The sequence below is a fragment of the Tamandua tetradactyla genome, chromosome 2 (assembly GCF_023851605.1).
Source record: "Tamandua tetradactyla isolate mTamTet1 chromosome 2, mTamTet1.pri, whole genome shotgun sequence".
NCBI classification, from domain to species: Eukaryota; Metazoa; Chordata; class Mammalia; order Pilosa; family Myrmecophagidae; genus Tamandua; species Tamandua tetradactyla.
In genome coordinates, this window is record NC_135328.1 from 36,120,458 (window position 1) to 36,407,367 (window position 286,910).

General features: G+C 36.8%; 2 protein-coding genes across 21 annotated transcripts; one reads left to right on the forward strand and one right to left on the reverse strand.

Moving 5' to 3' along the window:
* The first annotated feature begins 52,467 nt into the window (after positions 1-52,467).
* On the forward strand, positions 52,468-74,365 carry RAB14 (RAB14, member RAS oncogene family). Of its 2 annotated transcripts, none has more exons than XM_077143275.1 (8): positions 52,468-52,755; positions 59,929-59,987; positions 61,089-61,142; positions 62,436-62,613; positions 67,566-67,632; positions 70,682-70,769; positions 71,083-71,113; positions 72,087-74,365. In XM_077143275.1, the coding sequence occupies exons 2-8, from the start codon at positions 59,936-59,938 to the stop codon at positions 72,262-72,264; spliced, it is 648 nt and encodes a 215-aa protein (XP_076999390.1). In that variant the 5' UTR covers positions 52,468-52,755; positions 59,929-59,935; the 3' UTR covers positions 72,265-74,365. The 2 variants fall into 2 exon arrangements, with proteins under 2 accessions (XP_076999390.1, XP_076999392.1); XM_077143277.1 differs by lacking the exon at positions 52,468-52,755 and adding an exon at positions 53,190-53,284.
* A 1,704-nt stretch (positions 74,366-76,069) lies between these two features.
* CNTRL (centriolin) lies at positions 76,070-228,447 on the reverse strand. Of its 19 annotated transcripts, XM_077143251.1 has the most exons (47): positions 192,542-192,574; positions 191,724-191,811; positions 189,464-189,500; positions 185,092-185,336; positions 183,361-183,491; positions 176,123-176,253; positions 174,503-174,644; positions 171,743-171,929; positions 167,462-167,655; positions 162,110-162,166; positions 160,126-160,245; positions 159,113-159,344; positions 157,576-157,685; positions 154,631-154,825; positions 136,476-136,629; positions 134,961-135,181; positions 128,246-128,422; positions 126,558-126,692; positions 122,942-123,087; positions 121,727-121,934; positions 121,059-121,238; positions 118,648-118,827; positions 117,755-117,871; positions 117,330-117,474; positions 116,693-116,841; positions 113,727-113,916; positions 112,381-112,694; positions 110,712-110,920; positions 108,547-108,763; positions 106,106-106,236; positions 105,858-105,998; positions 105,631-105,757; positions 103,150-103,314; positions 102,208-102,367; positions 99,664-99,779; positions 99,365-99,582; positions 90,874-91,031; positions 89,216-89,289; positions 87,913-88,101; positions 87,282-87,507; positions 82,821-83,026; positions 81,762-81,902; positions 79,453-79,719; positions 79,190-79,252; positions 78,051-78,260; positions 76,782-76,855; positions 76,070-76,521 (listed from the first exon to the last, which is right to left on the reverse strand). In XM_077143251.1, the coding sequence occupies exons 4-47, from the start codon at positions 185,303-185,305 to the stop codon at positions 76,479-76,481; spliced, it is 7,164 nt and encodes a 2,387-aa protein (XP_076999366.1). In that variant the 5' UTR covers positions 185,306-185,336; positions 189,464-189,500; positions 191,724-191,811; positions 192,542-192,574; the 3' UTR covers positions 76,070-76,478. The 19 variants fall into 19 exon arrangements, with proteins under 19 accessions (XP_076999366.1, XP_076999370.1, XP_076999374.1 ...); XM_077143255.1 differs by lacking the exons at positions 191,724-191,811; positions 192,542-192,574 and adding an exon at positions 228,245-228,447; XM_077143259.1 differs by lacking the exons at positions 191,724-191,811; positions 192,542-192,574 and adding an exon at positions 193,083-193,167 and having other exon boundaries at positions 189,464-189,497.
* Between the last annotated feature and the right edge of the window lie 58,463 nt (positions 228,448-286,910).

A 286,910-nucleotide genomic window follows, 5' to 3' on the forward strand; every position in this document is an offset into this window, starting at 1 on the left:
TGGCTCTTCTCTCCTGGGTTGGAGAGAAGAAGGTTCTCTCATCTCCTGTGGGTACTTCTGGCTTCTCCTGGGGCGTATTCTTTCTGATCTCTCTCCCTCGGTGAGCTTTCTCAAAGGACTCCAGTAAAGGATTAAGACCCACTTTGAATGGGCGGGGTCACATTTTTACGGAAACAACCTAATCAAAAGGCCCCACCCAACAATAGGTCTCTCCCCACAAGATTGGATTAGAAAAAAATGGCTTTTCTGGGGTACATAATAATTTGAAACCAGTACAACCACCAAGAAGAAATGACAATCATAAATATTTATCCACTTACCATGATGCCCCAAAATGCATGAGGTAAACACTGGTAAAACTGAAGGGAGAAACAGACATCTCTATGATAGTAGTTGGGGACTTCAGTACAACACTCTCATCAATAAACATAACATTTAGACAGAGGATCAATAAAGAAACAAAGAACTTGAATAATGTGATAAATGAAGTAGACCTAACAGACATAAACAGAACAGTGCACCCCTCAAACAGCAGGATATACTTTCTTCTCAAGTGGGATTGCCCATTTCTGAACCAATCACCTGCAAGAGTAAAGAGGCTCCCCCGCCTCTGCACTCCACCTCTGCCCTAGGGCTGCACAACAGACCCCGGTCTCCTAAGGCACACACCTGCTTGATTCTTAACAACACCAGGGTTCTACCCTAAAGGCAGGACAGGGGGAATGGCCATTGAGTTGCCAACCAATAGTGCTTACCTTAGTATTTGTGGAAAAAAATTCCTCAGTTCAATATGTTTTTTGTTTTGTTGTTTTGTTTAGGAGCATGGTCCAGAAATCAAACCCAGGTCTCCCGCTTGGAAGGCAAGCATACTACCTCTGAACCATTTATGCATCCTCAATATGTTTTTATAAAAGTTCAAAACCCTTGGACTAGACTCTCGGAGGAGCCATCAGCTATAACCTCCCAGCACAGGGCTTTTCCTCAGTTCAGAACTCTCAGCCTCTGCCCTTCCCTCTCCTCTTTTTGGAAGAGTTAGGGTCCAGCTAAGCTCTGCGAGTCAAGGTTAAATAAGGCCCACGAGCACGCTGCTTCATTCTCCAGAAACAATGTCCCTTTTGAAAATACTGACAAGCCGTATTAAAGGAGCTTTTTCTGTTTTTTGCTTTCTTCTGACTTAATATCCTAGAATTTCAGAGTGCAGAGGTCCTTAGAGCTAATAATAATAGTAATAAGGACAATAGCTACCATTTATTGAACATTTACTGTGTCCCAGGCACTTTGCATTTATGTTTACATTTAATCTTCACTCCTCTCCATGAAGCAGATATTATTGTTCCCATCTCATAGATTTTGAAACCAAGAAAAAAAAAAAAGGTAAATACTGGCACCAAGGTTCAAACCAAAATCATTAGGACTCCAACCTTATGCTTTCAAACACGGTGAAGCCCAGCCCTTTTTATTCTCCAAATGAGTGGCCAAGTGAATGCCTGCTCCCCTGCAAGCAGCAAGCAGCTCACCTCAACTTTTCTCTCTCTTCCATAGGAACCTAGTATTTACAAATCATCCCGTAACTGTGTTTAGGAAGACAGAATGTGTTTGCATTTTTGTAGGAGCAGAGCAATGCACATTTTATCATTGTGTTTTCTCATTTATCTGTCCTCATTGGGGGGAAAAATAGCAACTATGACATGAAGAGTGCTTTCCAGTTTACAAAACAATTTCAAATGCTTTCTCTACTGTGATCCTTGCTACAGATCTGTGAGGCAGAAAAATACAATCATCTCATTTCACAGATGAGGAAACTAGGGCTCAGAGAAGTTACATTACCTGTCCAACTTCTTGCAACTTGCATGTGCTGCAATACTCACATGAAAAAAGTATGAAATGTGACCCCAGCCATACAGCATACAAAAAACCAACAAAACTAACCTAAGCAAATAAAGAGAATGTATTGGAAGGACGTTGGATAGGTCCTGGAATCGAAGGAGAACTTGGACAATCAGGCGTTGGGAGAGATGAAAATCAGGGCATCCCCAAGGATCTTAGAAGCAGAGTTGCAAGACTAGAATTAAAATTCTGTGCCTGAGAAGAAAACTCACTTAGCTATGAGGGTCTGATATTTTTTAAATGAATTTTAGATTCATATTTTCAGGTTATAAAACTTTATTATTTTGATTGGCTGACATTGCACTGAGTTAATCAATTCATTCAGGGAGAAATGGCATCTATATTATCTCAAGTCTTGAAAGCCTTCCAAGGAAAGTCTGATTTTTTTTCTTGAGACCCTCTGCATTTCTTGCTGAGTTTATTTGTTTATAAATTGCCAATGTAGCTAAGATGAATAACATCTTGGGTTTTGTTATGCTTTTTTCTAACTGATTTTGCATTATTTCTATTTTCAGTTAGTAATTGGATGTTTGGCTTCACTCTCCTGTTGTTTTCAGGAGTTTTTCAGCTTATTCTCTTCAGTTTTCAGAAGAGAATTATACCATCTGCAAATATAAAAAAAAATCCTGCTTTCCTTATTCCAACATGATCACTCTTTTTACCACATGACATTGTGTTTTTCCATAGCTCTGCAGTTTCCACATAACTAAATGGCTCCTTTAAGTGCCAAAATATTTAGAAATATAACTGCCTAAACTGGAACTCTTTCTCAAATGAATCGCAATATGAAGTGAAAGAGAAAGGGAGAGAGAGAGAGAGAGAGAGAGAGAGAGAGAGAAAGTAACCTGTGGCTTTGCACAACACATCCATCCCTCCCTCTCCTGGGAGCTGCCGCTCATTGTCTTTTAGGCAACTGCCCCTTCCCTGACTCCATAAACTCTTGGCAAGACTGTCCATCACTTGATCCCACTCACATGACCTAAATATCCCCTTGATCCACCACAAGCTGACCCAACTTGCTCTTCCAAGAATGTGTATCTTGAGAGAAGGGCCACATGGCCAGAAGGACATTGAGGTAGAGTCATTTACCAGGCAGGCCCTTAAGAAGTCATCCATGAGTTTTTGCTTCTAAGATCCTTGGGGATGCCCTGATTTTCATCTCTCCCAAAGCCTGATTGTCCAGTTCTCCTTCAATTCCAGGACCTACCCAATGTCCTTCCAATGTATTCTCTTTATTTGCTTAAGTTAGTTTTTTGGTTTTTTTGTATGCTGTATGGCTGGGGTCGCATTTCATTCTTTTTTCATGTTAGTGTAGCAGCATCATTTGTTGAATTTTTGTTTGTTTGTTTGCTTGCTTGCTTTTTGTTGTTGTTGTTTTGGGGAAGTGCATGGGCCAGGATTAGGTTAGCTATTTTTTTGTAAATTATATAGTTATTGGTACCAAAGAGTTAGGTGCAGGCAGTAGAACCTCTAGGAAATATGGGCTATTTGGAATGATTTGTGGCAGAGACTGCTAGATGTTCACCCAAACCCTTCTCCCTACTTTACATAAGGGTAAAATTGTAGCCAGGCACATGGCTGCCCCACTATCTTAGCCTCTCTTGTGGTAGAGGTGGTCATGCATCTATGGAAGTAATACATGCTCTGAATCAGCATCCCATACATGAGGCTAATTCCCTGTGTTTGGATTTTCACCAGTAGAATGTAAGAAGAAATAACATGTGCCACTTCTGAATCTGGGTGCCAAGATATTCAGTATGCTTCCTTTACTTGCTTCTCCTTTCCCACCAGCTAGAATCCAGAAGTAAGACCATCCAAACTTCACCTGTGCAAAAGAAATCACTGCCCCTGGGGTGGCAGAGTGAAGACGTGGCAGAAACCTGGGTCTATGAATGACTAAGGAGCAAAACTGCTCTGCTGCCCTAGACCATTCACCTTAGGATTGTTAAATAGGGGAAATAGGCCATTCTGTGTGTCTTTCTGATGTAAGAGTTTAGCTTTATCTCTAACTGATCCATGGTTTTTGCACTGAGGTGGGGAGCAAGCCACTGAGACTTTTGATCATATTCCAGAATGGGAACTAGCAACCCATGGAACATAGCAGTTAAGTAAATTACCACTTTTGGTCACTTGGGATTTTGAAACAGCTGAAGCTGAAACTCATGGCAACCTAAAAAGGAGATGATGTTGAATGTTGAAACCAATAGAATGGCTGTTTCTGAAGCCATTGCAATCTTAAATTGGGAAGACAAGCTCGACTCTTGAGATTTTTGCCACAAGGCATAGAATGAAACCCAGGGCATTTCTGAGTCCTATTGAAATATCTTTCTTTGTCTGAGAGCATGAGGTTAAGATTACTGGATGCCAAACTCAGATGCAGGGAGTGGCTGTGAAGCAGGATAGAACGGGACAACTGTAAGTCCCTGGTTTCCTACACAGCTCTGAAAGCATTAATAGACACCTGCAGCACCTTGTTTCTTATCTAGCTCCAAAGGAATTAGTAGAGAGATGCAAACTTCAACTGCAGACTACCTGGGAAAAAATTTCCCAAAGCCCAAAACCTCCCCAAACCATTGAAACATCCCCAAACCATAAAATCTTGTAAAATTCTGGGTCCAAATCAAACTCAGTTAATAATAGGAAGCATAGGCTCGTAAAGATTGTTAACCATTTGCCCGAAGGCAAATTTTAAGTTTGTGACAACATTACGCTAGCTATCTCCTCCTAGAACAAAGAAGACACCTAGTATTCAAAGGTTACTATGGAAACCTGCTACCAACCAAACTTTCCCATAAAACAAGCTAGCCCACTCCACTCAGTGTATGTCCCTCCCTTGGGCATGTCTTCGTTAACCTCTCTAACATGTACTCTCTCTTTTAATAAACTTCTCTTTTTAATAAACTCTACTACTTATTCCTACTGGCCCTCTTGTCTCTAAATTCTTTTAGTTTTGAGACTATTGAACCTGGATCAGGGCTCAGCTGGCACGCAGGGCATTGGTTACAGCTGAATTTCAATGTCAGATGATTATATGACCATAGCAGTCTCTTTTATGAAGTGATAGAGCTATCTGGAGGTTTCTGAGGATTTGGAGAGTCTCAACCCCCTAACTAGTTTGCAGTCTTTCCTATGTGCCCCCTGTTGCTCAGCTAGGAACCTAATTCCATCACAGAGAGGGTAAATTGTTCTAATAGCAATAATAAAATACATTTATTTTTTATTTGTATTGGCTTTCCTTGCCCTTTATGCTCTGCCAAGTACCACAACCTAGGGGTTTACTAATAGCTCTTTTCTTGGTCATGGTATGTCACACATTACCTCTTATTAGGGAATTAAGTGGCAATGGGGGACTCAGCATCTGGGCCCTGCCCCCCACCCCCTCCATTTTGAGAGCAAGTCACACAGCCACGGACAAGACCATTAAAGGTCAAAGAATGTAACACTGCCCCTCCCCTAATAACCTGGAGAACCTACTGAAACTTCATTGTAACCAAATCTTACCAGACTGTTAAACTTTATAAACCTTTCCCTGGCCACACTGTCTCTTTTTTTCTCTCTTGGCTTTGGGCAGAGTACAGACTTTCATCTCCCAACCAGCCACCACTGGGGAAGATCTTGCTCGTCTCCATAAGTCCCTAATTAAACTTATGGGTACTCCTCTGTCTGGCATGTTCTTTGGTCTCAGGGTTGTGCTGGGCTGGAGCATGCCCACAGGATTCGTGTTCCCATGATGAACCCCACCCATGATTCAGAAGAAGCTGGCCTTCTAAAGAAGTAGGATGGCCTGGTGGAGGCTAGCAGCACCTACTGGGAAATAACTGTTTGCTCTCCTATGGAAGTGGAATATGTTCTTAATCAGCATCCCATACATGATACTGTTTCCCTGTGTCTCCCTCTTCTCCAAGATGTACCACGAATCATTTCCCAGTAGCCTTTCTACTCTAAAGTACTAGAGTTTAGACCTGGGTGCAAGGCCACTCAGAATAAAGACATTTCTCAGCCTCCTTGGCAGTTAGGCATGACCATGTGATAAATACCGGATGATGAGATATAAGCAGACATGACACACGATGGTTTTAAATGGACTTTCATAGGAGAAAGCACAGTTTGGGTTCTTCCTCATCCCTTTTTCTGTCTTGCTGCCTAAAGCATTATCTTGAACCTTGAGGTAGAAGTTATGCATAGCACAGGAAAAAGATAAGGGACCAGGGTCCCTGAACTGCTGGAGCACTATCCCTGCTTATCCAGACTTATATGAGAAAGAAAAATAAAATTTCAATTCTTTTAATGCACTACTATTAGGTTTTTTTGGTCATTCATTGAAGTCAAACCAAATCCTGAGTAATACAAGAAGTTCAGGAACCAAGGGTTGAACTACTCATGGTGACACCAAATGATCTATCTCAAATGTCTGGCCTCATGTCTTGGGACACCATGCTTGCCAGTCTAAAAATTTTAGGGCTCCTCTGGGCTATCTACTGCTGGGTAACAAAGAACCCCAAAATTTGTGACTTAAGACAGCTCTCATCTCTCACAGTGCGGTGGGTTGACTAGGCTCAGCAGGGTGGTTCTTGTTTGGAGTTTCTCAGGAGGTTTGCAGGCAGATGATAGGTGGAACTGGAGATATCTGAAGCCTTGACTGGGATGGACATCCAAAATGACTTGTCCCTTCACACCTCCGGTGCCTCATTCATGCCTGCATAGGGCTATCTCTTTAGTAGAATAACCTGGGCTTCTTACATGGTGGCTCAGGACTCCAAGAGGTTGGAAGTGGAAGCTGCCAGTCCAATAAAGGCTTGACCCAGAACTGACAGAGCATCACTTCCACCACATATGATTGGCTAAGAAGTCTCAGGACCAACCCAGATTCATGGCGAGGGGAAATAAACTCCATAGCTCAACTGGGAGAGTGACAAGGAATTTGTAGCCATCTGTAAAATCCACAAAGAACCCAAGAGAGGAAATCTTCTATCAGGGGACACAACAGTGTTCCTCTAAAGTGAAAGTGGAGACAGACATCTGGCCACTTTGGCTTCTCAGGCCACAAAGCAAACATCAGGAATAAAGAAAGTTCTCTATAGGAAAGGGCCACAAGTCCCTGCTTCTTTATAGTCCTTTGAACTATTTTGGTTTCAGCTTCCCCGAAACCTAATTGTTGCCATTCGTACTTGAATCCTGAAGCTATGCAGGATGCTTCCAAACAATCCCACCTTTGTTTCCTTGGCTTAAGATACCAAGATTGGGGTCTGTTCCTTGACTAGCGTACTCGTTCCTGTTTTGTAAGCACACAGTATTTTCCTCATGTTGTACCATCAGGTAAAACAGAAACATGACTATGATAAATTTTGTAATCATAGTGAAAGTCCTGAGGTTTCAAGAAGATTTTCAGTGAAATGCTATACATTCACTCATTACACAAATATTTCCAGTGAAACCAGCCTCCAGCTGGGAATGATGCCAGCTGAGTCCTGCTCTAGGTTTGCCAGTCTCAACACTAAAAGAATTTGGAGACAAGAGGGCCAGTAGGAATAAGTAGTAAAGTTTGTTAAAAAGGAGAGAGCATGCACATTAAAGAGGTTAATGTGTTGTGCCCAAAGGAGGGACACACACTGAGTGGGTTGGGTTTAGCTCCCTTTATAGGAAATCTTGTAGGTAGCAGGTTTCCACAGTAACCTTTGAATACTAGGTGTCTTCTTTGTGCAGGTTCCAATGTAGTCTTTAGGCTACAGGCAGGTATCTTCTTTGTCTCAGGTGGTTTTAGGAGGAAATAACTAGTAGAGGAGATAATGTTTTATTTATTTTAGGAGGAGATAGCTAGCTCCTGGTTTGCTGTCAGATACCTAAAATTTGTCTTTGGGCAAACAGTTAACAATCTTTATGGCCCTATGCTTCCCATCATTAATTAAGAGTTTGCTTTGGGCCCAGAATTTTACAAGCTTTTACAGTTTAGGAAAGTGTTAATAGTTTGGGGAGGTTTGGGGACTTGAGGGAAATTTTTTGTCCCAGAAAGTTTGCAGCACTGTATTAGTTGCTTTGGAGCTGCATAAAAAACTAGGGACTTGCAGTTGTCTGTCAATCCTTTCAGAGCTGAATGGGAGACCAGGGATTATAGCTTTGATGCCCTATTCTATCCTGCCTCACCAGGATGCCAGATCCTGTACTAGGCACCAGAGAGACAAAGGTGAAGCAGGTATAGTCCTTGACCTCAAGGAACACCAACCCACTTTGTATCATGCTGTAAAAAATTATGCTTGGGATTATCAGATCTTCCACCCCAATCCACTGTTACCCCCATATTAATCCAGACTAGCTGCAAATGAATTTTTTTTAGGTTAAAATTTTTCCCATATTATTTTTTTGTCCTTCTCCTTCTTCCTTTTTTGCCTTTACACCATGTTTAAAACAATGGTAGTTGTATTAGTTAGGGTTCTCTAGAGAAACAGAATCAACGGGGAACACTCACAAATTTAAAATTTATAAAAGTGTCTCACATGACCACGGGAACACAGAGTCCAAAATCCGCAGGGCAGGCAGTGAAGCTGACAATTCCAATGGAGGGCTGGACGAACTCCACAGGACAGGCTTGCCAGGTGAAGTAGGAAGAGAGCCTGTCTCTTCTGAATCCTCCTTAAAAGGCTTCCAGTGATTAGATTAAGCAGCACTCATTGCAGAAGACACTCCCCTTTGGCTGATTACAAATGGAATCAGCTGTGGATGTAGGTGACATGATCATGATTTAATTCTATGAAATGTCCTCATCACAACAGACAGGACAGCACTTGCCCAACCAGACAAACGGGTACCACCACTTGGTCAAGTTGACACATGAACCTGACCATGATGGTCCACCCCTTGTCAACTTGGCAGCTATACATACTACCTTAAACCATACCTAATTTCTAAATAAAAAACAATAGAACACACATTTTTTTCTTTCACTTAACAATACTCAACTGTCCTGCATATAACTGGACACACATTAAATCTCTCCAGAATAGGGTGCAAATCCTTGGGTAACATTCATTCTTAAACTTGATATCTTACAACTTAAATAATATAACATGGACAAAACAGCATTACAGTCCTCGTTTCTGTAACTGATCACGTGGTTGAAGTTCATATTTATCTCTACTTTCTTCCACTACCCATTCCATGTTCCCTTTACACTCAGCAAGCACTTCAGCTGGCCGTGGTTCTTTGCCTGCTGGGGTGACCCAAACCTTCATTCCTGAAGTTTCAGAGCCATTGGTAGTCCTGCCTGGATTGGGTTGTTGCAGTTTTCCATTGATTTTAATCACAGGGCATGGTAGTACTAAAAGATGCCCTAGGGAATCTCCTATATTCCAATAAAACTCTTCTTTACCTCCATTATGTAGTTGCAGTCCTACTTCCCCCTGATAGTCAGGGTCAATCACCCAGACAATAATGTAATCCCCTTGGCTTGTTGATCCAGTGGCATAAGTAGCCCAAAGTGACCAGGTGGCAGTCTTAGATTCTCTCTCCTTCCAAGCAAAATGAACAACCAGGTGCACTGCTCAAAGTTCTGCCCACTGGGAGGATTTCCCTTCACAACTGTCTTTCAAGGACACCCCAGAAAGGGGTTGTAGTGCTGAAAGTGTAATGTCCACTTTTAGATGGTACCTGCATATCGTGCTGAAACATCTGTAAACCATGCCCAAGTTTTCTCTCCTCAGTCAATTCACTGTAAGGAACTCTCCAAGAGGTCATAGCTCTGGTCTGGGAAAGAGAAGGTAATGTAGCAGGAATGGAGACCATGGGCATTTGGGCCACTACTTTATGTAACTTACTTGTGCCTTCAGGACCTGCTCTGGCCCTATCTTGTATATACCATTTCCATTTTACAATAGAGTGCTGCTGTGCATGCCCAACTTTATGGCTTGGTGGGTCAGAAAACACCCAGCTCATGATAGGCAACTCAGGTCTCATGGGAACTTGGTGGCCCATGGTTAAGCATTCAGTCTCTACTAAGGTCCAGTAGCAGGCCAAAAGCTGTTTCTCAAAAGGAGAGTAGTTATCTGCAGCAGATGGTAAGGCTTTGCTACAAAATCCTAAGGGTCTGCCTTGTGATTCTCCTATAGGGGCCTGCCAAAGGCTCCACACAGCATCTTTATTTGCCACTGATACTTCCAGCACCATTGGATCTGCTGGATCATATGGCCCAAGTGGCAGAGCAGCTTGTCCAGCAGCCTGAACCCGTCACAGAGCTTCCTCTTGTTCAGGTCCTCACTCAAAATTAGCAGATTTTCTTTCTTTTTTTTTTTTTTGAAATAAAACGATAACAGAAAAAAAGGTTATACATACCATACCCCTTGCCCCTCACTTTCATTTATCACTAGCATTTCAAACTAAATTTAGTTAGCAGATTTTCTAGTCAATCGATAAATGGGCCAGAGTAGCAGACCCAAATGAGGAATTATGTTGTTGCCAAAATCTAAAAAGATGAACTAGGTGTTGTGCCTCTCTTTTGGTTGCAGGAGCGGCCAGATGCAGCAATTTATCCTTCACCTTAGAAGGGATATCTTGACATGCCCCACACCACTGGACACCTAGAAATTTCACTGAGGTAGAAGGTCCCTGTATTTTTGTTGGATTTATCTCTCATCCTCTGACATGCAAATGCCTTACCAGTAAGTCTAGAGTAGATGCTACTTCTTGCTCACTAGGTCCAATCAACATGATATCATCAATATAATGGCCCAGTGTGATGTCTTGTGGGAGAGAGAAATGATCAAGTTCTCTGAGGACAAGATTATGACATAGGGTTGGAGAGTTGATATACTCCTGAGGTGGACAGTGAAAGTATATTGCTGACCTTACCAGCTGAAAGCAAACTGTTTCTGATGGTCCTTACTAATAGCTATTGAGAAAAAAACATATGCTAGATCAATAGCTGCTTACCAGGTACCAGGGGATGTATAGATTTGCTCAAGCAATGATACCATATCTGGAACAGCAGCTGCAATTGGAGTTACCACCTGGTTGAGCTTACAATAATCCACTGTCATCCTCCAAGACCCATCTGTTTTCTGCACAGGCCAAATAGGAGAGTTGAATAGGGATGTGGTGGGAATCACCACCCCTGTATCCTTCAAGTCCTTAAGAGTGGCAGTAATCTCTGCAATCCCTCCAGGAATCCAGATTTACTATTTTGCTAGGTAGGGGCAGAGTTCTAGTGGCTTCCACTTGGCCTTTCCCACCATAATAGCCCTCACTGCACGAGTTAGAGAGCCAACATGGGGATTATGCCAGTTGCTCAGTATGTCTATACCAATTATACATTCTGGGACTGGGAAAATAACTACAAAATGTGTCCGGGGGCCCACTGCACTCACTGTGAGATGGACCTGAGCTAAAACTCCATTGATCACCTGGCCTCCATAAGCCCCCATTCTGACTGGTGGACCAGAGTGATGTTTTGTGTCCCATGGAATTAATGTCACCTCTGAACCAGTGTCTAATAATCCCTGAAATATCTGATCATTTCCTTTTCCCCAATGCACAGTTACCCTGGTAAAAAGCCGTTGGTCTCCTGGGGAAGGCTTGGAGGAAGATTAACAGTATAAATTTCTGGCAGTGTAACAGGGTTCTCCCCCAAAGGGACCTGGCTTCCCCTTCATTCAAGGGGCTCTGGGTCTATAAACAGTTTCAAGTCTAGAAATTGATTAAGGGGTCATGACTGTGTGTTTTCGTAATTCAGGTTAGACTTCTGTTCACTTGACCTAGAACTCTTTTGTTTATACAGATCGAAGAAGAATTTAGTAGACTGCCCTTCTATTGTATTTCTAGGTACCCCATGATTTACTACACAATGCCACAAATCTCTGCAAGTCATATAATTTTGACACCTGCTTTGAGTTTGCTGTCTGTTATAATAGCCGCATCTACCCTGCCTTTGGTGATGAAGTGCTGCCACCTGGCTTCTGCCAACTCGGGATCCTGTCATCCCCATTGTGTTTAAGGATTCCAGCTCAGTGACAGCAGTTCCTACAGTAATATCTGACCTACAGAGAAGTGCAACCACAGAGCTCTTGAGGGATGATGGTGCTAGTCTCACAAATTTATTTCTCACTGTTCTGGTAAAAGGTGCATCCTCTGGACATTCCTGGGGTGTAAGAGCAGGTTTTGCATGATAAATCCACTCTAACATTCCAATCTCTCTAAGCCTCTGGATCCCCTCATCTACATTATACCAGGGCAGTTCTGGCATTTCAACCTCAGGCAATGTTGGCCACCTTTTGATCCATGTTTCAACCGGCCATCCAAACAAAGTGTTAATACCTTTTCTAACCCTTTGAGCTATAACATTGAATGCAGAATCTCTGCTTAGTGGGCCCATATCAATAAATTCAGCCTTATTTAGCCTTATATTCCTCCCACCATTATCCCATACCCTTAAAATCCATTGCCACACATAGTCCCCTGATTTCTGTCTATATAAATTGGAAAACTGACACAGTTCTTTTGGAGTATAATGTACCTCTTCATGTGTGATACTTTGTACCTCACCTTTAGGGACCTGTTGGGACTTTAGTCTAGTTATAGGTCTGGAAGAAATGAGAAGTGGTGGGGGTGGGTCATGAAAAGAATTAGAAATATCTTCAAAGCCATTTGCTTCAGGGCCTTCATTTGTAGTTTCACCTGGTGAAACAGGATTAATCACTCTAGGGCTAATCCCTTCAGGAGAAGGTTGGGGATGGCCAACTCTTCAAGGCAGGCTGGAGATGGGGCGGCTATGTCCTCAGGGCAAACTATTACAGGGTCATCTAGAGAAGACTCAGCATGACCTAGGGTTTCAACCTCATCCCCAACATCATTATCAATCCATACGTCACCATCCCATTTTTCAGGGCCCCACTCCTTTCCAATCAGTGCCCTCACTTTAACGGCAGATACCACGCAACATTGAGATTTCAGTTTAAGTTGTAAAGTTGCTACTCTGACAATAAGATTCTGAGTCTGATTTTCAGAGATCTCAAGTCTATGACTACAGGAAATAAGATTTTCCTTCAGGATACTCATAGAAATATCTACATCTTTCAGACGGCGCTTAAGCTTATTGTTTGAAGCCTTAAGCCCATCCCTTTCACTCCTTAATGTATCCAGTGTATCTAACAACAACCAGCCAACATCTCTATACCTCTTATTTCCACAAAACTCTGTAAAGGTGTCAAAAATATTATCCCCCAGAGCCTGGCTTCATACAAGCGAAGCATTAGGAGAATCAAAAGAGATATTTTGACTATCTCTTTTGCCAACTCACTGCATGGATTGGGAGTGTCATTCTGATTATGGGAATCAGAGTCCTTAGTGCCTTTGAGTCCAGTCAGAGTAGAAAACCATTCATAAAAACCCATTTTTAAGATTCTGTTTCTTAAGAACCACTCCTGGTACCAAGCTGTATTAGTTAGGATTCTCTAGAGAAACAGAATCAAGAGGGAACACTTGCAAATATAAAATTGATAAAAGTGTCTCACATGACTGTGGGAACGCAGAGTCCAAAATCTGCAGGACAGACAGTGAAGCTGATGATTCCAATGGAGGGTCTGGATGAACTCCACAGGAGACGCTCTCCAGCCAAAGCAGGAAGAGAGCCCATCTCATCTAAATCTTCCTTAAAAGGCTTCCAGTGATTAGATTAAGCAGCACTCATTGCAGAAGACACTCCCTTCTGGCTGATTACAAATGGAATCAGCTGTGGATGCAGCTGACATGCTCATGATTTAATTCCATGAAATGTCCTCATTGCAACAGACAGGACAGCACTTGTCCAACCAGACAAACTGGTACCACCACTTGGCCGAGTTGACACATGACAATGACAGTGGTGTATGCCCTTATGTTACTGTAATCTACTGAGAAGATTAAGTTTAGGTTTCACACAAGATGGTGCAGGAAAGGGCTGCAGGACAGCTCAAACAGATCTTAAGGCAGGGAAGGAGAGTGCCTCTTACATAAACCTAGAATTGGTGTCAAATAGGTAGAAACAAAGTTTAAATAAGTAACAGTCAGGGTCATTGAAATGTAAAGCATAATCAAAAGCCAGAACCTTCCGCAGGAAATTTGACTTAATTAGATTATCCGGTTAGGCTGTAACCTCTGGAATATCCAATCAGTGGAGAAACTGGCAGGGGCCTATGTGCTCGGCTTAGGATGTAAATACCTGTGGCATTGTATTGTTTGATGCGACAGCCACCATTTTTTGTCTAGGTGCCTGTTCTTGTAAGATCGTGAATAAATTCTTTTCTTCTCCACAATTGGGTGGGCATTTATTCTCTTTCAGGTATGACGTTTTTTCTAACAGTTACCATGAAAGCTTTCAACGTGGGACCTTGTAATCACTGCCCAAAACATGGCAGACTTGCCCTCCCCACTTTCCAGCCAAGAAGTTCAGAATGAACCCATTCAACCTTATGAGGTAATACTACTAATATGCCCATTTACAGATGAAAAAAGTCTGGGATTCATCAAATCTACACTCAAGAACAAAGTCTGCTTTCATCTTAAAAGAAACACTGGTTCTTTCTGACTCCAAAATGCATGCCCTTAACCCCCCACACTACAGTTTCCTCAGTAAATAAAATAACCTTGGAATGTGTTACTAATTTTCTAAGTTCAAAGTTATTATCCAAATGTCTCCATCTTATCAGGCAAGCTCTATTTACAGCCAGCTAATGATTTATGAGCGTGAAATGCCATAACTGACTTTGGGATCACCTGCATGTCTTGATAAAGTCCTTTCTGCTCTATAGGAGTAGCTGGCCTATCAATGTAGTGACTCCTTGAGAATGGTCTTTTGCAATATGGAATCAAAAGTCTTGAGCTTGATTAGGATCTCCCAAATATTGTAAGGAGGCAAGCCATTTTCTCTGTAAAATAAGCGTATTAGGTAAGCCTGGAATATCTTGCTGTGTGAGAAAGCAAAGAACTTGTTGGCTCAGCGTTGTTGGAGACATAACAAAGGATACAGGAGCTGGCTTAGAGCAACTCCCACTGGTTAAATTTAGGGCAATTTGAACATAAAATGAATCATGATTATAATGAATTATTACGCATTAAATACAAAATAATCCATACTGATCTCTAACAAATAATAAAAGTAAAAGAATGGAGAAAGTTCTGTTTAACAGAAGATTGTCAGCTAATACATGTAGAAAAAATGTGAAAATTACCATTTTGCAACCACCATAGTAGTAATTGATTCAGGTAAAATCACCAGTGGATGCTAAAACCATTGGGTGAAAGGTTGTTAGGGAATAGATTATTCATATACTTTCAAAGTATCTCCCCAGAAATTACTTATTAATTACAAAGATAAAAATCTACCTCTACAATGGAGACATCTGGTAGACTACTTTAACCAAGGGATCCAACTCAGCATACCAAGAATGGGACAAGCTGACAATATATGCCTCCTGATATGATGCACTAGAAAACGCACAGTATCACCTGAGTTTTTGCCCAAAAAAAATGTATAACTTGAATCTAATAATGAGGAAACACTTGACAAATCCAAATTGTGGAACATTTTACGAAACCAGTGGTGTGGTCTCTTCAAAAATGTCAATGTCATGAAAGACACAAAGAAAATTGAAAAATACAAAAAGTGGGAGAAACTGTTCCAGATTAAAGGAGTTTAAAGAGACATGACAATTAAATGCTCTGTATACTGCTGGGTTTAAAAAAGAAGAAGAAGAAGAAAAAGAAACTATAGAGGACATTACCAGGTCAATTGGAGAAATTCCAACATGAATTGTTTTTAGATATTATTGTTTCAATCTTGTAGGTATTGAGTGTGATATTGGCATCATGATTATGTAGAAAAATGTACTTGTTCTTGGGAGATATATGTTAATGATTTAAGGGGTGAAGAGTCATGAGAGCAGCAGCTTTCAAATGGTTCAGAAATAAAAACTTGGTGTATATGTGTATATCTACACACAGAGATAGAACAATCGTGTCAAAAATAATGAACCTCTAGATGAAGGATGTACAGGTGTTTGTTGCATTGCACTTTCAACTTTTCTGTTTATCTGATTTTTTTCCAAATAAAAAGTTGAGGGGAGAGGACAAAATAATGCCAATCTCCAAAAAGTGATTCAATGAGGTAACATAGAAAATGTATCTGGCAATCAGTAGCTATTCATCAAAATGTAGCTAGTATTGGAGGATAATAGTTACCCAAGATCAAATGAATAAATCTTTGCAAAGTTTCATTTATTATTTATTCAACAAACGTATACTCAGCAGCACCTCATATGTGCAAGGTCTATACTAGGAGCTGGGGACAAAGGGAGGAGGAATTCACATTCCCTTCCCAAGGGGAACATACAAAATAGTGGAAGAAGACAGATAAGTGGGTAATCACAACACAAGATAAGTGCCCAGAGAGGGGAAGTGAGACTTGGCGAAGGAAAGTGACCACTGCTGTCAGAGATGAAGTATTAAGAAATTTGGGGCCAGTTGTCCATTTCCTGGTTTCCATGTGGTAGTGAGCAAGTTGCATCTGATTTTCTAGGTGCATCAACCAATCGCCAGCTGGACCTGATCATCTCAGAAGTAGTGAGGTCCTGGCTTTAGAATATCTAGACTGAAGCTGGGATGAGCCACTGTAGAAACGCTGGAGCCAGAATTCCTGAGCTGGGAAGACACTGATCTTCCTTTGGTTTCTGCAGCTAACCCTCGTCCATCTTGACTTAAGCCTTAACAAAACTTATCAGCCTGGACTGCTCTGACCCACACTCATTCCCTCACTTCTCGGGTCTCTTCCTCAGAGCCTTTGCTGAACCTATTTCCTAAGCCCCATGACTCAGTCAGGCTCCTGGATTTCTTTTCCACACAGCTCTCCTTTGATCGTAAATAATTAATTTTTATAAAAGTATGTATTCCGTGTCTGAGGTTTTCATTAGAATGCAAGCTCCATGAGGGCAGAGACTGCCTCCCTCATATTCAAGGTGGTCTCCCCAGCACTTAGCACATTGATGCTCAATAAACACTGCTGAATGAATGAATGGAAGAGCCCAGGAGTCTGGGTGAACACTCAGAGAAGGGAACACACAAGTTTTTTCTTTTTTTTTTTGATTGTCTAATAAGGGCCATGCTCTTGGCTTGCAGCCAAGTATCATCAACTTTTTGATATCTCAAAAAGCACTCTGGGAGAGATAGATGTCATTATCCTCATTTTACAAAGGAGGAGATAAGGATGCAAGAAGCTAAATATATTGTCAAAGAACTGACAGACACCTGGCAAAGTCTGGATTCTAGTACAGGTCTGGGTTTTAAAGCCTGGATGCTCTTTTCACTTGGAAGGAAAAGTGATTGACTGACTTTTGCACTCACGTCTTCACCACAGAAGCAAGAGTACTCTGGATTCCATGCAGATTTTTGCTGCTTAGAGGGAAATCATAAAGATCATAACAACAGCTATAACAACCGTTCCTATATTGATGAAAAATGCTTTCAAACAAATCACATTTTTAATCCTATAATTGGTCTAGCAGTTGGTGAATGCCTAAGTAACTCCTAATGTGTGCTTTTTAGTTTAAAAGAGTGGGTTCTTGGGCAAATTCACCTCTTGTCTTTCAAACTCATTTATAGAGGTCTTTGCTATATAGATGTTTAAAAACATTTAATAGTCCAATTTGTTCATCTTTTTCCTCTATGAATTAAAAAATTATAAAACTACTGAACTAATTTACTCATATTTTTCTTGTGCATTTATTTATTTTATTATTATTATTTTTTGACATTTAAGTGTTGATGCATTGGTAATGAGGCAGGAATTCAGTTTTTTTTTTTAAGTGGCCCAGCTAATTCTTCATCTTCAATGCTTAACTAATGCAAGCAAGAGCTTCATTTCTTCAAAGTTTTTACAATATTTTTTATTAGAGAAATTGTAGGTTTGCAGAAAATACGGAGTTCCCATATACTCCTCCTATTAACACCTTGCATTAGTATGATACATTTGCTATCATTGATGAAAATATTACTGTAATTGTACTATTAACTACAGTCCATGGTTTACTTTAGACTTCTCTGTATTGTACAGTCGTACGTCTGCTGTTTTTTTTTTGTTTTTTTTTTATACTGGTAACATATATTCAACTTTAAATTTCTCCTTTAACCACACTCAAATATTTTAATTCATGGCTGTTCATTATGTTCACAAGGTTGTACTTACCCCTTCTGCTGGCATTTAGACTAAAGCCAACACTGCCAGGGAAGCAGAAAACCCTGGTAAGAGTCCCAGCTCTGCCACTACCTCCCAGGGTGGCCTTGGACAGGTCCCTTCCCCATAGCTGCATCACACTCAAGTTTGCAGCGCTACCATGAGATGGACAAATGTATAATTATCCTTTCAAAGGAGTCCAGAAGAATTCTTGCAGTAGCAATAAGTATAAACTAAAATAATACCAAGATATCCTTTTCCCCCCACCTATCTGATTGGCAAATATTAAAAAGATTGACATTACTTATTGTTGGCAAAGATGTGGGGAATCACACTTTCAAAACCTGGCTGCTGGTGGAGTGTAAATTGATTCTGCCTTTTTGGAAGGCAATTTGAGAACCTCTAACAAAGGTCAAATGCATATATTCTTGGATCCACAATTCCAGTTTCTAGGAATTCTGAGAAGTGGGAAATGACAAAATTATTCACAGGAATATTGTTCATCATAGAGAAACAGTGAGAACAACCCAAATGCTCATCAATAACAAGTTGGATAAACAATGGCATAATGGACCAGTAAGAATTTGAATCCTGGCTCCATCACTTCCTTGCCACGTGACAGTGGGTAAATTACGTAATCTCTCTGTACCTGAGTATTTTCATGGGTAAAAATGGGATGATAATTAGATCTACCGCACAGGCTTGTTGTAAGTATTAAATGAGATAATGCATATGTAAAGTGCTTACAATAGTGCCTGGCACACAGCAAATAATTATAATAGCTAATTATTTTAACTATTTGGGGTGAAAATTCTGAAATATTATTGGATATCTTTTAAATGAAATCCTAAGGATTGTTTAGACTCCTTGGTGATTACCTGGTTATGTAATGAAGAAATTAAGATTTAACAAATGATTATGAGTCTCAGCATTGTTTACCCTTACTACTGTAAGGGTAACTATGCCATCTTCCCATGTTTAAATCCACAGAAGCCCTAAACTCCTTAGGATGCTCAGCCATCTGATCTCCTGCTCCACACTTAGCAATACATTTTTCCCTCTTCGAAACGTCAGTATCATAGATTGCCTGTTAACGTGTAATTGGGCAGAGAACCCCACTTTTGTTCAGTATCTCTTCTGTGGGGGCCTGTGAATTTCACTGAATTTGACTAAGCCTGTCAGCTGTAGAAAAGATGTAGTAATGCAAATTATTCTTGCCCATAAAATGCAAAATGCTTTTGTTCTGTAAATGTACAATTAGAGAGATGATTCTAGACATTATATTTTATTGCCCTGCAGATAATAACCCCTTTTGTATCTATTAAGAAATTTATTTCAGCTTTCCTGATTGTGTATATATAGGAGTATTAATTAAATTCTCTTTTGAACTGGTTTTAACATGTTACTGGTTCTTTCATTAATTAACAAGTTAAATAAAATCTTTACAGGTGTATATTTTATATTTATATGAGAGTCACATTTTTACCTTTAAAAAGTATCCTTTAGCAACAGTATGTCTAATATGACACTGTGTTCATTATAAAGATGTATGTCCTTATATATCTTAGAGAAAGCCTGGAAGGATGGACACAAAATGTTTATAAAAGTCTAGCTTGGTGGTGCTGGGATATCTTTCAATTGACTTTTACTCTCTTCTTTACTAATGTCTATATTGTACAAAAGTTTTTACACAGAGCATCTATTTTTAAACGTTTTAAATTGTGAAATATAACATATATACAAAGCAAAGAAAGAAAAAAACAATAATTTCAAAGCACACTTCAATGAGTAATTATGGAACAGATCCCAGGGTTTGTCATGTGCTACCATTCCACCACCTCAAATTTTTCCTTCTAGCTTTTCCAAACACTGGAAGCTAGAAGGATTATTAATACAGTGATTCAGCAGTCATACTCGTTTGTTAAATCCTATTTTCTCTGTTATACCCCTCCTTCTCCTTTGACCCTTCTCCCAATCTATAGGGATCTTTGGGCTGTCCATTCTGACTTTTTCATGTTGAAAAGGGGTGTCAACACTAAAGAATAGGAGGCTGTAATTAACTGATAATCTTGGAGAGGCTGGTTCCTCTGGGTTTCAGGATTTGTCTGACCCAGGAACCTGCAGGAATTATAAATTCTAGGATAGCAAACCTAGTGCTTAAAACCTTTATTGAAACTCAGTCCCAGCCCTAGGTGTTCTTAAGAGCCAACAGGAGTGACGTTGGTTAGGGTTTAGCAAACCATGGCAATTAGCTCTATCTAACTGAAGCTTGGATAAGAGTAGCCTCCAGAATAGCCTCTTGACTCCATGTGATATTTCTTGGCCACTGATACTTTATTACACATCTTTTCCTCTTTTTGGTCCAGAAGATGCTGATCCCACAGTGCCATTGCCAGGCTCATCCTGGGAGTTATGCCCCATGTTGTCTAGGAGATTTTCATGCCTGAATGCCATGTCCCATGTAGGGGAGAAGGTAATAAAATGCCTTCTAGAAATACATTTACAATTTCAGATGAATTGGGCTGCTGTACAGGTTTACAATCTAGGCTTCTATGTTCTTGTAAGTATTTTCTGAGAGAGACAGCATATTTGTTCCTTTGTTTCTGGCTTATTTTGCACAACACATTGTCCCCAAGGTTTAATCAGTTCATTGTGTGCCTCTTGCCACCCTTCCTTTTTGTAGTTGCACCATATTCCATTATACAAATGTATCACAGTTCACCATTCTGCTTCTGTCATTGTACCCTATGGCTCCCTCCATCTACTGGGCATCATGTATATGTCCCCAATAAACAAGCCATGTCTTACAGTATCCTGGGTTGATTGTACAATCAGCAGCATTCTCAATTTTAGACAATTTTCATTGGTCCATAACGACAAAGCGCTGGGAAACACAACATCACCAACTATCAAATCAAAACTCTCCCTCATCATTTGTTCCTCCTCTCCAATTAGTTTTTCTCATCACAATCTCCCACATGGTCAGGGAGACTTTCACCCCTGTTCGTCATGTCCCACACAGGGGGGAGGGCAATGATTTCACTTGCAGAGTTGGGCTTAGAGAGAGTGAGGCCACATCATTGCAACAAAAGAGGTCCTCCAGAAGTAATTCTTAGGCATGCCTATAGGTAGTCTAAGCTTCTCCACTGTCTACATAAGCTTCACAACCATGGCCGACTGATTTGAGCGTCCCTAAAGTTTGACACAATATCAGGGGAATCCCTGAAGGTAAGGTTTAATAGTTCCATATTTTTCTCTTATCCCTCAGGGGACTTTGCTGATACTTTTTGATTATCTGCTTAATATACTCCAGGATGTATCCAGGCATTACAATAATCTATACAGGATTAAAGGACCTCTTTCTTATTCTGTGCTCCCAGTTCTTCAAATGAGCTATACAGATAGGTTGAATTAGATGATGCACTACAGAAAATTTCAGTTTCAGGCCAAATAAATCTTTCTTCCATTGGTCTCAAAGAATACATGTGGTTCTAAAATATAGACACTGTCTTCCTTACCCCTATATTCTGGATTGTTTGACCCCAACCTGTTCAGCTTCAATCTTATCTCTAAATATCAGAATATATATATAAAACAGCCTCTCAAAATCTGGAAATAATAAACACCACTCCAGATTTAATGTGTCTGCTCTAAAAGCTTACAATCTAGGCCCCTGTTTTCTTATAAGCATTTTCTAAAGGTGACCATACAATTCTTGTTCTTTTGTTTCTGGCTTCTTTTGTCTCAACAAATGTCCCACATGTTCATTCATATCAATGCATGCCTCATGACTTTGTTCCTTTTTGTAGCAGCACAACCTTCATTCATAAGTATACACCATCATTTGCCAATCTACTTCTCCAGCAGTGCATCCTTCAACAACCTGCATTCATCAGCCATCATGCAGAGGGCCTAATGTCCACATCAACATTCTCTATCATAGATAATTTCATGTTTCCAAGAGAAAGAAAACCAATAAACACACCCTCACCAAATAGGAAATCTAAACCTCCTCTTAACTCTTGTCCCTCCCCCCATTATTTCCCTCCGCTATTGCTGTGATAGTGCTAATGTTTTCCTTTTGAACATAGCTCATAGCATGCAGTAGCAATTTCCACCCGTACCCTGGACTTAAACACTCTTTATACGAGAATCATATCTTTGAAGTAATTCTTGCAAGAACTAATTCATATTTCTAGTATTAATCAGTGGGACACGTAGGTCTATACAACCCCTTTCAATCTTGTTCATCTTCCATAGGGTAATATTACTTATTGTTCCACTAGAGAATCACTTTCACTCCTATCTATTCCCTTACATTGGAGTTCAACCTCATTAGCTAATGGTTCGCCCATCTCTAGCATCTATGTATTCCTAAATCCCCTATGTTCTGTATTATAAGACTCAGATTATACCTTTATATTGGTCATAAGAGTGGGATCATACAGTGTCTGTCCTTTTGTGTCTGGCTAACTTCATGCAGCCTTATATCTTCAAGGCTCAGCCATCTTGTCATGTGCTTCAGGACGTCATTTTGTGTTACTGCTGCATAATATTCCATCGTATGTATATACCATATTTTGCTGATCTGCTCATCTGTTGATGGGCATTTGTTTCCAATGTAATTGTGAATAATGCTGCTATGAACATCAGTGTGCAAATGTCTGTTTGTGCTGTTGATTTTAGCTCTTCTGGGTATATACCAAGTAGTGCAATTGCTGGGTCATAGGGCAACTCGATATTTAATTTCCTAAGGAACCACCAAACAGTCTTCCATAGTGGCTGCACCATTATATATTTCTTCCAGCAGTGCATAAATATCCCAGTTTCTCCACATCCTTTCCAACATGTATGGCTTCCTGTTTGTTTAATAGCAGCCATTCTTATAGGTATGAGGTAGTATCTCATTGTAGTCTTGATCTGCATTTCTCTTATAGCCAATGAAAATGAGTATCTCTTCATGTGCTTTTGAGCCATCTGTATTTGCTCTTCAGAAAAATATCTATTCAGATCTTTAGGCCATTTTATAATTTGGTTGTTTTCTCTTTTGTTGTTTAGTTGTGTGATTTTTTTGTATGTATAGGAAATCAAACCTTTGTCCAATATGTGATTTCCAAATATTTTCTCCAATTGAGTTGGCTGACTCTTCACCTTTTTGATAGAGTCTTTTGAGGTGCAGAAACCTTTAATTTTGAGGAGTTTCCATGTATCTGTTTTTTCTTTTGTTGCTTGTGTTTTGGGTATAAAGTTTAGGAAGCTACCTCCTATTACTAGGTCTTGAAAATGTTTCCCTACATTTTCTTCTAGAAGCTTATGTTTAGGTATTTGATATTTAGATGTTTGGTCCACTTTGAGTTAATTTTTGTGTAGGGTGTAAGATAAGGGTCCTCTTTCATTCTTTTGTCTATTGATATACAGTTCTTCCATGCCCTATTGTTGAAAGGACTGTTTTGGCCCAGTTCAGAGGATTTGGGGGCCGTGTCAAAAATCAGTTGCCTTAGCCTTCTTAAAATTAGGCCTAAGAGTCACCCCCAAGGAAACCTCTTTTGTTGCTCAGATGTGGCCTCTCTCTCCAGCCAACACAACAAGCAAACTCACCACCCCTCCCCCTGTTTACATGGGACATGAGTCCCAGGGGGTGGACCTTCCTGGCAACGTGGGACAGATCTCCTAGGATGAGCTGAGACTCAGCATCAAGAGATTGAGAAAACCCCTAGATTGAGCTGAGAGTCAGTATCAAGGGATTGAGGAAACCTTCTGACCAAAAGGGGGAAGAGTGAAATGAGACAAAGTGTCAATGACTGAGAGATTCCAAACAGAGTTGAGAGGTTATCCTGGAGGTTATTCTTACACATTAAGTAGATATCACCTTGTTATTCAAGATGTACTGGAGAGACTGGAGGGAACTGCCTGAAAATGTAGAGCTGTGTTCCAGTAGCTGTGTATGTATGAGAATGTATGAGAATATAGCTTTCACAATGTGACTGTGTGATTGTGAAAACCTTGTGTCTGATGCTCCTTTTATCTACCTTGTCAACAGATGAGTAGAACATATGGAATAAAAATAAATAATAGGGGGAACAAATGTTAAAATAAATTTAGTTTGAAATGTTAGTGGTCAATGAAAGGGAGGGGTATGGTATGTATAATTTTTTTTTCTGTTTTTGTCTTATTTCTTTTTCTGAATAGATGCAAATGTTCCAAGAAATGATAATGATGATGAATATGCAACTATGTGATGATATTGTGAAATACTGATTATATATGTAGAATGGAATGATCAAAATAGGAATGTTTGTGTTTATTTGGTATTTTTAAAAAAATAAGTTGCCCTTAGATTTGGTGATCTATTTCTGCACTCTTGATTCAATTCCATAGGTCAATGCTTCTATCTTTGTGCCAGTACCATGCTGTTTTGACCACTGTGGCTTTATAATAGGTTTCAAAGTCAGGGCATGTTAATCCTCCCACTTTGTTCTTCTTTTTTAGGATGCTTTTAGCTATTCATTGTCTCTTTCTCTTCCAGATGAATGTGGTAGTTAGCTTTTCCAAATCTTCAAAGTAAGTTTTGGAATTTTGATTGGTATTGTGCTGAATCTGTAAATCAATTTGGGAAGAATTGACATCTTAACTATATTTAGCCTTCCTATCCATGAGCAGGGAATGTCTTTTCACCTATTTAGATCACCTTTGATTTCCTTTAACAATGTTATGTAGTTTTCTGTACACAAATCCTTTACATCCCTAGTTAAGTTCATTCCTAAGTACTTGATTCCTTTAGTTGCTATTTTGAATGGAATTTTTTTTGCTTAACTAACTCCTCAGCTAGGTCATTGCTTGTGTATAGAAAGGTTACTGATTTTTGCATATTAATTTTATATCTTACCACCTTGCTGAATTTGCATATTAGCTCAAGTAACTTTGCTGTAGATTTCTCAGGATCTTCTAAGTATAGTATCGTATCATCTGCAAATAATGAGAGTTTTACTTCTTCCTTTCCAAGTTAGATGCCTTTTATTTCTTTGCCCTTCCTGATTGCTCTAGCTAGAACTTCTAGCACAGTGTTGAATAATTGTGGTGACAGCAAGCATCCATGTCTTGTACCTGATCTTAGGGGGAAAGCTTTCAATCTCTCTCCATTGAGTATGATACTGGCTATTGGTTTTTCATATATTCCCCTTATAAATATTGAAGTAGTTACCTTTGATTCCTATCTTTTGGAGTGTTTTTATCAGAAAAGGATGCTGAATTTTGTCAAATGCTTTTTCAGCATCAATCAAGATGATCATATGACTTTTCTCTTTTGATTTGTTAATGTACTGTATTACATTAATTGATTTTCTTGTGTTGAACCATCCTTGAATTCTTGGTATAAACCCTACTTTATCATGGTATATAATTCTTTAAATGTGTTGTTGGATTCGATTTGCTAATATTTTATTGAGAATTTTTGCATCTATGTTCATTAGGGAGATGGGCCTGTAGTTTTCCTTTCTTATAGCCTGTTTATCCTGTTTTGGTATTAAAATGGTATTAGCTTCATAAAATGAGTTAGGTAGAGTTCCTTTTTCCTCAATTTTATGGAAAAGTTTGAGCAGGATTGGTGCTAATTCTTTTTGGTATGTTTAATAAAATTCCCCTATGAAGCCACCTGGCCCTGGGCTTTTGTTTGTAGGAAAATTTTTGATGACTGATTGAATCTCTTTACTTGTGATTGGTTTGTTGAGATCTTCTATTTCTTCCTGAATCAGTATAGCTTGTTTGTGCATCTCCAGGAATTTGCCCATTTCATCTAAGTTGTCTAACTTGTTGGCAGATAGTTGTTCAAAGTATCCTCTTTTATTTCTTCAGGGTCTGTGGCAATGCACCCCTTCTCATTTCTGATTTTGTTTATTTGCATCCTCTCTTTTTCTTTGTCAATCTTGTTAGTGGCCCATCAATTTTATTGATTTTCTCAAAGAATCAATAAAACAACTTTTGGTTTTATTGATTCTTTCTATTGTTCTTTTGTTCTCCCACTCATTTGTCTCTGTTTTAATCTTTGTTATTTCTCTTCTCCTATTTGCTTTGGGGTTAGTTTGCTGTTCTTTCTCAAGTTACTCCAGGTGTGCTGTTAAGTCCTCAATTTTTGCTCTTTCTAGTTTTTTAATATAGGCATTTAGGGCAAAAAATTTCCCTCTCAGCACAGCTTTTGCTGCATCCCATATGTTCTGATAAGTTGTATTTTCATTTACATTTCTCTCCAGATAGCTACTGATTTCTCTAGCAATTTCTTCCTTGACTCACTGACTGTTTAAGAGTGTGTTATTTAATCTCCATATATTTGTGAATGTTCTCATTCTTTGGTGGTTATTGAGATCCAGCTTCATCCCATTGTGATCAGAGAAAGTGCTTTTAATAATTTCAGTGTTTTTAAATTTATAAAGACCTGTTTTTTGCCCCAGCATCTCTCTCTCCTTTTTTGTGCCCCAACATCTCTCTATCCTGGAGAATGTTCCATGAGCACTAGAGAAGAATGTATATCTTTGTGTTTTAGGGTGCAATGATCTATATACATCTATTAGGTCTAATTCATTTATCAAATTTAACTTCTTTGTTTTCTTGTTGATCTTCTGTCTGGTTGTTCCGTCTATAGAGGAGAGTGGTATATTGAAGTCTCCTGCTATTATTGTTGAAACATCTATCATTCCCTTCAGTTTTGCCAATGTCTGTCTCATGTACTTTGGAGCTCCTTGATTGGGAGCATAAACATTTATGATTGTTACATCTTCTTGGTGAATTGACCCTTTAATTAGTATATAGTGTCCTTTTTTGTCTCTTATGATGTCTTTACATTTAAAGTCTATTTTGTCTGATATTAGTATAGCTACTCTTGCTTTCTTTTGGTTACAACTTGCATGGAAGATCTTTTTCCATCCTTTCACTTTCAATCTATTTGTATCCTTGTGTCTAAGATGAGTCTTTTGTAAGCAGCATATAGCTGGATTACATTTATTAATCCATTCCGCCAATCTGTATCTTTTAATTGTTAAGTTTAGTCCATTAACATTCAAAGTTATCACTGAAAAGACATTTCTTAATTCCACCATCTTATCTTTTTTATTCTATTTGTCAGATCTATATATTCTTTTCCCTCTTACTCTTTGTATTCTTTAAATTACCCTTAGTGGTACTCTTCAGTTCTGTGCCCTCCTCCAGCCCTCCATCTCCCATCTTTTTTTTTTCATCTGGCAGAACTCCTTTTAGTATTTCTTGTAGGGCCAGTCTCTTGTTGACAAATTCTTTCATGATTTCTTTGTCTGTGAAAGCTTTCATCTCTCCCTCAATTTTAAAGAACAATTTGTCTGGGTACAAAATTCTTGGCTGGAAGTTTTTCTCTTTCAGGATCTTGAATATAACATACCACTGCCTTCTCAGCTCCAGGGAATTAGTTGAGTAGTCTGAACTCAGTCTTATTTGGTTTCCCTTGTCTGTAGTAGATTATTTTTCTCTTGCCACTTTCAGGATTGTGCTGGTTTGAAATAATGTATGTACCCTAGAAAGCCATGTTTGTTTGTTTTTTATATTTCAGGTGCAGCTTCATTCAGTGTTCCAACATAGTTACATTACACTTAGGTATTATTGTGCTGTCCATTTTTGAGTTTTTGTATCTAGTCCTGTTGCACAGTCAGTATCCCTTCAGCTCCAATTACCCATTGTCTTACCCTGTTTCTAACTCCTGCTGGTCTCTGTTATCAGTGATATATTCCAAGCTGATTCTCGAATGTCGGTTCACATCAGTGGGACCATATAGTATTTGTCCTTTAGTTTTTGGCTAGACTCACTCAGCATAATGTTCTCTAGATCCATCCATGTTATTACATGCTTCATAAATTTAGTCTGTCTTAAAGCTGCATAATATTCCATCATAGGTATATGCCACAGTTTGTTTAGCCACTCGTCTGTTGATGGACATTTTGGCTGTTTCCATCTCTTTGCAATTGTAGATAATGCTGCTATAAACACTGATGTGCAAATGTCCATCTGTGTCTTTGCCCTTAAGTCCTTTGAGTAGATACCTAGCAGTGGTATTGCTGGGTCATAATCCATTCTGCCATTCTATGTCTTTTGATTGGGAAATTCAGTCCATTAACTTTTAGTGTTATTACTGTTTGTATAATATTTTCCTCTACCATTTTGGCTTTTGTATTATATATATCATATCTGATTTTCCTTCTTTCTACACTTTACTCCATACCTCTCTCTTCTGTCTTTTCATATCTGACTCTAGTGCTCCCTTTAGTATTTCTTGCAGAGCTGGTCTCTTGGTCACAAATTCTCTCAGTGACTTTTTGTCTCTAAATGTTTTAATTTCTCCTTCATTTTTGAAGGACAATTTTGCTGGATATAGAAGTCTTGGTTGGCAGTTTTTCTCTTTTAGTAATTTAAATATATCATCCCACTGTCTTCTAGCTTTCATGATTTCTGCTGAGAAATCTACACATAGTCTTATTGGGTTTCCCTTGTATGTGACAGATTGTTTTTCTCTTGCTGCTTTCAAGATCCTCTCTTTCTCTTTGACCTCTGACATTCTAACTAGTAAGTGTCTTGGAGAACGCCTATTTGGGTCTATTCTCTTTGGGGTGCGCTGCACTTCTTGGATCTGTAAATTTAGGTCTTTCATAAGAGTTGGGAAATTTTCAGTGATAATTTCTTCCATTAGTTTTTCTCCTCCTTTTCCCTTCTCTTCTCCTTCTGGGACACCCACAACACGTATATTTGTGCGCTTCATATTGTCATTCAGTTCCCTGATCCCCTGCTCAAGTTTTTCCATTCTTTTTCCTATAGTTTCTGTTTCTTTTTGGATTTCAGATGTTCCATCCTCCAGTTCACTAATTGTAGCTTCTGTCTCTTTAGATCTACCATTGTAGGTATCCATTGTTTTTTACATTTTTTCTTCTTGGTCCTTCACTCCCATAAGTTCTGTGATTTGTTTTTTCAGATTTTGTATTTCTTCTTTTTGTTCAGCCCATGTCTTCTTCATGTCCTCCCTCAATTTATTGATTTGGTTTTTGAAGAGTTTTTCCATTTCTGTTCGTATATTCAGCATTAGTTGTCTCAGCTCCTGTACCTCATTTGAACTATTGGTTTGTTCCTTTGACTGGGCCATATCTTCAATTTTCCGAGCGTCATCCATTATTTTCTGCTGGTGTCTGGGCATTTGATCAGATTTCCCTGGGTGTGGGACCCGGCTGGTTGAAAGGTTTTTCTGTGAAATCTCTGGGCTCTGTTTTTCTTTTCCTGCCCAGTAGGTGGCGCTCGTGGCGCTCGTCTGTCTGCGGGTCCCACCAGTAAAAGATGCTGTGGCTCCTTTAACTTGCCAATCCGAATCTTGCAGTCGGCCCGGGAAACCGCATGGAGGGGGGGTCGCCGGCCGCCGCGGCTTGGGGGAGTGCCAGTCCAAATTGCCCAGCTGGCCTGAGACGTCAAGCGTGGTGGGAGGGCCCCGCTATCCAACGTTCCCAGTCAGACTGGGGAGCCACGTGCGTGGAGGGGACCCCAGTCGCCAGCCGCCCTGGCCGGGAAAACGCGCGCCCCTCAGGTATCTCACCGCAGCGGATTCTCCCTGCCCATTCAGCCGTTCCAGAATGGGGTACGCTGTCTTTTTGGTCTCTGTCGTGGCTCCGGGAGCTGTTTCGTATTGTTTCTGTTTCTTTAGTTGCTTTTCTGGAGGAGGAACTAAGACCCGCGTGTCTTACTAAGACGCCATCTTCTCCGGAAGTCAGAAAGCCATGTTTTAATCCTAATCCCATTTTGTAAAGGCAGCCATTTCTGCTAATCCTTATTAAGTACTGTATATTTGAAACTGTAATTAGATCATCTCCCTGAAGATGGGATTGAATCAAGAGTGTTTGTTAAAGAGACCATCAGGAGAGAGAAATAGGGTAAGATAGTGGGTAATTGGAGCTGAAGGGATACAGACTGTGCAACAGGACTGGATAAAAAAACTCAGAAATGGACAGCACAATGCTACCTAACTGTAATGTAATTATGTTAAAACACTGAATGAAGCTGCATGTGAGAATGATAGAGGGAGGAGGGATGGGGACATAAATGAAATCAGAAAGAAAGATAGAAGTTAAAGATCAAGATGGTATAATCTAGGAATGCCTAGAATGTATAACAATAGTGAAATGTACAATGTACAAATTTTAAAAATGTTTTTGCATGAGGAAGAACAAAGGATTGTCATTATTGCAGGGTGCTGAAAATAGATGATAACTAATACTTTAAAATGTCACCTTATGTGTGAGACTAAAGCAAAAAATGTTTATTTGTTACAAAATTTAGATTTTGACTAGAGCATTTCCTAATATAACTCATGTAGATAGTTTGATTGAATGTCATAAGTACTTGGAATCTCAGGTAGCACATGAGAATTTGTTGGTTTGTTCAGAGTGATCCCCCGATGAATCCCAGAGTGATTTGATCAGTGACTGGAAAAGTATTTGCAAGCCCCCTTCGGGGAATGGTGAGAGTGGGGAGAAATTCAACTTCCCCAAGTTGAATTCTTGATATTCTCACAAGCAGTGTGGACAACCAAAGCTATAGGCTGAGCCCCCAGTCTTGGGGTTTGTTCACATGAAACTTAACCCCACAAAGGATAGGTCAAGTCTACTTAAAATTTAGGCCTAAGAGTCACCCCCAAGAGAGCCTCTTTTGTTGCTCAGATGTGGCCTCTCTCTCCAGCCAACATGACGAGCAGTCTCACCACCCTCCCCCTCTCTGTGTGGGACATGACTCCTAGGGGTGTGGACCTTCTTAGCAACGTGGGACAAAGATCCTGGAATGAGATGAGACTCAGCATCAAAGGACTGAGAAAAACCCTAGAATGAGCTGAGAATTAACATCAAGAGACTGAGAGAACCTTCTCGACCAAAAGGGGGAAGAGTAAAATGAGACAAAGTGTCATTGGCTGAGAGATTCCAAACAGAGTCGAGAGGTTATCCTGGAGGTTATTCTTACACATTAAGTAGATATCACCTTGTTGTTCAAGATGTAGTGGAGAGGCTGGAGGGAATTACCTGAAAATGTAGTGCTGTGTTCCAGTAGCCATGTTTCTTGATGATGAGTGAACAATGATAGAGCTTTCACAATGAGACTCTGTGAATGTGAAAACCTTATGTCTGATGCTCCTTTTAGCTACTATATCAACAGAAGAGTAGAATATATGGAATAAAAATAAATAAAAGGGGGAACAAATGTTAAAATAAATTCAGTTTGAAATAGTGATAAATGAAAGCAAGGGGTAAAGGGTATGGTACGTATAGTTTTTTTTTCTCTATTATCATTTTATTTCTTTTTCTGTTGTCTTTTTATTTCTTTTTCTGAATCAATGCAAATGTACTAAGAAATGATGAATATGCAACTATGTGATGATATTAAGAATTACTGATTATATATGTAGAATGGAATGATTTCTAAATGTTTTGTTTGTTAATTTTTTTAATTAATAAAAAAAGTTAAAAAAAAAAAAGAGTGGTTGTTAAGCTGGATTAGGTGGAGGTGTGTCTCCACCCATTTAGGTGGGTCTTGATTAGTTTCTGAAGTCCTATAAAAGAGGAAACATTTTGGAGAATGAGAGAGATTCAGAGACAGCAGAGAAAAATGACATAGTCATGAGAAGCAGAGAGCCCACAAGCCAAAAACCTTTGGAGATGAAGAAGGAAAACGCCTCCCGGGGAGCTTTATGAGACAGGAAGCCAGGAGAGAAAGCTAGCATATAAGGCCATGCTCACCATATGCCCTTCCAGCTGAGATAGAAATCACGACTGTGTTAGCCTTGTGCTTTCTCACTTGAGAGAGAAACCTTGAACCTCATTGGCCTTTTTTAACCAAGTTATCTTTCTCTGGATGCCTTTGATTAGACATTTCTATAGACTTTCTTTAATTGGGACATTGACTTGGCCTTAGAACTGTAAACTAGCAACTTATTAAATTCCCCTTTTAAAAAGCCATTCTGTTCCTGGTATATTGCTTTTTGGAAGCTAGCAAACTAGAACAGGATTTTCTGCTTCTCTTCAATATTTGACAGATTGATTAATATGTGCCTTGGGGAAAGTATATTTGGATTCATTCTTGGGCTTCTTTGACTTGTATATTTATGTCCTTTATGAGGGTTGGGAAGTTTCTCCCCATTATATCCTCAACTAATCTTCCTAGCCCTTTACTCCTCTCTTCTCCTACCAGGACACCAATGATTCTTATATTTCTGTACTTTGTTTTGTCTATCACTTCCTGAGATTCAATTCAATTTTTTCCATCTTTTTTGCCATTTGCTATTTTGAGTCTTAGAAGTCAATTATCCTGTCCTCTATATCACTTATGATTTCTTCTGTCTCCTCAAATCTGGTGTTGTGTGCCTCTAGTATGTTTTTTATTTGGTTAACAGAGTTTTTAGTCTCTGTGATATCTGCTATTTTTCCATTTATTCTTTCAAATTCCTCTTTGTGCTCTTCTACTGTCTTCTTGATCTCCTTTATGTCATTTGCTATCCTACTTATTTTATTAAGTAGAGTTGTATGAATATCTTTGTTTAGTTATTTCAACACCTGTGCCTCCTTCAGTGTTTTAATTTGGTCATTAGGCAGGGCTATATCTCTCTGCATTGTGATATGCTTAGTGATCTTCTGCTGTTTTCATCATATATAAATACCTTGATAAATTTACTTTGGGAGTTAATTTATTTCAGTAGTCTAAGGCCTTGTGTTTGCTGGATGGTTGTGCAGCAGAGAACAGGGCATGGGATGGGGCCCTCAGTGCAGTGATTTGTTTCAGGGCAGGTATAGGTGCAGGTTGGAGATGTTACGCTGATACTTGTGAACATGGGTGTCCAGTAGCCAGGGAGGAGGTAGCGCGCACTGGTCTGGGGGGTGCAACCCTGGTGTGCACTGGTCTAAGGCACAGGGCCCTTGTACGCATGCATAGAGCTATGTCAGGAGGTTGGCATTATGCCTTCGTGGATTGGGGGCAGATGTGACCTGGCTGTGCAGGTCAACACTTTCTCAAAGCTGGGAAATGAGCCTGAGAGCCGTACATGTATGTGGCTCTAGGACTGCAATAAATGTGATTCCTAGAGCTGAATGATGTGACTGGGGGCCTGTGCTCATGTGTGGGCCTGGGAGTGCCATAAATGGATGCCTTGCATTTAGGTTCAGCCTCACTGGGTAGCCTTTCCCCACCATCCCTAGCTTTTATGTACCTCTCCTATATTCTACAGTGTAACTTCTGAGATTACCTTTACCAGCATCATAATAGTGAAACAATATAATATTTATTCTTTTGTGTCTGACTTATTTCACTCAGCATTATGTCCTCAAGTTTCGTCCACATTGTCTTATGCTCGGGACCTCATTTCATCTTGCTGTTGAATAATATTTCATTGTTTGTATATACCACATTTTGTTTATCCACTCAACTGTTGATGGGCACTTGGATTCTTTCCATCTTTTGGCAATTGTGAATAGTGCCGCTATGAATATCAGTGTGCAAATGTCTGTTCATGCCACTACTTTCAGCACTTCTGAGTATAAACCCAGTAGTGATGTTGCTGGGTTATAAGGGCAACTCAATATTTCATTTTCTGAGGAATTGCCAAACTATCTTCCACAGAGGCTATACTATATATATTCCCACTGGCAGTGCATAAGTGCTCCAATTTCTCCACATACTCTCCAATATTTGTAGTTTTCTGCTTGTTTAATAGCAGCCATTCTTATAGGTGTGAGGTGGTATCTCTCTGTAGTCTTGATCTGCATTGCCCTCATAGCTAATGAAAGTGAGCGTCCCTTCATGTGCTTTTGAGCCATCTGCATTTTTTTTGCTCTTCAGAAAAGTGTCTATTCATATGCTCTGCCAATTTTATAATTGGGTTGTTTTTCCTTTGTGGTTGAACTCCACGATTTCTTTATGTACACAGGACATCAAGCCTTTATCTGATATGTGCTTTCCAAATATTTTCTCATTGAGCCAGCTGTCTCTTTACCTTTTTGACAAAGTCCTTTGAGGCACAGAAGCTCTTTTTCTGTTTCTTTGTTTTTTGTTTGTTTTTTAATGCAATTTTATGTAGATATATTTACAAATCATATAATCACCCAAAGTGTACAATCAATGGTTCACAGTATCATCATACAGTTGGCATTCATTACCACAATAAATTTTTGAACATTTCCATTGCTTCCCCCCAATATAATTAAGAATAAAAATAAAAATTAAGGTGAAAACACGAAACATCCTGGTCTAGTTTGCTAGCTGCTGGAATGCAATATAACAGAAATGGAACAGCTTTTTGAGAGGGAAATTTGATAAGTTGCTAGTTTACAATTCTAAGGCCAAGAAAATATCCCAATTAAAGCAAGTCTATAAAAATGTCCAAATTAAGGCACCAAGAGGTTACCTTCACTCAAAAAAGGCCAGTGAGTTTCAGGATTTCTCTCTCGACAGGAAAGGCACATGGCTAACAATATCTGCTAGCTTTCTTTCCAGACTTCTTGTTTCATGAAGCCCCCCCAGGGATGTATTCCTTCTTCATCTCCCAAGGTCTCTGGCTTGGTGGGCTCTGTGATTCTCGTGGCTCTGTTGTCATTCTCTGCTCTCTCAGAATCTCAAGTGTTTTCCTAATTGCTTCCTCTTTTAAAGGATTCCAGTAACATAGTCAAGACCCACCCAGGAATGGGTGGAGCCACATCTCCCTCTATTCCAAAGTTCTTTCCCACAATTGGGTGAAGCCCATCTCCGCGGAGATAACCTAACCAAGTTTCCAACCTACATTACTGAATAGGGCTTAAGAGAAATGATTGCCTCCACATGATGGGATTGAGGATTAAAACATGGCTTTTCTAGGGTACACAATCCTTTCAAACCGGCACACATCCCATGCACCTTATTCCCCTGTGCTGCTTTGGAATGATTATGTATCCCAGAAAAGCCATGTTTTAATCCTGATCCAATCATGTGGGGGGCTGCCATGTTTCTTTTAATCCTGATTCAACATCGTGGGGTGAAAACTTTGGGTTGTTTCCATGGATATTTCCACGAAGATTCACACCCAATTGTGGGTGTGAATTTTTAATTAGATGGTGATGTGACTGTGCCCATTCAAGGTGGATCCTGATTAATTTACTGGAGTACTCTAAAAGGGGAAACATTTTAGAGAAAGTTCAGAGCTGACAGAGATGCAGACATATGGAGAAGCTTGGAGTACGGACAGAGAGAACAGATGCCTAGACAGGGATGTTTGGAGATGTAGAGCCCAGCAGACATTGATATTTGCCTTCCTATGAGATGCTAAGCAAGCCAGAACCCACGGATGTGTCCCAAAGGAGCTAACTGACGGCCCACAGATGTTTCGACAGTAAACCACTGGCATCAGAAGCTGGAAGTAATGGAATCAGGAACAAAAACCAGAAGATATCATCCATCAGTCTTTCTTTAGTCAAGGTGTCTTTCTCTGGATACCTTAGTTTGGACATTTTTATGGCCTTAGAACTGTAAACTGGTAACTTAATAAATTCCCTTTTATTAGAATAGCCATTCTATTTCTGGTAAATTGCATTCTGGAAGTGTTTTAAAAAACAAAAACACCCTCTTATTATTTATTTATTTTGTGTTCTTTTTTTCTACTCATCTGTCTATATACTGGATAAAGGGGGAATCAGTGACAAGGTTTTCACAGGCACATAGCTTTGAGCAAACTTTGAGAACTAAAGTCGAGAACACAGGTCAACAGGAGACACAAAGAAGACAGAGATCAGGGGCTCAATGCTGAAGGAGCACAGGATTGATCGTATAATCCAGAAATGGACAGCACACCACCACCCAAAGGCAGCACAATACTGTAAATACACTGAACAAAGATGAGTGTGAGTCTGGCTGAAAGAAGAAGGCCAGGGGCATGTACAATGCCAAAAGGGAAGATAGAAGACAAAGACTGGACTGCATAACCCAGCAAAACCTACAGTGGTCAATAATGGCGACCAAATGTACAATACAAGAATGCCCTCACATGAGGGAGAACAAATGAATGTCCATATTGCAAGGTGCCGAAAATGGGATGGTAAATGAAAAAAATACCATCAATGCAAGCTAGATCCACAGCCAACAGGAGCATTACAATACGATCCTGGTAAATGCAACAAAGACAATATACCAAAGTCAAGTGTGAATAAGAGGGGGATATAAGGGAGGGATATGGGATTCTCGGTGTGGTTGTTGGTGTTTCTACTTTTTATTTTATATTGTTTTATTTTTAATTTTATTTATTTATTTTTTATGTCTCATCATTTGGAAGTCTAAAATCAAGTATTCTGGGGCTGGCAATGACGGCATAATGGCAGAGTTCTCACCTGTCATGCCGGAAACCTGGGTTCGATTCCCAGTGCCTGCCCATGTGAAAAACAAAAGAAGTAAAATCAAGCATTCTGGTGAGGAAAGTCCTCTGTCATATGGTGATCTCTTTTTCTCTTTTCTGGCTTTTACATCTGGGTCTTCTCATGCTCATGTTCAATTTCTTTTGCTTCTAAACTGTAGTCCAGCTAGATTCACGACAAAACTCATTCAGTTCTATGAAAGGATCTTCAAAGATCCTATTGCCAAATGATTCCACACCTGACTCACCTAAACACATCCACTGATGCCATTTTCAAATGGGTTCACACCAACACGAATATTGAATAAGACAAGAACCTGTTCTCTATGGGTACAAGATTTTATCTGCAACACACCTCTTCATACTCCAGGTTGAGCTTCTCCTTCCAAAGGAATCTCCCACATCAAACTCTCTCCAGTGAATTTGTTCCCCACTATCCCCACTGGCCTACATCTGGCTTCATGAGGTGGAGGTGTGGCCTGGAGGCCAGGGCATGCAATGTCACGAAAGGAACATTTAGGCCTTTTCCCTTTATCTAGTCGCATGGAACTATCAGAGAAACCCACACTGAGGCAAAATCCTTCACAAATGTTCAGTTCCTCACACTGAGGTCGGGGGTCTCCTGGTAGCTCTGCAGGATCATCTGACCCTACATAGGAGCTCAGTCTCTCCCCAGGACACCCTTGACTTTCTGTGCCAGCCCTGACCCACAGCCAGTACAGACACTCCTCCAGGATCCAAGTCTGAGGCACAGAAACTCTGCATCTTAAAGCGTTCCCGTTAGTCTATTTTTTCTTTTACTGCTTGTGCTTTAGGTGTGTAAAGTTTAAGAAGCTGTCTCCTATTACCAGATCTCGAAGATGTCTTCCTGCTTTTTCTTCTAGAAGTTTTAAGGTACTGGCTAAATACTTATATTTGGGTTTTTAGCATCTGTTTTATTGTAAGTTTAAAAATATTTAAAAGCAAAACAAAAACCCTCCTTTCCATTTTAAAAGACAAAACAGGAGACTTTCCTTCTGGAAATGGCAGTCTGGGATGGGGAGAGTGCTATGAGGGGTCAAATGTGCTGGGTTTTCTGGCTCCATGAGGGCCCTGCAGTTAGTTATTATGTAAGGAGACCCTTTGGGAAGCAGGGAGGCCAGCTTAATTCCCTGCAGACCTGTTTTTCCTGACATAGCACACTCAGGCATGAAAAGATCTGAAGCGGCCAAGCAACAAAATCCTTGTAATGGCTGGGCTGGGGGGTTGGGGGCCAAGTCTGAGAGTTGGGCTGCAGTTTTGGCTTCTCTAGCCTCTTTGATCTTGAACTGGTCAATTAACTCAGACTTAGCCACAGCCCATAGAATGTCAGCCCTGGAAGAGACTCACCGATTGCTTAATCCAATGCCTTCTTTCTACAGTTGGGGAAATGGAGCCTTAGGGAGAGAGGGAGCCTACACCACAAATTAGGGGCTCCTAGCACTGAACCCTGATGTCCCGCGTCCTGATTCAATGCCCCATCTTAAGCTGACTGTGAAGGGCCTTGAAGGCCAAGCCAAAAAGATTGGCAAGAGAGTATATATGCTTGAATATAAGATGTGTGATTTAGGAAGCATTTTCACTCATATCCCTTCCTGCCTGAGGACTGAACAGGGAAGCGTGGGGACACCGTCCTTCCATCCTAACACCATACCAGGTCTTTAATAAATTGTGGTCACAAAGCTGCCTGTGGTTTAATCGCATCTGGTCGGGGAAACTGGCTGCTCATTTTCTGGTTTTGGGGAAAACACTTTTGTGAGACTTTTGTTATGCAAAGGGGGATGGAAATCTCCCTTGAAATGGAGAAGGTTACAGCAAGAGGCATCATAATGGAAAGTCTGAGCTCTTGGTAGGTTTGGACAATTATAATGTTAACTGGCTATTCTTGAGATTGGTGCTGGGCTGGCTAAGGGGCCTCTCCTTGAAGTCCCTGCCAGGAATTGAGGAGAAAGGCAGCCCCCTGGAGACTCTGAAAAGGCCAGGCAATGGATTATGGCATCCAGTTTAAGTTTCTCTTTATGAAGTGCAGTGTTTCCCAGCCTTGAGACCTCAAATCTCGCATTTTTTGCCATTACGTGAACTAGACACACTATTGTTGTTTTTTTTTTAAACAACAGAAATTTATTGTCTCAGTTCTGGAGCCTGGAAGTCTGAAATCAAGACATGCTTCCTCTGAAATCCGCAGAGGAATCCTTCCGTGCCTCTTCCGAGGTTCTAGTGGTTACTAGCAATTCTTGGGGTTCCTTGGTTTCTAGATGAATCACTCCAGTCTTTGCCTCTGTGTTCACAGGTCTTCTTTCTTGTCTCCATCTGCACTTGGTACTCATCTCTCTCTGTCTTTGTGTCCACATTTCCTCTTCTTAGAGCACCATTCATATTGGATTAGAGTCTATACTAATCCAGTTGACCTCAACTAATTACATCTTCAAAGATCCTATTTCTAAATGAGATCACATTCATGGGACCAGGGGTTAGGACAGGAATGTGACTTTTGGGGCTCACAATTCAACCCATAGCAGACAATGATAGATACGGCTGCTATCACAGTGAACAAAGGACGACAATATAGTTTTCATGTATTATTTCCTTATATGATGTTTCTGCCATGTAATGAATGGCATAAAGGTTTTACTTTTCAATGATAGCATAGGAGTAAGGGATTAAATGCCATCAAGTAAAAATAACAGTGAGTAAACTATCTCAAGGTTTCAGCTCAAATCATGTTAATATATGATTGCAACCATCTGCATCACGTTTCCTTTCTTCTCTGCACTTAAGGAGCTTACAATCTTGTTGAAAAGGGAAATTACACACAATCACAGTAGCAGATGCTTGGTGGTGCATTTTGTCTAATCCGCTCAGGTTTGCTGCCACAGGATTTTCTCTGAAGCCAAAGGTCACTCAGTTATTTCAGGTGTGACTCACATGCAGCTTCATTCAGTATTTTAACATAATTACATTACAATTAGGTAGTATTGTGCTGTCCATTTCTGAGTTTTTGTATCCAGTCCTGTTGCAGTCTGTATCCCTTTAGCTCCAATTACCCATTATCTTACCCTGTTTCTATCTCCTGATGGTCTCTGTTACCAATGACATATTCCAAGTTTATTCACTAATGTCGGTTCATATCAGTGAGACCATACAGTATTTGTCCTTTAGTTTTTGGCTAGTCTCACTCAGCATAATGTTCTCTAGGTCCATCCATGTTATTACATGCTTCATAAGTTTATTCTGTCTTAGAGCTGCATAATATTCCATCGTATGTATATACCACAGTTTGTTTAGCCACTCGTCTGTTGATGGACATTTTGGCTGTTTCCATCTCCTTGCAATTGTAAATAATGCTGCTATAAACATTGGTATGCAAATGTCCGTTTGTGTCTTTGCCCTTAAGTCCTCTGAGTAGATACCTAGCAATGGTATTGCTGGGTCATATGGCAATTCTATATTCATCATTTTGAGGAACCGCCAAACTGCCTTCCACAGTGGTTGCACCATTTGACATTCCCACCAACAGTGGATAAGTGTGCCTCTTTCTCCGCATCCTCTCCAGCACTTGTCATTTTCTGTTTTGTTGATAATGGCCATTCTGGTGGGTGTGAGATGATATCTCATTGTGGTTTTGATTTGCATTTCTCTAATGGCCAGGGACATTGAGCATCTCTTCATGTGCCTTTTGGTCATTTGTATTTCCTCTTCTGAGAAGTGTCTGTTCAAATCTTTTTCCCATTTTGTAATTGGATTGGCTGTCTTTTTGTTGTTGAGTTGAACTATCTCTTTATAAATTCTGGATACTAGACCTTTATCTGATATGTCGTTTCCAAATATTGTCTCCCATTGTGTAGGCTGTCTTTTTACTTTCTTGATGAACACACTATTGTTTACTTAATATTTTCTATAAATCTCATTTTTAATAACAAATATATTTTTAAAGAAAATTTATATCACCACATCAATGGAAAGTCAATAACATTTCCATAAAAATAAATACAAGCAAAACAAAACAATGTCATTAAATTCCAGCTAGGCAGGGTTGCCTACTCTCTTTGTTCAAAAGAGAGACTGGCATGGCATGAGAACTTTTAAAGGTGTATTGGAAACAATTCTAGGCTTTCCCTGGATTTAATCAGAAGGAACAGAAGATGATAGAAAATGGAATAACTATTTCACTAAGTGGCCCAGTTATTTAGTGCCTTTTGGTGCAATGACATAATACCTGTGAGACAGTTAACCCAGCTGTGTTCTGAATGGTGAGAATGAGTGGTTTTGGTATTGAGTGTGCTTTGGGATGCTGAGTGAGGATTCTGGGTCTTTGCTTGAGGAGAAGAGAGAAAGAGAGCACTAGTAGAAAGAAGCAAACAGCAAAGAGCTGTTGGTGAAGAGTAGCTACCACAATGGTGGATTTGTGAAAAATGGAAGCGTTCTGCACAACTATGCGATGATACAATGAGCCATTGTATATTGTGAATGGATTGTATGATGCGTGACTATAGCTCAACAAAAATTTTTTTTAATGGAAGCATTCATTGGGGTTCTCAGAAATATCAAGAAAATGAACTTGCATAAAGACATTGGATTTCTGGTGGTTGTGTGGGGTGGATGCTTGGACCATACTGGTTGAGTACTCAAAAGGAGGGAAACCCTGAAATGCCAGATAATTTGTGGATCCTAGGAAATGAGCATTAAAATTATCATCTTCCATTTTCATACAAGGAAAATGAGATTCTATAATGTTAGGTGATTGCCAGAAAATTCATAACAAACATTTACCCCATACCTTCATTCTCTTCAATATTTCAACAAATATCTGTTCTGAACATATCTAATCAGGGATAAACTCTGGGTTAGATGGGGAGGGGGGTTCAGGGTGGGATTGGACATGCAAATGAGCAAGAGGGGGATTTGTAACGCAATATGGACAACTGATCTTACTTATGTAAAAGGGGGAAAAAAACCCCACCAACCCATATCTTCTGTATGTACACCCATATGCAAAGATTTAGAAATAAATCCAGTAGCAGTGTTAACAGTTGGGTAGAATGGATGGAGAAAAGAGAACGTTAGCTTCACCTGTATTGTTGGAGGTTATTATAATAATGATAATTCATTTTTATATTATTTGAGTTATAAGATAATTTTTAAAGAAACGACCAAGGTAAATTTGTCTTGCAGGAACTCCTAGCCTTGTGGGAGAAGCAGTTAATGATCTATCTATCTATCTATAATTATAATATCATTATAATACTAGGAAAGCTGGGAGAAGGGCAGCAAAATGCAGAAGCAGGGTACTATGGAACCTGGGGTCTGGTAGTTCTCATAGAGGAAGTAGCTTTTAAGCTGGGCGTTGAAGGTTGAGCAGCAGAGAAAGCCAGGGGTTGTTGGAGGTTGGGGTAGGAGGGATGGGGGCCATTTCTGGAGGAAGTGCATAAGCAAAGGCTTGATGGAGAAAGTCTGTTCTGTGTCAGATTAAAGCAAGAGTGTGAAGCCCAAGTCCAGGCATCATGAGGGGATGTGGTGGAGATGTAGCTGCAATTGTTTGCTGGAGGTAGATAGTATTTAGTTTCATTTCCTAGGGCTTCTGTAACAAGTTAACGCAAACTAGGTGGTTTAAAACAACAGATATTTATTCTCTCTTTGAAAGTCAGGAGTCCAAAATCAAGGTGTCAACAGGGCCACACTCCCTCTGACAGGTCTAGGGTCTTGCCTCATCCAGGTTCTGATGGTTGCTGGCAATACTTGGCATTCTTTCGTTTGTAACCCCATTGCTCCAAACTCTGCCTCCATCTTCACATGACCTCCTGTGTGTCCTCTCCTCTTCTTATAAGGACACTATTCATATTAGTACAGGGCCTGCCCTAACCCAGTATGGCCACATCTTAACTAATTATATCTACAAGTACCATATTTCCAAATAAAGTCATATTCTCAAGCTCCCAGGGGACACAAATTTGGGAAAGACACTATTCAACCCAGTACAGTTTTGTAAGACGTTTTAAATTCATTTGTCAGCAACAGGGCATTCAGCAGGCAAGGGACATAATCATATTTGTTTTGTAGAATGATCATTGACGGTCCATGAGGCAGGGTTGAGGACTGACGGCCCAAGAACCATTTCAGGCCCACAGATATGTTTTGTTTGACTCACCTGGTTATTTTTTTTTAATTACTTAACTGTTAATATGTATAATACAAATGTTATAAATTTGTAACATTCAAATTTCTTGAGAAAAATTTTAACGACAATTGGCTGAGGTGAGTAATGACTTCCCCTGGTGGTATCCCTCCTAACTCCTCTGGTGCACATGCTTAGCAATGGCGGGGAGGTGGGGGGAGTGGCGAGGTCTTAATTAATTGCAGTAGCTAATGGGGGTGAAAGATAGAATCACTGGGAACCTAAAACTGCATTGGTTTCACCGTTTTTCAACATCATACTGAAAGTTCTAACAAAAGAAATTAGGCAAGAAAAAGAAATAAAAGTAATCAAAGTTGGATACTTTACTTAAATATACCTATGGTTAAGCTAATTTAAAAAATATCTATCTTTGGTGGTTTTAAGTGTATTATCTGTTTTCTCCAAAAGAATGTTGTGCTGCTACAAAAAGGAAGGAAAAAAGTAATCCAAGTTGGAAAGAAAGAAGCGATGACATGATGACATGATGACATGATATAGAAAGTTAAAAAAAAAAAAGTATAACAAAGCTACTAGAGCTAATAAATGAATTCGGCAAAGCGACAGGGTACAGGATCAACACGCAAAAACCAGTAGTGTTTCTATATGCTATAAATGAACAATCAGAAGAGGGAATTAAGAAAAAAATTCCATTTACAATAGCAACGAAAAGAATCAAGTTTCTAGGAATAAATTTAAATAAAATGTAAAGGACCTAGAGAAGGAAAATACAAAATATTGCTAAAAGAAGTCAAAGAAGACCTAAATAAATGGAAGGATATTGGCTGCTCATGGATTGGATGACTAAATACTGTCAAGAAATCAATTATACCCAAAGCAATTTCCAAACTCACTGCAATCTCAACTAAAATTTAAAAAAAACATCTTTGCAGAAATGGAAAAGCCAATCATCATATTTATTTGGAAGGGCAAGGGACCCAAATACCTAAAACTATCTTTAAAAAGAAGAAAAAAGTTTACACTTTCCAACTGTAAAACTTATTACAATGCTACAATGGTCAAAATAGTATGATACTGGCATAGGGCAGTTATGTAGACCAATGGAATCTAATTGAATTCAGAATCATATCTCTAGCCAATTTTGACAAGGGTGCCAAGCCCACTCAATGGGGAAAGAATAGTCTCCTCAACAAATGGTGCTGGGAAAACTGGATATCCATATGTAAAAGAATGAAAGTGGACCTCTATCTCACACCATGTACAAAAACAAAATGGATCAAAACATAAATATAAGATCCCACACTATAAAACTCCTGGAAGAAAATGTAGGGAAGCATCTTCAGAAACTTGTATTAGACAATGGGTCTTAGCCTTTACACCAAAAGCATGAGCAATGAAAGAAAAAATAGGTAAATGGAACCTCCTCAGAATGTTAAACTTTTGTGCATCAAAGGACTTCAATGTGAAAGTAAAAACACAACCTACAGATTGGGAGAAAATATTTGGAAAATCATACATCCAATAAGTTTAATATTCAGAATTTATAAAGAAATCCTTCAACTCAACAATAAAAAGACAAACAACCCAATTTAAAAGTGGGCAAGAGACTTAAACAGACACTTCTCCAAAGAAGATATACAAATGGCCAAAAGCACATGAAAAGATGTTCAACATCAGCAACCACTAGGGAAATGCAAATCAAAACCACAATGTGATACCACTTCACACTCACTAGAATAACTACTATTAAAAAAATGAAAAGTAAAAAGTGTTGGAGAGGATGTGAAAAAATAGGAACAGTCATTCATTGCTGGTGGGCATGTAAAATGATAAAGCCACTATGGAAAACAATTTGTGAGTTCCTCAAAAATTAGAGTATAGCATTATATCCTACTTGTAGGTATACACTCAAAAGACCTGAAAGCAGAGATTCAGACAGATATTTGCACACTGATATTCATGGTGGCATTATTCACAACTGCCAAAAGGTTGAAGCAATGCAACTATCCATTAAGAGAGGAATGAATAAGCAAATTGTAGTATATGCATATACAATGGAAGACTATGCAGCTGCGAAAAGGAACGAAGTTCTGATACATATGACAACATGGATGACCCTTAAAGACATTATGTTGTGTGAAGTAAGCCAGGCACAATAGGACAAATATTGTATGATCTCACTGATATGATATAATTAAATAGAAACAAACTCATAGAATCAGGATTTAAACATAGGTTCCTAGGGGCTGGAAAAGGAATAGGGAACGGTGAGACAAAGCTTAGTGGGTACAGAATTTCTTTTGGGGCTGATGGAAAAGTTTTCATGATGGATGGTGGTGATGGTAGCACAGAACTGTGAATGTGATGCACACAATTGAATGATATATATGAATGTGGTTAAAAGAGGAAATTTTAGGTTGTATATATGTAACTAAAATAAACGTTTAAAAAATATCTTCCAATTCCGGGGGTGAGGGGAAGGACATTATTGAGGCAACTGAAAAAAATCGTAATAAGGACTGTAAGCTTTATATCACAGTTACATTTCTTGAACTTGATAGCTACATTTAAGGTAGTTACAGAATAAGTGTCCTTATTCTCAGGGAATGTACTGGAAAGAATTAAATGTTAGAGGAGCAAGTGTGTACAACCTACTCTCAGATGTTTATGTAACAGATAGATAGAAAGAACGATATAATAGATATTGCAAAATGCTAAAAGTTGTTGGATCTGTGTATCTGGGTGAGGGGATATATTGGAGTTCTATGTATTATTTTTACAACTTTCTTGTCAATTTGACATTATTTCAAAATAAAAAGTTAAAAAACAAAACAAAACTGAGTTGGCTTGTGTGACCTTGGACAAGACCTCTTTGGAAATGTGAAACATAGAACAACTAAGGAAAAACTATGTGTCCTTAGCAATGACCACCTGACGGCTCTTTGGAGTCGGCAGAATAGAGGAGTATTCCTCTTCTTTCTCAGAAGCAGTCTGTTCTAGTTTGCAAGCTGCCGGAATGTGATATACCAGAACTGGAAGGGCTTTTGTAAAGGGGAATTTAATAAGTTACAAGTTTATAGTTCTAAGCCTATGGAAATGTTCAAATTAGGGCACTAATAAGAGATTACCTTCACTCAAGAAAGGTCAATGGATCAGGAATACCTTGGTCAGCTGGGAAGTCAAGTGCTGGCATCTGCTGGTCCCTTGCTCCTGGGCTCCGGTGCTTTCAGCCTCTGTTCCTGTGAGGATTCCTCACTTTCCTCACTTTACTTCTCCAGGGCTGGCTTCCATCTCTTGGCTTCCCTTGGTTCTTTCCAGGTTCTGGCTTGCTTAACATCTCATGGCAAGGTCTACTGGGCTCCAAGTATCTGCAAACATCTGTGTGTCTGTCCTCCAAAGTGTTGGCATCTGTGTGACCTCTGCTCTGAAGTTTCTGTCGGCTCTCTCTGTAGGTTCTGTCATTTTCTGAGTCTCCAAAATGTTTCCTCTTTTAAAGGACTCCAGTAAACTAATCAAGACCCACCTGGAGTGAGTGGAGTCACAGCTCCATCTAATTAAAGGTCACACCCACAACTAAGCATGCCACATCTCTGTGGAGATAAAATAATCAAAAGTTTCTGCCCTTCAATATTGAATCAGGATTAGAAGAAATGCTGCCCACACAAGATTGGATCAGGATTAAAACATGGCTTTTCTGGGATACACAAAACTTTCAAACCAGCACATAATCATTCTTTATTTCAGGAATGGGATAAATTAATATTTATTATTTTATATTATTACCATGAAGCAAGCCCTGTGCTGAGAGCTTTTATATGTCAAGCCAGTTATTGTTTCCAACAACGCTATGACAAACCCCTATTTTATGGATGAGAACCCTGACTGAGAAAGGTTAAATGACCCATGATTATAAGGACTAACATTTTTATTCTGTGCCCACGAGGTGCCTGGCCCCAAGCTGAGCACTTATTAATGAGCTCACTGAATCCTCACAATACCCTATGAGAGAGGTACTATTATTTATTATTATCCCCATGCTATCTGACAGTGAATTTAGATGAGGAAACTGAGGCACACAACATCAAGTAACTTGCCCAAGTTAGTAACCACTGAAACTGGACAATAAATGCAGCACTCTAATATTTCTGTTTTTGTCTGGATCCGTTCATTATTTACTTGCTCACCAATGAGCATGCCCTGTTTTATGCGTTTTTGAAGGAAGGCAGCTGGATTTAGCAGAGAGAGCAGAGGCCCAAGGTGCTGAGAGATTTGGGCTATGGTTTCACCCTGGCCTCAGAGTCCGCATTTGTGAAATATGGGGTTCTACTGGCTGATCTCCAAGGTCAGTTCTTGCTCCAAGAGTATAAATTTGTGACTCCCCACCTTTGGGAAGAAGTCATGATTATATTAATACAACAGCTCAAAATGTTAACTAATTTGCCGATATCCTAGCAAATGGCAGAATTAGGGTTTTAATCCAGCTATACCAGACTTCACAGCTTTTCTACTTCCTCCTTGGGAAAACAGAGGATCTAACGAAGAAACGGGAAATACTACTGCAAAACTTCGAGCAACGCAAAAGGGCCCAATAGCCAGAGGCCAAGAGTACCCGAGACAGAGGTGGCCGGGCCGCAGCCCTGTGGCACCCCCTTGTGGAGCATGTCTGAAATGCTCTGCTCTGCCCAATTTCAGTCAAACCTTTCAGCTCAGCTAAGCCCACAGAGGCCTGTTCCCATTCTTTTCCTCACCTCTTTGTCTCTCCAAGTATTTTTTATTACTCTAGGGAAACCCCTTTGATTGCTGTTGAATTCCACACTATTAGATAAAGAGGTTTTCTTGTTATCAATTTATATGGAGAAACTGCTTCAGGAGCTATCAGTTGGCTCTAAATAAAGAATACAGTTACACTGGACTGCGTGCTTATTCAGTGCCAGGTGCAATGCTAAGAGGTTTTTATGTTTTCTCTCATTTTACCTTCATAGCTACCCTAGGAATTAGAATCCAATATTTCCCCATTTTAGAGACAAGGACCTGAAGAATTAGAGACTTTATGGAACTTATTCAAAGCCACACAGTTACTAAGAGGCAAAGGTGGGACACAAGTCCACTTACAGCATTGGGTAATTTCTGAGTTGTCAGTTAGGGTCCTTCAAGTATTTTCAGGTTCTTATTAGAGTGGCTTCCTCCACTACTTCACAGCCCCATTCTGCCCACCATGGGTGGGAAAACAGAGTTCCCTTTCCCCAGTCCAGGTTTCTATGAGGAAGGATTTTTCCTGAGCAAACATCTGGGTTCTCTCCCCTCTTTATCCATTTGTGAGTATATAAGTAATTTATCTGTTTGGCAAATTTGAGAAGAACATCTGGTCATGCTCAACTTTTCTTGCTTCTTCTTGCTAGGAGGGAACTGTTCATACAGTACTTTGGAGCCCATTTGTGGGGTTCACTATTGGTGGCCCCCCTTTTTTATCACTCTAAAAGACTCTTCTTCAACCTGGCTTATAACAGTAATCAAGGTGATATTTTTGCCTCTAACTGTCTCTTTTCTTTCTAACCTTTTTTATTGTATGGCATAACATATATACAAAGAAAAGAAATAAAAAAGCAATAGTTCTCAAAGCACTCTTCAACACGTAGTTACAGGACAGATCCCAGAGTTTGTCATGGCTACCATAAGATCCTCTCCGATTTTTCCTTCTAGCTGCTCCAGAATGTAGGAGGCTAGAAGAAATATTTTTCTTATCATCACAATTGATTTTTTTCCTTCTTTTTTTTGTGAAAAATAACACATATACAAAAAAAAAGCAATAAATTTCAAAGCACAGCACCACAATTAGTTGTAGAACATATTTCGGAGTTTGACATGGGTTACAGTTTCACAATTTTAGGTTTTTACTTCTAGCTGCTCTAAGATACTGGAGACTAAAACAGATATCAATTTAATGATTCAGCTTCATATTCATTTGTTAAATCCTATTTTCACTGTATAACTCCACCATTACCTTTGATCTTTCCATCCCTCTCTTTAGGGGTGTTTGGGCTATGGCCATTCTAAATTTTTCATATTGGTTGTAGAATCTTATATATTGCCCTAAGCGTTCTTTAGGATTGGTTGGAATTGTCCTGGGTGGGGTTTGGCAGGTTATGATAGGTAGCAAGGTCTGACTGAAGCTTGCTTCAGAGCAACCTCCAGAGTAGCTTCTCAACTCTATTTGAACTCTCTTTGCCACTGATACTTTATTGGTTACACTTCTTTTCCTTCTTTTGTTCAGGATGGAATTGTTGATCCCAAGGTGCCAGGGCCAAATTCATCCCTGGGAGTCATCTCCCATGTTGCCAGGGTGACTTTCACCCTTGGACGTCATATCCCACGTAGTGGGGAGGGCAATGGTTTCACTTGGAGAGTTGGGCTTAGAGAGAGTGAGGCCACAACTGAGCAATAAAAGAGGTCCTCCAGAAGTAACTCTTAGGCATACCTATAGGTAAGCTAAGCTTCTCTGCTACCTACATAAGTTTCACAAGAGTAAGCCTGAAGATTAAGGGCACGGCCTATTTATTTGGATGTCCCTATAGTTTGACACAGTATCAGGGGATTTCCTGATGTAAAACTTAATAGTTTCATATTTTTTTTCTCCCATCCCTCAAGGGACTTTGCCAATACTTTTTGATTATCTTCTTAATATACTCTAGGATGTATCCAGGCATTACATTAAACTATACAGAATTAAATGACCTCTTTCTTATTCTGGGCTCCCTTTGTTTCAATTCCTGTTTTTTGTTTTATTCATTAACTCGTCCAGAACCCAGGCAAGGGAAGTGGATACTATTTATTCAGAACCCTTCACAGATTCCAAAATGGTTATTCTGGGGGAGTTACACAGGTGGGAAGGATTTTTGTGGTCTACTGCTGGTCCCAATCCTTGCTCTCCCTGGTGGTTTGGCTTCCCCAGGCTTTTGAGCTATTCTGATGCCTGTTTTTTTAAGGGAAAGAATGGCAGTATGGCAGAAGTGGCTAGTTATTTCTCAATATCCATTCTTTTCTTTCCCCTTTAGTAAGACTCCCTCCTAGGATGGAGACTAAATTTTCCAGCATCCCTTGCAGTTAGATATGCCCACATGACTCATCAATGGAACACGAGCAGAAGTGGTGTGTACAACTTCTGGATTATACACTTAAAGGGGAGGCACCTGCTATCCACTGTTTTCTTCCCTCTGCTTGCTAGAATAGGACATGTGGTGGCAGCTGGACAAGTATTTTGAACCACAGTACAGAAGTTATATTTTTGGCTGGCAGTGCAACAACTAAGGAGGAGCCTAAAAATTGCCACCATCAAGCTGCGATACCAACCCCAGACTGCTTGCCAGACTTCTGTGTGAGAGCAGAAGAAACTGCTTTCTTGTGAAAGTCACTTTCATTTTTTGATCTCAGTTACAGCAGCTGAACCTATGTAACCTAACTAACATACATAGGGATGCAAGAAGTCGCTTCCCAACCTGGACATGGGGAGGGATGGTGCGGCAGAGCCCTAACTGTGCACCTGATTTACATGTATAAGGGAATCAGTGAAAACAGGAAGGGTAGGAGTGGGTGTTTTTGAATGCTGAGAATATTCAGATACTTTCAGTTACACTTTCTCACTTTACCTAAGCAACAATTCTGTAGGGCTGATTTGTTAGCCTTTTTTACAGTTGAGGCTCAGGGAAATTAAGATATTTGACTGAGATCGCACAGATAATAAAAGCTGTGCTAGAAATGGAATTAAGGTCAGTATGACTTTCAAAATCATAGTCTTTCCTCCACAGCATACCATTCACTCATATACAGTACAATATAATACAATATAATGTAAACTTGCTCTTGTTGACCCTCCATGGGTCTCCTGGGTTCCTCCAATCTTGCAAGCAAATCTCTCTCTCTCTCTCTCTGGAGCAAAGGACAGAAAAACTTCCCATTATAAAAGATTTGGGCTCCTAAGGTCAGGCTAACTTTCTGGTAACACAATCAACTGTGTGTGCCATCATCCATCTGGACCCATCCATATCACCTTCATGGGAACTGAGGACCTGAGGAACTGATGCAAATATGCTGATGCTCTAGCTCCTTCATGTGTTGCAAATAGCAAAGTTCTTCGTCTCTGAACCAGGAGTTTCAAGTCTTCCTCCTGCATTCAGGAAACTGTGCCAGCTAACTTGCTACCTTGCACTTAGGGTGAAATCTCAGCTTTTGACAGCACCTGCTATATTTGTGCCATTAGGAGAGTCACCATTTGTTCAATACACTTGTATCACATCCCACATGCTTTTAACTTACATGATTTTAACCATATGCGCAAGGCCAAAGAAAGCAATAAAAATAATTTAAATACTGAATATTCCTTCCCTTTCACTAAATGAGTGCCTGACTTGGGGTAAGTATGAGAGGAGAGTTGAATCTGCAATTTTCTCAAGAGTTCTCAGTTTCCCTGTGGATTTCATGGTGTAAGCATTTGCCACACTAGTGGTTCTAACATTCAGAGACGCATATTTTTCACATGCATCGCCTGTGACTCTTAGCCAACCACTTCATCTAGCAGTCAACCAAAGAAAAAAGTAATGAGAATCAATGCCAGAGGAAAACTAAGAGACAATGAATCCATCTTCAGTGTGGTGCATTCCTGACAAATTTTCAAGTATATTTTTCATATGACAAGTAGTTCAGTTTTCACGTTTGGCACAGGCAAATTTCTTGATTTCAGAAATGTTAAAATGTGACAAAAGAACATATTTATTAAAGAATGTGGGGATGGAAGCATAGACTTTAAGGCTGGAAGGGATTTCAATCTCACTTTATAGTAGATTAGTATGTAGTCATCATTTTCATTTATTAAAGGTCAGGAATTTTGCATATATTATCTCTTTTCATTTTCACATGGACCCATGTGAGATCGATATCTAACCCTATTTTGCAGAAGAAATTGAGGGTCTGAGAAATCAACCAAGCACATATTATTAGAAAATGTTAGAGCAGGAATTCACATCCAGTACTTCTGAGAAAAGAGATTTGTCAATTGCCATACATTCCTTCAATAAACTCCCACTGGTCTTGATTGCCACAGCAAGTTTAAACAACATTTGGAGATGAGTGAAGCAGCGTTGAGCTATTCCATTAGGCATATTAAGCACAGTGCCTAGAGTTCACAATATTTGAAGGCCCCACAAAACATTTTTAGTTCTTTCAAAAGAAATTTTTTAAATGGAGGAAGGGATCCATGAAAGTAAAAGTGCTCAAGGTCTATGAAAGTTATAATGCCACCCTGCACGCAAGTGCGCTAAGCTTTCTGGGAAAATAATGGTAGATAAAAGTTTGAGGATGGGGAATGGCGGAAAAACTGAAAAAAGTGGTCACAATTTCCCTCTACCCAGAAAAGACACCTCCTGAGCAAGGTTAGAAGGGACAGAGATGAAACAGTGGAGAAAAGAGCACATTCTAGCGGTCTAATCTTGGACAAGCGACTTGATCTCGCCGAGCCTCAGTTTTGCCATCGATAAAACGGGTAGAATGGGGCGTTAATGACTTAGTCCGCTTTTTTTTTTACCGCTATGTACCAACCAAGAGCCAGAACAATCTCAGCAGGGGCCAGACTCCGCGCGATTCTGCGCAGTAACTTCGCTAGGAAGCGCGAGGACGCACGACTTGCGTATAAGTGCTTTCCTTCCGCCCCGTTAGGCGCCGGGGCTAATGGGGCGGGACTCAGCGGCGACACGACGAGTCCTGAGAGGAGGACGGTAGAAGGGGCGTGGCTAGCAGGCCGGGCCTTCGTAACCCTCTTCCGGGCTACGCCAGCTGCGCGCGCATCCTTCTCCCCCCTTCTTTTGTGGTCCGGCCCATTGCGAGGGTGACAGGAAACCCTGTGCAGGGAGCGCCGCCATCTTGGACCAGCCCGGGGAAGATCCAGAGGGAGCCGCAGGAACAGTCCTTGCTGCCACCGCTACTACCGCCACCGCGTCTGCCACCTCTTCGTACAGCCCGCCCACCTGCCGGGGCCTCGGCCGACTGCCCCCGCCTCCTCTCTCGTTTCCGTACTCCTCTTCCTTGTCCTGACGCCCCCCTCCCGCCCGGAAAGCTGCCCAGCCACCAGCAACCCCCCAGGTAACCCAGGCCTTCCGCACTGTCTGTTTCGCTGAAGCCTCCCCACCCGGCTCTTCTGAGGGGGGTGGAGGGGTAGGAATGACAGCGAGACCTGCTTGCAGGCGGGCGGTGCCATAGGAGCAGGCCCTGTCAGGCCGCTGCGAGCCCAGGAGCCGGCCGTGGGTGCCGCCGGGCCTGACCGGACTCCCTTGCGGGGTCGGATGGCGTCCCCTGCACTACCCCTGCCAAAGCCACCTTGTCTTCCCCACCCCAGCAGAGACCTTCGAGGCGTGCGGGATAGGGTGTGTTCCCACCTCGTTTTCCCCGCCTCCTCGGCGGGACTGGGCAGGTCCTTTTCTCTTGGCTGCCTTTCTCTAAGGCTGCAGACCACCCCCGCATTATTTATCCACGCGTGCCCCGCCGCCTTCCAGCCCGCGAGCCCCAGATGTGGCATCCCCCGTCCCGTAGGCCGAGTCTGACAGCGAGTACAAAAGGCAGCACCTCGCAGTCTCGCCTGGATTTTGGACTGGCTCTGGCTGCCCCTGTTGATGTAGGTAAACTGTCTCGGGACTTGGGCTGAGGAAGGGGATTCTGCGTCTGTGCTTGCAAGTTCTGTTTTTGGTGAGACCCTGTAAGCTTCATGATATCCTATAAGACCAAGAAGAAGAAAAAAAGTTTTGACATTTCAGCTGTTTCAGAAAAAAGGAAGGCGCAAACGTGTTTCTAGGGTTTGCACTCTGCTGTGTCTAGGTGTTTTCACGCGTTTATTTTGCCTCACCTCGGCCTTGGAGATATGTTAACCCAGTTTACACGTGAGGAAACTGAGGCTTAAAGTTGTGATATGGTTGGTTATTGATGGTGCCTACATGCAAAACTGGCCCCTTTCTTCTAGGGAGAGAGACATGACTATTTAAAATGCAACTACAATCTAATACCGTTTTTCCGATGTTTGGATTGGTTGACAGCTGATACCACCTTATGACTCAAAGTCCAGCATGTCAGCCACTGCACTGCCAAGTCCTCATTCTCACAACCCCAGGAGAGAGATAGCAGGATTTCTCTTTTATATGTGAGGAAGAAACTGGGGTTCCCAGAGCCCAAGTACTCTCCTGTGGTCCCACAGCAAGTGTCAGAATCTAGGTGTGAACTCTTGCAAAGTTTACTGCCTATTTCATTATTGCACCACAATTGGCTGTGCTTTTTATTGAGAGGATAAATTTGATTTTGCAATATTTCCAACAGCCCCTTCCCACCCCCATCCCCCACCCCCAAAAAACAACCTTTCCAAAAATTTTCTTCAAAGGTCTGCTTAGGCATTTTTATTTGGTCATGCCTTGAAGCAATGTGATATAGTGGTTAACAGTTTTCACAGTCATAATGCCTGCAGTTTCCACTCTTGTTACTGCCGCTTCCTAGTCAGGTGACCTTAAGCAAGTTACTTAACCTCTCAGACATGAGTTTAAGAATTTAAGACATGAGTTTGTAAAGTAGCTGGTATATATTAGGCACTTAATAAATGGCAGTTATCATAAGGATGTAAAAACTCAACACTAATAACCGTTAAAAATTCCTTGAAATTAAAGCTACATTTAAAAGTTCTAACTTTTAAAATTTTCTGTTAAACTTTATATTTGCTGCATATTTCAACTATACAATAGAATTTGAAGTGTTCTTACAACTGAGTTTATCAATATCAAATATCTTAGCATAATTTTAGTAAGAGGTACTATTAGAGGAAAAGGCAGATAGGATTTGTTAAAACTAGGGTTATTTTGAGATATTTCATTTTTTTTAAAAGTTGGAATATTTTTATGTGGTTAAAAATATGTGTAGTTGGAGATGATACTTTACAAATAGAGGTAGCAGAGATAACTTTACTTTTAAAACTTATAGAAAATTTTAAACATATACAAAGTGGAGTATAATGAGCCTTCATATACCATCAGACAGTGTCAATACAAAGTAGAGTGTAATGAGCGTTCATATACATCAGTATCAACAGTGATCATTCGTGTTTCATTTTTATATACCTGTCCTCTCTCTAAATTATTTTAAAGCAAACATGGTGAGTCATTTCATCTGCAAATTTTTCAGTTACTAATTCTGTTAATTCCAGTAGTGAGTGAAGGAATCTCCTCCCAACCCCACTCCTCCACTTTCCCACTGAACAGAGGTACACTATTTTAGTACTTTATTTCCTGTTCATAGCATACCATCAAAATTAACTACAAAATTTTGTCTTTCTCTTGATACATTGAGTCCTTTTTTTCTTATATTCACATTATTAATTTATGTAAAATGTGGCACTTTTGTGAGGTAGTGTTTTAAGTGGGTCTCAGAAGGGGTGGGTTATTTTTAGAGTTGATACTACTGTTGAGAAAAGGAAATTGAAAGCTCTTATATTAGATTATTAGATTAACTACAGAAGTTTTGTGTTCCTCTGATTGACAAATCAAGTAGCATTCCATTTTAATGGGCCTGTAAGTAGATCAAATGGGTTCTGTTATTGAGTTCCATGAAAGCAGTTCCATGACAGTGTTGTCATTTTGTTCATTACTATATTGTCAAGGCCTCACACAATGCTTTGTGCTTAGTAGGTGCTCAACAAATATTTTCACATTAGAATCACACAGGCAGTCCATTTGGCTTTGGTGTTTTTAACAACATGTCCTGCATGTAAAATAAAATCTTACCAGTGTAAATAATGAGGATAAGAATTTAAATTACCTGTAATAGTTACTGGGTTTCTTTATCCTGGTCAGTCTTGGGTCATGTATATAAAGAGTATAGAGTGGCACATCATCTGTTCTAAGGAATAGAATAAAATAGCTCTGTAACAGTTGTGAAAGTATTTGTCAGTCATGGTGCATAAGCATACACAGTAAACAGCTAGACTATTTTAAAGAAATACTCTCTACTAGTAAAAGAAGTATAAATTACTTTTCTTTTTTGAGGCTGGTCATGTGATTGGCTTCACATCATGTTCCCCATATTACTGATTAATGTGGAAATAATGTCGGAAATGTTACGAGTGGGAGGTTTTTATTTTTATTTGTTCTTTAACCTGTTTGTATATTTGAATTATATGTAAAAAGTGTTTTTAGAAATATTTACTGTCCTTTATCTTCTCTGCTTTGTATATTTTAAAAAAATATTATCAAATGAATATAGTACATGCTCATTATAATAAATCAATACCAAGATATATAAAGAAAGTTAATAATTTCCGCCTTCCATTCCCTTTCTACTGTCATCGCATGTATTCATTTTTAATAATTTGGTGTGTATCCATATTATATGTATAAAGGATTATGTGAGTAAGTACTTTAGAATGGGGTATGCTCTTGCATACAACTCTGCAGCATGCTTTTTTCCCCCTTAAAATCATGGACATATTTGCAATTAATACATCCGTATCTAAATGGCTTTTAAAATGGATACATATCTCACAGTAGGGGTGTACTTTATTCAGTCATTTCCCTGTTGATGTGTAGATTGTTTCCAGTTTTTTTGCTATAAAAGTGCTGCATTAAATGCATTTATATCTGTAGCTTTATGAACTGGAGCTTATGTTTCTATAAAGTACTTCTAAGTGTATATCTGAGCCAAAGGGTGATTTCAATTATTAAAACACTTTTTGAATATAATGATTACTTTCCAAAATGTGCATATAAAAGTTCCTGTCTTCACATCTGTACTTGCACATTCCAAAACTGGTCGTTTGTGTATCTGTAAATTCTTATTTGGGAAGATGTCCAGTTCAGTAAAGGGGACAGTGCAGTTTTATTTTTGGCACAGTTATGAGTGTTTAATATGCATCCACTAACCATTTGTATTTAAATGTATTAACCTGGAAATATGTCCATGATTTTTGTTAAGTGAGAAAAAACATGTTGCAGAGTTTTATCTGATAGCATATCCCATTTAAAAATACATCTCTCACTTTAACAGTGATATGGTTCATGTTCAAGATATGGGATTGAGAAATCTTTTATTAAAGCAGTATTAAACACAGTATTTAAAAGAAGCTCCTTAACGAAACAAAACAGAAAAAAATAAAAGAGGCCCCCTTGAACACATGGCACAGTTATTAGTTGTTTAATATGTATTTAGTAAACATTTCTCTTGACAGCCAGGTTTAGAGTTAAAACTTACATGCACTGAGTGGCACTATTATCCTGAATTTTTAGTATAATTATCCTTTCTCTGGTTTTGATTTCTTTGCTTTTATTTTTTCAGTCATTATACAGAGACATATATATATATATATATATGTATATATGTGTGTGTGTCCTTAAATAAGCTAGCTTAGAAAGGAAGAATTGTGGTCTTTGGAATCACACCAAGTTCAAGTTCCAGCATTGCCATTCACTAACTTTGTAACACTGACCGAATTAGTGAATTTCTCAAACCTCAGCTTCTTTAGTTTTTATGTGGTCATAATGATCATGAATCTGAAGAGCTGTGAGAATTAAGTAAGAATTATATAAGACAGTATAGGGAAAAATAGTAGAGTATCAACTCTCAACAAATGTTCCCTTAAGAAACTTTTTTATAAGTAGACATAGGATAAATTATTACTGGTATTACTATTTATCTATATCTACAGATTCTTATTACAATACATCCTCTGACTGTAATTATTTAACACTGGTTATTCAGAATACTGAATTGGAACCGAGTGAACCGAGAACAGTTTGTGTCCTGAAGCACCACGATCTCATCACTACATGGAGGAGGCAGGATTGTGTGGTGGGGCTTCTCTGCAGTCAAAACATTCCTAGATTCAGTATATACCCTGCCACCTAGTTGTGTGATTTCGGCATTTTACTTACCTGGTATTTCCTCACCTTTAAAATGAGGGCAGTAGTAACTATCTTAGATTAAATGAGATTGCATGTAAGGTACTTAGCATATTGCTTAGCATATGTTAAGTGCACAATAAATAGTAACTGTAACAATTTTTTGTTATTAGTTGACAAGTTGTTCATCCTCTATTTAGTAATGCCTGTTGTCTGAAATGCACTACTTTTTTTCTTAAAGAAAGCAAAGGCATTAAAGGATGTTTTATCTACATGTGAACTTTATTTTTCAAACACTTTTACTAAAACATGGAAGAAAGTGCATTTTAATCACACCAGTAATTGTACACAAGTTATATAGGATGTTGTTAGGGTTTATTAATTAGTGGAGATTGTAGTGTTGAGTGGACTCATGTTTTCAGTGTTTGAATTAGGACAATATGTTTTGCCTGTTTTGAACTCCCATCTATGTATTGTGCTATTTGAGTTCTCAAAGAAAGTAAAACAAAAGCTCTTTTAAGGAGTAGAGTGGAGGGAACTTTTTTCCCCTTCCAAAGCTAGGTGATTTATTCTTCTCCTTAATGTTTCATGTTCAAGAGATGAGGTTGAGAAATCCTTTGTTAAAACAGTATTAAGCATAGCTAATATTTAAATGGGGCCATTTTAATACAGATCTACTGATCTACTGCTAATACATAATTTGGGTTGAAAATAAATGTGGGAATATATTTAAACCTAGCCAGAATGTTAACTTAGAATAAGAAAGGGAAAACTTGTTGTATTGGTGGCTACTGGCAGATGTTTTCTGCCCTCCTTGTCTACTGAAGTTAGTAAGTTTGAATAGTTTTCCTTTAAGTTTCCTTTGAGTTTATTTTTTGATTTGTGATTTTTAAGAAAATTGAATCAGAAAATTATGTTGTGATCATTCTCTTATTTAGAAATAGCTTACTTTAGCTAATATTTGGTAAACTTTTAACATTTTCAAAATTAATCATCTCAGTAGATAATTAATGAATTGCTTTGTGTGGTAATTAGTATGTGAAGTGGTACAACTAGAATTAGGTTATAATATCATTAGCCTTTAGAGCATTTGATGTAGAAATTAGGATTTATGGAGGCCACAGTTTTAACTTAATGAAATGGAAGAAAACAGGGCATGTACTTTTGACTAGAAAAGGGAAAGGAAATAGGAAAATTAGAAGGGGGAAAGAGCATGTGAGAAACAGTAATATAAGGTGATAAGGAATGATGACTTTTTTCCAAATGTGAACAAGGAAAGGGAAATTTAAAAGAGGAATTAAAAATTAATTAGAACAAAAGAGGCTGGGGGAATGCAGCTTATGATGTTAATCTTTGGTATCATTTTAAACATGAGATTAATTTTTTTTCTTTGTGTTTGGGATCTGGGTCAGAAATCTGGTAATTAATACAGACCAATTTTAGCCTTCTAAGCTCATTCTTAAAAGTTTTATTCAGTACCTAGCATCTGGAAAAAGGAATTGATTTATAATTTTTTAGAATTGGAGTAAATCTAACTAGAAGAACTCCCGTTTCTGAAAAAACTGGTTTAGGGAGTTTTCTGTAACGCAGAAGACTGATTGTAAATGTGTTAGAGCAGTCAAGCTGGAATGGGTAGCAGGGCATCTACTTGTGCTGAATGTAATACATACAGCTAGGTGAAAAGGCTATATTGCGTGAAGTGATTGATAATTTACTTGTGAATGTCTGATAACTTACTGTAATTAACAACTTCCTTATTAACAACAATTCACTTATTTAAATGTGTTCTCTTTGAGTAAAAAAGAGTAAAAGAGTAAAAAAAGTAAAAAAATATGTTTACTCTTTCTTTGGATGCTATGCTAAGCATTGATTTTAAGTAGAGTAAAAGTTATTTGTGTTTATAAGTGGTTACGTTTTCTACCTTTATTTTGCAAAATCAGAGTTCTGAACAAGTAGATCATCAGTTATTCAATTGTCAAATGAGAGGACTGGAGCCTTTAAAGGGGGAGGGAAGCTATATATAATGATGTTTTAAAGAAGGGGGGGAGTTATTTACAATGATGTTTAACTAAAATTTATAACTAGGTCCTTCTTTGAAATTTTCCAGAGGAACATTTCTTGGATATTTCCTAAAGTGAAATATTGAAGTTGTTTTTGTATAGTTATTCCAGTTGCTGTGGATAATGCATGAGAATGTTAAAACAGTGTTCATACAAGGAAATTTCCATATGATTGGTTTGGGAAATGGCAGTTTTACTGTGAGTTATCATAACCAATATTTTGTTTGTATTCAGTTGCTTTTTTATGTTTTATTAAAGGATAACAGTAATCCCCTTGGATAACGTGTGCATCATTTTTCCTTCTGAAGTAACACAATTTTTTTTGTTTTTAGTGCCACCATGGCAACTGCACCATACAACTACTCTTACATCTTTAAATATATTATTATTGGTAAGTTTATTTAACCTGTACCCTTATTCCCCAAAGAAGGTTAAAATGCAAAATACTTATCTGTCAGTACAAATATACCACTTCAGAAGTTTTACTGTAAAATTAAAGCTCATTTGATAAGGTTTATTTTTGCAGTTAGCCTGTATACTGTATATGATGTTGGGTACTTTGTGAAGTGATGCTGGTTGTTCTTGAGAGCTTCCTGAAGGCTTGTTAATACTGGGACTGAGATTAATTTCCTAGGAGTGCTGAAATTCCCAAAACAATTAGGGAAGCCCTCAGCTCTCCTTGGAGTCCCAAAATTGGTAGAGAACTTTTGTTACAGAATAAGTTGTATAATATATATAAAATATAATTTTGATTTTTTTCTTAAGTTTCAAGAAGATTTTGCTCAAATTAAAGTCTTAATGCTGTTTAAGTTGTAAGAAGACAGTTGAAAGTATACTCATCTTTCAAATAAATCTTCACATTAAAATGGTTTGCTTTAATAAAGTTGAACTAAGTGACGTTGATGCTTCCTTCACTGAGGGTTACAGTTGCTGTAGTACTAGTCATGGATGACATCTGTTCTGTTAAAATCTTCATCTGATTCTACAAGAAATACAAGAAATTTGAAATAAGACAGGGAACTTAGTGTATCAAGCTTCCAAAATTCCATTTGTTATTTCTGCTTGTTATATGATTCCCCATTTGTAACTCTTAAGAGTCTTATGCTTTTGTGTATAAGTAAAGGGAAAAAAGCAAAGTAAATTTATTGTCCCACTGTTGAAACTGCTCAAAGTACAAAAACAAACTTTATAACAATTTTATCTGTTAAAAAGCATTTCTTAGCTGGTGGCTATTTCTTAAAGTTGTAATTAATTTACCAAATTCTATTGCTGCTAAAGGTGGGAATAGTCAGTCAATTTGTAATTTACAGTGAAAACTGATCTTCAGGATCTTTTGCATTTATTATAAAATAGGGAAATATAGCTTGGTTCTAAATGTCCCAGAAATTTGTGATGTTTTATGCCAAGGGATATAGCAGTCTTTGAATATGATTGTAAGGGTATAAAATTGAGAAATGTAATTGCCACATGAAACTTTTCTTTTTTTAAACAGGGGACATGGGAGTAGGAAAATCTTGCTTGCTTCATCAGTTTACAGAAAAAAAATGTAAGTTTAATTTGTGAGGCAAAATATTGGTAGATTTCTTTATAGTCAGTTTCTTACCTTTTAAAAAGTTTGATTTTCTGTGTTCTCTATGCATTTAAATATAACCTTTCCCTATATTTTCAATTTTGTCTTTGGGTACACTGATATTTTTCTTTTCTTTTTTAAATGGGTGCAGATAAAATTAAATATACCACTATATGTAGAGTGATGATTTTTATACAGAACATATAATATGACTCATGTATTTAGAATTGCTGATGGTAAAAGAAGGTAACTTTTTTTTTACTGCATTCTATAATGTCAAATTTAAATAGTTTCATTTCATTATTCCCTGAGTTTCTAAGTTTCTATTATAGAAATTGATTATTTTATTAGGGGAAAGATGCATCATATATCATTTATTTGTTAATGAACTAGGAGTAAATTTGAAATATTTAAAATAGGGTTCTTTCTATATTCATTCATGACCAACATGATTAAGAGTCAAAGTATAACTCTGTCTTGTGTGATAAAAGGACCAATTTGTTTTATGTAACTGATATGTTAAATATATTTGAGATTGTTCCTATGGCATATTTGTGCTTCTCACCACAGAAGTTTGATGTAACCTATTTTGAAATATCCGGCTGTCTGATGCAGACTTGTCCTATTGGCTTAGATATATATAATGTGTCAGTGTATGATTTTAAGTATATATTACACAAGATGAATTCCTTTTAGACACTGATAATATTTTCTGGGGTAAAAATTTGACTGATTTCTAAAATCTTTGGTTGATTTGTTACACGTAATTGTCAGAATGCTAAATCCTATAATGCTGATATTATGAAGTATTTATTTTATTAAAATCCTTGTGTTTAGTCCATTGAGTCCAGATATTAGCATATTGTGGCCTGTGGACCAAATCCATCCTGCCACTTTTTATAAATAAAGTTTTATTGAACATGGGCTTGCTTATTTTATGTATTGTGTATGGCCACTTTTGTACTTCATTGGCATAGTTGACTAGTTGTAAGAGAGACTTTATGACATACAAAACTTAAAAATTTAAAATATTTTTTATTGTCTTGCTCTTTACAGAAGTTGTATACTGACTCTTGTAGTCTAGACACATTTCTCTGACTTCTTACTTCTGGGTCTTTGCTAATTTTTTTTTAGAGCTAGCTTTAGTGTATCTATAATATGTCAACATTATTGTCATTTGATTATTCATTGAATTTTCCCCCCATTGTTCTTAATTTGAAGTCTTCTGGAAGCTGGGGATATTATAGTATATTTTTTCCTCCCTAACAGTTATGGCTGATTGTCCTCACACAATTGGTGTTGAATTTGGTACAAGAATAATTGAAGTTAGTGGCCAAAAAATCAAGCTGCAGATTTGGGATACAGCAGGACAGGAGCGATTTAGGGCTGTTACACGAAGTTACTACAGAGGAGCTGCGGGAGCGCTTATGGTGTATGATATCACTAGGTAAGAGTAATAGTTTTCAGCTTTTATACTGGGAGAAGGAAGTTTGCTTTAGCACATTTAGCTTTGGTATAATGTCTTTGTTACAATTAATGAAAGAATATTACAGTGTTACTTTTAACTATAGATCTTAATTTACATTAATTGTATTTTTCCCCATATACCATCCTATTATAAATACCTTGTAATAGTGATGTATGTTTGTTCTTGTTCATGTAAGAACTTTCTTATGTTTGTACAATTCACTACCAACATTGTCCACTCTAGGTTTCACTAAGTTATACAGTCCCAGTTTTTATTCTCTAGCTTTCCTTCTGGTGACATACATGACCCTAGCCTTCCTCTTTCAATCATTCTCATACTCAGCATTATTAATTATACTGTGCTACCATCACACAGTATTGTGCTGTCCATTTCTTAATATTTTCAATCAACTTTTTAAACATTATTTACTAGCATTGTTTGCCCAATCTCTGGCCTCTTTTTATTTCCTGATAATGTATGCTCTTGAATTTAACTCTCAGAATTTGCTCATTGTAGTTAGTTCATATTAGTGAGACCAAACAACATTTGTCCTTTTGTTTTTTACTTTTTTTCACTCAACATAATGTCTTCAAGGTTCATTCACATCGTTGCCTGCATCACGATATCACTTCTCTTGTAGCCTCCCAATATTCCTTCGAATATATACACAGTTTGCTTTTCCACTCATCAGTTGATAGACTCTTGGTAGGCATTCTTTGTAATTGTTTGACTGTAAATTAGCTCATTTGAGTTTATGGTTTCTTCCCTCAATTGCTGTGTAAAACTTGATTCTATAACGTATTGATTTCCTTTTCTGAAAGTGGGTATGACTGAAAAAAATTTTAGGAGATGAGGGGTGGAACAAATGAAAGAACATTTCTGAAAAACAGCATTAGTTGAATTATTTGAGGTGAAATGTTATACCGAACTTTATTTTCACAGAAGTAGAAAGCAATAGAGTTATTTCTCCTATTCAATCTCTAGTGTTAAAATTTACACCTTCTCAAAATAAGTCCATGCAAATAATTAAGTAGTTTTGCTAGTCTAACATGGTAGATTATAAAAAGTACTTATACATGCATCTGAAGGTATTTGTGTGTTTAATTGTTCATTTACTTACATTCTTTTTTTTGTCCTAAGATGGGTTGGAGTGGGTATCAATACTGCATACAGTAAGATGACAGTTATTTCAACATGGCTATTTCTGGAAATTCATAGTATTTGATACAAAGTAACAAACTGGACTTTAAGGTTTGGCTTTGGAGAACGTGGAAAACCATGCCACTTTGTTTTCATTGGACCTGTGCTGTTTGTCCGTTATAAGCTGGATCACATTTAATGTTGATTCGGAAAGACTCATGTCTCATTTTTGGGGGGAATAGGGATGAGGAAGTAGGACCAAGTGATAATTTGACTTCCAAGCATATATCTTTTGGGAAGTGCAAATACCATTTCCTCCTCCAGGAGTCACAATATATATTAGCAGATTGGGATCCTGAGAACTTCTGCAGTAAAGAAATTCTTTACCATTTAATCTTGCCTTTAAATTAAATTAATTTTGCATTTCCTATACTTACTTTAATGAGGAACATACTTTGGAAATGCTGCCTTAGAATAAAAATAGTGGCTGATGATACTTATAGTGTTCAGAGTTTTAGTGAATTGGGTGATCTCAACAAAATAGTGAAACAAGCTGTAATGTTCTTCACTATAGTTAAGCAATCAGTAATGTGCTCAGTAAATAGTATTGTGGGAATACTGTTAAAAAGGCATTTGCACAGGACTGCCTTTATTTTATGTGAGATGCATTCCTGAAAAATTCACATAATTGAAAATTCCATGCATTTTAAGTAAAATTTAAGGTAATTTGTTTTTGCTTTTAAACATACCTTTTAAGCATACTTTTGGTCAAGTGTCCATTTCAAGTCATCAGAAGTACCTTCAATTGGAAACAACAGATTTCCATCAATTGATGAATGGATAAACAAAATGTAGTATATACACAAAATGGAATATTATTTGGCCATAAAAGGGAATGATATCCTGGCACACGGTACGACATGGATGAAGACATTATTTTTGAAGACATTATTTTAAGTGAAGGAAGCATGACATAAAAATCTACATGTTATATGATTATATTTATATGAATTGTCCAGGTTAGGCAAATTCATAGAGATAAAGGTAGGTTAGTGGTTGCCAGGGAATGAGAAGTGACTACTACCATTAGTAGGCACACGGTTTGTTTTTGGAATGAAGAAAATATTCTGGAATTTGTGGTGATCAGTGTACAGCAATTATAATAGTTATATCAGAAATCAGTGATCACAGATCACCTTAATAGATATAATAATAATGAAGAAAAATAGATATAATAATGATGAAGAAGGTTGAAATACTGGGAGGATTTCCAAAATGTAACATAGAGACATGAAGTGATCACATCCTGTTGGAAAAATGGTTTCTAGACTTGCTCAGTACAAATTTGTAAAAATTTGTTAAAAAAGAAAAAATGCAATATAGTATCTACGAAGCACAATAAAACTAGGTATTTCTGTCTATGCATACAGTGGATACTATTCAGCTGTAAAAAAGAATGAAGTTCTGATACATGCTACAACCTGGATGAACCTTGAAGACGACATGTTGAGTGAAATAAACCTGACACAAAAGGACAAATGTTTTATGATCTCACTGATACAAAATAATTAGAATATCAAATTGATAGTGAGAAATTAGAATACAGGTTATTAGGGGTTGGGGAAAGGGGCATTAATCTTTAATTGGTACAGAGTTTCTTTCTGCGGTGATGGAAGAGTTTTAGTCATAGACGGGTGATTCTGGTAGCCCAACATTGTGAATGTAATTAACACCACTGAATTACATACTTGCAGGTGGCTAAAATTGTTAATATTAGGTTGTGTATATGTTACCAGAATAAAAAATAAATTACCCATGGAACACTGTAGCACAGAGTGAACCCTAATGTTCATTATTTAGTTAGTAGTATAATAATACTGTCTCATCAGTTGTAACAAACGTATCATACTAATGCAAAATGTTAATAATAGGGAAAACTGTATGGGGGATATAGATGGGAGCTGTGTACTTTATGTGCAACTTTTCTGTAAACCTACAAGTGTTCTAATTAAAAAAAAGTACTTTGGGACTTAGTGCTTGCCTCACTCATTATCACATTATAGTGACATTGGTATTATAGCCATGCCACCAATTTTTTCCCCTATTATTCTTGATTTTGCAAACTTTAAAGTCCTTGGTCTAACTACTATTAATTCTTGGTATTATTAACCTTGTTACAGGATGCTTTCCTAAACCTTGACAGCATAGCCTTGTCATAGCAGTCATTTGATATATCTGACATCCATATCATAATGAAGGATATTTTAGCTTTTTTTTTTTTTTGCATTAGCTCTGTTATTGAATATTTGGATGATACTGTATTTATAAATTTAAACTATAATAATTTTAATTTTAAATTTATACTATGACATTTATCAGAATCACTGGCCAGTACTTGTAAATAATATGGTTTACGTTATCTTGATAATATTTACGAAAGGAGGTGTAGGTATTTCTGTTTACCAGTTAACATAATGGCATTTGTCATGCATTGTCCTTGCTAGCGTTGAAATTTTCAAAGTAGACAAAAAGTATAAGTATTTTTGGATTTGTATTACCTAAAGTTTTATGCATGAAGTAAGTCATCTGTTGTGGAATAGGAAGGTATGACAGCACTACAAATATTGAGCAGTGATAAGGCTTGTGATTTTTAAAAAAATAAAAATATTTGGCCATTGTTCGAAAATTCTAAAACATTGGGGAAAAATGTTATTTTGATTTATATGACACTATATATTTTGAAATATTGGTGGTGATTTATGTATCACGATAAAGCACAATAAAAAGAATGACCGAGTAAGGAGTTCTCAGTACTCACTGGGAAAGTGTTAAACTGGAAAACTGAATTTTATATGAGAATTGTGTAGCTGGAGAACATGGACAATTTCATAAGGCCAAACTAGAAACACTTAGAAGACACATGGTAGGTGGAAAGGATTCTAGGCCTGGGTCTGGGACTCATTTGTGAGCTTCTGTTTCCACACTATATTATGAGTAAGGTAGATTAGTGTCTTAGGAATCTCTTTGGTAGATTGTTTCTGTATAGTAATGTAAATTTTTTTGGTTTTTGCTACCTTAGGACCTACTTGGCTAATGCAAATAAGCCTTTAAGTATTATAACTTGTTTGGGCAAGATAGAAAAATAGGACACTCCAAATTAAAAAATGATGTAGCTTCCTGGTAAACGAGTACAAAGTTAGGATAAGCTAGCTTTCTGATCTCTGAGAACTTGAACTAACAGTCAAATATATTCAACCTCCATTGTTTTATTGCCTTCTAAAGTACACATATATTACAGAAATATAGTCTTGCAGAAATTCAAACAGCAGGCACATTAGCAAATAAAGTAAATGGTAAAAGTCCCCTGTGTTTCGCTCCCTCATTCCTGGTTTTTAAAGAATTTTTCCCATGCATTTACATGTATATGTACATAAACACAGATATAAAGCTTTTAAATATGACTAGGATCATAGTATATGGTGCTGTTCTGCAACACATTTTCCCATGAAATATGTTTTGGAGATCTGTTTATTCAGTTTATTCCTGACGTATAGATAATTATCGGAATTAGATATTGGGTTACTTATTTAAAAATAAATTTGGCTTGATTTGAAAGATATCTGGTTGCATTTAACAGCTGTTGTTCCCTGAGTAACAATTTAGTCAAAACAAAAATACTATTTTAGGATTTGTTGATTAACATGTATATTTTAAATATTTTCTCATTATCTGTTTTAAATGGCAGTTGTTTGTTGTGGCAATTGTTAAACTGTACACTTTAATTTTTGCAGAAGAAGTACATATAACCACTTAAGCAGCTGGTTGACAGATGCAAGGAATCTCACCAATCCAAATACTGTAAGTTAAGTAACACCTATTACTCAGAAAATTTAAGGTCTAAGCTAAGCCAAAAAGAGAAGCTATTTATTGGTGGGGTTTTTGTAGTTGGATACTAAAAATGAGAGAATCTTTATTTTATTTCTAACTGAAGAAAACTTGATTTTTTTTTTAAGTTCTAATTATTCCAAGGTTTACATTTATCATTCTTGGTTTTGATTCATGTTTTTGGTTTGAAAAATGAAAATTATGAATGGGTTGATAATCTCATGACAAGTAGAGACTACAAAAATCTGAGATTATCATCTTAAAAGGGATCTACATTAGTTAAAATTTTATTTTAAAGGCCATCACTCTGCAGTATACTAAGATAAATGTGGGTGCTTGATCCCTGTGAGTTTTGTTGGAAGGTACACAATTATGCTGCAAAGCAGATTGAAATAAGAGTTAAAAATAATAGAGTGACTGGCACAGGTCTGAGGGAACACAGGAGTGCCATTTGGAGAAACCATCTGTTCAGAGGTGGTGACAATTGAGCTGGGTCTTGAGAGGTAGGTAAAGTTACGGTAGTTGTTGAGGGTATTCCAGGAATAATGTGAGGAAAGGCACTTGCTGAGTTTGACTGACAACTGAACTTCTCAAAACAAGGCCCGTGTTTTACTTAACTATGTACCCCCAGCATCTGGCAGAGTCCTGTTTGAGTAAACATATCAGGGGTAGTATTTTATCAGGGAGCAACAATTTAATCATATTGAGAGTCAGTTAACATTGTATGCCTATTATGCTAGGGACTATGCCTGGAACTTTCACATACATTATCACATTAAACCCATTATTGGTAGATATACAAACCTATATATGAATGTTCTTAACAACTTTGTTCGCAGTAGCCAAGAACTGGAAATAACCAACCCAGATGTCTGTTAGCTGGTGAATAGTTGTACTGTGAAATACCACTCAGTAAAAAAGAGCAAACTGTTGACACATGTAATAACTTACATCAATCTCAAGGGCATTGTGCTGGGTGAAAAAAACCAAGTCTCAGAAGCCTACATACAATCAGATTCCATTTATATGACATTGTAGTAGCAGAATTATAAAGATAGAGAACAATTGGTATTTAGCAGGGTTTAGGGGTTTGGATTGGAGGTGAGAGTATGTCATTATGAGGAAGATAGTACAAAACAGTTCCTCCATAATGATGGAACAGTGTTATATCTTGATTGTGGTGACACAGTTCTATATATTTGAGAAAATTGCCTAGAACTACAAACACACACAAAGAAGTGAGAGTAAAAACTGATGAAATCTGAATAAAGTCTGTAGATTTTATCAGTTTCCTGGTTTTGATATCACATTATAGTTGTGTAAGATGTTACCTTTGAGAAGCTTGATAAAGGGTGCACAGGACTCTACTGTTTTTGGAAGTTCCTGTGACACTAAGAGTAGACATTAAAAAAAAAAACCCAGTCCATGAAGGAGTATAAAAAAATGAGCCATGTTCTTCCTCATTTATGTGTTTTGAGACTTTACCTTATCTTCAGAAGAAGAAAAGGTCTTTTCTTTCTTTTAAGGTCCAGCTCAAATGTTACATTTTCTATCAAGTTGCCTTTGGTTTCTATGTAGAAGTTATGTACTCTTTCATTATGTTGCTTTTTGTTGTTGATGTGTTTTATACCTCTTTGTGTTAACGTGCCAGTTTCTGTCTCTCTTTCAGGGAGGTATGAATCCTGATTTGGAAATTCTTAAGGAATTGGGAGAGGGGCAGTATTTCTATTCAGCAAACATTTCGTGTTTTGAATACCTGTATCAAATGATACCACTGTATCAAACCACTGTGACTTTAAAACAGCCTTGATTAAAAAAAAAAAGTTTTCCTTTTTAACAGTGATTACTTTCTTTAAAAGACTAATGTACTGTATATGAAAATTGTTTTCCCTTCTCAGTGGGCACTTGTCCATAATGACTGAAGAATGCTTACTTCTTAACTTGCATAAGGTTTACATTTAGATCCAAATGGTTATTCAGTTCATAAGCTAGGTGCTGTAATTTCACATGAAAATTATTAATGTTAGAAATGTTTTAGTTAAAACTATCCATTTCTAAAGTAACTGTCTGAATTACGATAATTGGAAAGGGAAAAAGGGAATTTCTGCCAGTTGGTATTAAATAATAATCATATATATATATATATGAGTAGCTTTATACATAAATCTCTGCTCCCCCTACCCTATCTCCCCCCCAAAAAAGTCAAAGTGTGTAGTTTTTTCTTATTTTTCAGAGCTGCTTTTAACAAATGATTCCAAAGTGTATATACCTATTTGGTATTTTGTCTTGCATTTGCTCTTTATTATATACTGCCCCTCTTCCCTTTCCCCCTTGATCTGTAGATAGACATTTGTTATCAGTTGCTACAAACTTAGTCCTGCCTAGGGCTAGTGTAGGGTGAGAGAGTATTTGTTTGAATGCCACAGTTTCAGTGAGTGACCTTTGGCAAATCCCTTCGTATTTGGAGCTTTTATTTTCTCATCTGGACCTTGAACAAGTTGAAATAGTGTTTTTTAAACTTTTTGTGGATCCTAGAAATGTCCATTTGCACAACCTTTTGCACTTAATTTCAAACTATTCATGGATCTCCTGTAACTTGTCCATAGATCCTTAATCTTACTCGGGTGAATCATAATATTTGGCCTAGGCCAGGGCTTACCAGATTATACCCTGAACTGTTTGTCAGCTAAGAATGGCTTTTACATTTTTAAAGGGTTTAAAGAAAACCGCAAAGAACATGTGACAGAAACCATATGGAACTCACAACTTAAAATATATACTATCTGGTCCTTTATAGGAAGTGGACTAGCCCCTGGCCTGGACAATTGCCAGGATTGTTATTATTATTTAGGACTTTATAATTCTGCTGCAGTCCTACCTTATGGGGAATTACTGGGACTTGGTTTCGTTTTTAGGTCCAGATGTTTTTTCTGTCACCATTTTTGGATCTCAGAATTTGCATGGTTTGTGTAAATTACTGCTTTTGATTTAAAAGATGTCTTTCTTTTTGGTCACAAATTAGGTAATAATTCTCATAGGAAATAAAGCAGATTTGGAGGCACAGAGAGATGTTACATATGAAGAAGCCAAACAGTTTGCTGAAGAAAATGGTGGGTTTCTTTTAAGATTTTTAATGGCTTTTCTGACACACTTAGGAAAGGTGGGATTTTGATACTGCAAATTATTTGAGAGTTCTTTTTTTTTATGCAAACTACAAAAAATATCAAGATGAGAAAATGTGTTTCTGTTTGAGACTTAAGTTGGGAGTAGTACAGCATTTAATGACAAATATAAAGATTCCCTCCATCTCAAACTCATATACTTTCTCATTAAATACTGTGATAGGACTACTGAAAACTGATGGGAAACTTCCTTGTACATTAACTTTAAATGACCTAATGATAGTCTGAATTTTATTTGTAGGTTTATTGTTCCTTGAAGCAAGTGCAAAAACGTAAGTATGGCTAAGACTTACATCATGTTTCATTTATATTCAGGTTTCTGAAAGCAGTTAGAACCTTGAATATGAAAAATGTATTCATCATTCTCTAGAATGAGAAGTTTCTATTTTAAATGTATATTATAATCCCTCATGGCAGGAAGAACAGTAAGCAAACAGCCCTTTACGTTCTGTTCTGCATTTCAAAATAATACTGATTTTTGTTACTTTACTTAAAAGATTGTACCTTGATTATGCTTGTTGGTAACCCAAGTTGATAAATGAAACTGCCTTTCAGAAGTTTGACTTTCACAACCGAGGTTGTGTTTAGTGTCTTAGACCCCAGTTTGGTCAGCTTGTTCATATATGTTCTGATGATGGTAAAATGCTCAACTATTTACCATCATTATTGACCCCTAGGACTCCCGTCACATTTCATTTTTCAAGGCTAAAATTCCTCGCAGTGGTGAGGAGAGATTAGCCCCTTTTTCTTAAGCTACATCTGTGCTATAGTCCCAAGGGAACTGAACTATGAACACGGCTAAGCATGAATATGTCACTATCACATGATAAAAACAGTACTATTCATTCTTGGCTAACCAGATCATACAAATTCTGGAACCCTGTTCTGCATGTTTGGAGATACTTCATTTCTGTTTGGATTATTCTATTACAGAAATGGCCTGTATTAACTGTCATATAACAGTGTTATATGTTAATATATAGCATTTTAATGATTAAACACATAGAATTTTCCAAAAAGAGTTTGTAGAAACAGTTCTGAGTATCGTGTTTCATGCTTTCCACAGAAAATATTTTCCCATGTTGTTCTCTTAGCTCAGTCTTCTGGTAATCTCTTATTAGATGACAGTGGCTAAGTTGAAGACATCATGGCAGTTGACTAAAGGTTAGCAAAAAATCAGTGTATAATGTCTTATCTTTTGTAGAAAGCTTACGGTTCCGCAATAAATTGTTAATTGCCTCTTAGGGGAGAGAATGTAGAAGATGCCTTCCTTGAGGCTGCCAAGAAAATCTATCAGAACATTCAGGATGGAAGCCTGGATTTGAATGCTGCCGAGTCTGGTGTACAACACAAACCCTCAGCCCCGCAGGGAGGCCGGCTAACCAGTGAACCCCAACCCCAGAGAGAAGGCTGTGGCTGCTAGTGATCTCTCTGCTGTGGCCCCTCATTTGACCTTTCACCTCTGTCTGTTGGAAGCAGTACTTTTTACTGCCTCATTGTCTTCTGTACATCTTACTGGGTTTAATTAAAAAAAAAAAAAGAAAGAAAAAAACTCTGTTGTAAAAACAGTTAACACAATACTAAACTGCTAAACAATTAGTTGTAATCAGGTTATCAAAGGCAAGTAGAGTAATAAATCTCTCCTGCATGATAAATCTAGACTTTTTCCCCCTCGATTGTCCTCGTGATAGGTTATGTCACCGATACATGATTTAAACTGAGCACTGATGCTGAACTTACTGATTTTTACCCCTCACCACCTTTTTTGGCAAGGCTTTGTCTCACTGTATGGTTTAATTTGATATCTTATGCCTTTCTTCTCATCTCTAACCATTCAAGTATGTCTGTTGTAACCAATAAGCTTGTTGTGAAATGACTTCTGATGAGAACGGTTCTATGACTGCTTTTTGTTTTGTTTTTGTCGGATTAATTCCTTGTTGCGTGGGTGACGTTTTTGTTGAGGAGGTTTGCTTCTATCTTAGCCTTGCACAGGGAAAATATCCCTTTGTTTTCTCTTGAGCTTTATTGATAGGCTTTATCCTTTTTTTTATACTATTTTATCCTTTTTCTTTAACAGAAAGTAAATATGTATAAAATTTGAAGGAACTGAACTAACAATACATTCTGTGTATATTATTTTAATGAAGAAAATAAATTGATTACTGGCATTAGAACAGTATAAAATACCAGTTTGTACAGTATGACCTATATGTGATCCTGTTCCCTTCCATTCACACAAGGAAATTTAGACACAACTTCAGTTCACAAGTAATATGGCTCCACTCCTTGGTGCTGGCAGTGTTTGGGGACTCTGTGCTGGAAAGAGCTCTTAGCGTGAAAGGATTAACACTAGCAGATTCGGTTCCATCTTTGCACTGTGGCTTACCTGCTGATTTTCTTAACTGTTCTTGTGCAATCGACAATGTGCTAACCTGCTTTTCTCTTTTTGTAAATGTTTTGCATTGTAGGCTGTATTTCTTGCCTTACTGTATGGGAAAAGAAAAAAAGCTGGGTTTATTATTGCACATTTTAAGCTTTTATACCTTTATCTTTTGGAATGGTCAGATTCTAAACCAGACAGCTAGAACCACAAGTCTGCTCTTAAGGGATTTTAAATTGTGCATTTTTAACACTACAGTGAAATTATTTAAGATGTTCCTTGTGTTTATAGTATGAGGGGCTATTTTATGTCATGTTGGCATAAATTGTTTTGTAAAAGGGAAAGTGTAGTGGTGTCTCAGTGTTTTTGTTGATACAAAGTAAGTTATTACTTTGCACTAGGTGGTTTGGCCACTGAAAGAATACTGTATTGCAAGAGAAATAATCTGATTTGTTTAGACAACAAACTAAGTTTTTTTCTTGACCTCTGTTGACTGGTTTCTAATTGAGTATATGGTTCAGAGGCTGGGAATCAAGAAGTTATTTAAGTAAGATAGGTAAACCTCAGCAACATGCACTCAGCTCACCTGCTGTGTTAAAGTACACATTTTAAATCCCTCTTTACAGACACAGAGGTAAAAGTACATCCTTTTGGGTTGTAAACGTGTGGTAGTACCAGAGTATTATATAGTCAAAGTTAAATAAAAGCCAAAACTGGAATGTGCAGAAAATAGGATTTGGTCAATTTGTGGACTCATCTTTATTTTTGTCTTTGTTTAGCTTTTTAAAAAACAAGATACCTGAAGTAGATTGGTATATTCTGTTACAGACTTATAGTGATCCACTCTGCTTACACTGTTGCATCACAAGGGACTCGCCCAGGGACCATGACCTGCTGGTAGGTGTATATATTTACAAAAACAAAACAAACTGCCCATTGGGATATAAGGTAGCAATCACAAACTAAAGACCATGGCTTCTTGTTTAGGTGCAATATTCTGATTCCCAAAGTTAGTTACAGTGGGTCTTATTGTTTTTGTGACAGAAGGATTTATTCAGACTGCTGTACTCTTCATTTGATGTAACAAAATGCTATTAATCTAAATATTTGTAAATAAAGTACCTGAATCTAGATTAAATTAAAACCGGTTGCATTATTTTCTGAACTAAAACAGGATTTCTTATTTTCTTTGGGTGAACATTTATTTGACATAAGTTGTTAGTTTTATTGCAGAATTATCCTAATTTATTGTATAGAAAAGTCTACATATGTAGCATTTAAAACCATATCAGTTAAGTATATTGAGCTACAATTTTATCCTTGTTGTTTGGATCACACTCGCACTGTTTTCAGTCAGCCTTTTTCAGTGTGAGATCAGAACATCTGGTGGCTAATAGTGTTCTCCTTTGACTGTACTTAGGGCCAAATTCTGTTATTTGCATGTTTAACTCCCTATAATAAACTTGGGTGCTCAAAAATAGAGGAGCATATTGTCATATTGTAATATCCTTGTCCAGGCACTGAGCAGTATACTTTGGAGAGAAGGCAAAATTCCATTTTTATTCCATTTTTATCCCAAGACAGCTCACCTTCCTTGTGCAGGTCACCTTCCTCTCTGGGTTATTCACTGCTTTCATACCTATGAGGCAGCCCTACTGATTACTACCTATCAGTATTTGGTGCTCAGTTCTGTTTAAATGTTAGATAAAATTCCAGTTTCTTGTTCACGTATTTTTTCATGGACAATAAAGTGTTTGGTGTGGTGACCTTGATTTTTTTTTTTTTTTGGTTGTTGGTGTTGACATAATACTAGTTAGAGGTAGTAAAGTTTCTTTGTAGAGATGTATTTTGAAACCATTTATTTGTCTTTATCATATATATATATATATTACCTCACCTCTCTAATTCTGCAAGAACATAATTTTTGGTTCAATCTAGTCCCTCTTAAACAGAAGAGTCCAAATGATTGCTTTCTATCCCTATTCTTGTGACAGTATAGAGAGGATATTTTACCCCCATCTAGCACATGGACAGAACAGTCCCAGCAAATGTGGCCCTGAAGGATTTCCAGTAATTGTGAACAGGCTTTTTAAAGCATGTTGCTAAAATTTGAGAAAATGAAACAGGAGAATATAAATACAAAAGACATTAACAAATTAAGTTTTGTTTTGGAAATAGATGCCTTCTAGAACTTACTCATTGTATGCTAATGTTTTTTATTGTCATCATCATAATTACATTTATTGCATTCCTTGTAGGTCCAGTCCTAGCCAAACACCACTTTTTTAGGAATATAAACTCAGTAGGTGGTGAGAGATTACGGCACTGTGCTAATTCTGTATTATAGATACCAGGTATACCTTTTTAAGGCTCTGAAAGCTTAATGGCCCGCAAAAACAGTTCTTGGGAATACTTTAAGACCTAATCTATTACATGTAGTTTCTTACTTCACTCACCCCCCTTGGGAATAACTCTCTTGCTATACAACTGTGACAGTATCCTTGTTTTAAAAGAAATAACTTACAGATCATGGAATTGAGCCCTTATTTATAACAGTACAAAAATGTAAAAATCTGAATATAGCTGAATTTATCAGTAGGGCAGATTCTCCAAAGTACAAAGTTCTACTTATTTTCCTGGCTGAGGTAAAGCATCTGAAGTGTGAGTTTTCTAATACATATTTTCAAATGATGAAATATATTTAGTAATAGGTACAACATACGTCAACCTTTAGGAAGAAGATGGAAAAGCATTTGAAAGACTATCATTCTCTTGGAATTAAGGTAAAAATTTGGAAGGTTTACAGTAGATTGATAAGTGAAATGAAAAGTCAGATGGTAGACCCAAGTTTGTCATATCTTTTATTTTCATATGAAAATAGAATTTAAGCAAAATCCAAAAATAACTCTTGATACTATATAAATGAAGAGAGGCTTAAATATAGCTTTTTTTTCTTTGCACTATAGCCTTACCAGTTTATAGATTCAGATGAGCAGTTAAAATCAGCAATGGTTTTAAGATCACACTCCAAAGACTAAAAAGAAAACCTTCAGTTTTTTTTAGGACCCTGGTTTAAGTTGTATACAACCATTCCCTTATGTACACGTGGTTTACAAAGACCTTGGCGTTAATGGTACAAGCGAAATAAAGTACAGTAGAGTTTCAGCTTCTCAAGTCCCTGGACCTTGTTAAAAACCAAATGGTATTTCCACTGTGAAATTAGTGAGGTAGTAGAGAAGGTATTTCCTCAGTTGTATTTATGCAAAGTTGTGTGCCTTATCTGGCTGAGCCATTCTTTTCCTACAATAAGACAAAAAGGTAGAAAGGATGAATTATACTTGAAATGGTAAAAACTAGTTTTAAATAAACTAACAGAACTAAGTGATAGCATGGTGGCTTGGCTAATAGGTAAAGTATATATTTGAGCACCTCTCTGGAAAAATGCTCTAAGAGCTACTGCTGTATCAAATATCTAAGAGAAAAGGTTACTTTTCTTCAGGGATTGTTTCTGTATAAGCTAGAATTCAAGATCTTCCCAATGAAAGTGCTAGAACCTGTACCCTGTGAGTAGGAAGCTGGGAATGCCATCAATGCAGGTAACTGGTGATTCGGGCAGATCTTGTCGGAAGGAGTGCTGAAAAGAAGGGCAATAGAATTAAGTTCAGAAGTCAGCTCCCTACTCCAACCTAGTTCAGTCTTTTATCCCATATAAATCTATATTGCAATCCCAGACTCTACATAATTCCAACAATCTTACCCTTATCCACTTTGGCCCTATTAACTCCTCTGTTATTCTCCTGCCTTAGGAACACCTGAACTCTTCTGGTTGTCACCTTGAAATGATAATTGGATTTGGCAAACACTCTTCTCCCACTATGCTGGGCTGTCTCGCTTCCAAACCTTACCTATTTTTCAATACCCAGTGCCTCTCCCTTTCTTTATCCTAACCCCTGTCCTGAGACCCATGATGGTTTCAGCCTTTACCTAACTTGGGTCTATCCCATCACAGAAGGTACTAGGTAACCATATTCAAATCTTGGCTCTGCTGCTAATTAACTGTATGACCACAGAGGTCTCTTACCTTCCTGGGCCTATTAAAAAGCTGTCCTTAAATGTTCCTTATGACTCAACCACTGTAATATTCTGCTCTGTGGCAAAGAACATAGATTATCCCCTAAGTCTTGGTTTTGTTATTTGCTGTGACAAATTTTATACAATTTCCTCATCTATACAAAGGGATAATTCCTATCTCCCAAAGATACAATGATTAAATACATATGAGATATAGAAAATGTTTAGCACAGTACTTGTACATAGTAAGTGCTCAAAAATGGAAGCTATTGTTATGATTTACATGTTCTGAGTAAATTTCATTTTCCTTCTAAATTATTAACCTTATCTAAGTCTCACACAGAAAACCATAACATAAAATTCAGGTTTTTTTTTTTTTTAAAATAGGTTTGCAAGTTAAGAGGGCCAAGTCTGCATATCACATTTGTTGAGGAATAATAGTAGGCATAGTTAGTTGTCTCTCTAAGATACAGGGGGACAGATTAACTAAACTTGGACTTAGATTGACTCACAGGTCAGCTCTTTATATTGATCGTATCATCCAATCTCCACTTCTATTTCTCAAACCATCAGCTTTTACATCTACTGACAACTTGGTTCCAGACTTCCCAGGGATCAAGAAAAAATGTCTTTCCTACAAGTTTTCCAGAGATTGTGAAGATGGCATTTATATTCTAAGTCTCTAGATTACACAGCCCAAAGCTCTGAACTACTTTCCATGAAATCTACTAAAACCCTTGTTAAGAGCGTCCTCTTACTTGGTTTTGTCCAAGTTGAGAGTCCTCAGCAAGCGAAGATTCCAACTGGGACCCACTGGGTGACAAGGCTGTTGAATCTATAGAGGTGCTTGTAACCAGTTCCCCTAAAGCATCAACTTGTCTTTTCAAGCTGTGTAAAGTACCCTCTGTCTGCTGCTTTCCTTTAATTAATACTTCTGCTTGCTTGGACATACAGTGTCGAAGTTGAGCCTGAAAAATGTTAACATAAAATGTATGGTTTTATACCAAAGAAATATACCAGAACCGTTACTCAGCCTTCCTCATGTTTAACAATTGATAGGCAAATCTGAGACTGAGAAAAGGCTTAGTTAATGACAACAAAGTGGTAAAAGCTTATATATTGAGAATACATCTAGACTATCTAGCATCTCCCACAATGTTGCTTTTTTTTAGGACAGGAATGGCTTCTGAAAATGCTTTTGACATGTGACAACTGAGAAATAGAATTTTTAACTTTATGTAACTGTAATTACAATTAATTTAAGTAGCCACATATGGCTGGAGCTACCACTGGGTGGCACGGGACTCCCCCTCAGTACTACAGCACTGCTCCCTCAGCCATTCCCAAAGATGCATCCTGCCCTCTTCTACATTCACTCTCATATTTCAACTCCCATCTATATATACTCTTAACTCCCAAATCTTTAGGTCAACAATGACCCCTAAATTCTAGACTCTTATTTTCAGCTGCCTACAGATACCCTTCCCTGGATGACACACAGGGCCCCCTAACTTAAAATGTTCTGAGCCAAACAACTCTTTTTTATCTGATACCCAAGCCTACATTTCCAGTATTCCTAATCCTTCCCCCAACCACTGGCCTATGAATCTTATTATCATTGCCCATTTCTTGTCCCAAATACATAGGTTCTTTCGATTTTAGTTAAAAGGCAAAGCAGCATTATGTAGTTGAGGGCTTAACACCAGATTATGAATAGTGACCTGGCCATTTCCTAACTGTGTGATGCCAACTTCTCTGAGCGTAACCATATAATCTATAAAACTGCTTTGAGTGCTGTGATAGAGTGAATGTGAAAGCAATATGTGAATATATTTCCCTCATTTTCCCCAATGTACCCAGCATGTCATACTCTATTTTTGTTTTTTTAAATGGTAACCTTGAGTCGATCTTCACGGTGACGCAGTTTCTCTCGGAGTGCTTCTCCACGCCACTGTTCATCCTTTTTCATAGGGAAAAAGGAGACATCAATGAGTTACCAAATAAGTAAGCTTTTAGTAAACAACCCTTTCTTCCCCTTCCTCCTCCCCCACCATCTCTAAATCTGTTGTTTAGCTTATCTGGGGGAGGGTGGGAATCAATCTTTCAAAACCCCAAATTGTCTTTTTATGAAGTCCAGAGAAGAGCAGGATCAGCCCTTACCACTATGTGAACTTGGGAAAAGTTCAGTTTTTCTTCACAAGGTGGTCTGTCATTTATGGTGAATGGAAAATTCTCTTTCAAGCTGTCCAACTTTCCAAAATTTTCATTTCTTTCAAGAATAGCTTCCAGATCTGCTGGTAGCTCTGGAATAAACTGGTTGAGATTCTTAAGGCTGGTTCTGATTTCATCTTTCACCTCAGATTTAAGTGTCCTCATTGCTTCACTGATTTCCATTTGTCTTTTCTCCAAATCTTTTTGGTTTGTCATCTAACAAGCAAGAGAGTTAAAGAGTAAATGCTATTGTGTCAAATTTGGGACTTACTTGGAATTGAGCTCATCTATTGAAAGATGTACAAATGCCAACTACTGTGATTATTAGAACTGTAAAAACTTGGAAATTTTCAAATACTCAAGTATGTACAAGCTATCAGGTAAATGATTTTGTCAGTTTGATTTGAGCAACTTGAGAAAAGCATGTGCATGTTTCTTGAAGATGTATTCTATAGAAGTCAGTCTCTGGAGTTAGAGCTGGATTCCAGTCTCACTTCTAGTAAATATTAGCAGTTTGACTTAGGACAAGTTAGTCTAACTTTTAAACTTCCATTACCTCATCTATACATAGAAAATACCTCCCATTCAGAAATGTGAGAACCAAATGAGAATGTATATGAAACACCTAGTGGTACACAATAATTGACAACTAAGGTGATTAAACTCCAATGAGAAATGGAACATTTACTGAAACAAGTGATCTAGACTCTTTATAAACAAATGTTAATGCTGGAAGGGGCCTTAGAAACAGTCTGGTCAAATACTTTATTTAATAAGTGAAGAATCTGGTGGCTTGGGCTGTCTAGAGGTTTTCTGAAGTGTTATAGGTTGTATTTAATACCTGAGACTACTCTGTGCAGCCCTTTCCATAAAAAGTTTAGCAAAGATACTACAGTCAAACCTACTGCTAATGGCCCTACCAAGTCTGCAGAGGCATCTAGAATCATGAAGAAATTGAAGCCTTTAAATAAAAGTTGTTTTTTCTTCATCAAAGTGTATGTGCAGGACCAGGGAGGCATAGATGAAAACTGGAATGTCCACATGGTGGGTCGCAAAGGACAAAATGTAGCAGGGCAACAGCAGTCCAGTGAGTGTTCAGGAGTGGCCCAGATGCTGACAGTGGCTAAGGGGATACTAGGGCATCTAGGATTAGAGATTTTACCATTCCAAGTGTGAACTGGTTTCAGATACTCAGTCTGGTTATATTACATTTATCAAAGGTTTCCCCCAGAGCCATTTTCTCTTGCCTGGAGGTTTGGAATCTGTAGACTTGTATTTGGCATAAAATCTAACTTTTCAACTTAGTCCTTTGGGACATGATAAAATTCTATGCTGAAGCATTACTGGTTTTTTCCTTCAAAACCTAACCTAAAAAGCTTGTTGAACTTGAGAATGTTAAAAGTATATTTTGAAGACAGTTGGTGGTTCCTCAAAAAATTAAATATAGAATCACCACATCACCTGGCAATTCTACTTTTTGGTATATAACACAAAGAATTGAAAGCAGGGGCTCAAACAGATATTTGTATACCAATGTTCACAGCAGCACTGTACACAACTGCCAAAAGGATGAGAGCAAACCAAGCGTGCATCAATAGATAAATGGATAAAACAAAATGTGGTATACACATGCAATGTAATATTCAGCTGTAAAAAGGAATGAAGTTCTGATACATGTGACCACATGGGTGTACCTCAAAAACATCATGTTGAGTGAAATAAGCCAGATATAAAAGGACAGATAATGTTCACAAATTCATTTATATTAAATACGTAGAATATGTACATTCATAGATACAGAAGGCCGAGTACAAGTTCTGGACAGGACTGGGGAGTTAATGTTTAACAGGTACAGAGTTTCCATCTGGGGTGTTGGAAAAGTTTTGGTAATGGATGTTGGTGATGATAGCACAACACTGTGAATGTAATTAAAACCACTGAACTGTATACTTGACAGTGGTTAAATGGTAAATTTTATGTTGTATATATGTTAACACAATAAAAATTTTTAAGAAAAATTTATTTTGACAAATACGTTTTTCTCAAGGAAATTCATTTTAAAGTGTTAAAACTGGAAAAACAGATTTGACTTAAAGAACATTCTTAAAATCTGTACTTCACGGTTTCTACAAAGTAACACGTCTCAAAAGCATTATTAAAAACAATAAAATGCCTGAGCCCTGTGAGGAATGAGGGTGCTTAATGAGTCCCCTCTATCCCAGGCCAATCAGCTGGAATGCCTAGAAACACACACACACCTGCTTCTTAAGCTCCGTGTACTCCTGCTGTAACTGATGGAGTTCCTTCATCAGGCGCTTGGCCCGCTCATGGTTATCCTGGGCCACCTGCTCAATTGTTGCCATTTCCTTCTGCATGCAGCTGTTCTCCTGTTTTTGCTCCTAGTACAGTACAAGGAAGAAAATGACTCTGAGGTCCAACTGGCAAGGCATGGGTTGCTGGCTGACACTAGCTCTGTAACTTCATTTTGCACCTAAGACTCCGCCCCTCTAACTGTAAAATGGGATAATTATACCTGTCTACCTGGCATGGAAGCATAGCTGGGTCAGTGTTTGTTGTCCCAAAGTCTGTATCCCAGATTTGTAGTACTACCTTTAATAATAAGTTACTTGCCCTTTTCTGAGTCTATATTAATTGTCTTTAAATAATACCTACCATCTTGGTTATCGGGAGGATTAACATTTTTACATTAATATACTATCTTTAAAGTCACCTTGTTAGGTGTATCACCCTGTGGGAAACACACATGTAAAATACCTTTTACACTAATAGAGCTTCATTAATTCCTCTAGAGGGTATTGGCAAAATTCACCCCACTGTTTAGAACTCATCTGAACATCACCTCCAAATATTTATTTCAGGGATAAAACCATGGTAAATTGAGTTGAGGATAATGATTCAGAAGCTTTAATGCTGAACAAAAAGGGTAGGATGAGAAAAATGTGTGAGCACTGTGACTGCAGCTGTGAAAAAATGCCTGCAGAAACTTTCTCCAACATCCTCCTCCCCACCCCATAGGTGAATGTAAGCAGAGGGTAGCTAGCTGAGAGTGCTCTCAGCTTTGTGGTGACACTGTTCACATGACCGTCTCCCCCGCCAGACAGAAGCTTCTTCTGGGGCAGCAGCCTAGTCTCAGGAAAAAACTACCATTAGCTTAAAGAACAGATTAGCATAAAATATACCAATAATAATAGCTGGGTTCATGGGTAATTTCTTTACCTTTATGTCGAAGCAGTGTTTTAGCTTAAAAATTTTAATGCATTATTACCTCAGAAACTGCCATGGCAATAGGTACTCACAAGAAGATTTTTCTCTAACTGGCTTCGCTGGGTCTTGAGTGCTTCCTTCAGGCTGGCAACCTGCTTCTCGGCTTTCTTTCTTTCTGTCAAGAAGTGGTTTCGCAGGAGGCTGAAATCTGCCCTCAGAGAGTCTAACTCTTTCTGGAGAGCCAGAAGCTGATTTGACTTTTCCATTAATTGCTGATCCCGTTCTGAAAGCTGCCGTTCTGAAATGAAGTTTTAGTAGAATTAGCCAGAGGCCTTGAACTGGCTGTGGGCAGATTACATAACTATAACATGCCACCTACTGGAGCACTTTCCTCCATAGCTGAGTCTTACAATTCCACCCCGACCGCCACACCAGAGCTCTTGACAAAGGCGTAGATAAGGTTCTCTGGAGGGTCTGAGTCCAAAGTTACAGACAACTATCGTTTTCCCTTAAGTAAACAGCACCAATCTTAAGGTACAGGGGAACATGGAACAGACAGACTACTGAAATGTTTTTTATAAACCTTGACTTTAATAAAGGGAGGCATATGTGTACTTCTTCCTTCGTAGAAGGCAGTGCAGTGGAAAGTACACAGGATTTGGTGTCCAGTCGTACACTGACATGAGCCCCATTTTACAGATGAGGAATCTATCACCTGGTGTTCAATAAAATTATGCATGAAAGATGTGGTATGTAGTGAGCACCAATAGATGATGCTTATAATTATATTTAAAATGGATTTTTCTCATCACCCTGTTAAGAGTAATATCTTGCCCAGATTTTACTTTTCAACACCTCATGATCAGACTCTGCATATTTGTTAAGTTTCATTTTCCTAACAGAATGATTGGATTTAGGTTTTTCAAGAGTTCCTAGGCAAAGTCCACTGAGTTCACTTAGGAGGAACAACATTTTCTGAACATATTAAACCCTATAGCATAAGAAAGGGAAAAATTATTTATTGGTGTGAGAACAATGCTTATCCTGGATTCCTATGTCAACTTCATTCATATATGGTTCAAGAGAGTATATTGAGATTCAACGCAATACCAATCAAAATCCCAACAACTTATTTTTCAGAAATAGAAAAACCAATAAGCAAATTTATCTGGAAGGGCAGGGAGCCCCGAATTGCTAAAAGTATCTTGAGGGAAAAAAACGAAGCTGGAGGTCTCACGCTGCCGGACTTTAAGGCATATTATGAAGCCACAGTGGTCAAAACAGCATGGTACTGGCATAAAGATAGATATATTGACCAATGGAATCGAATCGAGTGCTCAGGTATAGACCCTCTCATCTATGGACATTTGATCTTTGATAAGGCAGTCAAGCCAACTCACCTGGGACAGAACAGTCTCTTCAATAAATGGTGCCTAGAGAACTGGATATCTATATGCAAAAGAATGAAAGAGGACCCGTATCTCACACCCTATACAAAAGTTAACTCAAAATGGATCAAAGATCTAAACATTAGGTCTAAGACCATAAAACAGTTAGAGGAAAATGTAGGGAGTTATCTTATGAATCTTACAATTGGAGGCGGTTTTTGGACCTTAAACCTAAAGCAAGAGTACTGAAGAAAGAAAGAAAGAAATGGGAGCTCCTCAAAATTAAACACTTTTGTGCATCAAAGAACTTCATCAAGAAAGTAGAAAGACAGCCTACACAATGGGAGACAATATTTGGAAACGACATATCAGATAAAGGTTTAGTATCCAGAATTTATAAAGAGATTGTTCAACTCAACAACAAAAAGACAGCCAATCCAATTACAAAATGGGAAAAAGCCTTGAACAGACACTTCTCAGAAGAGGAAATACAAATGGCCAAAAGGCACATGAAGAGATGCTCAATGTCCCTGGCCATTAGAGAAATGCAAATCAAAACCACAATGAGATATCATCTCACACCCACCAGAATGGCCATTATCAACAAAACAGAAAATGACAAGTGCTGGAGAGGATGCGGAGAAAGAGGCACACTTATCCACTGTTGGTGGGAATGTCAAATGGTGCAACCACTGTGGAAGGCAGTTTGGCGGTTCCTCAAAAAGCTGAATATAGAATTGCCATATGACCCAACAATACCATTACTAGGTATCTACTCAGAGGACTTAAGGGCAAAGACACAAATGGACATTTGCACACCAATGTTTATAGCAGCATTATTTACAATTGCAAGGAGATGGAAACAGCCAAAATGTCCATCAACAAATGAGTGGCTAAACAAACCGTGGTATATACATACGATGGAATGTTATGCAGCTCTAAGACAGAATAAACTTATGAAGTATGTAACAACATGGATGGACCTTGAGAACATTATGCTGAGTGAGACTAGCCAAAAACTAAAGGACAAATACTGTATGGTCTCACTGATATGAACCACCATTAGTGAATAAACTTGGAATATGTTGTTGGTAACAGAGACCATCAGGAGATAGAAATAGGGTAAGATAGTGGGTAATTGGAGCTGAAGGGATACAGACTGTGCAACAGGACTGGATAAAAAAACTCAGAAATGGACAGCACAATACTACCTAACTGTAGTGTAATTATGTTAAAACATGGAATAAAGCTGCATGTGAGAATGATAGAGGGAGAAGGGCTGGGGACATAAATGAAATCAGAAATAAAAGATAGATGTTAAAGATCGAGATGGTATAATCTAGGAATGCCTAGAGTGTATAATAATAGTGAAATGTACAATGTACAAATTTTAAAAATGTTTTGGCATGAGGAAGAACAAAGGAATGTCATTATTGCAGGGTGCTGAAAATAGATGATAATTAATACTTTAAAATGTCACCTTATGTGTGAGACTAAAGCAAAAAATGTTTGTTACAAAATTTAGATTTTGACTAGAGCATTTCCTAATATAACTCATGTAGATAGTTTGATTGAATGTCATAAGTACTTGGAATCTCAGGTAGCACATGAGATTTTGTTGGTTTGTCCAGAGTGGTGCCCCGATGAATCCCAGAATGATTTGATCAGTGACTGGAAAAGTATTTGCAAGCCCCCTTCGGGGAATGGTGAGAGTGGGGAGAAATTCAACTTCCCCAAGTTGAATTCTTGATATTCTCACAAGCAGTGTGGACAATCAAAGTTATAGGCTGAGCCCCCAGTCTTGGGGTTTGTTCACATGAAACTTAACCCCACAAAGGATAGGTCAAGTCTACTTAAAATTTAGGCCTAAGAGTCACCCCCAAGAGAACCTCTTTTGTTGTTCAGATGTGGCCTCTCTCTCCAGCCAACACAACGAGCAGTCTCACCACCCTCCCCCTCTCTGCGTGGGACATGACTCCCAGGTGTGTGGACCTTCCTGGCAACATGGGACAAAGATCCTGGAATGAGCTGAGACAGCATCAAAGGACTGAGAAAAACCCTAGAATGAGCTGAGAATTAACATCAAGGGATTGAGAGAACCTTCTCCACCAAAAGGGGAAGAATAAAATGAGACAAAGTGTCATTGGCTGAGAGATTCCAAACAGAGTCGAGAGGTTATCTTGGAGGTTATTCTTACGCATTAGGTAGATATCACCTTGTTGTTCAAGATGTAGTGGAGAGGCTGGAGGGAATTGCCTGAAAATGTAGTGCTGTGTTCCAGTAGCCATGTTTCTTGATGATGATTGAACAATGATAGAGCTTTCACAATGAGACTCTGTGAATGTGAAAACCTTATGTCTGATGCTCCTTTTAGCTACTATATCAATAGAAGAGTAGAACATATGGAATAAAAATAAATAATAGGGGGAACAAATGTTAAATTCAGTTTGAAATAGTGGTAAATGAAAGCAAGGGGTAAGGGGTATGGTACGTATAGTTTTTTTTTTCTCTATTATCATTTTATTTCTTTTTGTCTTTTTATTTCTTTTTCTAAATCGATGCAAATGTACTAAGAAATGATTAATATGCAACTATGTGATGATATTAAGAATTACTGATTGTATATGTAGAATGGAATGATATCTAAATGTTTTGTTTGTTAATTTTTTTTTAATTAATAAAAAAACTTAAAAAAAAAAGTATATTGATCTAAAGGCAAATACCTGTATTTTGATACTACTTACTACATCAAATTTGGACAGAGGTAGGATTTTTATTATTTTTCTGATTTATTGAGAAGAAAGGGATCATTGTACACAGAGTTCATATTTTATATACTTCATTGAAAGCCTTTACAAGTATCTTTTGGCACTGCTTTACCTTAATGTTCCATTTTCTTGAGATGGCATTCCTGAAGAAGGCAAAAGGTAAAGTAAAAAGACTTGGGAATCAAACAATCCCCAAGATTGAATCCCATCTCCAAAAGTACAAATTCCTTTTGTCTCTTAGCCTGTTTCCTCATCTCTCACAGGGCTATGAGAATCAAATGAGGTCACATACTTTCTGCTTCTCCTCCCTTCTTTCTGGGTCTGGCTGGGGCTTGGGTCTCTAGACAGTTTACAAGATGAGCCCTCCAATATCAGTGCAATGTTTCAGAATACGTACTGGTTTGGGAGAGTGTCTTCTCCAGGGTTTCACTCCACCTCTCCTCCTCCTGCAGAGTCCTGACACGCTCTTCGGCCACCAACACCTTTGTGACCATCTGTTCCAGTTTGCTTTTCTGGTCTGTTAATTCCTTTTCCAGCTGGTGGTGGCGTTCCTTCAGTGTTAGTTTACTAGCTTCTAACTTTTCTTCTTCACTTTTTCTCTCTTTCTGGAGTCTCTGAAACATCTTAATAGAAAACAACAGTAGTTAATCATAAAATAACAAATAATGCCCCAGGTGAAGGAAATTTCATGGACACAAACTAGATTCTAGTTCAACAGAAAACAGAAAAGAGCCACTGTGACAGAGAGGGAATTTTCTTTACAAAGGTGATTAAGCAGGGACTGGAAAACTATTTGGCTAGTAAGTTGAAGAGGGGATTCAAGCAGCGAATGGCATTAGGATTCTTTATAGGACCAATGGTCCATGAGCACTGACACCAAGAGAGTCAAAAAGTTGGTATAAAATCCACCTGCTTACACAGCACTTAAGAGAAAACCCGTCCCATGGGTGATAGCTTTCAGCAGCTTTAAAAAGTTCACATCAGTGGCAAAAAGCTTCCCTTTATATAAAACCATAATTATGTAGTACCATTTCTTGTTGGACTAGTTTGAGCTTGTTTTTTTCCATTTCATCCTGAAGGACTTGAAGTTGTTGCTGTTTTGTCTCCCCTTCTTTTTGACACTCTTCAGCCTTTTTTATCTGTTCACTGATATCTTTCTGGAGCTGGGTCTGTTCACTAAGAAGCAGATCCTGACGCTTGGTGGTGTGAAGCAGGTCCTTTAGGTGAAAGATCAGATTGAAACCACTCACAAAACCAACTTTAGTATCAGTGGTTAATGCCAACCTAGTATCTACTAAGTCTGACAAAATGAGAAGCACAAAGTTCCATAATCTTTATTATCCAAAAAACTTGTGGAAAGATATCCAGAACTCAATTTAATTATTGGCTTTCCTCCTTTTAGTATCTAAAAAATAAGATGACAAAAGATATCAGAAGCACATGATCATAGATAGGCAAGAGGTTCACCCTGTGCCTTAGTGACCTGATCACTAAGAGGGTTGTAAACAACACACACCTCACAGAATCATTGAGACGATTAAGAAAAATTATAAGGTGTAACAATACTTGTTGAAACTGAACCAACCTAATATCATGGTTTTGCTATTATTTAAAATACTTATAGAGCCCAGGAACCTAAATTAAATGTTTTTGAAAAAGTTACCATATTCCTAGGACATAAAAAAATTCATAAGAACATTTGTAAGAATTTTAAGAAAGAATTACTTTGATTTTAAGTTTTATACATCTTAGAAACACAGAATCGTAAAAGTAGAAGAAAGAGTATTTAGATGTCTAATATAACCCCTAACTTACACAGGGGAAACTGAAACCCATAACTTGCTTGAGATTCTTTGAAACCAAACATTATAGTACCATCTTCACAAGATAACACTGAATTACCTTAAAAAGGATCATCAGAAGTACAAAGGTCAAGAACGCTCTGTAACCAATATCTGACAAGATGGGGCCCAGATTTGGAGGTTACTCTACAGATCAACAAGTGATCAAATCTAAGCCCACTCATTTGTGGTGTAGATGAGATTGTCCATCTAGTTCTTGAGCCTCAGAGGGCCTGCTCCAGGGGACTGGGCTCTGTTTTAGCCACCACTCTACTTATTAGCTTTCAGTAAAACTTTGTTGGAATCATGAGCTCTAGGGCAAAAATTTTTCTTAGCACCAAAGTTTATTTATACAATGTTTATAACATTACATAATGGCTCTATGGGACTTGCTGATGTGAAAAGGAGCCAGCCTACTTGATTTTTTATTTTAACCAATAGGCTGCATGCTTTCAGGATAATACTGTAAGATTTCACTTGTTAAGCTTACCTGTTCTGCTAGGTTCAAATGGTCCTGGATATCAGCAAGTTCCTCCTCAAGTGTGTTTACTGCTTCTCGTTTCTCTACAGAAATAAAATTTTCATAAAATAAGGAATATTTATGTATGCATTTTCCAGATTCCCGTCAGCCCCCTAAAAAAGCAGAGTAGAAGTGAATTTAACTTATTTCTTTTAAACATATTATTCCACACCATCTTATCAAAGGCCAAGAGATAGAGTTACATGTACAATCCAGTTCTGGGCTTGTAGCCCAAGTTTTTAAAGACCTATATTTTAAAACCTCACAATAAAAAAAAGATAATTACTAGTGTTGATGAGAAGCATGGTTTAAAAAGGGGTACCTTCAACTTATTTAAAAGGTAAACTGGCACAACTTTTCAGGAAGACGATTTGGGAGTAACTTTTATGTTTATTTCAGGTCTGTGTGAATTTGAGTAAGTCACTTCTCACCTGAGCAAGTCACATTTGTAAAAGGGTGAAATAATAGTTTCTACCTCATAAAAGAGGTATGAGGATTAAGTAAGAAAATACATATAAAACTTTGAGCATCATGCCTTGCACATACTAAATGCTCAAGAAGTACATTTTTGGCTAAAATTACTTGGGAATTATTCCTAATAATCATGAATTTATAAAGATTTGACAATAAAGATGTTAACTGCATCTTTTTGTTTTTAAAACTATATAATACATACATACTCACTCCTAGGAGAAACCTGGAAGGAAAGTCATCAAACTGTTAATAATTATTATCTATGAGGTATGAGCACAAAAGTAACTTTTGTTTACATCTTTTTGCCATTTTTTTAAATGCAGTTTTATTGTGATATATTCACACTATAAAAACCATCCAAAGTATACAGTCACTGGCTCACAGTATCATCACATAGTTGTGCATACAACCCCATGATCAACTTTGAACATTTTCATTACTACAAAAAAGAAATAAAAAAGGAAACCCAAATCCTCTCATACCTCTTATCCCCCCATTACTGACCCACAGTATTCATATAGTCCATTTATTAATGCCAATGAAAGAGTATTAAAATATTACTGTTAACTGTAGTTCATAGTTTGCAATAGGGACATTTTCCCCCATATACTCCTTTACTATTAACTCCTTATGATAGTGTCATACATTTGTTTTAACTTATGAAAAAACTTTTTAATATTTGCACAGTTAATCACACTGTCCATCGTAAGATTCACTGTTCTATAGTCCTGTGTTTTAACCACCAACTTTCCTTCTGGTGTTTTTGCTATTTTTAAAATGTTCTCTAAGGAACATGCATTGCTTTTTTTAAAAATGTGTCCCCCTATATATATTATTTCTATATCTATACACACACACAGAGGTAGATATGTGATATGTATATCATAGGGAATTTTGTTCAGTGTTCTGTTTTTTGAGATGTAATTCACATACCATGTATTTCACCTTTATTTTAAGCATACAATTCAGTGGCTTTCAGTATATTAGAGTTGTGTAACCATCATCACAATCTAATTTTAGAACATTTTTGCTATTTCTAAAAGAAACCTCATACCCCATTAGCATGAATTACTTCTATAATAAGAAAAATCAAACAATTTAAAAAAAGAATCTAGGAAAAAAATCCCATCATTTTCTGTTCTGCTGCCTCATACCTTGTAGCTGTTGCTGCATTGCTGAAATGTCTTCATGCAGTGAGAGCTTATCTCTGTTTAGTTGGTCTAGTTCCTGCTGTACTTTTCTGACATCCAATTCTAACTTTTCTAAGTTTGACTGCTCCATTTTGCTATTCTCTTCTGTAGCTGCTAAAACCCTACCACAAAAGTGGAGAATAATTCAGACTGTCAAATATACAAAGTTCAAACACACACAAGACATGACTGGAGAACAGCATTCAACTTTTACAACACACAGTTATAGAAAAATTTGAATTATAAATCTTAAAATTTAAGGTAGTATAGGGCAGTGTGATGGTGGCTCAGTGGCAGAATTCTCGCCTGCTATGCCAGAGAACCAGGGTCAATTCTCAATGCCTGTCCATGTAAAAAACAAAAAACAAAAATTTAAGTCAGTCTATTTCCTGGAAACAACCCCTTAATCAGATACATAGTTGCTGAGATTTTCTCTCACCCTGTAACTTGTATTTTCATGTGTCTTTTTTTTGTAACTGTAAATTTTATTGAGGTATAGTCACATACTATACAACCCATTCAAAGTATCCAATCAATGTCTCATAGTATCAACACCTAGTTGTGCAATTATCACAATCAGTTTTAGAACATTTTCATTACTCCAAAGATAAAAATAACAAATAGACATAAAAAAGAGAACCCAAAGCACCTATACCTCATATCACCCCCTACTGTTAACCCATAGTATTGGTGTGGTACATTTGTAACTGTTGTTAAAAGGATGTTAAGATGTTACTTTAACTATAGTTCGTAGTTTGCAATAGGTACTTTTTACCCCTATACCACTCCATTATTAACTCTTTGTACAAGTGTTGTATTTGTTCTGGTTTATGAAAGAACTTATTTATATTTGTAGCGTTAATCATAAACATCATCCCCCACAAGGTCCACTGTGTTATACATTCCCATATTTTAACCTCTAGCTTTCCTTCTGGTGACACACATGACAGTAAACAACTCCTTTCAACCATATTCACATATTATTCAGAACTATTATTTATAATTTGAATAACAAGCTACCATCACATCTATCCAGTTATAAACATTTAAGTTCAACTTCTTTAAAAATTCTCTTCACAGTGTCCCTTGAGAAGTTTCTAATTTTGATGAAGTCAAATATCATCAATTTATTCCTTTATGGATCATGCTTTCCATGTCAGGTAAGAAATTTTGCTAAGCCCAAAGTTACAAAGTTTTCTCTATAAGTTTTATGTTTAGATTTTTACATGTATACTTATGGTCTATTTTGAGTTAATTTTTATCTATGGTATGAGGTATGGCTCAAGGTTCATTTTTTCATGTATGGATATTTAACTGTTTCAACAATGTTCCAGGCACTGAAAAAAAATGCTTTTGCACCTTTATCAAAAATCAATTGTCCATTTATGTGTTGGTTTATTTCTCAATTCTCTATTCTGTTTCATTAATCTATTTGTCTATCTATACGTCAGTACATACTGTTTTGATTACTGTAGCTTTACGATAAGTTTTGAAATCAGGTAGTGTCAGGATTAAATTTCTGTTCTTTTTCAAAGTTGTTCTGGTGTCATATCTTAAAAAAAATTAGACTCTATTCTAGGTTCTTCACATTCCCTCTGAATCTTATAATCAGATAGTCTATTTCTACTAAAAAAGCCTGAGGGGATTTTGATCAGAGTTGCCTTGAATCTATAATTCAGTTTGGGGAAAACTGATATCTTAACAATACTGAGAATTCCAACTCATGAATAAGGTATATCTCTCCATCTATTTATATTCTAGGGTGTATTCTATTTAACAAACCACAACAGCTTCTAAGCCAAATATACTTTTGGGGAATAAACCCTATAAGTTAGAATAAAAGGACAAGTCCCACATGCTTGGATCTCTGGAGTATGAGAGGCTGGACAGTAACTCCACAAATGCTAAATCAAAAAAATGCAAAAACAAAATCACCAGAAAGGAGATTTATATACCAGACCTGTCAGTCTGGACGCCTCCCTTTCAATCAGTCTAGCACAGCTTGGGAGTCGCACAGAAGCAGCTGGGCCCATGGCCCCTCCTGTTAAGATGCAGACCATACAGTCACTCACAGCAACAAGTTAGAACCCCATGCATATTCAGGCACAGGGACCCAAATCCACAGAGACCCAAGGTGGAATACAAGTGGCTGAGGAGCACAGCATAAAAAAATGCCCCCAGGAAAAAAGAGACCATAGTAGAACTGTTGGCAAGAGGTGCACAAGTGATTCCAGTCACCGTCTGCTGCACCATCTAATGCAAAATGGACCTTTCTGGATTGACCCATCTGGTTCCTCAGGGTAGGCTACTTAATGGGGAAGACATTGGAGGCAGAAAAACCTCATGGCGGGGGTGGGGGAGGGAAGGGTCAGGCTACTGAACTGTGTAAGACAGGGCAGATCCCTGAACTGAAAAGAGTAATGAAAAGGGGACACTGATTGAGGAACATAATGTAAACAAACCACAGAAGCTGAGGAGAAAATTCTGGACAAAAACAAACAGAACAGAATAAGATTCCCGGATGAGGAAAAGAGGAAAGGAAGCTTTCTCCTGGAGGTAAAACAATTGCAAACAAAAGTTGTACCACATATTCAGGGCAAGAATCACATGCAGAAGAGCTGAGAAAATCTGAATAGTTAAACACAGGCTATATTAACGTCCAGAATAAGCTGGGCCAAGCATCAAAGAAGAGCCTTAAAGCCAATCAACAATAAAACTAGGCAAGAGGGAGAAACTGACCTTCAATCCTAACACATCAAAATAATCAGGAGCCCAGACATCAGCAAAAAATTACAAGCCATACTAAGAAACAGGAAGGTATCGCTCAGTCAAGGGAACAAATGAAAAACTTCAAAGGAGACAGAGAATTTGTAACAACTAATCAAAGTTAAAAAAAAATCTCAAATCAATTCAAGGAGATGAAGGAAAATATGGATAGATATGAATTAATGGTAGAGAACTAAAGGCTATTGAGAAGATAGTATGTGAACATAAAGAAGACGCTGAAAGTTTAAAAGGAAGCATAACAAATTATGGGGATGAAATGCACGACAGACAAAACTAAAATATACTAAACTATGGGGATGATAAGCACAATGTAAGAGAGTAAAAATACACTAGAGGCATACAGCAGCAGATAGGAAAGGCAGAAGAGATAGCAAACTAAAAGATAGGACAATCAAAATCATGCATTCAGAAGAAGAGATAGAGAACAGAATAGAAGAAGTTGAGCAGTGTTTCAGGGAGTTGAGTGCAGCATGAAGCCTAGAAATATAAAAATCAATAATGTCCCAGAAGGAGAAGAGAAGGGAAAAGGAACAGGAAGAATATTTGAGAAAATAATGGGAGAAAATTTCCAAACTCTCATGAAAGATGTAAATAATAAACAAACAGCATAAACCCTAATAGACCTATTCCATGACTCAGAATAATCAGAATGTCAAATGCCAAAAATAAAGAGAGAATGCTGAAAGGAACAAGAAAAAAGCAATTCATCAAATACAAGGGCTTCACAATAAAACTATGTCACAATTTCTCATCAGAAACCATGGAGGTGAGAAGGCAGTTGTATGATATATTTAAGGAACTGAAAGAGAAAAACTATCAGCCAAAAATTCTTTATCCGAAACACTGTCCTTCAAAAATGATGGAGAGTTTAAAATATTCACACAGAAACAGAAACTGAGAATGTCTGTCAATAAAAGCTCTGCCCTACAACAATTACTAAAGGAGGTCTGTAGGTTGAAAAGAAAAGACAAGAGAGAGTGGCTAGGAAAAGTGTGAAGAGTGAAGATCTTCAGTAAAGGTAACTAAAAGGGTAAATGCAAATCCCAATAGTACTGTATCCTCCATATACAATTCAACTCTTTAATTCCTGTAAGAGTCAGAATACAATTGAATAGGAAAAAGTCATACTTCCTAATAATGGAGACACAAAATATAAAGAGGTAATATGGGACAAAAACAATATAAAGAGGGAAAATGGAGGGATATGGGAGCAGAAAAACATTTATGCTATTGAAATTAAGTTGGTATTCTTATCAGTCAGTAGGTTACAGTCAGAAGTTGTATAATACAAACCCAGGGTAACCACAAAGAAAGTGTTTAAAAAAATAAACGGAAACAGATATGAGAAAGGGATCAGTCAGATACAAGATAAAGGATCAAGTATACAGGAAAGGAGGCTGCAACAAAGGAAAAGAAAGACAAAAAAGATAATGACATAAAAAACCAAAGGATAAAATGGCCGAAGTATTGTTTTTACACTAATAACACTGACTGTAAATGGATTAAACTCCCCAATCAAAAGATACAGATCAGCAGAGTGGATAAAAAGCATATCCAACTATACATTGTTTATAAGAGACTCACCTTAGACCGAAAGATACAAACAGGTTGAAAGTGAAAGGGTGGAAAAAGATAATCCAAATAGTAACCAAAAAAGAGCTGAGATAGCTATACTAATAATGGACAAAATAGACTCTAAGTCAAAAGCTGTTATAAAGGACAAAGAAGGATACTACATAATAATAAAAGGGTCAATCCATCAGAAGAAATCACAATCATAACTATTTATGTACCTAGCCAGGGTGCTCCAAAATACTTGAGGAAAACACTGTCAAAACTGAAGAAAAATATAGGCACCTCTACAATAATTGTTGGAGACTTTGATACAGCACTCTCTCAATGGACTGAATATCTAGACAGATGCTCAACAAAGAAACAGAGAACTTGAATAATATAATAAATGAAATAGACCTAACAGACATATACAGAACATTCCACCCCAAAACAGCAGGATATATATTTTTCTCAAGTGCACATGGATCTTTCTCTAGGACAGACCACATGCTGGGTCACAAAACAAGTCTCAATAAATTAAAAAGAATGAAATTATACAAAGCATGTTCTCTGACCACAATGAAATGAAGTTGGGAATCAATAACAGGCAGGGAACTAGAAAATCCACAAATACATGGAAGTTAATTAACATACTCTTAAACAATCAATGGGTCAAAGAAGAAATTACAAGGGAGATCAGATATCTTGAGATTAATGAAAATGAAAATACAACATATCAAAACTTATGGGATACAGAGGAGGCAGTGCTGAGAGGGAAATTTATAGCCTTAATTGCTTACATTAGACAAAATAAAAGAGCTAAAATCAAAGATCTAGTTGCACACCTGAGAAAACTAGAAAAAGAAAGGCAACCTAAAGCCAAAGCAAGCAGAAAGAAAGAAATAACAAAGATTATAGCAGAAACAGATGAAATAAAGAATAAAAACACAAGAGTGCATTAAACAAAATCAAAAGTTGGTTCTTTGAAAAGATCAATACAATTGACAAACCTTCAGTTAGGCTGATAAAAAAAGAAGAATCATGCAGGAAATAAAATCAGAAATGAGAGGGGGACATTACTACTGACCCCACAAAAATAAAAAGGACCATATGAGGATACTGCAAACAACTGTATGCCAACAAATAAGACAACCTAGATGAAATTGGACAAATTCCTAGAAACACATGAACAACCTAGACTGACTCTAGAAGTAATAGGAGACCTTAACAGATCAATTACAAGAGATTGAATCAGTCATCAAAAACCTCCCAAGAAAGAAATCCCCACTACCAGATGGCTTCACAGATGCTTTCGACCAAACATTCCAAGAACACAAATCCTGCTCAAACTCTTCCAAAAACTAAAGAGGAGGAAACACTTCCTAACTCATTGTACGAGCCAACATTACCCTAATACAAAAGTCAGATAAAGATATCATAAGAAGAAAACATTAAAGATCAATATCTCTTATGAATATAGATGCAAAAATCCCCCCAAAAATACTAGGAAACCTAATCTAATAGCAAATTAAAAGAATTAGGTACCATGGTCAAGTGGGACTTATTACAGGTATGCAAGGCTGGTTCAATATAAGAAAATCAATTAACGTAATACACTACATTAATAAAATGAAAAGGAAAAAAAGGGCATCTCAATTGATGCAGAAAAGGCATTTGAAAAAACCCAGCATCCTTTCTTGATAAAACCTTAGAAAGACAGGGAAAAAAGGAAACTTCCTCAACATGATAAGGGGCATATCTGAAAAACCCACAGCTAACACCATATTCGATGGTGAGAGACTGAAAGCTTTCCCTCTAAGATCTGGACCAAGACAAAGATGCTCACTGTCACCATGGTTATTCAAACCAGTACTGAAGGTTCTAACCAGAGCAGTTAGGAAACAAAAAAAAATAAAGGTATCCAAATTGGAAAGGAATAAGTAAAACTTTCACTATTTGCATGACATGATCACATATAGAAAGTCCTGAAAAATCCACAACAACGCTACTAGAGCTAATAAATAAATTCAGCAAAGTGTCAGGGTAGAGTATCAACAGGCAAAAATCAGTAGTGTTACTATACAATAATAATGAGGAATCTGAGGACATCAAGAAAAAATTTCATTTAAAATAGCAACTAAAAGAATCAAATAGGAATAAATTTAAAGGCTATAAAGGACTCATACACGGAAAACCACAAAACTTTACTAAAAGAAAATCTAAATAAATGGAAAACATTCCATTCCATGCTCACAGATTAGAAGACTAAATATTGTCAAGATGCAAATTCTACCCAAAATGATTTACAGATTCAAAACAATCCCAATCAAAATTCCAACAGCCTACACTGTAGAAATGGAAAAGCTAGTCTTCAAATTTATTTGAAAGTGTAAGGGGCCCTGTATTAGCCAAAACAATCCTGAAACAGAACTAAGTTGGAGGAATCACACTTCTGACTTTAAAACTTATGACAAAGTGGCAGTGGTCAAAACAGTGCGGTACTGGCACAAGGACAGATAAACAGACCAATGGAATTGAACTAAGAGTTCAGAAATAGACCCTCATATATTTATAGCCAATTGATTTGAGACAAGGCTTCCAAGTCCACTCAATTGGGAAAGAACAGCCTCTCCAACAAATGGTGCTGGGTATCCTTAGGCAAACAAATGAAGGAAATCTCCCATCTCATACTATATACAAATACTAATTCAAAATGGATCAAAGACCTAAATATAAGAATTAGGACCATAAAACTCCTAGAAGAAAATATAGTGAAGCATCTTCAGAATCTTCTGCTGGGCTTGGTTTCTTAGCAACAAGCAATAAAAGAAAAATAAAGAAAATTAAAAATTTTTATGCAATGGGCTTTATCATGAAGTGAAAAGACAACATACTTAATGGGAGAAAATATTTGGAAGCCACATATTCAATAGGGTTTAATATTCAGAATATATAAAGAAATCCTACAACTCAACAGTAAAAATACAAGCAACTCAATTAATAAATGGGCAAAAGACTTGACTAGACATTTCTCTACAGAGGATATACAAATAGCTAAAAAGCAATTAAAAAATGCTCAATATCATTAGTATGTGATGTGCATGAGGGAAATTGCAAAAATCAAAACCACAATGAGATACCATTTCACACTCACTAGAGCAGTTACTATTAAGAAAAAAAGAAAATCATAAATGTTGAAGAGGATGTGGAGAAAGAACACTCATTCTTGCTGATGGGAATGTAAAATGGTATAGTCACCGTGGAAGATAGTTTGACAGTTCCTCAGAAAGCTAAGAATAGAATTACCATACGACCTGGTAATCTCACTACCAGGTATATACCCCAAAGAATTGAAAGTTGGGACTCAACAGATATTTGCACACCAATGTTCACAACTGCCAAAAGAAAGCGACCCAAGTATTTATCAACTGATGAATGGATAAACAAGATGTGGGGTGTATATATATATGTGTGTGTGTGTGTGTGTATATATATATATATATATATACACACACACACACACACACAATGGAATAACATTCAGCATTAAAAAGGAATGAAGTCCTGATACTTGCAACAATATGGATGAACCTTGAAGACGTTGTGTGAAATAAACAAGACACAAAAGGACAAATATTGTATGATCTCATTGATCAGTGAAATAACTAGACTAAGCATATTCACAGAGTCAGAATCTTGAATACAGGCTACTAGGGGCAGGGTTGGGGGTAGGGGAAGGGGAGTTAATGCTTAAGTTGTATAGAATTTTTATTTGGGTTGATCGTAAAGGTTTTGTAATGGTGATGGTAGTACAACATTGCGAATGTAAACAACACTAAATTACATATGTGAATGTGGTTAAAAGGGGAAATTTTAGGTCATATATATGTAACTAGAATAAAAATTACAAGGTAAAAATAAAACACCTATAAGTTAATTCACTAAGAAATGCTACTGGAGAATTGTAATAGTATATTGAGTCTGTGGGATGGGTTTTCCCCCCCTTTTTTCTATTTTCCAATTTTTTATGTGTCTATATTACTTTGACAATTAAAAAAAAAATGCTTTCACCTTCAATAAGTGATCCTGAAAGCTTATATGTTCCTGCTCTCACCTTCTGGTTTGTGCCAACTTCTTTTCACAAGTGTCACATTTTTCTTCAAGATCTTCCTTTTCTTTTCTCAAAGACTCAACACATGCTTGTAATGCTTGGGTCTCAGAGGCCATTTGCTCTATTTCTCGTTTGTCCTTCTCAAGGAGCTGCTTTTGCCACTCTATTTGCCCTCTCTGTCGCTGGGCTGTCTGCTGCAAATTCTCTAACTCGAGTTTCTCCTAAATCAGATAAAAGAGGACTCAAAGATCCTAAAAGAGAAATACTGCAATTTGCTAAGGTCCAGTGGCTTTATTCATTACCTCTAGCACTTCAACCTGAGTCTTTTCTAACTCAGACAGCTTTTGGTCATGCTGTAACTTCAAACCTTGCAGTTCACTGTTTTCAAGTTGTAACATGTCCAGAATATTCTTGAGTTCTAACAAAGAGAAACAAAACATGGTCCAAGCTATTAAATGATCTTGGAAATATTTACAAAATCAAACAGAAAAATAATGCGATTGAATGATATAAGAAACAATAAAGAAATAATCAATTAGGTAACTGGTTTTTTTAGTGAAAGTATTGTTAAATATTAATTTATTTAAAATATTTTAATAAAAACAGTTAATGAAGATCAGTTCTAAAATAATGTCCTCCAGTTTTTATATGAATAAAAACTAATCAAAATAAATGGAAAAAGGTTTAAAATATAAGCCTAGATTTAAAGAATAATTTTTGGCCCTTGAAATATAGATTTTTAAAAATAAGCACTTCTTTTTTCCTAATTATAGAAGTACTTTCTCAGTGCAGAAAATTTGGAATATACAAAAAAAGTATAAAAGAAGAAAATATAGATGAGTTATTATCCCATTCTCCAAAGATAATGTATTTCCTTCCAGGAGCACACATACTATACACATACATATAGATATGATCTTTAAAATAAAATGGGATTATATGCATATTCAATTTTTGTGTATTTTTTCATTCTTCTCAGAAGTATTTCTTTATGGTTGTTAAATGCTATTAAAAATATGACTCTTGGGCGGGCCACGGTGGCTCAGCAGGTAAGAATGCTTGCCTGCCATGCCCGAGGACCCAGGTTCGATTGCCGGTGCCTACCCATGTAAAAAAAAATATATATATGACTCTTAAATTGGTCATTTAAATTGCCTCTAAATTTTGCCATTACAAATATTGCTACAATGTACATAAAAATGTTGTCCTATTTAGATTACAATTAAATGGGCTCAGTGGTTAAACAAGTGTCAATTTTAAGAGTCTTGAATCCAATTTATACTTGAATCAGCAGCCTGTAAGTGTTCTTCCTTCACAATGCCCTAGCTAGCAATGAATATCATTTTACTTTTAAATAAATCATATTAATTTTAGTGGTAAAAATATCTTTTAAAATTTGGCTTTCCTTTGCTTATTAATAGTTTATTTGACCATTTGTATTTTTTCTGTGAGCTAGAATATAGGCTTTTTTTAAAAAATATATTTTTATTGACAAATTTTCACACATATACATTCCATACATGGGATACAATCGATGGCTCACAATATCATCACACAGTTGTGTATTCATCACCATGATCATTTTTTAGATTATTTGCATTACTCCAGAAAAGTAAATAAAAAGAAAAAAAAAACTCATATACTCCATACATCTTACCCCTCCCTCTCATTGACCACTAGTATTTCCATCTACCCAATTTATTCTACCCTTTGTTCCCCCTAATACTTATTTATTTTTTATTCATATTTTTTTACTCATCTGTCTATACCATGGATAAAAAAAAGGAGCATTAGACACAAGGTTTTCACAATCACACTATCACATTGGAAAAGTTATATCTTTATACAATCGTCTTAAAAAATCTAGGCTACTGGAACACAACTCAAAAGTTTTAGGTATTTCCCTCTAGCAACTCCAATACTCCATAAACTAAAAAGGAAAATCTATATAGTGCATAAGAATAACCCCCAGGGTAACCTCTCAACTCTGTTTGAGATTTCTCAGTCACTAAAACTTTGTCTCATTTCTCTCTTCCCCCTTTTGCTCAAGAAGGCTTTCTCAATCCCAGATGTTGGGATTTCTGTTCCACATTGCCAGGGAGATTTATACTCCTGGGAGTCATGTCCCACATAGCGGGGAGGACAGTGAGTTCACCTGCTGGGTGGGCTTAGAGAACCCACATCGGAGCAACAAAAGAGGTTCTCTGGGGATGACACTTCGGCCTAATTTTAAATAGGCTTAGCCTATGCTTTGCAGGAATAAGTTTCATAGGGGTGAATGTCAAGATTGAGGGCATGGCCTATTGATTTGGTTGTCCCCACTGCCTATGAGAATATCAGAAATTCTCCAAATTGTGAAGTTGAATATGTTCCTCCTTTTTCCCCAGTCCCCCAAGGGGACTTTACAAATACTTCTTTATTTACTCCCCATATTACTCCGGGATATATTGGGGCATCACACTACCCTGGACAAACCAACAAAATCTCATGCCTTATTCCAGATTCCATGTATTTAGGTGTTCAACTAAACTGACAAGTTAAACAGGAAATGTACTACCCAAAATATAAATTTTGTACCAAATACACATTTCTCCCTTTGGCTTTACACAGAAGTTGATGTTTTAAAATACGGATGATATCATCCTTTACCCTGAATTCTGATTTACCTTAGTCTTGTCCAGATCAGCTTCATTCATATCTCTACTCAAATCTGATTACGTTTTCAACTTTTTAAACAGTTCCTATATGGGTACTACTGACTTTCATAGCTTCAGAGCTCGAACTCTGACTAAATTATAGATATTTTCTAATCTCAAACTTATGTGATTGTTTTCCTTTAAACTTACCAGTTTTATACTTAGACATTTGCCCTTCAACTACCTGAAGATTTTCTTCTTCTTTTCCAATTTCCTGCTTTATAAGTACAAGTTGGGCTTTTTTTTCATTTATCTGGACATTCAGTTCTCCTTTCTGGAAACTCAGTTCTTCCAGAAAAGATTTTACTTCCTGTGCAAAGAGAAGAAAAAATAAAAATAAAGAAAAAACAGCCACATCTCCCCACAAATTTATGAATAGAAATTACTTTAAAATCAGCTCTGATATTAACTGTTACATTTCAAAGAAATTCCAAATTGGAAACATTCTTTTTTGCCTTTTATGTAAAAAACAGCACTATATTTTGCAACACATTTCTGAATGAGAGAAATAAGGAACTAATATGCTATATTCATTTAACTACACAGGCAATATTTACTATACGCAAAACATTTTGTCATGGAGAAAAAAGGCTGACTTAAATGGTTCCTACACTTCAGGTGCTCAGCATCTTGTAGGGAGATATGTAAGGGCACATAAACACCATCACGCAAGGCTATAAATGCTAATGACCCTGGGAAACATGGTGCCACAGAACTCAAAGAGAAAAAACTCCTGTTGGGGTGGGAAAAAGTCAGGGAGGTCTTCTTAGAGGAGGGAGCATGAAGCTGGGCTTAGAAAAACGTGTAGGAACTGGCTAGTGATAAGAAAGAAAGGCGATTCCTTGAGAAGAAATGGTATGAATAAGGGCCCAGAGATAAGAAAACCTTGGGCACATCTAGAACATGATATGAGGGGGACGACCCAAAAGAGCCAGAGGATGGATACATAACATAACACTAAACTGAGCTAGAAAAGGAGTGAATACCTCAGGAATTTATATATGCATTCAGGGGGATCAATGAAAAATACATTAAAATAAATCCATAGCATGGTCCTAAGGGTTCTTAAGGAAAAAATAGTGAAAAACATACCCTGATATGACTGCACTTCTCTGCTATTTCAGTTTCTCCCAGTCTCAGAGCTTCCTGGAGGTCAGCTTTTGCCTGGGCCATGCTTCCCTGCAGTAAATGCATCTCCTCCTTTTTATGTCCTAATTGCCTGTCCAAGATGGCCATCTCCTGCTGCTGATCTGCCACCTGCATTTAAGAAAAGGGGAAGAATGCAAAGGTTGATAAAAGCCATATAATTTTTTAGTGCTAAGATGGAGACTATGTAGTCCAGCTAAAGCTACCTATCAAGGAGGCTGTAGGAGTAAATGAGGAACTAATGCCCCAACCTCAAAGATCAGGAAGGCCAGGTTGGGGTTAGGGGGCTTAATAAGGACCTTGAGCTCACATACTTAAAATCACTCAAATAACAGCAATATGATAATAATGACTATTCCTAAGGTTATGGTTTTCAAAGCACTTTCATATTTATACTTTATTTGATTTGACAACAATGTTGAAAACGGAAGTAAGATGGGGATTTATTTTTGTTTTATAAATTTAAAAATTACTTCTAATTTTTAAAGGCAATGCATATTTATCTACAGAAAAATTAGAAAATGCAGACAAGAAAATGAAGAAAAATAGAAAATACTTTAACCCCCCTGCCCCGTCTTAGATGATCACTTTTACACTTTGGTATAGACTAAAAACATAAACAGAAGTGTTCACAAACATACTGAGCATAAATGATCTCTTATAGTATACCATGTGCCGGAACTCACTTCTTTTACTGAGTAGATCATCATTAAGTTGGGATGTGGATTTGGGTTGGGCTCTATACTCTTAACTAGTATGATATACTGTCTCATTTATTCTTTCATTTTATATTTCCCAACCTTTTTTTGTATAAACGTGTAATTTTTTTAAAAATATATTTCCATTGACAAATCTTAACACACATACATCTCATACATGGTATACAATCAATGGTTCATAATATCATCTCATACTTGTGTATTCGTCACCATGATCATTTTTTAGAACATTTGCTTCACTTTAGAAAAAGAAATAAAAAGAAAAAAAACTTATACATGCCATACCCCTTACCCCTCCCTTTCACTGACCATTAGTATTTACATCTACCCAATTTATTTTACCCTTTGTCCCCTCTGTTATTTATTTATGTTTTTATCCACATTTTTTTACTAATCTGTCCAAACCCTGGATAAAAGAGCATTAGACACAAGGTTTTCACAACCACACAGTCATATTGTAAAAGTTATATCTTTATACAATCGTCTTCAAGATTCAAGGCTACTGGAACACAGCTCAACAGTTTCAGGTACTTCCCTCTAGCAACCCCAATACACTATAAACTAAAAAGGGGATATCTATACAATGCATAAGAATAACCTCCAGGATAACCTCTTGACTCTGAAATCTCTCAGTCACTGAAACTTTTTTTTGTCTCATTTCTCTCTTCCCCCTTTTGGTCAAAAAACCTTTCTCAATCCCTTGATGCTGGGTCCCAGCTCATTCCAGGATTTCTGTCCCATGTTGCTAGGGAGATTTACACCCCTAGAAGTCATATCTCATGTAGGACAGAGGGCAGTTAGTTCACCTGCCGAGTAGGCTTAGAGGGAGAGACCACATCTGAGCAACTACAGAGGTTCTCTGGGGGTGACTCTTAGGCCTAATTTTAAGTTGGCTTAGTCTATCCTTTGCATGAATAAGTTTCATAGGGGTGAACCCCAAGACCAAGGGCTCAGCCTATTGATTTGGTTGTCCCCACTGCCTGTGAGAATATCAGAAATTCTCCAAATGGCGAAGTTGAATATTTCCTCCTTTCTCTTCAGACCCTCAAGGGGACTTTTCAAACACTTCATTCACTGCCCAAATTACTCTGGGATATTGGGGCATCACACTTATCCTGGACAAACCAAAAAAATCTCATTCCCTTTTCAAGATTCCATGTATTTATGGTGTCCAACTGAACACATAAGTTAAATTAGGAAATGCACTGCCAAAAATATATATTTGCACCAAATAAATATCCATCCATTTAGTCTCATACAGAGTTGATATTTTAAAATATGGACAATATCATCCTTTAATCCTGGTTTCTGATTTACCTTAGTCCTATCCAGATAAGCTTCATTCATATTCCTAATCAAAGTTTGATCACTTTTTCAACTTCTTAAACAGTTCCTGTATGGGGTACTGCTGACTTTCATAACTTTAGTGCTCTAACCCTGAGTCTCATGTGTCAATACCCGAAGTTTCTGGAAATGACCAGGTAATATATAAACAGCTCAGTATCTCAGAATTTAGAAATAACAATTACACCTCCTGAACATATGTGACTGCTGTAAGAGCTTACAATCAGGACCCTTTACAATAGGCCCAAACCTGATAAGCCATGTTCTTGACTTCAGTTCAAACATGTGTTACTTTTATAATCATAAAATTAATACAGGCTTCAAAGTAGCATGAATTTGTGTCTTGAACTGCCTTTTGCCATACCTGGCTTTTCAGCTTTTCCAGCTCTGCTCTCTTGGCCTGCAGGAGGGTCTCAGATTCTTTGAGGACCTGCAGGTGGTGGTTCTCATTGCATTCTGCAGTCTCGATGTCTTGCTGCAGTTTCTGAAGCCTGCAAAGCACAGTACTAGGATAGATCCTAAAGGAGACTGAACCCCAAGAATGTGTCTTCCAGCACAAAGCCCTGGAAGCCTTTCAGTGGCCTTACTTACTCTTCTGTCAGGTCTTCCTTCTTCTTGTTTAAACACTGGAAGTCTGAGTCTTTTGCTGCTAGAATTCTGTTTATTTCTTTCAAGATTTCTTGTTGCTCAATTTTGTGCTGTTCCAAATTCTGTGCATCAGCCTGGAGCAATCTAAAGCATATTACTTAATTCCCCACTGACCCCTTAGACTTAATATATTATTTATCATAAAATGATTATTACCCTCTATACGTCAATGGGCTAGAGACTCCACATACCTTAACTGCTTATCGGCTTTGACAAGGTTAAGAGCAGTTTCCTGAGCTCTCCTTTCTAATGCCTCAGCATCTGACTCAGTTTGTAATAAATTTCTCTTGGCATCAGCGAACTTCTCAACAACATTTTTTGTCTAAAAAAAGAAACTTTCATTAAAAGCAATTCAGTTACAGTACTCACTCACAACTACTGGCAGTGTAAATCTAAATACTGGAATTCCAAACTTTTCCAACCCTTTTGGAAAAGCAGCAAGGCTTATAAAGGCTTATATAAAGCAGAAAAACTTATAAAAATGTGTATTCACTTCAATTCTTCAATACTCAGAAAATAATTTGGGAGCAAAGAACTACTCATCAAAAATGCTTATTGTATACTGAACTAATAGAAAACTTGACAAATAATAGATTCAGGAATAATGTATAGACACAATATTGAGACCCTTTAAAATGATAACAATCTAGCAATATGTCAGTGATATGCTGACTGAAAAAAAATAAACGTAAAATGGTAGAAGCACTGTAAAAACACCTATGTAAAATTATTCTGCGTCAACAAAGACAGAAAGGCTAGGCAAAAGAAATTCTTTTGAGGATAGTGGGATTGTATATGATTTGTTATTTCAAAATAAAATGCAGTATTATTAGTATGTTTTTTTTTCCATTTAAAAATACATACCTAATTGAGTAACAATGAAGTGATTTTACCAAAATTCCCTCCACATAGAGATTCTTCCTATACTCTAGATATTAACAAGTTAAGTAAACACTCATTTATCTGCAGATGATTTAATATGACTGAGAAACAAAAATATTAAATATTTCTGAAAAGTGAAACTTGCTTTCTATATATTTTATCAACTTGGTTCCTTTTACTACCTAAAAGGGTGTTTAAAACAATGTCATCAAAAGGTCCAAAAACAGAGCTTGGTTTGTACTTGAAAAGTAACTCATCTTCAGCCAATAAACTCAAGTTTTGCAATTACACAAGTCAGAAGTGTCTGCATCTTAAACTTGCTTATAAAATATCCTGTGTGGATGCAAAAGGTTTGGCAAGCTCCAAAAGGGCTAAATTTTCACCATACTTCCTTCAATTTCAGTCAGCTAGTTTCTGTCTGTTTCATCAGCAAAGCACTGGACAAAAAAACCTCACCACATACTCCAGAAGGCCACATTTCTAAGTAGTTTTTGTCTCTTCCTATGTCAGGTTTTAACATGCCTGGCATATTCCTTTCAAATTACAGCTATTTTCACCCTCCTTCTGCTTCTCACCAGGCTGCCTTCCTTAGTCATTTTGGGATGTTGGGGGAGGGTGCAGAGATTATCGCCTTGATTTCGTTACTACCTCCATCTACTATTGATACCATCAATTTTCTTTTATATACCACTGATAGAATTCTCTCTAGCCTTTCTCACACTTATTTTTTCTCAGTGACTTAACATGTGATAGCAAAAGGAGTTGATCATCTGAAGACATTTTTCTATTCTTAATAAAGTCATCACTCACAGAATTTCTTTAATGACTCAAATTATTCACTTCAGTCCCAAGTAATAAATTTCTATAAATATAATAAATAGATCTAATATAAAAGTAGTACTCCTGAGGTACTCCATGTGGGCAAAGAACTATTTTTTTTTTAAGTTCCATGGTCTAGGAAACGAACCTGGGTCTCCCACATGCAGGGCAAGCACTCTACCACTGAAACACCCGTGCACCCCATGGAACGTTTTTGTCTCAGAATTCTCATTTAACTAAAAAAGCTCTCCTGATGAGGAAGAACTTCCACTGTGTCACCTGTGCCAATTACCAGCCTCTCTGAGCTTCATCTGTAAACTGGAATAACACCATCTTTATAGGGTTGCCAAAAGGGTTAAATTAAGCGGCATTTATAAAATGGCCAGGCCAATGTGTGGCTATGATGAAGTTAGCTTCCTTCCTTCCCTCACTTCATTCTGCTTTGTGTCTAAGGAATACTGTCTCAGACCAAAAAACATTTTATTTTTTATCATTTCCAACTTAGAGAAAAAATAAGGAGTCTTGAGATCTATTATGACTTAATAAGAATATAAGAATGACCCATTAAAAAAAAATAACCACAAATATCAGAGCCTAAATAATTTTTTAAAAAGTCACACAGATGAGGAAGTGGGGGTGAGTCTTTTGCTGCTAGAATTTTGTTTATTTCTAAATGACTTCAGGCACTTCAAATGTTATATCAGTTAATTCACACTGAAAAGCCTTATGAAACAGGTATTCTTAGCTTCAATATATAGATAAGGAAAGCAAAGCTCAGGGGACATAAGTGGCTTCCCAAATTCTCAAAACCCTAACTAGCTGAGGCAAGTCCAGAACCCATTTGTCTGACATGAGCTTGGAGTCACACAGCACTTTCTTTCTAAACCTTCATGCCAATGACAGTAAGCTATCTCACCCACACCAAACTCACACCCAAAACCACAACAGGACAAACTTTCTCTTTTGTGTGTGAAAGTTCACTCTCAGCCTCTGCTAGCAGTCGGTCAGCTTCCCTAAGCTCTGTGCGGCGTTTCAGAAGGGTCTTTTCAATGCATTCAATTTCATCTACAATATCTTCATGGTGTTTGAGTGATTTTTCTATTTCTAGTTCAGTAATAAGATTCTCAACATTTCCATCAATGAAGTCTCTAAAAAAACAAAAACAACACATACATTAAAAGATTTTAAAAGTAGGTAATGTGTAGACACTTGAAACTCAACTGCTAAAAAGATGTACTATGACTTTCTTAAATAAGAAGGGATAAGAGAAGCAGTGCCCCTTGATTACATTCAAGGCCTCAGGTTACTTTTATTCAACATGGTATATATACCGTTGACAATAAGTGTGTAATATGCACAATGTATAATGCAGTGGTTTTGTTCCTATTTATATAACAAAGATGACTGTATTGTGAACACTTGGCCTAGACAATTGTTGCTATTTCTATTCTTCTGAAGTACAAAAACATAAACCATTATATCCATCCAAACAATAGCCATCAAGTCTTTCAAAACTATACTTCAAGGCCCAGCTCAAAGGATGCCCTGACACCCGCTCATTTTTTTTGTTTTAATTTACTCCATTCTTCTAAACTATGGGGACATAACAAAAAGCATGACACACAATCCAATAATATGAGGCTAATATAACAGATTTATTTGAAACTGGGACTATTCATGAGTGTGTGATGGAAAAATTTGAAGATAAACTCGATATGTTAACAGGTTCTTAGATTATTTCTCTTTAAATAATAGACATACAGATGATTTTTATTTTCTTTTTTGAATATTTTTGTCATCCAAATTTCTTAGAAAAGAAGTGTTTATCCTACTGCCCTACCACTTCAAACTTCAAAATAAAAACAAAATTAAAATGCCCCCACATGCATATCCATAAAAATAACAGATAGTGTTTTTCCCTACCAGAACAGTCTCTGCCTGAGTCTGCTCCTAGAAGGCAGGAACCATGACTCACATACTTTTGTGTCCTCCAAAGGCCACAACACAGGAGCAGCTTAGTCTGGCTTAAACTACAAAAACTGGGGAAATGCCATAATCTACTGACTACCGCAGAAGGTGGGCATCTACATAACTGGCCCAATTAGCAGACATTGCATTCATTACAAACCTGCTCTGTGCTAGATGGCCATAGGCCAGGTGCTGGGACACAGAAATGGAGGCCCCACCTTTGCCCTCAGGGGAGCACCTGGGACTCTTAAAATAGTGTGAGGAGCACTATGCCTGAGGGTTAACTCCTAGTTGTAGGTAACTGAGAAGAGAAAGGCTTTGTGTAAGAGAGGGTCCTTAACCTTAGTACTGAAGGACAGGTTAGAATAGGGCAGACAGGGAAGAGAAAGAAGACATCTCAGGCACAGAGAACAGCATATGCAAAGGTGTGAAAGCATGACAAAACACGGTGATTGGGGAAACCACAGGCAGGTAAGGAGGGCCAGATTACATACTATATGTTGGAGAGAAGGATAAAAATAGTCGACAGGATTTAAAACCTGCAAGGCAATGTATCTTGAAGTAAAAGTGGCATGGTAAGATTTGCAACTGTATCAAGGTAGAGTGGAGGTAGAGACTAGACAAAGAGGCCAGTGAAGAAGCTACTACAATGGGTCACGGATGAAGGCCAGGGCAGTGGGAATGAAAGTCCAGTTTGAGAGCTTTTGGTGTATAGTGTCAGTAGGACTTGGTGACCAACTGGTTGCCTGAAGGAGTAACGAAAAGGAAAGAGTTGAGGATATCTGCCATGATTTTACTTAAGGTAGCTGAGAGGCAGGAAGATTGTACATTCTTCAAGAGGGATTACAAGAAGAGCTGATTTTGATTATTTGCCAAGAGGATTTATATCCACACTGTCCAATATAGGTAGTGACCATTTGTTATTAAAAATTCAGTTCCTCAGTTGCATTAGCCACATTTCAAGGGCTCGACAGCCACATGTGGTTTGGGCTACAATTTTGGACAGTGTAGATCTAGACTATTTCCAAAATTACAGAAAGTTCTATTAGATAGTACTGTTTAGACTATGTTAATGAACTAATATCATATTCATCTGAATTTTTAAAATAAAATGGTTAATAATCTTACTTTCGCTGTTGATGCTTCTGAATGGTCCAATGCAATTCCTCTACTTCATGCTCTAAGTCTTTCTTCTCTTGCAAAAGACCATCAATATTCTGATGTAGTTCTTCTATTTCCTGTTCAAATTGCCGCTTGGATATTCTCACCTCCTGTTCTTCCCATCTCTTTGACTTTAAATGCTGCATTATGTCTTCTAATCTAGAAACTTCATTCTCCTGAACCAAAGAAAAAATACAATACTGAAAAATCATAGGATGTTTTCCTTCTTTTCTGCCAAAAGCTGAAATTTTAACTGTGGTTATCTATGGCCTGAAAATGGATTAGTTTCTAAGACTGCTATGTGAAAAGAAAAATTAAGTCTTACATGCCATAGATGGATTACCTGAACTTTTAACTTTTCCATCAGTCCTAATGTGGTTGAAAAACATTTACATCCTGCAGATAATTTCTGCCTACTAAGAGTTCAGAGTCTAGCAGAAGAGTTAGACACAGAAGTCTTTCCCTTCTTTGGGATGTCTTGGCACGAGAGGGGAGATGTTTGAGAAGGCTGCCCAGAGGAAGAGGTGTTCGGTGTGTTTTGAAGAAAAAATGATAGATCTTTTAGACTGAGGAAATTGCATATGCAAATATAGGGATGTATAAAAGTGCACCTGGGAAACAACAACTGGGCACTGTTATTGGGTAAAAGAATCAGTTTAGGAGATTATCAATAAATACCAAACAGACAGAATTGCTACAAACACAATGTGCACTGAAAAACTGCAAGATAAAGTGAACGACTATCATCCTTAATCATGTAAACACAGGTATTGTCTCTGAAACTAGTCTGACTTAATGAAATGGGGCTGGAGTCTTGGTACCCAGGTCTCTTAGTTTTTATCTTCCCCTACATCAGAAGAGAAGTGAAAAAAAATAGAGAGCTTCAGGTATCCTGAAGGAGGAACTCTGAATGCATTTTACATCTCTAGAACTGAAAAGTTAGAAGTAATCTAGTGAATAGTAATTATTTCTTAGAATATAGCTTACGAAAATAACAAGAAATAGAGTAAAAATTAACACAACTATAATACCTACAAATAAAGAAATGTTGTAGACATTAAAAACACTGTTTTAAAAAAATCTGTAAAACCACGGGAAATGCTTGTAACATTAAATGGGAAAAGCAGGATGCAGAATCGTGCATACAATAAGATAATTGTATCTTCCACCCAGAGATAGTTCCTACAAAAAACCTTACTGTACACTATTCATATATATGTATATACACATGCACATATGTGTGCATGCATGTATAGGTACATATATATATATACATGTATTGCATAAATTCAAAGACACTAATGAGAATATACCTCTCCGTACACATTACTATAACAATTGAAAATTGTTATAGTAAAATATATGATGAGCTTAAAAAAATGGTTAATTTTGAGACTGAAAATATTTGTTATAAATGCTTAAACTAGTTTTCTATAAACTGGCCTAGGACTCGAATTCCTAGTCACATTATTTTTATGAGAATGCTTACTTAGTTCCAAATATCAGCCTGACAAACACTTTTAGGATACAATCCATTCATAAATAGATCAACTGAAATTGTGATATTAAGTATATAACCTTATTCAGTCATGTCAAGAAACAGTATGGCCACAGGGTTGTATGTCTTTCTACTTACTAAATTATGGTGCTCTGGGACATTGCAATGCAGCACACCGATGGGGATAAGGGGAACAGAGAAGTTGGGGGGTGGAGGCCCATACACAATGGGGGCCCCAGCAGGAGGCGGACCATAAACGACAGTTCCAGGGGTAAGAGGTCGGCTATTGTTGGGCAAGGGAGGAGGCGGTGCATACAGGGCCATGCCCTGGGGTACAGGAGAACCATCAGGAAGCACAGTATACATCATGTATCCAGGAGGAGGCACAAATGGAGGGTTCCCTTGGTCATCCAGGTCACTCTCTTCCTGGCTATCTTCTCCACTGCCTCTATCTTCAAAAAAACAAACAGAAGAGTGTTTTACCTCCATGGTTTATTGGATAAACAGGTTTAGTATAGAACAGCAGCATTAAGGCCAGACACTAGACATGTGAGAAGAAACTCTGAAAAAGTATAAAAAGCCAATTTGAAAACCAGGTCAAAATAGGGCTTCAAATTGTTCTCAGTAGCTGATACTTGAGTTTTTCTTTAAGAATTTTTGTTGGTTTGCTTGCTCAGGAATTTAATTCATGTATTTATTCTGCAACATTTTGGTACTGCGTCATGTTACATAAAGGACCAACAGAGATGTGCTGAGAAACCTCAAGGCACTCAGTTTATCACTGTCATTACATATAATGCTCTCCAATGAGTTTACTTACATATGTCCCCTGAAAGCAGAACTGTTTTGTTTATCACCGAAGACAGAGAAACTAGCACACTAGCACACAATAGATAGTTCCTGGGTGAACAGATTCTTGGAAAGCAGTATTCTCATTTTACAGATTAACAGTCTTAGAGCAACAAAATGATTTCCCTAAGATCACACAGTTATTAAGTAAAAGAGCCAGGATTTACCCAGGCCTCACTGTCCCCTCCAGGAGCTTTGAAAGACAGACCCTAAGAAGTCACTGCCGTAGTGAGATCAAGGCCATGACACATGGATACATGCCGCCATGCTCCAGCAGCACAGGTGAATTTGCTGCTCAGTCTGCCTGGGTAAGGCAGTTGGGGGAAGGCTCTAGAAAAGAACTGATGTTTGAAGACCTGGGTCTTATTGAAAGATGAGTAGGAATAGGTTGGAGTATAGGAGGAAGTAGGACATGCTAGATAGATGGTTTGAAACATGGAGGTATGAGGAACATGGGACTATCTTGAGCACTTGGGTATAGTTCACGAGTAGGAATGATGGCCAAGACCAGATCACAGAGGGTCTTGCAGTGCAACCTAAGGAGTCTGTACTATGTCTTAGGGATTTCAAGGAACCAATAAAAGGTTATTAAACAGACAAAAGAAATGCAGTCTCCCTTAGGTGATGTAACCTACCTCTATATGAAAAAGATTTATGTAATCCACTTCTGATGGGAGAATAAACCCAGAATCCTGAGGCAGGTGGGGGTCCACTGCCTTCCTTCCCACAATGCTGCCCAGAACATGATTTTCTATTAGGAGTTGAGGCTGTATACTTTAGGCTGAGGCCAGAGTCCTTCGTGATCTGGGAACTGTGGCTAGAAACCTAAAATAAATGACAGCAGGGCACATGAGCTATTACAAATGGAAAGGCAGATTTTGAGAAATGGCAAAGTTTAGAGCCCGCTTCTGATGTGGCAAAGTTGAAAAAGAATTTGGTTTTTTTTCATATATCATAATTCTAACTTTTCACATACAGATGTGAGAAATGATTATGCTATCATGCAAACTACAGTCCTGTAAACATGGTTCAGTTTATGTAGATCGTTCTAGATTTAATCAATTCTGCAACATTAGGGAAGAATATTGCATGTGCAATGGCTGGGGTCATGTCAGACTGTGAGTGAAAATTAAGAGCTCAAAATGTGGTCAAAACAATATACCCAAATTGATGTCTTTTTATCACTTCAGAAATTATTTAATAACATCCATCTCTTATCCTGTCTTTCAACACAATTTTCTAGAAACAAGTCCTTGACGTTGCAATGGGAAAAGCACATTATCTGGCTGTTTGGATGGGTTAATTTTAGATGTGATCTCTGAAGAGTGAGAAAAGAAGACAGTTTCTCCATTAAGTGATCAACCGCTGGGTGTGAGCCTCTCCTCGCCCTGTACTCATCTATCTTGATGGTTTCTTTTCCTTTGCTTTGTCTTTGATAGCAACAGAGGACAAAGGAAACCAGTGAGCTTTCAAGGGCATCTGGGGATATTAATCTCTTGCTCTTATGGGAAAGCATGGATTGCTCTTCTCTGCTACTCACCCTTTTCTTCCCCGTCTATAGGTCTATCTTTCAAATGTAGTTCAGCTCTAACCTCTACCTCCACCTGTAGCCCCAGTTGCTTTGAAGGTTCTGAATTTCTTAGATTTTGGGGAATAGAGTCCTAGATTCTGGTCTTTGGAGTTCTGGTTAAATCTCCATAGCCCTGGGAAACTTGTGTATATGTTGAAGTAAATTTCCCTGACCCTCTGCTTCAGATGATTGACATTTATAATCCTCTTCTCACCTTCTACCATTCAGGCACCAAACCCTGACCATGTGGTCTCCTTAACAACTCTCATTCCATCTCTTCTTTCCAACTCCACTGCTTTAGTTCTGGCTTCTTTCATTCCTCACCTGCACAATTTCAAATAGCCTCATAAAAAGTTCACCCTGCCGTAAGTCTAGATGCCACACTCAGCCAGAATATTATTCCTAAACAGCAGCTCTGATCATATTACATATATCCCACAGGCTACAAAATTAAGTGCAAGGGATTTCAAGGCCATTTCAAAGAGTATAACTCCAATCCATATATTGTTTCACTTTTCATTGTTCTTGTTAAACTCTCCAGCCCCACTAGGCGAACCATCACACCAAAACCAACCATTCTCTTTCACTTCAGCTCCTTCCTCCTTCCTAAAAGCTTCACTGTTTGTTAAGTACAGTCTTCACCACCCTTTGTGAAGCATTCCTGAACTTGCCAATCAGATGAATCTTTAACAACTCTCTCCAACTAGAGTATGTAGTCAATATCTGTTGCTACATGTATTTCTACTGTTTTGTATTACATTGGTGTGTCTGTATACCCCATCAACCCATAAGCTCCTTAGAATAGGGTCTATATCATTCATTGTGAACCCCACCATGGCCTAGCACTTGACCTGGTCTGCAGTAAGCAAAGAATGAATGAATGTTAAGATGAAATGAAACCTACATGTCTATTTTCTGCTTGAGTGACTGTGCAATTCTTTTTTTTTTTTTTTTTTTTTTTTTAAGGAAAGACAGAGAGAAGGAAGGAAGGATAGAAGGAAGGAAGAAAGGGAAACATTTTTAAACATTTTCTTGTTTTTATTGTATTCTGTTTCTCCGTTTTTGTTACATGGGCTGGGGCCGGGAATCGAACCGAGGTCCTCCGGCATAGCAGGCAAGCACTTTGCCCGCTGAGCCACCGCGGCCCGCCCCGACTGTGCAATTCTATACCCCATTTTCTACAGGCTCTCTGGACTCAAATCACTCTATTCCCTTCCAGCATCCTCAGTGAGGGACAGCAACATACCACCTGAACATGAAAGGGCAATGGCCATCTTTCCTGGCAAGGCCCTATTTTCATTTCAAATATTAGAAGTACTTAAGTACCTCTTGAGAACGGAGGCACAACTTTGAGTATGTAAAGACCATCACTGAATTGTATATTCAAGAAGGGAAAAGGGAAATTTAGGTTGTATACAAATAATCATACACACACAGAAAAACTCATAGAACTGTACAGCACAAGGTAAACAGTGGGCTAAAGTTAACAACATAATTATAAAAATGTTTCATGAATTTTAACAAAGGTACAATATTAATGCAAAATGTTACACACAGAAAGCTGTGTGTAAGAGAGGAATATATAGGAACTTTGTACTTCCTGCATGATGCTTCTGCACACCTACAACTGCTCTAAAAACCAGAATAAAATCATGAAAAATGGGTGCACAGGTGTTCAGTGGTAGAATGCTCACCTTTCATGTGGGAGACCCAGGTTCAATTCCTGGAGCATGCACCCCCCCCCAAAAAATAAAGACTATACTAAGACATTCAGAAAAAGATCTGGCAGAACAAATTCATTTAGCATTATGCTACTTAAGTTAAAATCACTCAAGGCTGAAAACTGAGAATAATGGAAACTATCTGGAAATATGAAAACAAACAAACAGAATACTTAAGATCTTCAACGTATAGTTTAGCATACAAATGTGTTTGTATCGTATGGCTCCTGACAAAAACTGGGAGAAGGGCATATTGTAATCATTTCAAGAAAATATTCAATACACACTCCAAGTACCACAGATTTCCTACTTTTGATGATGGTGGCGGTGGCATAAAGTACCAATAGCCTCGTCTTTTGAAAGGATCTGCTATGCTGCTGATGTAATCATTCTGATGAGAAAGTTCACGTCGGAGTTCAGCAATTTCTTCCAAAACATTTTCAAAGCCTCCTTTGTTATCTGTCAAGTAAAACCATTCCATGTAGTCGGTATGAAATCATCTACTTCCTTTCTCTCTCAAAATCCAAAAGTGATTTCATGAGTGTCAATAAATTCTATTGGTTCCTCAAAGCTGAATGTCAGCCTGCCTTTAGGTAATCAGTTTTTGCCAACACATAAAGAGGATAGGCATATCCTTCTGTCTTTTAATTATAAAGTGAATCAGAGAAAGAAAGGAACAGATCTATAAACGTTATTTCTTTTGCAAACACAAGTTTTATCAGTCTCTTTGTAATCAGGTGTTTCAGTATCTCATTTATACAAAATATACTTTTAAAATTATTTATTAATTACTACACCTCTGTAAATCAAGCAGTGAATCATTTGCCACAGACACACTTTATAAAGATTGGAAAACAAGATGATTTTATTTTAGAATAGTAATGTCTACAAGTGAAAGCAACAATTACCAAACAAACCACTAAGAAAATCAAAACCCAATACTTTACCAGCCCCAGTGAGGTCTAGTAAATTCCGGAGCCTCACAATCTCTGTCCTCTGTCTCTCCATTGTCTCATTCAGTTTATCGATTTCTAGCAACTGTGAGTTTGCTCCTAAGGTGCTTGCATCTGCTTTCTCCATCTCTATTCGAAACTATTGAAAAATCACACACACAAACTTGTCAATAAATTCGTTCCAAGATGCATTTATCCTTGCAACTTGATAAAAATTCTATAGTTTTCATTTATACTTCACTGCTGAGGAAATTGCATTACTCCTTATATCTAAACTGCATGGGGCTTGGCACACAGAATATAAAATATTGATCGACTACCAACTGTACTTCAAAATTGTTTGAGGTGTCATCTACAATAACTGAGTCTCCCAGGAACTGATTATGCTCAGTAAGGAGGTCTCTGGTATCAACACTGACCCGATCCTCTTTCTCCCTGAGAAGGTTCTGAAGGAGCTCAATCTCTGCTTCTGCTCGAGTCAGATCCCTGGATGCACGTGCTGCTTTTCTGCTAAACCTTTCCGTTTCCTGCAGCTCCTGCCGCAACAGAGATAATTAAAAAGGCATCACAGTCATCAGAGATTATTTTCTTGACCTCGTTCTTTCTCTAAGATTGATTCCTCTGCTTTAGTAAGATAGCTTGCCTGGTTATCCAACAGAGATGTGGTACCAAGACCCACCATCTTCTGTGGTGTTCCCATCATGTAGCAGTCCATTCCACCAACCCCCATGAGGGCCAAGTGGGCAGGTTGCTATATCAAAAAGAGAAAGAACTTGTTTTTTCCTCTCTATTCTACAATCTTCCATGACTGGTGTCATTCTTAATCATTAGATTTTCCCTCCAATGATCTACTGTCTTAGTTCCGTTAGCATTTGCATCCTAACAGTAACAGACTTTATCTCAGTCAGGAGTCATAACAGCCATACGAGGTAACACATCATCAGACTGCATAAGACAAAAAATTTGACATTCAACAGAATTATATAGCAAGCCTTCAAAATCTTTGTCCAGGCACATATTGACAGCTACCTTAATTATTGACAGCTACCTTACTAAGCAGATCACTACTACTCTTGAGGTAAAAAAAAGTATGTTTCATTTGATTGTTCCTCTCAGGATTCAGTGGAGTATATAACATAAAGCAGCACAAAATAAATTCTTGGGCATTGTGTTAGGGAAAATAGAATCTTCAGGTCTTAAGAGAAACAGACAACTTTATAGTGGTTTATAAAATAACCAAAGTCTATAGCAAGAGATGAATATGCGACAGTAGCATCACTGGTGGAATCTTGTTTTCTACCAGAGAACTCACCTCTGCTCTCTCCTGGTTAATTTTCATAACAGTTCCATGAAGGGACTTAAGCTGGTCTTTGGCAATGGTGAGCTCAGCAGTGGCTAGCTTATCAGAGACAGCCACAGCTTTCTTTAGATTCTTCAATTCTTTATCTAAACCAAGAAACTGTTCCTGGCATCTGGCATCTTCAAATTTCTTCTAAAATAAAAAAAAAAACATTAATTAACAGATAAACCAGTTGGCAGAAATGAATTAAAAAGAGCCAGCTTGTAAGAAATAAAAGTACTCTGTGCAGGTTCCCCCTCAGTGAAGCCTACTACATGTAAGCTCCATGAAGGACTTTGTTCATGGCTACATGGCCTTGTACTTAGAAAAATGCCTGGCATATAGCAGGTGCTCCTGAAATACTTACTGAATAAATAAATATATTAAAATATTTTAAAACTGTATGATAAACTTGGAATCAAATCGATCTTTTCAGTCAAGAATTTTAGTGATCACAGTTCATTCATTCATGGAACAAACACTTCTTGGCACCTCTTATGGTAGACTCAGGCAACAGATATACAGGATAAACCAAAAAGACTGGTTGCTGCCCTAAAAGAGCTTATAGCTTATGAGGGACAGGCATTAAACAAATAGGTAAATGCATAATTAAAATTTTTATTAGTGCTATAAAAGGACAGAAAAGGTACTTTTCGAAAGAATAGGGGAGACTAAGATTGGTGGGGAAGGGGGAAGTCAAGGAGTAGAATAGTGAAGGAAGAGGTCCAATAATGGGAATGGCATGTGGGAAGTCCAGCAGGAAAGAAAGAACTTGGCACTCTTGAGCAACGAAAGAAGGAACATAATGAGAAAAGGAGAGAGGTACCAGAGGTAAGTTGTAGACGGCCTCATAAACATAAAAATTTTGGTTTTTATCAAAAGAACAATGGGTAGCTTCTGGGGCAAATGACAAGAGCCAATTCACATTCTAGAAAGAGCACACTGACTGCTTCATGATGGATGGCCATGAGTGGAAGTGGGGAGATTTGTTGGTGGCTATGGCAATTGTCCAGTAGAGAGATGATGGCTAGATAAGGGTAGTGATGTTAGAGAAGGAAAAAGAACTACTACTTGAGATATATTTTGTAGGTGGACTCAATAGGACTTGGGAATTGATAGGTTCATAGTGAAGTATGGAGCAAGTCATTAGCTGAGGCTAGGAGAAGGGAGGTACAGTTGTATGGAGTGAGAGTGTATGAAACCATGGAGAATGGGAGAGCAAGCTGAAAAGGGTAATTTTGCCCATTTGAGTTTGGTAACTATGAGTTTATAGGGATACCAATATGTCTGGGTGAGTGATTATTACTTCAGGAATATTTACGATGATGGGTGCAGCCCCAAAGATAGCAGATAGCTACACTTTCATCAGGGAGGTCAGAAGGAAAAAAAGGGCAAGGGATTTGAGGATATTTGCAAAAGAATGGTTATAGCAGTAGACCATGGAATTTTTTTTTTTTTGCTTGGGCAGGCACCAGGAATTAACCTGGGTCTCCGCCACGGCAGGCAAGAATGCTGCCACTGAGCCACCGTCGCACCACCCTAGACCATGGAATTTAAGCTGGACAAGGAGGAAAGTAATGATAGAAAGGGTTTAATAGGTAGGAAAAAAAAAAGACAGAAAACTGGAAGTCTCAATAAAGGTAAAAGGTTGCTAAATGGGGAGCTGGTAGAATAAGAGGTTACGATGAGTGGGATGCTTCAATTTGTGATTTTAGAGGTAGTGGGTGCCATTTCCAAATTTGACAAGATCCAGGATTTGACAATAAGCGTACATAGTTGAGAAGTTCCGAGAAAGTCTAGGATATTAGAAATGAAAATGAGGCATTAAAAAGTAGTTTCCATGGCGGGCCGCGGTGGCTCAGCGGGCAAAGTGCTTGCCTGCTATGCCGGAGGACCTCGGTTCGATTCCCGGCCCCAGCCCATGTAACAAAAACGGAGAAACAGAATACAATAAAACAAGAAAATGTTTAAAAATGTTTCCCTTTCTTCCTTCCTTCCTTCCTTCTATCCTTCCTTCCTTCTCTCTGTCTTTCCTTTAAAAAAAAAAAAAAAAAAAAAAAAAAAAAAAAAAAGTAGTTTCCATGGATGTGTCCAAATGGGTAAGGGTTTTCTAAGGAGGCAAACTCATTCTAATAGCAAGCATCTGTTAAGTCCTATCTCACTCTATAAGTCGTTCCTTACACTCCTAATTTTTATTTCCCATCTATCATGACACCCTTGTCTCAGACTCTCTATTCCATATCCGATGTCTCCTAAATCAGGTTCATCTCTCCGCTAGCAATGGAGTCAGAGGCAACTGTGGATCACATCCCTCTCAGCTGATCTGACCATCGCTGGTAGGCCTCACAGGTACTTTAAAGTCTCATCTCCATAGTCTTTCTCACCTTTTTTTCTAACTCTTGGAGTTGGGCCAGAATTCTCTCCTTCTCTTGATCAGCTTCCTGAAGCTGGAGATCTGTAAGGCCTTGAATTTCCTCCATACTTTTTAGATTTTCTTGCAAATAGTGAATTTCATTCTCCAATTGCTGGATTCTTGCCTCATGCTGCCTCTTATCAAAATTAATCTGTGAGGAAATCAAGTTTCAAAGACGATTTTTAAGCAAAATACATTTTCAAACCTTTTAAAAGAATTATTTCCATTACCAAAACACATAAAATATTTTTTGGACAAATGAGTTACCAGAGATAGTTCTATCATGAATGTTCTCTAAGATTGATTTTAATATTTGCCTCATCATTAAAATAATTTCTATTAAAAAATCAGATTCTGGCACACTATACTCCAGCAACATTATACCTATAGCATTATTTACCTGCATATTAATAATATCTCATTTGCTTTAAAACAAGGAAAACAGAATATCACAAACCAGCATGTCTTTGATATCAGTAATCATATTCAGAGTTGAATTTCAGTCACACCCAGGTTTTGTTATGAATGAAAATAACAATTATATTGTATTAACATGTTAATGGGAAGTATTGTAATTTGCTGAAAAAGATTAATATCTGCCAAACACTTCCCTCCAGTTGCCTCTTGCCCTTTCCTTACTCTTGCTTCAAGGGCTCTCTCACAGGCCTGCCTGAATTCTTCTTGCCCGGTTGCCAGTTTTTCTTGTTGCAGAACCATTTCTTCTTGGAGTTTTCTCTCTCTGACACGTGCTTCCTCTCTTTCCCATTGGGAGTGTGCAAGGATTTCACTGAATTGTTTCTGCAAATCAGCCAGACTTTTCCCCAAGATATCTGAAGGACTATCAATCCTGACAAAAGGCAAAATAAAGACAGTACCAATGTGACATTTTATTTTCAATAGTGGTGTGAACATTCTATTTAACATTAGTGGAAGAGCAAAAAGAGCTGTGTAGAATGGGATCAGTGTCAATTCACAGCAATTTGCTGAGCATTTCCTAAGGGCAAATCATTGTTTTATCAAATGACTGTGGCTACTCTGAAATTAAACACATATCAACTGTGATGGTTAATTAGATGTGTCAAGTTGGCAAGATTATGGTGTCCAGGTTACTTGGTCAAACACTGGCCTAGTTGTTACTGCAGAGGTAATTTGTAGACGAGATTAGCTAGCTCCACAATCAACTGACTTCAAGTAAAGATTACCCTAGTAAAGTGAGGGGTATTCATCCAATCAGCTGGAGGTCTTAAAAGAAAGAACTAAGGGTTTCAAGAAATCAGAAGGAATTCTGCCTCCAGACTACACCTTCTCCTTCCTGGCCTCCCCTAAAGACTCAGGCTAAAGACTTCAGCATCACTCTCTGGGATTCTCCAGCCTCCGATCTGCTGTACAAAATTTGGACTTGTCAGCGCCTACAATCATGTAAAACAATTCTTATAATAAATATCTTAATGTGTGTATATGTTTGTGTGCACATACACATACGTCCTACTTGTTCTGTTTCTTTGGAGAACTGTAATATATCAGCTAACAAGGTTTGTTCAAAGAATGAATGTCCATTTCAATATTATTTGCTATTCAAAATGCATGATGTGACTCTACTTCCCAAAGATCTATGACGAATTTTCAAGAAAGGTACTTTAAAAACCTTTATGTATTTTTTTAAATTAAAAATCAAAAAGTATAAAAGACTTAAGTTTTAAAAAAACCAACTGACAGACAATTCAAATTAAACTAAAGGAAAATCTCACAAAAGAAATCAGTCATTAATAGTACTTGGAAAGGTAACTTTATCCCTGAACCTCAAATTCACAACTCAGCACACACTTGTATTTGGAAATCTTGATTTTCCCTTACCTCATTTCCCCAGCTCCTGATTTCAGTTTTCTCCTTAGCTCATCCACACGAGCTGCTACTTCTTCTGGATGAATCAAACCATCAACCACATGGTTAAGGTGATTCTGGAAATCTTTAAGTTGCTGTTTTAACAGTTTATTGTCATCCTATGGAAGAAAGTGAAATTGGGAGATAAAAGTTACCAAAACAAAATTTAAAACATGCTCACATATGACAGTCTGTATTATCTGTCATATGATAGTTCTATTCAACTCCCTTTATCATTAAAAAATCCTTTCTACCAGGTTGACCATACTTGAACCTACTGATTAATCTTAAAATTATAAAATTTACAATCAGGAATTATTACGTCTCCTGCTATGATACACACAGATCTACACAATACTATTTGTAAATATCTTATTGCCAAAAAATAATTAGCTTGAATCTAAATTTGTCTCTGGATGAGACATAAGTGCATGTTAATCGACACAACTGGGATGGAATCAGAAAATCTAAAGTATGGGAAATTCTAACCTGGGTTTTCTTTTTTGTTTTCTTTCAATATAGCAGGAGAGGAATAAAAGGGAAACCTATAGATTATAAGAAACTTCAAGGTAAGTCAAACAAATTTAATACATGGACTTATTTGGATACTGTATCCAAAAAAACAAGTGTAAATTACTTATGAGATGATTCAGAAAATCTGAATACTGATCAGTCATTGGATATTAGGAATGATTATAATTTTAGGGTATAACAATAGCATAGTATTTTTTAAGTCCTTATTTTTCAGAGATACATATAGTAGTATAATATTTACCAATAAAATAAGATGTCTGGTATTCATTTCAAATTACTTCAGTGTGTGAAATGTGAGGGGTGGGGTGTGGAAGGCATTTTAGATGAAATGAGATAGGCCATGTGTTGATAGTTGTTGAAGTTGGGTGATATACATATGAGGACTTCAGCCATATTGGATTAAGGCTCACCCTTATTCAGTCTGGGACACCTAATAGTATCATCAAAGGTTCTATTTACAAATGGATTCACACCGACAGGAACAGGGATTGGGACCTGAACATGCCTTTTGTAAGGAGTCATAATTCAATCCCCAAGAGTTTGTCTTTTGGACCCCCCCCCAAAAAGACATGTTCTTCCCATATGCAAAAAATATATTTATTCCATCACAACATTCCAAAAGCCTTAAGTTGTTTCAATAACAATGCTAAGTATAAAGTCTCATCAAAATCAAATACGGTTGTGGTCCATCCTGGAGCAAAACTCCTCTGTCTTACGGACCTGTGAACCCTATAAAAAAAGTTATGTGTTTCCAAAATACAATGGGACATCATGGATAAACATTCCCATTTTAAAAGGAACGAAAACAACTGTCACAGGTTCCAAGCAAGGCCATAACCTAGCAGCGTAAACCCATTAGATCTCAAGGTCTGACAGTCATGGGTGGATTGATGTTTTGTCCTCTGGGCCTGATGGAGTACCACATCCAAGTGCTTGTGCTGTGCTCCCCAAAACACTGAGGTGAAGGACTCACCCTCTCAAAGCACCAGAATGGCAGCCAAGTTCCCCAGTGAATGCCAGAGCACAGGCCCCACCATCTCTGACCATTAGGGTGGCAGTACTCTCCCTGAACAACAGGATGCAAGGCCTGCCTGCTCCAAGCATAGGGGTAGATCTGCCCTTTCCACACACATGGGTAGGCTCACTCTCTTGGTCCCATATCTCTTTAGTCCAGACCTCAGCTTTCATAGTTCTGCCCTTGAAGTCACTCCTTTTTCAGTCTGTCCCTTTTCTGTCCCTTTCCAGCACTGCTTCTGTTCATACACATTTTGTAAAATCCTTGTTGGCTCTGTGTGCAGTTCCAGGAGTCCAAACTATCAGACAATAGAACTTTCCACAGATCCTTCCTGGATAACTGCATTTCCAATCTTGACAGTGACTGCTGTGGGTGTATAACCTGGTCTATTCATGACAGGGTTATAGGGTATGAGTCTGTGTGCCAAGCAGAGGAGCTGAGGGCAGGTGGGGTGGGTGGATTGGAGAGACACAGCACAGACAGTGTGCCAGGCCTTCTGGACTATGAAAACTTGTTTTCTTTTTCTTTTCAAATTTTATTTTAAAAAGCTACAAATACAAACAGAAACTGGTGAGTGAAACGGATGCAGCCTAATTCAGACTCCAAACCCCAGGTCCCAGGACCCCCCAACCCCACCTGACAGGTCATTATTGAGTATGAAGAGTTACAGTAAGGGGGACTGGAGCACCCTCAGGGATCCTACCTGCTCCAAGGGCCTGCAGTGGCCTACTCTAGGGGTACTCTTATAATCCCGCACCTCAGAAGTCCTAAGAACAACTGCCTCCCAGCAGCCCCCAAGGGTCACTCCTAGGTAGTGGGCTTCACCAGGGAGCCCAGCTCAGGATGGAGCAAGGACCCTGAAAGTCACAGGCTGGGGGAAAACAGCAGATTGCAGGGTACAGGTTGGCCTCTTGTCTTTCTTTGGAAGAGGAGACTGGGGACACTTTCACAGGTGTTATGTGCTCCCCAGCACACACCTTCCGCAGGCTACCACAGTACCAGAATGGCACACACAACCATCTATTACGCTTGGTCACACAGAGTTTCACACACGCACACCTATGCTGCAGGAACAGGAGACTCCGAAATCAGAGACAGGGAGGCTTCTCTGCTGCAGGTGCCCAACAGAGTGTGGACAGAAGCAAGACCCCACATAGGGGAGAGACCTTGTGAGGAAGATGGCTGGCAGTGGAGCGTGAGGGCCCTTTGGCTCTCTGCAGGGGCGATGGTCTCCCAGCAGGACCTACTAGCATGGCTTTTTTTTTAAAACTTCCTTTCCTGTGTTCCTTCTCCAGGAATCATGATCTGTTTTTCAGCATGGCCTTCTGAAAACCTTCCCCCTAACCTTTATTTCTGATGAAGTAAAACAGCTGCCACCTCAGCCAGCCAAGCAGCCCCTCTCCTCACAGATTTGGAGACCTGAGTGTTGATCCAGGTCCTTTTTTGTTCAGGTACCTGTCCTCTTTGAGAGAATTTAATTATCTGGAAAATACTATCCATCTGCTTCTCCTACAGCTTACTGACTTAATTATTATGACAACAGCTGTAAAGATATCCTGCCAAAGAAAACTCCCACAAATGCAAAATAATTGCATTTTAATAGCATCTTTTCTGGGAAAGGGATTGTGAAAAGTGTTTACAATTCAGAAATCCTCCCACAACCCACTCTACTTAAATTCCTGGATAATAATAAAGGTATTTCAGTAGAATAATTTACCAGTCTCATCATTTTAGCTCAGTCTAGTGAAAAACCTGCTTCTAAGAGAAAGACAAGGTATTTCTTTCCTTCATGAGTTTACACAGCAACACTCTCTGTATACCGTTGACACTGTTTCCATCTTTTTGCTCCATTATAACAACACAAAATGATGGTCTTATAAGGGAACAAAGTTATAATATAACTTCACGCAGAATTCCTTTTTTTCTATCTACCCAAGTCGCTCAATACATGTAAGAAGAGAAAGTCATACACCTGACTGATGAAATTAACATCTTTGGATGGCCTATGTAAGGATATATTGTGAACAAACAAATCTCTACCTGCAGCTGTTTAAGTTGTGTACAGAGTTCATTGTTTTCTTGTTCCTTTTCTTCTGAGAACTGGGCTTTTTCGAGGGCATTGTCAAGGGCTTGTCTTTCCTTCTCAAGTTCTGCTTGAAGGGCTGATCGTTCTAACTATTGCCATAGGAAACAATGATATGAAAATGTAAAATAGCATTTTGATATATTATTTAATACCCACAATCCCTTATTAACCCTCAGTTTTATAACTCAGTTTTATGTTTATACTCTTAAATTAAAAAAAAAGGTTTTTTTCACATGACCCCTTAAACTATTAATATTTAATGAGGAGTAAGCATGAGGAAAAAAAGGAATTCTGAGTGAGGTCAGCCCAGATTAGAATCTCCAGAGGAGGGCCAAACACCTACCTTTAAAAGCTCTATGAGTGATTCAATAATTATTGTCCCCCTTTCCCTCAGACAAGTATTTCTGTGATCCTTACACCCCTACATAGAAACCACTTGATATATTTGTTAAAAATGCAGATACCTAGATGACACCTCAGACTTAATGAGCCAGAATCTCTAGGGTAGGATTCAGGAATCTAGACTGAACAAAAAGCTTCATAAGTGATTTTATATAACTAAAGTTTACTAATCAGAAATTTATAGATCCGTACATCAGAAAAAGATCTGTCTTGTCCCAGAGTCTCAACATATGATGTGGAGATTTTTTCCTTCCAATTTCTCCCTATGGCAATGGGATCATTTATCCTAAAACTGTTCATTCTTTGTATATTGGAAGCAGATAACTTGCTCTAGTTCAGAGCATAGCCAGAAGAGAATTCTGCCTTAGGACAGACCATGCCTGTAACTGACTTTGATGAGATTTTATACTATGAGTTGGTACTGTATTTGTCTTGTTAGTGAAATGATTTAAGGCTTTCGTGAAATTGTGATGAAATGAATGTATTTTGTATATGGAAAGATTTAGAGTATTGTATGCAGGAGAGATGAGCATTGTTAGCAAAAAAATATGTCTGTTATTGTTTTCTATTTGGAGATTAAGTATGATTTAAGGTAATGTATGTAACTGCCAAGTTGACAAGGGATGGACATTATAGTAGTTAGGTTCAGGTATCAGTTTGGCCAAGTGATGGTGCCCAGTTGTTCTGATGTGGACTTAAATCATCAGTATGTGAAATTCATCTATGGCTGATTATATCTGCGGTTGGCTAAGAAGAGTGCCTTTCACAATGAGTGACATTTGATAAGCTAGAAGCTTAAAAGGAGAGTCAGAAGAGAGAGAAGTAGCTCAGCACAGGCCATCTCAACTCAGTTTGGAGCTGACACAGATCCAGACATTTGGAGATGAAGAAAGGAAATGCCTCCCAGAAAATCTGTGTGAACCTAGAAGCTGGGAGAGATGGCCAGCAGACGTCACAGTGTGCTTTCCCAAAATTAGTAAATTTTTAACTAAATAAATCCCCTGTATAAAAGCCAATCCATCTCTGGTGTATTGTACTCCAGCAGCCTTAGCAAACTAAAACACCCATGCTCACTTAAGGGTAGTATTTCAACTTGGAATGTCTGAGACCAGGAATGAGTCCTTTCCATCATTCCACATACACAAATTTAAAAAACTGAATCTGAAAGTAAGATATAATAAAAGAAGACTAATTTCTTAAGGCTACTTATCTTCTGAGACAGCTTTATGTTCCTACTTACCTGACTAAGCTGTGTTAGCTTTTCCAACTCTTCCTTGAGTTGACTGGATTCAGCATCCCTCATTCTTAGCTGAGCCTCTAACTCAACCTCATAAGCGTTGAGTTCTCCCTGGGCCTGCTGCAGGGATGTATTCACCTCATGCTGTTCCTGAAGGGCGCTTTCTAGTTCTGCAAGCTCCTGCAAAAATTCAGTGTATGTTTAACTATGGAACCTACTGTACTGTTAAAGCATCTGAAGTTATTATGAGTAACTTGAATGCTGTAAACCAAATGCTGGCCTGACACAGAAAGTTTTCATTAGCAAAATGATGAAGACTCAAGCTGTGTTTATCCAGGTTGGAAGACAAAACATTAAATGTAATCAGAACTATCAGGAAGCTACTAACATGTTGTTTTCCAAAGTAACTAGCTGTATGACACTTTAAATAAATCAGAATATATGTAAGAAGGAAAAAAAAAAAAGGGAGGGAGGAGAAAATTTAAGGGCCTATTTTCCATCAGACACTACAAAATACTTTCACATTCATTATATCATTGAATCTTTATAACAACTGTGCAAGGCAAGGTATTATTATCCTGTTTTACAGACAAGGAACTGGAGAAGGAAAGTTTAATTACATATGAATGTGTAACTAAAAAAGGACAGTCAGGATATGATATCTGATTCTAAAACCTACACTCTTCCTATTATTTGTAGAGCTTTCACTTATCAGAAGAACAAAATGGATTGGCACCCCCCCACATTAAGGGTGATGGACAGTGTAACTTCAGTGAATGCTAATAAGAATACAAATTCATATTGATTATCATACCACAATTCTGATTCATTTTAGTTTGTTTTGGTGACTGTAAATTATAGCTATTATCCATTTATTTGGGCTCTTGAGGAATTAGATTAAACTATTCTGGATTAAGGAGGAGGAGCCTGTGATGAGAACTGCTACAGAACAGATTCTCAACTATATATCAAAGTATATATCAAAGACTACCTGTATCTGAACATTTGGCTGCTTCCTTAAAAAGAAGATTCCACATATAATGAACAAAGGATTAATATCCAGACTATATGAAGCATTCTTACAAATCATAAGGAAAAAACAATACAATAGAAAAGTGGGCAAAGAATATGAAAAGGGAATTAATAGAAGAGGAACTCTGAATAGCAAATAAATGTATGAATGATGCTCAAACTCTCTACTAATCACAAGGAAATGCAGTTAAAAAAAAGATAATTTTATATAGGGCATGCAGGAACATGTTAAATAACACTATTAGGAAACAACCAGACAAATCCAGAACATGTGACTCTGTATAGGATTACTAGCCTAGGTTACAAAAAAAAAAAAAGATATTCTTGGTACAAATGGGGAAGTTTGAATATAATCATATATTAGATGAAATTATGGAATTACTGTTAATTTTTCCTAAATGTAATAATGGCATTGTAGTGATATAGACAAATGTTCTTCTGTCTAAGAGATGTGTGCTGAAGGAATGAAATAATGTCTGCCACTTACGAATGTCTCAACCAAAAAAAAAGTGTATCTCTATGAGAACAAGACAGAAAACAAATTCAGTATAGTATCTGTTGAATCAAGGTGAAGAGCACACAGATAGTCACCGTATTCTCTTAACTCTTCAGTAAGTGCAAAAATCTTTATAATGAAGAGGGAGAAAAAGATATTATTTCAAACTCATCATATTGGCAATCACGAGGTCTGACAAAATGTCAAATTTTCTGAATTTGGTAACTGTTCTGTGCTCATGTTAGAAGATGTCTTTGTTCTTAGGAAGCACATGCTAAAATATTTAGGGGTAAAGAAGCATGACGTCTGTAACTAACTCTCAAAAGGGTTCAGGAAAAAAATTTTACAAAATCATGTAAAAAAATTAAATATATGAGAGAGAGAGAAAGCAAATAAGTGTATGTGAATTTTCTGTATTATTGCTGCAACTCTTCGTAGAGTTAGAAATTTTTTCAAAATAAAAGTTAAAGAAACAAAAATTGGACAGCAGTAAGTGTTGGCAAGGATGTGGTATAATTCCCACACTGCTGGTGAGAATGGAAATTGTAAGAACCACTATGGACAGTGATTTGACAATATCCAGTGAAGCTGAGGAAGCACATATTCTCTGTTCCACGGTTCCACTTTTAAGTCTAGTCTTCATACCCATCTGTGTGCAAGAACGTTTCTCCCAGCGCTGTTTGTAATAGGCAAAAGGTTTTCATAGAATGGTTTTGGTTTTCAGAAAACGTTTCTCTGATTTTCAGAGAATGAGTAAATAATAAATTTATGTAGATACATACAATGGAATACTAGATACATCAATAAAAATAAAATAGAGCTACAAACGTACATTATTCTCAAAAACATAAATATGAGGGAAGAAAGGAAATGGCCAAGGATTATGTACACTGATACTTTTTATACAAATCTTTAAAAATCATGCAAAACAATACAATATTCTGTTTATGGATGAACACATATATAATAAAAGAATAAAGACTCAGGGAAATGATAATTGCATTCAAGATTCTGAACTACATGCAAGAGCATTTCAAATAAATCTGCAATGTTTTATTTCATAAAGCAGTGCTGCACTGAGAGGGTATTAAATATTATTTTTTGATACATTTCGTATGCCTGAGAAATTTTGTAATATTAAAATAAAGATTTTTAATTTTACTAAAATGCAGATTTCTGGAGCCACCCTACTGAGGGTGACATTTGGAAATCTGTAGTTTTCATACATAAAAAAAAAGATTGCCACACAACTAAAACAAAGCAAGTGAAATTTTCAAATCAGGTAGTCAACAAAGCAATAGGAAAGGTATCATTTACATTACTGTATCTGTCTTATTAGCTGTAAAATGACATCAGAACTACTGAGTAATTACAGGAACAAGAAAAACAAATGTGCATAATTTTGCTGCACAAATAATAAAATCTGAACATTTAATATAGTATTTGTAATAGCTACAATTTCATACTCTTTAGAGTTATTTGATAATATTAACTTTCAGCAATAATCCTTTTCTTTCTTTTTTTTTAACCATTTTGAAAGAAGAGAATGAATTTGGAGTACTCACACTTCCTGGATTTAAAGATTATTACAAAGTTTCAGACATCAAAACAACATTGTATTGGCACAAGTTTTGTGGTATAGATCAGTGATATAAAACTTAAGAATTCAGAAGTAGACCATCTGATCTATGGTCATTTAATTTTTTTTTTTATTAATTAAAAAAAATTAACTAACACAACATTTAGAAATCATTCCATTCTACATATGCAATCAGTAATTCTTAACATCATCACATAGATGTATGATCATCATTTCTTAGTACATTTGCATCGATTTAGGAAAAGAACTAGCAAAACAGAAAAAGATATAGAATGATAATATAGAGAAAAAAATAAAAATAATAATAAAAATAAAAAATATATAAAAAAGAAAAAAAAACAAAAAATACATACAAACAAACAAAAAAAAAAACTATAGCTCAGATGCAGCTTCATTCAGTGTTTTAACATAATTACATTACAATTAGGTAGTATTGTGCTGTCCATTTCTGAGTTTTTGTACCCAGTCCTGTTGCTCAGTCTGTATCCCTTCAGCTCCAATTACCCATTATCTTACCCTATTTCTAACTCCTGATGGTCTCTGTTACCAATGGCATACGCCAAGTTTATTCTCTAATGTCGGTTCACATCAGTGGGACCATACAGTATTTGTCCTTTAGTTTTTGGCTAGACTCACTCAGCATAATGTTCTCTAGGTCCATCCATGTTATTACATGCTTCATAAGTTTATTCTGTCTTAAAGCTGCATAATATTCCATCGTATGTATATACCACAGTTTGTTTAGCCACTCGTCTGTTGATGGACATTTTGGCTGTTTCCATCTCCTTGCAATTGTAAATAATGCTGCTATAAACATTGGTATGCAAATGTCCGTTTGTGTCTTTGCCCTTAAGTCCTCTGAGTAGATACCTAGCAATGGTATTGCTGGGTCATATGGCAATTCTATATTCATCATTTTGAGGAACCGCCAAACTGCCTTCCACAGTGGTTGCACCATTTGACATTCCCACCAACAGTGGATAAGTGTGCCTCTTTCTCCACATCCTCTCCAGCACTTGTCATTTTCTGTTTTGTTGATAATGGCCATTCTGGTGGGTGTGAGATGATATCTCATTGTGGTTTTGATTTGCATTTCTCTAACGGCCAGGGACATTGAGCATCTCTTCATGTGCCTCTTGGCCATCCGTATTTCCTCTTCTGAGAGGTGTCTGTTCAAGTCTTTTTCCCATTTTGTAATTGGGTTGGCTGTCTCTTTGTTGTTGAGTTGAACAATCTCTTTATAAATTCTGGATACTAGACCTTTATCTGATATGTCGTTTCCAAATATTGTCTCCCATTGTGTAGGCTGTCTTTCTACTTTCTTGATGAAGTTCTTTGATGCACAAAAGTGTTTAATTTTGAGGAGCTCCCATTTCTTTCTTTCTTTCTTCAGTACTCTTGCTTTAGGTTTAAGGTCCATAAAACCTCCTCCAATTGTAAGATTCATAAGATATCTCCCTACATTTTCCTCTAACTGTTTTATGGTCTTAGACCTAATGTTTAGATCTTTGATCCATTTTGAGTTAACTTTTGTATAGGGTGTGAGATACGGGTCCTCTTTCATTCTTTTGCATATAGATATCCAGTTCTCTAGGCACCATTTATTGAAGAGACTGTTCTGTCCCAGGTGAGTTGGCTTGACTGCCTTATCAAAGATCAAATGTCCATAGATGAGAGGGTCTATATCTGAGCACTCTATTCAATTCCATTGGTCGATATATCTATCTTTATGCCAATACCATGCTGTTTGACCACTGTGGCTTCATAATATGCCTTAAAGTCCGGCAGCATGAGACCTCCAGCTTCGTTTTTTTTTCCTCAAGATCCTTTTAGCAATTCGGGGCACCCTACCCTTCCAGATAAATTTGCTTATTGGTTTTTCTATTTCTGAAAAATAAGTTGTTGGGATTTTGATTGGTATTGCATTGAATCTGTAAATCAATTTAGGTAGAATTGACATCTTTTTTTTTTTTTTTTAAATCTGTAGAGCTAGAAAATTGATTTTTCATTTCTATAAATGAATGATGCATTTAGTACATACTGTTCATGTGGAGAGCCTTAGCATGCAACCACTTTTATCCTTTTTAAAATTAACATGGAGGAGTAAAATCTGCCATATTTTGGTACATACAGAAAGGAAAGCCAAAGACCTAAAGTAGGAACAAAAATCCTAGGAAAAACAGTCTTCACTTTAATTTATGCAGAGTAGATTTGGCTATATATCAACAATTAACCTTATATTTTCCTTTAATATATAAAGATATGTTTTCTGTTCAAGTCCTTTCTATGCACATGGTCAGTAGTCACCATTATGATGTCAGTGTAGGAAGCGTGAACTGTGTTACTGTGGAAAACTATTCAGATGCTGTTGAAAAGAGAGAGAAGAACGGTTGGGCTGTGATTTAGGGGTAGGCTCTGCCCCAGAGATGAGTGGTTCTAAGAAAAAGATATCCTTGAGAAAACTCACTACTTGCCACCTGTCCACCTTCCTGCCTCCTGCTGACCCCACCTCCATGCTTTCCCAGTGCCTGGCACTCTCTGAGTTGGAGACTGACCAAGACAGAGCAGGGAAGAGTTTGTCTAAACAAGGCTCCTAGCTAGGAAGATTGAGGCTGCACGAAGGCAGTCCAGGAATGGGCACAAGATGATTCCTTTCTTTCTCTGATGCCGAACTATTTACAGCTGTCATAGGAAGGACAGAGATTCCAGTCCCTGTTCATACCTACTCCAGCTTCCTTTTCTAAGCCCCTTTTCAGAGGCTAAGCAAACACAATTTTAGCAAGAGCTAATCCATAGAATGCACCATTACTGACCTCATACTTTATTCAAAGTTTCACTTTGAATTCAGTTTCACCTATGCCTTAGGAGCTATTTTTTCTTAATCAAATCAGGATGACTAGCCACTTCCCTACTTCCCTCTCCTCCTCTATTTGTACTACTATAAAAGCAGTGTTTATCCATCTTTTAGAATCCAGATATGAAAGTATAAAGAAGAAAAAAATGGAGGAGCATGACCGCTAATCTTAACCTCCAGATATAAGTCCCTGGTTCATTGTGGTGCAGGACCTTTCAGTCTCTCTTTCTTTTGAAATTCATGAGTGCCCCCCTCCCCTGCCCTACTTATATATATAACTTATTTTTATAAGTTATATATAAATGTATATTTTATATTTATATTATATATATTTTATAAGTTATATATAAATATATATATAACTTTATTTTTGAGCAGTTTTCAGTTAACAGAAAATTTGCATAGAGTTCCCATAGAATTGACATCTTAACTATATTTAGTCTTCCAATCCATGAACACGGTATGCCCTTCCATCTATTTAGGTCTTCTGTGATTTCTTTTAACAGTTTTTTGTAGTTTTCTTTGTATAGGTCCTTTTCTTAGTAAAGGCAAAATAATGATCCCAGACAAATCACAACTAAAGGAAAACAAGAACTAAAGAAACAAAAAACACCAAATGGCCCCTAATATTTTTTGCCACTTAAAACTGCACTGATGCTAACTTCTTAACTAACTTCATTTGGTCATCATCTATACCTGAGGCTAAAGAAAATAGGCAAGAAGAAGCAAACCATACCTTCCTCATATTTTCTGCATCCATGGCAACTATTTCCAGTTGGTTTCTCTCCTGCTCAACTTGGGTCAATCTCTGCAGTAATGTCTCTTTCTCATCCTGTAGTTTCCTGCACTCATTCTGGGCCTGAGTTGCCTGGCCTTTGACATTTCCCAGGTATTCTTGCAAACCACTGATGACACCTTCTAAGTCTTTCTTCAGCACTTCATTTGCTGCTATCTGGCCTAAGCAAGACGGAAGAAGAGAAAGTAAGAACATGGACAAGAAAATTCTTTCAAGATATATAATTACTGTTTTGGTTTTCTTAGCTGTTTGTTATTAGCTAGGAGTGAAATTCTAAGATTTCATTTATTTCCTAACCCTACTATTTCATTTTTCTTTTTCAAGATATGAAAGATGTTTTTTTCCTATTATTCACAGAATAGAGTACAGGTTTACAATAAAAATATTTATTGGGTAATGCTTATAAAATGCCCAATTCATGCTGTAAAAGAAGTTTAATAATTTCCAAATGAAAAACATGCAGCAAAACTGTGAGTTTCTGCTGCTAGATGTACAAAACAGAAATATTCCATATATAAAACTAATCCTGAGGAATAAGGGTAGTTTAGTGGTAGAATTCTCACCCACCATGCAGGAGACCCGGGTTCAATTCCGTTCATGCACCTCCCCAAAAACAAACAAAAATTCAACAATGGTGCTGCAATAACAGGATATTCACATGGAAAATAATGAGGTGTGATCCTGCCATATAGCATACAAAGAAAAAAAAACCAACTAAACTAATCTAACACTGGCAACATAAACACGTAACTCATGGATTTAAAAAAAATATATATATATATTATATTATATATATTATAATATAAAATATATATATATATATATCTAGTACTGACTATGTGTCAGGTACTTTATGAACACTGTCTCATTTAATTCTCTCAACAACCTGGCTACATAGGTATTATGGTGAGGAGACTCACGACTGAAAATAGAAGTAACTTGTCCAAAGTCCACACAGTTGATAATGGCAAAATAGAGACTGGAACTTTTTCACATGAAGCCGGCCTATCACCACTACAGCTTATTATCTTTCTCTTTCACTATCACTGGAATGTCATAATTTGAATTTTCATTGCAAAATTAAATCCTAAAGTCCCTTCTATGCTCTCCTTACAATGACACTGAATGCCCTGATGTCAATTGCTCTTTGCTTGTGAAGCATTTTATGCCATAGAAGAAGACAACCACATGACAGCTTATCAGTTTCGTGTATTTGACTTCTTGGCTACTGAATGGAATGACCTGACTCAAAACGACATCAATGCAACAAAACAAAACTAAAGATTTAAAAATTTATTAAACATTTTCAAGTACTCTGCAAATACTTCCCTGTCAAATACTAGCACTAACAGCTGAAGCATTTTCAGCTATTATATAGATTAATGCCTATCTGGGTGTCATCTGTCCTCCACTACGACTAAAACTAATTTACCTTAAGTTTAATTAAATTCTCACCTTCTGTAAGCTGTTGTTCAAGGTCCTTAATCTCTTCAGTTTCCTTAGCAATCCTAGAAAGTATCTCATCCAAACGAATTTCAAGTTGTTTGTATTGCTTGTTCATAATGTCAAGCTTTTGTTCTTTACCCCTTTTCAGAGCCTTCATATGGGACTGAATTGGAAAAAAAAAAAAATCACCAAAACCCCAAATTCTTCAAACTCTTAAAAAAGAATAGGCCTTAATTTTAAAAGGAAGAATGGAAAATAAAAGGTTCACTTCATTTTATTTAAAATTTTATTTAAATTAATTTAAAAGGATCAGAGAGGTTAAGAGAGTTTTCCAAGGGCAGAGTAGCTGGCAATGTAGCTAAAGTCAGTGTTCTTTGCATAGCATTAGAGAGTGTCTAAAAAAAAAAAGTTTCCAAAAAGTTAATTAATTACATATCCATATATACACAGAAAAAGACTTTTAAAATGCACCAAAATAATTTTGAATTACATCAGGGTAGAATGATTACAGTTAAAAAAAAATTTTTTTTTAAAGTTTTATAATAGACAAATATACCTCTTAATCTGAAAATAAAACCCCACATTAAATGTACTTTTAAAAAAAAGGTTTCTTAGAGGAAAATATTGAGTCATGAAATCCCTCATACAAAGAAACATTTTGCTAGAAACAGAGAAGGACCTGAAAGACCATTTTGCCCAGTGATTTTCAAGATGAGGACCCTAGGGAGACATATGCCCTCCTACAACTACACATACCAAAGACAGAAAACAGAGCTTATACACATCTATACACCCTCTCATACTCTGAATCATCACTTAAGGAAGCCACTGTTACTGAAAGGAGTGGATTGTATTTCTCAGGTGTGCTGTGGGAAAAAACGAGAACCACTCATTTAGTCTAACCCTTCATTTTACAAATGAAAAACTGAATCTCAGCTCCAGCTCCATCAAATGACTTACCCAATACCCCTGGCAAGTGATTCTAACTTTCTAGCTAAGAAAAAGGAAGGTACCATCTCCTTAGGCAACTGTTCATATGGAGACAAAACAACTCCCAAGAGAACCTTTACCCTCCTGTTCACACCCTTGGAAGGCTCTAGCTTGCCTCCAAAGGAGAGAAATAGAACAATAAATCAAGAGAAAGTTATCAGGAGAGAGAATCGGATCTCAGTCTGAACACTAATCCCAAGGTTCTTGCGTCTAAAACTCATTGGATTATAAAAGAACATCTCTCAATTTTAGAGGGTTGCTACCCCTAAAAAAGAAAGAAAGAAAAGTCTCTTTAATTTTGAAGAACAAATGAATGGAAGTTTGATTGAAAGGTTCATATTTTCTACTGGTAAAAACTGATGAGATTTTCAAAATTCTTCTCCCTACACTTTTCAAATACGCATCTGAAATCTTTCTGAAATGGTAACTGCAGATAACAGCTAAGATTTATAGTTGGAAAATTAAAAAAAAAATTGTACTCATATCTCTAATTCTTTAAAATTCACCATTAAAAACTCCATTCGAACCTTTTTAATATACAAGACAAAAATTAGTTCAGCATTCCAATGATATGCGTTAATAAACACGTGGGAATAAAAGTAGATTCTGCGATTTTCACAACAGTGGAATTCACAAAAGAGTTGTAAAAACAGGAACTTACATCTCTGGCTCCTCCTCCTTTTATGTCCTTTGTAAGGAATGAGAAAATGATCATACCTTAGCTTAGAATTTGTCCTGTTAAAATTAAGCCGTTGAGAAGATAAGCTGTGGACGGAATGCTTTCTAATACTGTCTTCAAATTCACGTTCATTTCCCTCTCTGACAGCCACATTTTGTAAATGCCTCGGAGCCTAAGTTCCCTGGTTCGAACCGCATTTCAAGCCGTGAGTGAGCGACAGCCCAGCCTATCCAATCACGAGCAATTTCTGGAGGCAAGCCCCACCCTCCCCAGCTTTAAATAACAACACAGGAAGCTAATGAGGGCCAATCATGCACAAACTTGACAACGGCTTGCTGCAGGCAAATTTCCACTAGATAACTTGTTACTTTATGCTTCTACGGGGGCATTTCTCCAAGGGGAAGCGCAAACAAATCTTCCTTTATTATAGTTTCACCGTGATCTGTGCTTCTAGCTATCAGAATTTTTTATAACTAGAATGGAATTTGATTTTTTTAATGGTATCTTTTCCTTTTGAAACCTGATTAAATCCTGCTGATGATTGTCGAAAACCTTCCTAAACTAGCCTCTGTGCTAATTTTAAAATTAAACTCGTTAGATCTTTACTCTCTTTGGGGAAGGGAAAGGGGTCATTGTACTAGCATAAGCATGGGCTCTGTCTTCCTAAAATGATGATTTTAGGTGCATCATTTAATTTTTCTAAATCATATTTTCACTCTCCACAAGTTGGAAAAAATGCCACCAACCTCACATGGATGCTGTGATAGAATAAAAGTTCTTCATTACGCAAAATACCCAGCACAATGCAACACACATCGTGGACAATTAATACATGTTTGCTTTTCATCATCTCTCATCAGTCATATTTTATTTTCTAAACTCTCAAGCTTTTACCTCTAAGAAAGATACCTCATCTGATTAGATAAAAATTAATTAAATAAAACTCAATATGTAGGGTATTCCACTCTTAACACTTTCTTTTTAGCTAAAATGCTTGCTCACATTTTTTTTTTCAATATTTTTAAATCTTTTTTCTTGCTTACATTTTTCAGAACAAAATGGGGTGCCTGCCATAAGCCAATAAAGTGACTTTGTGCAAATTAGAAATAATGCTCCCTGTGGGTGAACAAATTTTGAAAAATATCCTTGGGTGTTCAGACCATGGTTGCAACCATAAGAACCAATCTTTAGTAGTTTTATCAAATTCACAATGCAAGAGAGGAATTATGGAGACATGATGGAGTAGGAAGCTCCAGCAATCAGTCACTCTATGAAAACAACTATTAAACAGGCAGGAATTGTCTGAATCAAAAATTTCAAAATTCCAAAGTCCAATAAAAACACTACAGCATCCAAGAAGAGGCTGGAAAATTATAGTAAATACCAGTACTGTTCTTTTTGGGTGGAGGTTACTGTCACCTACCCCCACTCTCTCAGCAGGCTGAGGTGGGAACTGGCCCCTACCTTACATGCTGCTGAAAGAAAGAAAAAGACTTTAAAAATCTAGTTGCTCAAGATCCTGGGGAGGAGGAGAGGGGAGGAGGAGACTGGTCCATTGTGGATCACTGCTTCAGATTGCTAGTGATCTAGTTCTGAGGGTATTATTTCAACCCTCCCTGGACAAAAATGGTGCAAGAGACTTTAAAGACAGTATATACTTCCTCAGAGCTGCGGAGGACAGCTGAAGAGCTGCATTTGCTGAGCTCTTCAAAACAGTGAAAAGTTATACTGAGACAGTATATACTTCCTCAGAGCTGCAAAAACAGTGAAAAGTGTGTTTTGCTCAGTACTGTTAGCACCTGACAGAAAATCAGTTACATCATAAGGTGGATATAAACTCAAGAAACAGACATCTTAGGGAATAAATCCTAGAGTTAACATTTTAAATATTAAAATGTAAAGTATGCAACAAAATATTACAAGACAAAGCAACAGGAAATAATGGCCAATCCAAAGGAAAAGATAAAAACACAGAAAACATCACGGAAGAAGACCAGACCGTAGACATACCGGAGAAAGACTTTTAAAAAATGATCTTTAATATGCTCAAGGAGATAAAGGAAAATAGAACTAAAGGACACAAGAAAAATAATGAAAGAACAATATGAGACTATCAATAAAGAAATAGAGATTTTAAAAAGGAACCAAACAGAACTAATGGTGATGAAGACCACAATAAGTAAAATGAAAAATTCCCAGAAAGCTTTCACCAGCAAACTGGAGCTGGCAGAAGAAAGAATCAGTGAACTGGAAGACAAGATAATTGAAATGAGTGAGGCTAAGGAGCAGAAAGAAAAAAATATATATAAAAAGCAAAAATAGCCTAAGAGACCTCTGGGACATGAGCAAGCACAGCAAAGTATGCATTATGGGAGTCCCAGAGAAGAAGACAGAGAGAATGGGACAGAAGGAATATTCAAAGAAATGACAGAAAACCATCCAAACTTGGTCAAAAATGTGAATATGCATATCCAAGAAGCCCAGAGAACATTAAACAAGTTAAAATGGAAGAAAAATATGCCTCCTCACATACTGATCAAACTGTTAGATGCAAAAGACAAGGAGAGAGTTCTGAAAACTGCAAGAGAAAAGCTACAAGTTATATGCAAGCAAGTCCCAATTAGATTGAGTGCCGATTTCTCATCAGAAACCATGGAGGCAAGGTAGTAGGTTGAAATATTTAAAGTGCTGAAAGAAAACAACTGCCAACAACAAATGTTATATCTGGTGAGACTTTCTTTCAAAAATGAGGGAAAGATTAAGACATACCCAGATAAACAAAATCTAAGGGTATCATCACCACCACCAGACCTCTCCTACAAGTAATACTAAAGGGAATTCTTCAGACTGAAAGAGAAGGACACTAGGCAGTGGTTCAAAGTGGCGTAAAGAAATAAACACCTCGGATAAAGGTAGCCATATGGGTAATTATACATGTCCATACTATTGTATTGTATTTTTTGATATGTAACTCCACTTCCTAAAGGTGCTAAAATGAACATAAACAAAAAGTCACGATAAATCTATGATTTTTGGATATACAATATACAAAGATATATTTGCTCTAGAAGGTTTGCTGTGGATTTTTCAGAATTTTATGTATATAGAATGATATCATCTGCAAATATGGAATTTTCCAATTTGAGTATCTTTTATTTTTCTTCGCTAATTTCTCTGGCTAGAACTTCCAGTTCTAGGCTGAATAACAATGGTGATAGTGGGCATCCTTGTCTTGTTACCTATCTTACAGGAACAACTTTCAGTCATTCATCATTGAGTATGATGTTAGCTGTGGGTTTTTTATACCCTTTACCATGAAAAGGAAGTTTATTTTTATTCCTATTTCTCTACATGCTTTTATCAAGAAAGGGTACTGTATTTGATCATGTAATTTCCCCCCCCCCCCCATTCTGTTAATGTGCTGTATTATACTAACTGATTTTCTTATGTTGAACTACCCTTGCATACCTGGGATAAAATCTACTTGATCACAGTGTATAGTGTATAATTCTTTTAATGTGCTGCTGGATTAGGTTTCCTTGTTTTTTTTTTTTTACATGGGCAGGCACCAGGAATCAAACCTGGGTCTCCAGCATGGCAGTGGAGAACTCTGCCTGCTGAGCCACCATGGCCCACCCTAGGTTTCCTAGTATTTTTGAGGATTTTTAAATCTAAGTTCACTAGAGATACTGGTCTTTACTTTTCTCTTCTTGTGGTATCTTTGTTTGGCTTTGGTATATGGAAGGGGTTGTACTCAAAGGATCAATCTGAGTTTTCTTTCCTTTTCACTTTTTTGGAGGAGTATGAGCAGGATTGGTGTTCTCCTTGGAATGTTTGGTAAAATTCCCCTAAACCATCTTTTCTTTGTTGGGAGATTTTTTTTTTTTTTTTTTCTGATTCAATCTCTTTACTAGTTATTGTTCTGTTGAAATTTTCTATTTCTTCTTGGAGTCAGGTAGTTTGTATGTTCCTAGCAATTTGTCCAATTCTTCTAGGTTATCTAATTTGTTGGCAAATAGTTGTTCATTACAGTCTTTTTTATTTCATTGGGATTGGTAGTAATGTCCCCCTTTTCATTTCTGATTTTAGTTATTTGTGTCCTCTCTCTTTTTTCCCTTTATTCTAACTAAAGGTTTGTCAATTGTATGATTTCAATATTTTTTAATTTATTGAGACTTTTTTGTGACTTAACACATGGCCTAGCCTGGAAAATGATCAATGTGCACTTGAAAAGAATGTGCATTACATTGTTTGGTGAAGTGTTCTAGTTGGTTTATAATTTCACTCAAGTTTTTTATTTCCTTATTGATGTTTTTGTCTAGATGATCTATTATTGAAAGTGGTATGTTAAGATCTCTTTTATTAATGTAGAACCATCTATTTCTCCCTTCAAATCTGTCAATATTTACTTCATATATTTTGGGAACTCTGCTGTTTACATGCATATATATTCATAATTGTTACATATTCTTGTTGAATTGAATCCTTTATTGATATATAATACACATCTTTGTCCCTCATAACAATTTTTCACTTAAAGTATATTTGATCTGACATAAATACAGCTATGCTTCAGAACTTTTTTGGTTACTATTTGCATGGTATATATTTTCCCATCTTTCACTTTTGATCTACTTGTATCTTTGAATTTAAGGTAAAAATCTTACAGATGGCATATAGTTGGGCCATGCTTTTTTATTCATTCTGCCAATCTCTGACTTTTGACTGGAGTTTATCTGTTTATATTTAAAATCACTACTATATAATACAGGACTTTTTTCTGCCACTTTGATATTTAGTCTTTGTTAACTCTTATACCTTTTTTTGTCTCTCACTTCCATTAAGGCCTACTTTTATATTAATTAATTTTTTTGTGTTGTTCTATATTTAGTACTTTCTCACCTCTAAATGGAAATATTTTTCATATATATTCCTTGTGGTTACCATGTGATTAAAATTTAATATCCTAAATATGTAACAATCATATATGGTTTGATAGCAAGTTAACTTCAATTGAATGGACATATACTTATCCTATACCCAAGTATTCTCCCATCAGTTTTTAGTACCTGTTACCACTTACATTTTCATACATTTTATGTCCAATAACACAGATTTATCATTACTTTTATGCATTTGCATTTTAGCATCTGTAAGAAGTAAGAAATGGAGTTACCTATCAAAATATATAATACAATAATACCAATGTTTATTATTACCAAATGGTTACCCTTACCACAGGTCTTTATTTCTTTATGCTGCTTTGAACCACTGTCTAGCGTTCTTTCCCTGCAATTTGAAGAATTCCCTTTAGCATTGCTTGTAGGGCCAGTCTAGTGGTGGTAACTCCCACAGCTTTTGTTTATCTGAATAATATAATCTCTCCCTCATTTTTGTTTTTTTCAATTAATATAATGTTACCTTTATTGCATTTGTTCTTTCAACTACATTTGTTTTCTCTTTTTGGTCCTCAAGTTTAAGTGCTAAAGATTATTAGAATTTTATCCAGATACATGTTTTGGAAAATTGTTCCCTTAAATCTTTATTTTTTTGGGCAATGTGACAAACTTGTCTAATTATAATTATTGTTGGTGAAACTCAACCCAATAATGCTGCTTTGACTGTCTAGAGAGAAGACTAGTAATTGCTATTTACTAATGAGTATCCTAGGTGAATCTTATGATCAAGATATGAAGAATAGAAATATCTGAGAAGCGCTGTCGTAAACTCAGAACAACTTTTGTTGTATTGAACAGAACACAAAAACTGAAAGGAACTCAGTTTAAAATGATATTGGGTAAGATATTAATTTGTACAATCCATTTAAATATGGTAAAATAAATGTAGGTATGGGCAAATATTTAGCTTTTAATTCTGTGCATAGATTTATGTTTTGTCTCCCTCATTTTTTTAAAGAATTTTGCTGGATATAAAATTCTTGGTTAGAAGGAAGTACTGTCAGCTGAAAAAAAAGACAGGAGAGGGAGGTCTGGAGGAGAGCACAGAACTGAAGAATATTGGGAACGGTAAATTAAAGGATAAAAAGAGAGAAAGGGGAAAGAATATATAGATCTGACAAATAAAAACTAAAGGATAAGATGGTAAATTCCAGAACTGCTTTTACAGTAATTACTTCGAACATTAACAGACTAAACTCACCAATAAAAGATGCAGATTAAAAGAATGGATTAAAAATATAATCCATTTGTATGCTTTTCGCAAAAGATACATCTTAGACTTGGGAAAAGATCTTCTATGCAAGCTGTAACTAAAAGAAAGCAGGAGTAGCTATATTAATATCACATAAAACTGATTTTGTGAAGATGTTACAAGAGACAAAGAAGGACACTACATATTAATAAAAGGGACAAGAGGATATACAGTCATAAATGCTCATCCCCGCAATCAAGGAGCTGCAAAATGTATGTGGCAAACACTTGCAAAACTGAAGGAAGCTACAGACATTTTAAGAATAAGAGTGGGAGACATCAACATATCACTCCTCACTATAGATAGGCCAGACAGGATCAACAAGGAAATACAGAGCTAAACAATCAGATAAACATATTAGATTAATGAGCATATATATAGATCATTACACCCCAAAACACCAGGATATACATTCTTCTCTACCACATATGGAATATTCTCTAGGATAGATGATATGCTGGGACACAAACTGAGTCTTTATAAATATAATAAGATTAAAATTATCCAAAGCTTTTTCTCTGACCACAATGGAATGAAGCTAGAAATTAAAAATCACTGAAGAAGTAGAAGTTTCACATATAGTTGGAGATTAAACACCACACTCTTAAATAATCAGTGGGTCAAAGAAGAAATTGCTAGAGAAACTGTAAATATCTGGAGATGAATGAAAATGAGAAGAAAACACATCAAAACTTATGGGATGTGGCAAAGGCAGTGCTGAAACGGAAATTTATTGCACTAAATGCCTATATGAAAATAAAATAAAATAAACAAGAACAAGCAAAACTTGAGGACTTAACTGCTCACCTGGAGAATTTAGAGAAAGAACAGCAAACTAACTCCAAAGCAAATAAAAGAAGAAAAATAACAAAGATTAAAGCAGAAATAAACTAACTGGAGAACAGTAAAGCAATAGAAAGAATCAACAAAAGCAAAAGTTAATTATTTGAGAAATTCAATAAAATTGATGTCCCTCTAGCTAGATAAAAAAAGAAAAAAAGTGAGAGGACTCAAATAAAATCAGAAATCAGAGGGGGATCATTACCACGGATCCTGAAGAAATTTTAAAAATCATAAGAGAATATTATGAACTACATGCAAACAAATTAGACAACTTAAATGAAATGGACAATTTCCTAGAAACACAGGAACTACGTCTACTAACTTGAGAAGAAATAGAAGATCTCAACAAATCAATTACAAGTAAAGAGATTTGATCAGTTATCAAAAATCTTCCCACAAAGAAAGGCAAGGCCCAGACAGCTTCACAGAGGAATTTTATCAAACATTCCAAAAAGAACTAACACTAATCCTGCTCAACTTCTTCCAAAACCCTGGGGAAAAAGGAACACTATCGAACTCATTTTAGGAAGCTAACATCAATCTAATACCAAAAGCAGGTAACAACACTACAAGAAAGGAAAACTACAGACCAATCTCCCTAATGGACACAGGTGCAAAAATTCTTAACAAAATACTAGCAAACTGAATCCAACAACATATTAAATGAATTATACATCAAGAGCAAGTATAGTTTATACCAGGAATGCAAGGGTGGTGCAATGTAGTAAAACAAATCAAAAGGGAAAAATCACATGCTCATATCAACTGATGCTGAAAAAGCATTAAAAAAAATTAGCATGCTTTTCCAAGGAAGAAAACAAAAAGGGAGGAATCAAAAGAAACTTTTTCAATATCATAAAGGACATACATGAAAAACCCATAGCCAGCAGCATACTAATCAGTGAGATGCTGAAAGCGTTCCTCCTAAGATCAGGAATGAGACAAGGATACCTATTTGCACCACTATAACACTGTACTAGATGTCCTAGATGGAGCGATTAGAAGGGAGAAAGAAATAAAAGGCATTCAAGTAGGAAAGAAAGAAGTAAAACTTTCATTATTTGCAGATGACATGATCCTATACTTAGAAAACCCTGAGAAATCTACAACAAAGCTACCTGAGCTAATAAACATATTCACCAAAATGGTAGGATACAAGATTAATGTACAGAAGTCAGTAATGTTTCTATACATAAGCAATGACCTATATGAGGAGAAAATTAAGGAACAAATTCCATTCAAAATTACAACCAAAAGAATCAGGTATCCAGGAATAAGCCTAACTAGGGATGTTAGACTTGAACACAGAAAATTACAATACATTGCTAAAAGAAAAAAAAATTACTTAAACAGATAGAAAGACATTCTATGCTCATGAAGAGGAAGGTTGAATATCATTAAGATGTCAATTTTACCCAAAGTGATCTACATATTCAATGCAATACCAATCAAAACCCCAACAACCTACTTGAAGACTTGGAAAAACTAGTTATCAAATTTATTTGGAAGAGAAAGAGACCACCAAATAGGTGAAGACATTCTAAAAAAGAAGAGCAAAGTGGAGGATTATCACTTTCTGACTTTAAAGCTTAGTATAAAGCCACAGTGGTCTAAACAGCATGGTACTGGCACAAGGATAGAATGACTGACCAATGGAATTGAATCCAGAGTGCAGAGATAGACCACCAAATCTATGGACAATTCATCTTCTGTCTCAGTTCACCAAATCCACTGAACTGGGATAGAACAGTCTTTTCAATAAATGGGTATGGGAGAATTGGATATCAATAGCCAAAAGAATGAAAGAGGACCCCTATCTTAAACCCTATACAAAAATTAATTCAAAATGGATTAAATACATAAATGTGAGAGCCAGTAACATAAAATTCTGGAAGAAAATACAGGGAAAGTTTGTAATGTTTCTCCTAGAAGAAAATACAGGGAAAGTTAGCAATGTTTCTTCAAGTAATTTTCAAGATCTAGTAACAGGAAGTAGCTTCTTAAACTTTACACCTAAAGCACAAGCAGTGAAAGAAAAAATAGACAAAAGGGAACTCCTTACAATCAAGCGCTTCTGTGCCTCAAAGGACTCTGTCAAAAAGGGGAAGAAGAAGCCAAATGAATGGGAGAAAATATTTGGAAACCAGATCTCCTGTGTACATAAAGAACTTATATAGCTCAACAACAAAAGAACAAAAGAACAAACACCCCAAATAAAAAATGGGCAGAGGATATGAACAGATACTTTTCTGAAGAACAAATACAGATGGATAAAAAGCACATGAAGAGGTGCTCATTTTCTTTGGCTTTAAGGGAAATGCAAATTAAGATGACAATGAGATATCACCTCACATCTTTAACAATGGCTGCTATTAAACTGAAAACTAAAAATGTTCGAGAGGATGTGGTGAAATTAGAACACTTATTCACTGCTCGTGGGAATGTATATGGTGCAGCCACTGTGGAGAATGGTTTGGTTATTCCTCAGAAAACTAAATATTGAGTTGTTCTATGACCCAACAATATCAATACGCAGTATATACTCAGAAGAGCTGAGGACAGCGACACGAACAGACATTTGTACACCAATGTTCACAGCAGCACTATTCACAGTTGTCAAAAGATGGAAACAATCCAAGGGCCCACCAACAGATGAGTGGATAAACAAATGTGATATATCCATTCGATGGTATATTATGCAGCAGTAAGATGAAATGAGGTCCTGAAGCATATGACAACATGGATGAATCCTGAGGTTCATATAATGCTGAGTGAAATAAATCAGACACAAAAGGACAGATTCTGTACAATTTCATTATTATGACTATTAAAAGTAATATAAGAATGTAATGTTGACAATGTGACTGTGTAATTATGAAAACCTTGTGTAAATGCTCCCTTTATCTAGGGTACGGATAGATAAGTAAGAAATATGGATAAAAAAATAAATAATAGGGGGGAAAAGGTTAAAATATATTGAGTAGATGGAAATACTAGTGGTCAATTAGCGGGAGGGTAAGGTGTATGGAGTGTATGAGTTTTTTTCTTTTTTCTTTTTATTTCTTTTTCTGGAGTGATGAAAATGTTCTAAGAAATTATCATGGTGATGAATATAAAACTGTGTGATGATATTGTAAGCCACTGATTGTACACCATGTATGGAATGTTTGTATGTTGAGAATGTTTACGTTTACATGTTGTTTTGTCAATAAAGACATATTTTTTAAAAAGTGTAACTAAGAGGTTACACTGTAGAGTATAGCAGACCTACAGGTACATAAAAGCTAGAGACATGGAAAAGGCCCCCCAAAGGTTGAACCTAAATGCAAGGGAATGGTTAGAAGTGATGGTAATTAATTAGTGGGTTTATTGAAGGTAAGTATCACTGAAAAGGGATGTATAGTGCCATGTATCCCACTGATTAAATCTACAATTATAAATATATTCTTGCATGAACTATTTCAAGGTTTGATAGTTGACAAGAGTCAATAGTAGAGGGGCATGGGGGAAAACTAAAAAGGCATGCTACGGCCAATAGTTAACAGGAAGACATCAACAGTACCACAACAATACCAAAGGCAACTAACGAGGGTGGAGGGACAAGTGATAAGGAGGAGTTTTGATTTGATATTTGGTGATGCTGTGTTTGTCAGTTCTTTGTCACTGTGGACTGATGAAAATTGAATAAAACTGAGAGTTTTGCTAACTGTACAAACAAACAAGGATACTGTAAGACATGGTTTGTAACTTGGGACATTATCTATAATGTCCAATAGATGGAGGGAGCCAAAAGGTACAATGACTGAGAAGCAGAATGGTGAACCATTATACATTGATATGATGGGATATAGTGCAGCTACAAAAAAGGATGTTGAGAGGCATGCAATGAACTGAATAAACCTTAAGGGCAATGTGTTGTGTAAAATAAGCCAGAAACAAAAGAACAGCTGTGCAAAGGTCTCTTTAAGACAATACTTATATGAAAACTGGAGCCTAGATTATAGCAGCCACATTTACTCCGAAGTTGTAAATGTATTTCTAGATTCTGAGATAATGAGCTATATGCATATTAGCTGGTATTTTTCTGCAACTCTGAATAACTCTGTGATACTTAAGACCCAGAAATGGAATGCCACAGCCCTGAAAATTATCATAGCTATACATAATAATAAAGTATCCGAAAAAGAGATCAAGCCTCAATTAGAGTTTAAAAGGAAGCCAATCTGGTTGGGTCTAAGTAAATTAGAATGCAGGGTAAAAGATGATAGTGTACGTACTCTGGACCTTCACATACTGTATGAGACTAAAGGCAGAGGTTTATTATCTAGAACCTAAATCTAAATCAACCTGTCTAGACAGCTCATTTAGACAACCTAAACTCCTGGAGTCCAGAACAGCAACAAGGCCTTGTTATACTGTATAGCTTAATGAAATACCAGGATACATCTCAGACCATGGTGGGCTGATAATTAAAAAGTATTGGTAAAGTCCCTTGAGGGTTGGAAGTAGAAAAAAAAAAAACAAAAACTATCTATCTATATATGTATGGAATTATTAAACTCTCCCATTTGAGAAACTCTAAGTACCTCTCAACCACTGGGGACTCCCAAGAAAATAGGCCAGGCCCTAGATTTTGAGGCTTGCCCTTATGGAACTTATTTCTGTAGGGGAGAAGCTAAGACTACCCATAAAGAGGTCTACAAGTTGCTTCCAGGAAGCCTCTTTGTTGTTCAGTGTGACCTCTCTCTCTCTAAAGCCAACTCCACAAGGAGAATCATTGTTCCCCCTTCCATGTGGAACAAGCCATTCAGGGGTGAAAATCTCCCTGGTAACGTAGGGACTGACTCCAGGAGATGAGTCTGGCCCTAGTACCACAGGATGGGCAAAGTCGAAGTGTAGTAAAATAAGGCATAAGTGGTCAAGAGACTCAAATGGAGACAGGAGGCTATTCTGGAGGCAACTCCTATGCAAGCTTCTGTTAATTAGTGCTAATTGCCATAGCTTGGTAAACTCTAATCAACATCACTCCTATTGACTTTTAAGAACACTTAGGGCTTGAAATGAGACTATATATAAAAGTTTCCTGCACTAGGTTTCCTTTCCTGGAACCTATAATTTCCGATAGTTCCTAGGTCAGATAAATTCTTAAACTCAGAGGGACCAACCTCTCCAAGATTATCCATCAATTACATCCCCCTATCCTTTAGCATTGATACCCTTTCTCAACATGAAAAAAGTCAGAACAGGCATTGGCCAAAGATCCCTACAGATTGGGAGGATTAGAGGAGAAGGAAGAGGAATAAGAGAGAAAATGAGATTTAACAAACGAGTATGACATTGAATCACTACACTGATATTCCTTGTAGCCTCCAGTATTTTGAAGCAGCTAGAAGGAAAAATCCGACATGGTGGAATGGTAGCCCATGACAAACTCTGGGATACAAAAAAGTTCTGTAATGTTATATTTTACAATTAAAAAACGTGGTTTTTTTTTTTTTTTTTTTTAATTCTTAGTTGGCAGTTGTTTCCTCCAGCACTTTTAAGTTATTTCAACCCACTGCTTTCTTGCCTGCATGGTTTCTGATGAGAAATTAGCATCAAGCCTAATCAGGACACTCTTGCACGTAACACATTATTTTTCTCTTGCAGCTTTCAGAACCCTCTTTTTGCCCTTTGCATTTGATAGTGTAATCAATACATGACGGACTCTCTGAATTTCTTGGATGTACATTTTCATTCTTTGCTGTTTTTGAAAACCTCTTTGTTATTATTTCTTTGACTATTCCTTCTGCCCCATTCTCTCTTTTTCTCCTTCTGGGACTCCCATACTATGTATACTGGTGTGTTTGATGGTGTTCCATAGATGTCTTAGTCTATTTTTGCTTTTAATATTTCTTTTGTCTTTCTGCTCTTTAGTTTGACTCATTTCAAATGTCTCATTTTCAAGTTCACTGATTCTTTCTCTGCCAGCTCCAATCTGCTCTTGAAATCCTCTTAGGCATTTTTCATCTCAGTTACTGTGCTCTTCAACTCAAGTACTCCTGTTTGGTTCCTTTTAAAATTTCTCTCTCTTTTCTTAGACTGTCACATTTGTCATTCATTTTTTTCCTGATATCCTTTAGTTTTTTCCCTCTGTACTTTTCTTTATCTCCTTGAGCACCTTTACAATCAATTTTTTTTTTTTTTTTACATGGGCAGGCACCAGGAATCAAACCCAGGTCTTCGGCATGGCAGGTGAGAACTCTGCCACTGAGCCATCGTTGCCTACCCTAAGATCAATTTTTATAAGCATTTATCCAGTATATCCACATTCTCATCTTCACTGCTGTTTTCTATATTTTTATCCTCTTCATTTGGATGGGCCATCATTTCCTGTTTCTTTATTTTGTACTCTTTTGTTGCATGCTGTACGTTATAATACTTTAAAATGTTAACTCTGGGATTTACTCCCTGGGTTATCAAATTTCTTGGTTTTGTAACCAGCTGATAAGCAGAGATTTTCCTGAGCTTCAGCCTTCTTGTCAGGAAAGTCTTCCCAAAGTGAATACAGTATGTAGGGTTTCCCTCTTTCTGGGCTCCAGCTTATCATTTTTTTGGAGGTCCCTATTGATAGGAGTTTGGTTGTCCCCTGTTTCCCAGGAAACACACCTGTCTTTCCTGGGTATCTGACATTAGCAGGACTTTTTCCAGATTGTCTGCCTCTGTAGTTATTTATACTCCTTTTGTTATCTCAAGCTGCTTTCGTCTGAAGAGGACTTTCCCAAATCAATCTTTCCCAGCCAAAACAGGGCCAGGGACCCATGAAGGGGGTACAGATTGGCTCCAAAGTGCCTTGGGGAGGAGATCAAGAATGGTACCAAAAGTTTTTCCAATCATTGAGAACAGATATTTTCACACTGAACAGTGTTCATAGTGGCATTATTTACAATTGCCAAAAGATGGAGGCAACCCAGCATCCATCAACTGATAAATGAGTAAAGAAACTGTGGTGTATACACACAATGGAATATTATTCAGCTGTAAAAAGGCATGAAGCTCTGATATATGTGACAACATGTCTGAACACTGAAGATATCATATCGAGCAAAAATAAGCTAGACACAAAAAGATAAATATTGTATGATCTTACTGATATAAAATGATTATAATAGGCAAACTCATTTAGTCAGAATCTTGAATACTACCAGGGAAAGAGCCAGAGAAGGGAATAAGGAGTTAAGGCTCAAAATGTACAGAGCTTCTAAAAACCTAAAATTGTGGAATTGTAAACCATGTCAAACTCTGAAATTAGTTCTACAACTAATTGTGGTGCTGTGCTTTGAAATTTACTGCTTTTTTGTATATACATTATTTTTCACAAAAAAGGAAAAAAGTCGATTACGGTGACAAAAATATATATAAGCCTTCTAGCCTCCAATATTCTGGAGCAGCTAGAAGGAAAAATCTGAGAGGATCCTATGGTAGCCCATGACAAACTCTGGGATCTGTCCTGTAAATACTTGTTGAAGAGTGCTTTGAAAACTATTGCTTTTCATTTCTTTGCTTTGTATATATGCTATACGATACAATAAAAAAGTAAAAAAAAAGTACAGAGCTTCTATTATAGATGACGGAAAAGCTCCTGTAATGGTTGTTGGTGATGGTAGCACAACATTGTGAATATAATTAACAATACTAAATTATATATTTGAATGTGGTTAAAGGGGGAAATTTTAGGTTGTATATATGTTAGTCAAATAACAACTTAAAAAAACAAATCCATGGAACTGTATAATACAAACAGTGAACCCTAAGTTAAACCATGGATCACTGTTAATAGTACAATTATAAAAATGTACTTTCATCAATTATAACAAACGTATATCAATGCAAGGTGTTAATAACAGATTGTTATATGGAAACCCTGAATATGACGTGTGATTTTTCTGCAAACCCACAACTACCCCAATTAAAAAAAAAAAAAAAAAAAAAAGGCAAAGGACTTCAAGTCTGGTTGGCATGTTTTACCCCTAATAGCACAGAATGATTTTCATTACCTTCAAAAGTTGGACACCACTTCTACTTGTAATTTGACGCTTTTCCACATGTAATTCTCTCCAGAAATCCACTGAGTATTAAGCTTCCTTTATGACAAGAATATCACAACCATTTGTTGATAGCAAACATACAGTCAGGTTCTAATTAGATCACAGAATTGGAAGTGACAGCAAAGGAGCTCTGGGTAGGGCCTAAGATGTTTCCTTCCTACCTTTCTTGAGGCAATTAGTCATGAACATAGGGCTGGCTCCTGAGGATAAAGGTAACAGTAGAAAGGACACAGTTCTGTCCTCAGAGGCCTTACAATGGTGGCAGACCTCTGAACAAATAAATGCAATAAAGGTATTAATGATCATAAGACACTACTTAAAATCTCTAATTTTTCAAGTAACAAAAGACATTAATCAAGACCACTTTTGGTTTCAATTTTCATAATAAATTTAAGGCTTTTGTTGGAAAAGACTTAAATATCTGATAGTAAGGTTACCCTTTGTCAAAATTAGCTGTCCCACAAAGAATATCTCTGTGATATTTTACAAAAAAAGTTTAAAGGGATAATTAAATAATTTGTAAAAAAGGTAATTATGGTGCATTATCACTACCATGTTAAATTCCATGACTTCTCTTAATTCAGACATTTAAAATTTATTTGAAGAAAATATAACTTTATTATTCAAACTGTACCAATAAAATGTACAGGGAATATGTTTCTACTTCTAGCTTAGAAATAGTATTTAAAATGTAAGCAGGTAGGGAGATTTTTCAGTGTAGAGATAGGAAGAGGTTAAGAACATGACCCCATTATCCAGCCACCTGACCATATCTGGCCCCATTTCAGGAAGATACATTCTTGAGAAATGTTTCCTTTTTAAGGCAAAATGAAACAATATAATACAACAAATAGCTTTCATGGAATAGTTGCATAAAGATTGCATAAAGAATTAAAGAAAGGATAAAAAAAAAGACTGAACCTCCTTCACCTCTCCTATCTCACCACTTTGCACTCAAGAAAGATGAAAAGAGGGCAAGAAGAAAAAAGGTAAGAGGTTTGGAGGGCATCTTCTAGCAGTTTCTCTTGATCTGAAATAAAACGAAATTTAGCCACCTTAAAAAAATAAAATGTGTACCATGAGTCCATCATTCTATGGAAAGCTACATCCTTAAATCCCTAGGTTCTGTTTTACACAACGCACACATATACACATGCATGCACACTATATATATATATTATAAATATGTACATAATATATAATATACGTGTGCACATATATATAATCAAATTTGTGTAAACTTAAAGAGACTTTCAGAAAGACACTGTAGTTAAATATGATGAGACATGTAAAACCTAAACAGAACAGTATTCCAGTTCCCATACAACAAGCCAAAAATTTCTTTATTTACTTACATGTTTAGCATCTTTGGAATCCAGTTTATCTATGACTATTTGTAGGTCTTTGATTTCCTTCTGCTTTTCAGCAATTTCTTGCCTTTGCTTTTCTACTTGCATTTCTAGATTGAGAGCTTCCATGCGTAAATTACTCAGAAGTTGTATCCTACCACTCAGCTGCTTGAAAAGAAGGTCCTTCTCTGCTTCTGAAACCTAATTTCCCCACATGCCAACACACAATTAACAAAGGATAGCAACAACGATTTACAAATTTAAAGAAAGTAAGTACAATTCAAAAAGAACATTCTATGTTTTATTAGTTTTTTAACAAAAGTAAAATATATGGAGTTACCTAGACATTCCATTCATATTTTATACTTTCATGTTTATTTGTGTAGAAAATCTTATTTTTTAAGAAGTTTATGGGAATCTGATAATTTAATATAAAAATGGAGTTGTCATTTTAGTACAAGCAATTTGGAAATTGTAAATAATAATATCCATAATATTAGTGATAGCTAAATTTATACAGCATTTATTATGTGCCAGGTACTGTTCTAAGCACTTCACATACTTCAATTTAGTTCTCAAAAACATATACATTAGAAGTATAATATATAAATATAGAAGTATATTTATCCCAATTTCATAGATAATGAAGCTGAGTCATGGAAAATTTAAATAGTTTTCCCAAGGTCACATTACTAGTATGTGGTGGTTCTGAAACTTAACACCTAGACAGTGCAGCTTCAGACTATGCCCCTAACTACTACCTTACAGTCTAATAGTTAAGTAAATTCTGAGTTCCTATAAGGAAATAATAATTTAATACTCATCTCGTACTTCTAACAGTTTTTTGTATGGAAATTTATACAAATACAGGCATGTCTCTCAAAACTTCATATAGAGCTATACACACAAACACACATGAAAAAGGAAAACAAATATTGGTTATGAGATCTGCAGATGATCTGTGTCCTTCCTGACACATTTTAAGAGTTTTAAAAACTTTTCTATATTTCCAAAATTCCTCCATAATCACAAGCCTTTATATTCAGGAAAAAAATGTAAAAATCATGTGTTGACTGGTAAAATCATCTCATAGTACAGAATTGAAAGAAAAAAAAAAAGTAAAGTTTCATTAAATTGAGGTGTTTTTTTTTTACCAATTTTAAAACTATGAGTAAGAACCAGGGTAAGGCTTATCTTTGTTGGCATGACAAGTACATTAATAGTGTAAATAAAATTTAAGGCTCATAGTTACTAATTTTTTTAAAAAAGGACTTTTCCAAGTACATTTTGTAAGCATCCACTTCTTTCAAAAATTTATATATAATTTGTACCTATCAATCTACCTAAATAAAGCTTTTGTTAATGCTTTAAAAATTCTTAATTATTAAAAATCATTCTTTTTTTTCCCTGTATACCTACAACTTCTCTAGTAAGAAAAAAAATCATTCCTGAAAGTTCCTTCTACCTCAGCTCCTACTTTTTCAATCCATCTTTAAGTCCTCTCTGTTCTCTGCCAAATTTTACTGAGAATCAGTCTACTGTTTATTCTCCATATTCACCATCATTAATCCAGCCCAAGGCATTAGCATCTCTTGCCTGCACAAAACAATAGACTAAAAGATGAACACATTTCCAATAGCCTCCTAACAGATGTACACATTCCCTTCTTACCATCTCTCTCAGCTTTCTTTCATTCTCCATGGAGTAGCCTGAGTAATCTTATAAAAATACAAATAGTAACAGGCCACTCTACTACTTAAACCCTTCAAAGGTTTCCCATTATATTCAAAATAAAATTCGAACTCCTTAAAATAGCCTCTGAAGCCTGGCATGGTCTGGCTTCTCTTACTCTTAAATTTCATTTTCCACTACACCCTCCCTTACTCTGCAGGCCTTTGTATACACTGTCACCTAGACCTAGAATACTCTTCTCCAACTCTCTCTGTTTCCTGACTATCTTTTGGGTCTCAGCCTAAATGTACCTCCTCAGAGAGGTCTTCCTGGGTCCCCACTATCTAAATTTATGTACCTTTTATCATCTCTCCTAATTTTCTATTTTTTCCCTATAGCACTTATCTTAACTATATACTTATTTTCTTCATTTTTTTTTAAACTTGTTTATTGTCTATTTCTCCTACTAGTCTGTCTATGAGGGAGGGATGCATGTCTGTTTTGTTTACTACTCAGGGCCCAGCCCAGTCAGTGACAGGCAGATAGTCAAGTTTACAATAAACTTCAATCAATTTTTGGTTACTATGTAACATGAAAGTAACAATACAGTGTATCTTTGAAAAGAATCTGCAATTTGCATTTCACATTCTAGCTCCACCTAATAAGGTAGGAATGTAGTTACAATCATAATTTCGAAATACTGATTTTTAAAAGTTTAAACAACTAAAAACATATACCTAAAAACTAAAATGTCAAATCACTTCCTTTTTTTGAATATTCCCCCATGCACTTATACCATAGGTCTGAGCTGCTTACTTCTTCATGATACACTTTGGCAATTTTTATGTGTCACTTCCATCTTTTCTACATCATATTTTATATCACTTACTTTTTTGCTGCTTGTTTTTTATAATGTTCATGCTATAATTAAGAACATCTTCTGGTCCTTAATCTAGGTTCTGTGGTATTAAAGGGTTTTAAATAGGCACTTAGGTCAATTTCCCTGGGTAAAATAGCAACTTTCATAATAGAGTACACCACATACATGTTTTTATGTATACTGGGAGTAACTTATTTCTACACTTTATAAAATGCTAATAGGATGTCATCAAGAGTGGCAGGAAAATGTAATTGGGAAATGCTAGAACCATATTTGACTGAATTTTATTATTCCATAATTAATTAAGAAGCACTGATTTAAAAACTGTTTTATATGTAATGAAGGGAAAATATTTCATTTTTGCATTTCCTTTTAGCACTGCTGATTTAATTTTACATACTTTTTTTAGTTGTATAGCTTCTTCCAATTGCTTAAATTCTTCAGTAGCTCTTAAAATTTGTTGTTCTGCCTTTTCTATTTCATCATGCAGTTCTGATAGTCGAGTCTGTGCTGTAAATTTAAAAATACATATAAACAAGAAAAACCTTGAATTCAGAAATTTTTACCACAGATTTTTTTCTTTGCAAAACTCCCAATTAAAATTCCCTGATTATAGATCACAGGAATAAAAATAGCAATTTCTTATGAAGATTTTCATCTCAGTCTCTAAAACTGCTTTATGCTATACTACAGTACTAAAATTGATCCATTTATCTATAAAATTCTTAACACAAAAGGCCTTTTCTTGATATTCCCTATGCTAGAGAACTTTCGAAACAATAAGGATTTTCTTGGTAAATGTGCACTTACATGTCAGTAAGTCAAAATCAGGTTCAGGGTAATTTTTTTAAGTATTTTAGAGGCAAATACTTTAGGATGGGATGCAATATCAAGAAATTCACTATTGCACAGTTTCTCCTACTTGGAGGATATTGCAAATCAATCACTACCTCAAATTTTAGATTCCTCTCTTGCTCCTTCTCCTTCTCCCTGCCTCACACAAAACTATAACCCCTGAAGATAATCTATACATATATCTGATTTGTTTTGCTTTTTCTCTATAGAGCTTTGCATGAAGTATGTGTAGATAAAGAGAAGTCATCCTTTTGTCTCTTCTCTCCAAGACAACCTCTACTGGCCTTCCACATCTCCCACTTAGCTGCCAACCAAGGGAAAAGGAGCGGCTAATCTGAGTCGTGAAAGCGCTACATTGGGCCATGATTACTAGTGGGATGAGTGAATTCAGTTTGCTTTTCCCTCCTTACATATCCTTGCAGGTGAGTGGACAAGTGGTTTCAAAATTAGACATTGGGAGAGTGCTCTCTTGGCTTGATTTTTTCTTCCATGTGACTTGACAGAAGGTACTAAGATCCCTTAAACTAGATTTCTTTCTTTTTGGGGGGAGGTGGGAAGAGAGGGTGGGGAAGGTGGAGTGTGTGGCAGGTCAGAAGGAATAGGATGTCAGTCTTAGGCCAGAGCTTAAGGAGAGCACTCAGACCTAGCTTATCCAAAGCTCTGCTTTAGTTTTTACCTACGTGTATAATAATCAGCAAAGTGGTACTTTACTTGTTTCAATTATTACTTTGTGTATTTAGATCTAATTATGAGATGAGCCAGTTGGCAAGAAAGGCTTTAAGCATTCTCTGATTTCCTGGAAACGAATGCTATCAATTTACTGTTAAAATTTCATTCTCAACTCTAACAGGAATCATTAAAAAACAAACTGACAATTCAATTCCCAGACCATGCACCAAAAAAAAAAAAAAATGAAAACAAACCAAAACTGGCTAGATGAGACAATACTTTTGCTTTCAATTTTTCATGTAAAATGATAAGTATCATCAATATGTTAAAGTGCATAAAAGAATCATGAAATAAAATTTGCTTACATATTCAATCTTTTTATATTTTTAAAGAATTTAAATAACTGTTTTAACCTGCATTTATTTGTTTTTCTTTGTCTTCTTCCAGTTCTATGTCCAGTGGCACATGGGCTTTCAAATTAACTTGCTCATTTCTAAGTTGTTCCCTTTCATCTGGCTCCATCTTCCTTATCTGTACTGGCTGGGCATTATCAACAATATAACTCTCTGTGGTGAACATATTTCTCTTGTATCTGGATTTGCCAATGTAGGGGCTTTCATCTGGGGCTTTATCAACTTCAGCATACTAAAAGCAAAAGAAATCAAAGAATACCTTGATTTATATTAATATAAATATCAATTTATATTAAATCATAGAATTATCTGAATTTATATTACTCTTACATGCCTAGAAGTTGAAAAATATATATCATTCTTTCATCTTATTCTTAATACTTCAAAAAGGAATTAGAAATGAAAATGGTCTCAAAAGAATCCTCCCTTCCCCAAAAGAGTGAAAAATTTGGACTGACTGATTAAAGAACTGCCCACAGTAATCTGGGTATCTTTATTTTGGTTTCTTGCCTGATACAGGGAAAATCTCAGTCTAATAAATTTTAATAACTGGATTTTAAAATTAAATAATAGATGATAACAGAATCACTGGGTATTAGAAGCTAAGTGATGCTGCAATGATTAAGATATAATACTAAACCCTGTGATAAAGTTGACTGATACTAAACCCTTTTTTCAGTGATGACTGAAAAAAACAATGTAGGAAGATAACTATTCCATGGCCACTGAAACAGGCAAGCGTACTTTTTCGGGAATTTAGAGTCTGGTAACTGAGGTTAGACTACTGTCCTGGGTTATGGATATCACTGTGGGCAAAGATCCTCTTAACGCTTTTTTTTTTTTTTTACATAATTCACATATTCAACCAATATACAGTTTATTCTGCAGATGCCCTCATTACATGGAAGGGGTGGTATTGATAGAAATCCCTGGAATGACCATGCTCACATCCCTTCCTTCCCACATCATCTTGGCTTTGAACTTTGACTTACTAAAAAATTAAAATAACTCACCTCTGATGGATAATAATTTAGAGGCTCAAATTTAGCATCAATTTTATAAAAGGCCAATTCCTGTTCCAGCTCATACTGTTTCTGACAAGCGAGTGTTAGTTCCATGGTCTTCTGCTTTAGCTTTTGGCCCAATTTGATATGAGACAACATATAGTATCATTAAATTAGTAAGAGGTACAAGAGTATGATAAATTCTAATCATAACTAATAATTACATTTTTAATCCCTCACAGCAAATATCACAACATTCAGAATATTTCTTAATTCTAAGTTATTATAAAGAATAAAATACAAAATTTTAAAAGAAATCACATAAAAGACCTTTGAAGTTCAAATGCTGTTTCAGGGTACAGTAATTAAGATTTTTTAATCATTAAATTTGCTTTATCCAAACATGAAAACAACTCTATCAATTATTTCTAAGTAACTGGCCTTTCAAGTACCTGCTTCCTGATTTCCCAATAATTACCAAAAATTTGTTTAACTTACTCTGTAATTTTAAAGATAGCTTCAAATTATGGGGGTATTCACTATTTGACATTAACTACAAAGGAATGATTCAATGAAGAAAAGGAAAAGAAAGAAACTGGTTTTGATTGTATCATTATATTTGTGGCTATAAGGATAACAAATTTTTGGTGCTCAGAACATTATTCTTTATAACTGAGGGTAAAATATGTGAATAAGCTCAATCAGATACAAAGATGGAATATTAGATTTTTATAAACTAATTCTAATATTACATACAGCTCTTTAGTTATTTCTAGGAACTTCTGGAGCTGGGAAAAACAAAAGAAATCATCCAATAATTCTCTAAATTTATAAATGGAGAAATTAAGTCCTAGCTTGGCGAACTGACATTTAAAAGTTACACATTAGATTAGTGGTAGAGTCTAAGTATTTTATGAACTATCAGTGCAAGCCCCCTTTCTATTATACTATCAGTTCAGTTCAAAGGTCTATTAAGTGATTTTTGTTTTGTTTTGTTTTGTTTTGTTTTTTTGGCTGGTGTCTGACAGTAGACATTAAAGAGCATGCAGAAAAACTACACTAATACAAAAACACAAGCTAAGGAGAACATACAAAATGTTCATTTTACAAAGCCCATAAAAATCAAAATCGTGCATGATATAGTTTACAGTCACCTCTTGATTATCTGTCAAAATGGAAGAAATGCTAGCTTGGATAACTGGGAACAATGATCAGATTATTCACTGTGTGCCAGACACTGCTATGCATTTTACATGTGTTATCTCCCTGAATCTTCATAATTACCCTATGAGATGATGAAAGCTGCACAAACAGGTCAAATAGCTTACCCAGTCACACAGCTGGCAGTGGAAGAGATACAATTCAATTCCAAGTCTCCTGATTTCAAACACATTACTCTGTCCTACTACCATGCTGCTTCAATGTCCTGCTATCCACACTGATGATCTCATCAAATAGTGTCTCAAGAAAGCAATTCACAACCAACAGCATTAACTAATTTTGGGCTTCTCTCCCCAAAGCTCATTGGCAGCAGGGCCAAACAAAAGGCAAAGGTGACTGAAGAATGGAGAACGAATAGACTGGTCTCTGTAGGCATGCATTAACAAATAATCTGTGCTTCTTAAAGTACTTTTGTGTATTTTACAGCACTACACTCAGCATACAGTAAGCACTCAAATAAATGTTCGCTGAAGAAATACATGAATGACAATGATATAGGAGTCAAAGGACCTGGAGAGTAGAAGTTGCAGTATTAGTGCTAGATAATCATGAGTTGACTGCAGTTAACATATTTGCCAATAGGCAAAATGATAAAAATTATTTTCCCCACATCCAAATTCACTCTCATATATACAATACACTAAAAAATAAACACACACACACATTTTCCCAAAAGTCAAGCCAAAATTTAAAAAGTAAACAAGCATATTAAAACAAGTTATCATGCAAACCATGAAAAGTACAGTGCACAGGTCAGTCCCAAAGAAACTACCTTTAAGGAAGAACAAAGAATCAGCAGAAAAAGGCTTGCAAGAAACCAAGACAAAGGCTAAAAGGAAAAAGAAGCAAAGACCATCACCTGGAGAACTCCAGGGTTAAAATGTAATAATGTAAGTTGCTAAATTAGATTTTACTGACAGCTTTCCTTAGGAAGGCATAGTTATTAGTACTTGCATTATTCTTAAATAGATATATTTTATCATCATTCTAACTATGAGTTACATATTTACCACCTTCCATTACTTCAATGAAAATAATTACTTCAATAATTTCACATTATTTTCACATTCATTATCTCATTAAATTCTCAACTCTTTGAAGCAAGAAGGACAAATTCCTCATTTCTAAAATGAGGGCAGGAGTTAAATAACTTGCAACAGGACAAAGGTTAAGTTCAATTAATATTTGCTGGTGGGAAGAAAGGGGGACTAATACAGTTTAAATGGCCACCAAAAGTCTGACTTCAATGTTACTAATTTTAGATAGATAGTAAATAAATAGGTAGATAGGAATAGATAGAAAGGTATACATATACAAATATGTATATATACCTTTTTTTATAAATTTATGGTCCTAGTGCTGAGAAATTACTTTATAAAAGTGGAAAGCACTATACAACTGTAGACAATATCATGAGATAGTTTAGATAAGATAATGGGAAACATTTTTCAAATGGAGGCTCTTAATTAAAATAAGACCCAAAATTATTTTTTACCATAGAACAGTCCTTTGGACTAAAAAAATAATAGCAGTAAAAGAATATGAATAATTCAAAGAAGAAATGCAAAACGGCCAATAAACAGATATACAATATTCAATTCTCTAACAACTAAAGAAACACAAAATTAAAACAATAATAAGATTCCATTCTTCGTATCATATTTACAAGTTCAAAAATAACATCACCCAGTGGGGAATTAAACCCTTTTAGTTCTTGCCATAAAGGAAGTATAAATTGGTTATAAGCTTTCCATCCATTTTTATTGTGGTACAATATATATAACTTAAAATTTATAATTTTAACCATTTCTGAATATGCAGTTCAGTGAAAATAAGTACATTCCCTATGATGTATAATCACCACATAATTTCCAGAACTTTTCATCATTCCAAACAGAAACTTTACACCCATTAAGCAAGATGTTTTCCCCTAATTCCATTCTCCCTTTCCTCTTATCCCTGATAACCTCTAGTCTAGTCTCTATGAATCTGTCTATTCTAGATACCTGATATAAGTGGAATAATATAATATTTGTCTTTTTGTTTCTGGCTTATGTCACTTGGAATATTTCAAGCTGCATCCACATTGCAGCATGCATCAGAACTTCATTACTTTTTACAGCTGAGTAATATTCTATCATATGCCTATACACCACATTTGTTTAACCATTAATCTGCTGAGGGACACTTGGGCTGTGCTACCTTCTGGCTATCGTGAATAATGCTGCAATGAACGCTGATGTGCAAGTATCTGCTTGAGCTCCTACTTTCAGTTCTTTTGAGTAAACACCTAGGAATGGAATTGCTAGGTCACATGGTTATTCCATGTTTTAAGATTTTTGAGAAACTGCCTAACTGCCAAATGGTGTACGGCAATTGCACCATTTTACAATCCTGACAGCAATGCACAAAATTTCTCTCTATTTTTGATGTTATAAGCTTTTTGAAGTGTGCATTAACATTCACTAAAAATTTAAATGCAAAATATGTAGTAATTCCGCATGTAGTGATTCATGCTAAAATACTGCTAGCATTCATGCTAGTATATATATGTACATGTGTACACCTATATAGATGGATAAAGATTTTCTGTGTCTAATAGTAAAAAACTGGATGCTACCATCAATAGGAGTAGGCTAAATAAATTATGGAGGATCTATGAATTAAGGAAAGTGATAGATAGATAGATAGATGTATAGATATTATAGATATAAATTTAGAGGCCTATCCATCATATATTGAAGGTTAAAATAAATTGCAGAATTATACAGTAAGATTTTACTGTGCTCTTTTTAAATCTCAAAAATATATATAAAATGTATGTATATATTTATATACATTATATAATTACATATATAATTATATAGACATAGAAAACAGAAAGGATAACATATTAACATCCAGAGAATGGGGCAAGGAAGAATGGAATCTTCATTTTCTACAGTGTACATTTGTGTTATCGAAATTTGTTATATGTATCAAATTTGTAACAAGTGTATTTAAGTGATTAATGATAAAAATAACATAACAGAGAAGAACACAACTCAACTTCTAAAAAAAAAGAAACATCAGCTAGTTCTATCTCCCTAACCCATATAATTGGCAGCCCCTTCCAACATGAAAAAGTTAGAATGGCCAAACCCAAATACCCTTTAAGAGTGGGATAGAAAGCTCAAAGGTGATGATATATACAGAAGGTAGGGTTTAACAAACGAATATAATCGCTGAGTCATTAAATTAATATTTCTTTTAGTTTCCAGTATCTTAGAGCAGCTAGAAGTAAAAACCTAAAATTGTGGAATTGTAACCTGTACCAAATTCTGAAATCTGTTCTACAACTAATTGCTGTGCTGTGCTTTGAAATTTATTGTTTTGTATATTTGCTATTTTTCACAAAAAAGAAAAAAAAGTCGATTATGATGATAAAAAAATATTTATTCCTTCTGGCCTCCTATATAGAGCTAGAAGCAGCTAGAAGGAAAAATCTGATATGATGGTATGACAGCCAATGACAAACTCTGGGATCTGTCCTGTAAACTACTTGTTGAAGAATGCTTTGAAACTATTTCTTTTTTCTTTCTTTGCTTTGTATATGTGTTATACAATAAAAAAAGTTACTGTAAAGGAAAAGCAAAAATTGTTGACCACTGATAAAAACATAATACTATAAATGAACAAAAGAGAAATTAGACATCTAAAACAGTGCATACCTTTGTAATAGCATAAAACCTTAAGATACAACATTCTGTCTAGGTTTTTCATGGGTTGACAAACATGCACCAGACAGTCAACATATGGAAATTATAAAGTTCTTTTACCTTAGTAATAAAAGATGGATTCTATATTCCCAAAAGACCTACAACTCTAAAAAAGTTTATTAAATGTTGACAAAGGAGAAATAATACCATAGTAAGTACTATTTTTTATTTTTGTATTTTAAATCCAAATATTATGTGTTGGGCATAAAGAGCTCACTATTAAAACTAATACTCACCAATCCACTCTGCTATATTAAGGAATTCAGAACTACGAATAATCTAAAACCATGGATAATCATCAGGTTGTTAATATCATAAATATATATGCTTCAGAATACAGCTTACAAATTTGAAAACTACCTTCAAATAAGAATATTTAAATAACAGAGCTGAGGAAGTTGCTCTATCTTTTCATCATGCTCCCCTGGCATAAATTACCTTTTTTCTCAGACAAAGTGGAGCCCATATTCATATTTCAAGTAACAACTTCCCTCCCTGACTGGAGGCTGACACCCAAAATAAACTGCAGAGGGGTTTATTCTTGTTAATAAAGCCAAGTAATTGAGTGAGAATGTCATTGTTGGAAGGGAGACACAAAAGAAGACAACTGTATCTGGGATTCTAGTAGTGATAATTCTCTATGCTATGCATTGATTAGAATAAGGGATTGTCAAAAGAAAAAACAAGCAGGGGTACGACAGCTATTTTTACCTCAGATGAAGTAGCTTAATATTATATAGAATTAGATTCTCTGGGTTGAAACGGCTTTTTAAAATCATTTAGTGTATCCCCCATCTAATGTTTCTGAACTTTTCTCCAACCCTGAGCATGTTTAGTCTCAGCTTGTTTCAGCAACAACAAATTCATTCCAGAGTTTTTTTTTTTTATTTATTAATTTTAAAAAATTAACAAAAATATTAACATATCATTCCATTCTACATATACAGTCAGCAATTCCAGAGTTATTACATTTTACCTGAGGACATATATTAGAAATTTCTTCTTCATTACTAGATGAAAACCTGTTTTCCTATGATTCCATTTGCCCGGTGTTAATTTTATTTCATGGGGCCTTAGTAAATAGCTTTAGACCCTCTTTCACGAAACAGTCCTTTGAATATCTGAAGGTGGTTGTCATAGCCCACTTGGACTCCCTTCTCCAGCCTGAGCATTCTCTGTTCCTTTGGCCACTTTTCATATGACATGGTATCAAGAATTCTGAAGCTTCTGTATGAGCAGCCTTTTTTTTTTTTTAACATGGGCAGGCTCCAAGAATCAAATCCGGATCTCTAGCTCAGCAGGCGAGAATTCTTGCCACCGAGCCACCGTTGCACCACCCATGCATCAGCTGACTTTTGAACATAATCTATTTAGTCTATTTTTTTTGCTTGGGCAGCACCAGGAATCAAACCGGGGTCTCCAGCATGGCAGGCGAGAACTCTGCCTGATAAGCCACCATGGCCTGCCCTAGTCTATTTTTTAAATAGTTTTTCCTATTTCAACTATTAAGCCAAATTATATAAAATTTAAACTTTACAAATATGCATACTGGGTAGTTTGGAAGTGCTCTAAAACTCCACTCCTCAGAAATAACCACTGTCATGAGTTTGGTGTTTATCCTACCATTTTTTCCTACATATATTTATATTATTATGTATCATTATATAAGGGATCACACTCAATGTACTGTTTTACGACTTGCTTTTTCACAAAGCAACATGTGTTAGACAATCTTCTATGTCCAGATACAGAAATCTACCTCATTTTAGTAAGAACAATACATTATTCTACTGAAAAGATGTCCTCCATGTTTCCCCTGAAGGATTAGTTATTTTCAATTGTTTGATAATATATATAAGTTTCAATTGTTTGATAATATATATTATATATATATATATATATATGTACTTATATCTATGTGGGTATATAAAATCTCTATACAGTTTTGCTTCCATTTCTAAAGAATAAATTATTGGATATGGAATCTCCGAGATATAAGATATGTCTGTTTAAAATTTGGATAATTTTGCTAAATTGCCTTCTAAGAGTTTTTGCCAATGTAGAATCTTACAAACGATATTGTTTGAAAGAAATACAACAGCTAGGGGCAGTCTGACAAACTGTAGTGTGAGGCTTCACCTTCCTCCTTTGTTCTGGATACAATATTTTGAATAATGTAACCCAAGCCAGCATTAGTCTTTTGGGCAGCCACATCATATAGTACACAATTAACTATAAATCCTAAAGACTTCTGAATATATATCTGTTAAACCACAACTTTCCCCATTTTTTGGTCAGGAAGTTATAATTTTAGACCCAGAGGCAAAGAATTCTCAATCTCAAGAGAATATAGGCAAAGAACTTACCAATTCATTTTTTGTGTTTAAGTCACACTCTAGCTCCTCAACACTCTGTTTCTGTAACATGGTCTCCTCTTTTAACGATTTGTTAAGTTTATCTTGATTTTTTATTTCCTCAAGGAATCTTGTTTGTTTGCTTTTAAGCTCTTCAGTTTCCACCATCTTCTTTTCCAAGTCTCTTTCCAGTCTTTCTACCTCTTCTGCCAATAAAAATGCAATAGTTTATTTACCATTATCTTTTCTAGCTGAAGAAAGGCAAGAATACAAAACAAATAAAACAAAATAAATAAAATAAAAGTAAAAGAAGACAAAAATAGTATAAATACAATTTTACTTTAAAAATTATCCACTATGGTTTTGAGAAAAAAGACTATCTTGAGCTTGACATTGACTGATATTAAGAGAGGCAAGAAAAGATCATCATTTAGACGACAATTTTAAAACATAACTTTACTTCCAAGTATCTAATTCAATTAAAGTGTTGAGGTTTTCCCATGCCCCTTTTAAGAAACATGCAATATTTTATTTGATACTTGTAATTATGCTTAAAAGGATACTGCAGATGTGTTTGCAAAACACAGTATCTTAAAATGCTTCAAGGATTTTCACTGCTCGTAGGATAAGGTTCAAAAACTTTTTGAAGAGCTAAGTAGGCTCTTCCTGTTCTGGTTCAAACCTTCCTCTACAGCCTCATCTTCAAACACACTCCACTGCAGACTTTCTGAAATGATTCCAGTTCTTCAGATGTGGGATGCCTCCTCTTACTAGCAGGCTTTTATTCACACCCTTTATCTATTCCTTTACTGAATTATTTTGCATCTTCCAGGTCTCAGTTTTAAAAAAATAAATAAATAAAACACTTTGAGAAGCCTGCCCTAACTCCACCACCACCCAGGTTATATGCTTCTCAGGAACACTCTTGTATTACCCTCTACTTTTGCTGTAGTTCTTGTCACAGGGAGTTATAAAATGTGATCAGATAGCTTGGCTGTCTGCCTTCTCCACTAATGCCTCATAAAAGCAGAAATTGACTCTAACTGGCTCACTACTGAATTCCAAGAGTCCAGAATATTAAAGGCTTCTTGTTAATATTTGAAGTAATGAATGAACCATAAATAGTTTAAGCATTTTCTTCAATAGTATATTCAAATGTCTTTCCTTTATATTATTTATATTTTTAATGATTCCAAAACATAAACTTCAAGGTAACAGGTGTTTAGTAGGGTCTCAAATCAGTAAAAATTTATCATGTTTCTGAAGTACTCAATAAAACCATATGAAATTACTGTTTTATAAGCCAAAACTGGACTAACATCAATTTCCTATGGTTGATCACATAGGTTCATTTCCCAACACTTTTAAATAGCTATTTCTTACCTTCATCTTTCTCTTCAAACCTCCCATACTCCTTTATTCTATTCTCTTTCTCAGCTGATGACCTCATTTCACTGAGAAAATAGAAGCCATCAGTGGGAATGCCCTCATTTCCCCACCACCAAATAAACAAAACTACCCACATCTGCATATATCTTGCCTTTCCAATGGTGCAAGCATCATTCCTACCAAGGGACAATCCTTCCTCTTTTTCTCTGGTTTTCAACCTCCTCTCTTCTCAAGGACCATAAGAACTAAGCCATGATTTGTCTCTCCAATCTGGAATTTGTCTCTTCACTTTGTAACTTGCCTCTCTGGTCTGTTCTTGACTACTCTGTTTCTTTCTTTTATTACTAGCTTTGAGGTACACTGTATTCATTTTCTGCCAGGTTTTCTGCCTGGTCTGAAAACTATCAGTCAATTTTTAACTTTTTTTTTAACTTCGACTTCATTTTGTTAGGTACAAAGGGAAAAAAATTCTGGAAAGAAATTTTTAATTTTAACCCAAATGTCTCCCTGCCATTCATTTTTCAATCCATTATAATCTAGCATTTGTCCCACTACTCCTTAACTGCTCCTGTCAAAATCATCATATGTTGCAAATCTAAAGCATACTTCCTGTTTATCTTACTTTATGTCGTAGCAACATTCAACCTGGTTGATCACTTCCTCTTTTGAAACCCTTTCTTTTCTAGTCTTTTGTAACCATTTCCTGTTTCTTTTGTGTGTGTGTGTGTGTGTGTGTGTGTGTGTGTGTGTGTGTGTGTGTGTGTGTGTGTGTGTGTTTTGACCACCCTGCTAGGCTTCCCTTCTCAATCTCCTTACCTGGCTCCTCTTCTTCTTTTTCCCAACTTCTGCTTGTATGATATTTAATATCATTGGTGACTCCCAAATTTGTCTCCCTACTGCAGATCTCTTGTCTGAACTACAGACTCACATTTGCAGTCCCTACCTGACATTTCTAGTTGGTTGTTTTCAGAGACATTTCAGACTCGACATGTCCATTTCCATAAATAACACCATCCAGATACTTACTCACACCAGAAGACTGGAAATTATCCAGTCCTTTAAAAGTGCTGTTGATTCTAACTCTAAAGTTGAACTAAAATACTCCCTATTCATTTCCTTATCCACCATCTAAGTATAAGGCACCAACATTTCCAGACTGGATAACTGCCATAGCCTGCTAACAAGTTCCTTCATCTCCATTTATGTTCTGCTCTAAATCATTCTCCATCCTGTATTAAAAATGATCTTTCATATATTTCAGAGTAATTCAGGCAGTGAATTAAAAAAAAAAAAAAAAGTATTTTCAAGGTCACCTTGAGGGACTGGGGAGAAAGGTGAAAATATTCAACTTCCCCATCTGGGGAATTCCTGATATTTTCATAAGCTGTGGGGACAACCAAATCAATAGGCTGAGCCTTGATCTTGGAGTTCGCTCATATGAAATATATTCCTGCAAAGGAGAAACTAAGCCTACTGATAATTATGCCTAAGAGTCACCCTCAGAGAATCTCTTTTGTTGCTCAGATGTGGCTTCTCTAAGCCAACTCGGCAGGTGAACTCACTGCCCTCTCCATTACATGGGACATCACACCCAGGAGTATAAATCTCCCTAGCAACGTGGGACAGAAATCCCATGATGAGCAAGGGCCCAGCATCATGGGATGGAGAAGGCCTTCCTGTCCAAAAAGGGAAAAAGAGAAATGAGACAAGATAAAGTTTCAGTGGCTGAGAGATTTCAGAGTCGAGAGGTTATCCTGGAGGTCATTCTTATGCATTATATAGGTATCTTTTTTTAGTTTATGATGTATTGGAGTGGCTGGAGGGAAGTACCTGAAATTATTGAACCGTGTTTCAGTAGCCTTGATTCTCAAAGACAAATATATAACAATACAGCATTTACAAAGTGACTGTATGATTATAAAAACCTTGTGTCTGATGCTCCTTTTATCCATTTTTTTACAGATGAGTAAAAAAAATAAGGATTAAAAAAATAATAATGGGAACAGATAAAGGGTAAAAAATTTGGTAGATTGAAATACTAGTGGTCAAAGAGAGGGGTATGGGATGTATGAGTTTTTCTTTTTATTTCTTTCTCTGGAATGATGAAAATGTTCTAAAAATAATCATAATGATGAATACACAACTACGTGGTGATATTGTGAGCCACTGATTGTACACCATGTATGAACTGTATGTGTGAAGATCTCTCTATAAAAATATTTTTTAAAAGGGTGGGGTGTCATTTAGCCGCTAAAAAGGCCCCAAGTTTGTAGAAACCATGCAAAATAAAAAAATTAAAATTAAAAAAAGTGATCCTTCAATATGTAACAGGATCCTGCCCACCCTTGCTTAAAAACCAAAGGTTTTCCACTGCAGTTGGAATGAGATTCAAATTTCAAGGCCCTGTTCCATCTTTCCCCTCCCTAACTTTTTATTGAGTTATGCTCCAGGCCTACTGGTATCTTTCAGTTTCTTGAACTTATCAGTCTTTCCAACAAGTTGCTCCATTCTCCTTGAATGCTATTCTTCACACAGCTAACCCTTTTCTCCCTTTGCCTTCAGCTTAAATGTCACTTCCTCAGATAGGCATTCCTTAACCACTTTCCCTAAAAAGGGGACACTCTTGTTACTTTGTTTGGGGATACTTCCTTTTTTTCTGGTTTTTCCTCTAAAACATAAGTAGCAAGAAGGCCAACAACATGTCTTACTCACTATTGCATCCTTAGTGCCTGGCAAATAGTGCATGTTTAATAATTATTTCTCAAATGAATTGATACATGGCATCATTTTCCATGCAAAATCTTGATAGCAATATAAAGTTCACAGTACAATGTATTTTCCCAGATAACTTCTGAAAATAAATCCTCCCCAACCCAAACTTCATCCTTTTAAAATGTTACTTACCTAAACTGAATCTCTCAAAAGCCTCCTGTCTATCCTGAGTGGTTACTGGCTGACCTTCCAAACTTTCCAGTGAACGGAGGTGGAAAATGGTAAACTGGCGGTAATGAGGAAGGGTCACAATTGGATTTTCAACCAGGATCAGAGAAGTCAAATCTGAAAGTGGTTTCAACTTGCTTACATCCTGGAGCTACAGAGATACATGACATTAGTACTAATATAATTTAATTTAAAAACCATAAATATTTCTATAGTGAGTAATAAATCAGAGGAAATTGTTCTTAATATAACAGGGAACTTAGTCATGAAATCCATTATCCAACAGAAGTGGTAATGGGAAGAGGAATAGAAACGGAGAAAAGCTTTTCAGTATCTACACTGTGTCAGGGCAGTGTTCGGCATTTTTCATACAGCATTTCATTTGTAATTCCTCACGACAACCTATCATCTCAATTTTTACAGATGAAGAAACTGAGGTTCAAATAAGTGAGGTAACCGATCAAGCAAGGCCCAGAGCTAGTAAGTAAATGAAACAGGATTTGAATTCAGGTCTGTATAACTTTAAACCTAAGGTCTTTTCATTACACTGACTGAACAGATTGAAAATATAAATGTCTATTAAAAAAGATGCTGTAAGTCTTCAGATATTAGAGTTACGACTGATAACTAAAAGAAAAAAGGATTTTCGATGCTGATATTTAGGAGAAAAATTGTAGTCTCTTTTACATCTTAGCCCAATCACATAATAAAAGGGCTGAACAGAACCTGGATCTGACTCCAAACAGAAGGTAGCATGATCTTAAATTCTAACATATACTTAAAAATGCCCTAAATCATGATTTTCTAATGAGATTTTGAAGGATGAATATTCTGAAAAAAAGGATATGCAATAATATAATTTTACATGCAGAAATGAGGAGAAGGTAAAATATAGAGAGGAAAGCATGAAAAAAAATCTTTTTCTCACAGTTACATCTCAAACTGGAGGTGCGGCGGGGAGGGGATATAGCATTCCTAGAAATGTTTTAAAAATATCTGGAGAAAAGTGAGATTTTTATGTTTATCCAAAGAGGTATTTAAAAAGCTTCAGAAACATTACTCCAAAAAGGTAGTCAGATATAAACTGGGATGAGAAAGTCATACAAAATGAAAAACAATAATAAAAAACTCCTTAAGTGATATCCCTTCTACCACCAGCTAACACTGAGTACTATTTAGGGATTATCTACTTTGATGACAACTTTTGACAAATTTTAGATTCATGGCTAGCTCTTCTCATTACCCCATAAATTCTAAGGGCTCCAAGGTGATGTCATATAACAGGGTGTGGGGCCTGGACTGAGGCTCTTGGGTTGTCACTGCTCAGTTGCACAGGACATCTCCCAGACAGCAGTGGCTTCAGTTGGTAAATACCAGGGATTCACCAAGTCTTTAATGGAGGTGACAAGAGAAAGCACATACATTGAACAAATGTTGTTTATTACCATTGGCACAACTGGTGAAGTTTCAAGAAATACAATTTTAGTTATTTCGTATTTTAAAGGTTTTAAGGCATTTTCGTATCTATTAAACTGAGCCTTAGAATATGCATATAAAGAAGACAGCATAGAGATTTTTTCCCAATTTAAACATGAGGTAATGAATTTTTAAAGAGATTAAAGGATTCTAAAAGGTCACAAAAACAAGTCTAGACCCAAACTAAAACTCATCTTTCATCTTCTATTTCATGTGACTGGTATTCTTTCAATTACAGCATGGTTATTTTAAGTTTAATACAAATTTAATGAATTGACATTCTACTTAGCAAATGCTCACTGAAAACCTAATTGTAAATACCATAAGAAAATCATAAATTATATTCCAGAGAAAAGTATACAGCATTAGCAGATTATGTGAGCCATGATAACAGAGTTATTCTATTATAAAAATCTAGTGATCAACCTCCTTGATTATGACAATTGACATTACAATCAAGATTAATGCATTCATTTGGAAATTTTACTGTAAGTTAATATTGTCAGAAAAAAAAAAGAGTTCTGTCCTAGGTATCTAGAGAACCAGATTCTGGCACAAACTGTGTGATTTTTAGGTAAGGCTTTTAATGTCTATGAGACTTTATTTGTAAAATGGCCGAAGACTGTATACTACCTAACTCATATATTATAAGGACCAGTGGACATAATACATGTGAAAACATTCTAGAAAAGCATTATTATATAAAAATTAGATTTTACAAAAGTATTATTAAGTAGAAAGTGACAGAGTATACTTGCTGCATAAACTATAGTCTTGCAAAAACAGGTAGTCTTACTTTACATGGTACCATGTTAACCGAACCATGTACATGAAAGAACCACGTTGGAACAGATTCCTTTCTATGCCCAGTGCTAATCTGCTCCGCAGTCACCATGATCAAGTGTCACCACTTTTAAGTTTACCTTAAAGAAAATAATCCCTGTACTGTCACCTTAACAAGAGTGTTATGAGACTCAAATGAAATTACGGATGTGAAGTTAAGAGATGAGCTCTCAATTCCCATGGAACCATGCAAAGTAAAGACTGCCTGTTTTTAATTACCCTAGAAAATTCTAAGTTATTTCTAAATTTATTATTTGGTCAAAGAGCCAAAAATCTTAAAAGAAGAAAACCCATTTAAGAAAAACAAAAACCAACTTCAACTTTTTATCTTTTTCTTCAACAAGGCCAAAAATTAAAAAAGAAAAAGAAAAAAAAAAAACGATTTTGTTACTTTGAATAACTTACCGATGATAATTTGTTGCCTTTCAGATTGAGGACTTGCAAAGATTTTAACTTCTTCCCTAACCATCCTGGAATATGTTCAATTTCATTACCTGCAAGGTTTAGCTTTTGCAGATTACACATGTTTTCTATGCCTTCAATTTTGCTGGAAACCAAAGTAAAAAACCAATAATAATAAGTACAGCGATAGAAACCCTCCATTATATTTTTAGAATAAAGAGGCTTGTTTTCAATTGAGAATACTTTTTCATATTTATAATTTATCAACCCTTTTCATTAAAGAGAACAAAAAAAATTGGTTAAAAAGAAATTTACCAAACTGGTTAAACTGTTAACCCTTCATTACTGTGCCCGGAAATCCTACCAATCAAACCATCAGACTTCAGGTCCCCACAACATTGCATAACACACTAGGTGACATAAGCACTAACAACCAAAAACCCTGCCCTAAATCCAAGCCCTGCACTCCTCTAACACAAAATCTGAACAAACATTATCGAGTGGAAGCAAACCAGAAAATAATCTATTAGTGGCAATCTAACCAACCACTGTGAAAAGTGATAGCTGACACCCAAGGAAAAGGTGAAAAACTCAGAAGCACACACTATGTGCAATGAATAGTCTTGCACAAGAGATGTTCTCAAGTTACCAGGAAAAGATTAACTATGCCATTAGAATATGGCTGTCATTTTGATCTGATAGACCCCCTAGGATGATATAAATATTTTAGTAAGAATATTTAAATTAATAAAACATTTATCACCCATACTGATGAATTTTCATTGATGAAGTATTTTCCCAAGTGAACACCAATTTAATTCTTTAGTCAATTTTCTATACTGAGCAAATATTTCCAACTTTCCTATTTTCATTTTTATTTTGCTGAAATTATTTTCATCATCTGTTTCTTTATATGAATTTTTATTATAGATTTCATTCAGTAATCATTTTTCATTTCAATTTTGTTTTATTATAGCTTCTGCTGCTGTTAGTTTTTTTTTGGTTTTGTTTTGTCTGTCATTATTTATACCAAGTCTAATTTGGGGAAAAGGTATACAGAAACAAAGATTTTTTTTAAAGATTTGATATGATCCTTACATCATTTTTTGTCTGTGCAAGTTTTCTATGCGTAGTTACAGCCACTATCAGTTTTATTATGTTTATTTATAACAGTAATATTTCTTATGAATTGGAAACAAGACTGACTGTATATCTCTTATAGCAATGAGCTATGAACATTAAGATAAAATACACAGGATCAAAAGATGGTTGAAGTATCTCTGGGATCTAAATGGCAGGGTTAAAACATTCTGATTCATACCTACATCCTTATAGTCAAGGCAGTGAATTATAGGCTCTATCTAGGAAACTTTCCATCAAAATGAAAATAAGAAAAAATGTGGTACTCAAAAATGTATTTCCTTTTTCAATAATTTCAGATACTATTCTGCACTTTGGTAATGCAAAACATAAGGCCAGTTATCATATGTGAAGGGCTAGACTACCAATGAATGAGGATCAAAGTGCTTACTGTTTCAAAAGATTCTTTCAGTAACATGGGTAGCATTCATTAATCTACCTTCCTAAGAAGACCATGAAATGCTACCTGAAGCATCTACTTACCTGATTTTATTATATGATAAGTTGAGTTCACGTAATTTTATGAGCTTGTCCATCTTCTCAATCTTCTCTATTAGATTATAGCTGAGATTCAGTACTTCAAGTCTAACACATTTTTCCAAATTTTCAATATACTAATTGGAAACAAATAAATTACTTTATATAACAGATGCCTTGACATAAAACATAACATGCATGTGCTTCAGAAGCTGTTTTGATCAGTCACTAGAGAATAACTGAGAATTACTCCTCCTTGACAATCCTCTGGTACAGGTGTTGACCAGAAGCAGCAACTCTCCTCAAGCTGCCAAACTCTCCTTGCTCTTCAGCAGATGACAACACTTCCCACACACTAAGAAGCTCAAGATAAGAATTCCACTATCTTTCCACCTTCACTTTTCTAAACCTCTCCCTCCTTTCCACCAAGAAATAGCTCCCTTCTTTTTAAAATCAAACTAGGTACTTATGCTCTTGTATAACCCCACCATGCCCTTGCATCTTCAACCTCTTTGTACCTCTTTGGATTTCCTCTCAAGTTTGAAAACATTCACTGTTCAACAGATACTCATTATGCACTGACCTATATATCAGGCATGGCATCAGGCAATGGGGATATAATAATGAACTAGAACAATTTTCTTGCCACACAGAGCCTACATTCAACATGCTCAGATCTTCTTTCTATAAAACCATCCACCTTGCACTGCACTTATTTTTCTACCAAGCCAACATCTTATCTCTTTCTTCCCCCCAATATTTTCACAGCATTGTCTACATTTGCACATTATGCTTCCATTCACTCCTATTCATTGGTAAGTGTGCGGGTTTGAAAGATTATGTACCCTAGAAAAAGCCATGTTTTAATCCAGATCCATCTTGTGGAGGTAGCTGTTTCTTTAAATCCCTATTCAGAACTGTAGGTTGGAAACCTGATTAGATTATCTCCACAAGGCTGTGACACGCTGAATTGTGGGTATTAATTACCCTTTGATTTGAGAGAGATATGACTCCACTTATTCTAGCTGGTCTTGATTAGTTTACTGGAATCCTTTAAAAGAGGAAACATTGTGCAAAAAGTTTCAGAGCCACAAGAACCACGAGCCCATGCGGTCAGACTTTTGGAGATGAAGAAGGAATATGCCCCTAGGGGATCTTCATCAAACAAGAAGCCGGGAGAGAAAGCTAGCAGACTTTGCCGTGGGTCCTTCCAGGTGAGAAACCTTGAACTTCATCAGCCTTTCTTGAGTGAAGGTAACCTCTTGTTGGTGCCTTACTTTGGACATTTCCACTGTAAACTTGCAACTTAATAAATTCCCCTTTTTAAAAGCTATTCAATTTCTGGTATATCACTTCCAGCAGCTTGCAAACTAGAATAGTAAGGCAATAATATGTCTTCTACCCTCACTAGTATATTCAAATGTCTTCTCCAATTCACCCATTCCAAAAATATTTATCAAATATGGATTATGTGTCGGGAGCTGTTCTAGGTACTGGAAATAAAGGGATGAATAAGTAATAAAGGTTCATGTTCTCATTATGGAGATCGACAAAAAATTAAATAGGCAAACAATGTTTAGAGAGCAATGCAAACTAGAAAAAATATAAAGACAACACGAGGAGGGCAGATTTTGTCTGTTATGTTCACTGCTATAGAATTATCGCCTGGCACATAGTAGGTGCGAAATAAAAATTTGTTCACTGAAAGAATGAGAGGGAGTGACTGGGGAGAGGGGCATCTAATTGTGACTGGACGGTGAGAGAAGGTCTCACACAGGAACAAACACTGAGCTGAGATTTTTTTTTTAAATATTTTTATTGACAAATCTGTACATGGTGTACAATCAATGGCTCACAATATCATCACATAGCTGTGTATTCATCACCATGACCATTTTTAGAACATGTACCTCACTCTAGGAAAAGAAATAAAAAGAAAAAAATTAAAAACTCATATACCTCATATTCATTACCCCCTCTCTCATTGACCACTAGTATTTTAATCTACCCAACTTATTTTACCCCTTATCCTCCCTATCATTTATTTTTCGCTCATTTTTTTTTTTTACTCATCTGCCCATTCCCTAGATAAAAGGAGCATCAGACACAAGGTTTTCACGATCATACAGTCTATAAAAACTATATCATTATACAATCATCTTCAAGAATCAAGGCTACTGGAACACAGTCCAACAGTTTCAGGAACTTCCTTCCAGCCATTCTAATACCCCATAAACTAAAAAGGAATATCTATATAATGTCTAAGATTAACCTCCAGGATAAACTCTCAACTCTGAAATCTCCCAGCTACTGAAATTTTATTTTGTCTCATTTCTCTTTTCCCTCTTTTGATCAAGAAGGCTTTCTGAATCCCATGATGCCAGGCCCTAGGTCATCCTAGGAGTTCTGTCCTACGCTGCAAGGGAGATTTATGTTCCACATAGGGGGAAGGGCAGTGAGTTCACCTGCGGAGGTGACTTTGAGTAAGAGGCCACATCTGAGCAACAAAAGAGGTTCTCTGGGGGTGACTTTTAGGCATAATTACCAGTAGACTTAGCCTATCCTTTGAAGGAATAAGTTTTATAGGGGCTGTTCTAGTTTGCAAGCTGCCAGAATGCGATATACCAGAAAAAGAACAGCTATTAAAAAGGGAACTTTATTAAATTACAAGTTTACAGTTCTAAGGCTGTGAAAATGTCTAAATTAAGGTGCCAACAAGAGGTTACCTTCACTCAGGAAAGGCTGATGAAGTTCGGAGTTTGTTCCTCACGTGGAAGGGCACATGGCAATGTCTGCGAGCTTTCTCTCCTTGTTTCAGAAGCTCCCCCAAGGGCATTTTCCTTCTTCATCTCCAAAGATCTCTGGCTGCATGGGCGCTAAAGCTTTTTCCAGAATGGCTCCCTCTTCAAGGGCTCTAATAAGCAACCCCACCTTGAATGGGTAGAGACACATCTCCATGGAAACCATTTAATCAAAAGTTACCACCCACAATTGGTCACATCTCCATGAAAAAATAAAAAAGCTCCCACCCAGCAAAACTGGATGAGGATTAAAGAACTTGGCTTTTCTGGGGTACACAACAGATTTAAACTGGCACAGGGTCAAACCCCAAGACTGAGGACTCCAGGCTGAGATTTTAACAACAAGACAACTGTGTGAATATCTGGGGGCAGAGAATACAAGGCAGAGAAAACAAAACCAGAGGCCCTAAAAGAATGAACCTGGTGGGTTTGAGAAACAGAAGGATGGAATTTTAATAGCCAAATCCAAATAACTTCTAAGTTTTCAACCTATTTGACTATTCTGTGACACTTCATGCCATCTTTCCCCACCTGAAGTTCCCCTCCTTTGCTTCTATTCACCACACTCTGGGATCTTCTCCCTTCCCAATAGTTCCTTCAGGCTTCTTCATTGGTCTGCCTCTCCCTCCCATACTTGCTCTCTCTTTGACCCCCCTTGCTATTTTTCCTCTTTTTCCTATTCCTTCTTCATGCTTAAGTTCTCAGAGATCAGAAACATTTACCTCTGCATTTACTACCACATCCTAACATAATATCTGGTATATAATCTCTGCACAGTGAACTTTCACTAATTTGATATTTCATTCTCACAATTTGTTAACTCTAGTATGTTACTTTTCCTTCTTAATGACACAATATACGAAATCAATAAAAATTTCAAACAAAACGTAAAAGGGTCTCTTCATAATCTATCCACCCCACTGTCCAAAATCCCACTGCTTACTGGTAATCATCATTAAAAAGCTGGTGGGTCAATGAGATATCATCTCACACCCACCAGAATGGCCATTATCAACAAAACAGAAAATGACAAGTGCTGGAGAGGATGCGGAGAAAGAGGCACACTTATCCACTGTTGGTGGGAATGTCAAATGGTGCAACCACTGTGGAAGGCAGTTTGGCGGTTCCTCAAAAAGCTGAATATAGAATTGCCATACGACCCAGCAATACCATTGCTAGGTATCTACTCAAAGGACTTAAGGGCAAAGACACAAATGGACATTTGCACACCAATGTTTATAGCAGCGTTATTTACAATTGCAAAGAGATGGAAACAGCCAAAACGTCCATCAACAGAAGAATGGCTAAACAAACTGTGGTATATACATACGATGGAATATTATGCAGCTTTAAGACAGGATAAAGTTATGAAGCATGTAATAACATGGATGGACCTAGAGAATATTATGCTGAGTGAGTCTAGCCAAAAACTAAAGGACAAATACTGTATGGTCCCACTGATGTGAACGGACATTCAAGAATAAACTTGAAATATGTCATTGGTAACAGAGTCCAGCAGGAGTTAGTAACAGGATAAGATAATGGGTAATTGGAGCGGAAGGGATACAGACTGTGCAACAGGACTAGATACAAAAACTCAAAAATGGACAGCACAATAATACCTAATTGTAAAGTAATCATGTTAAAACATTGAATGAAGCTGCATCTGAGCTATAAGGTTTTTTTTGTTTTTTTACTATTATTACTACTTTTATTTCTTTTCTCTATATTAACATTTTATATCTTTTTCTGTTGTGTTGCTAGTTCCTCCAAACCGATGCAAATGTACTAAGAAACGATGATCATGCATCTATGTGATGATGTTAAGAATTACTGAGTGCATATGTAGAATGGTATGATTTCTAAATGTTGTGTTAATTTCTTTTTTTTTTCCTTTCTTTCCGTTAATAAAAAAAAAAAAAAAGCTGGTGGGTGTACATCTAGGCATTTCTACCCTTTTACATCCATACATACACACACAGTAAAAGAGAATTTTAAAGATAATTCTGGGATCATATTTTATCAAATGTTTGAGAATGTTCCCCACCACTACCACATAATTTATTGTGGACATTTTCCACATTATCACTTAGAGCTTTCATTCAATACATGAGAACTTCATGGTATTTCAAATTTCTTTAGCCAATCCCCTATTGATAGACATTTAGCTGTTTCCAATTTTTTTCATTTTAAATAATGCTGTAAAAACATATCTATATAGACCTTTTTGAATACATATGTACAACAGACACTGAGGAGAACTGCAGGGTCAGAGAGTATAAACTCAACTACTAGATCAAAGATATGCATATTTAAAATTTTGATAAGTACTACCAAACTGTCTTCCTAAAATGATACACCAATCTATACTTCCAGTAAAAATATGAGAATACCCATTTCCTATACCCTTAACACTAAAATAAACAATCTTTTAAATTCTTGACCACTAGATGTACAAGATGGAAAATTGTATCAAACTATTGTTTTATCTCCCACTCCAATGATTATTAATGAAGTCAAACACATTTTCATGTTAATATTGGCCATTTACTTGTGAAGCTTACATATATAGCGGAGCTTACCCTACCTACAGGTATACCTAAGAGTTATTTCCAGAGGACCTCTTTTGTTGCTTAGATGTGGCCTCTTTCTTTCTAAGCCCAATTGTGCAAGTTAAATCATTGCCCTCCCCTCACATGGGACAAGACATCCAGGAGTGAAAATCTCCTTAGTGGCAAGGGAGATGACTCCCAGGGATGAGCCTGGCCCTGGCATTGTGGGATCAACAATGCCATCCTGACCAAAAGAGGGAAAAGAAGTATAACAAATGAGGTAATGGTGGCTGAGAAAGAGTTCAAATAGAGTCAAGAGGCTACTCTGGAGGCCATTCTTATGCAAGCTTCAGTTAGACATTGCTACCTATCATTGCTTGCCAAACCCCAACCAAGACCATTCCTGCCAATCCTAAAGAACATCTAGGGCATTATGTAAGATTCCATTAAGGTTCCATGCACTTGGGTAACTTTTCAGAAATCTATATTCTCCAGGTAAGGAGAACCAGATAAGTCCTGAAATGCAGAGGGGCCAGCCTCTCTAGAATATCAACTAGTTCCATCCCCCTATCCCATACTATCAACAGCCCCCACCAATATTAAAAAGCTAGAATGGGCATAGCCCAAATACCCCTAAAGAGTAGGAGAAAGATCAAAGGTAATGTGGAGTTACACAGAGAAGGCAGGGTTTAACAAATGAGTACGATTGCTGAATCATTATATGGATATTTCTTCTAGTCTCCAGTATCTTAGAACAGCTAGAAAAAACCTAAAATCATGGAACTGTAACTTACACCAAACTGAAATCTGTTCTACAACTAATTGTTGCAATGTGCTTTGAAATTTATTGGGTTTTTTGTATATATGCTATTTTTCACACCAAAAAAGTCAATTGTGATGATAAAAAAAAATTGGCCATTTATAACACTTCTGTGAATTGTCTGTTCATATCCTTTGCACATTTTCCAGTGAGTTGTTTCTCTCTCACTGTTTTATTGAATTTATATTATATGACTATGATAAATACTATCCCCCAGCCTGTTATTTTTAATTTTTTAAAAAGTTCTCTTTTATTAAGTACAAATTTAAAATTTTTACATAAGCTAAATATGCAAATATTTTTCTTTGTGGTATTAGGGTTGCTGTTTGCTTAGGAGGGTATTCTCCACCCTAGAACTTAAAATATTACCCTATATTCTTTTCTACACTGTATAACACTTTTGCTTGTAGATTTTTTTGTTTGGTTTTGTGTTCCAGTTAGTTCTTTTACCTGCTGGAATTAATTTTTTTGAGTCACATGCAGCAGGAATCTGAATTTATATTTTTCCAATTAAAGCAATTAAATTGCCTATTACACTGTTCATTTTGGTATAGTTTATGAATAAAGTAATAAATGCTCTACAGCAGGAATTTGCAAACTTCTCTGTAAAAAGCCAGACAGTAAAATTTTTTGGCTTTGCAGACCAGTGTCTCTAACACAACTACTCAGTTCTGCCACTGTAGTGCAATAATGTTCATTGACAATATGTAAACAAATGGTATGGCTGTGTTCCAACGAAGCTTTGTTTACAAAAATAGGCAAGAGGCCCAATTTGATCTACAGGCCATTGTTTGCCAGCCCTTTCACTAGAAAGTTAATGCACAGAATATTTACTCAGTTAATGGTAAAAATCCAAGTTATTTAACAGAACTTAATTAATAGGAGCTTATGGATTTGAAGATTGATGTAGAAGTTTCATGGAAAACAATAAAAGGTTTGCCTTTTTTAATAATAAATTAGGTGATGTTAGGATATGTTATTTTATATCTAACAATCTTCTTTGTGTGTGCAGTTTTAAAGCAGAGAAACATTAAAAACAATGTCAATACTTTGAAATGGTTAGTAACCTACCCTAAATTTCTTGCCGCTGTCTTTAGAAAGTGAAAGGTTCAGAGATTTTACCAAGGCCAAATTGTCCTGTTTAGTAAGTTTTTTAACAAGGGCCTCTGTAATATATCGAACTCCTGCATGTGAATCAGCTTCTGAAATTACAGAAATAAATCATTATCAGTAGACAAAGAAATGAAGAATTTGAAAAACAAGTAATTTTGATGTTATATAACAATGAAAAAAATTAAACCTTGCAAATGCAAAAACAGCTAATTCTAAGCACACTGTTTTAATATTTTATTTTATATAGCATTTCATAATAATGATGATAATTATATTCAATAAATATTAGCCATGTGCCAAGCTTTATGCTAAATGCTTTACATTTTAAAAAATTAATTTGTATAGCAAAACTATGAGCTAAAGACTATTATCATCTCCATTTTCGAAAAGAGATAAATCATCTGCTCAGGATCTTGAAGTAAGAGGCAAATCTAGGACTTTACCCAGGCAAATGTACCTAAAATTTGCACTTTTAACCTTAAGTATATAATAATATTTTCATGATAGTTTTTAAAATAAATTAGCACTATCTTATTGTTTTTAAAATCCAATCTAAAGTTTACAAACAATGTAATTTTAAAAAATTCTCTTTTCCTATTTTTTATGGTAAAAAATTCCAATTTATTGCTCTTTTAAATAGAGACCACCAAAGCATTTTTTTTTTCCTACAGATATAAAGTACTAACTTAAAGGATGACATACCATGTCTTCTGACCCTTCTGGATGTTGCTATCAAAGAGTATTAAAACCTATTACAGTTTTAAAAGGCAGCCATAGAAAGAAAATAGCCTCTTGGTTCTTGCTTTATGAGTCAGAAAAAAATTAATCTTTGATTCAGATCTAGGCTCTGGGCCAAAGATTCCTTATGATTATTTATAATAAGTTAATAATATTATACTTATTTTGGTTCCTTATGATTATTTATAATAAGTTAATAATATTATATTTATTTTGGTTCAAAATAAAATTTTTTCTGTAATTTGGTCTCTTCTAGGAAAGCAAATGACTGATATTCAAAGAATAATTAAATTGGAAATAACAAGGTACACATTGGCAGCATGGGTATAATATAAATTGAATGCTGAGAATGTCAATTAATAAAAACTGATCAGTTATTCAGAACAACAGAGTTTGATAGCTGTTATTTCATGATTATCAAAGCATAAGACATTTTAAAAATAGATTCCTAGAATAACAGAATACTTTTAAGAAAAAATAAAACTTTTGGTGTAACATATGCATGTCCCAAATGTGGAAATCAATCCAGTCACAGATAAGCAGTTGGCTCTACAATGCATACACTTTTTTGGGGGGTGGGGAGGTGGGGAGCTGTGCATGGTTCAGGAAGCAAGCCCGGGTCTCCCACACGGAAGGCAAGCATTCTACCACTGAACCACCCATGCACCCTGGATACAATTTTTATATTAAATTAAGGCACACCACTCTGAAACCAACAGATGTTCCTACCCTGCACTAAGGAGGGTGGCATATTTGGGGTATGAGGTTTAAGGCATCCTTCAACCATAGGAAGCCAAGCTTCCTCTTTCTGGAAATTCCCTTCCTCTAATTCTCTTCAGACATCTTCACCTTCACCCAGAAGCCTCGATCCTCTCACTATCCTTTTAAAAATCAAGTATTAGGAAAATGTTATTATGAGGTCAGGCAGATTCTTCAATTAAAAATTGATACCTTTATGTTCTTGGTAGTCCAAAAGCACATTGCTTTCCTCTCTAATCTTGACTTGCTCACACCACTGTCCTTCAGAATGAGGAGTCTCTGGACCGTTTAAAGGTGAAAGTGACCTAGATCTCATACTGGGTATAAGAGACAGTGGTCTAGGAGAGTGACACGATGATGATATCTTTGCTTTGGAGAATATTCTTTGAGGAGGACCTTTCTTCATTGCAAGAATAAAGTCAGGTGTCCATTAAAACCTGTAAGAATTTGGAGCGATTTAATAAGGTAATCTTTTTTAGAGCTAGCAAAACTTCAATCTATTTCTAAAACACCATGACTAAACTTTCAAAACTACAAAGTTAAAAACTCAGAGGCTACCAATATTAGGAGCCACACTACTCCAAGCTGATGGAACAACCATATAGGGAAAAGAGGCCTCTAGATGGTGGTGTCCTGACATTTAAATGTTCCAGCCAGGTTACTTGTCATTTCTATCCTCAATTTATCAAAAAGAACTAGTCTCTTCTAGGCCCCTTCCATCCACAAAGGGTCCTAGAACGCAGGAAGCTGGGAATATATGGCAACCAGAATTATTTAATATTGCCAGGCACTCTCTCCTACTGGTACCAGTTTCTTCCTTGGGCTTCCAGGACACTACACACTCTCTTTGGATTCCTTCTGATTTCCTGACCATTCCTCAGACTTCTTGGTTAACTCATGATTCTGTATTCAGTCCTTAAATGTTAGAGGACTCAAGACTCCCCTCTAATCTCTCTCTGATCTGATGGCTTCCAATGCCACCTGTACACAGATATCTATAGCTTCAATCCAGTTTTTTCCAATCCAGGTAGCTTCTAACTGCCTACCTGACATCTCATCAGCACCCTAAACTCAACATGTCCAAAACTGAATTTATCATTTTCTCCCATTCTCTTTCACTCTCCTTCAATCCTATTCCTCCTCCAGTGTTCCCTAAGTAGTGAACAGCACTCAGGGAAACCAAGCCAGAAATCTGGGAGTCATTCTCTTTTTTTTTATTTTTATTGACAAAACAACATACAAACACGAACATTGGTAACATACAAACATTCCATACGTGGTGTACAATCAATAGCTCACAATATCATCACACAGTAGTATATTCATCACCATGATCATTTTTTAGGACATTTGCATCACTCCAGAAAAAGAAATAAAAAGAAAAAAGAAAAAAACTCGTACATACCATACTCCTTATCCCTCCCTCTCATTGACCACTAGTATTTCCTTCTACTCAATATATTTTAACCTTTGTTCCCCCTATTATTTATTTTTTATTGATATCTTTTACTCATCTGTCCATACCCTAGATAAAGGGAACATCAGACACAAGGTTTTCACAATCACACAGTCACATTATAAACATTGTATCTTTATACAATCATCTTCAAGAAACAAGGCTAGTGGAAAGCAGCTCTACAGTTTCAGGTACTTCCCTTTAGTCACTCAAATACACCATAAACTGAAAAGGGTTATTTATAGAATGCATAAGAATAACCTCCAGAATAATCTCCTGACTGTTTGAAATCTCTCAGCCACTGAACATTAATTTTGTCTCATTTCTCACTTCCCCCTTTCGATCGAGAAGGTTTTCTCAAACTCTTGATGCTGAGTCCCAGCTCATTCTAGAATTTCTGACCCACGTTGCCAGGGAGGTTTACGCCTCTGGGAGTCATGTCCCACGTAGAGGGGGGAGGGCAGTTAAATTCACTTGCCATGTTGGCTGAGAGAGAGAGAGGCCACATCTGAGTAACAAAAGAGGTTCTCTGGGGGTGACTGTTAGGCCTAATTTTAAATGGGCTTAGCCTTTCCTTTGTGGGGATAAGCTTCATAGTAACAAATCCCAAGATTGAGGGCTCAGCTTATTGATTTGGTTGTCCTGGGACTCATTCTTAACATTTTCCTCTTTCTTTTCCCCATACCCAATCAACTGCCAAGCACTATCGATTTTACCACATAAATATCTCTCAAATTAATCTATACTTTTTTCCATCTCCACTCTAATCCAAGGTCTTATCAAACTACTATAATAGTTTCTAATTGATCTGCCTACAAGCTCTGTTGCCTCCCTCTTACCCATCTCTAGACACCAGCCAAATAACCAGAGTTACCTATTTAAAAAGTGAATCTACTGGTCTGCAATGAATACAATATTTACCATAACCTACAATGTCCTGCATAATCTGGCCCTCTCTGACTTTACTAATGTTACTTATTCCCTCTCAGCACATACTTCCTTCTGCTTCAAACGCTTGTCCTCATTTTCACTAATGCTAATTCTCAGTATTTTTTCAGAGATCAGCTCAACCTTTGCTTCCTCAGTAAAGCCTTCCCTGTACATGCAGACTAGATCAAGACCTCAGTTACATAGTTTCAATTTGTTTTTATTTTCTTCAAATAACCACAGTTTGTAATTATGCATTTATTTGTATGATTATTTGCTTGTCTTCCCACTTGACTGTAAGCTCCACGAGTGCTTCTGTTTTGTTTACCATTATCTCCTCAATCTAGCAAAGTGCCTGGCCCCTACCAGGAACTCAATAAATGCTTTTTGAATAAATGAATGAAAGAATGAACGAATGGAGTTATTTTCCACTCGTCCGTCTCCCTCACCCATCAAGAATTCATCTCCATCTACCCTCATAGCCACTTTTATCATCTCCTGCTTAGGCTAATATGATACTCTCCTAACTGGTTTCCAATCTTCCTACGCATCACCCTTAATCTACCCTCTACCTTTGACTCACTTAACTCATTAAAAAAAAAAAAGAAGTTTGATGGTTCCCACTGCCTGTAAGTCTAAACGTTTCAGCACTACACAAAGGTCTTGCCACAATCTGGCTCCAAACTTTCTGCACTAATCTCTCACACCTCCTCACTATATCTTATACTCCAGTCTTCTTTTTACTGTTCTGGGGACACATCATGGGGTTTTACACATGAAATACCCTTTTCTTGAAATGGCATCCTCTTCTCTTCCCTCTCTACCAACAAAAATGCCACTTTGTGAAGGGTTTCCAGGAACACACTTCCTTCAGGTAGGGCTAACCTTCCCTCTATTAAGAGAACACATTTCCACTGTATATTTTTGCTTGTTCAGAATATAAAATACACAAAGTGGATGGATAATGCCTTATTCATCTCTGAATTTCCAGTACCTACCTCACTGGCAGATAATGAATGTGCCTAATATTTTACAATTATAATTCAATCTGTTTAGAAACCACCCGCCCATATATATGTTGCAGTATAACATACATATAGAAAAGCACACAAAACATAAGCATACAGCTCCATAAATTTTTAGATTGTGAATATAGGCATGTAAGCACAACCCAGATAAAGAAAGAACATTAGAATATTACCTGAACCCCAGAACACCTCTTATGCCCTCTTCCAGTCATTTAAAAATAATTGCTGGTGTCAGAAGTCAGTGGTGATTACCCCACACACATAGGTAGTCAAGTCACTACTCTGACTTCTAACACCAGAGATTTAAAAATCATTTTTAGGGCGGGCCATGGTGGCTCAGCAGGCACCGTTCTCACCTGCTATGCTGGAGACCCAGGTTCGACCCATGCCCCAAAAAACAAAAAAAAAATTATTTTTTAACTTTATGTAAATGAAATCACACAGTACTATGCCTCCTTTTTATATCTACCTTCTTTTGTTTTTGATATTCATTTATGTTTGTCATGCTATTCAAAAAACATCTGATTGCTTCAACTCTCCCATGGTTACTACTGCTTATCTACAAAATCAATTTTACTGTAGTTTAGGTTTTCTAGAGGAACTAAAGCATTTTCTGACTGAAGTAACTTTTTTCAACTTCCTTTATTTTTCAGATGAGAATAAGGCCCAAAATGATATATGACTCAGTCAGTCACTATGTTAGTTAGTAGCAATGATGAGAATCATTTCTCTCAAATTAATGTGTAAATCAAATCATATAATCTAATAGAATGTAAATCCAATAACAGTAGGGATGTCATTCACTAATGTATTCCAGGCCTAGAACAGAGCCTGACAGATAGTAAATAATTAGTATTTGTTGAATGATTTAGTTAAAAAGAACATGGAACTGATAAAATGTTATTCAGTACACTGAAGAAGGAGCATCTTCATGAACAACATTAGCACTCAATACCAAGAGTACTAATTTGCAAAGTTAGATTTAGGCAAAATAGATTTTCATGATATACAATTGCTCTTACAAGTACATGTATTCTAAAATAGGTCCAAAAATAAACATTTTGCTAAAACTATAAATTTGGCAAACTTTTGGATAAAAAAATCTTGTAAGACACATAGATCTTGGGCAAGTCTACAGTAAAAATGATCCTACCTTTGCTCAGTATCTGTAATCTCCTCTGCTCACACTGCTTATAAAGAAAAGAAAAAAAAAACATTATTTTTTAGAAAAAAATTTCAGTGAAATAGAGTATTAGTTAAGTTTTCAATCTAAAGATTTTAGATCCATATATGGCTCTTAATAATTCTACCAATTCTGTGTGAATCTGTACCAGAATCTACTCCTAAATAAGAATAATACACCCAAACTTGAGAAAAAAGGCATGTGGGCAGAAAACATAAAATTTTATTTATTCCTGAGTTAAATGTAGCTTTCATAAGAGCAAGAGAATAAAAAAATAAAAGGGAGATAGAAAGGGTTTAGTTGCCACTTCTGCATATTTCTCCATCCCATACATGACAGAAAATTTTAAAGATCAGAATAGTATGTGCTATATGCTACAGATATATTTTATAGAGTTTCTTGATTAAAGAATAAAGCATTCTACATTTTCACAACAATGCAATTATTTTATACTTTGCATATTAATCTTCTCTGCAAATTTTCAAAATGCCAAAGCACCCCTAAATCCTTCATATAACATCCTAATGACCAAGACTCTTTGGATCTCACTAGATAATCATAAAGTCCTTTTCCTACCTCTCCTGATCAGTAAAATTCAGGCTCACTCACTCATAGAGTTAAAAAAAAATATTAGAGCCAAAATGGATTCCAGAAATCTAGATCAACTCCTTCCTTTTAATGAATCATAATGCCAAAGATTAAGCACTGGTTCCAAAGTCACAATGCCTTCACCAGACGTCTCAGATCCCCTCCCTACGTTGCCACAGCTCTTATAAAGCCTAGATACAGAAACAATAGATATGTATTACAATCTCATAGGGCTGCCTAACTCAGTAAACTGGGTTTAGGGATTTACTATGTTTGAAAACGGCTGGCATTTTTTAGAAATTACTGTCTGGAGCAATTTTAAGGGAGAGATGGGGATGTGGCCTGATGCTAGGATGTGGTCTGCAATCACATGAACAAAGACAAAGCAATAGGAAAGAGAAGACAGAGCTGAGAGATTGGGCTAGAGTAAGTGAAAAGGTGGGACAAAGAGAAATTTTTTTTTTATTCTCTTGCGCTTATGAAAACTACATCTCACTCAGGAATAAATAAAATTTTATGTTTTCTATCCACATAAGACAAGAGCTGGATATACATATTGAAGGTCCAGAAGGTCTTTGAGCAAAAGGAAGCCACTGGAATAAAATGATAATCAGAAACATATGGGATGGCAACAAAACACTACCCATCTCATTACTCCCAAACCTAGATCCCCAACTGCTGCAAAAATCCAGTCCATTACAGTTTAACAGTCATTGCAACCTTCACCTCTCTTCAGGCTTCCTTAACAATCCTAAGTCTTCATCTTCTTTGGCCTTCTCCAAATCAAAGCCAGACCTCAATAATCCCAAAACCTTCCATCTTTTTCCTCAACCCATCCCAATATCCAAACAGCTATCCCCATTTCTTGACCCTCATATCCATCTGTCTCTATCCCAGTATTCTGAACATTAACTCTTAATTCCATCACCATTCTATACCCACCTTAAATATCCTTACTCTTTAATATTCTCTAGTCCTTTCAAATATCTGATTCCCATTCCTCTCCAAAGTCCCTAATGTAGTCACTATTCTTTCTAAGTCAACTCCCCCATTCCATGCTGCTCATCTCTGCCTATGTCTTCTATATCCCTTCTGCTAGCTAAGTCTTCCCACAAATCCTACCCATATTTCTCTACTGTTGATTCCTGCCTTAACACTTCTGTATCCATCCTGATTTCCCAAATTGCTCACCTCTTCATCTCAGCAGATATCCCTCACATCCTACTCCATTCCAACATTCTGGCTTTCAATTATTCCCCTTCTCAAAGAAAATACTCAAACCCCTACCCATTTCTCTTCATCCCAACCTAGCTTTCTACCTACCCACCTCTCCTTTCTAACACCTGGCACCTGAATTCTTCTCCTTCCAATTAACTTGATTTTCCCTCTCCCAACTTTCTCCAATCTACTTAGATATCCTGAAACCCAAGTTTAAAATAATGTATTTTTCAGTCATTCAATGTGATTGAACAATTTCATATGCCAAGAATTGTCAATACTTAAGAGTACAAAGATGAAGACAGGGTTCCTACACTCAAGATAAACAATAAGAATATAATTCCTAATTACATGTCCCTGCACCGGGTGAGCGCCTTCATAACACTTATAACAATTAGAATGACATGGTTATTTATGAAATTTCCTGTTTCTTCCATTCTTCCACTTCTAGACTGTAAGCTACAAGACAGCAGGGAATATATTTGCCTTGTAAGGTGCACAATAAGTTTGTACTGAGTGAATGAATGAAGGACTGTTAAGCACTCTAAAGCCATTACCAAATTTAAATCTTCATAGATGATGTAAAAGATCAGAATTACTGACTTGACTTTACAATTGGCAGTGTATCATTAACAGTTAAGAATCTGTATTCTGGAACCATCAGCGTGCTTTCAACTCTTGGTTTTCTATCTATTAACTGTGTAGTATTAGACAAATTCCTTAATTTCCCTGGATCCCAATTTCCTCACGTTTAAAACGTGGATAACCTCATATAGATTATTTCAAACTGTAAATGAGTTCATACTCTAAATGAAGAATTTAGAACTGTAACTGACAGAGCACTCAAAAAATAGGTTAGCAATTCTTTTTACAAATGAGGGACATATGCTCAAAAGGGTTAAGGAACGTGGCCAAAATAAACAAGCACAAGGTGACATGTTCAAGACTTGAACTCAAGCCAGCTTGATTTCTAAATCCTCTAGTCCCTAAACCATTGTACAACACCGTCTTCGCCCTTCTCCTTTTAACATTCCGTCCCAATGTCCTAACTTTCATCTTTCTCCATGCACTGTATTCCAATACCTTGAAACCCTCCAGGACACCACCCTTTAGCCCCTTTCCTTACAGACACCTGGTGCACCCCAGTCCCTCTCCTCCTCCCCGCCACGGCTGGACCCCCATCCTTCCCGGCGCTGCACCCACCGTCCATACCTCCACACACCCTGGTCCTCCCTCCCTTACCGGCCTCGCACCCCCATTCCTGACCCCGCAAATCTCATCCAAACCTCTCTCCATCCTCCTCCCCACGCCAGTTCCGGGCCCTCCCGTTCCTCCCATCCAATCCCAATTCCCTAACACACGCCCCCGCCCCGAGTCCATCCCGGTTCGGCCCACGCCACGCTAGGTCCAGGCCCTTCCGCCTTCGCTTCCAGCCCCCACCATTCTGTCCGGACCCCGGGAAAAAGTTCCGACCCCGCCTGGCACTCACTGCCTAGGACCCGGGCCGGGCAGCCGGGCCGAGCAGCCGGGCCAGAGTATACAAGCTGGGAAACACTCCCTTCGTTCCCTTTAGGCGCCCAGCGCCGCGGCGGCCATTTTGTTGTGTTCTGCCGGTTGCTGAGGGGAAGCGCGCGCGGCATGGGCGGGGCCTATCTCGGCCATTCCCATCCCCCGGAACCTTCGGGTGGGGCGAATGACGCTTCCCGCCCCAGTTGCCGCCTCGGCCTTTGCAGCGCAGAAGGCGCCCGGGAGTTTTAGGTGCGAGGCTTCCGGCCACGCTGACCTGGTGCACTGCGGCGTCCTTGACGCCCAGGTCGCGACGCCCGCAGCTTTGGCGGTGCGAGCGCTGTGGGAGGCGAGGTATATCCCGCCACAGCCGCCGGATAAGCTGTCTCCCTTCGCTGAGGCAGGAAACTGCAGACGCTTCACGCAAGATACACAGTCACGAACCTCCCGCCTTCTGATGCTGGCCGGCAGGGCTTGGACTTGTGTGCCTCGCAGCATGCTTCTCCTTGCACGGGGTATTTCTGAGGTGAATTTCCTTCTTCGGGGACCAGAAAGGCCAGAACCTCAGACAGAATGCAGCTTGGGCTCCCGCTGCCACTCAAAGTTAAAAGTACTGAGACCGGAGAGGGAATCCGAGGCGGACAATATTGCTGTAGGACGTGGAGGTAAATAGCCTCTGGTTGTTGATAGGGAAGCTAAGGCGAGAAGCATTAAAGGAGCTTGCCTGAAGTGCTGCGTTTCGCCACATACATTCAAACCAGATACTGGATGGCAAGGAAATACAGTGAAGTTTTTTTAAATGTTATCGTTCAATACCTTCTACTCCAGCCTTCCATTTCCAAGTTATGCCCTGGACCTTACCATTACATGCTGCACCTTGTCAAAAAATCTAGAATGCAGTTATCACCTTTCCTTTCCCATAACCCTCTAATCTTAATAGCTTTCTCATTCGGAAGACTCCCATCTCTGCACAATTCTTTATTTCATTGTGACCTCCAGTGCTTTGTTCCTACCATTTTCTCCACAACCAATGCCTTCCTATCTTTATTTCCCTTCGTCAGCATAAGTTCATGGTGGAATTTAACTGGAGCTTAAAAATTCCCTCTGTCTGTACCTCAGCCTCCTTATTTATGAATAGGATAACAGTACCTACCTCCTACAGTTTTCCTAAGAGTTAAAAAAGTTAGTGCATGTGAAAGATCTGAGACCAGTATCTGGCCCATAGTAAGTTCTTAAACATTTACTCAACATCATTCAAAATGTTTTTTAATTGAGTTGTGTTATATATATTCACATACGATATAATCATCCAAAGTGTATAGTCAAGTGGTTCACGGTATCATATGCCTGTACATTCATCATCGCAATCAATTTTTGAATATTTTCATTACTACAAGAAAAATAAGAATGAAAGTAAAAATAAAAAAGAACACCCAAAACACCCTATCTCCCACATCCCCCTCTATTTTTTTTTTATCTTTTTAACTCATCTTCCATACACTGAATAAAGGGAGTGTCAGTCATAAGGTTTTCACAATTGTAGAAACAAACAAACATGGCTCAAATTTACCTGAGAAGGTTTCATAAGAGGAGTAAAATACAGAAGTGTGGGCAGGAATAAATAAGGGATGATATACCACACGGAGGCTAGAAACTAGCAAGCGTAAGAAGCCAGTATCACCTCTGCTACTGAAAAGGCAAGAAGAGGGAACTGATGCCAGAACCCAACATGAGAAAGGGACCACCTGAGATGAGCTGTGACCTTCAGTAGAGAAATGCAGACACTGCAAAACTTTAACAGTGAATGAGGTGGGGGGAATAAATACCCTAACTTACTCTCCTTCTGTCCTTCTTCTATCGGCGAAACCAAATTGGAATAGGGGAAAATGAGGACAGAGAAGTAGCTACTGGACTTAGCAATTTTGAGATTGTTGGTGACCTGGACAAAAGTAGTTTCAGTCGCAGAGTGGGGATGGAAGCCAACTTGAGTGGGTGTGCTGGTTTGAAGATGTTATATACCCCAGAAAAGTAATGTTCTTTTTCCTAGTCCAGCCTTGTGAGGGCAGACCTATTGTTTAGGGTGGAAACTTTGACTGGATTGTTTCCATGGAGATGCGACACACCTGGTTGTGGATTGGGCCTTCTGATTAAATGGAGATGTGACTCTTCCTATTCAAGGTGCATCTTAATTAGTTTACTGAAGTCTTTAAGAGAGCTCAGAGAGAGGGAAAGAGCTCAGAAGCAACATAGACACAGACATTTTGAGCTGCTAGGAGTGCTGACAGAGCAGATGCTTAGATGCATATGTTTAGAAATACAGAAGCTCCAGGAGGTACCAGGAGCTTGGAGAGCTGACAGACGCTAGACAGGAACCAGAGTCCAGTAGATGTCGCCATGGGCCTTTCCATGAGATGTTAAGCTAAGAGATGAAGCCGAGAATTTTGCCCTGGAACAGCTAAGTCAGGACTCACAAACGCTTACAGAGGAAGCACTGGAATCATAACCTGGAAGCAACGGAACCAGGAACAAGGACCAGCAGAAACTAGCCACATGCCTTCCCATGTGACAGACATTGGCCTTTCTTTGGAGTCAAGTTATCTATCTCTGGATGCCTTCATTTGGACATTTTTAAAAGCTTGGAACTGTAAACTTGTAACTTAATAAATCCCCTTTAGAAAGTCCATTTCTGGTATTTTGCATTCCGGCAGCTTTAGCAAACTAAAACAGTGGGTTTTAGGCTGAAAATGAGGTGACAAACTCTTTGAAAAGTTTTGTTGTGAAGAAAGCAAAGGATGTCTTTGGGGGCGATGTGGAGTACAGGGAAGGAGCACTCTTTTCCAGAGTTTACCAGGATTTTAACACTATTGACTTTGTTACAAAACTCAGTTTTCTCACCTTGGAATCTCTCCAACCCCTAGGACATGCCTTGTCCCCATTCTCTGGTTCTTCCCACATCTGGCCTCTTTAGGGAGCTTTCTGCCCAAACAAACCAAATCCCAGGACTCTGCCCTGCCACCTGCCTAGCTAGAAATTTGTCCTGTCCTATGCCTCTGACCTGTGAAGGGTAGGACAGTTGATAACAAGTTAGGCTGGTTTCCTCACTGTCCATCACATACACCTTATTTATTCCTGTATTGGGCCTTTGTGGCATAATTTTATTCTTGGCCTGGTGGCTTAGTCTCTTTCTCTCCCTCCCTAGCCATTTTGGCACGTCCGGTTCTTCTAAGCCTCTGAATTACAAGCCTCACCAGCGACTAGTGATGATGCAGCCTTGTCTCTCTAACCCTATTGGCCTTCTCCTTAGTCCTCCACCTACCCAACATCCTCTGCTACGGGTACACTCAGGAACAGCATCTCTATGGTCACAGTCACTCATCCGTCCTCCCTGTGTGGTTGGCTACCCTCCCCTGGAGGCCACGCCCTAACTCCGCCTCTCCTCAAACTGTATATAATCCAGGGCTCATCAAGCCTCGTGGTCTTTAGCTTCTGGCGGCCCTGGCATAAGCCTCTACCAACAATAAAGCTACCTCGCTTTATGCCTTAATTGGCTCGGCCTCCAGTCCTTTAGACCCGCAGCGAGGTCTCCTGCGTGCGCCCCTTGGACCCAGACCCCCGGCTCGAGCCCCTTTTCTGCGTGCGGCAGCATCGTCTAGCAAGCAGTGAGAAGCTGAGGAGTAGAGGGTCCCCGATAGCTTAGCGGTTGGGCAAAACCGCAGGCCTTTGCTCATGTGTTGGTTTTTTTGTATGTTAGTTTGTTGCTTAGCTCCTTTACACAAATCCAAATCCCACTCCAACTTCTATAAACTCACATGCAATTGAGTTTTTAATTCTATACTTAAAATTTTTATTTTCTTATCATTCTATGTGAAAATTTCCATTTGCCTATAATTCCACGTGAAGCACTATGGCTTACTGGAAAAGGTTTGAAAGGCTCACCTACTTAAATCTGGATCCTGGCTCTACCCTTTATTAGCTGAAGTACTAAGGCAAATTGTTTTCCCTCTTAGCCTCAGTTTTTTTTTACTGATAAATGAGAGAAATGATAACTACTCTACTGAGACATAGTGAGAATTGGCAGTAACACGTGTATAACCTGGCCCATTGTCTGAACTGAAGTACCTATTTTAAAAATTGTTTATATTATTATTAAATTTATCACCCCAATGAAATGCTAAGCTCCCTGAAGCCAGAGAATATGTCTTATATTTCCTATAGTACCCATCAGAGTTTCCTGAACTTTGCAGTTTTTAAATAATATATAGTTTAATGTTAATGAAAAAAGTTCCTCTTATTTAATCAATCACAGTTATTTGGGGGATTGTTTAAAGCTGGCATATAGCAACCAGAGACAGGCACACTATGTTTAAACTAAGACCTTGGGTAGTTCACTGACTAGAAAGTTAAGATCACATGAATTACCATAAGTAATTGCCAGTATCACAAACCGAAACGATCGATAGTCCATATGAAATTTCCTAGCTCCTTTTCAACAAATTTATGGGCTGTCGGACATAGAAGGAATCTGAGGGCTCAATCATATCATCTAGCTCAATTCTTTCAGTTGGCAATATTCTCATCTTTGAGTCCTAAAAGATGAGGTTATCTTGTTACATAGAAACAGTGAGGCTTTGGTACACTGCCAAGTTTAAAAAAGTACGACTTCTGCTCAGAAGCTGAGGTAGGGCTTAAAGGCGTTAACTGCTGGAGGCTAGACAGCAAATTCTTTCAGGGAAATCTGAGCAGCCCATTTCCTTGGCTGCCACACTGTATTTGACCACCACAGATAAAATTCTGTTGCCAAAAAGTGCATAGGGTACGTGCTGAGGGTATTGTTGCCCAAAGGTAAGGGTGCTTCTGTTATACTGAAGGAAGAGTCTCCTGAACCAAGAGCCTCTTGCCACACTGTAAATGCTAATGACTGCTAGAAGATTGCAACTATACTTTTGAAGTTTTGTCTCTCAATGTCCCATAAAACTTGAACATTCTTAGTCAGTTTTGGAGTTTTCTGTGCTCAAGCATAAATCTATTGAGGTTGAGCCCAAAGAAAGTCAAAATTACATATAATGCACTATCATCAGAACCATCCTCTCAATACCATATAGTTCAATGTGGGCCTATTTTTCTTGAACTCCTCTTAACTCTCTTCTCCTATAATTTCTTTCTGAGGACATCCTTCGTAATTAGGCCCCAAGTGGCCATCAGGCTGGCCTAGTCCAGAGAATGTTAGTATCACATTTAGGTTCCATCTGGTCCCCAAAAGGGAAAAGGGAAAGAGACAAAATTGTGATCCTAAAAGATGATCCCTTAGAAGAGAATCCCTTGGTTCAGTGGTTCTCAGCCTTGGCTGTGCATTTAATCATGTGGGAAGCTTAAAAATACAGATGCCTGTCTTCTCCACACCTGCCCCCTTACAAGGACCTTGATTTAATCAGTCCAGGGTTTGGCCTGGGCCTTAGGAGTTTTAAAAGCCCCAGAGGTACTTCTAATGTGTGGCCAATACAGAGGACTACTACTCTAGTTGAGGATAGAAACTAAAGCAAGATGTATCATTTAACAAAACCAATATGAGTTCTCCATTTCAACATATGATATCATTTGTTCAGTAAATATGGCAAATATGACTGCCCTATCTTCCAGATATGGCTATATCTTAGTAGGGAGTTCCAGACAAGTAAAATATAAAAAAGAGAACAATATATTTGTATAGGAAGTGTTGAAAGGCAGCAAGAATAGGTTTTAAGGGTGGACACAAGAAGTATCCATCCTCTTCAAAGCAGATCAAGAAAGATATCCCAGAGAATATTGTTTATAAGCTGAGATATGAGGATAACCATGAACTTGTTCATATAGTTACATGAAGAAATTTGGAAGAGCACGTTAAAGCAGAGGAATAGATTACCCATGCAAAGACCAAAGATACTTGAAGGAAAAACTTCAGAAAACCAGAAGTTCATCAGCAGGCCTGGAGCTTAGTTAGAGCAATGAAACCAAGAAGTAGGTGCTGCAGCAAAAAAGGGCTTCAAGAGCATCGTTATGCTGCTTGGGTTTCAAACAGTCAAAGCTGTAGTGCCTTGGCAGCAAGGTGAGGGAGTGTTACAGATTTTATTCTGGCTATGTAATCGTTGAGTAAAAATAGAAACTTGGATGGCGGCTTAGTAAGACGCGCGGATCTTAGTTCCTCCTCCAGAACAGCTACTAGGAGAGTAGAAATGATACAGAACAGCTCCCGGAGCCATGACAGAGATAAAAAAGACAGCGTACCCCATCCTGGAACGGCTGACTGGCTGAGAGAACCCGCTCCGGTGAGATCGCTGAGGGGCGCGGGATTCCCCGGGCCGGGGCGGCAAATGGCCGGAGTCCCTCCCTTCCTCCTTCCCGGGCCAGCTGGGACAATTGGACAGGCGGTCCCCTCAAGCCGCGGTGGCTGGCGCCCCCCCAACGCGTGGCCCCCCGGACCAACTGGGAGAATTGGATCGGAGATCCCCAGGGCGCAGAGAACGGTGACCAGGGTCCCTTCCAACCACGTGACTTCCTGGTCCGGCTGGGAATGGTGCACTCTCCCGGGCCGCGGCAGCTGGTGCCCTCCCGCCACGCTTGGCGCCCCGGGCCGACTAGGAGATTCGGACGGGCGCTCTCCCGGGCTGCGGCGGCCGGCGACCCTCCCCGCGTTCGGATCCCCGGGCCAGCTGGCACTCTTCCAAGCCGCTTCGGCTGGCAAACCTCCCCCACGGTGAGAGTTTTCCAAAGTTAAAGGACTTACAGCACCTTTTACTGGTGGGACCCACAGACAAACGTGTGCCAGGAGCGCCACCTACTGGGCAGGATAAGAAAAACAGAACCCAGAGATTTCACAGAAAAATCTTTCAACCTGTTCGGTCCAACACCCAGGGAAATCTGACTAAATGCCCAGACGCCAGCAGAAGATAACGGATCACGCTCAGAAAATTGAAAATATGGCCCAGTAAAAGAACAAACCAATAGTTCAAATGAGATACAGGAGCTGAGACAACTAATGCTGAATATACGAACAGAAATGGAAAACCTCTTCAAAAACGAAATCGATAAATTGAGGGAGGACATGAAGAAGACATGGGCTGAACAAAAAGAAGAAATAGAAAAACTGAAAAAACAAATCACAGAATTTATGGAAGTGAAGGATAAAGTAGAAAAGATGGAAAAAACAATGGATACCTACAATGATAGATTTAAAGAGACAGAAGATAGAATTAGTGATTTGGAGGATGGAACATCTGAATTCCAAAAAGAAACAGAAACTATAGGGAAAAGAATGGAAAAATTTGAACAGGGGATCAGGGAACTGAAGGACAATTTGAACCGCACAAATATACGTGTTGTGGGTGTCCCAGAAGGAGAAGAGAAGGGAAAAGGAGGAGAAAAACTAATGGAAGAAATTATCACTGAAAATTTCCCAACTCTTATGAAAGACCTAAAATTACAGATCCAAGAAATGCAGTGCACCCCAAAGAGATTAGACCCAAATAGGCATTCTCCAAGACATTTACTAGTTAGAATATCAGAGGTCAAAGAGAAAGAGAGGATCTTGAAAGCAGCAAGAGAAAAACAATCCATCACATACAAGGGAAACCCAATAAGACTATGTGTAGATTTCTCAGCACAAACCATGGAAGCTAGAAGACAGTGGGATGATATATTTAAATTCCTAAAAGAGAAAAACTGCCAACCGAGACTCCTATATCCAGCAAAATTGTCCTTCAAAAATGAGGGAGAAATTAAAACATTCTCAGACAAAAAGTCACTGAGAGAATTTGTGACCAAGAGACCAGCTTTGCAAGAAATACTAAAGGGAGCACTAGAGTCAGATACGAAAAAGACAGAAAAGAGAGGTATGGAGAAGAGTGTAGAAAGAAGGAAAGTCAGATATGATATATATAATACAAAAGGCAAAATGTTAGAGGAAAATATTATCCAAACAGTAATAACACTAAATGTTAATGGACTGAATTCCCCAATCAAAAGACATAGACTGGCAGAATGGATTAAAAAACAGGATCCTTCTATACACTGTATACAGGAAACACATCTTAGACCCAAAGATAAACATAGATTGAAAGTGAAAGGCTGGGAAAAGATATTTCATGCAAATAACAACCAGAAAAGAGCAGGAGTAGCTATACTAATATCCAACAAATTAGACTTCAAATGTAAAACAGTTAAAAGAGACAAAGAAGGATACTATCTACTAATAAAAGGAACAATTAAACAAGAAGACATAACAATCATAAATATTTATGCACTGAACCAGAATGCCCCAAAATACGTGAGCCATACACTGCAAATACTGAAAAGGGAAATAGACACATCTACCAAAATAGTTGGAGACTTCAATTCACCACTCTCATCAATGGACAGAACATCTAGACAGAGGATCAATAAAGAAATAGAGAATCTGAATATTACTATAAATGAGCCAAACTTAACAGACATTTATAGGACATTACATCCCACAACAGCAGGATACACCTTTTTCTCAAGTGCTCATGGATCATTCTCAAAGATAGACCATATGCTGGGTCACAAAGCAAGTCTTAACAAATTTAAAAAGATTGAAATTATACAAAACACTTTCTCGGATCATAAAGGAATGAAGTTGGAAATCAATAATAGGCAGAGTGCCAGAAAATTCACAAATACGTGGAGGCTCAACAACACACTCTTAAACAACCAGTGGGTCAAGGAAGAAATTGCAAGGGAAATTAGTAAATACCTCGAGGCGAATGAAAACGAAAACACAACATATCAAAACTTATGGGATGCAGCAAAGGCAGTGCTAAGAGGGAAATTTATTGCCCTAAATGCCTATATCAGAAAAGAAGAAAAGGCAAAAATGCAGGAATTAACTGTCCACTTGGAAGAACTGGAGAAAGAACAGCAAACGAATCCCAAAGCAAGCAAAAGGAAAGAAATAACAAAGATTAGAGCAGAAATAAATGAAATTGAAAACATGAAAACAATAGAGAAAATCAATAAGACCAGAAGTTGGTTCTATGAGAAAATCAATAGGATTGATGGGCCCTTAGCAAGATTGACAAAAAGAAGAAGAGAGAGGATGCAAATAAATAAGATCAGAAATGGAAGAGGAGACATAACTACTGACCTCACAGAAATAAAGGAGGTAATAACAGGATACTATGAACAACTTTACACTAATAAATACAACAATTTAGATGAAATGGACAGGTTCCTGGAAAGACATGAACAACCAACTTTGACTCAAGAAGAAATAGATTACCTCAACAAACCAATCACAAGTAAAGAAATTGAATCAGTCATTAAAAAGCTTCCTAAAAAGAAAAGTCCAGGACCAGACGGCTTCACATGTGAATTCTATCAAACATTCCAGAAAGAATTAGCACCAACTCTCCTCAAACTCTTCAAAAAAATCAAAGTGGAGGGAAAACTACCTAATTCATTCTATGAAGCCAACATCACCCTCATACCAAAACCAGGCAAAGATATTACAAAAAAAGAAAACTACAGACCAATCTCTCTAATGAATATAGATGCAAAAATCCTCAACAAAATTCTAGCAAATCGAATCCAACAACACATTAAAAGAATTATACATCATGACCAAGTAGGATTCATCCCAGGTATGCAAGGATGGTTCAACATAAGAAAATCAATTAATGTAATACACCATATCAACAAATCAAAGCAGAAAAATCACATGATCATCTCAATTGATGCAGAGAAGGCATTTGACAAGATTCAACATCCTTTCCTGTTGAAAGCACTTCAAAAGATAGGAATACAAGGGAACTTCCTTAAAATGATAGAGGGAATATATGAAAAACCCACAGGTAATATCATCCTCAATGGGGAAAAATTGAAAACTTTCCCCCTAAGATCAGGAACAAGACAAGGATGTCCATTATCACCACTATTATTCAACATTGTGTTGGAGGTTCTAGCCAGAGCAATTAGACAAGAAAAAGAAATACAAGGCATCAAAATTGGGAAGGAAGAAGTAAAACTATCACTGTTTGCAGACGATATGATACTATACGTGGAAAACCCGGAAAAATCCACAACAAAGCTACTAGAGCTAATAAATGAGTACAGCAATGTAGCAGGTTACAAGATCAACATTCAAAAATCTGTGGCATTTCTATACACTAGTAATGAACAAGCTGAGGGGGAAATCAAGAAATGAATCCCATTTACAATTGCAACTAAAAGAATGAAATACCTAGGAATAAATTTAACTAAAGACACAAAAAACCTATATAAAGAAAACTACAAAAAACTGCTAAATGAAATCACAGAAGACCTAAATAGATGGAAGGGCATACCGTGTTCATGGATTAGAAGACTAAATATAGTTAAGATGTCAATCCTACCTAAATTGATCTACAGATTCAATGCAATACCAATCAAAACCCCAACAACTTATTTTTCAGAAATAGAAAAACCAATAAGCAAATTTATCTGGAAGGGCAGGGTGCCCCGAATTGCTAAAAACATCTTGAGGAAAAAAAACGAAACTGGAGGTCTCACGCTGCCTGACTTTAAGGCATATTATGAAGCCACAGTGGTCAAAACAGCATGGTATTGGCATAAAGATAGATACATCGACCAATGGAATCGAATAGAGTGCTCAGATATAGACCCTCTCATCTATGGACATTTGATCTTTGATAAGGCAGTCAAGCCAACTCACCTGGGACAGAACAGTCTCTTCGATAAATGGTGCCTAGAGAACTGGATATCCATATGCAAAAGAATGAAAGAAGACCCATATCTCACACCTTATACAAAAGTTAACTCAAAATGGATCAAAGATCTAAACATTAGGTCTAAGACCATAAAACAGTTAGAGGAAAATGTAGGGAGATATCTTATGAAACTTACAATTGGAGGCGGTTTTATGGACCTTAAACCTAAAGCAAGAGCACTGAAGAAGGAAATAAATAAATGGGAGCTACTCAAAATTAAACACTTCTGTGCATAAAAGAAATTCATCAAGAAAGTAGAAAGACAGCCTGCACAATGGGAGACAATATTTGGAAATGACATATCAGATAAAGATCTAGTATCCAGAATTTATAAAGAGATTGTCCAACTCAACAACAAAAAGACAGCCAACCCAATTACAAAATGGGAAAAAGACTTGAACAGACACCTATCAGAAGAGGAAATACAAATGACCAAAAGGCACATGAAGAGATGCTCAATGTCCCTGGCCATTAGAGAAATGCAAATCAAAACCACAATGAGATATCATCTCACACCCACCAGAATGGCCATTATCAACAAAACAGAAAATGACAAGTGCTGGAGAGGATGCGGAGAAAGAGGCACACTTATCCACTGTTGGTGGGAATGTCAAATGGTGCAACCACTGTGGAAGGCAGTTTGGCGGTTCCTCAAAAAGCTGAATATAGAATTGCCATATGACCCAGCAATACCATTGCTGGGAATATACTCAAAGGACTTAAGGGCAAAGACACAAACGGACATTTGCACACCAATGTTTATAGCAGTGTTATTTACAATTGCAAAGAGATGGAAACAGCCAAAATGTCCATCAACAGACAAGTGGCTAAACAAACTGTGGTATATACATACGATGGAATATTATGCAGCTTTAAGACAGAATAAACTTATGAAGCATGTAATAACATGGATGGACCTAGAGAACATTATGCTGAGTGAGTCTAGCCAAAAACTAAAGGACAAATACTGTATGGTCCCACTGATGTGAACTGACATTCGAGAATAAACTTGGAATATGTCATTGGTAACAGAGTCCAGCAGGAGTTAGAAACAGGGTAAGATAATGGGTGATTGGAGCTGAAGGGATACAGACTGTGCAACAGGACTAGATACAAAAACTCAAAAATGGACAGCACAATAATACCTAATTGTAAAGTAATCATGTTAAAACACTGAATGAAGCTGCATCTGAGCTATAGGTTTTTTTTTGTGTCTGTCTGTTTGTTTGTTTGTCCTTTTTTTTGTACTATTATTATTTTTTTTATTTTTGTCTCTATATTAACATTCTATATCTTTTTCTGTTGTTTTGCTCATTCTTCTTCTAAATCGATGCAAATGTACTAAGAAATGATGATCATGCATCTATGTGATGATATTAAGTATTACTGATTGCAAAAAAAAAAAATAGAAACTTAACCTTTGACATAAAAGGACTCACCTTTGACCTAAATGTACAAGACAGATAAAATTTTTGAGTTGGGAAACAGCAAAGCAAATCTATTTATTTTGTCCCTCAGTTTAGTATATTTACTTTACAGATGTACTTTTGAAAAGATTCTTTTCCTTGTGTTCCTTTTGGTGACTTTCCAACGGCTCAAAGAAACAATCTTATCAAATTTCTACCTCAGATTTTTTCTTCATAGTACTTAAAAAAGTAAATTTTCATCAAAAGTGATAATGGTACAATAAATTATTTTAAATTAAACTAATAAGAGAAATTTTCAAAAAAACCTGAATTAAAACATATTTAATGACTTTTGCTTTAAAATTCATCACATTTTGTAAGTAGATGCAAATTAATATTAAAAAATAATGAGATGAGCAGTAGAAAAAAATTAATTGAATATGCTGCATTATAAAAATAAAAACATTGAGTAAAATATGAAATTATCTTTTCTTTGAAATTAATTGCCAGATTTAGATGTCATAGGCTAGAAATTTTAAAATATCTTTCTCAGACATGTGAATAAGATTCTGGCAATTCCCAGAAGATGGCATAATTCTTTATTAAAGAAAGAATATTAAATGTGTTTGAACTTATGCAAATTCTAAATTAGTGGATTAAGAATTAAAGTTTGTGATCCTTTCTTCACACTTCTTTCAAGATTAACTTTTCAAACTGTGAAGATTGGTGAATAACCCTGTTTCTGCTCAAAAACCTTCTTTGGTTCCTCCTAAGAGGAAAAAGGATACTTTAACCAACAGTTCTAGCCCAGTAGAGTTTTGACCTCAAAAGTATTTTGAATATTTCCAATTAATTAGTTCCATTATGTTTGTAAAGGTTAATTTTATGTGTCAATTTGGCTAGGTTATGGTGCCCAGTTTGGGCCCAATACTGGTGTACTTGTTACTGTGGATGCATTTTGTAGATGGAATCAACATTTACAATCAGTTGTCCTTAAAATAAAGGAGATTGTGCTTCATCATGTGGGTAGGCTCATCCAATTAATGGAAGATTGTAACAGCAAGAACTGACAGTTCAGTCAGAAGAATTTGTGCCTCAAGACTTTGATATCACCTTTACCAGAATTTCTATTCTGTGGTCTGCCCTATAGAATCATACTTACCAGCCCCCACAACCACAGAAGCTAATTCTTTATAATAAGCTTTATATGTATATCTATATTTTTATCTATATGTCTATATCTACATCCTATTGGTTCAGTTTCTCTGAAGAACCCTGACCCCTGACTGATACAAGGTTACTTGAAATTTCTAATTATCAATACTAGCAAATGAAAGCAATGGCACAAAGCCCTCCTGTTTTCAGACTTTACAAGTTTCCTGCCTTTTAACCAGACAGGAAATTCTTATATTTTTCGCCACTGCCATGACCATCCTTTGAGAGTTACTCATCTATACAAACATTCATTTCAAGGTGGTTTTTGACTAAGCAAACGTCTTAATCAGTTGGAAAATTGGTTTCCAGTTTTTCCATTCTAATTTTTTTTAAAGAATTACTTTCTCTGGAATTAGTTCTTTTCCATGTTAATTTTATAACAAATGTTTGATTCATTAATCAATTTTCCATTGATAAATTTTAACATCTTTATTGGGGTATAATTCCCATACCAAATAATTCACTCATTTAAAGCATACAATTCAATTGCTTTTAGTATAGTCACATAATTGTGGGACCATCACCACAATCAATTTTAGAACCTCTTCATCACACCAAAAAGAAATCCCACATCTCTTAGCCCTAATTTCTAATTCCTCCAAGCCCTAGGCAATCACTAATCTACTTTCTGACTCTGTAAATTTACCATTATCCTCTTAGCATAATGCTTTCAAGTGTCATCAGTGTCGTAACATGTGTCAGTACATTATTTCTTTTTATTGCCAAATAATAGCCTATTGTGTAGATAGATCACTTTTTTATCCATTCATCAATTGATAGACATTGAGACTGTTTCCACTTTTTGACAATTATGCTGCTATGACTATTCATTACAATTTTTGTATGGACATCTATTTTCATTTTTCTTGGGTATATACCTATGAACGGAATTACTGGGTCATGTGGTAACTCTATATTTAACCTTTTGAGGAGCTGCCAGGCTGTTTTTCAAAGCACCTGCACCATTTTACTTTTCTACCAGCAGTTATATAAGGATTCCAATTTTTCCACATCTTCATCAACACTTGTTATATTGTTATTATTATTTTATTATTATTACTATTCTGGTGGGTGTGAGTTTGTCTCTAGCTGTTGTTTTCATTTGCATTTCCCTAATGGCCAATGATTGTGATTGACATCTTTTTATGTGCTTAATTGGCCATTTGTATACCTTATTTTGAGAAAATGTCTATTCGCATCCTTTGCCTAAATGTTTTTTGCTCTTTTCCTTATTGAATTGTTAGAGTTCTTTATGTACTCTAATTACAAGTCCCTTGTCAGATATAATTTTCAAAAACTTTTTCCCATTCTGTGAATTGTCTTTTCAGTTTCTTGATGGTGTACTTTGAAGCACAAAAGTTTTAAAGTTTGATGATGTGCAGTTTATCTTATTTTTTCCTTTGTTGCTTGTGCTTTTGGTGTCACATCTAAGAAATCATTGCTTAATTCAAGGTCAAGGAGATTTACACCTTGTTTTCTTCCAAGAGTTTAATAGCTTTACCTCTTAAATTTAAGTCACTGATCCATTTTAATTTAGTTTTTGAATATGATATGGGAAAGGGTTTAACTTCAGTCTTTTGCATGCAGATATTCAGCCATACCAGACCATTTTTTGACTAGCATTCTTTTCCCATTTAGTTGCCTTTGCATGCTTTTTGAAAATCAATTGACTGTAAATTTGAGAGTTTATATTTGGACTCAATTTATTCCATCAATCTGTACGTCCATCCTCATGCCAGTATCAAACTTTCTTATTATAGCTTTGTAGTAAGTTTTGAAATCAAGAAGTGTGATGCCTCCAAAATTGTTCTGCTTTCAAGTTTGTTTGGCTATTTTGGCTTCCTTGAATGTCCGAGTAAAACTTAGGGCCAGCTTGCCAATCTTAGAAGCTAGCTGTAATTTGGAAGGAAATCACATTGAATCTATAGATAAATTTGGGGAGTATTACCATCTTGACAATATTATGTCTTCTGATCCATAAATATGGGATGTCTTTCTGTTTACTTAGGTCTTCTTGAATTTATTTCAACAGTGTTTTGCTTTTAGAACATCAGTTTTGCACTTCTTTTGTTACATGCCTAAATATTCTTTTGATTACAGTAAATGGAATTGCTTTCTTAAGTTCATTTCAGTTTGTTCATTGCTACTCTATAGAGATACAGTTGATTTTTGTATTTTGTACCATGCAACCATACTGAACTTATCTATTAGTTCTAGTTTTTTTTACTGGATTCCTTTAAGATTTTCTCCATATACAATCGTGTCATCTACAAATAGCAACAGTTTTACTTCTTTCCACTATCATTTCAGTTTGTTCATTGCTACTCTATAGAGATACAGTTGATTTTTGTATTTTGTACCATGCAACCATACTGAACTTATCTATTAGTTCTAGTTTTTTTTACTGGATTCCTTTAAGATTTTCTCCATATACAATCGTGTCATCTACAAATAGCAACAGTTTTACTTCTTTCCACTATAGATGCCTTTTATTTCTTTTTCTTGTCCTAGCCAGACCTTCAATACAGTGTTGAATAGAAGTAGTGAGAGCAGATATCCTTGTTTTGCTCCTGATCTAAGGGAGGGAAAGAAATCAATCTTTCACCATTGAATATGATATTAACTATGTTTTTTTAAATACATGCTCTTTATCAGGTTGAGGAAATTTCCTTGTATTCCTAGTTTGCTGGGTATGTTTTTGTTTTCTTCTATCATATCATGAAAAGGTGTAGAACTTTTTCAGATGTTTTTTCTACATATATTGAGATGATCACCTAGGTTTTGTCTATTTATATTGTATATTTATCGAATTTCGGATCTTAAACCAGCCTTGCGTTTCTGGGATAAATTCACAGTCAGCTGTGGTCTATAATCCTTTTCATATGCTGCTGAATTCAGTTTCCTTATATTTTGTTAGAAAATTTTTGCCTTTATATCCATAATAGATATTGATATGTCATTTTGTTTTCTTGTGATATTTTTGTCTGGCCTCATAGAATCAGTTGGGAAATGTTTTTTCCTCTTCTATTTTTTGGAAGAGTTTGTGGCGAATTGGTATATTGATTCTACTTGAAATGTAGGTAGAAGTCACCAATGAAGCCATCTGGACCTCAGCCATCAGCTTTTCTTTGTGGGTAGTTTTTAAAATGTTAATTCTATTTCTTTACTTGTTGAAAGCCTATTCAGGTAGGCTTTCTTCTTGTGTCAGCTTTGGTAGTTCACGTCTTTCTAGGTCTTTGTCCATTCCATCAAAGTTATCTAAGTTGTTGGCATATAGTTGTTCATAGTGTTATTTATAATCCATCTTATTTCTGTAAGGTTGTTGATAATGTCCACTCTTTTGCTCTGATTTTTGGTACTCTCTCTTTTTCCTTTGTCAGTGTAATTAAAAAATTGTCAATTTTGTAGATCTTCAAAGAACTAACTTTAGGATTCATTAATTTTTCTCTGTGTTTTTTTTTTCTATTCTCTATTTCCTTAATTTCCACTTTCATCCTTGTTATTTCCTTCCTTCTTCTAACTTTAGGTTTGGTTTGATCTTATTTTTCTTTGTGTCTTGAGATCTTATTTTTCTTGTGTCTAGAAAGTTAAGTTGTTGATTTGTTACATGCAGGCATTTATGGCTATAAATTTCCCTCTACCACTGCTTTAGCTGAATCCCATTGTTTTGGTATGTTGTACATTCTTTTTCATTTATCTCAAAGTATTTTCTAATTTGTCTTTGATGACCCGTTGCTTATTTAGGATTATGTTTAATTTCCATATATTTGAGAATTTCCAAAATTTCTTTCTATCAATTTCAAGTTTCACTTTATTGTGATCAGAGAACATACTACTTAAATTTATTGAGACTCGTTTGGCAGCTAAACATATGGTCTATCCTGTCGAATGTGCCATATGCACTTGAGAAGAATGTGTATTCTGCTCTTATTAGATGGAGTGTTCTCTACAAGTCTGTTAGATCCTGTGTATAGAGGCTGTTCCAGTCTTTTGTCTCCTTGTTGATCTTCTGCTTAGTTGATCTATGCATTGTTGAAAGTGAGGTGATGAAGTCTCCAACAATTATTTTTGTTTCTCCCTTCAATTTTGTCCATTTTCACTTCACATGTTTTGGGGTCCCAAATGTCAATAATGCTTTGGATTAAAAACCTTATGCTAACCCCACTTGTACAATTTTTCCTCCAATTATTCAGAAGGTAGGGGGAATCCCTAGAAGTTTCAGTATTAGAGAATGTCAAATGGTTTGTGGCTTTTTGGAGTAAAACAAATACTGTTATTAGTGTGAAATTTGGTCAGAAGCTTTTATGGACTCCAAACTTTTGTCACCGTGTTTGTGCCTGCTTGGTAGTAATGTGAGTCCACACATGGGACTAAGTACAAAATAAGAAACACAAATTGTCCTCTTGTGGCCCAAATTTTGAAAGCCCTGTGATGAGAGGTGATACAATGTTAAATATGCCCTTGAAATGAAGTTCTTTCTTTGGAAAGCTTCAGTTCTTGAGACAACTGGCCAAAAATTAAAAGTTAATTATAATCACTCTTGTCAGGGATGAAAGTGTTTTCTGTTACTTTTGGTCAGGAAATGTTCTGAGCTGGATTGATGCCAGATTATTACTTGTACCAACTGTAGTCAATAGCTCCTTTTACAATAAATCATCTTTTTTCTAGTATATTGTTATTCAGTAATTTTCCATTCACTGCCTCTGCAATATCCTACTTGATGTGGTTCAAAAATTCAGGCAGTAGTTTAAATATTAACCTACAGGCACCCATTCAGAAGAATGTCTTAAAACAGCATAAATGTCAGCAGCATCACTTCCAAGTGAATTTTCATTCATCACTAATACAATTTCATTGGTCCCAACAAATCAAATGAAGTCCAGCATTGCAGTTATGAAACCCCTGCTTAACACACTATTAAAATCTAGTGTTCTCACGGTAGCATTTTTAAAAGTTGTTGTTGTGAATGAATGTTTGACATGCCATGGTTTTATCAATTCTGCTTGCATTTTACCTTTGAGAGCAATTTCACTAACATTTTGCATAACGTACTACCTGTTCATTCTCTTGATGTAACAAAGAACATCAGAGGGGCACAAAGAAATGGCAACATCCTCAGGGTCAAAACATCAAGGTCAGAATGTCCTACTAAGTTTCTTGTTGCATATAAAAACTGAAGTCCAGATTCCTTAGTATGACATTCAAAGCTATACACAATCTGCCCTCAACCCACATTTCAACATCATTTCCCCTGCCTCACCTGATCATTGATTCATTTCTTTATTTACTTGGCAACAATTCATTGAGTGTCGAAATGTCTGTTAGGCACTGTGATAAACTCTGTGATGTATTACCTTTGTTTATGTTGAATGGTATAGACCCAGTGTATGTGCTCATAAAGATTATAGTCTAAAGGGGAAAACAGACAAGTGAAGAGGCAGTTATGAAATTCATCACCCAAACCATCAACCACACTAAATATACCTAGAGATTGTAGTTTAGTATGAGTCCATGTATGCAGTTGGGTACAGGCTGGAGGAAGCCTAAGGTAGCAATAACGTCATAGCTTCCTTGCTCATGCACTGGTCATCAATGGATCATTTCTGGCTCCAAAATTCCAAGGAAAACTTTGGCATATAGGAAACTGCCTTGGGATTTCAGATCTACTCTAGATATGATCAGCGTAGGCCTCATGACCCAGATTCAAACTGGGCCCATTCCAGGGAAGCCTCAGAATCATCTCCGTCTCTGAGATATTCCAAATGCATTTTAGGAAGACATATACTACTAATGTCATACACTCCTTAAATTTAAAATGGCTCCGTGGAAGCAGAGTCTGAGACAAGGATTCTTATGCAAGTGGTTTGTTAAGTGATTGCTTTCAGGGGAAACTTGTAAATAGTGAAGGAATCAGGATAGTGCAGGAGTAGAATCTAAGCAAAGACATGGTTTCAACTGAGTTTTAGCTTCAGCTTGATCCCTTGGGGAGCTCTGGGGCATAAGCCATACTACAAACTTGTCCCATCTTGAGGCAAGGTAGTTATTTTATCCCCAGAATCAGCCAATTATTGACTGTGGACCAATGTCGGGGAGAGAATGTAACTTCACAGGCTTTTTTGGGCAAACTGTCTTCCACCCTGGAGAAGGGTTCAATTAGGAGTCTTTAGCAGCCAACACTGACAGTATTTGGAAGATAGGTGTATAGATCCAGCAAAGGGGATCTGGTCAGGTTATCCACTGCATCTACTACATCCAGAAAGTGTGCAGGACCAGAGCAGCCTCCAAATAGTTGTGCCTGCATCCAGCATTGAAACATTTTTCTTAAGACACAGATCTTTCATTTGCGTGTCTTTTCCCCTTTAATGATCAGAATTGAGTATTTCCACTTAGAATCTCAGAATTTCTTGTGGACAATAAAAGGTTATCATTTAATTCTTAGGTTTCCTTCTTAGAAGTTCCACTTTCTGACATTAATAATTAACTTGAGGACTACTTTAACCAAAATTTTCAAGCTGATTTCAAAAAAAAAAAGGGGGGCATTTTCAAGAAGGGTTGTAAAAGTGGTTTAGTGCTACTGTAACTATGGATATTTTAATCATAGTCTGTATTTTTTCTACTTGGAAAGAAGTTGGGGGCACAAGCAAATGTAAATGAAGGATCCCATCTTCATTTGCAATATATTGTGGATGAATTTTTATAGAGAGCAGAGTTCAATAGTGCCACATGAAACTAACTTTCTACTTCTGAAAACTCCAAGTGAGTTTCCTCTTTTTTCTGTCTATCCAATGCTGCTACTCTTTTTAATTATGAATAAATTGTTATCTGTGTATTTCTTGTATTCTAATAGTTTGTTTTTGTTACTCTGGGAAGAGTAATGATGATTGGTATTTTGATTGAACCTGCATTCTTCAAAAGACAGAAGCATGATCTCTACTTGTATTTCTTATAGGGGACTTTTTAAACTGTCCCTGGCCGCAACTGAAAAGATCACTTACATCTGCCTTCTTGTAACCTCTTTCTTAAGATGCTTTCTGGAACCTATCCTGACTTTACCACAGATAAAATTTTGAGAAATAAAAATATATATTTTTTTAAGTTTAAAAAACATTAGCAATTTGAATTTTATTTTGAATTGACTCTCCTAAATGAAAAAATTATGCTCTAAAACAGACTGACACTACTATTCCACTGCTTCAATAGTTTTGTTGTCTCCGTATCTAATACATTCTACTATGGAGCCTCTAAAAATGTAGTTATTAAAGCTTATGGATCCACAGAATCATTTACTGTGACCACTACTATTAAAAGTTATCCTAACAAAAGTTTTGCATATTCTTTCAGCCAATGTAATTTATCTCCAGAAAATAAATGTCAAAACTCTGCAAATCTAACTGTATATATTCATTCTTTTACATACCGAATTTTTTTGTAAACTACACCCTTAGGAGGTACATTAATCCATTTTACATATGTGGATAAAAACATTATACATCACACAACAGAGATCATTAGTTGATGTGAGATAAGTTTCAGTTACATATATGTAAGCAAATGGGAAATGTTAAATGGAGAAACTGCTTCTCATTTGGGGGCAATGTAAGGAAATATAATAGTCTGAATGAACAGATAAAGGTTATTAAGGCAAAAAGATTTGGTGATATGAGTTGAAAATTAAATCAATCAACATATGTAATAATTTCAAAATTTTACATTGCGAATACTAGGAAGGGCTTATTTTGATACTTAAAACTTAGATAATATTCAAAGTAAAAAAATTAGACAATATTCAGAGTGAAAAAATAGAGACAAATGTATGTCTGGTTCAGTTCTAAGAAATTCACAGGAGAAGAGAGCATTTTGAACATTTATTTTCCTGAACAATATGCTACAACCTTCTAAATCCAGGGTCTTCTGAAAAAGCTATTTCCTGAAATATGTATCTATCATTCGATAGTCTTTCTGAACTCTCTAACAAATTTCTGAATGATATTTAAGGAAAATTGGAGTTTTCGCAAACCTATTACTATAGAATATACTAAACCTATGTAATATACTTCAAAAAGGTCACATATAATTACCAAAGAAGACATGAAAATTTAGTAAAAGACAAGTTTTGACTTTCAGTGTAAGTCCAAATATAGTTATAAATGTAAAGAATACTTTGTTCATTTATACTAGCATGTGATAAGTCATTTAGTCCACTCCGTCTTTCATATGAGTCCACCTCCATCCTCTCACTCCAACATTGCTGGTAAGTGAGGTTTTGATCATTTAAAAACTAATTTTTGGTTATTTGGCCTATTAAAGCTCAAATTTCTTTTCCAGTGATTATAATTTTTAAAGAGACTTATTTAATCTGAGAAAAAGGAAAATTTTTAAAAATAATCATTTAAAACTTAATTTTGATAAGAAACTAGAACATAGAGGTCTTCCTGGAGAAAAATAAATTTTCTATTTTATTTTACACTATTTTAAAAATGTTTGTTGCTTATAAAAAGTTATTCAAATCATTAGCATAGATACCTAAGAGAAAATGCCATTATTAGCTTAGGAGTATTACATAATATGCCTCCTTTATTGTTATTATTTTTATCAGATACAACCAAAAGATTTGTCGGGAGTGCCAAATGAAGTTTTACATGTATATTTGGAAGTTATATCCACCCATATTTCAAAAGCAATAAAAATTCCACTACACTATGCAATGGATTTCTCTTCATTCACACAGATAAAACTGTTCACAATTCTGATCAGCCAAGTATAATAAATGGGGAATTTCAGTTACTGGGGAAAAAATTAGATGATTCAGTGAATGGTATTGGGACAATTAACTTATCTTTTGAGAAAATTGAAGTTAATTCTGTACTTTATACCATAAATAAAAACAGAGTTGAGTTCATCTCAACAACAAAAAGACAGCCAACCCAATTACAAAATGGGAAAAAGACTTGAACAGACACCTATCAGAAGAGGAAATACAAATGGCCAAAAGGCACATGAAGAGATGCTCAATGTCCCTGGCCATTAGAGAAATGCAAATCAAAACCACAATGAGATATCATCTCACACCCACCAGAATGGCCATTATCAACAAAACAGAAAATGACAAGTGCTGGAGAGGATGCGGAGAAAGAGGCGCACTTATCCACAGTTAGTGGGAATGTCAAATGGTGCAACCACTGTGGAAGGCAGTTTGGCGGTTCCTCAAAAAGCTGAATATAGAATTGCCATACGACCCAGCAATACCATTGCTGGGAATATACTCAAAGGACTTAAGGGCAAAGACACAAACGGACATTTGCACACCAATGTTTATAGCAGTGTTATTTACAATTGCAAAGAGATGGAAACAGCCGAAATCTCCATCAACAGAAGAGTGGCTAAACAAACTGTGGTATATACATACGATGGAATACTATGCAGCTTTAAGACAGGATAAACTTATGAAGCATGTAATAACATGGATGGACCTAGAGAACATTATGCTGAGTGAGTCTAGCCAAAAACTAAAGGACAAATACTGTATGGTCCCACTAATGTGAACAGACATTCGAGAATAAATTTGGAATATGTCCTTGATATCTGAGTCCAGCAGGAGGTAGAGACAGGGTAAGATAATGGCCAATTGGAGTTGAAGGGATACAGACGGTGTAACAGGACTAGATACAAAAACTCAAAAATGGACAGCACAATAATACCTAATTGTAAAGTAATCAGGTTAAAACACTGCATGAAGCTGCATCTGAGCTATAGGTTTTTGTTTTGTTTTGTTTTGTTTTGATTTTACTATTATTACTTTTATTTTTTTCTCTATATTAACATTCTATATCTTTTTCGGTTATGTTGCTAGTTCTTCTAAACCAATGCAAATGTACTAAGAAATGATGATCATGCATCTATGTGATGCTGTTAAGAATTACTGATTGCATATGTAGAATGGTATGATTTCTAAATGTTGGGTTAATTTCTTTTTTTCCGTTAATTAAAAAAAAAAAAGAGAGAGAAGGGGTAATTGGAGCTGAAGGGATACAGACTGTACAACGGGACTGGATATAAAAACTCAGAAATGGACAGCACAATACTACCCAATTGTAATGCAATTATGTTAAAACACTGAATGAAGCTGCATGTGAGGTATAGGTTTTTTGTTGTTTTTTGTTTCTTTCTATTATTGTTTTAATTCTTATTCTGTTGTCTTTTTATTTCTTTTTCTAAATCGATGCAAATGTACTAAGAAATGATGAATATGCAACTATGTGATGTTATTAAGAATTACTGATTGTACATGTAGATTGGAATGATTTCTAATTGTTTTGTTAATTCTTTTTTTAATTAATAAAAAAATGAAATTATAAAAAAAAAATAATGAGGATAAATTAGCAGTTGTGACAGATATGCCAGTTGCCTTCAGTATCCACTCTCCAGGTCTGTGCTACTAACACAGCTCCAATTTTATTCTGAGCAGCAATTGCCTACTTAATTGACTACATTTCCAGATTCCCTTGTGTCTAGAGGTGGCCTAGTTCTGGCCAATACAATGTAAGCAGAAGTGTGTGAGACTTCCAAGAAGAATGATTTAAGGGGATCTAACGCAGCTAGGAAGTGTGTGCATGTTGTTTCTCCCCACTTGCCCCATTTAGATGGTTGATGGCTGGAAATCTGCAACCAACCTAGATGATGAAACAACCTTGTAAAATACTAAGATGTAGTTGCCATACTAGCTCTTGACTGCCTACTTCTAGACCTAAGTTACATATAATAGAAATAAACTTCGATTTACTGTTAAAAAAAAAAAACAGAGTTGAACTAAAATTGTAAATTATACAAACAAAAAATTAGCAAAACAAAATATAATTTGAAAGTAGGAGAGTCCTTTCTTAGAATGATGCCAAGTTCCCTTTCAGAATGGTTAAAAAAAAAAGTGATGTTTTATAGAACTTAAGGTTAGTACAGAGGCTGAATTTTTAATTGAAAAAATCTCATCTTTCATTCTCAATAACCCTCCCCCACTTAAAATTTCCTGGTGTACCTTTCTTCTTTCTCATCCTTTCACCTCCTAAACCTTTCAGTGTGGAGAGAGACTGGGACATCAGAGTAGGGTGTGTCGTATGGGCAATGTCCATGGTGGCACACGGGGAGGTGTAGGTGACTGTCCCAGCTACTGGCTGGGTAGTGCACGGCTGGTTGCGCCCACCCGTGGGGAGACCAGAGGCAAGCCCAGTCATCTGCCACGAAGAGCCAGGCCCCTGGGCGCTGGGAGCAGTTGCCCAGACAGGTGCCACGAATAGCTGTCCCGTTGGGCGCACTGTGTGGTGGATTCAGTGGATTTGCGGGGTGGGTGCCAGGCGCTGCAGATCAGCCATTCCCACCAGGTGATGCTATCTGCTCCCCTGTACTGTGCAATCCCCTTTCTCTGGTTGCACACACCAGCTTCCCAGCCAGCCGCTGAAGTCGGAGAGGGGTGGGGCTGAGGGGAGGAGGTGCCTCAGGCGCACCACCTGCTGGTATGAAGTAGTAAGCGCAGACAGAAATTCATTGTCTTCCTAGTTTTTTTTTCCTTTTTTCTATTTTTTCTGCTTTTTAAAATACATTTTTTCTTTACAGATTTCATATATTTTCTTTATATGTTTATATTATATATAAATATAAATATATAAATTTATATTTTATTTTAAATATAAAATAAAAATTGTTATTTTATTCTTATTTATATATTTTTTATTTTTAAATTTTTATTTATTGTAAATTATTTTCTCTCCTTTCTGTGGGTACCAGTCTGAGTTCATTCCCAATATATCTTGGGGTGTATCCTACTGACTTTGGGGTGTACTACTGTTGAGGTGTAGTTTTTTGGGTGGTGCACGGGCTGGGAATCCAGCCGGGTCTTCTGCGTGGTGGGTAGGCGTTCTGCCACTGAAATCCCTTTGCAACCCTGCGTAGCCTTTAATAGGCCCTCAGCAGAACTGCACCCCCTACATGAGCTACCAGCCTTGGTTTGGCAGGGAATTACTGACAAACCGAGTGCAAAAGGAAACCTTCAATGCAAAACCAAAGAAATACAAAACTTTAGATGAGTGAAGGAAACCAAATGAAAAAATAACCTTATTAAGATAATCAAATACCCCCAATACAACGTAAAATGGCAAAGCACATGAAGTTCCAAACAGAAATGCCCCAGCCAAATGACCAAATCAGAACTCCAGAGGGGACACAGAATATGGAACAATTACTTAAGAATATTTAAAAAGAAATAAAGGCTATCAGGAAGACACTATAAGAGCATAAAGAAGACTAAGAAAGATTAAATAGAAAAATGGCATATCTCACAGAGATGAAAGATACCATAGACCAAATTAGAAATATACTAGAGACACAATAGCAGATTCAAAGAAGCAGGGACTCAGCATCAAGGGATTGAGAAAACCTATTCAACCAAAAGGGGAAAGAGAGAAATGAGACAAAATAAAGAGCCAGTGGCTAAGAGATTTCAAACACAGTTGAGAGGTTATCCTAGAGGTTATTCTTATGCATTATATAGATATCCCCTTTTTAGTTTAAGGTGTATTAGAGAGGCTAGAGGGAAGTGCCTGAAACTAGAGCTGTTTTCCAGTAGCCGTGTTTCTTAAAGATGATTGTATAATGATATAGCTTTTGCAATGTGATTGTGTCATTGTAAAAATTGTCTCATTGTCTGATGCTCCTTTTATCTACGGTTTGGACAGATGAGTAAAAAATATGGATTAAAATTTTTAAAAATTAAAAAAAATAAGATGGGGACAAATGTTAAAATAAATTGAGTAGATTGAAATACTAGTGATCAATGAAAGGGAGTGGTAAGGGGTATAGAAAAAAATAGGGGGAACAAAGGTTAAAATATATTGGGTAGATGGAAATACTAGTGGTCAATGAGAGGGAGGGATAAGGGATATGGTATGTATGAGTTTTTTTCTTTTTTCTTTTTTTATTTCTTTTTCTGGAGTGATGCAATGTTCTAAGAAATAATCATGGTGATGAATATACAACTATGTGATGATATTGTGAGCCATTGATTATATACCAAGTTTAGAATGCTCATATGTTAAGAATGTTCATGTTTGTGTGTTGTTTTGTTTTGTCAATAAAAAAAGAAATAAAGACAAAAACAAAAAAGTTCGGCATTGAAGGAAACTTTTTCAATATCATAAAGGGCATATATGAAAAACATAGCCAGTATCATTAAAAAAGAAAAAAAGAAGTTATTATATATGTTGTATAAAAAAATTTTAACAGCATTCATGCTTGCATTCCTTACAGCCCTGGCACAGAGCCCTGAAAAAATATAAAAAGAAAGAAAAGAAGCAGAAGGAAGAATAAGTGAGCTAGAAGACAGAACAATTGAACTAGAGTACACAAAAGATCAAATGTCAAGAAAGACGGAAAAAATGCAACTGGATCTAGGGAAGTGATGGACAACAAGAGACACACAAATATAAAAATCATTGGTATCTCAGAAGAGAAGAGTAAAAGGCTGAGAAGGTTAGTTGAAGATATAAGCAGGGAAAAATTCTCAAACATTATAAAAGACATGGATACACAAATCAAAGAGACCCAACAAACTCCAAAGAGAATAAATCCAAATAGGCCTACTCCAAGACACATACTAATCAAACTGTCACATGTTGAAGAGAAACAGAAAATCCTGAAAGCAGCATCAGAAAAGCAATCTACCACATACAAGGGAAAACTGAACTCGGACTACTTAAAAGGCACCATGGAAGAAAGAAGGCAGTGGTGTGATATATTTAAGATTCTGATTGAGTAAGGTTTCTAGCCAAGAATACTTTATCCAGCCAAGTTGTCCTTCAAATTGAGGGAGAGATTAAAATCTTCAAAGACAAAGTCTGAGAGCACTAGTCAACAAGAGATCTGCCCTATAAGAAATGCTAAATGGAGTACTGTCATCTGAAAAGAAAAAAAAAAGATAGGAGAGGGAGGTCTGGAGGAGAGCTGGAGTTGAAGAGTACCAGTAACAGTAATTTAAAGGATAAAAAAAGAGAAAGGGAAAAAAATATATAGATCTGACAAATAAAACTGAAGGATAAAATGGTAGACTTAAGAAATGCTTTTACAATAATAATTTTGAACATGGATGGACTAAACTCACCAATTAAAAGATACAGATTAGCAGAATGGATTAAAAAATATAATCCATCTATATGCTATTTACAAGAGAAGATCTTAGACCCAAGCACACAAATAGATTGACAGTGAAAGAATGAAAAAAGTTGTTCTATGCAAGCTGTACAAAAGAAAGCAGGAGTAGTTTATACTAATATCAGATAATATAGACTTTAAATGCAAAGATGTCACAAGAGACAAAGAAGGACACTACATATTAATTAAGGAGATAACATATACTAATAAAGGGGGAAATTCACCAAGAGGAAATAACGAACATAAATGTTTATGTTCCCAATAAAGGAGCTCCAAAGTACATGAGGCAAACACTGGCAAAAATGAAGGGTGCTATAAACATTTCAGCAATAATAGTGGGAGACTTCAATATTGTAGACAGAAAACCAGACAGGATCGATGAGGAAATAGTGAACCTAAACAGTGTGACAAATAAATTAGGCCTAGTAAACATATATAGACCGTTACTCCCCAGAACACAAGGATATACATTCTTCCCTAGGACACATGAAACATTCTCCAGGATAGATCATATGCTGGGACACAACATAAGTCTTTATAAATTTAGTAAGATAGAAATTATCCAAAGCACTTTCTCTGACCACACAGAATGAAGCTGGAAATGGATAATCACCAAAGGACCAGAGCTTTCATAAATATATGGAGATTAAACAACACACTCTTAAATAATCAGTGGGTCAGAGAAATAAATTGCTAGAAAAATCAGTAAATATCTGGGGATGAATGATAATGAGAATAAAATATATTAGAACTTATGGGATGCAGCAAAGGCAATGTTGAGAGGGAAGTTTATTGCTCTAAATGCCCATATTAAAAAACAAGAATGAGCAAAAATTGAGGACATAACTTCTCACCTGGAGAATTTAGAGAAAAAACAGCAAACTAACCCCAAAGCAGATAAAAGAAGAGAAATAACAAAGGCTAAGGAAGAAATAAACCTGGGAAAACAATAAAACTATAGAATCAACAAAACCAAAAATTGATTCTTTGAGAAAATCAATATAATTGATGGATCCCTAGCTAGACTGACAAAGAAAAAAAAGAAAGAAGATACAAATAAACAAAATCAGATATGAGAGGGAGGTCATTACCATGGATTCTGAAGGAATTTAAAAAATCATAAGAGAATACTATGAACAACTACATGCCAACAAACTAGACAACTTAGATGAAATGGACAAATTCCTTACAAACACACAAACTACCTATATTGACTCGAGAAGAAATAGAAACTCTCAGCAAACCAATTACAAGTAAAGAGGTTCAATCAGTCATCAGAAATATTCAGACAAAGCAAAGCCCAGGCCCAGATGGCTTCACAGGGGAATTTTAGCAAACATTCTAAAAGAATATCAAACATTCTAAAGAATATCAAACCTCTCCAAACTCTTCCAAAAAACTGTGGAAAAAAGAATGCTACCTCACTCATTTTAGGAAGCTAACATCACTCTAATACCAAAATGAATAAAGACACTACAAGAAAGGAAAACTACAGATCAATCTTCCTAATGAACATAGATGCAAAACTTTTCAACAAAATAGTAGCAAATCAGATCCAACAACACATTAAAAGAATTATACATCACAACCAAGTGGGGTTTATACCAGGAATGCAAGGGTGGCTCAACTCAAGAAAATCAATCAATGTAATAGAGCACATTATCAAATTGAAAGGGAAAAATCACACGATCATATCAATTGATGCTGAAAAATCGTTCAACACTATTCAGCATCCTTTCCTGACAAAAACACTTCAAAAGTAGGAATCAATGGGAACTTCCTCAATATCATAAAGCATATGCATGAAAACCCCATAGCCACCATCATACTTAATGGTGAGAGACTGAAAGCAATCGCCCTAAGATTGGGACCAAGACAAGTTGTCCATTGTCACCACTATTATTAAACATTGTACAAAAAGTCCTAGTTGGAGAAATTAGGAAGAAAATAAAAGGCATCTAAATTGGAAAGGAAAAAGTAAAACTTACATTATTGCAGGTTACATGATCCCATATGTAGAAAACCCTGAGAAATCTACAACAAAGCTACATGCACTAAGAAACAAATTTAGCAAAGTGTTGGGATACAAGATTAATGTACAAATATCAGTAGTGTTTCTATATACAAGTAATGACCTATCTGAGGAGACAATTAAGGAAAAAATTCTATTGAAAATAGTGACCAAAAGAATCAGATATCTAGGAATAAGCTTAACCAGGGATGTCAAAGGCTTGTACATAGAAAATTACAAAACATTGCTAAAAGAAATAGAAAATGACCTAAATAGATGGAAAGACATTACATTCTTGTGAAGGTTGAATGTCATTAAAATGTCAATTCTTCCCAAATTGATCTACAGATTCAATGCAATAGCAACTAAATCCTAACAACATTTCTGAAGACTTGGAAAAGCTAGTCATTGAATTTATTTGGAAGGGAAAGAGACCTTGAAGAGGTAAAGTTATCTTAAGAAAGAAGAGCAAAGTGGGAGGACTATCACTTCCTGACTTTAAAGCTTACTATAAAGCTGCAGTGGTCAAAACAGCATGGAACTGACTAAATGATAGAAGTATCAACCAATGAAATTGAATTGACAGTACAGAGATAGACTACCAAATCTCTGGACAATTGATATTTGATAAGGCCCCCAAATCCACTGAAGTGTAACAGGATAGTCCTTTTGGGAATATTGGATATCAGCAGTCAAAAGAATGAAAGAGGACCTCTACCTTACACCCTATACAAAAATTAATTCAAAATGTATTAAAGACCTAAATGTAAGAGCCAGTGCCATAAAACTTCTAGAAAAAAATACAGGGAAACCTCTCCAAGATTTAGTAATAGGAGGTAGCTTCTTAAATTTTACACCTAAATCAGAAGCAGTGAAAGAAAAAATAGACAAATGGGAGCTCTTTAAGATCAAGAGCTTCTGTGCCTTAAAGAGCTTCTGTGCCTTAAAGGGCTTTGTCAAAGAAATGAAGAGGCAGCCGACTCAATGGGAGAAGATATTTGGGAGCTACATATTGGATAAAGGCTTTAGACAACTCAAAGAGGAAAAAAAGAAATTATACAGCTCAATAACAAAAGAGCAAACAACCCAATTATAAAATGGGCAGAGGATATGAATAGACACTTTTCTGAAGAGCAAATAAGGATGGCTAAAAACCACATAAAGTGATGCTCATTTTCATTAGCTATAAGGGAAACATAAATCAAAACGACAATGAGATACCATCTCACACCTATAAGAATGACAGCTATTAAACAAACAGAAAACCTCAAATGTTGGAAAGGATGTGGAGAAATTGGAACACATACACCGTTGGTGGGAATGTATAATGGTGCAGCCGCTGTGGAGAACAGTTTGGTGATTCTTCAGAATACTAAATATTGAGTTGCCCTATGACCCAGCAATGCCAATACTCGGTATATACCCAGAAGAGCTGAAAGTAGTGACATAAACAGACATTTGCACACTGATGTTTATGGTGGCACTATTCACAATTGCCAACAGATGGAGACAATCCAAGTGCCTATTAGCAGGTGAGTGGATAAACAAAATGTGGTATATACATACGATGGTATGTTATGCAGCAGTAAGATGAAATGAGGTTATGAAGCATATGACAACATGGATAAAGCTTGAGGACATGATGCTGAGTGAAATAAGTCAGAAATAAAAGGACAGATATTGTATAAATTTGCTGTTATGACTATGGGAAAGGTAATCTCAGAGATTACACTGTAATCTCTGTAGCAGACTTAGAGGTGCACAAAAGCTAGAGACATAGGAAAAGCTCAGAGGTTGAGCTGAAATGCAAGGGAATAGATAGATGTGATGGTTGGTATTTAATGGGGTTATAAGTTATATTATCATATTGAAGGTGAGTATAGTTGAAAGGGAATGTATAGTGCCATGTATTCCACTGATAAATCTACAATTATAAAACATTCTCACATAACCTATTTCAAAACTTCAATAGTTGACAAGAGTCAATAGTAGAAGGATGTGGGGGAAAATGAAAAATGCATATCATGGCCAATAGTTAACAGGAAGACATCAACAATACCACAGTAATACCAGAGGCAACTAATTAGGGGAGAGGGATAAGTGATAACAGAGAGTTTTGATTTGATAATTGGTGACACTGTGTTGTTGGTTCTTTGTCACTATGGATCAGTGAAAATTGTCTAAAATTGAGAGTGCTGCTGATTGTAAAACCAAGTGAGAATACTGTAAGACATGGTTTATTTATTTGGGACATTATCCATAATGCCCAGTAGATTGAGGGAGCTGAAGAATACAATGACTGAGAAGCAGAATGGTGAACTGTTAGACATTTATATGATGGAGTATAGTGCAGCTACAAAAAGGAAGGATGTTGAAAAGCATGCAATGAACTGAATAAACCTTGAGAACAATGTGTTGTGCAAAATAAGCCAGAAAAAAAAGAAAAGATACGTTAAGGTCTCTTTCAGAAGACACTTATATGAAAATTGGAGCCTAGATTTTAAGTCCTTATAGCAGCCAAACTTAGTCTGAAGTTGTGAATGTATTCCTAGATTCTGAGACATGGAGCTTTATGTGTATCACTTGGTATTTCCCTGGAATTTTTAACAACTGCGTGGTACCCAAGTCCCAGAAATGGAGTGCTACAGCCCTGAAAGTTAGCATAGCTGTATATAATAACAGTCAAAGTAACTGAAAAACAGATCAAATCTCAATTAGAGTTTAAAATGAAGCCAGTCTGGCTGGGTCTAAGGTAAATCAGAATACTGGGTAAAAGATCATAGCGTATGTACTCTAGACCTTCACCTACCATATGAGACCAAAGTCAAAGAGATTTATCGTGTCTAGAACTTAAATTTTCAGTAACACATAATCTAAATCAACCTGTCTGGATGGCTCATTTATACACCCAAACTCCCGGAGTCCAGAACGGGAACTAGGCCTTATAATTCTATATATCTTAACATAATATCAGAATATGTCCCAGACTATGGTGGGCTGATAATTTAAAAATATTAGTAGAGTCCCTTGAGGGTCCAAAGGGAAAAATAAATAGATAGATACATAGATGATAGATAGATAGATAAGGAGGGAGGGAACTATTAAACTTTCCCATCTGCAAAACCTCAGGTATCCTTTCAACCATTAGGGTCTCACAAGAAAATAGGCCAAGCACTGGATTTTAAGGTTTGCCCTTACAAAACATTTCTATAGGGGAGAAGCTAAGACTACCCTTAAGGAGACCTAAGAGTTGCTTCCAGGAATCCCCTCTTGTTGCTCAGACATGGCCTCTCTCTCTCTCTAAGCCCAGCTCTACAAGGGAAATCATTACCTTTCCCCCTACGTGGGACATGACATTCAGGGGTGAAAATCTCCCTGACAATGTGGGTTGTGACTTCCAGGGATGAATCTGGCCCTGGCATGGGGGATTGACAACACCTTCTGGACCAATAGGGGAAAAACAAATGTATTAAAATAAGGCATCAGTGGCCAAGAGAGATAAAAAAGAGTCAAGAGACTATTCTAGAAGTTACTCTTATGCAAGCTTCAATTAGAGAGAGCCATTTGCTATGGTTTGCTAACTCCCAACCAGCATCACTCATGTTGACTCTTAAGAACAACTAGGGCTTGAACTGAAACTCCATAAAGGTATTATGCACTAAATTTGCTTTCCTGGAACCTATGATTCCCGGAGTGTTCCTATGTCAGGTAAATTCTGAAACCCAGAGGGACCAACCTTTCTAAGAATATCAATTGATTCCATTTTCTGATCCTTTAGACTTGACACCCATCTCAACATGAAAAAGTCAGAATGGGCATTGCCTAAAGAGTGGGAGAGGGATCAGAGAAGGAGGAGGTACAACAGGGAAAATAGGATTTAACAAATGAGTATGACTGCTGAATCACTATATTAATATTCCTTCTAGCCTCTAGTGGTTTGGAGCAGCTAGAAGGAAAAAAATCTGAGCTGGTGGAATGGTAGCCCATGACAAACTCTGTGATCTGTCCTCTAACTACTTGTTGAAGTGTCCTTTGAAAATTGTTTTTCTTTCCTTGCTTTGTATATATGTTTTAATTTACAATTAAAAAAAACATTTAAAAATCCACATAGCAATATCTTCCTTCTTATGTTTTAATTGGAGAAGGATTATCTTCTTTCAGAGAAGTCCCTCCTACAAATCATCTCAAGGGAGAGAAGGAAGGCTGAGAAGGCTAATGGGAATTACTGAATGCAGCAGCACTTTATGAATTGCCATTGAAGGTGATGATGATCCTAAGTAGGTGATATAGAATGCAGAGCAGAACTACAAGTTTAGCAATAGAACAAGATTCCTGCTGGTACTCCAGTCCTAGACACTCAGAACTGGCCCTTGGACACCTGCTTGAGGATGAATAGATGTTCAAGGAGAGGCCTTGCCTGTGAGGCTGTCACTCTTATGTGTATTCAAATACCTAATCATGCCTTGAGACAAGCAGACTCAGGTCTGTACCCTCCTTCCAAGATATAGAATACTTCATTGGGTGGGTCCTGTGCACAAAACCTATTTAAAGTCTTCCTCTGCTACTCTATAATAATTTCAGGTACTAGGGAGCTGCCTCCTTCATTATTTATCAGTGGTTTAAAAATACAAAAAATTGCATAAAAATAGCTCTTAATAAAGTTGGATACTACTTTAAATGCATAAAGAGAATTATTTAAAAGAAACCATTCAGGAATTTTTAAATTTCTTTTTTTCACTTTAATATGATGTTCATGCCCAACATGCTAATTAATCTTAAGCTTGGATTTTATGTATTGGGCTTTCTTAATTTTATTTTTAATTTCAAAGCTCTCATGTTATGTTAATAATATTGTTAGATCATATAGAGCTGAACAGTTTCTAATAATGACATTTTTTGTTATAGTAGATGTCAGACCATTCACTGAGTGAAGACCTAAAGCCATTCCAAAGAGAAGTTATCTTAACTTTAATAGCAAGTATGCCATTCATTTAAGTCAAAATTTAACCTGGGCATTTTCATTATATGAATAAATAATTTTCATTATAATAAAACTAGCCATATGAGGAATTAATTTATTCAGTATCAAATAGCACTTATTTAGCATCTACTGTGGGTACAACATTGTAACTTTATACTTTTCCTAATTGCCAATTTTTTGTGACTTTAAAAAAACTTCCTATTAACGTATATACAACTCAAAATTTACCCTTTTAACCACTTTCAGGTGTACAATTCAGTAGTATTAATTCAAAATATTGTGCAACAATCACCAACATCAATTACCCAAACTTTTTCATCACCTCCAACAGAAACTTTGCACCCATTAAGCAAAATCTCCCTATTTCCTTTACCCCAACCCCTGGTTACTGGTAATCTACTATCTGTCTCTATAAGTCTGCTTAGTCTAAGTAATTTATATATTGTAAGATCATATGATATTTGTCTTTTTGTGTCTAGCTTTTTCACTCAACATGATGTCTTCATGATATTGTAGCATGTATTAGAACTTCATCCTTTTTTATAGACAAATAATATTCCATTGTGTGTATGTATCACATTTTGTTTATCCATTCGTTTACTGGTGAACACTTGGGTTGCTTCTACCTTTTGGCCATTGTGAATAATGCTTTTATGAGTATTGTGTACAAATATCAGTTTGAGTCCCTGCTTCCAGCTCTTTTGGTTATATACTGTTCTGGCTTGCTAGCTGTCAGAATGCGATATACCAGAAATAGAATGGTATTTAAAAAGGGGAATTTATTAAGTTGCAATTTACAGTTCTAAGCCTGTGAAAATGTCTAAATTAAAGCAAGGCTATAGAAATGTCCAATCTAAAGCATCCAGGGAAAGATACCTTGGTTCAAGAAGGCCAATGATGTTCAAGATTTCCCTCTCAACTGGAAAGGTATATGGCAAACATGACAATATCTGCTAGCTTTCTCTCCAGATTTCTTGTTTCATGAAGCTCCCCTGGGGGCATTTTCCTTCCTCATCTCCAAAGGTCTCTGGCTGTGTGGGGTCTGGTGGTTCTTGTGGTTCTCAAGCTTTTGTCCAAAAATGTTTTCTCTTTTAAAGGAAACTAATCAGGACCCACCTGAAATGGGTGGAGTCACATCTCTAATTATACAAAGGTTAAGACTCATAATCAAGCGTGTCACATCTCCATGGAGATAATCTAACCAAGTTCCAATCTACTGTGCTGAATAGAGACTAAAAGAAAGGCTGCTTCCACAAGATGGGTCAGGATTAAAACATGGCTTTTCTAGGGTACATATTCTTTCAAACTTGCATATATACCAAGAAGTGGAACTGCCAAGTCATATGGAATTCTATGTTCAACTTTCTGAGGAACTGCCAAACTGATTTCTGCAGTGGGTGGATCATTTTACAATTGACAATTTTTCTGTGTATAAACTAAATGTTAGTTTAATATATTTTGATTAGGTAGCATCTAATATGATGGATGTTAAAGAACATCTCTAAAGTATATCACTTAATCAGTTTGCATTGTCTGGCTCTCTGTGAGGCAGAAACATAAAATGTGGTACCTATGAAAAGTGCATCTGTATCCTCACAACAACCTTATAAGATCTATATAATTATTATCCTCTATTTTATAAACGAAAAGGTTGAGGGTTAGACAAATTAAGTAACTACTGAGATCATTCTAACAGTGATTAACTGAGTTAGGATTCAAACTTAAGTCTGTTTGTCTACAGAGCCTCACTGTTTAGAGTCCTCTCTTGATTTATTTAGGGAATTATGGGGCTTGTCCCTCCAAGAGCATTTGCATTCAAGAGGCTAGATAAAGACACATAGAGCAAACCAAGTAAGGGATGATTAGGAGCAGCAGCATTCCAGCATGAGAGGGTGTCAAAGCTGGAGATGATGTGCCCCTCTCTGGAAGAAAATAGTAGAGGATGTGGGCAGGTCCTGAGCAAAGTCTTAAAGGAAGTCATGGAGAGGGTTTGATAGAGAGAAGCTGGACAACAGCTTAGATGATGTGCAGAAGGAGCAGAGATCTGGAGTCAGGAAGGAGTAAGTCATGGAGATGACTGTGACAATAGCTTGGCTGAAGCCAACTGGCCAGGAAACACTTTAGGGACAGAGAACAGAAGCTTTAATGTATTATTTTACATTTGGGAAATTATATTGGGACAGACAGATTCAGGCCTTCTTGAGGTGACTGTCTGGCCCCACAGACTCCCTATTCTTTCACTGGAGCTTGCTTATTGAGAGAAGACATAGAACAGGTCAGAGGCAATTGTTGATGGCGTGTCCCATTGTGTTCAGATTTGATCCCAAAAGCCACAGGAAGCCATGGAAGACTTTCAAGCAGACATGTGAAATGTCAAGAGACTATGAAAACAGTGTTTGAGGAAGTTTATCCCAGAAGGTCTGTTTAGAAAGAGAGGTGGTGAAAAGACCTGTTGGACATTTAATGTATCTTCGTGTTTACCATACTATTTGTGCCTGTTCAAAATATGCTTTTGTGCCTTAGAAATTATTCTTTATTAACAAGCTTGTCCAGTGACAGTGCTAGGCCAACCTTGCATGTGCTTAGTTTCAGCAAAGTTTTTTTAGAACTTAGTGAATATTTCTATAAGAATTGTGGATTACAAATGTTTGTGCCTTTTGTATTTATAGGTTATTAAAACAATAAAACATTTTTATTTTCACCCAAAGGATCTAGAAGGACCAGAAGTTGACATGGTAGGGAAAAACAATTATATTGGAATTATCACTTTTCCTAACTTCAATATTCTATCTAATTCCAAGTATTTTATATTTATACTTTTATTTATTTATTAAAGCAGTTTTATGTCTTCTCCTAAATTTACAGATCTGTGCCTTCATCATTGCAATAAATTCTAGAACGTTTCACCCTCAAGAAGGTTCTTTATGTTATACAGTCCCATGTTTCATTCTCTGGCTTTCCTTCTAGTGGCATACATGACCCTAAACTTTCCCTTCCAACCAAAATCACACCCACATATTATCACTGTTTATTATACTGACTGTAATGTGCTACCATCACATTAACCATTTCCAAACATTTAAAATCAACCTTATTGCATATTCTACACAACTTAAGCACCAGCTCCCCATTCTCTGTCCCCATTCTATCTTCTATGTTCTAGATCTTAACACTGTGAGTTTGCTAGTTACATTTAGTTCATATAATGAATTCATACAATATTTGTCCTTCTGTGTCTGACTTATTTCAAGGTTCCTGAACCTTGAGGACATTATGTTTCCTCATGCTTCAAGTAGTCATGTGCTTCATGACTTCATTTCTTTTTACAGCTGCATAATACTCCATTGTGTGTGTGTATGTGTGTATATATATATATATGCCACAATTTGTTTACACATTCATCGGTTAAGGACACCTGGGTTGTTTCCATCTTTTGGCGATTGTAAATAATGCCACTATGAACAATGGTGTGCAAATGTCTGTTCACACTCCTGCTTTCAGTTTAATCCCAAATATTTAAAATTATCTGTTAGTAAAGTTGTTTTCTCTGAAAACAGTTGAGGTACCTGGGATTGTTGAACAGTCCAATGGAGTCATTCACATGTGACCAAAAATTCTGATGTAAAGAAAGTTTGGTTTTGATTTTTCTTATCCTTCTTATCCTTCCTAGCAAAGGGGATATGAAACCACCAAGGCTGGGGCTGATATAATGCTGCTGGCTGTAATCACCAAGCTGGTTTGTTCTATTCAATTCAGTGAGCCCCTTTTGAGGCAAAATCCAAGTAGTGTACACTGTGGTAGAGTCAAACCAAGACCCCAAAATGCCGGGAGCACATGGGAGAGAAAATGTACAGATGGCAGATGCCCACTAGCATGTGTTTAATATTCTTTTGGGGCTTTGGGGTTTTCTCTGATAACCTAGAACTTGGACAACCCTAGAACTTAGAAGACATTTCAAGATTATAAGGGATTTAGGAGTCTTAAAAATTGCAAAATATGAAACTTCGTAGCGGGTAAGGAAACTGACATTTAGGGACCAAGTGCCAAGCACTCTGCTAGGTATTTATTATTCCCATTTTCAAGACAAAGAAATGAAGACAGAAAAATTAATAGGCCTAGGTCTCATAGCTGTTAAGTGGGGGAGCTGAAATGGGAACCCAGATCTCTCTGAAAGCAAGGCCTTTTCTTGCTCTTTCCTTATACCATACTGCTCCTCTAAAATGCTTTCACACTGGCCTCAAGTTGTAAAATTTCCAAAACCATGGATATGTATCATTTAGATAAATTTAAGCTAATCAAATGGTCATAGAAATGTAGTCTGATTTTCTGGCATATTGTATAGTATATCTCTTAATATGATGATGTTTCAAGATTGATTCATCAACTGCGTAATTGATGCCTTTAAATAAAAAACATTTTCTAGTTAAATATATACTTGTTATATTATAGAAAGAGTCACTAACAGGAAAATAAGTTTCAGCAGGTATACGTCAGTTCTTTTTAAAATACATATTTCTTTTATAATTTTAAAACATCTTTCAAATTTGTCATACTTATACAATGTAATTGTGTGATTGTGAAAATCTTGTGTCTGATGCTCCTTTTATCTATGGTATGGACAGATGAGTAAAAAATATTGATAAAAATAAATAATAGGGGGATCAAAGGTTAAAATAAATTGAGAAGATTAAAATACTAGTGATTAATGAGAGGGAGGGATAAGGGGTATGGTGTGTATGAGTTTTTCATTTTTCTCTTTTATTTCTTTTGCTGGAGAGATGCAAATGTTCAAAAAAATGATCATGGTAATGAATACACAACTATATGATGATATTGTGAACCATTGATTGTACCCCACGTATAGAATGTTTGTATGTCAAGAATGTTTGTATATTTGTGTGTTAAGGTTTATAATAAAAATATATATATTTTAATTGGCATATTTAATTATGCTGAAATCTGAAGCTGCTGTCAGGTTCATCTGAGCATGGAATTGTGATCAAGGTCTTTGGGGCAAAATGACCAAGCTGGAATCCTCACTCTATTGTTTACTAGCTATGTGTTCCTAGGCAGGTAACTTCATCTCACTGGGCCTCTATTTTTTAATTGTAAATTGGGGATAATAGTATAACTTATTCCATGGTATTTTTGTGATGATTAGCAAATTAACAGAAGTAAAGCACTTAGAAAAGTATCTGGCTCATAGTAAATTCTCATTTGAATATTAGCTACAACCATTTCAATGAATTAAACATCCATTATTGAATGATACCTAAACATTTGTAAATGTTACTTTTACAGATATGGTATTAGGCAATTAAAGCTAAATACAGAGGACATCACAGCAACAAGAGCTACATATTTCAAGATTAAAGTCATGGCAATGTCCCATAAACTTCTGAGATTTCCAATGTGTGCTTTAAAAAATTGTTCTCAATATTTTCATAGAATAAAAAATGCTTTAAAGAATAAAGAGGGAGCAGCAAGGCGCAGTGGGTAGAGGTAGACTGGGAGTCAGAATGCTGAGGGCCCAGAGCTCTCAGTCTGCCTCACCTTAACTCAGTTATTGAACCTTCTGGATGTCGTTTCCTCATTATAGCTTTGCAGAGGAACAAACACAATTGAAGAGTAAGAATGTCTTTGCAAGAGCCAAAGATCACCTAGTCAGACCCCCTTATTTAAAGAAAAGGCTAGGTTGAGGAGGGTCAGACTCAGAGAAATGAAGAGATTTCCAAGGTTCTCACAACTGCTTTGTCCATACTGAGGATGACAATGCTACCTCTGGACCCCAAGCCTAGTGTTGCTTCCCATCAGCCCTAAAAGTCAATGATATCTTTGGAAAATTATAATATAGTATACTTCTTTTGGAAATATTCATATTAATAATATTTAAAATTTACTTACAAAGAAGAAAAAACAAAAAGAAAAAAATTAACTTACAGTGTCTTATGTTCTTTTCTTATGGAAGATTATTAGAATGTTAGCTTGTATTTTCTTAGGTAAGCTTATTATTAAACTATTTAAACTATGTTTCTTCCCACCAGATTGATGAGGAGGCAGCAAGGTATTTATAATTAGAGAGAGAAGCACATGCATATTTTAAAAATTTGAAACATTTACATGCTAAAGCCACAGCAACAAAATACCCCCTGAGGCAATTAAACTCAATTTAGAAGTTTAATTCTCAACTCTCCTGGATGCTGTTCAGTTACAAAGTCCTTGTTCTGTCTTCTCGCCTGTAGCCTGGGGGATGTTTTTCCTCTGACATCAGAGAGAGCAGCCAGAACAGTGAGACACTCACTTTGTCCTTCTATGGCCAGCCCCTTGCCATCTGCCCTGGTCACCCTGGTGCCAAATCTCCCTTCTTTCTGAAGGGTAGCCTTCTTCTATTAGGTTAAGCACCCTGCAGGGCAGCACCTGGTAAATAGGATTTTGAAGCCAAGCCTAGGGCCACTTCTTAAATGGGCGTAAGGAAAAGACATAGCTCTTTAAACAATCAAAATTTATTATTTGTAATTATAATTTCAAAGAAGTGGAAAGTCTAAAACTACCCTTTGTTCTAATTCTTATTTTGTGAGAAAGTTATTTTAAATTAATATCAATAAGATATCCTTCCTTATCAAGAATTTGAGATTTATGCTCATATTTTGGACACTAAATGGAGGATTAATTGCTAAACACAAGAGAGATATTAATGAAACCAGAATATTCCAATTTAATAAACATTAATCAAACATTTATTTTACAGAAAATATGAGGGAGAAAAGATTTACCTGGAGAAAATGAGATTAGAACTTTGTCCTTACAGAGCTCATACTCTGCCAGTTTCACAAGTTAATACAAGGCAGCACTTTTGGAGCAGGAAAATGAGACTGATCCCTGCGTGGGAGTTCAGGAGGCTTCCCAGGGGTACTGATGTTAAGATGAGGGGGAGAATACCAATGTTACTTATGTTGATGATCAGTTAGGCAAAACATTCCTTGTTTGAAATATGGTTATAGCTTAAATTGTATCATTTTTACTGAAGTATATTCTCAGTGAAACCATACTTTCCTATCTTTGTGGAACCAGAAAATTATTTCATTAGCCATAAAAATCTCCAGGACTTCAAGATTATTATAAAAGCTACGTATGAACGTTATTATTTTCAGATTCATCAGCTCTTGAATTGCAAACAGGTTTCATTTCAAGAGTCAAATATTCAGAGTAGTATTGCTTATCTGGGACCTTGTGTTAGGAAAGATCCTGAGGCTCAAAGTAAAAAAAATATTGTGATGGGTGGTTCAGTGGTAGACTGCGTGCCTGCCATGCGGGAGACCTGGATTTAATTTCCTGCCCATGCACTTTCCCCAACCAAAAAAATATATATATATACTATAATTAGAATCATCCATGGCTATGAAAAGTGGGTTCAAGGGCATTTGCCTGAAGTGCATTTGTTAATTCCAAACTTACTGCTGTTTTAAAAATCTCATAAGCAAAGAATCCTTAATGTTGAATATCATGGTGACTATTCAAGTGACTACACTTTTCAGGTATGAAAAATATGATATGAAAGCACTTTTTAAAAAAATTGTGACCTCGTTAAAATTAATAGGCCATACAACTTAATTTTCAGAAGCAGTTGCAGCATTTACTGAATTGGTTCAGAAGTCACATTCAGCAGATGAGCTATGGAAATTGTCTTTTAATGGGGAAACTGATTTGTTTGTTTGCCATATAAATAGGAAAGTTCATCTTTTTCTTTGACTCAGAAGGCAAATATGGGGCAAAAGTGAAAATAACTTTTCTCCAGGAAATGTGGGATGGAGGTGATGTTGCCTCTTTGGCTGAAAGCAGCAACAGGGCATGATCTCTTTCGTTGTCAAACCATGAATGTGTCTCCATACAGAGATCTGGGTCCTAAGCTCTGTTCTCCACTAAGTTACTATAACTTAAGAATGTGTTAAATTGGGGAAGTTCTTCTAATCCCTCTGGGACTCAGTTTTCTCACTTGTCAATAGAAATAAAAATACCTGCCTTAGCTCTGCCATTGTAGGGTGTCAGGATGAAGTGCAATACTGGATGTGAACACTGTTTCAAGAGGCCAAATTTCACATAGTTATGTTTTATATGTATCTCATTACTGTAATTATTTATTTTAAAAGCAGTAAATTATATTCTTTTTGACAGATATTCTCATAAGTATGTAATCAAGGCTGAAGTTTCTACCTTTTTTAGGATAAGAAAAGATTTAGATGATAGTGGAAAAGAAATGATGAGTGAATAAATGCAAAAGACAAAAGTAAGAAGAGATCAAGAGGCATTCACAGAAATGGAGAATTGAGTGCAATTTACCAGACTATAGAGAGATCAAAAAATGGGCTTTCAACTCCCAAGTAGTCATAGAACTGAAAAAAACAAAAACGAAAATGAAACCAATATAATAATACTTTGGGCTTCCAGGTCTCCACTGATGGAAGGAAAGCATTATAGTGACGTTTTTCAAGGCAGTTTTATCTCTTTATGGACGTGATATCCTGGATTTTTTTAATAAGGTTCCAAAAGGAAGATAGCAGTAACCAAATTATAGTCTCAATTCTGAACAGGATGAGACATCATTTTTAATCAGAAGTTTTCGGACCCACCTAGGGTTTCTTCTTCACAATGCTGCAATATGGCCTGAGACCTCAAGCCTAAAAGAAATGTCCTAAATATTCGTTAGAGATATAGAACGCCTCATAAAATTGGGGTTATGCTTTGTATCACCATTAGCTGGATTACAATGGCATTGCCAAAAGGCTGATGAAAATAGAATGTGTTAATCCCCCCATGTAAGCTCTCTAATATAGCTTCTACCATTTCCCCCCTCATTTTTAAAAACACCTCATCAATGGAATTGCACAAATCAATTTTAATACTACAAAAGCAATTAAAGAACTGCCATACAAAAGTCTAGAAGACTTAAAAAACAAGTACCTTAAGATTTCTATGAAAGCATAAGAAACTGAAGGTGAATTCCTAAACTAATTTATAAATTCATTACTCATAGCTCTTTCTTATTCCAAAGTTTGGATAGAAATTTATAATTTACTGTTGGTGAGAGGTTGCCAGATGCACTCTACCAAATTGTCCATCATTGGGATGGGAAAGTTTATGTTGTATATATACTCCCACAATTTTAAAAAAAAGAGCAAATAAAGAGGCAATGGCAATTAAATGAAATACATGATCCTGGACTGGATCTAATAATGGATGAAAAATTGCCCAAAATGACAACATTGGGACATATGAACAAATTAGAATAGAAACTATAAGTTTTATATCAATGTTAAGGTTTTTGAACTTGATAACTGTACTTAAGGTAATTACATAAGTGAATGTCCTTATTCTTAGGAAATAAACATGGAAGTGTTATGTGTTCAAGGAGGATTATGTATACAACCCACACACATTTAGAAGATTGATTAACAGATAGCTGACTAGACAGATAGAAAGATACAGCAAAGGTGGCAAAATGTTAAAACTGGTAGATCTGGATAAGATATCTGGGGAGGGGTGATATGTTGGAGCTCTTCGTGTGGGTTTATATTTTGTATTATTTGTGCAACTGTCCCGTAAATTTAAAAGAAGTTTATAAAAAATACTGTCCACCAGTTCAGTGTATGAGAAATGCTTATGAAAAACACCTTTCTGTAGAAATGACTGTCTCCTCCCACATACATGAGCCAGCCTTTTACATTATTTAAAAGAACAGGTAATACTGGTACCAAAGGATTTTACTTGTGATAATTAAATTAGATGGTAAAATTATTCACTTCATAAAAGCATTCCTAAGTCCATTTGGGTATTTGCTTTCATATTATTAAATATTTAACAAATCTCTTCTACTGCACTACCTGATACTTGTTTGAATGTTGCTTTTGAAATGAGAACCTGCTGTTTCACATGTCTCTCTTAATAGATTACCAACTCCCTGACGGCATGAGGTTTGCCTCTGATTATCTGAAGAAAAAAAAATGGGATAAATGATCTGACAAATGGTCTGGAACAGAGCATACTACTTGATATTAATGATAGGATCTTGCTACCCTTCTGCAAACAGCATTTAATTGGTTCATAGGGTAGCTGTGCTCTTCTGGGGTGGTCATAGCAATTATCTAGACTTAGATTAGTAATCACATGTGAAATGACCAAAGAATTGATAAATGGCATTAAAAAAAAAACAGGACAGAATGGGAAATCACATAGATCATTGTATTACATTGTACTTGCCAAATTTTCAAAGCGAGGCACCTTATTTCGTTAGGTGGATTCCCCAAAGGAACCAAAAAAAAAAAATTGTTATTGAATGCATCCTCTATCCCTACATGCTGAATTTTATTTCTACTCCTCTTTTCCTGAAATCTGGAACTCCATATTCCATCAAGATCAGATGACTAGAAAATTTAATATCTCTACTTACTGGTAGGTTATTTAGTCTGTGGAAGGACAGAGGGAAAGAAACTCTGAGAGATCTTGCTCCCGCTGGGTGACCACCAGTGAAGATCTCTTAAATGGAGATGAGATTGAGGCAGGAAAGGGATAGGAAAAGACAACCACGAAGGCTGTGATGGGAGAACAGATCCAGATCTGTTAATAATTTCACCCAACTCATGGCTTAAATACAAGCACATTGCGCAGTGTCTGGCTCTTATTAAACTTTCGATGACTATATATTGAATTGAATTAAATGTAAAAAAACAATATTACTATTAAAATGGATTTGGTCAAATAGGTGCAAGTGAAGGATGCCTTGCCCATTTTGTAAGAAGTATTGCAGTAATCTTGAAAGCAAAATGGTTGAGAAGACAGACCTGGATCCAAGGAAAAGTAGAAGGGATTATAATGATGGAGTGGTTTCTTTTGTGATTAACATCCTTCCTTGTGTGACAGCACTGAAGTATCACGTAAGCAGAATTCTCAACTGCTGTATTTTCTAACATCATCTCAGTCTGTGTTGTAGATAGTGTGCAAGACAGATGGAGGAGATTTTATATATGGGGAGAGTTCTGTATGACTTTACCTTTAAGAACAGACATTGTTTACTCTCCTAAACTCTTCTCTCTGTCTCTCTCCTGAGAGGTGAGGAAATTATTAACTACTGCTTCCATTCAAAACCAACATATCCATCAGCTGTCAAGAATTATTGCCACATCCCTACCCACATTTTTCCCTCTCCCCAAATCCCCAGTTCCTACTGGCCTATGGCAGATGGAAACAAGCCAAAAAGTTGGAATGTCATTTGAGAAAGAAGTCCAACACTCTAGCTCTTTTCTCTCCTTTAACTTCACTGAACTTCTCTATAATACCCTAGATTTATACAGTTAATTTTATTTTTAATTGATAGCATTTCTTAGTTACTTGATAGTGTAGCTTACCATGATATTAAGGCAGTAGAATGCTAATTTGCCTTTTTTATAGGGTGTTGCGAAGTAAAGACATTTGTAAGGTACATGGATATATTAATACATGTCAAATGCTTAGAACCAGGCCTGGTGCTAGGTGAATGGTATAAAAGTCTTGGCAGTTATCATTATCATCACCAAACATCAACATCACTGATATAACACTGAACGTCAGTATTTTAGATGTTTTATAAAGACTGATTTGGTATAATTTAAGAATGCCTAGAGTGCACAATGATTGTGATTAAATGTACAAGTTAAAAAATGTTTTTGCATGAGGAAGAACAAAGGAATGTCAGTATTGCAGGGTGTTGAAAATAGATGGTCATTCATATTTTAAAACGTCCACTTCTATGTGAGACTAAAGGGAGAAATATTTATTTGGTGCAAAATTTATATTTTGGTTAGTGCGTTTCCTAATTTAACTTGTATGGTCAGTTTAATTGAACACCATAAGTACATGAAACCTTAAATATAGATGAAATTTTATTGGTTTGTCCAGATTAGTATGATGCCCCAATAAATCCCAGAGTGATTTGAACAGTGAATAAAGAAGTATTTGCAAATTCCCCTTAGGGAATGGGGAGAAAGGGGGAAAATCAGCTTCCCCATTTGGAGAATTCCTGATATTCTCGCAAGCAGTGGGTACAACCAAATCAATAGGCCGAACCTTTGATCTCAGGTTTCGTTCCTATGAAGCTTATCCTTGCAAAGGATAGGTAAGCCTACTTAAAATTAGGTCTAAAAATCACCCCCAGAGAACCTCTTTTGTTGCTCAAATGTGGCCTCTCTCTCTCTAAGTCAACATGGCAAGTGAACTCACTGCCCTCCCCCACTCTATGTAGGACATGACTCCCAGGGGTATAAACTTCCCTGGCAATGTGGGACAGAAATCCTGGGATAAGCTGAGACTCAGAATCAAAGGATTGAGTAAACCTTCTTGACCAAAAGAGGACAGAGAGAAATGAGAGAAAATAAAGTGTCAGTGGCTGAAAGATTTCAAACAGAGTCGAGAGGTTATCCTGGAGCTCATTCTTATGCATTATATAGATATCACCTATTTAGTTTATGGTGTATTAGAGTGGCTAGAGGGAAGTACCTGAAACTGTAGAGTAGTTTCTACATGGTACTGTTCCAGTAGCCATGCTTCTTGAAGATGATTGTATAATGATAAGTTTTTACAGTGTGACTGTGTGATTGTGAAAACCTTGTGTCTGATGCTCCTTTTATCTATGGTATGGATAGATGAGTAAAAAATATGGATTAAAAAAAGTATTTTAGGTTTTTTGACACTACTCTTTTTTAGGTCAGACCTGAAGACAGAGGCCTTCCAAAAGAATGTCAAGCCAGCAATAACTCAAGCAGTAGCCTACCTACCTTATTTGGTCTAAATTACCTGCTTTTAGTTGTTCTTTTAAGATATATAAAGGATAACTATCTAGTTATTTTTCCCTCCAATTCATTTTGTGTTGTAAGAACATACCTTGTCTTAGAATATCCTCAATGAAATGCTTAAACACAGTCTTCTCTGATAAACTAAAATGGAAGTAATTGAAGTTAACCTTTTTTTTGGTGCTCTACTCTATCTTAGGTGGAACAAGAAAACACAGAGTATCATCTCTCTCTCTCAGAACTTAGAACCTAGATCTGGGAAAGAACCATGATGGATAGTAAATATTTAATTTACTTATTAGTTCATTTCATTCATTCACTCAAAAGATATTTCACTCGTTAATTCAAATATGCAAGGCTTCTAGAAGGGAGAGAGAGAGAAGAAAAAATAAATTAGATTTCAAAATTTAAAACCTCTGTGCATCAAAGGATATCATTCTATAAAATGTGAAAAGACAACCTATAGAATGGGAGCAAATAGTTACAAGTAATGTATCTGATAAAGGTTTAATATCAAAATACATAAAGAATTCCTACAACTTATCACAAAAAGAACCAAATTAAAAAATGGACAAAGGGTCTGAATAGACATTTCTACACTGAAGATAATCATATGGCCAATAAGCACATGAAAAGTCATTAGAGAAATGCAAGTCAAAGCCACTATGTGATATCAATCACACCTACTAAGATGGCTATTTTTTTAAAGTGGAATATAGTGTTGATGAAGATGTGGAGAAATTGTACCTTGTTGATGGAATGTAAAATGGTGCAGCCAGTGTGGGAAAGCAATCTGGTGGTTCTTCAAAAAGTTAAACACAGAATTACCAGACAACCCAGAAACTCCACCCCTAGGTATATATCCAAAATAGAAACAGAGATTCAAACAGATGCTTGTACACCAATGTTCATGGCAGCATTATTCACAGTAGCCAAAAGATGGAAACAACCTATGTCCATCATCAGATGAATGGATAAACAAAATGTGGTATATATATATATATATACACACACACACAATGGAATATTATTGTCATAAAGAAAAATTGAGTTCTGATACATGCTACAACATGGATAAACCTTGAAAACATGAGGCTAAGTTAAATAAGTCAGACACAAAAGAACAATTGTATGATTCCACTTATGTGAGATATCTAGAAAATGAAAACTCACAGAAACAGAAAGTAAATTAGAAGTTAGCAGGGGCTGGCGAGAAAGCAGGAATGGGGAGTTATTGCTTAATGGGTACAGAGTTTCTGTTTAGGGTGATGCAAAAGTTTTGGCAGTGGATAGCGGTGATAATTGCACAACATTGTGAAAAAAATTAATACCACTGAATTGTATGCTTGCAAAAAGGGTGGGGGAAGGTAAAATTTTTTTTTTTTTTTCACATGGGTAGGCACCAGGAATCAAACCCAGGTCCTCTGGCATGGCAGGAAAGCACTCTTGCCTGCTAAGCCACCGTGACCCACCCAAGGTAAAACATTTTGTAAGAACTTCTACATCAGAGTACTATCCTTAAGACTTGGCTCTCAAGAATTTTGAACAGTGTGAACTCATGAGGTGAAAAGTGGGGGAAGGAAAAAAGCTTTGGGAAAACTGGAGAATTAGATTTTCATCATAAGCAAATAACTTGCAATTGACATTATCTACATATCACGTCTTTCCCATCACAATAGCTTTTTGGGGGGAGGAATGATTTCCTCTCTAAACGGGAACTTTGAGCTTTAGATAAAAGTGACCACGGCTGTGGGCATGTGCTGGCAGAAACAATGCTGAAGTTCTCTCCTTGGCCCGACTGATCTTCCTCACCAATGCAAATGAAGATAACTCCCAAGAAAATGAAAATGATCCTGTTTTCAGCCAACTAACCAAAACAAAACAAAGAATTTGTTACTTTTTAAGTGTTTGATATGAGAATATACTGCTTCTCCTGGTCCTGGACTTACCCTCCCTCCAAATGCCCACTGCTCCTATAGCACAACTCTGATAGCATGTCAGCACTCTGCATACAACCTTTCACTAGCTCCCAAGGTTTCTTCAGGATGCTATCCAGATGAGGTGGGATTAAACTGCTCCAAGATCTTCTCCTTCATTCCGAGATAGCTTCCTTCCTCTCTCAACCTTCTGTGCCTTTTCTCTCTTCCAGAGCTCTGTGCTCAAACCTCATCTCCTTTCTGCCTGGAGTGCCCCTGTCTACTTTGCTGGAAAAATTCGAGCTTCACTTTTTTCCCCCAATCCCCACCCCTAAACTGATTTAGGAAAATTAACCACTCCTCACCCTTTCCCTCTTTACATTCAGTATGGCTCCAGTGAAATTTCTCTGATTACAGGTCTTTAGATTTAGAGATCCTGGAGGATAGGGACTGGGTTATAGTCAATTGTGTGTTCCTTGACTCTAACAAAACAGTGCCTGGAAGAGAGCAGGCACTCATTAAATATTTTTTTGTTTTCATTGTTTTTATCTGATCATATTTGAGCTTCGTGGGGAATTACTTTTATGAAGAGCAAACGATGACATTGTCAACAAGAAACATGTTCACTTTAATCATGTACATTCCTGTACTAATGCTATAAATCAGAAATGTGGGTAATCAATCTGATAAAATGTGCTCAGAATGATTTGGCAATTGTTTTGAGTTGCTTAGATAATTTGACTGAAGCATTTCTCCTGAGTTATGCACTATTTTTTCTTAACAGATGGATCTTTAAAGAAAATTCTCAGATCGAGAAGAGAATCGAAAGAGAAAACAGAAAATTTAGGTGTTTCAAAGTTTCTTTGTGTTTTGGGGAGTTATGATGGAATACCAGGATCTGCTGACATTTTCTCATTCTTGCTAATTGATTCAGAGCAAATGAAAAAGATCTGTGGACATTTCCAGCTTTTACCTTCCCTGGGGATAAAGCAAATTCTGGGTCAATTAATCAACATTCATTTAACATTGTCTCTTTTTTTCCTTTCTTTTTTTTTTCTGTGTTTTTTATTATTAGAGAAATTGTGGGTTTACAGCTCTGGGTAAATTAATCTAAATTTATTTAGTATAGTCTTAATCTGAAGGAATTAATTTCCATCCTAATTCGCTATAATTATAGAGTCAGTTTTTAATTTTTTCATAGGTTTTATGCTCTATCAGAGTACCTGGTACAGCAGTTAAATGTATAGCTTCTATTAAGTTCTGACAAAAAGGAGGTCTGATGAACTTTAGGATGTTTTAACAGCTAAGCCTAACTGTGCACTTATTGTTGAAACCCATTCTTAGACTTTTTTTTTCAGTGAATATTCCCACCAATCACATGAAGTAGGTACTATTAATATCCCCATTTTCCAGATGAGGACACTGAGGCACAAAGAAATTAAGTGACAAACCCAATGTTGTAAAGCTAATAAGTGGTACAGGCAAGTTCAAATGCTGGTCATACTGATACCAGAATCTACTCCACTGCTGACCACTAAGCTCTACTGGGCATTACTTGTGTGTGTGTGTGTGTGTGTGTGTGTGTGTGTGTGTGTGTGTGTGTGTGTGTGTGTGTGTGTGTGTGTGTGTGTGTGTGTGTGTATTGTTATTTATGACCTATCCAGATAGTTTGAAAGTTGGGTCTGAAAGACTCAATTTTTATACACCACTTAAATTTCAGGTTCACTGGCAATAATGTTAAAACAGACCCTAGATTAAGAGTTATGATAATGTGTTTTAATGATAATGATAATAAATTCCCCCCACCCATACCCTCCATGTCATTAGTTACTTGACCAAACAGCATCCTTAGAGGGCATCACATAAAGAACAATGTTTTTAGATCCAGAGACAGGTCTTGAGTCTTGCTTGACTATTTATAGCTATGTGACCTTGACCAAGTTACTTAATCTCTCCAAGCATCTGTTTGTCCTTCTGTAAAATGGGGACAATTTCTCTCTACCTTGCAGAATTATGAGAACTAAATGAGATCATGTAGGTAATGCACTTAGTTCCGGAGGAACTCAATAAATGGTAACTTATAGTGCTTTATTCTTTTTAAAGCCCATTCTTGGCAAAACCATACTCTCACCTAGGCCAAACAGGAATTATAATCAACATCTTACGATGGCAAAGTGAGTTTCTGAAAGCTTAACTAAGTGCAACCCCGAGTCTTTGATTCTGTACCTGACTAAGAGCAGAGCATTATCACCTCAGCATCAGTGTGCATATTCAAATGACGGGGAGGAGTAGGCTCAGAGCTACAGCATCACACCTTCTACTCTGTGGTCTAAAGACTTTTCCACCACCTGACAATGCTTCTTAGTTTCAGCCCTGGACCTTCCTCTTGACAGCTGTGACTTCTTGGGTAAGTCCCTTTCCCTTTCTGTATTTCTATTTCCTCACCTTTAAATAATAGAGAATGACATGATCAATTCTAAAGTCCCCCTCAGTGGTTCTTGAGAAAACAGGAGGGCAATCTTAATACATGTTCTTGCTTTTTTATGTACCCATTCAGGCTTTAAAATTACTGCAGTTTAAGTTGCCTTGACCAAGTGAAGGTTTGTCCAGTGGAGGGTGTCTAAATGAGGGCTTTTGAAACCAATCATGTCATATGAATTAAATGTTCTAAATAAAAAATCCCCAGGGATGTTTAAAGAGAAAAAAGACTTAGGGAGTCATGATGATTATCTTCAGATATTAAAGGATTTCACAATTATGTGACTTTTTTTGCACAAGAGGATTAACCCTGTGGGCAGCAGTAACCAGTTCGATTTTGGTTTTGCATATATCAAGAATAATTTTACAGGGCGGGCCATGGTGGCTCAGCAGGTAAGAATGCTTGCCTGCCATGCCCGAGGACCCGGGTTCAATTCCCAGTGCCTGCCCATGTAAAAAGAAAAAAAAAAAAAAAAGAATAATTTTACAGCAATTAGAGCCCTCTGAAATGGAACAAGCTGTCTGGAAAGGGGAGGGGAACAATTTCCCAGGCCTGGAGCTGTTCTAGCAGGGGCTGAACAACCACTGTCACTGGATAGGGCTGGGTGGGGTAGGGGTTACCAGGGAGGAAATTGGACCAAAGTCTCTAAATGTAGCCCTGAGACTTAGATTCTGTATGTGACTAGTAGCAGTTAAATTATCACCTCAACATGCATATATAAACCTTCCCTGGTCTGGAAGTGCTGTTACAGTGGAGTCCATCAAAGTGAAGCCAGGAAAGGTATGAGCAGCATGGTGCATGGATATCCATAGGCCCAGATTGTTTCAGAGCTTCCTCTCAGCATTGTACCCCGGCACTCCATGTGCAGCACAGTAGAATGGTGTTGGGTGGAGTTTGTGCTGCCATGGGAAGAAACACTTCCAAACTCAGTTTAGTAGAAAAGATGAATTATAAACTCCAGCAATTCAGCTTACAAAAAGCAGAATGGAAGCGACAGTGGTACTAGTTTGGGTACCAGATAGTTACAATTTTACCACTAATGCACTGTTAGCAGCTGCAGGTCATTATTTATCTTCTAAGAACTTAAATGTAAAATGAAAATATCTGGCTAAATGATTCTGTGATATTCATTCTGACATATTTCATTGGCCACATAGTCTGATACTTAAAAAACTCTTGTATAAAGACAGCAGTACACAAGAATAAAAATATTCTTCTTGATCGTGCCACAAAGCGTAGCCCACACAATATACCAGATTAAAGGTATCCCAATAAGAATACATAGAAAAGAATTTCTTTAGCTCAGTTCACATGGTTTGCATACAAATAGTGATCAGAACAATTTATTAGTATTTTGTTGCCCTATTTTTTAAAACTTTTTTATTGTATCGTATAACACATATACAAAGCAAAGAAAGAAAAAAGCGATAGTTTTCAAAGCACTCTTCAACAAGTAGTGACAGGACAGATCCCAGAGTTTGTCATGGACTTAACATACCATCACCTCAGACTTTTCCTTCTAGCTGCTCCAGAATATTGGAGGCTAGAAGGAATAAGTATTTTTTTTATCATCACAATCGACTTTTTTTTTCTTTTTTGTGCAAAAATAACATATATACAAAAAAGCAATAAATTTCAAAGCCCATCACAACAATTAGTTGTAGAACAGATTTCAGGGTTTGGTATGGGCTACTATTCCATAATTTTAGGTTTTTACTTCTAGCTGGTCTAAGATACTGGAGACTAAAAGAAATATCAATATAATGATTCAGCAATCATACTCGTTTGTTAAACCCTACCTTCTCTGTATAACTCCACCATGATCTTTCTCCCATTCTGTAAGAGTTTTTGGGCTATGCCCATTCTAACTTTTTCGTGTTGGAAGAGGCTGTCAATAACAGGGGATAGGGATGAAACTAGCTGATGTTCTGGAGAGGCTGGCCCCTTTGCATTTCAGGACTTATCTGGTCCAGGGACCCATCTAGAGGTTGTAAATCTTTGGGAAGTTACCCTAGTGCATGGAACCTTTGTAGAATCTCATATATTGCCTAGGTGTTCTTTAGGATTTGTTGAAATGATTTTGGTTGGGAATTGGCAAGTTATGATAGGTAGCAATGTCTAACTGAATCTTGCACAAGAGTGACCTCCAGAGTAGCCATCTATTTGAACTCTCTCAGCCACCTGTTGCCCTATTTTTCAACTGGCAATTCCTTTGTTTTCCCCTGCATTATATATATATATATATACATATATACATTTTTTGGTACTTATTTTGTCTTTTTTGTTTATAAAGTCAAGTTTATTAGTCTTTTCTTTCTTGGCTTTTCCACTGCATTATATTTAACTACAATGCTGGGGAGATGATGTCACATAGTTCTTTAAGGGGTTGCTTTTATAGGAGTAAAACTAAATATAGTTTCAAGTTAAAGTGGAGAATAACTAAGAAAAATATTGCAATTTTAGTTTAACTTTGTACTCAAAAAAATAAATGACTTTTTAAAAATAAACTTTCTTGTGCCTTACTATGAACCTGTAAAAGTGTATTAACAAGTAAGTTTTGAAAAGTATTTTAAAAAATAAAAATTTTAAATCCTCAATAACAGTGCTATTATGGGGAAATCCCCCCAAATTTCTGAAGATAAATGTTTTCTTTTATGCATTTTTTTAAAATTACAAAAATAATTTAACTTGTGTTTTTTTAAAAAGCCAAACAATAGAATTTAGAGAAAAATCACTCAAAAAGCTAGCAGCAAACATTTTTTTTTTTAAAGTCAGGTTTTTTTACCTCCTCACCTCTACCGCAGAGTATTAGCTACTGTTAATAGATTTCTACAAAAATGGGATCATACTACATAAATGGGATACGTATACTTTTGCAATGTGCTTTTTTTCAAATGTTTGCAATATATTTCCATTTTCCACATTTGTATTGAGAAAGCTGTTTTGTTCTTTTTAATGATTACCCAGTATTTCATAATACTGATGTGCCTTTATTTATTTAACCATTTATACATTAATGGTGTATTAGTTTCCAAGGACTACATAAAAAATTACCACAAAATTGGTGACTTCTAACAACAAAAACTTATCTTCTCATAGTTCTGGAGTCCAGAAGTCTGAAATCAAGGTCACACTCCTTCCACTGCTCTAGGGAAAGAAGTCTTCCTTTCCTCTTCCACCTTCTGGTGTCCCATGGCATCCTTTGGCATTCCTTGTCTGGTAGACACAGCACCACAGTCTCTACTTCCAACTTTATGTGGCTTTTTCCTCTTTGTTTCTATGTGTCTTCAGCCTCTTATAGGGACATCCATCATTGGATTAGGGTCCACCCCAATCCAAGATGATCTCATCTTGAGATACTTGATTACATCTTCAAATAAATTTCCAAATAAAGTCACATTCATAGATGCCAGGGGTTGTCAGAACTCAGGCATATCTTTTGTGGGCCATTATTCAACCCACTTCAATGAGTATTTAAGTTTTCCCTTTTTTGCTACTGCAAACCATCCTGCAACACACACACATACATGTATTAGTCAGGGTTCTTTCAGGAGATATCTGTAAATATGAGATTTATAAAGGTATAAATCTCAGGCAACTGTGGGAATGGAAGAGTCCAAAAATCCATAGGGCAGGCTGTGAAGCTGGCAGCTCCAATGAGGGGTCTGGACGAACTTCAGAGAAGAGGCTCACTGACTGAAGAGGTAGTGAAAAAGTCTCTCTTCTCCTTAAAAGTCTTCAGTAGATTGGATTATCTTATTGGTGGGAGACACACCTTAGTTGATTGCAGATGTAATCAGCCACCGATACAATCAACTAACTGATGATTTAGTACACCGGCCTTACAGTTTATCATCCAGCAATGAGATATCCTTGTAGCAAAAGTCAGGCCAGTGCTTGCCTGATCGGACAATGGAGCATCAACATTTGGCCAAGTTGACACCAGAATCTAGCCATCACAACACATTATTGTGGATCTCTCTTTGTGCATATGTGTATTTCTAAAAGATAGATGTCTTTGCCATAAGGTAGAGTTGCTGAATCAAAGAATAGGAAATCTACAAATTTTGTCATATAGCTAAAAATTGCCCTCTGAAAAAATGGTACCAATTTCTACTCCCACCAAATGTATTTGAAAGATTCCCATTCAACCCCCTTACCAAAGTGGAATACTATTAAGGTATAATTTTTGTCAATCTGATGGATCAAAAGAGGTATCTCATTTTATTTAACATATTAATGATTTCTTCATTACTTACATTTACTTTATGTTTATTTATTGGCCACTGATAATCTTCCTATGAATTAAACTTTCTTATTGTTCTAGTTTGCTAGCTGCCGGAATGCAACACACCAGAGATGGATTGGCTTTTAATAAAAGGGGATTTATTTTGTTGGTTCTTCAGAGGAAAGGCAGCTAACTTTCCACTGAGGCTCTTTTCTTACGTGGAAGGCACAGGATGGTCTCTGCTGGTCTTCTCTCCAGGCCCCTGGGTTCCAACAACTTTCCCCGGGGTGACTGAGGGGAAAGGCCTGGGCTGAGCTGCTAGTGCTGAGATGAGGAATGCCAAGCTGCTTAGCAGCGCTACGTTGCAATCTCTCATTTAAGCACCAGCCAATTAAGTCAAACATTACTCATTACAGTAGACACGCCTCCTAGCTGACTGCAGATGTAATTGGCAACAGATGAGGTTCACGTACCAAGGTTCACGTACCATTGGTTTATGTCCGCAGCAACAGGACTAGGTATGCTCACCTGGCCAAGTTGACAACTGAATCTAACTAACACACTTATCTTTGCCAATTTCTGCTTCAGTATGTCTGTCTTTTGCCTGTTATTTTACAGGCATTGTTATACATTATGGAAACCAACCATGTCTACTATATAAGTTGCTATATAAATACCCTTATATATACAAACACACATACATAAAATATGATAAACATGTTGTAAATATTTTCTCCCAATCTGCTAGTCTTTTAACTTTGTTTATGACATCAAGAGTGTTTAATATTATTACTAGAGCTTCTGGGGTTTATGTCTTGATTAGAAACGTTTTCCTAACCCGAGTATTACAAAAATGTTTTCCTATGTTTTGTTAATTTGTGCCCTCTTTTCTTGACCAGATTTGCTGAAGATTTGTATAGTTTTGTTGATCACATCTATTCTTTTTTTTCCCTATATATTCATTAATCCCTTCTACTTTCTTTAGGATTGTTTTGTCTTACTTTTTTTCTAATTTTAAGTTAATTGCATTTATTTTCAATATTATATTGTTAAGATGTCTCTTTGTGCTTAGTAATTTTTGCTTATATATTTTAAAGCTATGTTCTTTAGTTCATAAAGGTTCATTGCTGAGGCATCTTTTAAGTAGATTATAACTTCTTGTCTGCATAAAATATTCCTCTTTACCTCCTTTAATATTTGTTTGTTTGTTTGGAGGGGGGGGGGGGTGCATGGCCCAGGAATCAAACCTAGGTCTCCTGCATGGAAGGTGAGCATTCTTCCACTGAACCACTGATGCACCCCTCCATTTAATGTTTTGAGGTCTATTTTACCTGAAGTTATTATTTTTCTACCAGCTTACTTCTTGTCAGTATTCGACTGGCATATAGCTTTCTAATCTGTTATTCTGAACTCTTCTGTATCATTTTATAATGTTGTAAACCTTTATAATCCATTTATAGCTGGACTTTTTGTTACCTGTTTTGAGAATGTCTAACTTTAAATGGGATGTCTTAAGTCCATTCAAGTTTGTTGAATTTTCTATTCAATATGCTTTTTTTTTTTTCCTTTCTGTCCTTTACCCCCTTTTGTTAAGTAGCTTTGGTACATCCTTCTTCTTTACTCTTTTGTTAAAGTGTAAACTAGCTTTCATTATAAAATAACACAGTATAGAAGAATGACTAGTATAAAGTAAAAATCCTTTGACCCATCCCCAAAATTAAATGTTTGACTGAGTTCCTTAATATTTTTAATTAAAAATTAACCATAATACTTTAACACATAATTCTGACTGTACTTTATGTTTACTCTGTGTTTTTATACTTCTGATTTATGGTTTTCAGAAATGCACACAGTACAGGATAAATGGCAAAGCAGCATACTTTTAGAAAACTTGTTATGGAAAGACTGTCATGTTCCTAAAAGGTATTCTAAGACTCTAGTTTTCTCTTCCATAGGAAATTTGAAAAAAAAATTCAAATATTATGAACAAACAGTCTATCGTTCTTCCAAGAGTTTCTTTGTTTATTAAGGATAGCTCTAACATTTGGTCAAAGTTAACTTGGTTAGTTGTTGGGTTGTTTTTTCTCTTAGTACCTGGACTAATTGCATAATTAATGATTGCTGCAAAAGAATGCCATTTAATTTCTCTTGAACTTTTGCTGTGCATATACTCAGGAGTGATATCTGTGTTTGCAGTTTTATATAATTATTTCAGTCTTTATAGAAAACTACTTTGTAATAAATTGCAACAACGTACATTGTCTGTTCAGCCATGTATATCTAATACTATGTATCCTTGTAAACAAATGAAAAGAGGCTATATTTTCCTTGTACAATAAACACACACTATAAAATACAGTTTAACCAAAGTCTTGGGAAATAATCTGTTCTTGTTAATTTATCTGACTTGCCTAATGTATTAGTCTCCCTTACTCTCCCTGATTCCAGCCTTGTTGAACTTTTACTCTCTGATTCTTCTCCAAACATGTTCACCCAAGAGATTATAATAAATTACAAGTCTGATTCTGCCACTTCCCAACTTCAAACCACTTCTCCATGGCCTACCCAGCAAAATCTATGTGGGTAAGTAAGCCCTCATTCTTCAGCTCTTGACAACAGCTCCAGCTTCATTCATCTCTCAGCAGCACTTGCCACCATCCCATACTGTGTACTTTCTGTTTCTGCAATACATGCTTTTAGTGGTTCTCTTAAATCCATATGCCCTTTGTAGTCTTCAAACCTTTTTCTGGAAGTCCTTTTTCTTAACCCTACTCTGGACAAACTACAAATCAAATCCAAAATGTCAAACATTAGATTTTCAAAAAGTGGACCCAAAGAATTAATTACTTACTTCACTACTTTAGCAATGTATCTTGTAGAGGTCTTATATGGAAGCACCTATTATCTGCTATCATAATTTGTTTGTTTATATATCTAATCTCTTTTCTAGAGTAAATTCCTTGAAGGTAGACTGTTATTTATCCCTATACTTAGTTTTTTTTTTTGCATGGGCAGGCACCGGGAATTGAACCCGGGTCCTCTGGCATGGCAGGCAAGCATTCTTGCCTGTTGAGCCACCGTGGCCCGCCCCCTATACTTAGTTTTAGCACTGCCTACTGAAAAGATGAGTTGTAAGCTAATAGACTTTTGATTCTGAAAATTATTTTTGTGTTAACCACTTTTGTATACTCCACTTTTTAAAGTAGGGTTCACTAAATATAATTCAATTCTTATTTGATAATTTATGATATCATAGTCAAGTACCTCTTGTGAAACCTGGCCAATAAAAATAATGCATGTTGAGTATGTATTAGGTTGAGCCATATGTATCTGTAGGTATTAAAATATTTTTGAGCTACACAGACAGCAGTTTCTATCCTCTGGCCTTTCTTCTCAACTTCATTTGAGGATGTATCCCCTGCTGATGATCTGTTGTGTTAGTTTGCAAGCTGCTGGAATGTGATATATAATAGGACTGAAATGACTTTTCTAAAGGGATATTTAATAAGTTAAAGTTTCCTTAATAATATTCAAATTAAGGCACCGACAAGAGGTCACCTTCACTCAAGAAAAGCTAATGGATCAGGCACACCTCTGCCAGCTGGGTCGTCACATGGCTGGCATCTGCTGGTCCCTTGCTCCTGGGCTCCATTGCTTTCAGCCTGTGGGGGTTCCTCACTTTGCTTCCCCAGGGCTGGCTTTCATCTCTTGGCTTCCCTTGGCTCTCTCCAGGTTCTGGCTTGCTTAACATTTCATGGTGACATCTGCTGGGCTCCAAGCATTTCCAAACATCATGTCTCTGTTCTCTGAAGCAACTGTTCTCTAAGCTTTACATCTGCTTTCTCTGTTGGCTCTGAGGCTTCTGTTGTTTCTGTCATTTTTTGTCAGCTCTGTCATTTCTGATGGTCTCCAATATGTTTCCTCTTTTAAACAATCCCAGTAAACTAACCAAGACCCACCTGGAATAGGTGGAGTCATATCTCCATCTAATCAAAACTTAATACCTGCAATTGGTTGTGTCATATCTCTGTGGAAATAATAGAATCAAGTTTCCAACCTACATTATTGAATCGGGATTAAAAGAAATGGTTGCTCCCACAAGATTGGCAGGATTAAAACATGACTTTTCTGGAGCTACATAATACTTTCAAACCAGCACATTTGTTTTCTTGTGATTTGCCTCAAGATCCCACCTGGGAAAAGCACAAACACTCTGATTAATCTGATTAATAAGGGATCATACTAAGTTGTAACCAAGTTAATCAAGGCTCACCTGTGTTTGACAGTGATGAACCATATTTTATCTTTCAAGCATCAGATGCAGTTTGCTGCTACCTGATTTTAAAACTACCTGGGAAATTCAAGGAGCTGGCATTTCAAATAAAGGTATACAAGTTAATATCCTATATTGAATTAAAGAACGGTTTGTTAATTGTAATGTACTTTTTTTTTTTTATTAACCTACCTACCTATCTTGATAGATACATTGACAGTTCACACAGGGCTTGGGCAGTGCCATGTTTTAGACTCTCATTGTGACCTAGGGGGGATAAGTAAAATAGCATACATCTTTGAACATGCCTTTGTTCATTTAATGTTTTCGAAAGCTATCACTTTGTGAAGAATGATTTCAGGTTCCCACTTTCTTAAACCCGTTCTGATTTCTAGGGGTTGGAGTTGGGAGATAAAAAACAGGAACCATAACTGATTTTTCTCCCAAATTCAATGTATCAGTACAAATGAGAAATGTTTATCTATTATTTTAAATTATTGGTTTGGTTTTTCACAGTCCAGTTTCACAAAATGATTTTTCACAATTCAAAGATTTCACCATAAAATGGATTCAGTGACGATTCCTTTTTGCTACTTTGAAAAATAGGAATGGGACAGGCTGCTAAAAACCTTTGCAACTTTGTAACCAGAGCACTAAAAACAACAACAACAGAAGAGTAACGATCCTGATAAAGTTAGAAAGACATTAACAAAAAAAAAAATGTTACAGTAAGCACAGTATTTTTTCTTTAAAAATAAAAAAGGTGAAAGTAGCTTGACAGAAGGAGATGTGAGGATGGGTTGAGGCTTCTGACTTATGAAGACAAAAAAACACAGATATCTGGGGGAGCTAATGGCCAAAGTGAGCCAAAAGAAAAATACAGCATGAATAGGTATTATGTTGAGTATCCGTGCTCATCTGTTGCTTGTATTCAGCTAAGTAGTGTACTTTATAGCACCTTTATGTTCAGTTGCTATTACACAGTGGCAGAGAATATTAATGTGCAAGAAAAATTATACATGATCAAAATGTATGCGAATAACTCTATCATTCCCTTATTTATCAATTAGGTATAAACTAATTAACATTCAGATCCACACTTGTAGCAGAACAGACTTTAGTTAAAAAAAAAAAAAGCTGCAGGCATATAATTAGTAATTTTACTTTAGTGCCTAAAAGGAAATTATTCTAAGGTTAGCAGGAATTACTCCATGTTCTGTTTTATTTTAAAAATTCACAAACTGTTGGGGGAACTATGAACCCTGATTGGATATTTGCTATTAAGAAGTCATCACTGTTTTTTGGAGTGCGTGCTGATGCTATAGAAGTTATGTTCTAAAAAGAGAGGGACTGTCTTTCAGAGGTATACACTGAAGTATTTACAGATAAAATTGTATGGTGCTGGATTTGCTTCAAAGTAACATAGGGAATATGCAAAGAGGGGAGTAGAGAGGAAACAAAACTGGACATGGGTTGATAATTGCTGAGGCTAAATAATGGGTACATAGGGCTTCATTTAGGAATAATGATTCCTAAACTTTTGTATAGATTTGAATTTTTCCATAACAAAAATGTTTTTTAAAACTTCATCAATAATCATTTTAAAAACTTTATTTATGGCCATTATTTGAATGTTCAAGACAAAGGTGTGTCCTCACATCCTTCAGATCTTATCTAACCAGCCTATCTGAAAGAGGATCCATCCTTTATCATGCTCTTTGTCCCATTACCCTGCCTTATTTTCTTCACAGTATGCATCATTTTTAGATAGTTTGTCACCTAATATGAGCTCCGTGAAATAGGGATTTTGTCTGTCACCATTTATCTGCATTGGCTCAGACAGTGGTTGGCCCATCATAGACTCTCAAAATATTAATTGATTGGCAATTAGGAAAATAAGAATCACTAAACAGAATTTCAGGAACAAAAGAGCAATACAGGGGGAAAAAAAGGAAATCAATATGATATCTTTCTTTTCCTCAAAGTAAAGAAAATGTAAGACTTTTAGAGTAGATAGAATATTCTTTGAACTCCCTAATATGCTTATATGGTTTCTGCCTCTTTGTAGGTCTATGTATTGCTGATACACTACAGTTGTTGGTACACAAAGAACATTCCTGGTCAGAAATAATGTTGCCAGTGTCGGTTAAAAGGGACAGTTTCCAATATTAAAACTCCAGGAACCTAAGTTAGTAGGTAAGTAGGAACCTAAATAAGTAATAAATTAGGATAATTGACTGAGAAATCTAATGATAGAATCACCACACACAATTCACTTCACTTTAGTGCAGCATGAACTGAGCATTTCCTATGTTCAAGGCATTTATTTGAATGGGAGTGGGGTGGGATGCAGGAGAGAGAAGACAAGAGGGAGGCGGAAGGGAGCTTCAAATGAGGATAAGGTCACATATTGTTGGTAATGATAGGAGATAAGAAAAGCCTTCTTGTATTAGCCAGTGTTGGAGAGAGAAGTGGAAGGCCCTTCTTTTGCAAAAAACAGGAAGAGAGGCAAATAAAAATCTCACTCCTTACCTCTGGCTCCTATTCTAGACATATGAAATGGATCTTGGAGAATAGGTAGGATTTTCATAGATAGAAAGGGTGACAAGATTTTAGGAAGATAAAGCTGCATAGATATGGAAAGGGGAAAATCATGGAACTAAACATGTTTAGATTTTTTGAACTTGTAGAGTTATTTCCAGAGGCAGACCTTGTGCGGTGTCCTATAATGAGTTGACGGCAGGGCAAAAACTAACCCTGGCTTTTGAATTTCAGACCAATGTTCTTTTCACTGTAAAAAAGAAAAATTGGTTCCAAGTTCTACAGACCAATAAATGGATCTTAAGTTAATTATGCTAAGAGTTGCAGGGTATTAAAAATGAATAAAGAATTCAACTTCCAGGAAGATAGCCCACTAGAGTAGATTAGCCCTGCTCCACGGAAAAGTTAAAGAAGCAGCAGGAGGGTGACTGAGGCAGCAATTCGGGAGTGGGGCTGACTTGGGAGAGCCTTCTGCACCACATGTGGCAGCCCTGGTTGCAGAGGACGAGGAACTAAGAGGCAGAAAGCTGGAGCATGGTGCGACCAGAGCAGCAGAGCCCGTAGGAGTGGACGGATGGGTACACAGGCCTAGGAAGGAAGCCAGGCCACATTCCTTGGGCATACTATGCTCACCAGCGCAGCCCTGTGACTAGCTATTCACCCCACACCCCATGCACCTAAACCCAGTCACCCGCTCCCATTCTCCACACTCCTGGCAACTCCCACACCACCAGCCCCCAGTGCACATAACTCCCCCCACCCCCACCCCAAGTGCACCCCAACCCACCTCTCCTGCACCCCTCCCAAGCACTATCTCCCCCTCCCTGTTGCCTGCAGACTATTACCAGAGCATAAAGGTTGCAGGCACTAACCCTCCATACCTAAGCTACCCCCAACCTCAGCCTATAGTGTAGCATAGCCTCACCCTGCTTGTCTGAGCTCAGTGCATCCGTTTATGACACTCCCAGGCCCATGCATGCACATGGCCCCCAATTCACATCATTCAGCTCTGGGAACCGCACTTTGCAGCAGTCCTAGAACCACGCATGTGCATGGCCCTCAGCCTCACTTCCCAGCTCTGAGAAACTGTTGACCTGCACAGCCAGGCCACATCTGCCCCCAATCCAGGAAGGTATAACACCGACTTGCTGCCATAGCTCTACAGATGTACACAAAGGGCCCCATGCCTTAGACCCAGCACATACTAGGGTTACACCCCCTAGACTGGTGCACCCACATGGCTACATCCTCCCTGGCCGCTGGGTGCCCACGTTCACAAGAATGAGCATAACATCCCCAACCTGCACCCGTACATGCCCTGAAACAAATCATTGTACTGAGTGCTCCATCCCGTGCCCTGCTCCCTGCTGTACAACCATCCTGCAAACACAAGGTCTTAGACTACTGAAAGAAATCAACACCCAAAGTAAATCAATCAAGATATTTACATACGGCAAGAAGACAGCAGAAGGTCACTAAGCATATCACAATGCAGACAGAAATAGCACTGCCTAATGACAGAATTAAAACACCTAAGGAGACACAGAGGGTGAAACAACTAATGAAAAATGTTTATACAACTCTACATAATAAAATAATGGGATAGCAAATGACATAAAGGAGATCAAGAAGACAGTAGAAGAGCACAAAGAGGAATTTGAAAGAATAAATAGAAAAATAGTGAAATTCATGGAGATTATAGACTCAATTGACCAAATAAAAAAACATGCTAGAGGCACACAGCACCAGATTTGAAGAGACAGAAGAAAGAATAAGTGATATAGAGGACAGGGTAATAAAAAAGACTCAAAACAGCAAATGGCAAAAAAGATGGAAAAAATTGAATGGAAACTCAGGGAAATGATAGACAAAACAAAATGCAGAAATATAAGAATCATTGGTGTCCCAGAAGGCAAAGAGAGGAGGCTAGGAAGAGTAGTTGAGGATATAATGGGGGAAAACTTCCCAACCCTCATGAAGGACATAAATATGCAAGTCAAAGAACCCAAAGAACTCCAAACAGAATAAATCCAAATAGGCCTTGCTCAAGGCACATACTAATCAGTCTGTCAAATGCTGAAGAGAAGCAGAAAATCCTGAAAGCAGCAAGAGAGCAAAAAGGTCTACCACATACAAGAGAAATCAAATAAGACTGAGTTCAGATTACTCAACTAGCACCCTGGAGGCGAGAAGGCAGTGCTATGATATATTCAGGAACCTGAAAGAGAAAGACTTCCAGCCAAGAATTCTGTATCCAGTCAAACTGTCCTTCAAAATTGAGGGGAAATTAAAAGCTTTCACAGACAAAGAAGTCCTGAAAGAATTTGACAACAAGAGACTGGCCCTATAAGAAATACTAAGAGGAGTTCTTCTGGCTGAAAAAACAGACAGGAGGGAGAGACCTGGAGGAGGGCACAGAATTGAAGAGTACCACTAAGGGTAATTTAAAGAATATAAAGAGAAAGAGGGAAAAGAATATACAGATCTGATAAATAAAATAAAAAGGATAAGATGGTGGAATCAAGAAATGCATTTTCAGTAATAACTTTGAATGTTAATGGCTAAATTTACCAATTAAAAGATACAGATTTGGCAGAATGGGTTAAGAAACATAATCCAGCTATATGCTGCTTACAATAGGCTCATCTTAGTCACAAGGATACAAATAGATTGAAAGTGAAAGGATGGAAAAGGTTTTCCATGCAAGTTATAACCAAAAGAAAGCAGTAGTAGCTATACTAATATTTGACAAAATAGACATTAAATGTAAAGATATCATAAGCGACAAAGAAGGACATTATATATTAATTAAAGGTTCATTTCAGCAATACAACAATCATAAATGTTTATGCTCCCAATCAAGGAGCTCCGAAGTAGATGAGACAGACATTGGTGAAACTGAAGGGACCGATAGATGTTTCAACAATATTAGTAGGAGATTTCAATACACCACTCTCCTCTGTAGACAGAACAACCAGAGAGAAGATCAACAAAGAAATAGAGAACTTAAATAACTTGATAAATGAATTAGACCTAACAGACATATATAGGTCATTGCACTCCAAAGCACAAGGTTATACATTCTTCTTTACTGCTCATGGAACATTCTCCAGGATAGATCATATTCTGGGGCACAAAACAGGTCTTTATAAATTTAAAAATATTGAAATTCAAAGCATTTTCTCTGATCACAATGGGATGAAGCTGTATCTCAATAACCTCCAAAAAATGAGAACATTTACAAGCATATGGGGAGTAAATAACACACTCTTAAACAACCAGTGGGTCAAAGAAGAAATTGCTAGAGAAATCAGTAGTTATCTGGAGACGAATGAAAATGAAAATACAACTTATCAGAACTTATGGGATGCAGCAAAGGCTGTGCTGAGAGGGAAATTTATTGCCCTAAATGCCTATATTAAAAAACAAGAAAGAGCAAAAATTGAGGACATAACAGCAAACCTGGAGGAACTTGAGAAAGAACAACACACTAACCCCAAAACAAATAGGAGAAGAGAAATAACAAAGATTAAAACAGATAAATGAATGGAAGATTAAAAGAACAATAGAGAGAATCAATAAAACCAAAACCTGGTTCTTTGAGAAAATCAATAAAATTGATGGGCCACTAGCAAGACTGACAAAGAAAAAAAGACAGAGGATGCAAATAAACAAAATCAGAAACAAGAAGGGGCTGTTGCCACAGACCCTGAAGAAATAAAAGAAATCATAAAAGGATATTATGAAGAACTATATGCCAACAAACTTGACAACTTAGATGAAATGGACAAATTCCTGGAGATGCACAAACAAGCTACACTGACACAGGAAGAAATAGAAGATCTCAACAAACCAATCACAAGTGAAGAGAGTCAATCAGTCATCAAAAACCTTCCTACAAAGAAAAGCCGAGGGCCAAACGGCTTCACAGGGGAATTTTATCAAACATTCCAGAAAGAAGTAACACCTATCCTGCTCAAACTTTTCAAAAAAATTGGGAAAAAAAGAACTCTACCTAACTCATTTTATGAGGCTAATATCATTTTAATACCAAAGCTGGGTAAAGATGCTGTAAGAAAGGAAAACTACAGGCCAATCTCCCTAATGAACATAGATGCAAAAATTATCAATAAAATATTAGCAAATTGAATACAAAAAAACATTAAAAGAATTTTGCACTATGACCAAGTAGGGTTTATACCAGGAATGCAAGGATGGTTCAGCACAAGAAAATCAATTAATGTAATACAGTACATTAACAAATCAAAAGGGAAAAATCACATGATCATCTCAATTGATGCTAAAAAGCATTCGACAAAATTCAGCATCTAATTCTGATAAAAACATTCCAAAAGATAGGAATCAAAGGTAATATCCTCCATATGATAAAGGGAATATATGAAAAATAGATAGCCAGTACTGTAGTCAATGGAGAGAGACTGAAAGCCTTCCCCCTAAGATCAGGTACAAGACAAGGATGCTCACTGTCACCACTATTATTCAACATTGTGCTACAAGTTCTAGCTAGAGCAATCAGGCAGGACAAAGAAATAAAAGGCATCCAAATTGGAAAGGAAGCAAAACTCTCATTATTTGCAGATGATATGATACAATACTTGGAAGATCCTGAGAAATCTACAGCAAAGTTACTTGAGCTAGTAAATTCAGCAAGGTGGTGGGATCAAAATTAATGTGCAAAAACCAATGACCTTTCTATACACAAGTAATAACCTAGATGAGGAGTCAGTTAAGGAAAAAATGCCATTCAAAATAGCAACTAAAATGTGATGATATTAAGAATTATTGATTATATATGTAGAATGGAATATCTTAATGTTTTGTTTGTTTGTTGTTAATTTTTTTAATTAATAAATAAAAAAATAGCAACTAAAAGAATTAAATACTAAAAAAGAAAAGAATTAAAAACTTAGGAATGAACTTAACTAGGGATGTAAAGTAACTCATACACAGAAAACTACACAGCATTCCTAAAACAAATCAAAGGAGATCTAAATGGGTGGAAAGACACTCCCTGCTCATGGATAGGAAGGCTAAATATAGTTAAGGTGTGAATTCTCCCCAAATTGGTATACAGATTTAACACAGTACCAATCAAAATTCCAACAACCCACTTTGAAGATTTGGAAAGCTAACTACCAAGTTAATCTGGAAGGGAAACAGACCCCGAATAGCTAAAAGCATCCTAAAAAAGAACATCCTAAAAAGTGTGAGGATTAACACTCCCTGACTTTAAAACCTATTATAAAGCCACAGTAGTCAAAACAGCATGGCACTGGCACAAAGACAGAAGCATTGACCAACGGAATTAAATTGAGAATGCAGAAATAGACCACCAAATCTATGATCAACTGATTTTTGACAAGGCCCCCAAATCCTCTGAACTGGAACAAAATAGTCTTTTCAATTATTGGGCATGGAAGAACTGGATTTCAATAGCCAAGAGAATTAAAGAGGACCCCTATCTTACACCCTACACAAAAATTAACTCAAAGTGGATCAAACACCTAAATATAAGAACTAGCACCATAAAGCTTCTAGAAGAAAATGTAGGGAAACATCTTCAAGACCTAGTAATGGGGATAGCTTCCTAAACTTTACACCCAAAGCACAAGCACCAAAAGAAAAATAGATCAATGGGAACTCCTCAAAATCAAATGCTTCTGCACCTCAAAAGACTTTGTCAAAAAGGTGCAGAGGCAGCCAACTCAATGGGAGAAAATATTTGGAAATCACATATCAGACAAAGATTTGATTTCCTGTATATATAAAGAAATCACACAAGTCAACAACAAAAGAACAAAAATCCAATTATAAAATGGGCCAGAAAAATAAATAAAACACAAAACAAAAAATAAAAAATAAAATGGGCCAAAGATATGAATAGGCATTTTTCTGAAGGCATTATATTTTCTGTATAGCAAATACAGGTGGCTCAAAAGCACATGAAGAGATATTCATTTTCACTGGCTATAAGGGAAACACAGACCAAGACTACAATGAGATACCACCTCACATCTATGAGAATGGCTGCTATTTAACAAACAGGAAACTATAAATGCTGGAGAGGATGTGGAGAAACTGGGACACTTATGCACTGCTGGTGGGAATGTATAACGGAGCAGCCACTATGGAAGACTGTTTGAGGTTTCCTTAGGAAACTATATATCGAGTTGCCCTATTACCCAGCAATATCCCTACTTGGTACATACCCAGAAGAGCTGAAAGCAATGACACAGACAGACATTTACACACCAATGTTCATAGCAGCATTATTCAATCGCCAAAAGATGGAAACAAACCAAATGCCCATCAACAGACGAGTGGATCAACAAAATGTGGTATATACATACAATGGAATATTATGCAGCAGTAAGACAAAATGACGTCCTGAAGCACATGACAAGATGGATGAGCCTTGAGGACATAATGCTGAGTGAAATTAGCGAGTCACAAAAGGACAGATACTGTATGATTCCATTTTTATGACCCCCATAAACGTATAATCAGAGACTTATAATACATAACATAGGACTTAGAGATACACAGAAGCTAGAGATGTGTGAACCACCAGCTAATGAGGTTGAACTCCAATGTAAGGGAATAGATAGGAACAGAGGTGATTCTCTAGTGGGTCTAGAAGTTATATAACCATATTGAAGATGAACAAGATTGAAAGGGGTTGTATAGACCTACATGACCCACTGACTCACACTAGAAAAATGAATGAGCTCTTGTAAGAATTACTTCAAAGATATGATTCTTGTATAAAGAGTGTTAAAGTCAGGGTACAGGGGCTAAACTGCTATTGCATGCTATGAGCTAGGTTCAAAAGGAAACCATCAGCACTACCACAGCAACAGCAGAAGTAAATAATGAGGTGAGGGACAAGAGTTAAGAGGAGGTTTAGATTTCCTTTTTGGTGGGGGTGTGTTTATAGGTTTTCTGTCTCTTGGGAACAAGGAAATTATCTAAAATTGAGAATGTTGATGGACAGTGGACTTTGAGCCCTCTACATGATGCCTGATGAATGCAGGTGGCTGAAGGATGCACGGACAGAAAAGTAGATTGGTGAAAGATGGTGTATACTTATGAACGAAGGTTGTGCTGCTACAAAAAAAAAAAAACAATGTCATGAGGCATGCAACGATGGCAATGAACATGTGGCACATTTGGTGAGACAAAATAAGCCAGCAACAAAAAAACAACAAGGTATGGTCACCTTTAGAAAATGCTTATAAGAAAACAGGGGCCTAGATTGTAAGCTTTTAGAACAGACACATCAAGTCTGGAGTGGTAAGTATTATTTCTGGATTTTGAGAGGCTGTTTTATGTGTATAACCTGTTATTTGGAGACAAGAACGAAGCCAAACAGGTTGGGGTTAAAGTAATTCAAAACATAGGGGTAAGGAAGATAATATCTATATTTTAGAACCACACATGCTCTTTGAGACCAATGGAAAAAAGGTTTATTTGATCTGAAACTGAAATTGTCTGTAGTGCATAATCTAATTCAATGTACCTGTATAGCTCATTTGAACAACTGAAACACAGGAAGCACAGAATAAGAAAGAGGTCCTTTAATCCTGTATAGATTATTGTAATGCCTGGAAACATCCTAGAGTATATTAAGCAGATAATCAAAAAGTATTGGCAAAGTCCCCTGAGAGAGGGACTATTAAACTTTACCATCAGGGAATCCCCGATACTGTCTCAAACTTTAGGGATACCCAAACCAATAGGCCATGCCCTCGATCTTGAGGCTTACTCTTGTGAAGCTTGTGAAGGTAGCATAGAAGCTTAGACTACCTATAGGCATGCCTAAGAGTTACTTCTGGAGGACCTCTGCTGTTGCTGAGATGTGACCTCAGTCTCTCTAAGCTCAACTCTGCAAGTGAAACCATTGCCCTCCCCACTATGTGGGACATGACATCCAGGGATGAAAGTCTCCTTGGTGATGTGAGAAGACTCCCAGGGACAAATTCAGACCTGACACCATGGCATCAACAATTATGTCCTGACCAAAAGGGGAAAAACAAGTGTAATTAATAAAGGATCAGTGGCAGAGAGAGTTCAAATGGAGTTGAGAGGCTACTCTTCAGTTAGACATTGCTACCTATCATAAACTGCCAGCCCCCAACCAGGATCACTCCAGCCAATCCTAAAGAACACCTAGGGCTATATGTAAGATTCCACAAGAGTTCCAGGCACTAGAGTAACTTTCCAGAAACCTATAACCTCCAGATGGGTCCCTGGTCCAGATAAGTCATGAAACCTAGTCCGGCCTCTCCAGAACATGAGATAGTTCCATCTCCCTACCCCATATAGTGACAGACCTTTCTAATATAAAAAATTTAGAATTGCCATAGCCCAAACAACCCCAAAGAGAGGTACGGAAAGATCAAAGGTGATGGTGGAATTATACATAGAAGATAGGACTTAACTAATGAATATGAATTCTGAATCATTACATTGATATTTCTTTTAGTCTCCAGTATTTTAGATCAGCTAGAAGTAAAAACCTAAAATTGTGAAATTTTAACCCATGTCAAAGTCTGAAACATGTTCTATAACTAACTGTGGTGCTGTGCTTTGAAATTTATAGTTTTTATTGTATGTGTGTTTATTGTTCACAAAAAAAGAAGGAAAAAAGTCTACTGTGATGATAAAAAAGTATTTAAGCCCTCTAGCCTCTTATATTCTGGAGCAGCAAGAAGGAAAAATATGAGAGGATCGTATGGTATCCCATGACAAACTCTGGGATCTGTCCTGTAACTACTTTTTGAAGACTGCTTTGAAAGCTATTGCTTTTTTATTTCTTTGCTTTATGTACATGTTATATTATGCAATAAAAAAGTAAAATAAAAAAAAATGAATAAGTAATCCAGGAATTCAAGTCCCAGATCCCTCTCTGGAATGCTCACGTAGTTAACTCCAGTTAACTACATAAAAACTCTCGAAGAGCTTGATTTTGAGTCATTTTCTTGAGGAGTCTTTCTTGGGCCCCAAATCCAAGCTCTGATAGACCTGTTACTTCTTTTCAATTACTTAGCTCGAGTTTATCACTACACATTTATAAACATACTTATTTAATTAATGTCTGTTTCTTCCACTAATAACATCTAGCACTTACTAAGGTCTTAGTGTCATAATATGCTCTGAGCCTTTTACAATAATTAGCTTATCTAATCCTCTCTACAATGCTCTGAGGTAGGTATTATTATTTTTTTCCACTTTATAAGTGGAGAAAGCTAGAGACAAAAAGATCAAGTAGTTTGCCCAAGGTTAAACAGCTAGTAGCAATGACAAGATCCACTTCCCAGAAGTCTAATATCTCAGTCCACAAACTGAAGTTCTGTAAGGGCAGTGACTGTCCCTGTTTTTGCTGCCTCAGCACTTAGCTCAGTGCCTGTCAACAATAATAATTAACTATCTGTCAAATAAAGAATGGTCTGGATTCTAACTCAGGATTCTATAATAAAAGCTGTGTGACTTTGAACAAGGCACTTGACCTCTCTGAATACAATATTTATCTTGAGTACTATGTTTAGGGTTGCAAAAACCCAAATGATGTAATGGATGTGAAAACAACTTGAATAAGAAAGAATTATAAATAAATATAAATATAGGGGATGATATAGTAAATATGTTTCATAAATTATATTCTTATAAATACTTTGAGAGAATCATAGATTTGAATTCAACTTTGATCAAGGGTATTTTAAGAAAGATTAAGGTAGAAGTACTTTTTAAAAGGAATTATTTGCTCCAACAAGGCACATTATTTGGTAACCATTCTTGCTGGCTTGAGTAACTTGCCAGTGATGCTAGTTAGCTGCCTTTCAGAAAGAGGCCCACACAGATCCTAAATTCTCCCTTAATTTTTTTGGAATATGCTCAATTTTCTTTCCTTCAAGATTCAGTTTTTACAGATTTATGTTTATTGTCTATGTTTTCAACTAAGGTTCCAAGGAGAATAAAAACAGACCTAATTGGTTGGAGCTCCAGCAGCCATCTTGGGACATGAAGTAACATCCTAGGTAAGTGCTAGGATGTTGGAACAAAAAGATCAGAGCCTGTGCCTCTGAAGACATGTGAAGCTGTCATTCCAGCCCTGGTCTGCCTATCATTGGACTTCTTTCACATGAAAAGAAAATAAATGTCTATGTTGTTTAAGCAACGGTTAAATGCTTAAACCAAAAGGGTTATTTTTAGTTGTCTGTTATATACATAGGAATACAATTCTAATTAGTATAAACTCATTTTAAAGATTCTTTTCATTGGCTCTAGCAAGTAAAGTAAGTGAGCCACAGTTTATAAGATGCATTTGGTTTTGTCACATTCAATCCTGGCTTCATATCATCTTTCCAACTCTTACTTTCTGCCCTGCTTTCTTCACCCACTTATCTTAAATGTTGTCTTGTGTTCATTTTCATTGGTTATACAAGTAATATATCAACATAGACTTATAAAAAAATTAAACATTATTTCTATACAGAGAGCATAAATATTTTCTTCCCCATCACTATGTCTTGTTCCACCCAAGAAAGCAGGGCATCTGCATAATGACAACTCACCGTAAGCCACATCACCGAAGGGCCAGTTTACTGAAGGATCAGCCACTCAGTGCCCACCTCACTCACTTCACCATATTTATCAAACGGAATTTAGGCCAGCTTTTTTTTTATTATTATTAATTTTTTTTGAAAATATAACAACAACCAGACACAAACATTCTTAACATATGATCATTCCATTCTACATATATAATCAGTAATTCACAATATCATCACATAGTTGCATATTCATCATCATGATCACTTCTTATAACATTTTAGGCCAGCTTTTCCTATGGGATTTTATCAATTTATACTAATTTCTCATTTGATTGTTTCAGCTAATTCTTATTTCTTCTGGATGCTTTTAAATTTAAAGTTAAAATTAACTTTAAGATGGCATAATTCCATGATTTGCATTTGAATTTGAAATTTGAGTTAAATTTAACTCTACTTAAAATTTAACTGAAATTAAGATTTTAAAATTAAAAATTTCTCATAGTTTTCTGATGCTTTGAATTTATATTTTAAAAATTGTACTGCTTGAAATACAAAGTTAAAGGTGATAAATCATTTGAGGATTGGTGAGAGAATACAAAAATTGTTAAAGTTTGAAAAATAAGATAATGACACTAAGAAGATCAGATCCCCTCACACATGAAAACTCAGAGCAACAATTCCATCACACATGAAATGCTGAAATTTTGATTTAACGAGGAGTAACCAGCATATGCCCTCTTGTCCACAGCTTCAATAGCAAAGGAAAAAAGCAATCAAAGAAATGAACTAGGAAAGAACAGAAGCCAGTTTATGGATTTCTGGAACTTTAACAAGTATTATTTGAAGCACACAACAATCCTATTAAATGGACAGAGTAAACAGCATTTTCCACTTTATAAATGAGAAAAGCAAAGCTCAGGTAAAATTTGGAAACTTAAAATTCCCAAAGAAAAACAAAAGACACTCAATTATAGATTATGGAGAAAAGAAATGGATGTAAGAGTTCAGAGAAGGAAGAGGTGCACAGATCAGAGGTCAGGGTTGGCAAGATTCTTACAAGCAGTGATCCAAATCTTACAATGAAGTCAAGTAAAATTAAATAAATGGTAATATTTCTGAATTTTCTTAGAGTAACCACTTGTTTTTAAAGTTAACTGAATTTTGGACGTCATTCTTGTATCCTTGTCTTTTCATATTTTTCAGTGGAGTAAATCACTAATCTCTATTGTGCAAAATGGGGGACAATCACATCTCATTTCACAGAGCTAATTGGGCTGCTTCATGGAAAAATACTCAGGTCCCATGGCCTCTCTGTATATTGCTGCTAACAGTTGTTCAAAAACATGTTGCATGTTGCCATTGGAGCATGAAAATGGGAGCATTTCTAAATTAAGGTTCAATTTTAACCCATGAGTCCCTTGCTTTAAAATATTTTAGCAACATCTCATTTCATTGTTCAAATGAAAATATATTCTTTCCTTAATTTTACATTTTCCAAAGTTGGTAAAGACGGCTAAGATTCTAATGAAACAGGAAACAGATGATGATGTGATATAATTTTGGATATTGGTTCAACAGAGTTTGATTTCTATGGTTTCATGGTATTGTAAAATGCTTGAAAATAGATATCCTAAGATATCAAAAGATTTCTCCAGTTAAAATAAAAAAATAAAAACGTGAAGTAATGCACTTCAGCAATGGCAGATAAGGACCTTTCAACATCTGTTCCTCCATAAAACAATAAGAAGACTGGCAAATATCAAAATAAGCTTTTTTAGAACTCTGAATATCAACCAAAGACTTGCAACAATCTGAGGAGTGCTAATTAAATGAATACAGCTGAATATCAGTAAAAACAGAAAGCTTGGTAGTGTTTTAACATGCCCTATTCTCATCCTTTTCTCTGCAGCTTCATAATAGTCTTGAAAACCAACAGCCTCCCATTCATGCTTGCCATGAAAAACAGAAACCTAACAGCCACTTGGGGGGCATAATACATTTGGATCTCTCCAAGAACCCTATCCCTAGAGAACTATCATTATTTGATATGTCTGGTCAACATTATATATTTGACCTCACTCAAAGTTTGCTCACAGTGAACAGAATTTTCCCCGGGGTGTTTGCCAAAAACAATATGTGGCAATTTTTTAACATATGGCTGCCTGTTCTAGTTTGCTAGCTGCCGGAATACAATATACCAGAAACAGAAAGGGGAATTTAATAAGTTGCTAGTTTACAGTTCTAAGGCTGAGAAAATGTCCCAATTAAAACAAGCCTATAGAAATGTCCAATCAAAGACATTCAGGGAAAGATGCCTTGGTTCAAGAAGGCCAATGAAGTTCAGAGTTTCTCTCTCAAGTGAGAAGGCACATGGCAAACACAGTCAGGGTTTCTCTCTCATCTGGAAGGGCACATGGCAAACACGGTAGCATCTGTTAGCTTCTTCTCCTGACTTCCTGTTTCATGAAGCTCCCCAAGAGATATGTTCCTTCTTCATCTCCAAAGATCACTGGCTGGTGGATTCTGCTTCTTGTGGCTATGTCGTTCTGCTCTGCTCTTTCTGAATCTCTTATTCTCCAAAATGTTTCCTCTTTTATAGGACTTCAGAAACTACTCAAGACCCACCCGAATGGGTGGAGACATGTCACCACCTAATCCACCTTAACAACAAATCTCGATTACATCACATCCCCAGGGAGATGATCTGATTACAGTTTCAAACATACAGTATTGAATAGGGATTATTCTGCCTTTATAAAAGGGGATTTAGATTGAAACATGGCTTTTCTAGGGGACATACATCCTTTCAAACCAGCACATTGCCTATGGCAGTACAGCTGGGGCAAGTAAGAAACTGACTTAAAAACTTAAAAGGAAGAGCTTGGGAATGAGCTCTCCACAGGGGACTTTGAAAAGCTCTAATATATTTCTGGGAATCTGAAAGATATTACAAATGTGCAGGGCTCTGCATATGCCCAGAAAAAAACCTGAGAAGACCCTAATCTCTCACTTTTGACTAACTGTGAGTCTCTGACCAAAGTAAATTTAAAGCAGAATTGTAAGCTTTCTATATGAGCTCTGAAGGTATGCCTAACATTTGCACGGAGACACATGGCCAAAGCTGGAGATTTATTGGTTTAAGACATTTGAGGACATCTCTATCTAATCCTTAGCTGACTATTAAGCTAACTGAGCAGAAACTTATGTGCTCACACATGACAAAGATACAAACTTTCTCAAATTAGTTCAGGTAAGTTATTAAACAAAGAAAGAACAGTAACACCAATAACAGCAAACCCAGGGAAGAGGGATCTGATCTCCAGAGCTGCCACATTATATATTTTAAATGTCCAGTTTTCAGTAAGAAATTGTAAGACATGTAAAGAAACAGGAATGTATGGCCCACAACAAGGGGGAAAAGCCAACAAACTCTATCCCCAAGGAAGCTTAAATGGATTTACTAGACACAGCCTTTAAATCAATGATTATAAATATACTCAAAGAACTAAAGGAAACCATGTCTAAAGAACTAAAAGAAAATAAGAGAATGATGTTTCACCAAATAGAGAATATCTATAAAGAGGGAGAAATTATAAATGAGAACCACGTAGAGATTCTGTAGTTGAAAAGTACAATAACTAAAGTGAAAACTTCACTACAGGCATTCAGCAGCATATTTGAGCTGGCAGAAAAAAAAAAAATGGTAACCTTGATGATAGGTCAATTGAGATTATCCAGTCCGGGGAAAGGAAGGAAAAAGAACAAAGAAAAATCAACAGAGCTTCAGAGATCATAGGACACCAACCATTAAGTTTAGTAACATACTCATTAGGGGAGCTCCAGGGTGAGAAATTAAAAAGGAGAAAAGGAATATTTAAAGAAACAATGGCCAAAAACTTCCCAAATTTGATGAAAGACATGAATTTACACATCCAAGAAGCACAGTGAATTCCAATATGATAAACTCAAAGAGATCCACACTTAGATCATCACAATAAAAAAGACAAAAAGCAAAGAGAATCTTGAAAGTGCCAAAAGAGAAGTGACTTATTACATACAAGTGATCCTCAGTATGATTAACAGCTGATTTATCATCAGAATCCAGAGAGGCCAGAAGGAAGTGGTATGGCATATTCAGAGTGCTGAAAGAAAAAGACTGACAATTAATAATTCTATATATATAGAAAAACTGACTTAAAAAACAAAGACTAAATCAGGCATTCTCAGATGAACAAAAACTGAATTTGTCTTTAGCAGATCAGCCTACAAGAAATACTAAAGGAAATCCTTCCAGTTGAAATGAAAGGACACTAGACAGCAACTCAAATCCATAAGAAAAAATAAAGAACCCCAGGAAAGATAACTACAGAGATAAATATAAAAGACGAATAAATGGATTTTTTGTTTAAAATTCCTTCTTTCTTCTGTTTGATTTAAAAGATGACTGTATAAAGCAACAATTAAAGAACTGTGTTAATGGATTGTATAATGCATAAAGATGTAATTTGTAGGACAATAAGAGCACAAAAGCAGGGAGAGAGAACAGACCTACGTAGCAGAGAACTGTTTGTGTGTTATTAAAATTAAGTTGGTTTCAAGCTGAACTAGACTATTAAACATTATGATGTTAAATATAATCTCCAGGACAACTACAAGGAAAATAACTAAATAAAACAGTAAAATAAATGGCAAAGGAATTAAAACGCCACACTAGAAAATACCTATTTAACACTAAAAAAAGATTTGATGGAGGGAAAGAAAAACGAAATGGACATAAGACAGAAAAATGACAGCCACAAACACACACACAAACACGAAACAAAACAACATATGCTTAACTACAAAAGCAACAATTTATTGGGGGTTTACTGTATACCAGGCACTATTATAAACACTTTATATTTTCCCAACAAATGCTATAAACAACCCTGTGACATAGCTATCATTATTACCATTATACAGTTGTGGCAACTAAAGCTCAAACAAGTTAAAAAATTACTCACACTGCTTAATCATCTAGCTATTAAGGGGTCAAAGCCAGAATTCAAACCCAGGCCCATCCAATTCTAAAGATGATTTATACTCTTGAACTCTACTCCACACTGCCTTTCCTGTGTCCCATGATGGCTATCTGTCCACTGCTTACATGATGAACTCCCATTTCCTTAGCTTTGCAGACCAGCTTATTGACATACTGGCCCTGACCTTCCTTTCTATCTTATCTTTATTATGACTTATAATTGTTTACCACCTACTGAGAAAATTATGAGCTTTCAGCTTTGTACCTCTCCCTGAATATTTTCTCCTCCTCCCAATAGTAATCTCCTACTTACCCTTTAGGTTAAGAGTAAGGGTTACTTACCCTTATCTAGGTAGCCCTTCCCCCTCTGCCCCACAACACACACACACATGCGCACGTGCGCGCGCGCACACACACACACACACACACACACACACACACCCCTCTATCCTCATAGAGCATGGATAGTGTCCCATTCATCTCTCTATTCCTGGCTGAGGCATAAGTATAAACTGGTCTCTCAAAAAAATGTTGAATAAATAAACATACTTCTTTTCAATCTAGAACATAGTCTAAGATATCATACTTTTAGCATCAGTGGAGGCAAGAGGGGGGATTAATGATCTAATCCTTATTCAATAGAAGATCTAGGGTATACAGTTTCAGTGAGATTGTAGAGCTGTGAGAGGTAAAGGGAGAGTGTGCACCTTCTTTTATCTCCTTTCATCTCCTCTGGAGAAAATGTACAACATTTGTCTTTTCTTTTGGCCTTACTGTTTTCTGTTACAGCCCTCAACCCTGAAAGCCTCTTCTATCCCATTACCAGTTTGGATGTGAAGTGGCCTTTTGGGACATGCTATTACAAAAATAGCTTGAACAATGACTCTACTTTGTCTTTCCTCTGTTACCAATGGAGATTTTAATTACAAATTCATCTACCCTTGGATTTGAACCTCTGTGTTGCCTGGGACATGGATTGCACAGTCATTCTCTGGCTCTTCTTACCTCTAACAGATCAGAAAAGCTCTCCATTCTGACACTTGCTTAGTCGTCACTTTGGCCAGTCTTGTACCAACACCCTGTGAGGAAGGGAGAACCAGACATAAGTCAGACCAGTTCTTCACTTATGTCACATTTATTCCCATCTTTTATTTTCCTAGAATATGCAATAGTATACAAATAAGTTTCAGAATGTGTTGACCGGGCCATATTAAGAGTACATAATCTTTTTTTTTTTAATTTATTTTTTTTTATTAACAGAAAGAAAGAAAGAAAAAAAAGAAATTAACACAACATTTAGAAATCATACCATTCTACATATGCACTCAGTAATTCTTAACATCATCACATAGATGCATGATCATCGTTTCTTAGTACATTTGCATCGGTTTAGAGGAACTAGCAACACAACAGAAAAAGATATAAAATGTTAATATAGAGAAAAGAAATAAAAGTAGTAATAATAGTAAAAAACAAACAAAAAAAAACCTTATAGCTCAGATGCAGCTTCATTCAGTGTTTTAACATGATTACTTCACAATTAGGTATTATTGTGCTGTCCATTTTTGAGTTTTTGTCTCTAGTCCTGTTGCACAGTCTGTATCCCTTCCGCTCCAATTAACCATTATCTTACCCTGTTTCTAACTCCTGCTGGACTCTGTTACCAATGACATATTTCAAGATTATTCTCGAATGTCCGTTCACATCAGTGTGACCATACAGTATTTGTCCTTTAGTTTTTGGCTAGTCTCACTCAGCATAATATTCTCTAGGTCCATCCATGTTATTACATGCTTCATAAGTTTATCTTGTCTTAAAGCTACATAATATTCCATCGTATGTATATACCACAGTTTGTTTAGCCATTCTTCTGTTGATGGACATTCTGGCTGTTTCCATCTCCTTGCAATTGTAAATAACGCTGCTATAAACATTGGTGTGCAAATGTCCATTTGTGTCTTTGCCCTTAAGTCCTTTGAGTAGATACCTAGCAAAGGTATTACTGGGTTGTATGGCAATTCTATATTCAGCTTTTTGAGGAACCGCCAAACTGCCTTCCACAGTGGTTGCACCATTTGACATTCCCACCAACAGTGGATAAGTGTGCCTCTTTCTCCACGTCCTCTCCAGCACTTGTCATTTTCTGTTCTGTTGATAATGGCCATTCTAGTGGGTGTGAGATGATATCTCATTGTGGTTTTGATTTGCATTTCTCTAATGGCCAGGGACATTGAGCATCTCTTCATGTGCCTCTAGGCCATCCGTATTTCCTCTTCTGGTAGGTGTCTGTTCAAGTCTTTTTCCCATTTTGTAATTGGGTTGGCTGTCTTTTTGTTGTTGAGTTGAACAATCTCTTTATATATTCTGGATACTAGACCTTTATCTGATATGTCATTTCCAAATATTATCTCCCATTGTGTAGGCTGTCTTTCTACTTTCTTGATGAAGTTCTTTGATGCACAAAAGTGTTTAATTTCGAGGAGCTCCCATTTATTTATTTCTTTCTTCAGTGCTCTTGCTTTAGGTTTAAGGTCCATAAAACCGCCTCCAATTGTAAGATTCATAAGATAGCTCCCTACATTTTCCTCTAACTGTTTTATGGTCTTAGACCTAATGTTTAGATCTTTGATCCATTCTGAGTTAACTTTTGTATAAGGTGTGAGATACGGGTCTTCTTTCATTCTTTTACATATGGATATCCAGTTCTCTAGGCACCATTTATTGAAGAGACTGTTCTGTCCCAGGTGAGTTGGCTTGACTGCCTTATCAAAGATCAAATGTCCATAGATGAGAGAGTCTATATCTGAGCACTCTATTCGATTCCATTGGTCGATATATCTATCTTTATGCCAATACCATGCTGTTTTGACCACTGTGGCTGCATAATATGCCTTAAAGTCCAGCATCGCGAGACCTCCAGCTTCGTTTTTTTTCCTCAAGATGTTTTTAGCAATTCGGGGCAACCTCCCATCCAGATAAATTTGCTTATTGGTTTTTCTAATTCTGAAAAATAAGTTGTTGGGATTTTGATTGGTATTGCATTAAATCTGTAGATCAGTTTAGGTAGGATTGACATCTTAATTATATTTAGTCTTCCAATCCATGAACACGGTATGCCCTTCCATCTATTTAGGTCTTCTGTGATTTCTTTTAGCAGTTTTTTATAGTTTTCTTTATATAGGTTTTTTGTCTCTTTGGTTAAATTTATTCCTAGGTATTTTATTCTTTTAGTTGCGATTGTAAATGGGATTCGTTTCTTGATTTCCCCCTCAGCTTGTTCATTACTAGTGTATAGAAATGCTACAGATTTTTGAATGTTGATCTTGTAGCCTACTACATTGCTGTACTCATTTATTAGCTCTAGTAGTTTTGTTGTGGATTTTTCCAGGTTTTCGAGGTATAGTATCATATCGTCTGCAAACAGTGATAGTTTTACTTCTTCCTTTCCAATTTTGATGCCTTGTATTTCTTTTTCTTGTCTAATTGCTCTGGCTAGAACCTCCAACACAATGTTGAATAATAGTGGTGATAGTGGACATCCTTGTCTTGTTCCTGATCTTAGGGGGAAAGTTTTCAATTTTTCCCCATTGAGGATGATATTAGCTGTGGGTTTTTCATATATTCCCTCTATCATTTTAAGGAAGTTCCCTTGTATTCCTATCTTTTGAAGTGTTTTCAACAGGAAAGGATGTTGAATCTTGTCAAATGCCTTCTCTGCATCAATTGAGATGATCATGTGATTTTTTCTGCTTTGATTTGTTGATGTGGTGTATTACATTAATTGATTTTCTTATGTTGAACCATCCTTGCATACCTGGGATGAATCCTACTTGGTCATGATGTATAATTCTTTTAATGTGTTGTTGGATACGATTTGCTAGAATTTTATTGAGGATTTTTGCATCTATATTCATTAGAGAGATTGGTCTGTAGTTTTCTTTTTTTGTAATATCTTTGCCTGGTTTTGGTATGAGGGTGATGTTGGCTTCATAGAATGAATTAGGTAGTTTTCCCTCCACTTCAATTTTTTTGAAGAGTTGGAGGAGAGTTGGTACTAATTCTTTCTGGAATGTTTGATAGAATTCACATGTGAAGCCGTCTGGTCCTGGACTTTTCTTTTTAGGGAGCTTTTGAATGACTAATTCAATCTCTTTACTTGTGATTGGTTTGTTGAGGTCATCTATTTCTTCTTGAGTCAAAGTTGGTTGTTCATGTCTTTCCAGGAACCCGTCCATTTCATCTAAATTGTTGTATTTATTAGCGTAAAGTTGTTCATAGTATCCTGTTATTACCTCCTTTATTTCTGTGAGGTCAGTAGTTATGTCTCCTCTTCCATTTCTGATCTTATTTATTTGCATCCTCTCTCTTCTTTTTTTGTCAATCTTGCTAAGGGCCCATCAATCTTGTTGATTTTCTCATAGAACCAACTTCTGGTCTTATTGATTTTCTCTATTGTTTTCATGTTTTCAATTTCATTTATTTCTGCTCTAATCTTTGTTATTTCTTTCCTTTTGCTTGCTTTGGGATTCGTTTGCTGTTCTTTCTCCAGTTCTTCCAAGTGGACAGTTAATTCCTGCATTTTTGCCTTTTCTTCTTTGCTGATAAAGGCATTTAGGGCAATAAATTTCCCTCTTAGCACTGCCTTTGCTGCGTTCCATAAGTTTTGATATGTTGTGTTTTCATTTTCGTTCGCCTCTAGGTATTTACTAATTTCTCTTGCAATTTGTTCTTTGACCCCCTTGTTGTTTAAGAGTGTGTTGTTGAGCCTCCATGTATTTGTGAATTTTCTGGCACTCCGCCTGTTATTGATTTCCAACTTCATTCCTTTATGATCCGAGAAAGTGTTGTGTATGATTTCAATCTTTTTAAATTTGTTAAGACTTGCTTTGTGACCCAGCATATGGTCTATCTTTGAGAATGATCCATGAGCACTTGAAAAAAAGGTGTATCCTGTTGTTGTGGGATGTAATGTCCTATAAATGTCTGTTAAGTCTAGCTCATTTATAGTAATATTCAGATTCTCTATTTCTTTATTGATCCTCTGTCTAGATGTTCTGTCCATTGATGAGAGTGGGGAATTGAAGTCTCCAACTATTATGGTATATGTGTCTATTTCCCTTTTCAGTGTTTGCAGTGTATTCCTCACGTATTTTGGGGCATTCTGGTTCGGTGCGTAAATATTTATGATTGTTATGTCTTCTTGTTTAACTGTTCCTTTTATTAGTAGATAGTGTCCTTCTTTGTCTCTTTTAACTGTTTTACATTTGAAGTCTAATTTGTTGGATATTAGTATAGCCACTCCTGCTCTTTTCTGGTTGTTATTTGCATGAAATATCTTTTCCCAACCTTTCACTTTCAACCTATATTTATCTTTGGGTCTAAGATGCGTTTTCTGTAGACAGCATATAGAAGGATCCTGTTTTTTAATCCATTCTGCCAGTCTATGTCTTTTGATTGGGGAATTCAGTCCATTAACATTTAGAGTTATTACTGTTTGGATAATATTTTCCTCTACCATTTTGCCTTTTGTATTATATATATCATATCTGACTTTCCTTCTTTCTACACTCTTCTCCATACCTCTCTCTTCTGTCTTTTTGTATCTGACTCTAGTGCTCCCTTTAGTATTTCTTGCAGAGCTGGTCTCTTGGTCACAAATTCTCTCTGTGACTTTTTGTCTGAGAATGTTTTAATTTCTCCCTCATTTTTGAAGGACAATTTTGCTGGATATAGGAGTCTTGGTTGGCAGTTTTTCTCTTTTAGTAACCTAAATATATCATTCCACTGTCTTCTAGCTTCCATGGTTTCTGCTGAGAAATCTACACATAGTCTTATTGGGTTTTCCTTGTATGTGATGGATTGCCTCTCTCTCACTGCTTTCAAGATCCTCTCTTTCTCTTTGACCTCTGACATTCTAACTAGTAAGTGTCTTGGGGAACACCTATTTGGGTCTATTCTCTTTGGGGTGCGCTGCACTTCTTGGATCTGTAATTTTAGGTCTTTCATAAGAGTTGGGAAATTTTCAGTGATAATTTCTTCCATTAGTTTTTCTCCTCCTTTTCCCTTCTCTTCTCCTTCTGGGACACCCACAACACGTATATTTGTGCGGTTCATATTGTCCTTGAGTTCCCTGATACCGTGTTCGAATTTTTCCATTCTTTTCCGGATAGTTTCTGTTTCTTTTTTGAAATTCAGATGTTCCATCCTCCAAATCACTAATTCTATCTTCTGTCTCTTTAAATCTCTCATTGTAGGTATCCATTGTTTTTTCCATCTTTTCTACTTTATCCTTCACTTCCATAAGCTCTGTGATTTGTTTTTTCAGTTTTTCTATTTCTTCTTTTTGATCAGCCCATGTCTTCTTCATGTCCTCCCTCAATTTATCGATTTCGTTTTTGAAGAGGTTTTCCATTTCTGTTCGTATATTCAGCATTAGTTGTTTCAGCTCCTTTATCTCATTTGAACTATTTGTTTGTTCCTTTGACTGGGCCATATTTTCAATTTTCTGAGCGTGCTCCGTTATCTTCTGCTGGCGTCTGGGCATTTAGTCAGATTTCCCTGGGTGTTGGACCCCACAGGTTGAAAGATTTTTCTGTGAAATCTCTGGGTTCTGTTTTTCTTATCCTGCCCAGTAGGTGGTGCTCATGGCACACGTTTGTCTACGGGATCCACCAGTGAAGGTTGCTGTGGGTCCTTTAACTCTGGAAAACTCTCGCCGTAGGGGAGGTTCGGCAGCTGAAGCGTCTTGGAAGAGTGCCAGCCAGCCCGGGGGTCCGAACGTGGGGAGGGTCGCCGGCCGCCGCAGCACAGGAGAGCGCCCGACCAAATTACCTAGTCGGCTTGGTGCGCCAAGCGTGGCGGGAGGGCGCCAGATGTCGCAGCCCGGGAGAGTGCACTGTTCCCAGCCGGACCGGGGAGTCACGTGTTTGGAAGGGATCCCCTGGTCACCGTTCTCCGCAGTCTGGGGATTTCCAACCCAACTCTCTCAGTTGGTCCGGGGGGCCTCGCATGGTGGGGGCGCCAGCTGCCGCAGCCCAAGGGGCTGCCTGCCCAATTCTGCCAGCTGGCCTGGGAAGGAGGAAGGGAGGGTCTCCGGCCACTTGCCGTCCCACCTGGGAAAGCCCATGCCCCTCGGTGATCTCACCGGAGCTGGTTCTCCCAGACAGTCGGCCGTTCCAGGATGGGGTACGCCATCCCTTTGATCTCTGTCATGGCTCCAGGAGCTGCTCTGTATTGTCTCCACTCCCCCAGTAGCTGTTCTGGAGGAGGAAAAGTGAGGGTGGCAAGGCTGTCGAGGTTGGTGGCGGAGGAGCCGGTGAAGGCTTAAGAGGGCACGGTGGTGGTTGGAGAGCCGCTGGAGCAGGAGGGGGAAGAGGGGTAGGAGGGCGGGCGGGGCGGCTGCTGCGGGGCATGGGCGCTGCGTGCCGGGCCGGCGGACAAAGAGGGGAGAGGAGGGCGGGCGGGGTGGCTGCTGCGGGCCGGCGGAGAAAGAGGGGAGAGGAGGGCAGGCGGGGCGGCTGCTGTGGGGCGTGGGCGCCGCGTGGCGGGCCGGCGGACAAAGAGGGGAGAGCAAGAGTATATAATCTTGTGGGTGGGCCCTGCTATGCCAGAGACCCGGCTTCAATTCCTGGTGCCTGCCCATGCAAAAAAAAAAAAAGTATATGAACTTGAGAAATCAGTCAAGGACAAAATAGCTGAAGAAGGTATCAAAGAAAAGGTATGAATTGAACATGGCTTTGAATCCCTTCTTTCTTTTTCCTGCTGATCCCAATGTAATCAAATCCCCATTACTGGAAGTTACTAGATATATTCACCGAGGCAAATCACCGTATTTCTTTGGGCCTCAATTTCCTCATTTTTAGTCTGACAGTAATAATATCCTTCAAAGTGGTACTAATACATAAGTTAATCATCACATTAACTAATAGATATTAGGAGCAAATAATTGCTGTCTTCACTGTATACACTCCTTAAAGGTAGGGAACATGCTTAGATATCTAAACCTAATATAGCACTTGTTATTAAAGTGTAGTCTCAGAGTTCCTAGGTCTTTTTGAGATTGTGAATGAACATTAATGGCATTTCCTCTTAATTGCTACATCTATTCTTGGGTAGTGAGAAGATTAGCTTCAAAGAGCAGGTTGCATAAAAGTCAGCCTGAGGGCAATCTTTCGGAGCTAAGACCCTTTACATTTTGAGATAAAGAAGTAGGTTATATACAATCTGCTAATTACAGCCAATGCCATAACCAAGAGAAAATATTTTTTAAATGCCTTTTAAAAAGGATCCTAGTCTATTTAAACCTTTATATGCCCTTTTGTTGACCAAGGTAGAATGTCGCAGACTCTCAAAATGTAACAACTAGAAGGAATCTTAAGAGGTCAATGATCTGATGCCAAACCTTCATCAGAGAAGGAGAGGAATTGAGAGGAGAAAATTCTGCTGGGCTCAATGATAAAAACATATTTCCATGGCACCAGGAGGGTAGAATTTTTATCAAATACAGATATGCAATCATCCCATGCATACACTTTACAAAAGTATAGGAATTTGTCTTAAACCAACAATCATAATAATAATGACCATTTTAGGTTCATTCTATGTGCCAGGCCCTATATACTTATCTCATTTAATTCTCACATCAGCTTTGTGAGGTTTTATTGTTTTGATTTTATAGATGAGGTAATTGAGGCTCAAGGTGTTTATTAAGTTGCCCAAGATCACATAGCTAGTTAGAAAAGCCAAGATTTGAATTTAAGTCTGCTTCACTCCAAATCATACTTTTTTTCAAATAAATATTTTAAACTTTTACAAAGTACAGTGGTTTACTTACTAAAAACCACTTTAACTACCACTATGTTAAGTAATTTTTAAGATACTTCCTTACTGTCTTCAAATGTTCTGTTAAAACTAAAAGATAATGGATACAGCTAAGCATTCTATGTATCCCGTTAGTACCCGAATTTCTCCTTCTCTTCCCAAATGTAATCACTATCTTGATTTAGCATTCACCTATCACAGTCATATATTTACATCATTTCTACCGATGTACATATCTATAGACAATGGCATTGCTTTGTACGTCTTCAAACTTATATAAATATTATGTTCTCTGTGTCATGCTGCAACTCGGCTTTATCAGTTAACCACACATTTTGTTTGCATGATTACTGAGTACTTTATTTATCATTCTTCTGTTGTTTTAGGTTGCTTCCATTTTCCTGCTATTGCAAATAATACTACAAAGAACATTCCTGTACTTGCCTCCTTAGACAGATGCGTGAAAGTGTTTCTGGGCTATATACTTAGAAGCATCTATTCTTTCCATTACACTCTGTCAGGACTCATCATTCTGTGGTAAATTCCTGATGAGGTGTTGGGATACGGGGGTCTTGGATGTGGGATACTGGCACAGGATTATGAAGAAGCAAAGAAGCTTTTAGACTGCTTAGTGTTGATAAGTTAAGTGACTTGGGAGAAGAATTTTAACTTGCAGCTAAAGGGGTAGGTCTTGGGCACAAGTAGAAAAGAGGTTAGTTCTTTTTGGGCCTGATCAACTGAAAAATTAATTTCAAACAGGACTTTGGGAGGTTGGTAGAATGGACCAAGCAAAATGAGAGCTCTTGGATTTTTTTTTTTTAACATGGGCTAAAAGGTCTAGCCCAGGGCTAGATGGTTTCACAGTGAGATTTTATCAAACATTCCAAAAAGAACTAACACCAATCTTGCTCAAACTTTTCCAAAAAATTGAAGAAGAAGGAACACAACCTAGATCATTTTATGAAGCTAACATCACTGTAATACCAAAACTGGGTATTAAATACTATATAAAAGGAAAACTACAGATCAATCTCCCTAATGAACATAGATCCAAAAATTCTCAATAAAATATTAGCAAATCAAATCCAACAGCACATTAAGAGAATTATCCACCACAAACAAGTGGGGTTTATACCAGGAATACAAGGATGGTTCAACACAAGAAAATCAATTAATTAATACAACACATTAACAAAATGAAAGGGAAAAAAATCACATGATCATCTCGATTGATGCTGAAAAGCATTTGACAAAATTCAGCATCCTTTTCTGATAAAAACAATCCAAAAGATAGGAATCAAAGGTGACTACTTCAATATGATAAAGGGGATATATGAAAAACCGATAGCCAGCATTGTGCCTAGTGGAGAGTGACTGAAAGCTTTCCCCCTGGGATCGGGAATGAGACAAGGATGCCCTCTGTCACCACTATTATTCAAGATTGTACTAGAAGTTCTAGCTAGAGCAATCAGGCAGGAAAAAGAAACAAAAGGTATCCAAACTGGAAAGGAATAAGTAAAACTTTCATTATTTGTAGATGACATGATACTATACTTCAAAAATTCTGAGAAATCTACAACAAAGTTATTTGAGTTAATAAACACATTCAGTAAGGTGGCAGGATATAAAATTAGTGTGCAAAAATCAGTGATGTTTCTATACACAAGCAATGATCTGAGAAGTCAATTAAGGAAAAAATTCCATTCAAAATAGCAACTAAAAGAGTCAAGTATCAAGGATGTAAAGGACTTGTACATAGAAAACTGCTAAAAGAAATCAAAGAAGATCTAACTAGGTGGAAAGACATTCCATGCTCATGGACAGGTAGGAAGCCTAAATTTAATTAAGATGTCAATTCTACCCAAATTGATCTACAGATTCAATTCAGTACCAATAAAAATTCCAACAACCTACTTTGAAAGCTTGGAAAAGCTAGTTATCAAATTCATCTGGAAGGGAAAGAGACCCTGAATAGCTAAAAACCTCCTAAAAAAGGAAGAACAAAATGGGTGGATTAACACTTTCTGCTTTTAAACTTATTATAAAGCCACAGTGGTTGAAACAGCATGGTACTGGCACAAAGACAGAAGACCAGTGGAATTGAATCAAGAGCACGGAAATAGACCACCAAATCCAGGGACAACTGATATTCAACAAGGACCCCAAATCCACTGAGCTGGGACAAAATAGTCTTTTCAATAAATGGGAGAATAAAAGGGCATGGGAGAACTGGATATCAATAGCCAAAAGAATGAAAGAGGACTGTTACCTTACACCCTATAAAAAAATTAACTCGAAGTGATCAAACACCTAAATATAAGAACCAGTATCACCCCAACCACCCACCCTAAGCACATGCATGCCTGCCCCAGCCCAACCCACCTCTCCTGAACAAACAGTCTCACTCAACACTCCAGAGACCCACCTCCCCGTCCCTGACTGCTGCATCACCACTTGTAGGCTGCAACACTTACCTTCACACCCAAGCTACACCCACCTCAAAAAGAAAAAAAAAAAGAACCAGTACCATAAAGCTCCTAGGAGAAAATGTGGGGAAACATCTTCAAGACCTAACAATTGGAGTTTAGTCTTGAACTTTACACCCAAAGCACAAGCAATTAAAGGGAAAGATAAATAAATGGGAACTCTTCAGAAGCAAATGCTTCTGTGCCTCAAAGGAGTTTGTCCAAAAGGTGAAGAGGCAGACAACTCAGTGGGAGAAAATATTTGGAAATCACACATCAGATAAAGGCTTGATATCCTGTATACATAAAGAAATCAAACAACTCAACAAAAGAACAAACAACCCAATTATAAGATAGGCTAATGATATGAATAGGCATTTTTCTGAAGAGCAAATGCTGATGGCTAAAAAGCACACGAAGAGTTGCTCATTTTCATTAGCTAGAAGGGAAATGCAGATCAAGACTACAGTGAGATACCACCTGACACCTATAAGAATGGCTGCTATTAAACAAACAGGAAACTACAAATGTTGGAGAGGATGTGGAGAAATTGGGACACTTATGCACTTCTGGTGGAAATGTGTAATAGTACAGCCACTATGGAAGACAGTTTGGCAGTTCCTTAGGACGCTAAATATCAAGTTGCCCTATGACCCAGCAATATCACGACTTGGTATATACCCAGAAGAGCTAAAAACAGTGACACAAATAAACATTTGCACATCAATGTTCATAGCAGCATCATTCACAATCAACAAAAGATGGAAACAATCCAAGTACCCATAAACATACGAATGGATTAACAAAATGTGGTACATACATACAATGGAATATTATGCAGCAGTACGATGAAATGATGTCCTGAAGCACATGACAAGATGGATAGGCCTTGAGAACACAATACTGAGTGAAATAAGCCAAACACAAAAGAATAGATACTGTATGATTCCACTATAATGACCACGATAAAGGTAAAATCAGAAGTTTATAGTACAGACTATAGGGGACCTAGAGATACATGGAAGCTAGAGATGGGTGAACAGTTAGCTAATGAGGTTGGACTCAAATGTAAGGGAATAGATGGAAGTGAAGGCAATTTACTGGTGGGTCTTTAAGTAATATTACTATATTGAAGGTGAGCATGATTGAAAGGGGTTATATAGACCCATGTGTCCCACTGATTAATACTATAAATATAAATAAGTTCTTGCATGAACTACTGCAAAGGTATGAATCTTATACAAAGAGTGTATAAGTCTGGAGTATAGGGGGGAAACTGCTATTGTATACTATGGGATATGTTTAACAGGAAAACATTAACAGTACCACAACAACCCCAGGAGTAAACAATGGGAGAAAGGACAAGAGTTAAGGGGAGGTTTAGATTTTCTACTTGGTGAGGGTGTATTTATTGGTTATCTTTCTCTCGGGAACAATGAAATTATCTAAATTTGAGAGTGTTGATGGACTGTTGACATTGGACATTATACATGGTGGCTAATGAATGGAGGTGGCTGAAGGATGCACAGTAGATTGGCGAACGATGGTGCATACATATGAAAGAATATTGTGCTGCTACAAAAAGGAGTGGAACTTGAGGCATGCAATGATGTGAGTGAACCTGTGGGACATTTGATGAGGCAAAATAAGCCAGAAGCAAGAGCAATTATCATATGATCTTATTTGAAAAATACTTTTAAGAAAACAGGGTCCTAAATTGTAAACTATGATCACAATTACATTTAGCCTGGGGTGGTAATTATTATTTCTAGATTTTGAGAAGCTGTTTTTTATATGTACAACCTGGCATTTAGAGTTAAGAATGAAGCTGATCAGGTCAGGATTAAGGTCATTCAGAATACAGGGGTAAGAAAGACATTGTCTATATTTTAGAACCTCATCTACTCTTTGAGACCAAAAGAAGAAAGGTTCATTTTGTCTAAAACCTAAATTTTCTATAGCACATAATCTAACTCAACCTGTCTGGATAGGTTGTTTAAACAATCCAAATACAGGGAGCCCAGAATAAGAATGAGGGCCTTTTATCCTGTATAGCTTAATGTAATGCTTGGCTACATTCCAGAGTATATTAAGCAGATAATCAAAAAGTATTGGCAAAGTTCCTTGAGGGATGGGAGAAAAAATATGGAACTATTAGACTTTACCACTGGAGAAACCCCTGATACTGTGTCAAACATTAGGGACACCCAAATCAACAGGGCAAGCCCTTGATCTTGAGGTTTGTTGTGAAGCTATGTATGTAGTAGAGAAGCTTAGTCGACCTATAGCTATGCCTAAGAGTTACTTCCGACCTCTACTGTTACTCAGATGTGGCCTCAACTTCACTTGCTCAACTCTGCAAGTAAAATCATTGACCTCCCACCTATGCGGAACATGACATCCAGGGGTGAAAGTCTCCCTGGCAACATGGGAGATGACTTCCAGGGATGAGCCGGGCCCTGGCACTGTGAGACCAACAATGCCATCCTAACCAAAAGGAAAAGAAGTGGAACAATTAAGGTATCCATGGCTGACAGAGTTCAAACAGAGTTGAGAGGCTACTCTGGAGGTCACTCTTACACAAGCTTCAATTAGACATTGCTACCTAACATAACTTGCCAAATCCCAACCAAGACCATTCCTGCCAATCCCAAAGAACATTGAGCGCATTATATAAGATTCTACAAAGGTTCTATGGACTAAGGTAATTTTCCAGAAACCTACAACCTCTAGTTGTAGACTGGACCAGATAAGTCCTGAAATGCAGAGGGGCCAGCCTCTTCAGAACATCATCTAGTTTCATTCCCCTATCCCGTATTATCAGTAGCCTGTTCCAACATGAAAAAGTTAGAATGGGCATAGGCCAAATACCCCTAAAGAATGAGAGAAAGATCAAAGATGATATGAAGTTATACAGAGAAGGTAGGGCTTAACAAATGAGTATGATTGCTGGATCATTATGTTATTTCTTTTCATCTCCAGTACCTTAGAGTAGCTAGAAGTAAAAACCTAAAATTGTGGAATTGTAACCCATACCAAACTCTGAAATCTGTTATACAACTAATTGTTGCAATGTGCTTTGAAATTTATTGCTTTTTAGGATATAAGTTATTTTTCACAAAAAAGAAAAATATATATTTCTTCCAGCCTCCAGTGTTTTGGAGCAGCTAAAAGGAAAAATCTGAAATAGTGGAGAACCTATAACAAACTCTGAAATCTGTTTTGTATCTACTTATTTAAGTATGCTTTGAAAATGATTGCTTTTAGTTTTTATATATATATTTGTATTATTTAACAATAAAAAACGTTGTTTAAAAAAAGAATACCAAATTGAAAGATACAAAATGATTGCCTTGCTCTTTCTTTTATAGTAACTAAAGGGACTAATAACAATTAATTCAGTTACTTGTCAGGCTGGAGTAAAGAAAGGAAACATGGATAATGGAGAATGGAGAAAGGATGAGGAGCAAATTTATAATTAAGTTGTCATTGGGTTGGATCCTGAGGGCAGGAAAGTTAAATGGCCACCAAAGTTTCTGCAAGAACTTAGATTCTTCTCTTTTAGAGAGGCAGTATTTGTATGAAACCCAAAGACTTCTTTGAATGTCAATATTTTAAAATGTAAGAAAGAATTCATCTTTGGGCCACTGTGAGAAGGCAAATGCAATTTTTTAGTTAAACATGGTTGATTTTTAGTTAAATTGTTATATTTCAATTCAACTGAGAACATTTTGTGATCCATAATTTTTTAAAGGTCTTCTACCAGAGAATCATGCCAATGGTTGGTAAATATCATTTATAAGTATTTACTCTATAATGAAAGCAAATTTAGCTTCTTTGAATTATAACACAAATATTAACTATATTGACTTGAGTGTTCTTAGCTCTCTACTAAATTTCTTTTCCCGAAAATGATGGCAAAAACACTTTGTTTGTTTTAACTTGACCCATCTTTCGCAACTCAGCTTAATCATTTTAGATTTCTTTTGAAAACAAATGGACCTGGGTGGCCAGAAAATAGTGGCAGATTTTTATCACTTCAATAACATAAGAAAGGGTCACCTTTCATCAAGTCTGTATATTAAAGTTTTATGTGCGCTACATTTTTCCTAATGAATTCAGCACTAGAGGGCTGCTACAATAGGACCTTTTAAATTCAAAGCAAGCAAAGCCAACGTAATTATAAGGTAGCTTAATTATAGAAATATGTTTTATTACCTCAAAATAGAGTACATATTATAGACTATGGTAGTAGTGGGTATGAATAAAGGAAAAGGAGTAAATAATTTTTCTAGTGAACATAAAATATAAAAATAAAATTTATTTAAAATCATAATGATAAAATTTTATGTCTTTCTAAATTAATTACTAGACAGTTTTAGGAAGCCTTCTTTTCTAGAATTTAAAA

Coding starts and splice junctions, on each gene's coding strand:
- CNTRL (XM_077143255.1), bottom strand. CDS start 185,305: ATGAAGAAAGGTCCTCCTCAAAGAATATTCTCCAAAGCAAAGATATCA. Junction 171,930..174,502: donor AAGGCAACAAATTATCATCG/GTAAGTTATTCA, acceptor GTATCTCTGTAG/CTCCAGGATGTAAGCAAGTT. Junction 87,508..87,912: donor AACTAGTCCAACAAGAAATG/GTACTACATAAT, acceptor TTTTCTATTAAG/ATGTTTCAGAGACTCCAGAA.
- RAB14 (XM_077143275.1), top strand. CDS start 59,936: ATGGCAACTGCACCATACAACTACTCTTACATCTTTAAATATATTATT. Junction 62,614..67,565: donor ATGGTGTATGATATCACTAG/GTAAGAGTAATA, acceptor TAATTTTTGCAG/AAGAAGTACATATAACCACT. Junction 71,114..72,086: donor CTTGAAGCAAGTGCAAAAAC/GTAAGTATGGCT, acceptor ATTGCCTCTTAG/GGGAGAGAATGTAGAAGATG.